General features: G+C 41.4%; 1 protein-coding gene and 2 long non-coding RNA genes across 9 annotated transcripts; 1 reads left to right on the forward strand and 2 right to left on the reverse strand.

Annotated features, from left to right (window-relative positions):
- Window positions 1–4,483: 4,483 nt before the first annotated feature.
- On the forward strand, window positions 4,484–224,169 carry STARD13 (StAR related lipid transfer domain containing 13). Of its 7 annotated transcripts, none has more exons than XM_043477442.1 (14): window positions 4,484–4,855; window positions 166,649–166,720; window positions 169,368–169,449; window positions 188,451–188,514; window positions 199,269–200,659; window positions 201,855–202,028; window positions 203,109–203,325; window positions 210,947–211,145; window positions 215,184–215,394; window positions 215,997–216,111; window positions 216,935–217,156; window positions 217,857–218,074; window positions 221,598–221,774; window positions 222,486–224,169. In XM_043477442.1, the coding sequence occupies exons 1-14, from the start codon at window positions 4,732–4,734 to the stop codon at window positions 222,601–222,603; spliced, it is 3,384 nt and encodes a 1,127-aa protein (XP_043333377.1). In that variant the 5' UTR covers window positions 4,484–4,731; the 3' UTR covers window positions 222,604–224,169. The 7 variants fall into 7 exon arrangements, with proteins under 7 accessions (XP_043333377.1, XP_043333382.1, XP_043333378.1 ...); XM_043477447.1 differs by having other exon boundaries at window positions 4,485–4,855; window positions 203,166–203,325; XM_043477443.1 differs by lacking the exon at window positions 4,484–4,855 and adding an exon at window positions 23,780–23,907.
- LOC122447090 lies at window positions 202,023–208,589 on the reverse strand. Its single transcript, XR_006271128.1, has 3 exons — window positions 208,359–208,589; window positions 206,042–206,139; window positions 202,023–202,151 (listed from the first exon to the last, which is right to left on the reverse strand). It is a non-coding gene; the product is annotated as an uncharacterized LOC122447090 (long non-coding RNA).
- Window positions 211,081–227,820, reverse strand: LOC122447091. Its single transcript, XR_006271129.1, has 3 exons — window positions 227,536–227,820; window positions 227,133–227,241; window positions 211,081–211,190 (listed from the first exon to the last, which is right to left on the reverse strand). It is a non-coding gene; the product is annotated as an uncharacterized LOC122447091 (long non-coding RNA).
- Window positions 227,821–257,216: the final 29,396 nt, after the last annotated feature.

Genomic DNA, 257,216 nt, shown 5'->3' on the forward strand with positions numbered 1-257,216 from the left:
TTTCAGCTTCAGCATCAGTCCTTCCAATGAATATTCAGGGCTGATTTTCTTTTTCAGGAATTCGGCTTCAGCATCAGTCCTTCCAATGAATATTCAGGACTAATTTCAACACGTATTGCTTAAAATTAATAAACTTTATGTAAATAGAGTGATAATGATGCGATAAGCATAATTAAGATTTGTATTTATACTAAGGAACAGACTCTAGTAATAACCAGCCATCCAGAACTATAATGTTAAATTCATTTAGTCAGTAAATGAGCCTTTATGTGCTGTTCACTAGAAAAGGTGCAAGAGATTCAGAAATAAAAGTATCAGTCCCACTGTAGAAACTCCGGACTAGTGGGGAGGCCGTGAGGAAAGTGGACAGTTGCCCCCCTACAGTGCTCTGTGATGTGTGCTTCTCTGGAGATGGGCCTAAGGTGCTGTAGGAACCCAGGCGAGGAGGACCATTCACCCACCAGGATTCATGGAAGGCTTCCAGGAGGAGGTGACATCTGAGTTGACTCCTAAAGGTTGAGTGAAGAAAAAAATCAGAAGAAAGGTGTTCAAGCAGAAGAAATGTATAAAGACATAGACTCGAGTGAGAGCAGTAGCTTCCTAATGTGAGGCTCATTATGCTGAAATTCAGTGGGAGGGGGAGAAAACCTGAACTTAACTATGGGGATGGAGAGACAGAGAAAGATGGAAGGTTCAGAATGTCTTCTAGATTCTCTCTTGTCTCTTGGACACAAGACTGAATGGGTGGTAGCATCACTTTGCTAACATAGGACATAGAGTCAGAAGCGTAGGTTTAGAGGTAAATTTTCGGGAATATCCATTAGCAAAGTAAACAATATATAGCATCAGAGAAAAACCACTCATTTATTCTGCAAGTTTTCACTGAGCACAACTGTCAAGGAGTGATCTAGATGCTGAGGACACACTGCTGAATCAGACAGATCTAACATTGCTCAAGGTCTGCCTGTAAACAAACAAACAGAAAAATGTCCTGAGGAACCAGAGATCAAATTGCTAGGCTTCAACAGTACGTGAACCAAGAACTTCCAGATGTACAAGTTGGGTTTCAAAGATGCAGAGGAACCAGAGAGCAAATGACCAAATTCACTGGATCATGGAGAAAGTAAAGGAGTTCCAGAAAAACATCTACTTCTGCTTCATTGACTGCACTAAAATCTTTGACTTTGTGTATTTGTCTTGATCAAAACAAACTGTGGAAAATTCTTAAAGGGATGGGAGTACCAGACCACCTTACCCATCTCCTGAGAAACCTGTGCATGAGTCAAGAAGCCAGTTAGAATTGGACGTGGAAAAATGGACTGGTTTAAAATTGGGAAAGGAGTACGACAAGGCCGTATATTGTCACCCTGCTTATTTAACTTACATGCAGAGTACATCATGCAAAATGCCAGGTTGGATGAATCACAAACTGGAATTAACATTTCCGGGAGAAATATCAATAAGCTCAGATATTCAGATGACATAACAGCCTCTTGATGAGGGTGAAAGAGGAGAGTGAAAAAGCTGGCTTAAAACTCAACGTTTAAAAAACTAAGATCATGCATCTGCCCCCATCACTTCATGGCAAACAAAAGGGGAAAAAGTAGCAGCAATAAGAGATTTAATTTCTTGGGCTCCAGAATCACTGTGGATAGTGACTGCGGCCTTGAAATTAAAAGATGATTGCTCCTTGGAAGGAAAGCTATGACACACCTAGACAGTGTATTAAAAAGCAGAGACTTTTTAATCACTTTGCTGACAAAAGTCCATATTAGTCAAAGCTATGATTTTTCCATGTGGATGTATGAATGTGAGAGTTGGACCATAAAGAAGGCAGGGTGCCAAAAAATTGATGCTTTCTAACTGTAGTGCAGGAGAAGACTCTTGAGAGTCCCTTGGACTTCAAGGAGATCCAACCAGTCAATCCTCAAGGAAATCAGTCCTGAACATTCATTGGAAGGACTGATGCTGAAGCTGAAGCTCCAATACTTTGGCCACCTGATGGGAAGAACTGACTCATTGGAAAAGACCCTGATGCTGGGAAAGGTTGAAGGCAGGAGGCAAACGGGACAACAGAGGATGAGATGGTTGGATGGCATCACCAACTCAATGGACATGAGTTTGAGCAAACTCCAGAAGATGATGAAGAACAGGAGAGCCTGGTGTGCTGCAGTCCAAGGGGTAACAAAGAGTTGGACACAACTTAGTGACTGAACAACAACAACAGGGATAAGGATTTGCCTGATTTCTTTTCTGCAAAGTAGGTGGTATTGTCATCTGCTGAAGGTGAAGACCCCAGGAAGCAGGGTAATCTTTAAGGTTCAGCTGTGAAGTAGGACGCCTAGAAAATGGAAGTGGATGCTAAGGACCTGTATAAAGGTCTCCAAGTAGTTCAGAGTTCAGAAAGCTTGCATTTGTGGCTGCTGCATCTGCACAGTGGTAAGCTTCCCTCCAGCAGGGCCAGCAGCTGGGCAGTCAGGGAACTGGGTTGTGCTGTGTAGCACCTGTTCTGTTCTGGGAAGATCCATCTAGTCTTTCATTTGGCTTCTGTTGGACAGTCCTGAATTCCTGGCCCCTTCCACAGAGTTAAACAAATCTGCAAGGCCAGAATTTATCTTCAAATTAGTCACTTAAAGAAAACCCCTAATCTATGACATCTGAATATAAAATATGCATTAAAGTAGAAAGTATCAACAGGTAGGGGCCCAGGATCTTTAGAGCTAAATGATCAGTGAAATGGCTGGAATGCTCCTTGTGCTGTCCTATTCCAATGCATATAATGTAACAACAACTGCCTCTGTTTGACTCAAGTAGAGATCCCTTTTTAAAAGTTAAATAGACCACTTCCCTGGGAACATAATTGTGAAACATCTTATCATTATACTGTGCAGCAGTCACTTTAAGATAACACAAATCTTGCTTCTTGCTGAGCATTTCCTTACTACTACATGCAAACAAAACAGAGGATGTAATCAAAAGGGTATTTGGCATGGGTCCAGAAAGCAATGTGAATTAGTCTACAACTGGCCGCCATAGTTTCAAGTCTGTTCCTGATCCATGACTTATTGCTTCATAGCTGATCATTTCAAAGGTTTACTAGGATGGCACAGAAAAGCTCAGCCACTACCTTCTAGCTCATTCCAAAGTATTTCACTCGAGAACATTTTTGAGTATTTAAAATAAGAGAGTATAAGACAATAAAAATGGTTTTTAACATCATTTCTCCCCCCATTTTCTACCAACAGTATAAACTAGTGGAGGGAATATTTACTAAAAGTATAGAATAGCAGATGGAATACTTTAGGAAGCTGTTAATTTCTACTCCTTAAGTCAATAGCAATTTATATAATAGAGATAGGATTGGATAGTTTAATTTTAAGACTTCACGTGGAGCATCTGAATTAAAAGAAAAACAGCTGACTAAATTCTTGTTCTTATTTAGCATCCGATACAAATGCAATTTTGTATTTTTTGTAAATTGATTTTCAAGCAATTTTACTGTAAATAATTCAGAAATTCTGTTTTGAAATAATTTAGTTTCTCTAGCCAAACTTGAGATGTATGATATTAATCACATCTCACATCGTTGAGTACATCAGATGTCTTAATTACATTCTCTAAAGGTCCTCCAAGCCCTTTTAAAGCAAAGCTTTGAGAAGAGGAGGACACCCTGAGGCGGGAGCTAGCCTTATCTTCACCTTCTGAGGGAGGCTTTAGAGCCCAGGGAAATGATTTGGACACCACCTCCTCAGGTATTTCTTAAAGAGTCGGTATATTTCCTGCCTTGTCCCTGCAAGAATCAGGGTTAATTTTAAATTATAAGCCTACTTCATGTTATTGGCTAAAATGCTTTTATTTTCACATTTCACTTCCTCATGATACCTACTTTTCTAACTGTATACAGATTTTAATGCTTTACCAGAATATGCAAGTTTATTTTATGTAGGCTTCTCATGGTTTGACCTTAATATTTACAGGCTAGTTTCCTCACACTCAATGACTATGCAATGAATAAATAATTTTAGTTTGATTGTAGATTGCAGCCTGAAAATCATTTCATTGATGAAACCAGGAAAGACTTCTGTTAAGAGCACCAGTATCTAACTCCATAAAGGCCAAACTGAGGAGCCCATTTCAAGTGACTTGAATTCAGGAAAACCATGATGAGCTTTTTCGGCACCAGCTGTGGCTTAGTGTAAAATTTTTGTAATGGTTGTAATGGTGGCGGTTTCTGGGAGTGAAAAATGGAAAGTATCGAGAAATGGGAGGAATATGGTTCAGCCCCTGGTCTCTGACTGAAAAGAGGGGTGGAAACTCCGTAACTGGGGGCCCATCCGAACCAGGCTGTCAGATTTAGGGGAGGGAGGGAGGAAGAGAAAGCTCGCTGGGGGAAGGAGTGGGGCGCCAGACCGTCCCAGAGAGAGGGGGGAGGGAAGGACGGGAGGGAACGGGAGCGGAGGAGCGCCGAGCCGAGGGGAGGGAGGAGAGGGAAAGTGGGAACAGAGTAAAGGAGTGGACGGAGCGCAGAGGTGCCCTTGCGCAGCGCGCGCTTTGGAGACGCATCCCGGCCGCTGCGCCTGAAGGCGGAGGTCCCATGTCTCGCCCCCGGCTGGTCCCGGGACCCCAGCGTGAGTCCCGCGTCTGGCGACCCGAGTCGCCAGGAGTCTGAGCTGCGGGCCACGCGGGAGTGGCGGTGGCAAGCCCGCTGGTCGTTATGAGGACGGATCTAAAATGACCGGCAAGCGGAAACCTCTCCAAACGCAGCTCAGGCGGTCAATCAGTGAGCAGTTGCGGGACTCCACTGCCAGAGCCTGGGATCGGCTGTGGAAAAACGTCCGGGAGAGACGGCTGGCAGGTCGGTGCCCCCAAGACTAGGGACTGCGCGGGGGCAGGAGGAGGCGCGGGCCGCGTCGCCCGGCCGGCCCACCGTCCCGCCGCCGCACTGGGCTCCCGACACAGGTTTTCTGAGCCCGGGGTTGGGTGGAGAAGACTGCTCGCACCACCCTCGCTGGACCCGGTCGGAGCGCCCACGCTCACCGCGCTCAGTCTTTGGGCGCGCTGGACCGGGTGGTGGGTGTGGGCTCCGCCCCGCGCGCGCTGACAGTCTGGCAGGGCGCTGCGCTCCCGGCGTGGAGCCGGCGTGGGGGTTACCTGGGGAGTCGTTCTTAAGTGGCCGCTTTTCCTGGGCTGGCCCCGGCTCCGCCGCTATCCACCCGCCCTAGCCCAGTGAATGAATGAGTGCCCAGCCCAAGTGGCCTTCCGGGAGAGTGGTCCCTTTTCCAGCTTCGCCTTTTCCACGAGGGACGCATCCACTGCCTGTGTGGGAGGAGGGGTCAGACAAGGCCAGGGAGCATACCCAAGGCTCTGGGAGACAGATGTTTACGGCGTAGAGAAGGAGGATTTGGGGAAAGACAGATGGACAGTGGTCAGTGCTGGCTGATAGCTGTCCACCACCACCACCTCTGTCCAGCTGTGGATCAGGCTGTCCTCATTTTGGGGCTGCGAAAGAGGGGCTCCCTTTTGGAATCCATTGCTTATGAATGAGAGGAGGAGAAGAGGTGATTATTCCCAGCCAAGAGGTCCTTAAGAATCCTTGCTTCGGTCAGAAGGCCAGTCCCCTCCTTAGCTCTTTCTCCAGCTTCCTGGCTGTGGTCTTTCTTCTGGGCATGCTCCTTGAAGCTACCACCTCGTAGGGCCAGGGATGTAGGAAGTGGTCTGAGCCTTCTCAGAGTCCTTGCTGGAGCATTAGGTCTGGTCAGTCACCACATCATACTTGCCACAATAAGGGAAGGAAGCCCTACTCCACAGCACCCTCCCCAGGCAGTGTAGGATTTAGGACTGCTTTCCTCAAGTGTTAGCAGCTGGAAGGTATTTCTGGAATTGAGGGCAGGTGGATGGAAGGGCCCCCTGAGCTGACTGTTAGTGGAGTCTCTGGATCTTCTGGCCTCCTCTCTCTCCAGCAGCATCTCCTGAGTGGGCCAGTGACCACAGGGGTGAAAGAGAGGTCAGGAGAAGAGGTGACTCCTGGACAGAGGGCAGGACTGCCAAGGGTGAGATGAAAGAGTTAACCTCCTCTGGGCTCCTCCCCCTTGTTCCTCTTGAAGAGCTATAGAAGTCCTTTGCAAGATGCTCTGCCCTTTCTCCCATGCAGCCACATCTCTGCATCAGTCTGACGGCATTCTCGAGTAGATGCCCAAAGTCTGTGTCTCCTTGAGCTGGATCTTTATCAACCTAACTGGTCAAATTAGAAGTGGGGATTATAGATGGCTCCAACATTCAATAGTGTCAGCATAGACTGGTCATCCCGTAGTTTCTCTCCAATACAGCGGCCCCATTTAGTAAGCACCCAAGAAATAAACAGACTTTGCAGTCTGAACCCAGAAATAAGTTGTGGTAACCCAGTAGCTTTACTGTTGATTTTTAAGACCTGTATGTTCACTGCAGACCTCAATTAATAACAATTGATAACTTTCCTGGTTATCATGCCAAATTGTATAATCTACATGATGGATGGTGTTAGAAAAATTGTTGTGGTCTAGTAAACTTTTGTTGCTCCATAACTGCAGAATGCTTACTGCAAATGTCTCCTTCATAGCTTCTGTTATTAAGTTTGTTAAGTTTGTTAAATCAATGGATCCTCAGGAAACAAGAAGTCTTTCCAGGAGGACTGCCAAGGCTGTGCTGAGTTTTTATAGAAGCCGAGGCCAAGGATGACTGCAGCCTTGTCTTTTTAAAAAGGAGATCTGGGAAGGAAGAGAGCATAATGTAAAGTCTGAAAACCATTGAATTTTCCAGGGAAGTCATATATTCACACTGATTTTATACACTGCAGTTTAGTTAGGGCAGTGGAGAGAAAAAGTTTTGATTCTGGAAAGTAAGTGATAGGTAGAGATTTTTAAGATAATGAAATATAGACATTAAGACTAAAAGTGGTTTCAGAATGGTTAAGTATAAGAGTTCTCCCAGAGTAGTGTAATTATTTTTTTTAAATAGTGGTGTGAGGTTTTAAAATGTTTAATCAGAATATTAATATCTGCTTACCCATAATCTGCTTACCACTCTGCTAACAGCAGATGCCAGCAGGTTATTCAACTGGGACCAAACAATCCCCTGTGAAGAGACTTCAACCTCTGCTTCTCTAAGCGAGCTGGGATCCCTGCCACAAAACCAAGCCAACTCCATGAAGGAGCTTTTAGATGCAAATTGATTTTCTTGGGTTTTCTTGCAAAGGTAGCTAAAATATGGAACTTTGGCTATGAGACACTGAAATACTTACATTATTAATGTTGGCATCAATTCTAGGTGAAAGTGTTTTTCATTTGTAAAAGCCTTCTTTATATGGTTTACTTCACAGTATCATAATAACCAACTATATGAGTGTACCCCAGAGAGAATCTGCCCCCTCAAGGGATATTATGGGGCTATTGGCTTTATTTATTTATTTTTTTCTGTCTTTTTCTATCATATAAAAGTTTTGTGCTGGTACTTCTTTAATTTCCCTAAAATTTTCTTCTTTTTCTTCTTTCAGTATTTATTTGCTTATTCAGCTGTGCTGGGTCTTAGTTGTGGCAGGTATGTGGGATCTAGTTTCCTGACCAGGAATCTAGACCCTGGCCCCCTGCATTGGGAGCATGGAGTCTTAGCCACTGGACCACCAGGGAAGTCCCACCTAAAATTTTCTTCCTATTACACTTAGTCAATAGAACATTTATTCAAAGTGCTTTATAATGAACTTGTATTTGTTGTCTGGAGCATTCTGAAGGTGTCTGTTGCTCTCTTTTGCTTTTTAACATCCTGAGGCGAGAACCTCATTCTAACTCACTTTTCTCTTCATGAAAGTCTGCCTTGTCAATGTGACAAAAGAGAAGTAGTAGAACTGTTTAAACATAGTGAAGCCTATAGATTTCTGTGTGGTGGGACCATATTTAGGAAGGAGTCTCTTAATGCTCATCACAATGATACAAATAATGAAGCTGATAGAAGGATAAGGTTTTGAATGATATTTTGTGCAGTTTGCTCAGCATTCAAATGTTCTTTCGATGAATTTGTAGGGGAGAAAGTGGTCTCCCCGTCCTATTCCTCTGCCATCTTAGCTCCTCCCCCTGAATGATGTTCAAATATGTTCACTTCATTACAAAATTATACAAAGGAGTTATTGGTAAAGAAGAACTGATACTGGGAGCTCTTCTTGGGCTTTCCAGTTCTGGAGTAGCTGCCAGATTTCCATCAGATTGTGGTGTTTTTGCCAACATGTACTTCTTAATTACCTAAGACTCTAATCCTCATAAGGGTCAATGAGAGTTTTTCTCACCTGTCATCTCAATATTGATCATTCTAATAATGGTGGTAATTGTTGTTTATTCCCGAGATGACAAAGTTAGTGTTCAAACAAGTGTTCTGATTCAAGTTGTCAGAAGTCAAAGGTCACCTGTGCCCACTTTGTGTTTTACCACACTGCCTCTCCATGGGCCTTACAGAGACACATGGACCTCAACTCCTTTCTCCAAGTCTCTCTGTCATTTGCAATTAGTTTTTAAAAGAGTAAGTAAATTAATTGGAAAAATTACTCTTTCCCCCTGCAGTGACAAGGAGAACCCTATGCACCAAATGCTTGCCCCCCAGTCATCCTATTGGGCTGGGTAGTGTATGGGCTCATAGAGAGTTGAAACAAACAGCCATGTATCTGCCTTGTTGGGGCCCTTATGTGTGTGCTCTGCCCATTACCATCGCTGCAAGAAGCCAAAGGCCACAAGAAAGAAATGTTGTCATAAAGCCTCAATGCAGATTTCTTCAAGGTGGATGAGTGACAGGTTCTTTGGCCTCTCCAGTTCCCTAATCAGCCACCACTGATGACAGTTCTTAACCTTTATAGCATCATTAAATTCTCTATGCAGAAGTACACCTTTTAGCTTTTGATCTTTGTAAGCAGCTTCCTCGGTGGCTCAGCAGTAAAGAATCCTCCTGTGATGCAAAAGACAGAGAAGGCCCCGGGTTCAATCCCTGGGTCAAGAAGATCCCCAGGAGGAGAGCATGGCAACCCACTCCAGTGTTCTTGCCTGGAGAATCTCATAGACAGAGGAGCCTGGTGGCCTACAGTCCATAGGGTCACAGAGTCGGACACAACTAAAGTGACTAAGTATGCACTCAAGCAGCTTGAACTACGTCTCAAAAGCTAAGGTCTGAAAAAAATTCAAATGAGTTTTCTGAAGCTTTCTGCTCCTTTATTGAAACCTAACTATTTTGATGGAGATGTAATCCATATATTTTATTCCTTTATACTCACGTAACAATATTTAGGTAGGTTGTGAACTAATTGATGTTGAAGTCTTTTGATCTCTTTCATTGTCTCATTCTAAATCATTTCTCTTAGACATAGGATGTTATATTGCTGCCCAAAATAAACTAACCTAAAGCACTGAAAAGTTTGAGTTTTGTTAGAAATGCTAATTCCACCAAATTTCAGTGAGTTCTTGTCATGTTAAAACAGGTTTATTCATCCTCAAAGTCAACAGCAGCATCCTGTGATGTGATGTAAACATAAGATTGGGACTTTAATGCAGAGTGGGATCAAGAATAGAACATGGGCCATAAAAATGTTCCTTATTAAATCTAAATGGGTTCCATGATAGCAAGAAGTACAGGATCAGGATGATACTAGCTGATCCTTTTCATTTGTTTTATATGTTTTTCCTTTTTATTCTCACTTTACTGTAAAGAACACCCCATCCTACTCTGTTGGGTTTTTACTTTTTAAACATCTCTTGAAAAGAGAATACATTTAGATTTGATTTATATTAACAATAACAAAAAAAATCTGAGTCAGGTAAATATACAATGAAAATCAGAGAAAGAGAGCACATTACCTGTGCAGGGTTCTTCTCAGCCTTAGCTACCCACAGGGTGACCTGGAGCCTTTCAGAAACATGAATGTTTCACCGCCTCACAGAGACTCTGATTCAGTTCACTTAGGGTCCAGGGATCAGCGTTTTTTAAAGCTCTGCAGATGGCTCCAGTGCACAGTCCAGGTTCAGAGTCACTGACTTGTGTTAACTACCATATGATAACTCACAGAAGTCTGTGTCTAGTACTGACGCAAGGTCATAGTCTAAGTCCTTAAGAGAAGTTTTGCTTAAGTGAAGTTGGAATGAGCTTGCTATTTTACAAGGACAGGGGGAAAAAAGGCCAGTTTTCCTGGAGCATAAGAAAAAAGTAGATGGTAGGAGATCACATCAGAGGTATGGTAGAGCCAAATTATAAGATCAAGTTGGGCTTTGTTGCCAGGGCAAGGAGGTTGGATTTGGTTCTGCATGTGATAAGCAAGCTTCCCTGATGGCTCAGAGGGTAAAGAATCCGCCTGCAATGTGGGAGACCTGGGTTAAATCCCTGGGTTGGGAAGATCCCCTAGAGAAGGGAATGGCAACCCACTCCAGTATTCTTGTCTGGAGAATTCCACGGACAGGGGAACCTGGCAGGCTGCAGTCCATGGGGTCAAAAGAGTCGGACATGACTGAGCAATAAGCAAAGGATTTTAAGCAGAGGAGAGACAGGACCTGAATAAGTTACTACTGGAGTGGTCTCGGTAAGAGAGAAACAGTGACACGGGTGGGGGTGATAGTCATGGAAATGGAGAGAATGGGACAGATTTCGAATATGTCTTGAAAGTAGGACAACAATGCTGACATTTTTAGTTGGAGGTTGATGGAGAGGGTTCAAGAGTCCCTAGGTTTGTAAAGCCATGGGCTGAGATGGGGACAAGTGGTATATTTGTATCTTGCAATTGCAAGAGACACTTTTTTTTTCTTTTTTGCATAAGCCAGATGAAGAGGAAGCTCTCCTTTGGCCTAATTTGTTAGGGCAACGATGCCTATTAGATTCCAGTGTGTGTGTGTGTGCTCAGTCACTCAGTTCTGTCCAACTCTTTGAAACCCCACAGACTGTAGCCCACCAGACTCCTCTGTCCATGGGGTTTCCCAGGAAAGAATACCAGAGTGGGTTGCCATTTACTTCTCCAGGGGATCATCCCGACCCAGGGACTGAAACCATGTCTTTTGCATCTCCTGCATTGGCAGACAGATTCTTTACCACTGTGCCACCTGGCAGTCCCCAGTAGATATCCTAAGTAAAAGTCAAAGATTTAGATGTACAAGGAAAGTTTTGGGAGAAAAGTCAAACGCAGAGATAGAAATCTGAGAGTTATTGGCATATGACTGTTATAGAGTAAAGCCTTTGGACTGGATGGGCTTACTTAGGAAGAGAATATGGTTAAGAGGAGATGCCAAGGACCAAGTCCTAGAGTGTCCTTTATTTAGAGCACAATATTTGGACATGAACTGTATGTACATAATTCTGTATGTACATGAACTGTATGTGCTAAATTTCTGGAGAATAAGAAAAACAGCCCTGTTTCTAAACTCAGTCTTCTGGTGACTGAATAATAGTAGTGATATATTAAATAATCTTTAGTGACAGATTTGCTTCATCCCAGGACTGTTGATGAATAAAAAATAATCATAAAAATATATCTCACTTTATTAATAAAATATGTATTTTAAATTTAAAAATGATATTGCAAAGTAAATTTTAAATAGCATTTAAAAGAAAGACTTCTTAAGGTTGCCCCCATAAAAATTAAAATATAGTTGATTAGGTAAAAATGGTCTTAGAAGGGATACTTCTATGGTTACTGTGACTTGTGGGCCCCATGTGTGATGGGGTAAGAAGTTTATATTGGAAAGGTGATTTCTCCAGTGTCTTGATATCTAGGAATAGGCTAATCAAAGTTTAGCTCTTAAGAAAAATTCTGTACTATATTGAGTTTTCCAAGATTGCATCCATTTGCTGACCTTTACCAATTATGGTCTTTCCATAAAAAGATGATTGAAGGGAAATTTCTCAGAGAAAAATAGGTAACAACGTCTTTAAGTTTTTGTGTTTGTGATGAGGATAACTTAAATATGACCTAATCTACAACATGTTTCCTAACCCTTGGAAGTAACAGTTTCCTCCTAGAGCTGGAGCAAAGAAAGGACCATGCTCATTATTTGTGGCTGGTTGCTCCGAGTAGGAGACAGGAGCCCTACCAGTTGGCCGAAATTCCTTAAGAAGACCATCTGATACCATTTTTGTTAGTCATCAAGCTGATCACTTACTTGGACATGGAGCACATCTAATGAAATTAATATATATTCTTTTTTTTCTTTTTCAATCTTCTGTTGAACAAAACAACTTGGGGGTTTATCCAACAGCATATTTCTGTTCTGCCCTTTTGCAAATTGTGTTTGCTTAGTTGCTCAGTTGTGTCCAGCTCTTTGCGACCCTGTGGACTGTAGCCTGCCAGTCTCCTTTGTCCATGGGGATTTTCCAGGCAAGAATACTGAAGAAGGGTTGCCATGCCCTCCTCCAGGGGGCCTTTCCAACCCAGGGATTGAACCCAGGTCTCCTGCATTGCAGGTGAATTCTTTACTATCTGAGCCACTAGGGAAGCCCATTTTGCAAGTTTAGGGACATTGCAAAATGAAAACAAGCATGGTTTGAAGAATGTTGCAATGTTCCTGGGGTGGTGCTTTTTTTTTTTTTTTCCCCAAAATCCTTGAGTGTTTAGTCCTAAAGCAATCGAGTTGAAGGACAAACATTTTTGTCATGTTTGTATTTAGTCAGTAAGTATTTATTGAGCCATGAAATAGCATCCTTGTCAAAGCATGTTGGGACTGTAGTGCAGGATATTAATTCAGGACTGTGGTTTTATCCTGGCAAAGCACACAAATTTTATTTATTATGCCGCCCAAATCACTTAACTCATCTCTTTACCCAGAAATAGAACAGGCTTCCAGAAAGTGCTAAAGGACAGTATAGAATGCACCGTGACTACACAATATTGTATTTGCAAACCTGCTGTGTCAAGCTATCTTATCTTCTCAGGCAGAATATTTCCTTAGTAACATTTTTATCTAAGATAAAATGTTCAGAACCTTATGGTTCTGTTATTTTGTGTAGTGGGGCATATTTTAATCTATATTTCATCATGGCATACCATGGTCGTTGAATACTTCTTTCTCCTTCCTATATATGAAATTAAATGAACCACAGAGATCGTCATACAACCTCATGAAAAGTGATACATTCACCAGCAGTGATTTTAACTGGAAGTCTTCTATGCTTCTTATCCTCTCTACATCTGGATAAAATGAAAACATGTCCAGTTTTCTGGAAGGATCTTTAGAAGTATTTTCCACTGAAATTTAATAATTGCCATTAGAATAATGTCCTTGAAGTACAAATATTTTAATAACTGGAAGGTGTGACTGTGAAAGTTGAACTTATCTACTGCTGCATAAGAATGTATGGTTTGTCACAATGACATCGCAAAGGTGGCTTCTCTTTTTTGCCTGATGCTGAGTTGCATTCATTGCAAACCTCTTGAAAAACATGATGGATTGCACATATCTTAGCCAAGAGGAGTTGTCCCCATGGTCTTGGAAATAAATTGCATCTTTATTTTAGTCCCAAGAAAAGATTTCATAAGCAATAGGCTTAAAGAGGAGCAATTGTTAGAATGAAGATAAGTGGGGGGAAAAAAGCTTTTACATATTTCAACCATTGTCTTATAGGCTATTTTATTCTTTTTGGAAAGAAAGAAGAGCGGCTTTATGATAAGTATTTGATTTCTAGTTCTTGAATCTAAATCAAAGCAATAATGACAAATAAAAAATTACTCTTAACCATTTAGAGAACACTGTAGTGGTGGAAAAAGGATTGAAGCTATTTGAGATATCATCATTTGTATAAAATCACAGCTGTGTAATGGTAATTAACATCTGTGAAATTAGCATCAGTTCAGCCATAATGTTGGTATGAATGTTTGGCATAGCTATGGCTACAGTGCTGGGAACATAGATTTCCTAGTATCTTGAAGGCATGTTGTTTTACTTTTGTTGTGTACAATGTAATGGAGGGCAGGGGTTAGTGGTGTTCGGGCATGATGAAAGATTACTGGCGTACATCAGGGTCTAGTGGTTAAGAGCAGGGGACCCCAACTCCTGGGCTGCAGGCCAGTACCCCCATCTGGGTTACACAGCAGGAGGTGAGCGTTGGTCTGGAGAGCAAGCAAAACTTCACTTGCTGCTCGCCATCATTCACATTACTGTCTGAACCATCCTCTCCCCACCCCATCTGTGGAAAAATTGTCTTCCAGAAAACTAGTCCCTGGTGCCAGAAAGTCTGGGGACCACTGGTTAAGAGCAGTTACTGGAGCAAGGCTATGTGGGTTTAAATCCCGTCTCCACCATTTACTCCGTAGGTGCTTGGGCAAGATAAATAATCTTGATGTTCCTAAATCTTTAAAAAGGAGGACAAGCATAATACTTACCTCATAGGGCTATCCTGAGGATTAAATGAGTTCATATTTTCAAAGCATTTAGCATAAAGTCTGACTCCTTAATTAGCATTGTATAAGAGTTTATTTTTAAAAATACATATAGACAGATGGATATAGATGCATAGATGCATCCTCTGTGAAGAATAGACATGTTTTCTGATAAGCAAGAGATGCTTTTTGCTTTAGCCTTAAACCACCCACTCGCTTCATACCTGGATTCACCTGCCTTGTTTCCATATCTTATGGACCCATTCTAGATCCCATGTTCAGGAATTTCCAAGAGCTAAGAGATTAGTTTGCTGTAAATGGAATTTTAAAAAATCAAATAGTACATATATTGCCAGCATGGTTGGCAGCATCTTGTGCAAGTCCATTAGTGTTATAGCATGAATCATTCATTATACTAACATTTTATCTTTCTGAAAGATCATCAATTACAGTTTGTTCATCAAAATACCATCAACTTTAAAGCTGTGCGACCAAGAATTCATTCCCATGTCCTTGGCCTAAATGGAATTTGATGGGCGCCTAATTAAAATGAGAGAAGTTGGACTAGATAATCTCTAAGGCCCTATTTAACTTTAAAGATCAATGAGTCTATAAAACTAGCCTGTGTGTCTAAAGGAAGCTTAATGCCCTGAGTCTTAGTTCCTTTTCTGTCTGGATTTCATTGGATATTTCAATAGACTCGGAAAGGACAAAAGCCCAGAAGTATGCCCCAGGATGCCTGCCGATGTCATTTCCCATGCCTCTTTGGTTACCTAACTTCCATCAACTGCAGCAACTTAATTGGTACTTTCTGTTATTGGAATGCTACTTTCTGTTCCTGGAACTACATCTGCCGGAATTGGAAAAGGAACGAGGAGGAGAACAAGCTAGGAGTCCAGGGCCTGCAGTCACTGGTAGAATCTCCCTGAACCACACACAGGCAGGGCCCAGTGCTCAGGCTGGCCCCACTTGGTTTAAGCCTCTACTGTTACAATCTTGAAACTATTAATAATTGTTGAATGAAGGGCCCACATTTTTATTTTATACTGGGTAGAGCAAATGATGTAGTTAATCCTGCATTCAGGAGAAGCCAGTCTCTTGTATAGTCATGTCTTGATTGGTGAGTTCACTCTCATTGATGATTTGGTGTTATTTAAGATAAAACTGACTTGTAAAATCACAGAACATTACATCTGGAAGGAACCTGCAAGCTTTTCCTGGAGCATCTACAGTCTACAGTCTGTATGTTCTTATTCCCCATGCTCTTGGGAAGGTGATCTCCCCAAAGAGAAGTTATTTGTTTTCTTTTATTGTTTATTCATTCTGGCAGCATTATTATGAAATAAGGCAATAATTTTACCCCTGGTGTTTGCAGAGTTATACTGATTTTATTTTGTTACTATGTATATTGAAGCAGATATTTTAATAGTTTTTTTAAAAATATTGCATTGTTTAGGTAAAATAGGAGGTTGGGACAAATTGCCCACTCATGGTACACTAAATTTTCAGATCCATGGCTTGTTTTTGAAAACAACTTAGTTAATTTGTTTCTTAATTAAAACTTTATTTACAATATCCATAATAGGTTATTCATCAAACCACTGCTATTAAAACCATTAAGGCTATTTCCTGTTTAGAGTTCACCTAGGACTACTTACTAAGAAAAGGAAATTAGGAGAGGTGGTAATAAAGCCTATCATTTATCACCAGGGATTCCCAGCACATATCTACGAACATTTTATTTTGTCAGGATGTTCATCTATCTCTGTGAAGAATACTAAAGTTGATGGAGTCTAGTCTCATAATGTTGCGTAGGTTAGAGCCTCCTTTGCTATGTCTAGAAGTCCCCATTTAATGATGTAAAAAAAAAAAAGAAAAGAAAACCAAAAACAAAAGAAGATGTGTTTCTTTATTTGAAAGTTAGGTTCATTATTTAATGCAAACTATTCGTTCAATTGAATAAAAAGAAGAGTGTGTGCATTTTCATTTTCTCTTGAGCTACTTCAAACAAGAATGTGTTTGCGTAGTCTGAACAGGAAAAAAGTAGGCAGATTCAGCTACCCTGAATTGGACCCTATTGTAAGCCAGGCATTGTGCTAAGGCTTCACGTGTTTTTTCATTCGATGCCCAGGCTTCAGAGCAAGTACTCCCAGGGTCCCTGTTTGCACACAGAGAAGCTTGCTGTGATTTAGAAAAAAGCTTACACTCCGGGCCGAGAATGAGAAAACTATTAGAAACTGCCTTCTCTGAGAAAGTGCAGCCCCATGGGCGTATGGCTAGGTGAGTGCACCCTGGGCTGGGAGGGCCACCTCCCTGGCCCTCTTTGGCTGCTTGCTCTGTGGGCACACACAGCTTACCCAGCTGTAGGGTGTGACCCTGGGCACTGATACTGTCCCCGCTTTATGCATGAGGAAACCCAGGCTTGGAGAGGTTAAGGAACTGCTATTTGTCGTTATATAGATTTATGAGAGTGGCACATTTCGAATGATCTACAGGTCATTATAAGATTTGTGAGATTCTGATAACTCCAAGACCCACACCCCAATCACAGTCTAGCACTTAGGAAGGGGTGACTGTTTCTGGGTGTTGTAGTGACAAAGCAGAACCATTTCCCCAGCCATGCCCCAGTGTTACCTCAAAGTTACCAATGGATATAATAGATGGGAGCTGACCGTGGCGTTCTGGCATCCCAGACAGGGTCCCCATGATAATGATGATGATGATCAATGATGATCTTGAATGTTTGTGTAACACTGTACAGTTAAGTGTTTTTCCACTAAGGGTTCTAATAGTGGCTTAAAATTAATAGGTTCTCACTAAAGTCCTTTAAGGTAGGCAGAGTGGGTGTACATTATGAGACAAATGAGAATAAAAATTGTAAGCCAGGCATTATGCTAAGGTTTCATGTGCTTTCTTATGTGATGCCTAGGCTTCAGAGCAAGTACTGTGTGACTGTCCATGGTCCCAAGGTCAGAGAGGGCCAGGGGATTATCTGAATCCAGGCTCTTACCCCCGAGCTTGCCCTTGGGCTTACTTTCCTGCTGCCCTGCGTGAGTTCTGCTCTATCAGCTCAGTCAGTTGCTGTTAATTCAACCCAGTGACTCCCAAACCTGACCAAGCATCAGAATCACTGGAAAACCTCTTTAGAAAACTTTTCCCAGATCTGAGCAGTCAAAATCATCCCCAGGAGACAGTGTATGTGAATATGTATGCTGGGTTCGATCCCTGGGTCAGGAAGATCCCCTGGAGAAGGAAATGGCAACCCACTCCAGTATTCTTGCCCAGAGAATTCCATGGGCAGAGGAGCCTAGCAGTCTACAGTCCATGGGGTCATGAGAGCCGGACACAACTTAGCGATGGAACCACCACCACCATGCGTGGAGGTGGTGGTGGGAGGGAGTGTGTAGTATGCATTTTTTAACAAGGCTCCCAAGTGATTTTCATTGTTGTTGTGTGTGTGCAGCCTGCCTGGCACTCTTCTCTCACCAGTGACTAAAAAGTGGCCCTAAAGTTTATTTCAGACTCCATGCCTTAAGCCACACAAATGTCTTCCAGTCCCAATCCTTTTATCTCCCTTCTGCCTACCTAAATCCTATTCACTTTCAAGGACTTCCTCAAGTCCTTCCCACCTGGTCACCATCTCCCCCTTCCATAACTGAGTGCCCTTTGGTAGGTGGGAGGACCGTGAGGGTCTGCTGCGTGTCAGGCCCCAATTCAGTGCTTCTCTCCCGTCATCCTGTGAAACATCAGAGCCACATGCTGAGGTCATGGTTATCATCCCCATTTTAAGGATGGGGTAAATGAAGGAACTTAGCCAAGGCCAAAACAGCTAGTAAAGTGCAGTTTCATTCAACTTCAAGTTCGTGCCTTTCCATTCACTCTGCTGAATTCTTTCTGTCTGGCTCTTGCCTCACCAGCAAGAGTTCTTTTGTTCTATGTTAGAGAAACCTTAATAGTGAGAGTTGGACTATAAAGAAAGCTGAGTGCCAGAGAATTGATGCTTTTGAACTGTGGTGTTGGAGAAGGCTCTTGAGAGTCCCTTGGACTGCAAGGAGATCAAAGCAGTCAATCCTAAAGGACATTAGTCCTGAATATTCCTTGGAAGGACTGATGCTGAAGCTGAAACTCCAATACTTTGGCCACCTGATGCAAAGAACTGACTCCTTTGAAAAGACCCTGATGCTGGGAAAGATTGAAAGTGGGAGGAGAGGGAGACGACAGAAGATGAGATGGTTGGATGGCATCACCACTTGATAGACATGAGTTTGAGTAAGCTCTGGGAGTTGGTGATGGACAGGGAAGCCTGGCGTGCTTCAGTCCATGGGGTCGTAAAGAGTCAGACATGACTGAATGACTGAACTGAACTGAGAGAGACTGTCTGACATTAAGGAAAATCTTTTACTTCTTACTATAAATCCACATGGTAAAATAACTGAGTTGTTGAAGAAATAAAAGAATGAGTGCCTTTTCTTACTTATTTTGTGAATCAGTTCCTCACTTCAGGTCAGTCACTCAGTCATGTCCGACTCTTTGCAACCCCATGAACTACAGCATGCTGGGCTTCCCTGTCCATCACCAACTCCCAGAGCTTACTCAAACTCATGTCAATCAAGTTGGTGATGCCATCCAATCATCTCATCCTCTGTCGTCCCCTTCTCCTTCCACCTTCAATCTTTCCCAACATCAGGCTCTTTTCAAGTGAGTCAGTTCTTTGCATCAGGTAGCCAAAGTATTAGAGTTTCCAAGCAAGATTCAAAAAGGCAGACTGATATTGATAGAGATGATACTTGTTTATTCAAACTCTTTAATATTTTGAGCAAATTTAGGCCAACATTCTCTTCTTTCTCTTTAACTCAAAACATCACGAACTGTTAGAGAACATGGAAAGCTTACAGATTATCTTGTCCAGGTTGTTCATTTCACACAAGCTGATTGAACCTTGAAGAGATTCAATTAACCTCTTCCAGGTCACACATCTCATTAGCCATAAACTTAAGATTAGATTCCAAGTCACAGCAAGTGACTTTTGGGTTTGCCAGTGCATTCATATGTAACTGTACCCTTCATAAGCAAAACTCCTGTTTCTGAAATTAGTCTAGAATACAAACTTGTTGAGGGAATGATGGTGCCTTATTTACCTTCAGGAGCAAAGCCTTTCCCATGAGATATAAGTGTTTGTTGGCACCCTGACTCATGGTCTCAATAACTGAAGGACATTTAAAGAATATGATTGCTCCCTCTCAAGTGCTGAGTTTACCTCTGGTGGCCTCAAACTCTGCCTGCCCTACCATGAACAACCCCCACCCCAAGATGTTTGGCACACCTGTCAGCTTTGTGGCTTTGAGCAACAAACCTTTCCCTGGCTTCCCTGGTGGCTCAGTGGTAAAGAATCCGCCTGCCAGTTCAGGAGACATGGGTTTGTCCCTGGGTCAGGAAGATCCCCTGAAGAAGGAAATGGCAGCCCACTCTAGTATTCTCACCTCGAGAATCTCATGGACAGAGGGGCCTGGTGGGCTATAGTCCATAGGGTCGCAAAAGAGTTGGACGTGACTTAGTGACTGAACAATAACAACAACCTTTTCCAGTCCTCCAGCATCCTTCCAAAGTGCAATTAGGATTTTTCATTTTACAGCTAAAGGAAATGAACACAGGTGTTGTTATCACATATTAGGCTGGGGAAAATGAAGAAAACATGGTTGAAATTTAAATATTAATTTTTCATTTAAGATGGAAATGTTCCCTTTTGACTATTAATAAAAATCATAACACTGGAGAAAATAGGTTTGGGGGGTGAAATCCTCCAAATCATATGGCTTTTTCGTTTTTTTCTACAGAGACCGACTCCAGGTTTTCATTCATTCAACTTACTTGTGTGTGTTCAGTCACTTAGTTGTGTCCGACTCTTTGCAACTCCATGGACTGTAGCCCACCAGCTCCTCTGTCCATGGAATTTTCCAGGCAAGAATACTAGAGTGGGTTGCCATTTCCTTCTCCAGGGAATCTTCCCAGCCCAGGAATCGAACCTCCGTCTCTTGTATTGGCAGGCAGATTCTTTACCACTGAGCCCCAACTTACTCAGCAAATATTTATTAAGTATCTACTACAGCAAATACTGTCCCAGCTACTTGTTCAGTGGTGAACAAACCAGACAGATTTAGCCCCCTCATTGGTCTTCCATTTGACTGGGGAAGATAGATAATAATAAATAGTAAACAAATGCATAAGATGTTAACTGTTACAAAGAGGGACCTGGAGAATGCAAGGGAGTACTGGTTTGGATCCAGTGGTCAGAGAAGGTCTCTCTACGAGGAGAAATTATACCCTAAAGAAGAGGAGGAGCAAGTACAATGTAAAGAAACAGAGGCATGAAGCAGCATGAGTGATTGTTCAGTATTGCTGGGGCCATGGGTCAGGAAGGAGAACCGGTGAAGGGAAGACTGGAGAGGTGGGAAGAGGCATGTGACAAGCTTGTGGATCTCATGTGTGACTTCCACTGCTGTATCAGATATACAGCCTATAAATTATTTTCTAATTCCAGGACTTCCTGATTTTGTGAATCCATTTTCCTTTCTCCACCAGCATGTGGTATAAGTGTAACAAGCCCTTACTGATTTTTTTAAATTTATTTTTATTTATTTATTTATTTATTTTATTTTTTCCCAATTATTTTTATTAGTTGGAGGCTAATTAGTTTACCTTATTGATTTTTTAATGGAAAAATATGCCTTTTTTCTTACTGATCATATTAGTTTTGTTTTTTTTTTAACTTTTTAGTTTGTACTGGGTTATAGCCAACTAGGGTTTCCCCGGTGGCTCAGCAGTAAAGAATCCGCCTATGATGTAGAAGATGTAGAATGCCCCAGGTTTGATCCCTGGGTCGGGAAGATCCCCTGGAGGAGGGCATAGCAATCCACTCCAGTGTTATTGCCTGGAGAATCCCCATGGACAGAGGAGCCTGGCAGGCTACAGTCCATGGGGTCACAAAGAGTCGGACACGACTGAAGTGACTAACACACACACACACATAGCCAGTTAACAGGCAGCGTTGTGATAGTCTCAGGTGAACAGCAAAGGGACTCGGCCATACGTGCACATATATGCATTCTCCCCCAAGCCCTCCTCCCCTTTATTGATTTTATATCCATCTTTTCTAAGTTGCCTTGCTTTACAACTTGATTGATGGTTAGAACCTCTTTTCTCGCCTGGGTGAAGCAGAAAACCTAAGGTCTTCCATGGCTCTTAAGGATGACTTCTGTTAAATTAGCAGAACCTACAGGAGCTCCTGGTGAACTCCCAAGTTTCCAACCTCACTTATTGGGGCTTTTTCACTCCAAGTCTCAGTGTGGTTACTCAGATTTAATGTTAAACGGTGTGTCTGAAATATACATGGTATATGTATTACAGACACTTGATAGTCTATAATTTCTGCAATGAAAGTAATATGCGTTCTTGATCTATTTTTCATAGGGCTTTTGGGCAGTAGTTACTTTAAAAGGACCCTCTTAAAAATAGATCTGAAATAGATCTCACAGGCTGTATTTATTCATTCAAAAGCATTTATTGATGTCCTACATTATGCAAAATTGCAGTGCCTGGAACTGGGGACACAAAAATGAATAAGATAAAATCTTTTCTTTCAAGGAACTTCCAACTATTAGTGATTCTTATAGAAATCTGATGACTCTCTGCCTTTAGTATATATGTAGAATGGTCTTAGGTCAATGGTTAAAAAGGTTTTATAAAATTTCATAAAAATAGTTGAGTTCTTTGATTACGCATAAGCTCATGTAAAGCTGGATTTATCTAACATGCTGACTAGAGGCGAGAAGGGGGAAAAAAGCCAGAAGAAAAGTACTAATTCATGGTGCACAACTTGAGAATCTCCATTGAACAGCTGCGTTGGAACACTCACCCTTTTTGTTCACATGGAGTTGCTCTCTGGAATCCTCAGATATCCATGGTCGCCCGAGGGCTCCTCAAATGTCACCAGGCAACAACAAAGTAACACACATGAAGCGGCCCTTCTGTGACATTCTTTATGAAAAGCATTGAATTAAATTATTGCATAACGAATGATCTGCATATGAAAGGCAATGAACTGCTGGAGAACCCAACTGAAAACAAGGCTGAATTTGATTCCTACCTCCACTGATAACTTACTGGCCCCCTGAGAAATCTTACTGTGACCCAACTTCCCGATTTGGAAAGTGGGAAATATTAATAATGTACTTATGACCTCAAGGCAATTATGAGCTTAATTTAGGGAGATCATTGTAACAGAGAAAACTCCCATTTATCCCTGACCCCGTTCCTCTTATCTTCCCCCCCCCCCGCTCTGGTCAACCTTCCTAAATGATTAAGAAATTTCCACTCTGGTTGAAACCATTGCAATGGTTTGTCATAACCTATGGAGTTTCTAGGAAAAAGGGCAACAGCTACACTTAGACTCGTGGTAAAGAATCTACAGTGCAGGATCTCCAGGAGACCTGGGTTCAATCCCTGGGTGGGGAAGATCCCCTGAAGAAGGAAATGGCAACCCACTCCAGTATTCTTGCCTGGAGAATCCCCGTGGACAGAGGAGTCTGGCAGGCTACAGTCCATAAGGTCACAAAGAATTGGGCATGACTAAGGCAACTTAGCATGCACACATGTGCCATTGATTGTGCTAATAAGCATTATTTTATTTTATCCTAATGACAAAGACCTCCTTTATTGGTTATCTGTTTTATATATAGTAGTGTGCATATGTTAATCCCAAACTCCTAATTTAGTTTTCTATGTTTGTGGGTCTATTTCTACTTTGTATATACATTCTTAAATTACTAAATAAGATAACCTATGTGAAAGCATTTAGACAGTCATTTTAATTAGTTCACAAGTTTCAGTACAGAAGAACCACCTGATGCCCTTTGTTTCTTTTTTAATGTTTTATTTACTTATTTGTCTGCATTGGGTCTCAGTTGTAGCACACAGAATCGTTTAGTTGCAGCATGTAGGATCTATTAATAGATCTGACCAGGTATTGAACCTGGGCCCCCTGCACTATGAGTGTGGAGTCCCAGCCACTGGACCACGGAGAAGATCCCTGTGCTCTTTCAACTTACATGATCTGGGATCCACTGGCAAGAAAATCAGAAGAAGATCCAGGAACCTGTGTTTTTAAGATGCTTTTCAGAAAATTGTGAAGGTCTAGATCTGTGGGACACACTTCAAAGACACCATTCTATCCACATAGTGGATGCTCTAAATATGGCCTCCTTTCTTTTTTCTAGATGCCTGAGTACAGGAAGAAAACCAATGACAACAGTTTTAAGTTCAGTACATAGGACATGAGTTCAGTTATAGGATACTGTGTGGTTTACTCTACTTGACTGAAATACACTAAAATGAAACTTCATTTCAAATTTAACCTCTTAGGTTGATGGCCTCTGTAAAACTTCAGTGTTCAAAGTGGTGCTTGGGTAAAGAAAGCTCCTACAGAAGCTCTGGTGTGATAAATCTCTTCAAGACTCCTCCAGCACAAGGAGCAGCTAGAGTAATGCCAGGTGGGGATGCAGGGGATTTCCTGTTTATTCTTTTTACCAACTAAAATGATTTTATACATCCTGTGATTTTTGCAGTTGTTCTGAAAGGAAGCTCTTATATTTAACTCCACTGAAATGTAGTACTTATGTTTTTGGAGGAGGGGAAGATGGGGATAAATCTCCTTTACCCGTCTCACTAGTTTATGAATTATATATTCTTCCAGCTTTACTTCTCTGCTGTCAATAACAGAGATGATGTTAGACTTCATAGTACTGATGATGAATTTCTAAGGTTCATAAGTTATGTGTCAGACGATTCAGGAGGCAGTATATACATTTTTTGGCTCTTCCCCACTCCTTTTCCTGTCCTTTTGGCATGTAACATTTGGATAGTTTAATCCAGCTCATAAAAAGAGAAGGGGATTCAAATTAAAATTCTTCAAAGTACCTCACATAAAAAGGTTTTGTGAAGAAACGGATTCAAGCTCATATCACAATTTTATATTAATTTTGAATTTTGTCTAATCATTTTCTTTGTTCTCTGTGTATAGCATAATCAGGTGATGCCTATGGGCAGAGCTGTTGCTTAGTGACAGCAAGCAGTGTGTTTGGGAAGGGCCCTCATCCCATTCTCTTCTGGAGCTACTGAGGCCTTATATCTTGATATGTCAGCCTTTTTAGGGTTGAATAAAGGCTAGAGATAAGAGGTAAGTTGAACGTGCACAATTCAGCATCAGTAGGAAGTATGACTATTTGCCCTGAAAGCTCAGTTGTGTCCATGATGTTTTCAGAGAGTGACAAGTAGCCTATGATACTCAAAGCAAACTAATGGCAGACTTTTTGATGTTAGGTTCAGAATCCTTTCAGTTTACTTACTACAAAGAGAAAAGATGTGATACATACTTTTGATATACAAGGAAGAAAAAAATTAATGACAGTGAGACAGACCCAGCCAGAGCCAGTAAGAATAACATTTACTGCAGAGCCTAAAAAATCACTCCACTCTTCAGAAGGGAAGGTGTAAGGCGTGAACTTGACATAGATATAAGAGATCAATAGAGTGAGAGTATTTGTTGCTCAGTCGTGTCTGATGCTTTGTGACCCCATGGGCTGTAGCCTACCAGGCTCTTCTGCCCATGGAATTCTCCAGGCAAGAATACTGGAGTGAGTTGCTGTTCCCTTCTCCTGGGGATCTTCTGGACCCAGGGATCAAACCCAGGTCTCCTGCATTGTAGGCTTATGATGATCAATCTGCAAGTATTTATTACTACCTTCAATGTGCTCAATAGACACATAAAAACAGAACTTTTTAATATGATGGAAATAGAGTTGTTTTTGTTTAATTTAGGTAATCCAAATATATTAATCCCTTGAAAACACATTTTGAAAAATCACATATCTCTTCATTAAACATTGAGTGAAAAGTAGAAAGCAGTGAGATCAGTAGGGGATAGGAAGGTGATGAAACACTACATACCTCTCCCTGAAGAGTTTACATGAGCATTTTCAAGATGTTTTTGTGAACAAGTTGTGGAGGATTCTTTTTTTTAAGTAGAGAAAACAGTCTTGATTAATACCTTGACTTTGAAGCTTGAACTTGAATTCTCTATTCGACATCACCTTTTGTTTTGTGTTTGATATAGTTGGGTTGTAAAGACACTCATTGACAAAAATCTTTTAGAACTTTTAATTCTGGATAAAATAAATCCAGTGTCTAAGTTAGGTATCAGCCCTCATCCTCTACATAAGGAGCTTTTGTTATGCAGGAATGCCCCAGCTGGGGAAATGCCAGTTAATAGATGCAGACAGATGGATTTTGATGAGAGTCTACACTGTTCACACCCGTTTAGCAAATGTTTTCTAATATTCTCAAGTAACACCCTTGAAAACAAATATAGATTTGCTTACTTTAGAGTCAGTAGTTGTTATTATCATTAGCAATATATAAAAATATCTGTTCTGTTTTTGCATATTGAAGTGCTAAATTCATATATCACATTATATCTCTAGACCTTTGGCTGCCTTGTACATACAGAGAAAACACACACACGCTGAATTTAGAACAGACTTTGGCAGAAAATTATTTCAGCTGTTGTGAAATATTGCACTTAAAAAAAAAAAAGCTTCCCTCCCCTCCAAAGTCCAAGCGATCGTCAACTATGGAAATAGCCTTATGAAGTTTCCAAAGGGAATGCAAGCAAATCCCTTTGGTTGTTGTTACTTTCTTCTCAGTAGAGACTGTGAAACTAGACCAAAAGGGAATAATATTAGAAGAGAAATCAGACCGGTCCAAGGAGCAAGGGAAGAGGGTGTTTCTGACCAGAGCCATTTCGTGGGGTCTGGTGGTCTGTTGCCTGGCACTAACTTAATTGAAGGTCAGAATTTCAAGCTGAAAGTATAGGAAACTGGGAAGGCAGATCAGAGATGGTGCGTGGAGGTGAAAGTGTGAGTGTTAATATACCGAGCACTCTCCTTGAGGGCAGGGAACTTTGCTGGGTGTTGTGGGTATAGTTGAAAAACAAAGATCTCCTAAAACCTGCCGTCTAGGGATACAATGACTTTATTCAACAAATAGCACTTTTAATTATCGAATTAGAGTTGTGGAAAGTGCTGTACAGAAGGAAAGGTGCTACAGCAGTGCAGCGAGGAGACTGACAGCATCTGGAGGGTTGGAGAATGCTTCCTTGAGGAACGGCATTTGAGCTAAGTTCTAGAGTGCAGTATAAATTCCTGAGCAGAAAGGTGTTTTTTAGAAAAACAAACAAACAAAAAAAACGTTTAAGGCCGTGGGAGTAGCCTCAGAGTCTGTGAAGCCTCAAAGTCAGGAAAGCACTTACTTGGGTTAGAACAGGAACTGGAAGGCCCCTTGAGTGGATGGAGACAGAGAATCAGTAGGGGACAAAGCTGGTGGGCATTGTTAACACAGCATCACACATTCTTAGGGGACCCCCTTCACATTTTCTCTGTGTGTACCATGGTGGCTCTGGTTGATAATGCTCATTTTCCCTCTGAAAGAAAAAAAAAAATCAGGATTTCAAATTTATTCTCTTTTTCTGTTACAGTTGTTACCTGTCTCTGTTCCACCTCGGGTTCTTAAAAAAAAAAAAAATTGTTTTCTGTGTCTCATGAGAAAATCATACTACTACTAGTTCATAATGACATGGCAAGCATAATTTAGTATCTACGGTGGCTTTGTATATATTTCAAAAACTGGAATATTACTTCAGATTAGTAGAAATGTGCGCTATCTTATATTATCAAGGTATATATCAATTTAGGTTTTAAATATGGCAGTCTCTTCTGTTTTACTTTTGGTTAAAGGACTGGTTTAGGAAAGGAAAAATAAATCAACTCTTGTATACCAAAATAGAAGGCTTTCCAGATTCTATTTCTGAATAGCTGAATAATGTTTCCATAGCCTTTGCATCACATCTGCATATGCAGCAGCTGCTCTATCATTCCTAAAACTCTAGCATTTGTTCATATTTTAAGATGCTCTACATTTTTATGAGCAGATGTAAGAGTTCAAGTTTTATTTGAGGAAAACACGCCTTTCCAAGTTGCAAAATATAATTTCTGGTTCATTTCTTAGGAAATGAAAATACAAGATATATTTTCTAATGCACTCTGGTGGTTTAACTTCTCAGCCAACTATGCAGAGGACAGCATAAACCACAGACATTGGGCTCCTTCCACCTGTCGGACAAGATTTCACTGATTGCATCGTTTTGAAGGCTCATGTTACTAAGACTTGGGGCTTAGTTTTAGTTTATTTGTACACTGTGTACATTATGAAGAAATATAAGTCATCCTTGTTAATTGTCATCATCAGATTTGAAAAATAATACAAGTGAGGCTATTAGATACAGTGGTGAATAGTAGTATGAAATTGGTAAATGAAGTCGATTTCAAAATGAGACTGAATATTTGTTAGGCCACTGCACTCATGTTAATCACAACACTGTGATTAATGAGTGGTGAATTGATGGGATCTGCTGAGCACCTACTTTACTGAGAATATTCTTTTGCACACAGGTCATAGCAGAATAAAGAGAGAGAGAAAAAAAAAACAGAGCCTCTTCTTTGTAAGAAAATAAAAAGTTTACCTGATAGACAAAATATCTTTGATGATGCTTTTAAAAATTCCAAAAATTACCAAAAATCACAAATGAATGCTCTACCAACTGAGTGTATAAATGCCAAAAGAATAAAGAGGAAAGCAAATTCCAATCAGCATAGATCATTTGTAGGAGGCCTGTGAAAAGAGACAAATTTTACTTGATTGGAGAGGGAGGCCTGTGGCTATGATGAGGTCCAGAGAGGAGGAGAGTCCTGGTTCTGTGTCTGCTAGTACCTTCTCACAGTTGTGTGGCTGGAGGCAAGATACGCCACCACTCAAACTCAATTTTATCATCTATAAAATAGGGTGGATTATCATTTTGTTGTGAGATATTAAATAATATACGTAAGAGGATAGTGATGGAACAGGGTTAAGTATTAATACTTAAAGTGTCAGCCTTTATTATTTATTGTTATATTCATGAATAGAAATTGTAGGAATCAGTCTTGTTGGGCACACAGAAAAAGCACAGATGAAGGAAAAGCACAGAGGAAGGAACAAGCCTGCAGAGAAATAAGTCAGTCCATTTTAAACAATGGAAGTGTTATTTCCAGCAGATTAAATATATTAAATATTATTTTAAACACCCAGTGTTTAATGATCCCCATAAAGTTGTGTAACTTTTAAATGTCCTTAAAAATCTAGAGGTTATTCTATACCTCCACAATTAGAAATACAACTAATTCGTGACTCACCTTTAAACAATGTGTTCCTTATGGAAGAACACATTGTTTAAAGAGTGTTCACTCACCTAAATGATGGAGAGTGTGACACTTTGATTCAAAGTTCACTAGTCCAGTTTTCCATTTAGAATCATATACATAGAAATTCCATCTTTTAATCATTTTTAAAAAGTCTGTGGGTAGAAATGTGATCTGGAGAAACATACATTAAATGTGTAGTGTGAATATACTTTGGGAATTTCCAGGTTCTGAAAAAGTCACGTGAGGAGCACTGGGAGGAAGACCTAACATGCTAGGGTCACGTTCAGAAGAATGCCGTTTTCTCATGCTAGTTCCCTAATCCCTACACACACTATTCCAGGAAACCCGTGCTGCCCTGATCCCAGCGCAGGTGGTTGGGTGCCCTGATTCCACCCTGGGTGGCTTCTGTGAGGGAAAAAATGCCCTAGAGTAAGAGATCCTGGCCCAAGTCACTCAACAGAGCCAGCTCTATTTTCTCGTGTTAAGTAAGTATCGGTACCTTAGTCTTTGTGAAAAGACTAAAAGAAAGAACATTTGGCAGCGGGGGGGTCGGGGGGTGGGGGGTGTGTGTGGGGTGGGTGAGAGGGTGGGATTCAGTAACTACATGACTTGCTACAATCAAGATATCCAATTGCTCTTAGATGTAGCCAAAAGCTGTCCTCACCTTGTTTTGTTTTAAACATCTATTATTAGGCTTCATGATGACTTCTCTCTAAAATATAAGCTCATTTAATATTTATAGTAGTAGGCACTACTATTCTACAATTTTACAAAGGAGGAGACTGAGATGAAGTGAGATGAAATAACTTGTCTCAGGTCAGGCAGTTAGCAAGCCAGCAGGTAGGGCTTTCAACTTGGATATCTGGTTCCTCCAAAGGGGTGCTCTCCCCATGCAGGCTGTAGCACCTCATCTATCCTGGGGAGGTATAATAAGGAGCATAGGGATATGCATCTTTTCTCTGTTGAGGGTTTTTTGTAGACTTAGAAACAGTGAGCTATGGGACTGAAGGAAACTTTAGAGATCATCTATGAATCCAGATCCTTCTTTTACAAGTTCTCCCTAAAGACCAGAGAAGTTAAGTGATTGACTCACCATCATAGTGATCTTGGTAGTAGAAACGTGATAGGTACCCAGGTCTCCTGAGTCAGTGCTCTTTCCATTGTGCTGCCTTTCTAACGTCACAGGAGATAATCTAATTACTGTTAAGATCACATTCTTTGAAAAAAATTAATTGAGATATAATTCACATAAAATTCATGCTTATGAAGTATGATTTTTAGTGTATTCACCAAGTTGTACAGCCATCATCACTATCTTATTCTGGAACATTTTCATCACCCCAAAATGCCTATATGTAGTCACATCTATTTCTTCATTCTCCCAACCCTTAGCAACAGTTAAGCTACTTTATGTCTCTATGAATTTGTCTGTTCTGGATCTTTCATATAAATAGAGTGATATAGTGGGTGCCTTTGTGCCTGGCTTCTTTTACTTAACATGATGTTTTCAAGGTTCATCCATGTTGGAGCATGGATTAGTGTTCATTCCTTTTTTATGACTGAATAATATTGTATGGATATACCACGTTTTACTTATCAGTTCATCAGTTGATGGACATGTGGATTTTCTCCACTTTTTGGCCATGATGAATAATGCTCCTATGAGCATCCATGTCCATATTTTTGTGTAAACATATGTTTTCCATGTTCTTGAATATGTATCTGTGAGCAAAGAGGAGGGCAAGGAATGGGGCACTATAGCCTCAGAGGTCAGCAGGGGAAGAACCCTATGATGAGCTGAAGTGGCACTAAACCAGGAGAGTGTGATATCTCAGAAGCCAAGTGAAGAAAGAATTTCAGGAAGGAGGGTGTGACCAAAAGTGTCAAAAACTTCTGAGATGTCTGGAAAGATAAGGACTGAGAAATTGTCATTGAACTGGCAAGATGGAGGTCATTGGTGACCTCAAGAAATGAGTGTGCTGGGGTGGTAGAAACCAAAACATGGAAGTGTGGGTTATTCAGGATAGAGAGGAAGATGAAGAAGTGAAACTACTACATAAGTCTCACATGGGTGCTATAATATATGCTCAATAACACTATTGATGCTTGTAATTTGAGATCCAATTCAGAGGGATCACAATATATTGGAAAGGGCACAAGCTTTGAAGTCAGACACACCTGATATTACACTCCAGTAATATCACCTGCTTTTTCAGTGATCTTATACAAGTGACTAGTTAAGTCATTGGACTTTATTTTCCCTCATCTATAAAACAGTGATTATAATACCTGTCATACAACAATGATATAAAGACTAGTGATAGTGAAAAACCCATCCTGGGATAGTTTCTGGCACACAACAGTCACACTGTAAAGTGTCAATTTTATATTATTCTTATTATTTTTTAAATTACCAACCAAAACCAAAGCTGCTGGTATTCTATGTTGCTTATCATAAAAAAAAAAAAAAAAAAATCTAATGCTTTGTAACTCAAATGACTGGGAAGACTTTACAAAAGAGGAGTCACTTCACTTCTGTGTTTTGATGGATGACTGGACGCTTTCTTGGGAAAGAAGGTCCAGTGGCATATATCTGACGGGGGGACCACATATGAGAGAGAGCACTTGTGTACAAGGGATGCCTGAAGTAAGACACAAGCTGGAGAGAAGGGCTGAGGGTAGAGTGTGAAGACCCTTATAAATCATGCTAAAATAAATGTGATCTTTTATAACATTGTGTTGTTTAGTCACTAAGTTGTGTCGGACTGTTTGTGACCCCATGGACTGTGTACATATGATAATTATTTCCATTTTATTACCAAAGCTCAATGCCTCTATGAACCTGAGTCTTAAAGGGGTACACTTACTAACTTCAAGAGCCACATGTAAATAGGATTCAAGATACCACAAAAGCCCATGGCATTCACTTTAAAGATAAATGTACAACCATCTGGGTGCATCAGCCATTGCCATCAAAATACTGGTACCTGAATGACAGTCTGATGCAAATGTAATGACTTCATGGGGAAAATGTTATATGAGGCCTCCAACTGATCATTTTTCCTTTACTATGAGGTTATGACCTTTCTTCTTTTTGATTTTAAAATGTCATTTTTAATATTTATTTCTTTTTACTTATTTGGCTGTGCCTTGTCTTAGTTATGGCTTGGGAACTTTTAGTTGTGGTACATGGGATCTAGTTTCCTGACCAGGGATCGAACCCGGGCCCCCTACATTGGGAGCAAGAGTCTTAGCCCCTGGACTACCGGGGAAGTCCCTAAAATGCCATTTTTAAAAAATAAAATGACAAAAAACTAAAAGGTAGATAACTTCAGTTTTTAAAAATCCTTCCCTGAGTCTGTTAAATCTCAAAATCTGGGATGATTTGTCTTAAAATACACTGTCCCTTAAATCTGTAAATGTTGTTTCACTTAATTATGAAGGGATCACAAAGAGTCCATAAATGCCATTGCTGCTGCTAAGTCACTTCAGTCATGTATGACTCTGTGAGACCCCATAGACGACAGCCCACCAGGCTCCCCCGTCCCTGGGATTCTCCAGGCAAGAACCCTGGAGTGGGTTTCCATTTCCTTCTCCAGCGCATGAGAGTGAAAAGTGAAAGTGAAGTCACTCAGTCGTGTCCGACTCTTAGCGACCTCATGGACTGCGGCCTACCAGGCTCCTTTGTCCATGGGATTTTCCAGGCAAGAGTACTGGAGTGGGGTGCCATTGCCTTCTCCGAAATGCCATTGCTATTGGGAGATAATCACTGAGACACATAGGAGTCTTTTAGGATGTTCTTCTCGTGCTTCAGGCAGCCATTCAAAAGTCCCTAAAGGAAGTCTCTGTACATACAAAATGTGAAGACTGGTATATGCATACAAATACACAGTTGGTGACTCCCAACCTCTCCTGAAGGAGGTTGATCAGATGCTTAGATCATACAGAATATTCTTGCAAGATATCAGCTGAATGGAAGGATTTGGTGAACTGGATAAAGTGGAGAAGGGCCATTCTACCAGGAGCTTTCACGTGCTAAATCAAGTTTCTGTAGTTTTTGTTTCACATTTGCATTACTAAGAGGGTTATCCAAGGGGAACTGTGTTCCAGCTTGATAAAAATATTTTAGAAAGTGTTTTATGTTTTTTCTTCCCAAGGATGTTATAGATTACACACATCATTCAGATTTTACATAAACCTTTGTAATGTCAGTATAAGGGTGGGCTCTCCCTCTGTCTCATTCTATTGATATAAGCTAAATATTCTTAGTAATCACATACATTCTAAACAGAGTATACTGCCAGGTACTGTGAATATAAAAGAACAACTTCTAGTTTTAACTTGATTACTAGGTATTAGATGGGAATGAAGCACTAGTATCAGAGGAGTACACCAGCTTTGGTATTCTCACAGACCCGGGTTTGAATCCAGTTACTGGACAGCTGAAAATTTTGCTTGGTGTTCTGTGGGGAGCCAACAAATTAGATGCAGGTGGAAGTTTGGACGAGTAGGTTTCAAAATGCTCTTCAAAACAGGTGACTGTCAAAATGAATTTTTAAGAATAAGCAGAAATTCACCAAGGATGGAAGGAGGGAAGGATGCTCTGGCAAGGATCGGCAGCATGCACAAAGATTTTTAGGCATGAAGCCGTAGCAAGATGGAAGCATAGGTTCTAGGATTACTGACCCCAAATCAAGATGTCTGAGGAACATACAAATGGAAATATTCAATGGGATTTGGTGGCTTCTGCCTGGATTCATGTGAACTTTAATTAATAAAAGTAAGAATTTATTATGTGGGCCTCCCAGTGAGCTCAGGACTGGAAAAGGTCAGTTTGTATTCAAATCCCAAAGAAAGGCAATGCCAAAGAATGTTCAAACTATCGCACAATTGCACTCATCTCACAAGATAGCAAAGTAAAGCTCAAAATTCTCCAAGCCAGGCTTCAATAGTACATGAACCGTGAAATACCAGATATTCAAGCTGAATTTAGAAGAGGCAGAGGAACCAGAGATCAAATTGCCAACATCCGTTGGATCATAGAAAAAGCAAGAGAATTCCAGAAAAACATCTGCTTTATTGACCACACCAAAGCCTTTGACTCTGTGGATCACAACAAACTGTGGAAAATTCTTAAAAAGATGGGAATATCTGACCACCTTTCCTGTCTCCTGAGAAATCTGTATGCAGGTCAGGAAGCAACAGTTAGAACTGGACATGGAACAACAAACTGGTTCCAAATAGGGAAATGAGTACGTCAAGGCTGTATATTGTCACCCTGCTTATTTAACTTATATGCGGAATACATCATGTGAAATGCTAGGCTGGATGAAGCACAAGCTAGAATCAAGATTGCCGGGAGAAATATCAATAACCTCAGATATGCAGATGATGCCACTCTTATGGCAGAAAGTGAAGAGGAACTAAAGATCTTGCCTCTTGATGAAAGTGAAAGAGGAGAGTGAAAAAGCTGGCTTAAAACTCAACATTCAAAAAACAAAGATCATGGCATCTGGTCTCATCATTTCATGGCAAATACAGGGGAAACAATGGAAACAGTGACAGACTTTATTTTCTTGGGCTCCAAAATCACTGCATATAGTAACTGCAGCCATGAAATTAAAAGACACTTGCTCCTTGGAAGAAAAGTTATGACCAACCTAGACAGCATATTAAAAAGCAGAGACATTACTTTGCCAACAAAGGTCTGTCAAGTCAAAGCTATGGTTTTTCCACTAGTCATGTATGGACGTGAGAGCTGGACTATAAAGATAGCTGAGTGCTGAAGAATTGATGTTTTTGAACTGTGGTGTTGGAGAAGACTCTTGAGGGTCCCTTGGACTGAAAGATCAAAGCCATCAATCCTAAAGGAAATCAGTCCTGAATATTCATTGGAAGGACTGATGCTGAAGCTGAAACTCCAATACTTTGGCCACCTGATGTGAAGAACTGATTCCTTTGAAAAGACCCTGATGCTGGGAAAGATTGAAGGCAGGAGGAGAAGGGGACAACAGAGGATAAGATGGTTGCATGGCATCACTGACTTGATGGACATGAGTTTGAGCAAGCTCTAAGAGTTGGTGAATGGCAGGGAAGCCTGGCCTTCTGCAGTCCATGGGGTCACAAAGAGTAGGACATGACTGAGTGACTGAACTGACTGAAGAGTTTATTTTGTTACATGGTAATGTAATTTCCCATTGGGGTAGCAGATTCTACATTCTAAATGCCTTGGTTATTTTTTTAAAAGAAGAGAGAGAGACCAACAAAAAAACAAACAAAAAATTCCAGCCCCATCACCCATCCCTGCCCCCACAAAACCCCTCTACTTAGGACAGTGAACTTATGATAAATTAAAATCTTCCTAACAGTTTTAAAAATTATACTTATTTTTACTAGGTGCTTATACAGCTCTTGCGAAGAGTTGACTCATTGGAAAAGGCTCTGATGCTGGGAGGGATTGGGGGCAGGAGGAGAAGGGGATGACAGAGGATGAGATGGCTGGATGGCATCACCAACTTGATGGACATGAATTTGAGTAAACTCCGGGAGTTGGTGCTGGACAGGGAGGTCTGGCGTGCTGCAGTTCATGGGGTCGCAGAGTCGGACACGACTGAGAGACTGAACTGAACTGAACTGAACTATACAGCTCTTACTTATTTATGTTTCTGGATAACCTACAGTACTTTGAAAATATTCAGCAACAAAGATAATTGCCTTACTAAGTGATTAAAAAGAAATTATTGGGTTGAAAACTTCAGCTCTACCAACTGGGATCTAAATATTTTGGAACCCACCTCAGTTGGCTAAGGGAGAATGGAGAATGTCATTACCTAAGAAAAGACTTCTCATGAAATTCTAATAAATCTGGCTCAACAAGTCACTATTCATGGAATTTTGGTTGTTTATTATACAGACTTTGTTGTCACATTGATCTGAATGAGATGTTCTAAAATAAAATCCAGAAAGCATAAACAATGTTTCTTACCTACTAAGTCTCTGAATCCAGTAACAGTCATTCACGTACTCATCAAGCCAAGCTTTTGTTTGTTTTGATTTGTAGAGGAAAGTAATGTTGCCACATGTCTACTCCAGTAAATTGTCATTGCTATCAAAACTGACTTATTTGGAAGGGACAAGTCTACATAGAAAAAGTGTAACATACATGCATGCCCAGAACACTGAAATGGACAGGGTTCTCATTTTCTTCTTGTTCAGTGATGCCATCTCTTTACCTTTACCTGTACCATGAGTCAAGCACAGATGCTGACATGTAGAGTCATAGAAAATGAGAGGATAGGGTGGGGTGAAGGGAAGGGAAGGATCAGAAACCAAAGAAGAATTAGGAAAGACAGGATGCAGTTTCTCCAGATAGGAATTTAGGGTAAAATGCCCTCGATAAGGGAATTCCAACTTGAAGGACTATCTTCTCCAGCTAGGTGGCATCTAGAACCTATGATTGCCACTCAGAGAAAAAGAAAAAGGGAAAAAGGAATAGAGCATTTTCTCCTTAAGGCAAAATGAGTTGTTTCTGTTTAATAAATGCATGGACTTAAATTATGGAACCTCAGATTTTAAGTCAAAGCAAAGGAAACTGTGAGATAAGCAGTAAGAATGTTTTATCGATTAGACGTTATTGTAGCTTTTATGTATATTTTGTAAAGCAAAACATGAATATTTCATGCAATGCTTCAAGCACAACTTTCTGAAGAAAACCATCAATCATTTGTTCTGATGGTAACTGCATATTCAATAGTGGACAAATCCCACAGCATTTTTCTTTTTTCTCATAGTAAAGTGTTTTTTAGTGACTGTTGAAAAAAATAAATCACACCATCTTCTTTTACATAGAACTTCATAAGATAATCCACATGAAAGAAAAGCATATTATTATCAATGTTTCTTACCTGTTATTTTTCACCTATGTTGAGACCACGACTTGGTGCCACCTTTGGCCTCATTTCCCGCCATGACTGCCTACTGTTTCTGAGCCCACTTTATGTTTGTATGCCAGAGCCTAAAATGAGTCCACTTTTTTAAACTAAATGAATGAAAATATGAGTAACTTTAGGCTACAAGTGATGAAACATGTTAGTAATATTACAATTAATATTTACAGTTAGCAAAGCCCCTTCTCTGAATTAATATTCAAAATCTTTCTATGAGGTAGATACTTCATATCTCTGTTTTACAAATAAGGAAACAAAAGCTCAGAGAGGTTAAGTAGGTTTCTCAAGAGCCCAGCTGATGAAGTCACTTAATTGGGATTTGAGCCCCAATCTTTGTTGAGTTCCATTTGCTTTCTACTATATCCTACTTTCTCTAAAAGTATTATACACAATGAATAGAAGCTGAAAGATTATATCTAATATATTTAATTTTATTCAGGATGAAATAAGGAAATATTCTATTTTTGAAAAATTCAGAATATTAACAACATTTTATGAATGCTCATATTCATTTGGTTTACTGTTCTTTATAAATACGAAAGAAAAAGAACCAGCAATATGAGTTTAATATCACAAAAGAACTGGCAGTATTTTACTAACCTGCCCTCCTAGGGTGCCTGCGATGATGTAATTACTGTTATTTATCAGTCTGTACAGATGTACTGAATTACAGCTTAGAGATGTATAACTTTCACTTACAGAGAGGAAAGCTGGAGGGTGCAAAGCATTTGATTGTAATACTAGGAAGGTATTTTTTTTTAATTGTATTTCCGTTTTGCAATCCCATAATGATTTCCTTTCATATAATCTTCTCTTTAACTGATTTATACCCAGAAGAACCACCGGCAGCCAGCAACATGCTCCCCCAAGAACTTAGTGAGTGACAGCTGCCTGCTGCCATCTAGACTTGCAGTTGAAACAAGCAGAGATGGTGTTCTCTGTGTGTTCTGTATTCCTGATTGTCCAAAGACTAGGAAGTCAAAGGTCTTAACAAGTCTGTATTATTTCTCCACACACATCCCCTTCCTTCTCTGCAGTACAGCATAATATCAGCGCACCCCACATGAAGGTTCTAAGAAATGAACCCAAGGTAGATAATTTATAATACTTGCCAGTTACTAGAAATGTGATGATGCATAGAATAAAAATACAAAAATTAAGATTACCTTGGTCAGGGCTTAAGAATATAAACTGTCCCCATCCTCAGTCCTCTCCTGAGAGGGAAACCTTTTACTCAAAAAAGTCTCTTCCTGTCTCATCCATTCCCAGTTGAGAATATTGTTACCTCCATATGGCTGTCTTTTCTGCTATTACTGCACACAATGAAAACTTGCATATTTAAAAGAAACTCTGATAAAATGTTCTGAAATTTAAAGCAATGTTCTGAAAGTTAAAGCAAACTCTGACAAAGGTCCTAAGCCTAAGATGATTATTTCAGTTCATCACAGCTGCCTGCTCATGCTTTTTAGTATCATCGTTCGGTGTTTTCGAATGAAACAACAATTGACCATGACTGTTCCCTCCAGATATCCTCCCTCTGTACCCACTGTCTGCCTCACTGTGTCTGCCTGTGCTTTGTAAATGTAGACATGCACCAGCTTCTCTTCTGCCTTCCTCTGGTCAGATGTCTCCTTATGACAGCTGACCCACAACTCCAGTTCTCACTATTGCCTCTGTTGTGAAGACTCTAACTTCCCTCCTTCAGCTCTGCAGCTTCTTCTAGGGCCCTGATCCCCTGATCCATCACCTGAATCCACAACTCCCTAATCTCACTTCAGACTCATGAAGTGTTCAAAGAAAGAAGGATAAGTGTATCATTCCAAGAGTCATGGAGGAGGCCAGTCATGGAGTTCAGGCCAGGCCTGAACTCACAGTAATGTAGGCTCTTTTAGATCAGAACTGCCCAAATAGAACTTATATATTAAGAAAACTTATTGAATTCTACTTCTGCTTTATTGACTATGCCAAAGCCTTTGACTGTGTTGACCACAACAAACTCTGGAAAATTCTTAAAGAGATGGGAATACCAGACCACCTGACTTGCCTCTTGAGAAATCTGTATGCAGGTCAGGAAGCAACAGTTAGAACTGGACATGGAACAACAAACTGGTTCCAAATAGGAAAAGGAGTACATCAAGGCTGTATATTGTCACCCTGCTTATTTAACTTATGTGCAGAGTACATAATGAGAAACGCTGGGCTGGAGGAAGCACAAAGTGGAATCAAGATTGCCGGGAGAAGTATCAGTAACCTCAGATATGCAGATGACACCACCCTTATGGCAGAAAGGAAAGAAGAACTAAAGAGCCTCTTGATGAAAGTGAAAGAGGAGAGTGAAAAAGTTGGCTCAAAACTCAACATTCAGAAAACTAAGATCATGGCATCTAGTCCCATCACTTCATGACAAATAGGTGGGGAATCAGTGGAAACAGTAACAGACTTTATTTTTTTTTGGCTCCAAAATCACTGAAGATGGTGATTGCAGCCATGAAATTAAAAGACATTTGTTCCTTGGAAGAAAAGTTATGACCAACCTAGACAGCATATTAAAAAGCAGAGACATTACTTTGCCAACAAAGGTCTGTCAAGTCAAAGCTATGGTTTTTCCACTAGTCATGTATGGACGTGAGAGCTGGACTATAAAGAAAGCTGAGTGCTGAAGAATTGATGCTTTTGAACTGTGGTGTTGGAGAAGACTCTTTGAGAGTCCCTTGGACTGCAAGGAGATCAAACCAGTCCATCCTAAAGGAAATCAGTCCTGAATATTCATTGGAAGGACTGATGCTGAAGCTGAAACCGCAATCCTTTGGCTGCGTGATGTGAAGAGCTGACTCATTGGAAAAGACCCTGATGCTGGGAAAGATTGAAGGCAGCAGGAGAAGGGTATGACAGAGGATGAGATGGTTGGATGGCATCACTGACTCAATGGACATGAGTTTGAGTAAACTCCGGGAGTTGGTGATGGACAGGGAGACCTGGCGTGCTACAGTCCATGGGGTCACAAAGGGTCAGACACGACAGAGCGACTCAACTGAACTGACTGAATCTAATACACACCCAGCGTGTATATTAGTCAATCAGTCACGTCTAACTCTTTGTGACCCCGTGGACTGTAGCCTGCGAGGCTCCCCTGTCTCTGGAATTCTTCAGGCAAAAGTACTGGAGTGTGTTGCCATGTCCTCCTCCAGGGGATGTTCCTGACCCAGGAATCAAACCTGGGTCTCTTGTGCTACAGGCAGATTCTTTACTGTCTGAGCCACCAGGGAAGCCCTGTACACAACCAGTGGTTCCCATTAAATTTAAATCGCTGTCTGAGATCAGTATTTACTCTGCAGGAAGTTGTGCTTGTTAGAGAATCACAGAATTAAGTACTTGGTGAAAGCTTGGCAAAGTGACCAGTGTTAGAACCTTGGTGGTCTTGCTGACCTCAGAGCCCAAAGGAGGCTCACAACACACAGACTGAGGACAACCATCAGGCGCCATGTGGGAGGAAGCTGGTAATCCTACAAGACAAATCATGTTTTGCCAAGATATTTGATTAAAAAATTGAAAAAAAAAAAAAGATGATTGATAGGTTTCAGGTTTAATTCCTCCAAGAAATACAGATGTGCAAATTGATAGATGCTTTTCTGACACCTTTTTTAATGTACTATAAGCTATGTTCTCGCATCCATTCCAGGCATGCTGACTCCTGCTCTATTTTCTCCATGCACTGTTTGTGTTTCACTTACATTTTCAGGAATATTTTAGTTAGAATAATTAAAGGAAGAAATAAACAACAGTTAATTGGGAAATGAACTAATTCTAGAGACACAGTGACAGTCTGCGTAGGAGGAGATGGCTGTGATTTCATTGTTCTTCCCCCAGAGACTATCAATAGAGTGGGTTTTGCCAGATCTCTTGAATCAGTTGCTACTATAAAGCTCTCTGGAGCAGGACTGTTGTCCCTCCAAATATAGTCCCTTTGTGTTGAAGGCCAAGAAACCCAATGTCGGAATGAAACAAGGGAAGTCTGCCCAGTAACTTCTGCAAAGAACGATCCCTTTGATAAAACTGCCTGAGAAAGAAGCACCACAATTGCTCTTTCACCAGTTGTTTTAAATATTTGATTATAAATGAATAATTGGTGGTAGCTTGTGATCAAGGAGGTTTACATTTTTCTGTGTGCTTCCCAAAGGGAAAGGTAGTAGGCATGGCACAAGCACAGATAAATGAATATAAAACGTGAAGCTGTAATGTCTATCCCAGGCTTTAGCAGATGCACATCTACCACTAAGATAAATATAGGAAGAATATATACCAACCTTTAAACTGGATCTGAAGCCCTCCCCAGAGTGCTCATGGATGACAAAGTCTACAGGAGTATTTCCATAGAATCCTGTGCTTTAATATATTTAATACTTACTAGAAAGAACCTTCATTAGTTACTTATTTTCTCCCTCATGTTGGGGACATCTGCATCTTCTTCCTTTACATGCAGTGCTTAGCATATAGTGCATGGCACATAATAGGTACTCACTATAAGCAAATAGTTGAGTTAATGAGTATTCCCACTAGTAAAATTTTATTCAACATGGATACGTTTTACCAATGAGGACATTCACTGCTGGTTTGCTGTCTACACCACAAAGTAAACTTTATGTTCTTGATACAGAAATTGTGTGTTTACTTGGTGTAAGGTGTTCTGCTAATCACTGTAGAGGACACAGAAAGTGAAGATGTAAGACTCCACCTATCCCTAACTTTATCCCCAGGCTTATGTGTAACGCTTCTCTTTAACGCACCCTGAATAATCATCTCTCTCTTCTTTGAGGGCTTAGTGACTGGGGTACAGTAGGTACTGATAAAATGTTTGGTGAAGAAATGGATAATAAACCTACATGGTGCTTATGGTCAATCTGACATCGAAAGCTTGAGACTAACAACTTCAGTGTATTGATGAAATACTTGAAGCTCTCCTGGGCTTTATTTTGTCAACTAATTGAGGTCAGCATTCTTAATATGTAACTGCAATAGAAACTTATTGAAGGCAGGATATTAACTATTTCAGTCTTGTTCATCACTGTATTCTCAGACTCATATACATAGTAGATTATCATAAATATTTGCTGAATTGATGAAGTTTTAAATGTTTCATTTTAAGTTTTTATAGAGGAAATTTGAAAAAATGAATAGCTATGATAGAAAATATGGAGCCAAAGAGAAACAGGACAAAATGTTTTAGGGGCTCACTTGTGGTCAAGATCATGTTTTGTTGTGGGGGCACAATGGCTTTATAAATAAAATTTATAAATTTTAATAATAATATTTTGGGTAGATCTTGAAGAGACAGGTAGAATTTCAACAGGTGTAGATGTTCAGGAGAACACTGACTTTTTTTTATTTTAACTGTTACTTCAAAGTTATAGAATACCTTGATTCAGAGACGTGGAGTTTAAAAATTATACAGCATTCTTATCTTTATGTCTGCAGGGAAAACAAGTTATTTTTAAGGTGATTTTCTTAAAAACACATGGAATGCTGATAAATGTTTTTCTTAAGATTTAAAAGTAAGGAGTTTTAGAATTGAATCATAGAATTAATGTTAAGTACTAAAACACATTCCTTTAAAGCTTTAAACTATTTTAGTACCAACAGAAGAATTTAGCTCCTTTTTAGAACTAAAGGCCATTTAAATCAATAAGATATTTGGGAAAAATAATTTTCCTTTTTGTGATGTCATATTAAAAATACGTTGCCTAAAATATTCACCTAACCTTGGAAAACACCTGAGTCTCCACAGAAAGATCAAAACTCTCAAAATCAAGGGCCCTCGTCCAGTGCCTGTCTGTAGTTAGGAGGTTTCACCACCTGGGGAAGTCCACAAACTCATCTTCCTTATTGATGAAAAGAGGGGCTTATATGAGAAAGAACCATGCCTCTCAAGCTTTAATGAGTCATGGACCACCTGCAAATTTTGTTAAAATGCAGGTTCTGATTTAGTATCTCTAGGCCAGGGCCTGGGATTCTGCATTTCCAGCGAACTCCCAGGTGATAACCACATTGCTAGTTTTTGATACCACTCTGAGTATCAAAGAATTAGAGATCTGTTGAGGCTTCCTGCTGCCCTAGGATCCTAGGTAAGGTTTTCAGTATGATAACTTGTTATCAGACATAACCTGGAATGATGGTTCAACCACAGAAAGCTTCTGGAAGTCCTCTTACTGCATGTGCCCTGTGCTTTGCATTACTTTACCACTTCGATTCATATGAGTAATTTTCCCTGGATGTCTTTGGCGTATGGTAGACTCTTCTTCCTTCATTTCTCCCTGATAAGTGCCAGATAGTCGTAGTACTTATTATAAATACCAGTGCTTAATGTAATAAGCCTTGTGTGAATTTAGGCTCCTTTAGGAATCTGGCCAACAGTTATTGTATTGTCCATCAATCATAAATTCTAGTAATAATTTCTTGAGCTCTACTACCTATAGTGGCATAGGTTGAAAATGAAAGTCAGTCAGTCATGTCCGACTCTTTGCAACCCACTTGGAACTCTCCAGACCAGATTACTGGAGTTGGTAGCTTTTCCCTTCTCCAGAGGATCTTCCCAACCCAGGGATTGAACCCAGGTCTCCTGCATTGCTGGCAGATTCCTTGCCAGCTGAGCCACCAGGGAAGCCCAAGAATACTGGAGTGGGTAACCTATCCCTTCTCCAGGGGATCTTCCTGACCCAGGATATACATCATTATGCTTTAACTTGCAGGTGAGGATACTGAGGTTAAGAGAGATATAAGTGAAGTCTAGGGCCACCTAGCCAGTTGTTGTTATTTAGTTGCTGAGGTGTGTCTGACTCTTTGCGACCCCATGGACTGTAGCCCACCAGGCTCCTCTATCCATGAGATTTCCCAGGCAAGAACGCTGAATTGGGTTGCCATTTCCTTCTCCAGGGAATCTTCTGGACCAGGGATCGAGCCCACATCCCCTACATTGGCAGGCAAATTCTTTACCACTGAGCCACCAGGGAAGCCCACCTAACCAGTAAGAGTAGCCAAGATTTGAGCCTAAATCTTCCTAGGTCCCACGCTTTGCTCTCTCTGCCTCATCACACTGCCTCTCTGAAGGAGTCATACATAAGACTGGAAAGAGTAATGTTCAAAGATGTTCATGGCATATTATGGTCTTTAAGAAGTTTTTAATATAAGAGTAATTAGATAATGCAAAGCATCTCCAAGTAAAGTACCCACTGGCTATTTTAGAAGTAAGTTTGTGGTAATGCAGAAGTGAGAGGAAACTGTGTGTAAGAATGACCTAGAAAGTCTTCCCAAAGAAGGCAGCCTTTGATTCAAGTCTTGACAAATGAGTGGGAACAAAGAGAGGCGCATCACAGACAGCCGAGACAGAGGTAGAATCGCTTTCCTTCCAAACATGAAAAATTTTAAGACCTTTTTCAGGCAATAAGAAGGGAGTCCACCATGACAAGCCTTTAATACCAGACTGAAGAATTTCAATTTCATCCTTTTATCAACAGGGGGCCTCTTGATGTTTATAAATAGTATGTCAGAACTATACTGTGGAAGGAATAATATATCAGAACTATACTTTAGAGGGGCTTCCCTGGTGGCTCAGCAGTGAGGAATCCCCCTGCCAATGCAGGAGACATAGGTTAGATCCCGGGGTCAGGAAGATACCCTGGAGAAGGGAATGACAACCCACTCCAGTATTCTTGCCTGGAGAATCCCATGGTCACAGAAGCCTGGTGGGTTACTGTCCGTGGGGCTGCAAAGAGTCAGACATGATTTAACAACTAACAACAACAAATACTTTAAAAGATAACTCTGGCAACTAAGTATGTGAAACTTAGAAATTCTAAGTATGTGAAACTCTTCAATCTAGAAGAGTTAGGAATCAGCAAGATAGTTGGGTAGTTAGTTTCTTCATCTGTTAAAACAGGAAAAAGTACTAACTACCTCGTAGGGTTTTTTGAGAGTTAGAGGAGATACAATTTGTAAAATACTTAGGGTGGCTGGCACATAATGTTAAAAAACGTGAGTTCTCAAATCAGCTAGGTGTGAAGGTGAATGACCTTAAATTCTGTGTTTGTTTACACTTAACATTAGAGTCAGCTCTTCCTTTAGAGAGCCTCTTAGCACAGCGCCAGAATCATGGAATGTCATCACAGTTAGGTAGTGTGGCTGGTTTGTCATCCTCTTCCTCCTCGGAGGTGTGCATTTGTGCCATCTTTTCTCTGACCTTACCATCACAGGGCAGTACAGTGACTTTCCTTTGACTTAATGTTGCACTGTTGCTTGCATCAGTCTTTCCTCTGCTAATTCTACCTCCATTTACTATGTGAGAAGTTTTCCTGAGGATGTGTTCTGCTTGTAGACACAAGAATGAAAGAAGAGCTGCAGTTCTGAGAACGATTTTAAAATAAATGGGTGAGTCCAGGTTTTCTAAGAAAAAGAAACTCAAGGTGGAAATTCCCTGCAGAAGAACTTGACTGGGAGTGATGTTTGGCATGTATCAACAGCTTTGGATTTTCCAAGGTTACTCCTGACTTTAAACCTAGACTTAACATACTAACATAAAAGGTATATTAGACATCTTTAGTTAGAGTTCAATGCAGAAGAAAAGGTATGATGTTGGGGAGGAGGGATAAAGTAGCAGTTAATCATTAGGTCCCCCAGCCCGCATGCTTTGTCCTCACCAAGTAGTCAAATCCCCTTATGCAAATCACTTTCTTTTTCTCACATGCAGGTTGAAAATACCATCTGTGCATATGCCCTTCATCCGGCATTCCATTCTACCAAAATGTGCCAGGCACTGGGCTAAGTGCTGTGATACAATAATGAGCAGAAATACACATGGTCCTTGCCTTCATAGAATGTACAGACTAGGGGTATAGACAGATATTAATCAAATAATCTCCCCCCCCCCCAAAAAAAAAATCACAATGGCGCTAATGTAGCTATGACAGAAGCTACAACAGAGAAGTACAGGGTGGTCCAGAGGGCGACAGGAAAGGTATCCTTGAGGGCATGTGTGCTGAGCGGTAGTTGCTCATGTCACTCTAGAATAGTTGGTGTTATAGTCCAAGAAGAGAGAACTGCACATTCAAAAACCTTGGAAAGAAAGTCACTGTCCCAGGAACACAGAGCAAGAAGGAGGATGTGACTGATGAGGTTGCAAGAGCAGCTGGGGGAAAAACCAAGCCACGCCTGGCAGGTCCTTTCAAAGGATTGTTTTAAAGGGTTGTTGCCATCATCAAGTGAAACAAAGAGCCTAAGTTTATAATTTAAAATCTTTAAAAGTTATCAAATTCTAAACAAATCAAAGATAATTTAATTCTAATCATGAGTATTGTCTCTCTGGGTTATAAGAAGAGAATTATACCAAACATTATCATGTAGCTTGTAATAAGCATGTATTTCACTCATGGAATCAAAATTTGGCTGTATATACTAGCTCATAAAATCCTCTCCAAAGAAAAGCCTAGGCATCTTATCTGTTTGGTACATATAATGTATGTACCAACAGAATCATAAATTCTTAGTTAGGACCTTCCTTGCTAACCTATGATGTTTCCACTATGTCTGATAACACTGAAATTGAGGTATTCTAAGGATGAGAACCTCCTAGCTGTCAAAGGCAATCCATCCTGTCTTTGTACTTTGCACTTGCTTCAGATTTCTCACTCATATTTTGGATCAAAACCTGTGAGATGGGAGCACAGGAGGAGGGTGTTAACCTCACAGTGTGCCAAGCGCTTCATGGCCGTAATCTATTTTAACTCTCACAGGAGCCTTATGAGGCCTAACGTCAGTTTTACAGATGTGAAAACTGAGATGCAGAAAAGTGAGCTAATTTTTATTTGTCCAAGCCCATATTTTAAAAAGAGCTTCCCTAGTGACTCAGACGGTAAAGAATTTGCCTGCTAAAGTGGGAGACCTGGGTCAAGAAGATCCCCTAGAAAAGGGAATGGCAACCACTCCAGAATTCTTGCCTGGAGAATGGACAGAGGAGGCTAGTGGGCTACAGTCTATGGGTTGCAAAGAGTCGGACACAACTAACTAACACTTTCATATATTAAATAAATAGCAGAGCCTGACTTTGAGTACAAGCTGATTTGACTCCAAAGCCACAGTTCTCAGGGTTCTAGAACTATACTTTAAAGTCACTTAAAAAATATTTTGATAGTTACAGCATCTTTTGAAAACCTGATGAAATCCAAAGACCTATGCTCTAAAAAGGTGAAAAGTGAAAATATGCACAAAATTTTGCAAACAACCGCAGTTTTGATGACTCACGTAAGTAAATATATCCATGCTATTATATTCATTGGTTACAACACAGGCTTCATTAGGACAGAGATCATTGTCTATCTTAATTGTTGATGCATTCCCAGCACTGAGAACATTGTCTGGCACAGAGTAGGAGTTCAAAAAATAATTGTTGAATAAAATTGATTCCAAATGCTTGGGTCCATTCACCTAATTTCTTAGAGCAGGATGATAAAAGTACAGTATGGAAGGGTTGCCTTGGTGTAAAATTCAAGAAAACCACAGAATGACTTCCGAGCCCTGACCTCAGACCCCCAAGGGAACTTCTGAATTCAGATTTGAGAAATTATAGGCCAGTTTTATTTTGTTTTGCTTTTGTAACTTTAAAATCACTTTCTCTTCCTCCATTCTCAGAAGAGGACAATGTTTTTAATAGTTTCTTTCTAAATCAGAATTTTAAGTACTCTAGTAAAAATAGCACTTGAGTAAGTTTTCAGGAAGTATTTGGGTTAAAAGTGAATGGATCACTTTATCCGATTGCTTCCCAATGTCACCACTATATTATTTAAATGGACTTTGCTTGTTTTTTGGGGGGTGGTGAGAATTTTAGTATGCTTATGTGAATCTCTAAAGCTGAAGTAAATATTAGCTCTTGGTAAATGATTGTAAAACTATTTTATGTTATTTCTCTCAAGTTTTAAAATAGCTGAAAAGATAGTTTTCCATACCAAGAGACTGGGTCTGTGTAGTTGGTAGTTCTTAGCACTCCCACTGAATCTTTCCCAAAAGACAACATTCAGAAAGTATGATACCAAATCCTTTTCAACTAGTGTATTTGGTTGAGATAACTGATAATCACATACAGTACTTGGCCCCCTTATGTGTGTATAAGATAAGTAATATGTATCCATATAAACCCATGTAGATGAGGAAAGGAAGGCTTTCAGAGACTAAAACAGTAAGTGGTAGAGCTGGGATGTTATTTAGTGCTCTGTAACAGGAGAAAAATATAATGGAAGTGGAATCCTGAGAGGCTAAACGTTCCATGGTGTTCAGGCAAGATGGTATTCAGGAGACAGGGGAAGACAGGGACACAAGTTGAACTGTCAGAATCATCTTGGCAAGAGGACTGGTCCTTACATGGTGGGGGCAATAATGCAAGAAGGAATGGACATGAGAGGCATTTTTGAAAAGGAAATCAATAGACTTTTTTTTTCCTCTTTCTCTTTGTCTCTTATTTTGAACACTGGGGTCTTGACTGATATCATGTGAGGCACTAAGGAAGTTCAAGTCATGTTAGTATCTTTTCCGTGCAGATTTTTCTTGTCTCTGCCTTCCATCTGTGAGATACAGAGGCAGCTGGAAATAAGCTCAGTCTGAGGCTCCTTCTCCTAATCGTTGGTTAGACTTGATCCCCTCTTTATAAAAGCAATATAATTAGTCATATGATAGAATATATAGGAAATGGAAATTTAAAAGACATGACCCATAATTCCACTATTCTAAAAATGGTCATAAATACATTTTTGGTGTGCTTTCTTCTAATCTTTTTTTTTTACTATGCATTAAATTTTTTAAAAATTATAATATAGCATATACCACACTATTTTGTGCTCTGCATTTTTGATTTATAGCAGAACACTTGATTGATTACCAAAATGCCGTGGGACTAGATTTTCTAAGGTAATTTGTGTAGAGAAATAAGCCAAGGCCAAGGACAGCTTTTGAAAACCCCAACATCAGAGAACAAAAAGAGGATATTTTAAGTTCATCAAAGATTGAGAGTAGCTTTTGGTATGTTCTGTCCTTCTGTGCAGCAGACACATTTCTGGTGCTTAGTAAGTATTTTCCTGTGATTGATTAGAGTTGAGTCATCTTGGTGGAGCAGCATGCGGAGAAGGTAACCACACCCAGCTGTCTCTGTTGTACCCGGTCTGTTTAAACAGGTCCGTGTCATAAGACACAGTGTGATAATGATGTGCTCTTGGAGGTTGGCCAGAGGCCACCGTGTGCTTTGATAAACATCAGGCTCTGGAGAAATAACATGAGAAATCTCAGGACAACCTCTATATATTCACACACACACACATACTCTCTAACAGTAAAGAACCACCCCACCACACCCCCAGGAAGGCCGTACAGAACAGGCGTAAAAGCCAAGCAATGCCCTTTTATTCCCTTATTTCAAAGGAACATCAGTGTAAGGAACCTTCAAGGGAAGCTACTACTGATGCAGTTTTAGAAAACTGTTTTGCCTTTAAAAGTAGAATTGTACCAATTTTGAAAGATGATCAGACAAAGGATAGCTTGTTTCCCCAAGCCAGAGGACCACCTGAGGGGGAGTTTCAGGACTTCTTGCTGTCACTGCCTTCCCGGCAGAGCCCTCTAACTTCGGCCCAAGACTGTAACTCCTGAATTCAGTTTGCCTCTTTGTTCTTACCATCATCCATCATAGTCCTTCTGCTAAAAGGACTATTACCTCCAGGAAATAGCCACAGCAGAGAGATATCCCCCCAACATTAGTGCTTTGGTGGAGACCAGGGGACACGAGTCAGGAGGAGTGCTGGTGGAAAGGTGTGTCCTTCCAACTTGAGTCTTAGAATCAGAAAGTTCTCTGATACAACAACTTGAAATACTAATCTCTCAATAGGGACTTCCCTGATGGTCCAGTGGTTAAGACTCCACCCTTCCAATACAGGGGTCATGGGTCTGATCCCTGGTTGGGGAACTAAGATCCAACATGTCATTTGGAGCAGCCAAAAAAAAAAAAAAAGGCATTTTAATCTCTCAATATTAATCTCTCAATAAATGAAGAAGAAGGTTTAGCAAAGGAAAATAGTTCTGTGTTTTTTATTCTCTTTGTGGGTATTTCCCCCCAATATCATCTTCCCCTATTCTTACCCAGCTCTGCATCTTGCCAGCCTTAGCACAGTTTTTTCTGCAGTGTGTGTGAGTCTACTCTTGTTAAGATTCAGCTGACCCTACTCGCTTCCCACCTTCTGCACACCTCTTTCCTAGCACCTGTAACACAGCCCTGTAACTGTAACTACCCTCAACTTTTCCTGTGATAAATCATACTGTTGAGAAGAGGGACAGTGTCTATTTATCTTTGGACATTTGGTGCCTGGCACTGTGCCTGGCATGAAATATACATCAGAACTATTTTACTAAGAAAGAGTTAAAGAAACTATAACATGAATTAATTAGTGGCTTTGTTTCTATGACAGACAAAACATCAGCAGAAAAAAAATCATATTTAAATTATACTATTACATAGAAGCACATTTCATTAAATCATTCTTTCAAACCTGAAAGAGGACCCTCCTCTTGTTGCCGAGTGCTAAGTCCTGAAATTTGTCTTCCCAATCACCTCCAAGTTCCACTGATACCAATATCTAGGGCTCTAGAGAGCTATCACTGCACATGGTGACTGCAGCCGTGAAATTAAAAGACCCTTACTTCTTGGAAGGAAAGTTATGACCAACTTAGACAGCTTATTAAAAAGCAGAGACATTACTTTGCCAGCAAAGGTCTGTCTAGTCAAGGCTATGGTTTTTCCAGGGGTAATGTATGGATGTGAGAGTTGGACTATAAAGAAAGCTGAGCACTGAAGAATTGATGCTTTTGAACTGTGATGTTGGACTTGAGAGTCCCTTGGACTGCAAGGAGATCCAATCAGTCCATCCTAAAGATAATCAGTCCTGAATATTCATTGGAAGGACTAATGTTGAAGCTGAAACTCCAATACTTTGGCCACCTGATACAAAGAGCTGACTCATTTGAAAAGACCCTGATGCTGGGAAAGATTGAAGGCAGGAGGAGAAGGGGACAACAGAGGATAAAATGGTTGGTTGGCATCACCAACTCAATGGATATGAGTTTGAGTAAACTCTGGGAGTTGGTGAAGGACAGGGAGGCCTGGCGTGCTGCAGTCCATGGGGTCACAAAGAGTCAGACATGACTAAGCAACTGAACTGACTGACTGAGAGAGCTATGTTGCTACCTTCTCAAATTCTTAGTGCTTCTCTCTTTATGGGATGTGTTCTAATGTCATTGCTCCTCCTGGCACCACTTTCCATTCTTTAAAGTATAGATTAAAGGTCTTACTTTAGGAATAAAGAGGGAAAACATTCTATCATATTCTTAGTGTACTGAGCTGAATTTATCCAAGAAGTCATATGTGGTTTAAATATATAAGCAGTTCAATTGCATTATTAATCTTACACTCTTACTCCTCCTCAGTTTGTTCAGTTCAGTCACTCAGACTCTCTGCAACCCCATGGACTGTAGCACACCAGGCTTCCCTGTCCATCACCAACTCCTGGAGCTTACTCAAACTCATGTCCATTGAGTCAGTAATGCCATCCAGCCATCTCATCCTCTGTCGTCCCCTTCTCCTCCAACCTTCACTCCTTCCCACCATCAGGGTCTTTTCAAATGGCCCTAAGTTTGTGGGCCATAGTTATTTCCGAACTTTAGTATCCAACTGTTGCCTGATGCCCGATGGGAAGCAATTGTATATAAAAATGGGGACTGGATCCAGGACAGCTCATGCTCAAAAGACCTAGACTCCTTTGTGTTCAGATTTCTAGAAACAGTTTTTAAAGACAACATTAGGCATGAGGGTTGCAGGGTGCATGATCAGCTCATGGACATTCTTCTCATTGGTGGTGAGGTAGTAGGGTGACATTTCAGGAATCTCAGTCATGAGCTTTCCGGTTCCAGCATGCCATCTTAATAATGATGGGCCTCTCTGTGGGCAGGCTCAGACATTTAAAAAAGAGATACTGTGGAAGATCAATACAAAATTTACCAAAGGATTCATCACAGGATTTCTTTAATGAGCAAGCTTCCCTTTCATATTCAGATACTAATTTGAGTCAACATAAAGGAAATATATCCACTCTTGTTTGAGATAAGAAAAGGAGATTAGAAAATCAAATCTGATACAAATGAGGATAGGTCTGTAATAACAGACAAATTCCACTAAGGGACTGAATGATCCATTTTAGAATATAAGCAATTTTTTAAAAAAGAAAAGAAAAATACCCCAAATTAGCAATTACATTAATTTCAATCAAGGCAAAAATATATAGGTTCTAGAAATATCAGACAACAAATTAATTAAAATCTCCACAATAATTTTTTAAAGAATTATTAAAAGATGTTTATGAGCATGAAGAAATAGAGGTGGTTGATAACCCAGATGCAGAATGGGTCCCTGAAGAACACTTGGGCCAATGGTGTTAAACTTTTTTACTGAAGGCACAGGAGGCATGTTTACAAAATTTGAGGTTGATTCAAAGCTAATGAAGATACATTTTTTTTTAATGCCCTTCAGCCTCTCTCTGTGAAGAAACGGTTTCTCACTTCCTCCAAGCTCCCTGGTTTTCACAAGGGGCCTTAAATTGTCCTCTCTTTGGTGCCCAAAGCATATACTTTTGCCCCTAACTGCTGCTGCTAAGTCGCTTCAGTCGTGTCCGACTCTGTGCGACCCCATAGACAGCAGCCCACCAGGCTCCCCCATCCCTGGGATTCTCCAGGCAAGAGTACTGGAGTGGGTTGCCATTTCCTTCTCCAGGCATGAAAGTGAAAAGTGAAAGTGAAGTCGCTCAGTCGTGTCCGACTGTTAGCGACCCCATGGACTGCAGCCTACCAGGCTCCTCCATCCATGGGATTTTCCAGGCAAGAGTACTGGAGTGGGTTGCCATTGCTTTCTCCTTCCCCTAACTAACAAAGCAAAATATGAGTATTTCAGGTTCTTTTGGAGGGGAAAAAAAAATCTTGAATTATCTGCTGTCCAATTCTTATCCAATCCAAGTTGTTGTAGCAACAACAATATTTATAATGATTGCCTAAAAATATACATTCACTCCTCTAGACATTCTAAATTTTATCTTTGGCAAAATTTAGATAATCATTTATTCAGTTTCTTACTCAATCATTTATTCAACCAATTGCTACTGATTTTCTCCTATGTGCCAGGCCTTGCGGTGGGGTACATAGAATGCGTGTGAAATAAACATGGTCCAGACACAGCAATCTATCAAGAAAAAGTAATGATAGGTGAACGGGCAAATAACTCAGTGAATACAAATTTAGAAAGTACTAGTGCTTTCCTTGTAGCTCAGTTGGTAAAGAATCTGCCTGCAAAACCCGGGTTTGATTCCTGGGGTGGGAAGATCCCCTGGAAAAGGAACTGGCAACCTGCTCCAGTATTCTTGCCTAGAGAATTGCATGGAAAGAGGAGATTGGTGAGCTACAGTCTGTGGGATTGCAAGAGTCGGACACGACTTAGCAACTCAACCACCACCATCACAGAGCCAACAAATGGGGTGCTGCTTCCACTTAGCTAAAGTGAATGGGATGGTGCATCTGAGACTACATCATTTAAGCTGATGCTTGCAAGCTGAGAAGGAGCCAGCAATTGGAAGGACTCCATGAAGAACATTCCAGGCTGAGGAGCAGCATGTATAGAAAGAAGACTCTAAGGCAGCCAAGTCTAGAGATGGCGAGTGAGGAGACTGTGATGAGGTGGGAGTGGTGAGCTGGGAATAGATCACACAGGACCTCGTGGGCCAAGTAAGAAGTCCAGAATTTTTTCCAGATAGAGTAGAAAACTTGGAGTACTTTAAGCAGGAAAGTGATGCGATTCAACACATAGCTTAAAAGATCACAGAGGCTAGTATGCTAAAATCATGTTTTCTAGGGGGACCCTCCTAGAATTAATTTTCCTAAATAGTGCTTTGCTATCACACTATTATTGACACTGAAGTGTCAGTTAAGAAACCTTGAACCATATCCAGTATCATTGAGGATGCCGATTCTTTGTGAGAACCCAGAAAAATTTTCCCTGGTAGGGTGGTTAGAGTTCCTCAATACCTGGTAATCTATGCTTATCTTGAATAACTGCCCTGTTTTTATATTATGGAAATATTAAATCTCATAATTGATCTCATTTCCTTTTTGTGTTGTCTGTTAGGAATCTTAAGCCACATTTCAGCCGCCTCCTGCAAATAACAGGGTTGTGTGACTTGTGTGTCTGTAAACTGGGTTTTCTTACTGTTTCCACCTTTCCTTCACCTTTTTCCAAGCACACTTAACTGTTCATTTTATACTTTTAGAATGTAGGTATTTTCACTAGCTACCTTAAAGAATAAGGCAGGATTAAACTGTTGGATTAAACCATTCAATATCATGGTAATCCAAGTCTATACCCCAACCAGTAATGCTGAAGAAGCTGAAGTTGAATGGTTCTATGAAGACCTACAAGACCTTCTAGAACTAACACCCAAAAAAGATGTCCTTTTCATTATAGGAGACTGGAATGCAAAGTAGGAAGTTAAGAAATACCTGGAGTAACAGGCAAATTTGGCCTTGGGATACAGAATGAAGCAGGGCAAAGGCTCATAGAGTTTTGCCAAGAGAATGCACTGGTCATAGCAAACACCCTATTCCAACAACACGAGAGAAAACGCTACACATGGACATCAGCAGATGGTCCATACCAAAATTAGATTGATTATATTCTTTGCAGCCAAAGATGGAGAAACTCGATAGAGTCAGCAAAAACAAGACTGGGAGCTGACTGTGGCTCAGATCACGAACTCCTTATTGCCAAGTTCAGACTTAAATTGAAGAAAGTAGGGAAAACCACTAGACCATTCAAGTATGACCTAAATCAAATCCCTTATGATTCTACAGTGGAAGTGAGAAATAGATTCAAGGGACTAGATCTGATAGACAGAGTGCCTGATGAACTATGGATGGAGGTTCATGACATTGTATAGGAAACAGGGATCAAGAACATCCCCAAGAAAAAGAAATGCAAAGCTGTCTGAGGAGACCTTACAAATAGCTGTGAAAAGAACAGAAGCGAAAAGCAAAGGAGAAAAGGAAAGATATACCCATTTGAATGCAGAGTTCCAAAGAATAGCAAGGAGAAATAAGAAAGCCTTCCTCAGTGATCAGTGAAAAAAATAGAGGAAAACAATAGGATGGGAAAGATTAGAGATCTCTTCAAGAAAATTAGAGATACCAAGGGAACATTTCATGTAAAGATGGGCACAATAAAGGACAGAAATGGTAGGGACCTAACAGAAGCAAAAGATATTAGGATGAGATGGCAAGAATACATGCAAGAACTATACAAAAAGATCTCCATGACCCAGATAATCATGATAGTGTGATCACTCACCTAGAGCCAGAAATCCTGGAATATGAAGTCAAGCGGGCCTTAGGAAGCATCACTATAAACAAAGCTAGTGGAGGTGATGGAATTCCACTTGAGCTATTTCAAATCCTAAAAGATGATGCTGTGAAAGTGCTGCACTCAATATGCCAGCAAATGTGGAAAACTCAGCAGTGGCCACAGGACTGGAAAAGTCAGTTTTCATTCCAATCCCAAAGAAAGGCAATGCCAAAGAATGCTCAAACCACTGCACAATTGCACTCATCTCACATGCTAGAAAAGTAATTCTCAAAATTCTCCAAGCCAGGCTTCAGCAATATGTGAACCGTGAACTTCCAGATGCTCAAGCTGGTTTTAGAAAAGGCAGAGGAACCAGAGATCAAATTGCCAACATCTGCTAGATCATCGAAAAAGCAAGAGGGTTCCAGAAAACGATCAATTCCTGCTTTATTGACTATGCCAAAGCCTTTGACTGTGTGGATCACAATAAACTGTGGAAAAGTCTGAAAGAGATCTGCATACCAGACCACCTGACCTGCCTTTTGAGAAACCTGTATGCAGGTCAGGAAGCGACAGTTAGAACCAGACATGGAACAACAGACTGGTTCCAAATAGGAAAAGGAGTACGTCAAGGCTGTATATTGTCACCCTGCTTATTTAACTTATATGCAGAGTACATCATGAGAAATGCTGGGCTGGATGAAGCACAAAGCTGGAATCAAGGCTGCAGGGAGAAATATCAATCACCTCAAATATGCAGATGACACCACTCTTATGGCAGAAAGTGAAGAAGAACTAAAGAACCTCTTGATGAAAGTGAAAGAGGAGGGTGAAAAAGTTGGCTTAAAGCTCAACATTCAGAAAACCAAGATCATGGAATCTGGTCCCATCACTTTATGGCAAATAGATGTGGAAACAGTGACAGACTTTATTTTTTTTGGCTCCAAAATCACTGCAGATGGTGACTGCAACCATGAAATTAAAAGAAACTTACTCCTTGGAAGAAAAGTTATGACCAACCCAGACAGCATATTGAAAAGCAGAGACATTACTTTGCCAACAAAGGTCCATCTAGTCAAAGCAATGGTTTTTCCAATAGTCGTGTATGGATATGAGAGTTGGACTATAAAGAAAGCTGAGTGCTGAAGAATTGATGCTTTTGAACTGTGGTGTTGGAGAAGACTCTTGAGAGTCCCTTGGACTGCAAGGAGATCCAACCAGTCAATCCTAAAGGAAATCAGTCCTGAATATTCGTTGGAAGGACTAATGTTGAAGCTGAAACTCCAATACTTTGGCCACCTGATGCGAAGAACTGACTCCTTTGAAAAGATCCTTGATGCTGGGAATGATTGAAGGGAGGAGGAAAAGGGTATGACAGAGGATGAGATGGCTGGATGGCATCACTGACTCGATGGACATGAGTTTGAGTAAACTCCAGGAGTTGGTGATGGACAGGGAGGCCTGGTGTGCTGCAGTCCATGGGCTCTCAGAGTTGGAGACGCCTGAGCGATTGAACTGAACTGAACTGAAAACTGTTGGAAGAGAAAATCAGGAGTTAAAAATATCTCAATAATTCCTTGGGGCTTCACAGGTGACACTGGTGGTAAAGAATCCGGCTGCCAATGTCAGAAACGCAAGAGATGAGGGTTTGATTCTGGGGTCGGGAAGATTCCCCTGGAGGAGGAGATGGCAGCCCACTCCAGTATTCTTGCCTGGAAAATTCGACAGACAGAGGAGCCTGGCCATCTACAGTCCATGGTGTTGCAGAGCCGAATATGACTTATTGACTAAACAACAACACAATAGTAATTTTAATAAGCTAAAAACCTGCTCTTAAGTTTGAAAGCTCATTTATTAATTACAGGATAGAGAACACTCATTTAACAACAGATCTTCTGAAAACACAGAAACACCACTTATATTGACTCTAACGTAGTCTGAGGTGATAGAGATAGCCTCCCACATAGCACTTAACATTCGTATAATAGTGAGATTTTTTTTTTTCTCTTCCCTGCCAGACTGTCCATTGAGACAAGGACAAATACATCGCATTCACCATTGTATCTTTCATACTTACTGCAGTGCTGTGCAGGCATTAATTAATTAATTCACATTAATTCCATGCTGAATTAATGATTGAGTAAATATAGATTAAAAAAATAAAACCTCTCATTATCTCAGACTGGATCAACAAGAGTGCAATCCCCTGAGAGCAGGAGGTACCCACACCCTGTGCCACATACTATTCTGCTTGGCCATGTCTAAAGCTTAAGTTTAGGGTAAGAACAGTATTTTTAAAGAGATACTGAGAGACTGGAGCAGATCCAAAAGACAACAATCAGCTTGCTAAATAGTTAGAAGTTGTGTGGTTTGATGGAATATGTTTAACCTATGAAAGGAGAGTCTTATAAGAGGTTGGTTTTCTAAAAATATCTGAAGAACAGGCACATGGAAGAAGGAATAGATTTGTCCTAATTCCAAATGACAGAATTAGAACCAATGGATTGAAATTATAACCAAAAACTTTCTTAAACAGCTCGTAGTCCTCAGTGAGGTAATATACTTCACATTTGTTGGGTAGAGCATTCATTCATTGATCTGACCATGACTTGTATAGTAATTGGGTGGTTGGATTGGAATATTTTTAATAGCTTTTCCAAACCCAAGATATGTGAATAATAGTTGAAATGAACAAATGGACTCCATATTAGCATGTAACAATCTAATCTAATCTAGTCATATAACCAATATTTACAGGTATTAACATGACTGTTAATACTAAAGTTTTTGCATTAGTCATGAAACTGTTTCTGAAGGCAGTAGGTTTTGACAGGGTGAAAGAGTAGGAAATCACACAGTTCCAGATCTTTGAAACAACTTATAAAAGTGAAAGAATTTTGGTTTGGCTGGAATGGATGGGTGTAGGCAGTGAGCCCAGGACAAATCAGGCCAAATCGCTGGCCATATGAACTAGATCTGATGGCTGGATCCCCAGGGGATGGAATGAGGGCAGAGAATGCACTCTGAAAGGCCTACAGAGATGAAGTTAACTAAAGAGAGCAACGAGGGCTGAGACAAAAATAAAAGGAAATCCATTACCGCCCAGAAGTTTTTGCAGTAAGATCTGGACTCCATGTGGGAGACAAGGCCTAGAGGTGGGAAAACTGAATCAGGAGAGAATGAAAGGTTTTGTGCATGGTTCTGGTCATGGCTGTGTGTTAATATCCCTGGCTTGCCTGCATTGGTCAGCGGGCATGTGATGTATGCATACCGGAAAGGTTTATTGACAAAGAATGGGGCACATGCATCACAAATCAACTGGTAGAAATTCTTGAAATGAGCCTGAGGGCCCACAGGAAGCTTTGACATGAAACCACAACCTTTGGATTCAAGTAGTTTAAAAAGCAACCCTCCAGATTGGTTCTTCTTTCTTTCCACCAACCACTTGTATCTCAAACATTTTCCTACTTGGCAGAACTGCCTTGGCGCCCTCTGAACAGGCTGATGAGGAGGCTGGAATGTGCGTGAAGGAACAGAAGGAGAAGCAGACAGATGAAAGCACAGTGAGACATTCCTGGCTTCTGTAAAAGCGCTCCTCACTTTCTGCCACATGTACACAAAATTCCGTTGAGCACTAATCTGGGATCATCTATCAAAAGACTTAAAATTTTTAAATACCAAAAGTTTTGTTTAGAGGTCAAATTTCAGAGTTTTGGCTGTGTTTGGAGTGTTTGCCTTAGGAAGCAATGCCATCGAAGAGGCCAGCCAATATGCAGAGTTAGCCTTGAGGACGAGTGGAAAGCAGAGGGCAAACAGCCTACCCTCCAGAAGAGAAGCTGTTGAACAGAGAGGCCATCAGGCTGCCTCTTCACTGTAGGATTGGGGAAGGAATGGGCGGGCCTCCAGCTCTCAGTCTGAAGTTACTCCAGAGGCGGCCCATAGTTCTCACTGGTTTAATTAAAGGCTCTGGGCTGTGTATATTACTCTAATGACACCTTGATCTCAACCACCGCAAGAATTTAGCTACCCTATACCCATATTTCCATCACATACTATTAAATAGGATTAAGATGATTTTCAGTATATTCTTCCTAAAATTTTCTCCCTTATCCAATTTCCCCAGCACCCTTTTAGTGCCACAGTTTTCCCTTTCCTGTCCCTCATGTGTAATAGTGGAAAGAGTTAAAATATCATCAGCTTAGAGATACACAGAGGCTCTACACTTGGTCGCTGTATCACCTGGGACATTTGTTCACCTCTGAGTCTTAATTTCCTTTTCCACAAAATTATATCAATAAGATAGCACAGAGAGTTTCCATGGAGATTAATTAAAGATGTGACATGTAAATGGCATAAGTTTAGCACCCAGTAGGTGCTTAGCTTTGTTAGCCACTCCCCCTCTTCCATTCCCCTATTCACTGCTCTTGTTGGTTCCCAATATTGATCTGTTTATCCCATCCCTGAATAGTCTGAGTGAAGATTGTTCTTAATGACCAAATTAGGAAAGAGGAAAAGTAGGTGAAAACTAAAAACTAGTACCATCCATTTTCCTCACTTTTGAAGGAATTGGAAAGGAGGAAATCCAGCATCCTGGGTTTTCAGCACTCTCTCCTTCTCTGATTCCTTTGGTCCTCATCCACTCACTCACCAGTGAAGAGGAAGACCTCTGTCCACGAGATGCATGGAGGACATTTCAGCCGAGGGAAAATTATCAGCAGTTTCTTGATTTTACATTTACAACAACCAGAACTGCCCAGCCAGTGGTGATTCTTCTAACACCGGGGCCAAATGATAAAAGAATTCATTGAAAGAGCTTAGGATTCATAGCAATACATTAGCATAAAACAAGACATTAATGATGCTAATGAGAAAATAATGTTACTTACCTGCCTTAAATATGGTATTCTGAAACACACAAAATGACAAAACCATGGTGAGCAGTTGTATAGATTTATAGATACTACTCTAACCAATGGGCTTCGGCAGCAGTAAAGAATCTGCCTGACAATGCAAGAGATGCAGGAGACAGAAATTCAATCTCTGGGTTTGGAAGATCCCCTGGAAGAGGAAATGGCAACCCACTCCAGTATTCTGACCGGGAAAATCCCATGGACAGAGGAGCCTTGTGGGCCACAGTCCATATGGTCACAATGAGTCAGAAACGACTGAGAGACTGAGCATACCCACACTTTAACCATAAAAAATACGTTGGATGTGACACAGGAAGACAAAGATGTTATACATGATCCTTCATAGATCCCTTTATTAAAACTCAGACTGATTTTTAGAGAAATTAGGCTGTCTTCTAAGTTGTCTTCTTTTAATCAGGGAATTCAGGTTCCTTTTTTCCTCTAATTTGCATTCAATTCCTGTTCTTCATTGCCATCTCCTATGAAATACTATGTTTCACATTTTGTATCTGTTTACATATATCAAAGACTACATATTTATGATCTTGATGTTTTCAGAACAAAACACCTCAGGACTTTGAGTATTCATGTGTTCATTATTGTACAAAGGAAGCATTGTGATTTTTTTAAATGGTAACCTGGCCAAGATACACTGAGGTGCTTTAGTAAGAATCATTCCTATTTATTTTTAAAATGCAGCCACATCAGTATTAAACTACAAGGTTGGCACTGGGAATGGTCAGTCTTTCTTTAAGTGTTACCCACAGCTAAAAAGCAACTGTATATCACTTCCTGTGCTTCCTTCCCTTTGCTTGGTTTTCCAGACATATCCAAGGTTTGCAAGGTCCTTTCTTCTTGCTCTCTCTACTCTTCTATACTCTCCCATTGAAAAGTAATAACTGGCGGGTATTTACAGCAGGGGTGTCCTCAGCACTAGACTATCAAACCAAAAGGTGTACATAAGGTGGCTGATATCTTCATCTCCATCAGACAGAAGAAGCCAGTGCTGGATCTGAGCTGGGAGAGTGGACCTCTGGAGTATCTAATATTGCAGTGGAGTGCTAAGCGTTTCTGCCATGCATGCCCAGGCTTCCTGCATACGGGGCACTAGATATTAGATCCCTTTCACCATCCACAAAAGATCCCCTGGAATAGAAAAACTCTGATCAAATCCTAAATAAAAATGGAAAAAGAACACTGTGACCCATGAGAGCTTCCTTTTCTTTCCTGTATCAATGCTGACTTGAAAACCTGACCCTTACCTCCTCTTTGCATGATTATCAGAAGAGGTTCACAATTGCCATGAGAGAGAATATATTCCAGTGAAGGTCCTAGGGATCTATATTAAGGTGTTCATTTACCTAATAGGGCTTCCCTGGTGTCTCAGACTGTAAAGAATCCGCCTGCAATGTGGGAGACCTGAGTTCAATCTGATCCCTAGGTTGGGAAGATCCCCTGGAACAGGGAACGGCTACCCACTCCAGTATTCTTGCCTGGAGAATTCCACGGACAGAGGAGCCTGGCAGGCTACAGTCCATGGGGTGACAAAGAGTCAGACACAACTGAGTGACTTTCACTTTTACCTAGGAAGATATTTATGCGAAATGAGCTGCTTCCCAGAATTGCAGAAGGTTCCACAGGGAAAGATGTTAGGTCTGACACACACAGCAAGAATCGAGGCCCTAATTTAAGCCCCGTTGAACTTTCAATTGAGAGTTTTTCATTATTAGGATTTGAAATCCCAGGCCAGGCTATATTTAAGTTTAAGTCAGCCAACTATAAGAACAACTTGGCCATATGCCTCTTTTTCAAAGAACTTTATTCCTTCAGCCCCAGGCTTAGAATTTGATAACATGTTTTCTATGGATTTTTTTTTCCTCTTCACATCAAACAATATTAAAGAGAAAAAAATAGAGGGAAAAACACTAATTATTCCCATATGTATACTCTGATACGGCCAAGTGGAATTACTGGCAGTTTCCTTAAACACACACTCTGGTTCCAGATCTCTACACATGTGGGCACAGACCCTCCTCAGCCTCTGCCTGTCAGAATCCCACCCATTTTTTTTTTTTCAAATCCCACCCAAAGGTCTCTTTCTCTGTGTTGCCAGCTCTCATCACCTCAGTCAAAAATAATATTGCTTCCTCTAATGTCTTCTTGTGTCTTCTTGTGTCCTCTTGTGTCCTCTTGCTTGCTCTAATGTCTTCTTGTGTCCTCTTGTGTCTTCTTGAGGCCCCTTTGCTGTAAGGCCTGTATTAGCCCTTCTGCATAACCTCTACTGATCCCAAGCAGCTTGGTGACAGCAGCTTTGCATGAATCTGCATTTTTACAATGATTCCTGGCAGTGTCTTAAATGTGAGAGGTACTTTCAAAATATCAATATTTTGCCTCTGGGTGGTTAAAAATTGGGGAAGTGGAAAATTTAAAGGGGTAGATATTCAACAAAGACGCTGACCTCTGCCAGTCTCCTCCTTAAGAGCTCAACCTCCCATGCCGAGGGTCAGGGGCCTGGAGTGTGTTTACTCAGGGCGTTAAAGCACTTCAAGTTTACTCTTCACTGGGAAAACTTTATTTATTTCTTTGTAATGAAGGGTGGTAATTTATACTCAGAGCTTTATGCTTATGTGAAGCGGCTTTTCACGTACGTCGTTTGTCACACCCAGATCTTCTACCCGGCTGGGCTGCAGCTGCCCTGGAGAAGGCGAGCGTGCTTTCCCTAACCTTTACCACCAGAAAGATTTTTCCCGTGCCCAGGCATTGTTTTCCTTCTGCTGCCGTTTTCTCCTCCCTGTCTCTTTTCCTCTGAACTCCCAGTGAGGGCCGCTTCTCCGGGCTTCGTCAGCGCGGAGGCAGGGCAAGGCCACAGGGCAGGGCCGTGCTCGCGTGGGCTTCCCCACCGCGCCGCTCTCGGCTCTGCGGGACCTGCCTCTCCCGGGCTCGCGGCCGGGCGCGCCCCGTCCCGTCTCCTGCCCCGCTCCGATTGGGTCTGCGAGGTCACGTGGGAGCCGAGGGCTGGAATTCTGAGTTGTGGCTCCTGGCACTCCTTTTTTTCTTTTTTTTTAAAAATCGCTGGGTCTGTTGAGCTCTGCCGGGCTGGGTGCCTCGCTCAGTGACTGAGGCTGGAGGCAGACGGAAACCGCCACAAGGGCAGAAGAAAGTCTGCCGGGATGTTGAGTCAGGGACCCCGGACCCCAGCTTCAGGTTGCTACTATCTAAATGCCATGACACCTGAGGGCCAGGAGATGTATTTGCGATTTGATCAGACTACGAGACGCTCTCCTTACAGGATGAGCCGGATTCTAGCACGCCATCAGCTAGTGACTAAAATTCAACAAGGTGAGTCGCTGGTAGCGGAAGGCTGTTGCTAATTCTGATTTCTGTGGGCTCTCTTTCATGCTAACCCCGTTTTTAAAAATGACTGTTTTCACTTTACAATACATGGATTTCTATGCCACGCCGCGCATACCTTTCAGAAATGCTGCCGTTTTAAGCAAACAGTGACAGCGCTTAGCTGCCGCATAAGTCAACGGTAAAGTCCACAGAAAACTTCAGGACGGGACAGTGAACCATCAGTTTCCGAGACTCAATGTGTGTCTACAGAACAAATGAGACAGGTTTCCTCAGTACGGATTTTAGGAGCTTTTCAGCAGGTTCCTCACGCTCTGTCACATTTAAAACTTGGACACTTGTTTATTTAATTGGGAGAAGGCGAAGAACTAACTTCCACCCTGCCAAGATTCTTTAGAACACTGTTAGTGACAGGAGAAAGTTAAAATTCTATTCTTAAGGCCTTTGGGCTGACAACCAAAGTCACATTCTCTGCCTGTTTGTACGTTTATGTCAGCAGTTGCCACTGATTTGTTGATATTGTTCTTCTAGTAAAAGATAAAAGTGTCTGCTAACCTCAAAACAAATCTTGTAACAGAAGCACCAGCTTTGTAAGGCAGACAGGAGAGGATGCTGATTACAAGCTGCTAGGTGTCCCTTTTTATTCTCAAGGCGGGTGGGGGGAAATCACTAAAGCTCTTTATGCTCCGGAAATAGTTTAAAAGGTGCTGTTTATCTTAGGATAGGTTTGTGTAGAGTAGAAAGATGAGCATTCCTAAGAAACTTCAGTTGCCCATTTAAAAGACATACACACATACCTACACATATACAATATGCTTATGAAGTTTATAACCAGCCCCTTGCAGACTGACTAAATAGCTAAATTATTATATTGGTGATACATAAATTGACCAGGATTTTCTAGAGCCATTACAAAAATACAACTTCCACTTAAATGAGTTTAAGATTATATTGAATTTTAGAGGGGAAGCTGGGGTTCGTAATCATGAAAATCTTATTGTAATGTTTCCAAAAGGAACAATATGTATTCTAGTGAGCAGCATTTGATGAGATTGTTTCCTTGGAAATTAGGATTTGTTTTTAAAGGTTCAGGAACTGGTTATGTGTGAAGGATACTGGTCCTACATACCGGTCTGATTTCAGGAAGGATATTATGTCATTCCATAAACTCTGTGTGCAGGTCTTGGTTGAATAGAAACAAAAGTAATCATTTCCCTGTGGCTTGATTTAAAAATACACTAGGCTTAGAATAAAAGCCAGCTCCATTTTAGTTTTAGAGATTTCTAACAATAGTGCTTTACCAGACATCATCATCATTATGGACATAGGGGCTCAGTAAATGTTTGGTGACAGTTTGATGGCTTATATAGTCTGTGCTCTGTAAATGTTCCTCAGCATGCTCATAAAGTGTGTTATGTTAGAAACATTGCATACAAATAGTTTGAAATATCTTTGTCAATCTCCTTAAAGAAGTTATAGTGATTTATTTCATAAAAAATTATTCATGTTCTTTCTGGAATGAAGATTATTTTTCCAGTAAGGACTTGAGATGTTATGAACACATGTATGATCATTGAAAGTGTATTCTGTGTCAGTGTTTCATTTTGTCTAATTAGAAAATTTGAGCATTCTTACCTTTTTTTTAATATTGGGCAATGGAATATTTGAAGCTAATGAATGCCTAAAAATTAAGTGACAGTTAGGATCATAGGTAAAGCATGCAAGAATTCCAACAGTCCAATGATTAGGAGCTTGTTATTTGTTAATAATGAGTTAGATGGTGAGTTAATAATACAATGTGAAATTGTATCATAAGACTTTGAGAAAGCAGAAGCAAAACGATTTTACTGGGTTTACTGTATGAATACATTGGTTTCCTGTAATAGTAGAGAATATTGACTGAACATTTATAATATATCATGTTCTGCTCTGAGGGTTTTATATTATGTATTTCAATTCATTTTATCCTCAAAAAGTACATCCTTGTAGGTGAGTACTATTATTATACCCATTTTAGAGGTGAGAAAACAGAAGTACATAGAGTTTAAATAATTTCTCCAAAGTTACATAGTAAGAACTGGTATTTGAATGTATCTGTAGAGACCATGCTCAATCATACTCTAAACCATTTTTTAGTTTTTATAGTGAGGGTTAAACTACCAAACCTGTGGTTGATTTCTGAATTGTATATTTCAATCTTTTCTACTCAGGATATAGCACTGAACCATATTATAGAATCATCATGAGATTTCCAGTCAGGTCTTATTTCTCTGGTGGAACAAAGTGCTCTGTGTTTTACCTTCCTCAAGCAGTTAGTACCCAATAGTACATGACGTCTGTTTATTTTACTAATGGCCTACAATCATTCAGTTAAAGCTTATCAAGTGCGTATTAAATTAATAGCATCATTATTTTTTGTAGCTCACTTATTGGTATCTTGAAATGACAGCCACTTCACTAAAATGGTTTTCACTACTCTGCTATAGATATTTCAAGAAAGATTGGGCATTGTATTAATACAATTTGGGGGCATGAAGACATAGTCTTTCATGGCTGTTGGGAACAGTGCAAACAGGAGTAAGTTGCTCCTCTCTGACCTCATTACAATGAGATAATCATTGAATGGCATGGACATGATTCAACAGTAGATCCACTCATGGGAGGGAAAAACAAGGAAGGGAAATAAAGGAATCTTTGATGATGCATAGGATCAGAATGAGTTGCTAAAACCCAGGATGAATCTAAACTTGCTCATCTTAGGGTATGCTCCAAAATATACATGCACCATTTCTCTAGCTGTCTCTTTAGTTCTGAAGTCTTAAGTCCAGTTAAAAAGAGAAGCAATGTTTAAAATAGAGTGTTGTTTTACAGAGTAAAAACTTATCACATAAGTTATACTGCTCATAGTCCTTACCCCACAATCTTGCTGAATCAATGGGGAAATTGTTATAGGGAGAGAGGATGGAAATAATAATGGTCCTTATTTCCCTCACAGGCAGGCACTTGGGATGGACAAGAGGGAGGATGCTAAGGAGGTGGAGGAAGAGTATATTAGGCCATGGAAGGGGAGAATGGGGATTTTATGTCATTGCTGCTGCTGCTAAGTCACTTCAGTTGTGTCCGACTCTGTGTGATCCCATAGACGGCAGCCCACCAGGCTCCCCCGTCCCTGGGATTCTCCAGGCAAAAACACTGGAGTGGGTTGCCATTTCCTTCTCCTTTATGTCATTAGATGGCTACAATTTATTGGCTACATGTGTACTATGCTTAAGTCTATACACACACACCTTACTAGGAAATTCAAATTGAGGCAGATATATAAATGTGATTACTTGCTTTGTGAAAGAATTCATCATGCTATTAAATGTAAAAAATATGTTAATGCTTTAAATAGCATGAAATGGACCTGATTGCAATAAAGTCCACTGAACTCTAGAGAAAAAAGGAGACAGGGATGCAGGCTCTCTTTAGACGCTGTCTCATTCTTTTACTGTGGCAAGTTTCAGACTTTCACTGGGCCTTCATTTCTTGATGAGGAAATGAGATGGTCAGACTGTGATTCTGGTTCTCAGGGTATTTCTGTGGTTGAGGCAGTAACTTCTTGAACTAGAGTGCATAAAGCAGGGAAATTTAAATCCAGAGTGACAAAGCCAAAAGGGAAACAGAGCAGCAATCTAATGTGGAACAGATCAATGACTTCTAATTTTTCTACATCTTGTCAAGGAAATGGTGAAATGGAAATCAGATTTTAATTCTACTTCTGATGCTAATTAATTGTGTGATCTGGGGAAAGTAACAACTTCTCTGGGCCATTCTTTTCTTCTTGCATAAAATGAAAGAGTTTGAATTAAGTAAGCACGAAGTTCCCATTGTCTCTAAAATTCTAGGATTCTGTGATCACAGGTTATTACTTTAAGAGAAAGATGATGCTTATTTACATTTTCCGTATTATGTCATTCAACATCTACCCGGGCATGCTTCTTTGTTACCTGTTTAATGCTCTCATTATCAATTTACTAGGAACATGAGGATGTCCAGTCTTGTGGACTATTTAAATGTCAGTATAAGCTGTAACTGTAAAGGTTAGTTATAACTATAAAGGAACTTGTAAAACCTTTCTTTCTCAGGAGTCCTGGACTGTACCATAGAGTTATTGTAATGCCTGGCCCCTTAAAAGGATTGTAGGGACCAGAGAGTTAATGTAGGTATACCCCCATGCTCACCAAAAAAACCCCTCTTTTCTTGATAGAAAATGTAGAGTGTAGAAATTTCACTAATAGGAGAATTAGTGAAAATTGGACCTGCACTTTCATTGACTTTTTATCTGAGACTATTTTTAGAGATAGCTCCTGAACTCATCTAGAGTGGAATAAACTGCCATTTTTATGTTCACAGAGAATGGAACTGGGCATTAGTGATGTATTCACTCTCATGCCTCTATCAAGTCAAATGATATCTTGGGGATCTGCCCATCAAATGATATCTTGGGGATTTGCCCAACCTAAGTGGTGGCATTGCTCATCCCTGGTATAAGAAACCTCCACCCATTGAGTAGCATCAGCCAAAATTAAATAATTCTCTGGGGTTTTTTTTGGGGGGGGGATTGCCCTTTCTCTGTGCCTTGCATTCTCTTAGTCAACTACTTTCAGAAACAGAGGATGAATACACCCGCAGAAAGACAGATGAACACAGAAAACAGGGTGAGAATGTGTCAGTCATGTGAGAGTGCTGGTCAAAAGTTCTTAAAAAAAAAAAATTGTCAGAAATTCACATTTCATGAAATCAGAGCCTCTTTCTATTCTGTGCTGGTGGACTGGAGGGCCTGTACAGAAAGGACACTATTCGACTAGAAGTTACAGGAAAATCTGTTAAGTGAATTAAGTCAACTAACTTTGAATAACATTTTAAAAATCATCACATAGTAAAAATGTGAGCAGTCAAGAAATAAGTACTAGAAGGAAATTATCAAAGAGCAATATGCTTGTACACATATAAAACTTGAGAGTTTAACTTTAACCAAATTGTGACTTTCATAGCTGCACTCCACTGAGCTTATTAGTTCTGAACTTATAAACACCCTTCCCAGATGCAGATTTTGTGACATTAGTTTAAGTGAGCAGAAATTCACTGATTCATTTTTTCCTCATTTCTCCTCCCGCCCCATCCTATAATCAGTGCTTTAATTCTTAGTAAATTTAGGACATTGGTCAACTCTTTTAAAACAAGGTTCCCTATTTCCCTAGCAAGCTAATCATGGCCAATTAGAAGCACAAGTTGGGGGGGCGGGGGGCGTGGAGAAAGAAAATCACCAGTAGTGGTCTGAGCAATTGATGGCCCAGACTTACTTAGATAGAAAACAAGTGGGTTTTAGTAAACGTCCTATATAAAGGAAAATGCATGCTTGCTCAGTTGTGTCTGACTCTCTGCGACCCCATGGACTGTAGCCAACCAGGCTTCTCAGTCCATTGGATTCTCCAGGCAAGAATACTGGAATGGGTTGCCATTTCTTCCTCCAGGAAATCTTCCCAACTCAGGGACTGAACCATTGGCAGGCAGGATTCTTTACCACTGAGCCCATGTAAGGGAAAATACATTGGTGGAAATTTAGTGGAACAGATGATCATGTGCTCTGTCCCTGTGTCTCATTAGCTGTGAGAATGAGGTGCTGAGACTAGGGAAGAACACACAAGAAGATGATCATGCATTGCACACCAGATCTTTGAATGAAATGAGGATCATGTGAAAATCATCTTCTGTCTCCTCAGGGGCAACCTGAATATGATTTTGGTGTGGGTAAAGACATTATGTCTTAATTTACATTCTACCTCATTTTCTTAAAGGATTTGGGGTAGTTCAGAGAAGATGCAAGTCAGTTTTAAAAAAGATAAATCTGGTGAAAAAGAAAAATGTAGGTCGATTCAGTTCAGTTCAGTTCAGTTGCTCAGTCGCGTCCTACTCTTTGCAACTCCATGGACTGTAGCACGGCAGGCCTCCCTGTCCATCACTAACTCCCGGAGCTTGCTCAAGCTCATGTCCATCGAGTCGGTGATGCCATCCAACCATCTCATCTTCTGTCATACCCTTCTTCTTCTGCCTTCAATCCTTCCCAGCATCAGGATCTTTTCCAGTGAGTCAGTTCTTCACATCATGTGGCCAAAGTATTGGGGTTTCAGCTTCAGCATCAGTCCTTCCAATGAATATTCAGGACTGATTTCCTTTAGGATTGACTGTTTGGATCTCCTTGCTGTCCAAGGGACTCTCAAGAGTCTTCTCCAACATCACAGTTCACAAGCATCAATTCCTCAGCACTCAGCTTTCTTTATGGTCCAACTCTCACATTCATACATGACTACTGAAAAAACCATAACTTAGACTAGGTGGACCTTTGTTGGTAAAATAATGTCTCTGCTTTTTAATATGTTATCTAGGTTGGTCATAGCTTTTCTTCCAAGGAGTAAGCTTCTATTAATTTCATGGCTGCGATTACCATCTGCAGTGATTTTGGAGCCCAAGAAAATTAAGTCTGTCACTGTTTTCATTGTTTCCCCATCTGTTTGCCATGAAGTGATGGGACCAGAGGCCATGATTTTCGTTTTTTGAATGTTGAGTTTTAAGTAGGTCAATTAACAAGATAAAAAGAGATATATAGAGATATTATATAAAAATTTATAATGTAAGGCCCTGAATAATTATTAAAAGCATGCTGCAGGTTTAGCTTGAGCCTTCCTAATCTAAGAAAAGAGGAAAACATGATCAGGGAAGATTTGCCATGTCCGTAAGGTAAAAACATAGCAGTACAGCTTTCCCTGGGACTTGATACACAGGAGCAGTTTCTCATAAAAAAATCCCATGGTGCTTTTTAACATTCTTACAGTGGATTCAATAGCAAACCCCTTACAGCGTCCTATAGTGAAAGTAGAGGCATAACAATAAATTTTAATTCAGTAAAACTATTTGAGGATGGAGTGGGCAGATCACAGCAAGGAGGTTCAGTATGTAATCCTCTGATTCCCTAGCTTGACCTAGAAATAGCATGGAAACTGGAGACAATTTTGCTGTGTCTGAGAACTCTAGTTACATGGACGGATGGATGGATACTTAGACAGATGGATAGTCAAGAGGAAGAAGTTTTTGTGGTTAAGTAATTTTGAGAAAAACTACATCCCCTTTCCTTTCTTGGAAATTCATATTTATGAAAGGCTCAGAGAAACCCTGCAGAAAGTAATTTAACCTTGTTTAAATGCACATTTTTCATTATTAAACCATTTTTTACTGGATACCAGGAAGTGACACATGTGAAACCCATGTTCCCCAAGGAACACATTTTAGAAAGTCTGGTTTAGGAAAGTGCAGGGCTGTGTGGTTCATTCAGATCATTTTCTTTGAACATACTTCTTGCATGAATTAATAATTTGAGATTATATCTTACAAAGTAACATTGCAAGTATTCTGTTTTCAAATAAGACCAACTCCATATACTTTAAAAATCAGCTGGGTAAACTCAGGATGATATCTTTCATGAAAATAAAAAGGAAGATCCTAACCTGATTAGGTGGCCTCTGCACATTTGCCCAGCAGAAAACTGAAGGGGTAGGTATATGGACAGAGTTAATCATTGTAATAATAGTACAAATAATCTTCAAGTAACCCTACAAAATAGGTTCTATTGGGCCAGAAGATAGAAATTATTGCTTTTTAGCTCTGGATCTGTCTAACCTACAATAAAGCCGAAGTCCTAGTTGAATCCCAAAAGGGTCCGACATTGTAGCAGCTAATTCAGAATATTCCATTACTGCTGGGAAGTGGAGTCACTGCCCCACAGGAAAGAAACAGGAAACTCTTTAGGGGTCACAAATTCTCCCTGGTGGCTCAGAGTCAATTTCTGACTCAGGGTCCAGTTGTATCCTTGGTTACATAATGTCCCTCTCAGAACGACAGAATAAAGTGACCTGATAGATAATAGGTCATTTTTAATAGTAAAATCTGTTTGGTCCAGTTGTATAAGCAACTTACCAAGTTTTCCGTGAAGACTACAGATATTCTTAAGGTTTTCTTTTTTCCTCCTGCTGGCAAAGAGATAACGAATTAACATCTGCATTATGACTGATGCTTTTTGAGAGAAATCCACAGAATATCAAGAGGCTGCAACAGAAAGCATGAAGAATTAGTCCATATCATGTTGCCCAAATCCCTATGCCATAAAGTCATACAGGGTCATGGCAATCACCATAGAAGGGTGCCGCGTAGGGCAGGGTAGACACAGATTACTGTGAAAATGTATACTCTATTGTTTGAAAAGACATGAATTCTCTTTTTTTGGAGAAGCTTAGGGTCAAAAGGAATTTAAATGGAATGGTTAGAAAATGACTTAAAATTGGAGAACATGCTAATGCTGTTAGAAAAAAGAAACCAATAGAAATACATCCAAAATGTCTGGCTAGGCTCTCAAATGACTTCCCTCACAACAATTGTAGAGGTCTGACAGAGGCAGAGCTGACTAAATACCAGTATTTTGCATTGCCACGTCTCTAACATTCTGATAAAGCACTATGCTGAAACAGGGTAGAGGAGAGAGTGGAGGTTGTAAGGGAACTGGCAGTCACCAAATAACTAATTTACATGTCAGTATCTTGAGCTGAAGAAGGCATTCTCTCCCTGCATTCCTACTCTCCCTGCATCCCCACTCTCCTCTTCCTGGTAATTTTGAAAATCATGCATATGGATGCCAAGAACTTTTGATTAGTATTCCATCTGTATAAGTGAACAGTGGCATCCCATACACATTTGTATTCACCAGAGGGCACACTGGAAAAAAAAATACAGTAGTCATAAAATCATTTTCCTCTGAAAGCTTTACTACCCCCAAATTATCTATAATATTTAAAATTACTATAAGAAATAAGAAAGATTCACAATTCCAATGACAATCACATTCCAACCATCCTTACCTAAAGACTAGGGCTCAATGTAAGAAAATATAGTAAGCAAACATCCATGTACATTTGGCCCTTCAAGGTACTGTATGAGCAAATGAAGAATAAATGATGTCCTGTATACTGAGTTTGCTAAGGCAGGCATACCTACTGCCCCATTTTTTGTGTCCTCAGAAAGTGTCCACCACAAAATCTGAAACAAAAGGTGTATGTGTCGAGGGGGGCAGAGGGGTTGTTGTTATTATTTTGTTTTTTATCTTAAGCCATAATGAGAAACATTGTCATTCCCAGCTGTGGTTTCCTGGGCACAGCAGTTACTCTCTCTCAGTTGCCCTGAACTGACCTGCAGTGGTGGGTTTAGGCCGAGTTTCAACTCATAAAGATAAATAGCAAAGTCTGTTGATCCCCACCTTCCGCCAATAAAAGAGGCAGGAAATGTTCCTGGCTCTGGGACCGACTTGGTGGTAAACTGTGAAGAGAGAGGGCAGCAGTGTTGGGGGAAGGGGGCTGTGCTTTTGCTAGACTGGAGTGAAGAGTGGGAGTGGGGAGCGGTGGGAGCAAGGTTCTAGACAAGCCTTAATGGCCAGTCTATAGATGGTTATATCTACATATCTGATGGTTTTAACTGTATATCTGAGTTCCCCTGTCATCATGTTGTGATTTTTCTAAACTGTTAACTCTGTGCTTGCTAAGTTGCTTCAGTCATGTCTGACTCTTTGCGACCCTATGGACTGTAACCTGCCAGGCTCCTCCATCCATGGGATTCTCCAGGCAAGAATACTGGTGTATATTGCCATGCCCTTCTGCCAGGGGATCTTCCTGACCAAGGGACTGAACCTGCGTCTCTTATGTCTCCTGCATTGGCAAGCTGGTTCTTTACCACTTGCGAGTTAACTGAGATTTTTCTTAATTTTGTAGAAACTTTTCAGTATTACAGTGGTCTTTGCACAGAGGAGTTCATAGAAAAGAAATGCTGTAAAATGTAAATAAACTTTCTAATGACCAGTTGGCAATTTGAAAATTAAGCACTCTGTTTCCCAAACTCATTCAAACAAGTTATTTAAGAGGCGTTCATTGCCCATTTCATCTAAGTCTTTCATTCCTTTTCATTGAGAGCTATTCTTCATAATTGTTAAATTCCTCCATGATGAAAGACTACATATGAATGTGATCATTAACATTTGTTGAAATTTGTCCTTAAGAGTTGAATGGACTAAGTCAACATGGATTCTTTAGCTTCATTTGTTTATGGATTATATGTAGTCTTAGGTCCTCCTCCATTTTGGTAACCCCAAACTAACAGAATAGAAATATTAGTTAGTCCAGTCTTTTCACATCATAACAAAAATGTTAATCTTGAACTTTGTAGAAGCTTTGTTTTCTAAGATTAAATATTTGATGTCTGCATATGGCATCCTGGAAGCCCTGCAAAGCTATTATAATTGCAATGTGTTCACTGGTAGAATGCATGACAGTTTGTGGAGCAGTCCCATGTGCATTGTCTTTTCGAATATGTGTGTAAGATAGTCCTAATAATCTCAAATTAGGAAGCTGTGTTCCCTAGAATCTTTCAGACACCTGACAAATGCATATGCAACTTGCCTACTTTGAGATGTTTCCAGTCTCCTTTTCCCAAGGTTCCTTTGGAAGCAGATTAATTTTCACTTGGTGTTGCAGTACAGCAAAGCACATTTCCCTGAGTGGACTCTATCGATAAATATAGACTCACTTGATCTAATGAGGAAACTTGGCAGTGAGCAATATGCTTGTAAAACATTAACTAACTAGTAGGGTAGAGATGGTTTCAGAGTCCAACTTTTTCCTTTCCCCCTTCCACGTAGAGTAAAATTACTTCCTCACCTCCAGCCTACAGTTAATTCTGTTTCTTGTGGAGCCATTCTGTTTCCGTTTCACATGAGGTTTCTCCTCTCTCTCTTGTCTCTGTGTGGTTACTTGAGTGGAACTGGCTGTGGACACTGCAGCTTCTATCCTGTTTTGTTCCATAAGGCAGGAATGACGTGGAATGGAGACAGGTTCTTTTCAGCTCATTAACTGTCAGTCACGCTGCCTCCTGGCTGTTGGAGTCTACACAGCTGTGTCCAGAGGTACAGGCGCGCCATGCCTCCCGGGCTGAGCAGAACTTTTCCACTGGGTCACCCAAGTGAAAAGAAAAGTGTAAGTCGGGGTTTGTCATGGAGAGGCAACATAGTTTATTAATGTTTCTATGCATTTAGATCAAATATTCAGGTCTGGGATTGATGGTTTGACTTTTTATAAATTTTATGCCTCAAATTTTAGCTCTTGAAATGTTTACAAAAATTTTATAACACTGACAGTATACTTACACCTACTTTTATTGAGGATTCCCTATTATGTACCCAGGACTGTTTTTAGCACATATATTACTATTTTATTTAATTTTCATGAAGACACGAGTGTTAAATTTACTCATCTAGAAAATAAACCTAGGATGGCCTAACACTCAAGGCCTTACACTTACAGGCCTTCATTTTTCAGATGAATAAACAAAGAGAGTTAGGTAACTTTCCCAGAGTTTCCCAGCAAGTAGGTGGCAGAGCTGGGCATTTAACTCAAGTCTCTGTGATTCTGAAGTCCACGTCATTCACTACTGAAAACCCCAGCACCCTTATAATTATGTAAGCGAGTCTGCCTGGATCCAACCAGGGTGTTTTGTTTTTTTCATCACTTTGGACCTCGTCTGTTCCCTGCACACCCCCCACTCCACCCCCACACCCAGCCCCGGCCTCAACCAGTCCCTCAAGTTGTTTGAGGACTTTACCTCCAAAACCAACAGCAATTTCCCATTATCATCCTTCATACTAACTGCCCTCCTGCCTGCTGGCTGCTCTTCATCATGGACACTTTGTCCAAAGTAAACGTTGCGGCAGCAGCATTTGGCCTTTGGCAAGGAATCTAGCAAGATTAGGTAGGAGCAAGCATAACAGAGGGAAAGAACAGATTCCTCCACCCCCAACCTCCTTTCCCTACTTCCGATCCTGCAAAATGCCGCCCTTCTTCCTAGAAAGTGCTAAGGGTGGATATCGTAGGCCCGCAGGTTTCCCAGGGCTTAGGGCCCCGGAGCTCAGTGGCTCGTGTGATCTTCACCGTGGGCCTTTTCAGGTGGGAATCCAGGTAGGAATTAGGTCAGACCTGTGGTATTCTCCGGACTCTAGACCTCTAACTCACCAGTTCTTTACTGGAAGGAAAGCCTATGTTAAATCAGGATCTCCATTTCCAAACAGAGGCCCTGGATGGAGATTTTTTTTTTCCCTCCAGATTTTGCAATTTTGACCTCAGTCATGGCTGAGGCCTGCAGACCAGAATAGTTGCAGTTGTGCTCTGCACTTGTAGCTGGAGAACAGTAGCCAGTCAGAAGAAAATATCAATGTTCTGCCAACTTCTGCTGTTTGTGAAATTTTGCCAGAAGCAAAAACAGGATCAAAAATAATAAACAGACCTCCTCCCTTGTTGCATGACTGCTATTTACATAAAGAAATTGATGAACTGACTGTGCTTGTGTGAGTGCTCAGGGAAGGGAGTTTTTAAGGAGAAAAGGTTAATTCTTTGGTAGTTGATTGCATGTGATTTGAGGTTTTCTCAGATAATTGGTTTTTAAAGAAATAACCCATAATATAGATCGCACTGCTTCTTCAATAGAAGCAGTCTATATAATGGGAAAAACAACCAGACACACAAATTACGTGCAGCTGTAAAACTTTACAGCAAAAATGAATCTTGAGAGCGAAGGACCACCATGAGTCTTAAGTAGGATAGAGATGTTTCCAGTGAAAAGAAAAACCTGGGCTGTAGGGCAAGCTTGGGGAACTGGAAGGCAGGAGGCTGGGTTCTAGGACAACTTTGTCGTGACCTGATGACCACGGATACTTTTATTTAATCTGTCAGTGCCTCAGTTTCTTCATCTATCAAATGGGAATAATATACCAGCTCCTGCTATTCAGCGATATTATCAAGAGAAAAAAATCAGTGTGAAGTCAGTTCAAACAGAAGTTGTCATCCTCAGTTCTGGCATGGCTAAGTGATGTCAGGGCACCTGTTAGGGATCTCTGGGCCTGAATACGGGCCCAAACACAAGAGCCGTACAAAGCAAGCCCCAACTCTTTAGTCCTCAGCTAGACACAAAACATCACCACACTTGCTTCTCTTCCTTGAATAATAATTTATATCACCCTCCAGGATATGAAAATAATGTGCCACTCTGTGGTCTTGTTTTGTTTTTAGTTGTTTTCCAAATAGACAAGGTATGCTAATTCTTAAATTTATTTTATATTTTCTTTTTATATATTTGATGTGCTGTGAGGGAATCCATATCATTAATTAGGATCATTTTAAATGCCACTTTCTCTTATTTTTCTGCCTTTCTGAGATGTCAAGAATTTTATGTCGTGTTTTTCACTCAGCTGATTCACTCTTAAAGAATAACTCCCCTTTGCCATGAGCAGAATAAAACCTTCTGAAGTGAAAGATACTGTGTGACAGACTTGGGGACTTTGACAAGTCAATGTGTCATAGATCATATGCTTTCCATGTTAAGAATCTCCAGTATAAATTGGACTCCCTGCCAAGGCTAATGCGCAGTGGGGACGGTCCTCTTAGGCAGGATAGCCTGGAGTGGCTGTCGAGCTAGAGGCCTGAAAGATCTTAACCATAGTCCCAGCAGACTGCCTGAGTCCCAGAGGCCTGAAGGAACCTGATGTCACATGCACAGATTATCTGATGAAGGAAGGATGTGCCCAGTGCTTTCCTGGGACCTTGCCCAGCACAGCCTGGCCTGCATAGCCTTGGGAAAGAAAGGTGAAAGCAGGCACACTTTATCAACATATCCCTTTAAGATGTTGGGGGATTGTCCCATAGTTTTGATACCAGGTTTGTGTTTGTTTTGTTTTTAGTGTTTGACTGTGCTAATGATGTTAGATTCCAAGAAGAAGGGCAATTACTAAGCTTAGACCACTGTGAAAATCTTTTTGTTGAATACTGTCTATGTGTAGTTTTTACTTGGAAAGGCTGAATGTCTTGAGTACAGTGGCATTTGAGGGGCACCTTTATGAATTAAGAGGAAGGTGCATGTTTGATGGAGAATAAACCAAGCCTGTGAAGGCTTCCTAAAGCCTTTGCTCCAGCAAAACTGACCTGTTTGGACTGAAGAGTTGGGGCTTGTTTTGTACGGCTCCTATGTTTGGGCCTGTTCTTATTGATTTGTGTCTTGCATATGAGGATGAGGCTAGTGTCTCTCCACCACCACCCAGATTCATGATGCTCTTAAGTTTCTCTGCGGCCTTTATCTTAGCAGAACACATTTCTTGTTTCTAGCTGGCTCTGCTCAACGATTAGCCATTTAAATAAATTATCATGTCTTGTGATTGATACAGATAACTTGACATGGGACTTCGGAAGTCTTCAGAGCCTTAATTTATCAGAGAAGGATTCTCTCAGACATCTTTCCTTTGGCTCTGGGAGGCTGTGTAGTTTGCAGGTGCAATGTGCAGTGAATGAAAACCTGGGCTTTGGTGTTTCCTGGACCTGGGTTCAAATCCTAGTTCCAACATGGATTGGCTCTGTAATCTTGAGCAAGTTCTATGACCTTTGTATGCCTGTTTCCTCATTTAAAATGGGAATAACAATAATAGCATCTACGACCTGGAGTTGTTATGCAATGAAGTGTTGTCACCCATGCAAAGCGCTTATCACAGAGGCAAGCACTTACTCAGGGCTCAATGTACGTTCGTTCGTCTGAAAAGGAAACAGAATGGAAACAGAAAGTGGTCCATTCCACTGTGGATTAATTCCTTGTGAACAACTTGTCCAAGAACATGGAACTCTCCCTTCTGGTGAAAAGCGCATTGTTGCTCTTCTCAGTTCTCAAAAAGTCAGGGTCCATAATTTATAGAGAGCTTACCCCTGTGGTAACACTGTGACACCAGCATCTGTGCTCCCCCTGGGAGGACGGGGTTGGTGGAGAATTTCTCATGAAATCATCTTTGGTAACATTGCGATAACTAACACAAATATTTAAGAGAGGCTGCATTTTGGGAATGAGTATCACTTCCTCTCCATCAGTTACACTAATGGAGAATCTAACCTAGTCAGTATTTCAACAAATAACTGATAAAAGTCAATTGCACAATCTTTGCTGATATTGAGTGTGATGGAAAATTATCAATATATAAAGCATGATCACTGCCCTCAAGGAGATTACAATTAAGTAAGTTAAGACATAAACTATCGTTAACACCGACAGTTCAAAAGAATGACTAACAGGTTATCAAAACATAGGCATTTATATTGAATGCATTGTCAGCAGGGTTGTAATATAAGGAAGAAAGGTTATTGGGCCTGAGCTATGGAAAGAGGCTGTGTTTCCACTGGGCAAAAATCAGAAAAACTCATTCTAAGTAGGGCAGCAGAATGAATTGAAAAGTAAGATTTAAGTAATTAAGAATGTAGTCCATCCTGCTGTATCTTTGGGGAAGGAGAGGGTGGGACAAATTGGGAGAGTGGCATTGAAACATATACCCTGCCATATGTAGAACAGTCAGAGGGAATTTGCTATATGGTACAGGGAGCTCAAACCTGGTGCTCTGTGACAGCTCAGAAGAGTGGGATACAGTGGGAGGTGGGAAGGAGGTTCAAGGGGGAGGGGACATACGTATACCTATGACTGACTCATGTTGATGTATGGCAGAAATGAACACAATATTGTAAAGCAATTGTCCTCCAATTAAAAATAAATTTATTAAAAAAAAAAGCTGACAATTAGCTACTACCAAAAAAAAAAAAATGTAGTCTGTCCTACTGTCCAGCACCAGGAACTATATTCAGTATCTTGTAATAAACCATAATGTAAAAGAATATGAAAAAAATATATAACTGAGTTGCTTTGCTGTATACCATAAGCTAACACAGCATTGTAAATCAACTATACTTTAATACAAAAAATGTATTCTAAATCTGGTGAAATGAGTGGTTGTAGGAAATGAGATGATAAGGTTGGACAAGAACTCCGAGGCCAGACTTCAGTGAATTTGAAATTTCTGTGGTAGGTAATGGGGTGCTACTGAGAGAATTTGAGTAGAGTAGTTGGTTGTAAACAGTCATTTAGAAAGATAAGTAAGTGAACATGGGTTTGAAGTTGTCAGAATTAATGGAGAGAGTGAATAATAATCAAGAAGCATTTGTTTTGACCAGACTGTGTCTAGGCATGATAAATAACTGTCTCATTTAATTCTCATAATAGTAGGTACTGTTGGTGTTCCTATTGTCAGTTCAGTTGCTTAGTCATGTCCGACTCATTGTGACCCCATGAACTACAGCACGCCAGGCTTCCCTGTCCATCACCAACTCCTGGAGCTTGCTCAAACTCAGGTCCATTGAGTTGGTGATGCCATCCAACCATCTCATCTTGTGTTGTCCCCTTCTACTCCTGCCTTCAGTCTTTCCCAGCATCAGGGTCTTTTCCAATGAGTCAGTAAAAGGCTAAATAATTGAGACCCAGACAGGATAAAGTTACTTGTTCACATTTAACCCAAATAACTAGAAGGACTTGAACCCAGGGCTCACTGACTGTATCTTCTTCCACAGCTCAAACACTATAGTTTTGTTGTTACAGTGATTACCTTACCCCAAGGGCTGAGGATTTTAACTGTGGTGATAAAGAAATGATAAAGATAGGATTTAGCTTCATAACTTTTCAGAATAGCAGAATATTTACATACCCTTAAAACTAATGTTCCCAATTACCAATTTATCTCTTCATGTCTTTCCCCTACTCACTATGTTAAGAATTCATTGGTTTGAATTTATTACTATATCTTCTACTAGAAACTTTTATTCTACTTGGAGACACTTGTCAAGTGATTTATATTATCAGTAACTCTTGCTCAGTAAATTCTGGGTCAGCTTACAAGGGACGTTTCCCTGGATTTTAATTGAATTATCTGATAAGACTATACATCCTCAACGATTTACTAGTAAGGAATAAATAAAATTAAGTACTAATATGAAATGAATTTAATATATGTAATAAAGAGATTTAAATTTTAAACTCCTGTGTGTGTGCATGCTCAGTCGTATCCTACTTTTTTGGACCCCATGGACTGGAGCCCCACCAGGCTCCTCTGTCCATGGTATGTCCCAGGCAAGAAGACCAGAGTGTTGTCATTCCTTCTCCAGGGGATCTTCCTGATCCAGGGATTGAACCCGTGGCTCTTGCGTCTCCTGCATTGGCAGGTGGATTGTTTACCACTAGTGCTACCAAACCCCTAGACATTACAAATTGGCTTGAATGATTTCATTTCTCAAAGAAAGGCTTTTTAAAGAGTATTATATACCTAAATACAAACAAAATTTAGTGCCTGACTTTAGAAACATGAATAAACGAAAACACTAGTTATATTGGGCCAATTTGCTGAAATAGTTTGAAACCAGATTAATTTGTAGAGAACCCAATAAACAAATGGGTCTATAGGGTGCGTGATCTCATTTATACCAAATTCTTAAGCAGTCAGTCATTATTTTATTAAAAAAAAAAAGAATTTCAAATATGAACTGTTCTAGAAGTAATTTAAAGATGTTTAAATATTTTATGAAGTATGAAATCGCACATAGTAACCTCAGGCAGGCACCCCACTGGTATTGAATAAATATACTCATATAGAGGTTTTTTTATAAGAGCTATTAATATAAAGTTTTACTTCTTTGCCTGAATTGTAGTTCCTATTCTGAATCTAGCCGCAGGTTAAATTCCAATTAAATGAGATGCCTAAAGAGCCCCCAGGGGACAGAGTTTGTGTGCTTACTTGGATAATGTGCAAATGATACTAAATTTTCTGCTAGAAAGCACACATTCTATTTTCTCAACACAATCTATTCTCTTAACTCCTGTTTAAAAAACAACTTTTCACTGTTTCCCTCAAGTCCAGTCTGTTTCTCTCCTTCTTTATCAAGATGACTATCTCTACACATCAAGATGGGCAAAAGGTCATAGTGAGTCAGGCAAAGTCTCTCTTCTCAGAAGGTCACGGCCACACTTATTCCCATGACCTCTCCCAAGAAGCAAATACTAGAGGTTATGGTTCAAACGCTGGGTCAGCACCAGCTTATTCTCTAGGACAGCCTACTACTGACCCAATTACCAGTTCCTGAAGGTTCTTGGCTTCCCAAGGGAGTGTCCTCCTTTCAGGGTTCACACTTAACATTCTTGTCTGATAGTTACACATAAACCTAATTCCCCCTTTCTTGCTGATCAAGCTGCTATCTACGTGGATGGCATGGGAAAAATCACAGCCTCTAAAACTTCCACGCCACAAGACAGACTTCTAGATAGCATTGATGAATGTGTGGCCTTAAGCTACTCACCATGCACAATGGAAACCTATTCTGTTTCTGGTGCAATCCCCAGCTGAGCTAATCCTACATGACCCAAGTTCGCCAGTGAATACATTCATTGAGCAGCAGTGGTTGAACTCATGGAGGTATGTGACTGTGGCTGTGTAACAAACCACCCAAAACTTAGTGGCATTAAATGACCATTATTACGCTCATAGGTTCTGTGGGTCAGGAATTTGGAAAAGATACAGTAAAAATGGTTTGTCTCTGCTCCATGTGATTGTGACTTTGTTGTTGCTGCTGTTGTTCATTCTCTCAGTCCTGTCTGACTCTTTGAAACCCATGAACTGCAGCAGGCCGAGTTTCCCTGTCTTTCACTATCTCTTGGAGTTTGCTCAAACTCATGTCCATTGAGTTGGTGATGCCTTCCAGCCATCTCACCCTCTGTCGTCCCATTCTCCTCCTGCCTTCAATCTAAGATTGTGACTTTAGCTAGAAAAAACTTGTAGGCTGTGGATGATTCAATGACTGGGCACTGGGATCATCCAAAGCCTCCTTCACTCCTGGGACTGACTGCCTAAAATGTGGGGCCTCAGTAGAGGCTGCCGGCAACATCTACCTGTGTCCTCTCTAGGCGGCAGCTTAGGCTTCCTCACAGCATGGAGACTGCCTTGCAAGGAAGAGCAAAGCAACAGTGCATGCCTTCTCTTGATGACCGTCAAAGTCTATATAGGGTCTCTTTGGCTCTATCATAAAGATCTGTCCAGGTTCAAGGGGAGGGAACACTACTCGGTGGGAGGAGGGCCAAAGAAGTCACAGACAGGTTTTGTAACTCACATTGGCTAAGTCTACTGCTACTGCTAAGCCACTTCAGTAGCGTCCGACTCTTAGCAACCCCACAGACTGAAGCCTGCCAGGCTCCTCTGTCCATGGAATTCTCCAGGCAAGACTACTGGAGTGGGTTGTTATTTCCTCTTCCAGGGTATTTTCCTGACCCAGGGATTGAATCCTGGTCTCCTTCGGCTCCTGCATTGCAGGCGGATTCTTTACTGCTAAGCCACCAGGGAAGCCCAAAGTCTGGGTTCCTGCCATTCTTGCTGGCATGTGACTGGCCTTTGGCTGATTGATTCATTACTCTGAATTGTACAACTGGAAGAAGTACTATAACTAGAGTCATCATGCTTTGTGGTTTTGCCCCCAGGTGTGCAGAGATTGCCTTAGTGACATTCCTGTGTATACTACATCGCACTAATTCTTTCATTGTGATTGTATCATGAGTAGCTACAGGCATTGTTCTGTACATACATTAAATTGTTTAAGCCCTATTACCCTGTGCAAAGGAGAATATCCTTCCACCCCGACTTGTTGCCCAGAATTAAAACAAAATTCAGAATTTCCAAGGTTAGGCTGGAGAAGGGTCTCCAAGTCAAATGGTTCTCAGTTTTATCTGAAACCCTGTTTTCCACAGATGAGAACTCTGAGTTCTCTCATTTTACTCATAGCTGCTGCTGCTGCTGCTTTTTCTTTTTTTAATGCTACCCTGAATCCTTAGGGATAGAGTTTAAGTTCCTGGATGCTGTTTTCTTAAGAAATTAAAGAAGATGGCCTTTTTTTTTTTTTTTTTTAATAGCAGTGGTCATCAAGCAGGGACAGTTTACCCTCCAGGGACAACTGGCAATATCTGGAGATAGTTTTGATGATCACAACTGGGGGCGGGGGGTTAGGTGGCTAGTAGCTTCCAATAGATAGAGGCCAGGGATGCTACCAAACATTCCACAACACACAGAAGAGCCTCCCACACCAAAGAATGATCTTGCCCCAAATGCCAATACTGCCACTGCTGGGAAACTCTGCTTTACAGGGGATTTTTCTAATCCCCCTTATAAAAATGAGGAAACTGGGCCTCAGAGGAGCTCACAGGCTTGCTATAGAGTCCACAACCTGTCAGTGATGGAGCCAGAATTAGACAGCCATCTTGAGATCCTCAGTCTCATGTTCTCACCTCCTGTTGATGCTTCAGCCAACCTAGCACTTGCGTGGAGAGAGCGGACTTGGAGCGGGGAGTGGTCATTCTCACTTTTCTCATGCCCCGGGCGGTGCGATGTACATCACACCTCTGCTAGTAAGCACAAATCCCGTGGAGGACATGGTGCTCCTGTGTCTTCTTTCCCCTTCAGGAGGCGGGTGCAGTGCTCACACGGGCTTGGTTCAGACTGCAGGATAAGCCTTGGGTGGCGTTTGTGCTCTAACCTCCCAGAAAGAGACTTAACAACTGAAAAGCTGAAGCACAGGGTACCCGTGTGTGTGTGTGTGTGTGTGTGTGTGTGTGTGTGTGTGTGGTCTGGCTGTGTTGCAGGAGGGCAGTAAGATCTTATCTTACAATGACAAGCAAACAGCTAATTACTTGTAATTTTGAAGATAATTGTTTTCTCATCCTGCAAACATGCCGAACAGGAAATTAATCTAAATCCCAGAAAGTTTGGATCGTCCACAGATTGTCAAAAAAGAAACATTCATTATCCCTCTGGAGTCCCAGTCATATCTAAGAGACAAGCAAAGAACGGCAGCTACGGTCCAGCACCGCCCGCAAGGGCCCCCGCGCTCTAACTGGGGAGAAGACAGCACAGGGAGGCTGGCAGAGGCAGGCCCCCCGCAGACGGGACACCTGGTTAATGCCACCCAAGGCCTGGCTGTGAGTCCTGCTCTCCGGTGGCCCATTCATCACTTTGCATTCCATGTCAGTGCGAGAGCTGGCTTCCTTCTGCCTTGGACAAATGAGTCTTCAGGTAACAGATGATAGTTAAAATGTCAGGCAGATATGGTCTGCAGTGAGAGACACAGCTGTCTCTGCTTAGTCTCTGGTCCCGAGCTTGAAGCAGTCTCTTTACTTCCAAAGGGAGGATAAATTCAACCCAGATCCTTCCCTTAGATGAAGCACCTTCTGCTCCCATCTCCTCACTGCTCCTGGGGCCCCAGTTCACCAGGGAAAGCCTTCTACGGGTGAGCAGCAGAACAAAGGACAAGCGGCCTGCCTTCCGAACTCAGGCAGCCCAGCCCACACAGTGTTTTAACTGTTCTGGGAAGAATGAAGCATTCATAAGCCTCTCCATTTTCAAGAAAAAAATTTCCTGTGACATTTTAGTTCACTGTTGTGCTGGAGCATTTTTAGAGTTTTCTCCTGCCAGTCATCTCGAATGTTTCATATCTCTCTCTTTTAGCTGAATTGCATATTATGAGCAGTGACCCACAATAAAAAATAATGCCACTGTTACTGAATGAAAGTCTCGTTCTTTGGGTTATTCTGGGCTATGGGTCAGCATACAAACGCTGACTTCTGAAAGTCCAAAGATGGGCTGAGGCTTCTGTGGGGAGAACAGAAATGAGCTATGAGATGAAAATGACCACCTGGGAGCTCCAGATTGGTTTATGTTTCTGTGGAATGTTTTCTGTAAGTGATTTGACTGGGTGCCACAGCATTTTTCCTAGTAGGAAACCTGCCTATTTCTGCAATCTCTTGTCCGTTTATGGAATTTTTGTAGATCTTCAGTATCTAATTTAGGGTTTCTCAACCCCAGCGCTGTTGACATTTGGGGCCCAGATACGTCTTTTCTATGGGAGCTATCCCATGTGTTGTAGTGAGAGACAGCAGTATGTATGTAGTATGTTGAGACATCTATTGTTTCTACCCCCTAGATACTAGAAGAGTCCTCCCCCCAATTTGAGAAACAAAACTGGAAATGTCTGGTGTCTTCAGACAGTGCCATGTGTTGCTAAGGGAGCAAAAGAAAGCATCATTGGTTGAGAGTCACAGACTTAAATTTAAAAATACCTAGAGACGAGCGAATCCATCCTTTTGTTCATTCCTTTTACAAGTATCTCTTGAGTGCCTAGTGTGTGCCAGAATCCTCTCTGAAGACTGTACATTGAAAGATGAAGAGGTCATAGTCATTGCCCTATAGGGATTTGCAAGGCAAACAAATTTTAATTTAAATAATCACATCAGGGATGTACTCTAGTAAAAATATACAGAATTCCACTGGGGAGTTCAGAGGAAGAAGTCTTAACTTTGATTCAAGTTACCAGACTTCCTGGAAATTCTTGATTCCACATTTATTCAGGAAATACCTTTAGTTTCAGTTGGGGGGAAATCCTGTTTATCAAGACTTTATACTATGGAGAATCTCAAAACCAAACCTGTGAATTCTTCTGTAAATGTATTGATAAAGTAAAGATTATCAAATTTAGATAGAAAAGTGCTCCAGTCTATGGATGTGAACGAATGTGCCAAACATACACCTGAGAGCATCTGAATAATTCTAGTGGCTGTTGGCGGTTCCGTGGGCTGGCAGAGCACCGTGCCTTGGACAGTGTCCAGGCTTGGTCTCAGGAACGTATCTGTCAGACTTCAAAGGCAGTTTTCAATCTCTGTGGATGTTTACACTCTCTAGGCCTCAGATTTGGTAACATCCCCATATAACATGGAAGCTTCCCAGGGGACACAGTGGTAATAAAGAATCTGCCTGCCAATGCTGGAGGCTCAGGAGACCTGGGTTCAGTCCCTAGGTTGGGAAGATCCCCTGGAGGAGGAAACGGCAACCCACTCCAGTATTCTTGCCTTGGAGAATCCCATGAACAGAGGAGTCTGGAGGGCTACAGGGGTCAAAAAGAATCAGACACGACTGAGCAACTGAGTACACACCAATTAATGGGACACATCTCAGTGACTTGAGTACACACCATATAACATGGAGGACCACAAAATGAAACCAGAGTAAACCAGTCCCAGTGACTACAGCCCTGTTGGCAATGGTTGGCCACTGAGGCTGCAGCATGGAGGGCAGTATCCTAGCTGGAAATCTGCCCTTTCTCTTTCCTTCAACAAATGTGAAAGATGCTATTAAAAGTGATGATTCTGAGTGTAAGCAAATTTATATTTAAAATCAGGTGTATGTTTTAACTATGTGGAAGACTGTGATTTAATCCATAAAAGTCAGAAAGACCTAGGGTAAAATCGGCACTCTACCAGGACTAGCTATTTGATCTTGGACAAGTTATCTCCACTGTGCCTTAGGTTCCTTTTAGACATTGATGTCATAAATGCTACCTCAGAGGATTGCTATAAGAACTATAGATGTTCAAAAACACCTGATGCAAGTGCTTAGCAAATAGGGTGGCAGCACTCTTGTAGTAAATATTACTTGTCATATACCTCACACCGGTGTGCCTGTGACCCTGTGGTTGAAAACTGCTATTTTAAAGACAGAAAAGAACAAGACCAGGAAGCCTTTGTAGGTCTGCGGAGCAGATGTGTTACTTAAAACCAAAGAGCAAAAATAGTTGACTTTGCTTGTGATGCTAAGATGCCATTGGAATTTCTTTGGCAGAGTAAAGCCAGTATTGATGAGGTCAGGTGGTATTTATCATTGATTAAAGAGCTGATGCTGATGAGAAGGGGAGATTAGCAAGGCCATCGCAGCTTAGGAAGGGCCTGCGTAGGCAAAGATAAACCAGCTGTTTGTTTGCTTTCTGGTGGAATATCAGTAATGATTTTTAAACTCAAACAAAAATGGCATCACTTTTTGGTGATTTCTTGGCCCTGACTTAACTATAAATAGAGAGGCCTTTGCCCTTGAGCCCAGAGACTTAATAAAAATGTGTCCAGACCACTTTCCATGTGCTCTTTGACTGACATCTATGCACATGTGACCAAGGATTGTAACATAAGGACAAAGGAGATATTCTCCAAGGTTGAGATTATATCCAGTCATGGGGACTGACACCAAAGCAAGTGTGAAATTTAATCATGGAGACATTGATGAGAGGCCTATTTGGAAGAGGTCCTTTCTGTTTCTGTAAATATTCTTGCCTGGATATCCTCCTTATCAATATGTTTCTCTATTAATTTTTAATTTCTTCTAAATATCCTCTTTTCGAAAGAGGATATTATCAGCCCCTATGAAAATGAGAATAGTATAAATTTTTACCAGTTTCTTCCTCAAAAGATCATTTGTCTTATCCATTCCCTCCTGTATTTATTTAGTGTTTATTTAGCTGCTTTTATAATCTGGGCAAGACAAGACAAGGGCACTGCTCTCCAGGCACTTCCACTGTAGTTGGCATGAGGAGGGAGGCTGTACATAAGTAATTACAGCCCAGGACACAAGTACAACATATGTATAAATGCTGGATGCCATGGGAGCCAGAGTCTACACTGAGTGCTTAGGGAAGGCTCCCCAGACAAGGGGGTGCTCCAGCTGACTTCTGAAGGAGTTCAGTTCAGCTCAGTCGCTCAGTTGTGTCCGACTCTTTGTGACCCCATGAACCACAGCACGCCAGGCCTCCCTGTCCATCACCAACTCCCGAAGGAGACACCCAGGCAAAAATAGAAAAGAAAGAAGTTTACAGAAGAAAAATCTCATGTGCCTTGAGGTATGCAAAAACCCAGGCTGTTCTTGGAACGTCAAATTAAGGAGAAACCTTGTTTTCCTTGTGGAAGCAGAAACCTGGATCTGTCGCCGTGGCTCTGTAATGACCCTGTGCAGATAATTCCCGGTCACAGGAGCCCTCCTCTAATTCAGTCCGGCTGTAAAAGTGTATGTGCCTTATTTGGTCCTTGTGTAGGAAAAAAAAAAAAAGAACACATAGAATTAAGTTGAAAATCTTTCATTGAAACCTGCAAGAATGGTTCTCAGAATATTCTACCCCACATTTAGAAACAGTGCTAATCCATCCCTACTCCTTTTAGCTAAAAAGTCTAAACAGTGCATACTGAAAAGACTGTCCTTTACTGCCTTCCTCTACATTCTTTTTTAAAAATTCCTAATCCCTGCAATGGAAGGTTCATGGTCCCTTGAGATAATGTGCTTCTGTATTATTGGTCTTCATAGTCATTAAGCTATTTCCAAATTTAATTGAAATTCAGTTAAAAAACTTGCTCTCTTTATTTTATTTATTTTTTATTAATTGAAAACACAGAACAACTGCTCTCTGGTACATCTATTTTTTAGGAAGATGGTGATGAAAGAATTTATTTCAATGACAAAATAGGGTGGGCTATTGCTTAATAGTTATTGCTTTAACTATGCCAGATAAAGGCTGAACCCAGCTCTCCTTGGTAACTGGAACCATCAATGCTGCAGCCAGAGGATGATGCTTTAAATAAATTTTGATGCTGAAAGGATATTTGCAGATGAGGGACTATCGCTCACCAGCTTAACCCAAGAAGCTGATGAAGGGGAGCTGTTCATTTCAAATGAATCAGTCTTATCACATGCATATAAAACAAAATGACTAAATGAAGCAGCTAGAAGATTATAGTGAGTTTTAATTATCTTTTAATAGCCAAAGGGCTCTTGCCAACACATGCTGATAATCTGTCAGCTGTTATATGCCATACCATCGCCATTTATGAGTCTCAGCTGTTACAAATTGGAAAATATATTTACAGTGATGATCTTTTCTTGTTAAATGCAAATTCCTAGAGATGTTCAAACTGAAATTTGGCCTCACTGCTTTGTTTCTGTTGCCCTCTTGTGTGGAACTAAAAAGATTATCAGAATCTGATAACAATAACCAACATCCTTCTTAATAATTTATAACTCTCATGATGACATAATCTCAATCCATAAAAAGTAAGGGTAAAATCATTTGTGGGGGGGTGCTCATAGATTATATAAATTACCTACAAGCTATTTATTAATGATAATCTACATTTTTTTTTTTCCGAATCAACCCGTCCTCCCCACCCCACTTTGGTTTATCCCTCTCCAGTGATATTTGAGCTCCAAGGCTCTGAGGCAGCTGCCCTGGGATTAGTCACATTCAGTGCTAAGCCTCAGTGCTTAGCATTCAGTCCATGGTAGAGCAAATGAGAAAAAGCTTTTGAGTTTACTGGTCTTTGCCTACTTATTAAAGTTCTTCTTGTGTTGACTTGGCACTGTATTGGCAGTGTATTCCCCTGCTTCTGTTGACCGTTTTTACTGATGCCTTTGCTAGCAAATCTTATTCGTTGCCCCAGTTCTGTGTTCCCCAAGATTTTGTTTCCATTCATGGCTTTTATTACCAATTTCAAAGGGACGATTCCCACATCTACATCTGCAGGTCAGACCTTGCACCTGTCTTCCAGCTCCAGAGTTTAGATTGCCTTAATGAACATTTCTAATTGTATAATCATTGTCACTTCTAATCAACAAGTTTAATAACTGGAGATATTAATTTTCTGTCTGGAACCTTTTCCTTCATCTGTCCTTTAGCACTGTTCTTAAACCTTTAGTGCTTCATCTGTTTTTCTCATCTTCTAGAGTCATGTTTTTAAAAATTCTCTAATCTTTAGCTTTATAGTAAGTCTCTAAGCGCCATCATTTTTTATTCTAAATATATTTGAGATTGGCATAAGGATTGAGTTCTTTATTTTCACTGCAAACATTGTGGCTCAAATACAGAAATATTGTGGCTCTATTTACTTTCAACTTAAAATTTTTAATACATAAACAAATTATTCTTTATTGAAATCTCAGTCTGGATCACCCTGGATAGATGGGTTGGCATCAAGAGATCATCATTTCATTTCTGCCATCACGTTTGTTGATATGGTTGTCATGATTAAGCTTAAGGAGAATTTTTGCAGTCATTTGAACTAATTCTGGTCTGATAAATGCAAAAGCAGCAACAATTGTAAGTTGAGAAGTGGTTTAAAGTTCAAATAGGAAGCTGCAGTTACCATGGGAACAGAAGTAGAAGGTTTTAGAAAACTGAAAGAGAAAACGTTACCTACATTTTTAAAAAGTGGTTTAACTGTTAATGGGTTCAGAAGGAATGTAAGTAAACTGTATTAATAGATGAAGCCTATGGAGCCAAGGTGACTGGCAGTGATCTGTAAGAAACCTGTTGACAAGTGGAAGCGCTGTTGAGTGGAGCCTTGGCGCCTCCCCAGGCCAGCAGGAGCCTTCCTGGGGAGGCCGGACAGGCGGGGCACCGTTGATGAAACACACATCATCCACCCAGGGGAGTTTCTTGGGTCCCTCACCTGTTCAGGTCCAAACAGCAGAGCAGTTACAGCTCAGGTCTGGCAACAGGCCCGAGGTACAGTCAGACCTTGGCACTCCCTGAAACCAGGTTTGAAAATTAATTTTGAAAATTAATCCTTTTGCTTTTGTTGAGTGTATGTTCAGCTCCTTTAGTATTACTGTAGGCCTAGTTAACTAACACAGTTGAGAAGTGATCAGATGAGGTTAATCAAACTTGTATGTCTGTATTTATATATTTATATTTTAATGTAAAAATTAAATAAAATAAATATATAAGTATATAAATATAGACACAGACATATTACTTTGCCAACAAAGGTCTGTACAGTCAAAGCTATTTTCTAGTAGTCATGTACGGATGTGAGAGTTGGACCATAAAGAAGGCTGCATGCCTAAGAATTGATGCTTTTGAACTGTGGTGTTGGAGAAGACTCTTGAAAGTCCCTTGGACTGCAAGGAGATCAAGCCAGTCCATCCTAAAGGAAATCAACCTCAAATATTCATTTGAAGGACTGATGCTTTGGCCACCTGATGGGAAGAGCTGACTCATTGGAAAAGAGCCTAATGCTGGGAAAGATTGAAGGCAGGAGGAGAGGACAGAGGATGAGATGGTTAGATGGCATCACTGACTCAATGGACATGAGTTTGAGTAAACTCCAGGAGATGGTGAAGGACAGGAATGCCTGGTGTGCTGCAGTTCATGGAATCGCAGAGTCAGACACAACTGAGCGACTGAACAACAGCAACAATATAAAAATTGACCCGAATATATGTACTGTTTCTTTGGTGATTATGAAGGACCTTATGTTACTTGTAGACCATCATTATGAATGTCATTTTGGGGGAACGTAAGCAGAAGGGCCACTAATTAGTGCTTTCTCAGCAACTCTGGGGGGCTTCCCAGGTGGCTTAGATGGTAAAGAATCTGCCTGCAATGCCGGAGACCTGGATTCGATCCCTGGGTCAGGGAGATCCCCTGGAGAAAGAAATGGCAACCCACTCCAGTATTCTTGGCTGGAGAATCCCATGGACAGAGGAGCCTTGTGGGCTACAGTCTATAGGATCACAAAGAGTTGGACATGACTGAGTGACTAACACACACAGTGGCAGCCCACTTAGACAGGGTGTGCAGTTCCATTGAGGACAAGTAACAAGTTACTGTTACAAGTAACACTTTGTGTTTTGTTCATCACTCAGTAAACTCATTTCCACTGGAGAGAGAACTTTATTTCTGTTCCTTTCAGTCTAGTTGGAATCCAAACATCATCTTTAGATTATTACTGTTTTGAAAGTTTCATTCCAGAGTTTGATGATATGCTTACAAATTAGAGACACACTTGACATAAATCAGTAGAATTTATCTGCAATGTTGGTGGATCGTAACTGGGGCCCCAGGAAGCACACAAGGCTGCCTGTCCGCAGAGCTGGCTGAGAAGACCACTCTGACCTCATGGCTGGACGCACACTCTCATCCTTCAGGAGAGCATCTTCCTTGCCCACCAGTACTGCAGTTACATCCAAACATCATGCTCAACATCATGGTCACAGATAAGCCCTGTAGCCCGTGTTGTGGGCGGAGCACTCATTTAGCACTCCACCTCAGCTCTGGATGTTCATTGGGATAATTCTGTTCTTTCCAGATGAAACATTCTAACCCAGCTGGGACATGATCAACCATGTTTATGCTGTCCGTCAGCTTAAAGTATTTTTAAAAATGATTTTTGTGTTAGAATCTATCTTTAATTTGGAAAGTTGAAGAGTGAGATAAGAATAGTAGCGTAAAAAAGAAATATGGTACCTATATTTCCACTAGGGTCTCAGACCTCTATTAGGAAGTGCAGGTTGTCCACAGTCGTCTTCTTAAGACCCCAGAAGCCATGCTCTCTGCAGGACTGTGGAGATGGGGTGGTCAGGGCAGAAATACGGTGCTCTGGAATATAAAGGTAGGATTCTTTTTCGATTCTTAGAGATACCGTAAGCCACTGTGATCTAGGCTTCAAATGGAAAAACTATTTGGTGGTGACCTTTTTATGTGTCCCTAAAGTTATGTGAAATTTGAACAGGATGGGCCAGATCCTCTGTTAAGTGAGTAGAGTGGGCACAAGTTGGCAGGCACTGACCTGCTTCTCTAAGCCAACAGTCTCCAGTGCTCTCTGCAAAGGAAACACATTTCTGCCCTTTACAATCCTAATCATACCACATGCTGGCAGGACTGTAAACTTCTGTGACGTGTGTGGAATCCAGTTTAATTGGAAAAGTACTTTCAGATGAAAATATTGCTAAATCGTTTAATGTGGGAAAAGTCAAAGACACTGTTCTTCTGGATGAGATCTTTCATTGTTTGATTTTGAACAAGTCACCTGTGATCCAAGTGAGACACATACATACCTGCTAGGTCAGTACTCTTTACATTGACAAAATTGGTTTTCTCCTGGCAGCTCCAACAGTATGTTAGAATCCTTGTGTATAGACCTTGAACATTAGGATTTATGAAATGAGAACTATTCAAAGCTGAAACCAGCTGTTTAGTATATGTAAAAATGTGAGGAAGAGAGAACTAAATACAGCCCGTAGAGTGAAAACCTTCTTAGTCACTCGGTGTGGTTAAAACAAATGACAGGGGACTGCTGTGCAGCTATTTCCGTGTTCCTAATGGAATGTCTAGCGTTCCTTTATCGCTGCTGCCGGAGGAGCCTCTTGAGGCCCTCAGGCCACCCCAGCCAGCCTCACCCATGTTCTCATCGCCCCCTTGTCAAAAATAGGCAGTACTTGGGGGTGTGGCAACCAAGAAGGGATTAAAGGCAGGGAATTCCAAATAAAGGGCAACTTCTGAGACATAAAAGCTGCTCAAAGTCTTGGGTAAATCATATATTTAAGCAGACTAAATTGAATTAGGAGATGATGGTATTTTCTTTGTTAGGAAGGCCAGGTATCATATGGGAAATATTAAATATAGCAATGATCTGAATACTTTATTTAATATGTGATTATTATTATGGCTATACCCTTTCAAGATGAATACAATTTGTTTTGATTTTTAGGCTTTATCAGAAATCTGCAGAGATAGGGTTTTGATAGTTCGTCCATTTTGAAAACGACTTCTGAATCTGTGTCCAGGATTAGATGTTCCTTATTTATTTGAAGTAGAAACCTTATTTGACAAGCAAAATAAGGTGCCAAATCTGAGGTTTGCAGAAACAGGCTTTCAAAATTCCACCTACAACTGAAAAATGTATTTTATTAAGCTTACCATCTAGGGAAGAAATAACCCAACCTAGAGATACCAACAGCCAGTTAGACTTTTTGACAGAGAAACTTTGGGAAGCATAAACATGTATGTCCACTTATTAAGAGTCTACCAAAAAAAAAAAAAGAGTCTACCAGCCTTTTGCCTATTGCTGACATAATGATGTCTTGTGCACTTCCTCTCTGAAAATAAAAAATAAATGACACTGAAACCAAAAACTCCGCAAATAGCGTCTAGTCAGTCTTTGTAACTGACCTGAAGGCACAGGGTTTTCTCACGATGACCGCAGCTGGGCTGGATGAATCATCCTAACCTTGCATACTGTGTTTGTAGATCTTTCATTTTGATGAAGTGATTCATTTGGAAAGAGAGGCAAAACAAAGAGGACAAGGCCCAAAGACTCCAGGGGCCTGAGAGGGCTCAAAGTCACATAATCTTGTTGTTTGATCACACTGGCAGCCCTGATAGCAGAACCAAGGAAACCTGGGTAGCTTGTCAACCTGCAGTGGGTCACACTCTGGACACTAGTTATTTGCCTACCACCACTTCCTTTCAGGCTTCCCAGGTGGCTCAGAGGTAATGAGCCATTATATGCTGATGCAGGAGATGCAGGTTTGATCCATGGGTCAGGAAGATCCTCTGGAGAAGGAAATGGCAACCCACTCCAGTATTCTTGCCTGGGAAATCCCATGGACAGAAGAGTTTGACGAGCTACAGTCCATGGAGTCGCAAAGAGTTGGACACAACTGAGCACACACACACAACACACACACACCTCCTTTCATTCTCAGGTCGGTCTCATGAGGTTGCTATTATGACATTTTACTGTTAAACATATGAGGCTCAGAGATATGACATAACTTGTAACTAAAGCACCTTAGATTCCAACTCTACATCTTGCTGTTCCGTGAACCCGTCCTCCCCTCTCTCCTTTCTCTAGGATGCCTTCCTTCCCTTTCTGTCTTCAGTCCTATCCCTATTGGGATTCCCTGATAGCCCAGTTGGTAAAGAATCGCCTGTAATGCAGGAGACTCCGATTCAGTTCCTGGGTTGGGAAGAGCCACTGGAGAAAGGATAAGCTACTCACTCCAGTATTCTTGGGCTTCCCTTGTGGCTCAGCTGGTAAAGAATCCGCCTGCAATGCAGAAGACCTGCGTTTAATCCCTGGGTTGGGAAGATCGCCTGGAGAAGGGAAAGGCTACCCACTTCAGTATTCTGGCCTAGAGAATTCCATCAATTCTGCAGTCCGTGGGATTGCAAAGAGTCGGACACGACTGAGCGACTTTCACTTTCACTTTCTTTCCTCCCTATTTTCCCCATTTATTCATTCATGTATTCACAACATACTGAGCCTCCACACCATGCCAGGCCCTGTGCTAGATCCCAGGCTTCACTAGTGAACAGGGCAGACAACAACCTTTTCCTCATGTAGCTGACAGTCTATTGAATAATAACAGACGTGCTTCCAGAGTACAGGTTGAGGGGCCCAGGGGGATGGGGACAAGGGAAGTGGCACATACACAAGGGTTGCTGGCTTCCTGGGGAGGGTGGTAAGCGTATTCATTAGCAGACTAAGAATTTTAAAAAGATTTCAGCAGGATGGAACAATGGGTCAAAAATATTAGACAAAATTAAATAGGAATAAGTTTAAAGTTTTTATTTAGGTTTATCTCAAAATGTATACAGAATTGGAAGACATGATTTCAAAAGTCTTCAGATGAGTTTTGAACCCCAGAAATATGAAGCAATGGTTTTAAAAGGATGCAGTCTTAGGCTTTATCTGTACCACCTTTATTTGTAAAACAAGTGTTGTTAATTCCGTGTCACATCCTCAACTCTCTACTGAACTCTTCTGTTTTATTGGCAACACTGATTACTAGACAGTGAATAGTGAACTTTCAGCTTGAAATATATGAGCTGGGGCAGGGGGTAATTGATATCCCGAAGTAGATGATTTTCCTTAACAATGCCTGGTAATATCTACTGCTTACACTGTTCAGGATATGATTTTCTAGAAAAAAAAATTTTTTTTTACTATTTTAGTCTAAATGAGAAGACAAAATTGGGCTATGCAAAGTTACAATAAGATAATACTAAAATGACAAATGTTCAGTTTATGATGGCATTGGGAAGAGAGATGTGAGACTGGTACAGGAAGTGGAAAGAACACACGCATCAGAATTAAACATATGAGTTTGGATACCAGCTCTGCTTATGTTCATTGTGATACAGACAGTTTGCTTCACATCTTCGAGCTTTAACTCTTTCATTTATAAATTGGTGCTACAAATGTCTGTATCACAAGGTTGTCACAGCAATTAGAAATGAAGTTGGGAAACTGACCAGCAAAGTGCCTGGCACATTGTAGGCGGCTAAGGAAACCCCAAGAAAATAAATCATTGAAAGAAAATAGGGGGAAGGTCAAGGAAGGATTTTTGGGAGAAATGTTTTTTGAGATTCATTCTTAAGAAATCCTGGGCATAGATTGACTTCATTTTAAGAAATCCGTTACAGACAGAAAAACAATGACAAAATGAATACATAAGGTCAAGAATTTGTATGGAATGGTGTTGTGATTTCTCTTTGGTCAACCAGGCTGTCATTTGATAATGTGTTTTGTTGAGACTGAAATTCATTGACAGCTGTCTGTGGCTGGTGATAATCTCTGGGTGTGTGTTGATTTCCCTACTCCTAAATCCTGCCTGTATTTGGGGAATGGTGTCATATTGTTATCAACTTGTTTTTCTCATTTTAATTTATAAAACTAGCCATCATGTTAATGCCATGTAGAATGTCAAACCTTTATCATAAGAATTTGCATGAAGCACATTTCCTTGTGATAGCTTCCTGTGAAATGTGTTCATTTCTCCTCTTTTATCAGCAATATCTTACAAGGGGACAAGGAGTTCTGTTTCATGTTTTCTTCTTTATCAGAGACTACTGCCTCAATTATTAGTAGAAAGTATAAAGTAGAAAATAATACATTGTATTATTTAAAATATTTTAAAGAGAACTAGATAATATGTTCAACTTCCCACCCTAAAATCGAAGAAACGTCAAGCAAGTTCATTAAATACAACTAATAATTTAAAATGTTGTGTAATTGAGATGTTCTGGGTTAATAAGGAAGTAGGTATTGGTGAGGAAGAAATGAAGTGATTGGAGAGATGAAGGAAGAAGGGAAGGAAGAAGAGAGAACAAAATACAGGGCCAAGAAAAGGCAGAAGCAGAGAGGAATGCAAAGAAGAAGTAGGAGGAGAAGAAGAAGAAGCAAGAGAGACAGAAAAAAAATAAGAGGAACAGAGAAATGGGTGAGATTAGTGTGGAATAGGGGTCACTGTACTTCTTGCCAGAGGTCCTGCTTCCCAACCTGCCATTCAAGTCTTAACCCCAAAAGGATATGATTCTATATCTAAAGACCAAAGTCAGGGGTTTTATTGTGTGAAGACAAGGGCATGAATCTCTTAACACATTTCACATGCCCAGGATTGTCATAGACATTCAATTTTAGTATCATATAACAAACTGTGGGAAGTTCTTCAAGAGATGGGAATCCCAGACCACCTTGTCTGCCTCCTGAGAAATCTGTATGCAGATCAAGAAGCAACAGTTAGAACCAGACATGGAACAACAGACTGGTTCCAAATCAGGAAAGGAATACGTCAAGGTTGTATATTATCACCCTGCTTATTTAACTTCTGTGTAGAGTACATCATTCAAAATGCCAGGATGGATGATGCACAAGTTAGAGTCAAGACTGCTGGGAGAAATATCAATAACCTCAGATATGCAGATGACACAACCCTTATGGCAGAAAGCGAAGAACTAAAGAGCCTTTTGATGAAAGTGAAAGAGGTGAGTAAAAAAGCTGGCTTAAAACTCAACATTCAAAAAACAGAGATCTATGGCATCTAGTCCCATCACTAATGGCAAGTAGATGGCAGAACAATGGAAACAGTGAGAGACTATTCTTTGGGCTCCAAAATCACTGCAGATGGTGACTGCAACCATGAAATTAAAAGATTGCTCCTTGGAAGAAAAGCTATGACCAACCTAGACAGCATATTAAAAAGCAGAGACATTACATTGCCAACAAAGGTCCATCTAGTCAAGGCTATGGTTTTTCCAGTAGCCATGTATGGATGTGAGATTTGGACTATAAAGAAAGCGAGTTCCGAAGAATTGATGGTTTTGAACTGTGGTGTTGGAGAAGACTCTTGAGAGTCCCTTGGACTGCAGAAGATCAAACCAGTCCGTCCTAAAGGAAATCAGTCTTGAATATTTATTGGAAGGACTTATGCTGAAGCTGAAACGCCAATCCTTTGGCCACCTGATGTGAAGAACTGACTCCTTTGAAAAGACCCTGATGCTGGGAAAGATTGAAGGCAGGAGGAGAAGGGGTCAACAGAGGATGAGATGGCTGGATGGCATCACTGACTCGATGGACATAGTTTGACCAAGCTCTGAGAGTTGGTGAAGGCCAGGGAAGCCTGGTGTGCTGCTGTCCATGGGGTCATAAAGAGTCAGATGTGACTGAATGACTGAACTGAACTGAACAATTCCTTTGTCATGAAAAATTTACTGTTGCATTCTCTTCTTCCTTTTTTTCCCTATCTTCCTCTTCTTCCTGACCTTAGCCCTGACTCATTTGAAACTCAAAACTTATTTCTAAAAATAGAAACCTAAGTTTAAAATGCTATATGTCTATTTATTCAAAATTAATTTTTTTTAGCCTTGTCAGGTCTTGAAGTGCTGTGATGTCAGGACCCCTCAGAATATCATGTAAATAACCAGAGTGAAAAGTCCTTTGCGTCAGTCAGTGGTTCCCAACCCTGTAAGCTCATCAAAATCACCTGGAAGCTGTTGATACCTAGGGTGTCTGGGCCCACTGGCTGGGGTGATCAGAGTTGGAGTTGCCTATTATTATTTTTTAAGCACCTCGGGTTATGTGATAATGCAACCAGTGTTGAGAAACATGCCTTTGGGGAGATGACAACAAAATGTGTGGATCAGGGCTCTTGTGCTCACTAGTAAGGGATTATATAGCCTTTGTGTATATAACTGGGATCATGTGGTTTGGCAACTTACTGTTACATATATGGTAGGACGTTTGTGTCCCTTGGTGGTGGCTGTGATTTAGTCAATAAGTCGTGTTCAACTGTTCGCAACCATGGACTCTAGCCCGCCAGGCTCCTCTGTCCATGGGATTTCCCAGGCAAGAATACTGAAGTGAGTAGCCAATGCCTTCTCCAGGGGAACTTCTGGACCCAGTGATTGATTGAACCTGTGTCTCCTGCATTTCAGGTGGATTCTTTACTGACTGAGCCAACAGGAAAGACTTGAGTCCCTTGGGAAAATGTTATGAAAAGACTAGCTCCAAAAAGTGAGAGAGATGCTGCTCATGTGGAGTAATTGTCTTAGAAACAAGGCTGTGGAAGCTTCATGTTGAATTTGTACCTGCTTACTCACCATCTGAGCACAGTACGCCTCATGGTGTCCTGTTGCCTGCTCACTTGAGCATGGATGGACTCTGCATTTCGAGCTTCCTTCCATTCTAATTTTCTGCCTCCTGGCATCTCAGCTCCAGCCAAATTTTCAGCCACGATACACTTTCTCTTCTGGGCCTTTTCCCAGCCATTCCTTTAAACTGGACCAATCTATAACTAACTCTGCCTAACCACACCACCATCATTTCATCATTGCTCATCAAAATTTTATCTATCCTTCGAGGCCCTTCTCCCATGAGGCAATCTTAATTCTCTTGCCAACAGATATAATCTTTCTTATCTTTGAAATCCCACTGTATGTTCCATTCTCTCTCTCTCCCCTTATCTGTTTTTCTTTTATGGTCATGAATATTTTTATCTTATTTGTCTAATAAGCTGAGTGTAGGTTGAGACTTTGTCTTTGGATCCTTTGCTGAGCCTATCTGCCCCACTATTATGCACAGAAAATGCTCAACAAATATGTATTCAATAGAATTTAATAAAAAAAAAAAAAGGTGGTGATTGAGGTGTAAAACTGATTTAGACAGATGCATTTGTTAAAATAAATCTGCAGGTTTTGGAGATGCTTTTGTGCTCATAGACATAGAGACTTAGACAAAGACACGACATAAGGAGCTCATGATCTCTGATACATTCCAGTCAATGTTGAATAGAGATCCATGTGCGCGTTTCTGGGTGCATTAGGTACAAAGTGAATGAACAGGTCATGTTTTATCCAATGCTAGCACGATAACTCCTCTGTATTTCTCTTTTGTGAAATAAGACAGACACTTATTTGTCTTCAGTCACTTCCTCTTGATTCGTGTTGAAGCTGTGTCTTAAATTGTAACCGGATTTATTCTCTTCTGCTTCAGAAGAAAGACAAAGCCTTTATGTCTACTAGTACAGTATCCTTTCTACCAACATACACACAAAAGAAATTATAATTTTTAAGAATTTGCCAAGCTTGAGTTTACTCTTTGTGTTGTTCCTCTGGATAATAGGCCTTCCCTTCCCCCTTCCTGCATCTTCCAAATATCCCCTCTTGTATAGCAAATAAAATGTAATTGCTATCCTTAGGCCGTATCTCTCTTCTGCTGCGTGCAGTAACCACAAGTGTGCTTTTAAACGTAGAATCTGGCCCCTTGAGTTTAACACAGTTAATTTAATCTATTCTTTAAATAACTTTTTAAAAAATGAATGAATGAAAGAAGGAAAAGAAATCTATTTTAGGAACAAAAATGTATCTGTGCAGTTTTCTTTTCATGTGGAAGACAAAGAACCTTTCCAATCGGAGGACAGAATGACAGTTCCACTTATCTTGGCTGCTTGGAAATTAGATCACTGACATATTTTCTGTTGAAGAAGAAACCTTATCTTAGTGGCTAAATTTCAGAATCAATCATCTGGATTTCAGTCCTGCTCCTCTCACAAGCAGGGAGCATTATGCAATTTGTACGTTTCAATTAGGTTGCAATAAAAAATGAGTAGCTCAAGGGCATTAGTTTATTACTGGTATCCAGCCATGTTTTCTTTTGCTAAATGACATTCTGAAAGCCTCCATTCTGAGCATAATCACCTTAGGGTGCCCACAGAGTGTGGCCCCAAATGATTCAATTATGGCTGAAAGTCATTCTCTTCCCGGAACACAGGACTCTAGAAGCACATCTGCTGTCTTTTGCATTCAAGAGAGATTTTTTTTTTTTTTGTAAGTGTCCCTGCAAGGATGTAAATGAAAATGATGATTATGTTCTGTCCGAGTTCTCACTGTTCTGTCTTTTCTGTCTGATCTGCTTTTATGAAGTGACATGTTGCATCTTAGGATAAATTATCATCAGTTTACTAACAAGTAAGTTTATAAATGAGTGGATTCAAATGAGGAACATTTCCCCATAGAACCAACAGTAAAATGTTCTGGGCTATATATCCAAAATATATCAAAAACTCCTACTACTCAACTACAAAACAAAACAAATAACCCACAGGATTAAAAAGTGACAAAGGACTTGAATAGACATTTCTCCAAAGAAGATATACACATGTCCAATCAGCATATGGAAAAATGCTCAACAGCACTAATCATCAGGGAAATTCATGTTAAAACCAAAATGAGATATTATCACCTTGAACCTATTAAGATAACCATTGTCAAAACAATAAAATAAAAAATAACAAGTGTTGGTAAGGATTTAGAGAAATTGGAACACTTATGCACTGTCAGTGGAATGTAAAACAGTGCAGCTGCTATGGAAAATAGTGTGGCATTTCCTCAAAAAATTAAAATATTATTACCATATGATCTAGCAGTTCTACTTCTTCACATATAACCAAAAGAACTGAAAATGGATCTCCAGGAGATACTTGCACACCCATGTTCATTGCAGCATTATTCACAATAGCGAAGAGGTGAAAAAAACAAACTAAATGTTCACCAACAGGTGAAAAGATAAAGAAAATGTGACACATACATAGAGAGGAATACTATTCTGTTTTATAAAAGGAAATCTTGTCATATGGTACAAAATAGATGAACCCTGAAGACATTATACCAAGTGAAATAAGCCAGTCATAGAAAGATAAAGACTGTATGATTCCATGTATGTGAGGCACCTAGAGTCAAACTCATAGAAACAGAAAGTAGAATGCCGATTTCAGGACCTAGAGGAAGAGGAGATGAGGAGTTGTTTAGTAAGTAAAGAGTTTCAGTTCTGCAAGATGAAAATGTTCTAGAGATCTATTGTACAGCAGTGTTTGTATAGATAACACTAAAAATACTGTACACTTAAAAATGGTTAAGATTGTAAATTTTATGTTGTGCGCTTTTTTTTTAACCACATAAAAAAGTCATCCTTCCTCATTGGACTTTCACAGAATTAGAGATAATGTGTGTAAAGTGCTTATAGTAACACTTGACTCATAATGTGAACTTATATGTTATTATTATTATTGCCACAAATTAATCAACTCAAGCCCAAGGATGATAAGTGACTTTCTCAGTGTTCCACAACTACTGAATAATAGAACTGGATCTTCAAGTCAGGTTCTCTCACCCTAGAGCTCATGGATTTTCCACTGTTTTTTAATTCCTAAAACTGAACCTTTCTCCCTTCATGGCAAAAAAATAAACAAATAAAAGTCCTGGAATCTCAAAATTCAAAACCACTATTCTGTTCCTTACTAGACAAACCAAAAGAAGATGAATTTTGCTCTTCTTCCAATGCAAATTTTTTTATCACTCACTTTATCTTTAGGGAGTTGAGTATTTGTTTTCCCCAAATCTTTCACCTCACTTGACCCCATTTTTAATCTCTTGGAAAGCCAATCTTAGTCTGTTATAGTGCCTCAGGAAAAATGAATCTTTAGTCTCAAGGCAAATCTTCAATTTTACCATCTGACTTTGTTTTTGAAACTAGCCAGGAGTTGCACCAACAAAGAAAAATTCTGAGGAAGCTTGGTTGTGTCTGTTGTGTTCACTGGTGAATTCCTAGGGCTTTTTGTGGTGCTGTATCTGTGTATAAGTGAATCAAAGAAAACTGAATGCAATTTTAAACAGGGTCTTAGACTATCCAAGCTGGAAGTAATCCAGGGTCACCCACAACTAGTCAGTGGAAGAGCTAGTCTCAAAATGCATTTCCACTTTCTACTGGTATGTTTGTAATTACTAGTGATTAATTACTCTGTTTGGTTTACATAAGATATGTTTCTGAAAGACATAATCTGATCTATCTCATTTTGTGAGAAAGCTGTCATTGGTATTCAAGCAGTTCTGAGTCTGGAATACTCTGATGTTTTTTTTTTCCTTTTTGCCAGACAGGAAGTTTCATTTTATTTTGGGTCACAAAAGACTCTTTTTCAGCCCAGTGAGTTTATTTTAAAGGCAAAAATCTTTTCAGAGAAGATACAGTGTTTTCCAGAGTATCAGGAGAGATGGTAACAGGTTTTTCCCTAGAAAAATTTGACAAGGGTGTTCAAGTGGGCTTTGCAGGGGTGGAGAGGTTAAGGGAAAATTGGAAGTTTTTGATGAAAGGATCACACTGATATGAGTGCTATGACCTAGGAAAATTTATCTAGCACCAAGGTATAGGGCTACTTGGAGAAGATTCTGGAAACAGGAAAATCAAAACAAGAGTCAATCGAAATAGTCCCAATGGAAAGGGAGGCTACTCCAAACTTTGTTAATGGTGGGAACAGAAAGGAGGAATAAGATATTAAGAAACAAGATGTATTTACCTTCTAGAAAGGAAAGACTAAGTCTTCAATGTCCAGCACTGACCCAGTGCTTTCATCTGGCAGCTACTCAATATACAGATGTTTTATGAATTAATGAATGCATTGAAAGTGTAGGCTAAGGAAAAACACGGATTACAGGATACTTTCCTGCATTTCTCTTTTCTTACCTAGTTAGCTAAGAGTGCCGGTTCCATTAAGAATCCTGAGGTTGTCAAGAGGACAGATCTAATTCCCGGGAAAGAGAATGAATTTAGTTTGGTTCTGGGTGAATTCAATAATCAGGTAGTAGTTGGAAATCTGGGACTTGTAAAGAAGACAAAGGTGGAGTTTCAAGAGAAGTCCAGAGTGTTGAGATGGGTCTGGATGTCATCAGCAAATGGAGAAAGCTGAATTCCTCAGTGTGGATGAGGCTGTAAAGGCTGGTGTTGGAATAAAAGAGAAGAGGTTATGCATCCATGAGAAGCATATGCAGGAGAAGAGGGAGAAGGAAGAACCAAGCTGAGAAAATGAAGGCTAATTTAATAAGAGTATATCCAAGGGAGGAATGAATTTCTGTTATGAAGTAGTGGTCAAAAAGCGTTAAACTTTGAAGAGGAGACTGAACTATTTGGGAGAAGCAAATGAATTTGTGCTGACCTCAAAAGATAGTGATAAATTAATTCCTAAAAATCAACACATTGTGTAAGAATGCTGAAGATATCTGTTGGGCTGCTACTGTGAGCAGGAGGCGCTGGGATCGAGGAATGGAGGCCCAGCTGATCCTTGATGGGGCTTGCTTTCTATCCCCTCAAAGTCAGACAGCGAAATGACTCCAACACAAAAGGATTCAAGTTAACAAAGGTTCTCTTCTCCTGCACTCTCCAGACAGCTTTCTTCCTCTGCTTAACATTCAGCGGGCATCTTGCTAAGGAAGTAGGGGACCTCCCAAGGAAGATTGTTGCAGAAAGCTCCTGCTTTAGTACTCAAAAGTTGGGAAATCTCTGCATATGTACAAAGGCTTAATGGGATTAACTGGGATGAAATACTGAGATCTGCTCCTCAGTGAAGGAGGTTTTACTCAAACCTCTAACACACCAACAGCCGTGTGTTTTCACCATCCCCAGTGGTCTCCTCGCCTCTCATTCTTCGTTACTCTTCTCCACAGAAATGCTGACAGCTTGCATGAGGTGTGCCCTGGAGGGTATTATTAAGGCAGAGGAGAATGAAAATCAAATTCCTGTCAAGAACTTTGGATCATGGCTCTAAGGCTAGCCTTAGATCTTGTCCTCTGAAGGAAGCGGTATGATTCATTCTCAACAATCAGAAATACTCAGTGATAAAATGATTCGGTTTTCAAGAATCAAAAGGCATTGTGTACTCTCTAGAACACCACAGATTATTCACAATTCAGCAAGTTTTCATTATTTTAAAATTATAGACTAGCAGAAAGATTATAGGCAGGTTTCCAGGTGGTTCAGTGATTAAGAATCCACCTGCCAATGCAGGAGACACGGGTTCAGTCCTTGGGTTGGGAAGATCCCCTGGAGGAGGAAATGGCAACCCACTCCAGTATTCTGGCACAGAGAGTCCCATGGACAGAGGGACCTGGTGGGCTACAGTTCATGGGGCTGCAAAGAGTCAGACATGACTGAGCACACATGTATATATCTAGACGCCAGTGTGTGTATGTGTCTTTATGCAGGTTGGTTTATGTTGGGTTTTTATTTTGTTTTGTTTGCCCCATCTGGGCCATTTCTGTACTTTTTCATGCAAACTGAGATTGTTGTATTATTATTTTGCAAACTGAACATCCACAGGCCCTACCACATAGCTTTACTTTTAGAACATGCCCTGCCATGGTGGTTCTCACACTTGAGTGTGCACTAGGATCATGAGGAGGCCTGGTTAAACCACAGATGGTTTCCCCCCACCCCCACAGTTTCTGAGTCAGTGAGCCTGAGGTGGGGCCTAAGAATTTGCATTTATAGCAAGTTCTCAAATCTTCTTGGTCCATGGTTCTCTCAAAACACTGTGCCCATAGGTTGGGCTGCCAGACCTATGGGGCAGCTCTGTTTCTAGGAGGAAAGAAATACCTCACAGTTCTAACAACTGAAAAAGTATTTATGTCTTAACAACTTAGGCATTAAAAAAAACAATTCCCTTAAATTGGAAAAAATAATTTTTTTAAATTTCATTATTAATAACCACAACTAGTTAATAATGGGATGTGTGCACTCATAGAGACTGCACAGCTTCTCACACCTTGGAATCAGTTTGGATGTCACCACCACATTCTCTATTCCACATTGATTTTCAACAAGGAACTTGCTTTTCATCACAGCAGCTGTCGAAAACCCAGCTTCGCAAACGGTGGCCTCGTGGAAAGGAATGTTGACATGAGCTCATGTTGCCCTTGTCAGCTACCTTGAACTACTAGTTTTCTCAGTGTCTGATAGATGCCTGGCATTGCTGTGAGTCCCTTGAAATGTTAGAATATTTCGAGATTCCCCTGTGCCTTTACTGCGGTGCCCCAGGGCACCTCCAGGGACACCATGGGAGCTGGGTCTTAAGTGCTGCTGCTGCTGCTGGTTTGAAGACTGAACTTTGAGAGTCATCGTACTGATGACTCAGAGATCACAAGGCAGGTGATCTTTTTCTGAGCTCTTTCTTAATTTTTGACAATCTTTAATATTCTTAAAATGTTGGAAAGCAGGAAATGAAGAAAATTACATACAAATTTACTATTATTTATTTTTTTTTTATTTCTAAAAGCAGAATTGGGTAGGGAAGGAATCAGAAAATGAATGAATGAATGAATGAATAAAGATACCGCAAAAAGAGTTGTAAATTTTGAAATTAAAAATACTTAAAATTATGTGCAATTGTTGTTATGGCACATTTACAAAGGAGTTTGTTTTTTTTTTAAGCCATTTTTCAGTCATAATTAAACTGAGCAGTCCAAGTGAGCTAGGTAAAGATTACTGTCTTCACTTTACATACAGGAATTGATATATCAGATTAGGTGACTTACCCTAGACTAAAAAGAGCTTAATTTGGTGGAGTCAGAAAGCTGAAATCACAGTATCTTAGCTTTTCTTAAACGATAAGTCATAAGAAATTGGCCTGGGACTTCCTTGGCAGTCCAGTGGTTAAGACTTCACCTTCCAGTGCAGGGGTGGGGATTCAATCTCTGGTTAGGGAGCTAGGATCCCACATGCCTCACAGCAAAAAAAAAAAAAACATAAAACAGAAATAATATTGTAACAAATTCAATAAAGACTTTAAAAATGATCCACATCAGAAAAAGAAAGAAAAGAAACTGGCCTGTTATTTCACGTCAGATTCCCTCAAGCTTCATAATTAATTTTCTCAAAAACCTTGGAAGTGTGTTCATAGCAAGCAGTCCTGTTTGACTAACAAGAAATCCATGGCCAGTCGTGCAAGTATTTGGGGGTGTGAGTTTCTAAAGCATTTGAAGGAAAGAGGGAAGACAGTGTGATGAGTTCGAAGCCATGGAACTATAGAGAGAGGAAGACAGGCAGGTACCTTTGACAATAACCAGGGCTGGTGTCCTCAGGAGCATCTTCTTGGAAGAACAAAATTTAAAGCCCCTTGAGGACAAAATGACAGGGAAAAAAATTATTTTAAACCAAAAGCAGCAGGTAATAGTCAAAGTCCTACACCTTGGGAGTAGATGTTCCACTTCTGCTTGATCAAATCACTGCTTCAGATGGGGCCCACGCCAGGTACTTAAAGAGAATCTTTTCATATACAGCCAGCCAAGCAAAGGTTTCTATGGAGACATAGTTTTAAGTCACATGGGTATATCAGTGTAACTCGACATATCTTTGTCTCGTCCACAGTGCCTCGTAGGTTAAGCACTTGATCTACATTACTGGGGTTTCCTGAGTATGACTGTAAGGTTCTAGAGGAAAAGAGAGGTGACGAGTGGTTGTAAATTGAGTGACTGCTTTCTCAGTCGGTCCTGGAGTCCATGTGATCTGACATACTATCCAGCCACTAGATGACTGAACAGGGTATACACGTTCAGATGACACTGAATCAGTTGGTTGTTCAACTCAAATTTCAGATAAAACTCAGTCAACTTAAAAAGTTAGAGAAATGCCACTGGTCCTGGAAAGAGCAATCTGTAGTGTGAATCCCAGCTTTGCTACTTACAGCCGTGTGACCAAGGCCATCTTCAAACTTTAAGTTTCTTACCTCGTGGGTCTGTGTCAAGCTCAACAGTGAGCTAATAAATGTAACCGCACACTCTTAAGTTTTTTAGATACCATCGACTCAAGGTGATACTCAGGGTCCACAGCATCTTATCAACTCCCCAAATCTGCTTCTCCTTCAATTCCTTACTCTTAGTGCAGGGCTTTCAAAACCCGTATGCCTGCAGGGTAGCAATGCTGGCCTGGGCAAATCAGCCTGTGTGCATTACAGGGGTCCATTGTAAAGCTATAGGGCTTTATGTCCAGTCTAAAGCTATATGTCCAGTTTAGAGAGAGCCACTCAGCCACCGCTGTGTGCCAGGCCCTGAGCCTTGTCTCCACAGAGCCTTGTGCAATGTGCTGGACACAAAATAGGTGCACAATGAGAGGCGGGCACCTGCCGTCCTGCCTGACAGGACATCACCCCCTTCCCCAAGGCCTCATGCCCCGATGGCCACTGAGTTCACACCTCCAGGGCTGGGGCAGCCTGCCCACTGCTGTTGAGACTGGCCCTCACCTTGTCTCACCCTTGAGATAAACTGTAAGTTCTAATTGTTGGGTGTTCAATTGAAGGATTTTGTGCGACCCAAGACTGGAGTGATAGATCACCCTATATATGGCCATCTTAAATTCTATCTCCTTTAAAACTAATGTCCCAATCTCTACAGTAGGAGTTAAAGATTATTTTCTGTCTTCCTTATATGGCCACAGCTTTCTGATTACACCTCAGTCTTAGCCCTTCTCAGGTATTAGAATTCTCTCCCCAGTGCTTCTGTTTCCTTCGTCAGATTTGTAGCATCTCACGGTTTGTGGTCCTCGTCTCCTCCGTGGTATCTAGCTGATGCTTCTCAGGGATGTACTTACAGAAAGAGTACTTTGCTTGACCTGAAGAAATAAGTCATTCAGATACAAAATGAGTAAAGACTGACCCTGGGTCTCATAATGGACTAAATAAATAGCCTTTTAGGAGAGATCATGTGATTCTTGGATGAGTCAACACGAGGATAACAGGAAATAGGTTGAGATTTCAGCAAAAGAGAATTCCATGTATCAAAAAGCAGCCTTTGATCAGAAGGATGATGGGGAAAGAAAACAAAGTGAGTACAGCTTGCAAAAGATCATGAAGTCACCACTCTCAGAATCGTTCAGTATTGTGCCACCATCCATGTGTCTCAGTTTAAGATGAAGATTTTCCTGAAGTTAGGGCTGGAGGAAGTAATGGAGGAGGCTTGGTTCAGGCAGGCATCTCCCGAAACCCAGTGGACCAGGATGAATAGCTGCCCTGTTTCCAACAGAAGTGCCATACCTATTTTTCTTTTTAACCAAGGTAAGATGGACTAGCTTATTCCTGTCTAAACTGTGATTGTTGAGGTTTAGAAGTCAGGACTGTGACAGTATGAAGCTAACTAGCCGTATTACATTATAGTTGAATACTTTTCCCCACAAAGGATTTATCGAAGACTCGGCAAATCACCATTTGCCGTGGTCTTCAGTGAGGAACCACAGCTCCGAAATCCTTCCTCCACCATGTGGACTGACCATCTGCTCACAGTGCTTGCAGATTCCCTTCCAGGGTTCATGAAGTCTCCCCGCGTTCTTGCACGTCTCTGAAATGCCCCGGGCAACTGCTCTTCCCTGCAACAGAGCGGCCACAACAGCTGTGGGATTCACCAGGCCTTGTCTCGGCTCCATTTCTGGCAGCAGGCAGCAACTGCCAAGCTGCTCTCCAAAAAAGCCGGCGAATTGTAAACTCATTAAGGCTTAACTCCTAGGGGACAACAAAGAGCGCTGCTGCCTTTGAATGTGTGCTCTGTGTGGGATCACAGGGGCCTCCAGCACCTGGGCCTGTCCTCAGGGCCGGGGTGATCTGTAGGGAAAGTTACAAGCTGCTGAGGGAATATTTTCACAGGTTTTTCCGAACAAAGGGTTCTTTCTTCAAACCCTGTGCAACTCTTTCCTGATTGTTAATTAACCAAACCTTGTGAAAAACAAGCCATTTCTGTAAATAGAAGTTGTGCGTGTGTGTGTGCACGCGCACGCGCACGTATGTGTGGTATGGCTGGTTGTCTTGTTTGTGTTTTCTGACACGTGACGTGAAGCTCTGGTTTGAGTTTGCCGGGACGGTAAGGGGCCTGTCGGAGGCATTCCACCCTTCCCAGTCACCTTCGCCGCGCGCGCTCAGCCGCGCTGCCGTCCTCCAGCGTTGAGTACGTTCTGTGTGCTTTTTTGCCTGAAGTGGCCCCCTCTCCCCTGAAGCCAGCGGCCTGTTTCAGTCTGCCTCTCGGTGTTCTCACCATCGCTCATCTGTCTTCCTCTGTTTGCTCCCTTGGAGTCACTGTTTAGGAAGCCCCTGCCTGGCCCATCTGTCTTAAATCACTACTTTGTTTACTTTCCCAGACGCTTTCCCACCCAGGAACCTGCCCCCTGTCTTGTCGCATGCCTTTTGTATGTGGTGTGTGTTTGAAGATCTGAAAGCCCTCTTTCCTCAGAAGCCCCTACAGGGTCCTGGCAGTCATTATAATGGCTGATTCACTGCTCGGTGCCTGTGGCCACCTCGTCAGAGCTGGCCAGGGCCTGCTGGCCTTCTGGAACTGTTAGTGAAGACTTCCAAACCCTACCTCTTTTAACTCTGCTTTTCCAGTTCCACATTAGGAGTTTTCTAAGTTTTACAATTCAGTATCCTGGAGTTTTTAAAGAGGGTTACATTTTGATTATTTTATCCACCACTAAGGTGCTTATTATTGAGATTATATAGATTATTATAGAATATTATATAGATTATTATAGAATATTATATATTATATAGATTATAAAGACAATTCCATCTTTGTCTTACTGGTGCTTGATCAATACTTCTGGTATTAAATCTAGCATTTTTGGTTATGGTTGAGTTCGGGGAAAGAAGCTCTTCACAGGCCTCTAGTGGACATGCCATGGAACTGCAGAAGTCTTGTATTCAAATACGTGAAACTGGTGTCTTATGGGCTTCGCTTCCCTGATGTCTTAGACGGTAAAGAATCCGCTTGCAATCCCAAAACATGATCTTCATCAGATTTTTAATTTAATAGTATAGTAGTCCATTTGAAGGCATATAAGTTAAGAAAAATGGTGAAATCAAATTCTTGGCTGACTTTAACCCCAGGGTATCATCAAGTTGTCAGTTGCTGTCTGATAGCAAGTGGAATGAGTTTCTTTGTCTATTTAGTCTCTGTAACAGCAGCTGAACTTTAACTTCGAATAATAATTTTAAATCAACTGTACTCTAAATTCATTTTTTATCAAGAATTTGAAATCTCTGACATTTTAAGTTTAATAATTTGTGTTTCATCTCAAAAGAGTTGGAAATAATATGCCTCCATAAAGACACAAGTGGGAAGTAATATTGTTCAGAGGCAATCCTCCACCTTCTCCAAAGACCAGAATCCACCCAGGTTTTCTCTCAGCCTTCAGTGATTTTCCATGAGCCTCGCTCTTACATTCCCCTTGCCAGAAGTACCTCCTCCCTTCCACCACCTCCCCACCTGGTGAAATTCTTCATACCCTTACAAACCCAAGTTAAATCCTATCTTTTATTGATAATTCCGCCCCCCACCCCCACAGAAGGGAGTTAAAACTCCTCTATGCTCTTCAGTTTTAGTATCTATCACATGTTCAGCTGTCCATTCCGTTGTTATTTTAAGTTAACTTGCAAAGGATCTGTAAGTTTCTGCTGCTGGGACTTGAACTCCCCATCAGTTAATAGAGTGTTGTATTCTGAAAGTTTCTCATCTTCACTCTATCTGCTGTCGCCAGCACAGTTCCTGCACTGAGTAAAGATTGTCAGCTCATGAGCTGTTTCTTGCAGTGCTTTTCCTGGATAAAACTGGTAGTTGGGGACGTATGCCACGTTTGTCCTTGGTACCTCTGTTTGCATCCAGCGTCTTACCTCCCTTCTTGCTCCCCCTCCACAGTCTCTTCCAACGTAAAATGAATTTATTGTTTTTAAAGTATTTATTTATTCCTTTGGTTGTGTCAGGTCTTAGTTGTGGGCAGGTGGGATTTTCACCGCGCCATCTTTCTGTTTGGCCTGTGCACTCACTCTCTAGATGTGGCCCGCAGGCTCCAGAGCACTCAGGCCCAGTAGTTGCTGCGCATGGGCTCAGTTGCTCTGAGGCTTATGGGATCTTAGTTCCCTTACCAGGGATCAAACCCACATCCCCTGGATTTCAAGACAGTTTCTTAACCTCTAGGCCACAAGGGAATTCCCTTAAAGTGTATTTAAGGCCCTGGAGTACTTTATTCAGGGTATTAGAAATGTAAACCTTATCTTGAACTTGAATCGCTTTGCCCAATGCCAAGCAATTCTGCTGGTGAGAGAGTGGTTTTGGGGAATGGAATCCTCAGCTCCAGATATGTAGTCACGACTCTCTCTTCTCCCTGAGAATTAGACTAGCTTCTTTCGTTTGGAAGAGGGCTTTCATACTGCCTTTGGGGTTAAACTTGCAAAATATTTTCAAGGTAGTGACATGGAATGTAGTTCTGGAACAAATTAGCCATGTGTTGTTTTAATCTGTATAGAGCCAAACCACCGGGGATCATATTTGAGCTGTGTATGAGGACAGTGAGATCCTTTTGAGTCCATCACTGCAAGGTCCATCAGACCTCAAACTAGGACAGAAAGGACTGGGGATGAAACTTCCGAGAGGATGACTCTCTGGGTATCTCTCTGCTGAGGGACAACTTGAGATTTCACATCGGAGGCTTGAGCAAAGCTCACAGGTAGTGGATGAGATTGACTACAAGCAGCTGATCACTGAGGTGTCACTGAGGTATTTTATGTGTGCGTGCTAAGTCGCTTCAGTCGTGTCTGACTCTGCAGCCCTAGGCCCTGTAGCCTACCAGGCCCCTCTGTCCATGGGATTCTCCAGGCAAGAATTCTTCCCAACCCAGGGATTGAACCCATGTCCCTGGTGTCTCCTGCAGGAATCAAACCCACCACCGTTACATCTTCTGCATTGACAAGTGAGTTCTTTACCGTTAGCCCCACCTGGGAAGCCCCTGTAAAACTATTAAAGTGGAATGGCGTTTGCTTTGTTGAAAGAGCCAAATTAGTTTGTTCTTGTTTATTCTTTGGAGCTGGGGTTCTTAATCTAGAGACCTCTTATCTCTTTAAAACTTCAGAAATTATAAGAAAAAAATTATATACCTATGCCATGCCTTTAATGGAACTTTCCTGAAACCTAAAAAAGGTTAAAAATTGCTATTTCAAGATATGAAAGGTAGTATTTTTTTATAGTATGGACCAGAGTAATAGACTTTGTCTAAACATTACCTGGGTAGTCTGAGTATTTAGTCAGTCAGTTCAGTCACTCAGTCATTTCCGACTCATTGCGACCCCATGGACTGCAGCATGCCAGGCTTCCCTGCCCATCACCAACTCCTGGAGCTTGCTCAAACTCATGTCTATCAAGTCGGTGATGCCATCCAGCCATCTCATCCTCTGTTGTCCCCTTCTCTTCCTGCCTTCAATCTTTCCCAGCATCAGGATTTTTTCCATTGAGTCAGTTCTTCACATCAGGTGGCCAAAGAATTGGAGCTTCAGCTTCAGCATCAGTCCTTCCAATGAATATTCAGGACTGATTTCCTTTAGAATTGACTGGTTTGATCTCCTTGCAGTCCAAGGGACTCTCAAGAGTCCTCTCCAACACCACAGTTCAAAAGCATCAATTATTCAATAAAGGCTGGATATTACATTTACACATATTGTCCGATTGTTTGTTTACTAAATTCTTTTAATTGGATAATAGAATTAAACTTGAAAACTACTGTCTAAATGTCCTACCGCTTTTTGGCAATAGCCAGGCAGTAGCCTTTTAATATACTTTCTGTACTTTCATGAGGCAAGTGAAGAAATTGGAGTGGTTAGTTGGGTTGAAAGAATGATTTGTTTTTAAAAGAATGAAAGAGCACAAATAAAATTAATCTCTAAGAATAAATTATTTGGAACTTGAGCAAGTCATAGGGAACAAGTGTTACTTCAGTTATGTGGTTTTTCTAAATTTGTAATCAAACGTTACCACTAGTCTTAGAAAGATAAAGGAAGGAGTAAGATTAAACTATAGATCTAAATATTCACAAATATAAATTACCTTGGAAAAATTAATCTAGAAGGAAGACATGTACTGATATAAAGGGATTTTATTTTAATTAAGGGAAAGATTTAAGAGAAGAAAACAAGACAGTATCTTATAAAACAAAAATATATCAAAGATACTTATGCTTGAGGAAATAAAATGCTAAGTGTTTAATAACCTCTAAGCTAATGATACAGTGACTCTTCATTTATCCAAAATTCAGTATGTGGCAGCATCATTTATATGGAAAAGACCTATAAACTAAGTAATGAAAAAACACTGTCCTTGCAGAACCAAGGTTAAAACTGTATTAACCCTGTAGTGCATTGTCTAAACTATTATCCTCAAATAACTCTTTTAATAACTTTCTCCCCAGACTCTCAAAACTGCCAATAAATGCTGGGTAATCTAGGACAAGTTGGATGACTTCCACCAAAGTTTTTCTTTTTTTAGTTGACTATCAGCTCTTGGCTAAATTAATCTGTGATCTCTTTTCAGAAATGAAATTCTGTAGTAATCCTCAAATGGGAAATGGGATTCCTAACCCTGCTCTCTCTTTGAAAGTCATTGTATTTACCAATCGTTTAATTTATCACTGTTTTACGGACCAGTGATCAACACGAAATTAATTCAGTCTCAGTGAGAGTCAACCTGGGAACAAATAAGAGTTATAGTAGTTAGACTGAGAGCCGAGTTTCTTCAGGTCACCAGTGCCTTCCCTCGGCCACGTTAGGCAGTACCAAAGAGGAATCTTATGGTTGAAATCTTACTCCAAACAGCAGAGGAATAAGGGCTTTACCATATACATGTTATTGGGACTTTACCATATGCATGTTATATGACTAGCATACATATCGTATTCCTTCTTCATCCCTAACCTAGAGAACTATGAAGAAAAGGAAACACAGAAGCGCAATAGAAAAGGACATTAAATATGCTGCAGGGAGAGGCAGCAGAAAGTATTTCTGGAAACGTTCTGTATCTGCTAGTTATATATTAACCTCATTTATGAATGCTTGTAAGTTTTTTTTTAATGAAACATAATTTGCCTATAATTTTTCATTTATAATATGAATTAATTTGAAAGGACATAATACATACCTTCTAGCATCAAATATATGTGTGATGATGCAGGAATGTAAAATGAATCAAACTGTTTTGAAAGAGTTCACAGTTTAATGGGAGGACATCCCCCATACGGACAAGCAGTGGTGAGTACTCTAAAAGCATAACAACAGCAAGGGGTCAGGGCCAGCTTCATGGGCACGCTGCCCTGCAGTTTATGACAAAGCCCCATGTTAGAAGGGCCCAGCCTTGGTTTAAGGTTATGCTGTTGCCATTTTGAAATTATTAATAATTTTTTTAACTTAGTAAAATACACTTAACATTTACCATCACAACCTCTTTTTAGTGTATTAAGTGAACGTTAAATTTTGCAGATCTAAAAAAAAAAAAAAAAATTTGCAGATCTATGCAAATTCAGAATTTTTTAATTATTTTACTCAATAAAATAAGAAAATATTGGCTATGTAAAAAAGCGTTGCTGTAAATAAACACTGAGCTCAGTAATGTTTCAGTTCATTCACATTGTCACGCAGCCATCATTCACCTCCTGGCCTCTTTTCATCTTGCAGACCTGAGACTCTGCGCGCAATAAATAACAACTCCCCATCTCTCCCTCCCCCCAGCACCTGGCAACCACCATTCCGTCTCTACGAATCTGACGACTCTAGGTACCTCAAATGAGCTGAATCAGGCAGTATTTGTCATTTTGTGACTGGCTTATTTCACTTAGCATAATGTCTTCAAGCCTCTGTTGTAACACACGTCAGGATATCCTTCCATCTTAAAGCCGAACAATATTTAACTGTATGAATATACCACACTGTGTTTATCCACTGATCCACTGATGAGTACTTGGCTTGATTCCACCTTTTGACTACTGTGAATAATGCTGTCCAAGCTTTGCCATTAAGTAGACACTCAGTAGGGGCTAAAGGTAAAGAATTTGCCTGCCACTGCAGGAGATGCAAGAGACTCAGGTTTGATCCTTGGGTCAAGAAGATCCTCTGGAGAGGGAAATAGCAATTTGGATCCTCAATAAATGTTGATATCCTTTGTCTTTCTTTTTAGAAATAATCAGTTCCTCCCTTGCTACTCTGAGAGCTTCCTGATGGAAAGGAAATTATCTTATCTTCTCTGGGCAATTACCAGCATAATTTCTGGGCTGGTAATTTTTAAGTAAACCTGCATTAAAAAAATGTTAACCTGTGAAAATTTTTTTACTGAAGGATAGTTCATTTACAATATTGTGTTAGTTTCAGGTATATATAAAGTGTTTCAGTTAAACACATAGACATATATATAGTTTTAAAGTTACTTTTCCATTATAGATTATGACAAGATATGGAATATAGTTGCTTGTTCTGTATAGTAAGTCCGTGTTGTCTGTTTTATATATAGTAATGTGTATCTATTAATCCCAAACTCCTAATTTATCTCTCCTCCTCTTCCCCTTTGGCAAACATGAGATTGTTTTCTATGTCTATGAGTTGTTTCTGTTTTGTAAATGAATACATTTATATTATTTTTTAGATTCCACATATATGTGAAATCATATAATATTTGTCTTTGACTTATTTGATAACTTCTAGGTCCATCCATGTTGCTGCAAATGGAAATATTTCATTCTTTCTAACGGCTGAGTAACATTCCATCACTTTACACACACACACACACACACACACACACACACACCACATCTTCTCTATCCATTCATCTGTTGATGGACTCTTAGATTGCTTCCATGTCTTGGCTAATGTAAATGGTGCTGCTATGAACATTAGGGTGCATGTATCTTCTTTTTGAATTAGAGTTTTCTCCAAATATATACCCAGGAGTGGGATTGCTGGATCATATGGTAGCTCTATTTTTAGTTTTTTGAGGTGCCTCCTTACTGTTTTCCATAGTGGCTGCACTAATTTGCATTCCTATCTACAGGATAGAGGGATCCCTCTTCTCCACATGGCCTCCAGCATTTTCAAAAAATATTTGCTTATTTGACACGCAGGATCTTTGTTGTGTCACATAGGATCTTTCATTGCAGCATGCTGACTCTCTAATTGTGACTTCTGGGCTCAGTAGTTGCAGCGAGTGGACTCCAGAGCACGGAGACTTCAGTATTTGTGGCACTCCGGGCTTAGTTGCTCTGCAGCATGTGGGATCTTAGTTCCCCAAGCAGGGATTAAACCCACGTCCCCTGCATTGCAAGGCGGATTCTTAACCAGTGGTCCACCAGGGAAGTTCTTCCAACACTTGTAATTTGTAGACTTTTTGATGATGTTCATTCTGACTGGTGTGAGGTGATACCTAATTACAGTTTTGATTTGCATTTCTCTAATAATTAGCAATGTTAAGCATCTTTTCATGTGCCTGTTGGCTATCTGTATGTCTTCTTTCGAGAAATGTCTATTTAGGTCTTCTGGCCATTTTTGATTGGGTTATTTGTTTTTTTGTGTGGGTTTGTTTTTTTTTTTTTATTGAGTTATGTGAGTTGTTCGTATATTTTGAAAATTAAGCTCTGGTTGGTCACATCTTTTGCAAATATTTTCTCCTAGTCCGTAGGTTGTCTTTTTGTTTTGATTTATAGGTTGTGTGTGTGTGTGTGTTTTGTTTTTGTGTGTGTGTGTGTGTGTGCAAAAGCTTATAAGTTTGTGAAAATATTTTTAACAAAGTGTTTCTTATTTAGGACTCAGCAGCATTCTTCCCAGCTGGGGCTGCACTGCCCTCTCTTGCTTGCTTATTCGCTATCTCTCTCAGATTTTCCCTTGAATCTTCCTGTTTTGAAAGAGCTGCCTGATGAGGCACCATCACCCAGCACAGCAGTGAATGGAGAAGCCCTGAGGGACAGGTTTTGCTGTCCTTGGATGACTCTATAGGCCCTACATCCCTTGCAAAAGTCCCTGTATCCTCTGAGCAGCCACCTGGCTTCTTGTCCAGAAAACAGGTGATTCTTGCTCTTCCCATTGCCCAGCCTGACGAGTGACACGTTTGGCAGGAGCAGGCTGGATGGAGAGAGTTTTTGAAGGCACCAGAGAGATAGATAGTGACAGAGTAATAATAGAGGTAGATAGTGACAGAGTAATAATAGACAGAGATAGATAGTGGCATCACCGACTTGATGGACTTGAGTTTGATCAAGCTCTGGGAGCTGGTGATGGACAGGAAAGCCTGGCGTGCTGCAGTCCATGGGTCACAAAGAGTTGGACATGACTGAGCAACTGAACTGAACTGAAATGATAGAAGGTAGAGATAGAGAGAGAGAGATAGAAGATAGAGATAGAAGGTAGAAGGCTCAGTTTCTAAGAGTGGGAAGGTCTCCAGATGGTCCTCACCTCTGCAGATGCTTTCTCACTATTGTTTGCACATGTCACCAAAAGCAGTGAGCTGGGCAGGGAGTTGGGGGCATCTTTTCAAATCTCTGGTCTTGTGGGCTGTGATGGATGGCTGCTCAGCAGCTGTAATTTCCAACTGTTTGCAACCCTATGAGCTGTAGCCCTCCAGGCTCCTCTGTCCGTGGAATTTCTCAAGCAGGAATACTAGAGCAGGTCGCCATTTCCTTCTCCAGGGGATTTTCCTGACCTAGGGATCAAACCCACATCTCTGACATCTCCTGCATTAGCAAGTGGATTCTTTACCACTGGGCCACCTGGATAGCATCTAGTCAAATATTACTGATCATGTTCTTCATCCCAAGAAGCTATCTGGTCCATCTCTGTTTTTGGAATGGCCTGCATTTAGACACTTTAGGGAAATGGTATTCTGCATTCCTTTGAAGACACTTAGAAAGTGAGATATCTCTGTTTCCCACAGTTGTTCAGTCATATCTAACCCATGAAGTAGCCACATCTCCAAGTGATAACACAATAACAACAATTTAAGTCGCTCAGTCATGTCTGATTCTTTGTGACCTCATGGACTGTAGCCCATCAGGCTCCTCTGTCCATGGGGATTCTCCAGGCAGGAATACAGGAGTGGGTTGCCATGCACTCCTCCAGGGGATCTTCCAAACCTAGGGATCAAACCCAGGTCTCCCACGTTGCAGGCAGATTCTTTACCATCTGAGCCACCTGGGAAGCCCAGGTGATGAAACTGACATCAAATATGAGGACTGTTACCATGTTCAAGCATCATGGTTCCAAACTCCGGCTTTTCCATGGTCAACAGAATAGAGCATCACTAGATTTGGCATATATGTATATATATATATATTTTTAAATCATGATATATTACAAAGTGGATGGGTCACAGGTTACCTCAAGGTCACTGTGTAGAAAGTTCTCTGAGAATTGAAATAGAAAATGAACCTTTACTGATTTTGCTTTATAGAAGTTATGCTAATATTAGCCTTGTGGGATAAAGATGAGCCAGGAAGAATTAACACTATGGCCCAGACTTGGGCACTTTAGCTCAAATATGTCTGCTGATGAGCACGCAGTCTTTTATGGAAGGGTCTTTAGTGAAAACAGGGTTTCACCAGTCCCAGACTAAAAGGCTCAGCTCTAGGTATTCATTCCCCCCCCGCCAATACTAATTTTATTTATGAATTCTTTGATGCACTCACTTCTGAGTTGGGTGAAGCATTTTCTTGTTCTCTAAATAGAACAATGTTTTGTGTGCCTTAGGAGAAAAACTGCAGTTAGCGTCTAATGTTTCCAAAGGATTTAAACAAGGCTTACTTTCCTGGAAAGCAGTCTCTTTCCTGATTATTATACACATTTTTTCATATGAGTTCAGTAGCACCTAAAGCCCTTAACAGTAAAGGTCACTTTAAAACTCAAAATATGTGTGGTATTTTAAAGTGCATCGTGGCTGTTTTAAAAATACAAACAATGTACAGCACTGCAGATGGTCTTAGCGAGGAGAGAGTGTGTGTGTGTGTGTGTGTGTGTGTGTGTGTGTTTACGGTGATGGAAAAGAAAATCTGGGATTTATTAGCAGCTAAGGTTTTTAATAAGTTCTGAAGTCACTGATGGTTGTAGCTGGCTGAGGTAGTTATCACTTGGTGCTGATGTTCCGGGTTGGGACTATTGGGACCGTTATAGTAGAGTAGCTAATCTTTTGTGGCCAGTACTGCTTGCCTGTGTTGATAAATATGATTAACAACTTTAAAAGCCAAATACATTAGCAAATGCCTTATAGCTGCCAGGAATGCTCATGGCCACCCACGCATCACAGCAAAATGAAGAACCAGTTCAGGATCCGAGTACGCCTGAGCCTCTTAGATAAGTAGGCCTCCAAGTTTGGTTCTGAAGTCAGTTTCAATCGAATCATGTAGAGCACTTTCTAGAAAGCAATCAGATGTTAGCAAAAAAGTGAGGGATGTGCTTTTGGTTTGCAAGGTTGTAAAAAGATGCTGCTCGAAATAGTTTCAGAATCTACTTAGGTCTGCTTTTGTTCTGAAATTTCAAAGCTAACTTTAAAAGAGCAATCTGAGGCTTTTTTTTATTTTATTTTTTTTGCAATTTTATTGCATTATAATGCACATGCATTAAAAATTCCATAATCCAATTTTTGATGGTAACCCTGAATAAAAGTCAGAACTCTAGGCTGCATACAAATTGAGCAAGGCGATGACTGGTGACAAACCCTTCAAAGCAGTGGAAGAAATCCAGTTTAGAAAGTGATTAGCCTGACCATCATGTGACCGGGGGCTTTATTCCTCCAAACTGGGCTCCCTGGTTGTCGCCATTAGCATCATAATTAAAGCGGGCCTCTGTGTTACACCCAGGAATTGTGGATTTCTCCACCTAGAATTAAAGATAATACCAGTTGAAAACGTAAACCAGTATAATGAGGTTAAGGGTTACTTAACAGTAGGAGTGAAAGGAAAAGACAGGCATGGAATTAGGGTAGACAATCCTGAAGCACGCTGGTGCCAGTTTCCAAGAGGCAAGTCCATTCTTGCGGAATCGTCCCGTGTACTATTTGTGAAGTTGGCGTCACCCCAGCAGGTAGTTTATATTTTCTGCCCATCTGTTGACTTTCTCTGGTCTCAGCTGCTGGATGCCAGAACTCCACATACCTTCCTACCACACGAGTGCCAAAGTAGGTTCCATTCCTTGGCAACAGAAACCACAAGCCAGCTCTCCAGAGCCTCAGAGTTGTAGGAGAGATACTGCCAAGATGAATATTCTTTTTTTTTTTTTTCATGGCTTATATTCTTCTGAGCCCACAGTTGTAAACACAGTTATTCTTGCATGATTTTATTTTCTCCATTTTCAGTAGGACTTCTCAATGTACGGCTAACTTTTTATGACAAGCTTTGCCTCTATTACTCTTTTTTTTTTTTTTTCTCTATGTAATGTAAACCAGAAGTTTATAACTTTTGGAATTTTACAAGTATTGAAGTAGAAATCCTACACGTACAGTGGAGCATCACATAGATAAGGCAGTGCTGACATTTTTAAACTGTACCTGATGTGGAATTAAGTTCTTACCATTTGAATTCCATGTACAGCTGTCATTGCTCCTTCAGTTCATTCAGAGCCCTCCTGCTGCCGATGTGCTGTCAGACTTTTCTTATGTAATCTTTTCAGATAAAGGAAGTTAAGAAAAAGATCAGTCAGTGATCCAAGTGCGCAAGCCAGTTACCTTGATTATAGTAGGTTGCCTCTATCTGAAAACATAACAGGCTTCGCAGAACTTTCCATGTTAAACAATATGTACTAATAACAAAGAGAAAATTTGTAATTTTGTAATGAAAAGTAACCTTTCACCAGAAAAAGAAAAGGGATTAAATGTAGTAGGAATTATATGATAGTTTTGTGTTTTTTTAAACCTATTTGTGTGTTAGTCGCTCAGTAGTGTCCAACACTTGGTGACCTCATGGACTGTAGCCCTCCAGGCTCCTCTGTCCATGGAATTCTCCAGGCAAGAGTACTGAAGTGGGTTGCCATTTCTTTCTCCAAACAGAGCTTTAGGGATGTTAAATGCTAGAAAAGGGATTTGGGGAGAGTTTGTTTTTAGAGCACAATATAAACTTGAGCTTGTTTGGTTTTCAACATTACCTGAAATGTTTGCTACTGAAATTGTGTTGGAGGCACACACAGTATCCTGAGAACCTGAAAACCACAAGTTGCAACTTGAAAATGGGTTCCATGACCCCAGAGACTGTGGGTAGTCACAGAGCCCTCTTTGTGCACACCTGCTCCTGCCTGGGCCTGACTGCAGGACCCCTGCAAGCTAGTACACGTCGCTGCTTGCTTGTGTTCCGAAGGCACATGCACCCAAGCAACTCAGTATCCAAACCTGGAAGCTCAACATTTTCATTGCCATAAATAAAAGAAACTCAACCATAGAAGGCGGTATTTATTTTCTGCTTGAAATGGGGGTAGAAAAAAGGCAGACAGACTCCAGATACCTGTGGGCATGCTAGAGGGATAGTCTGTCACCTACAGCAAGTACAGGAACCAAATCCCACTCAATTAATTTTTTTTAATTATTGTATTTTTTTTTAATTGGAGGATAATTTCTTTACAATATTGTGCTGGTTTCTGCTGTATATCTACATGAATCAGCCATAGGCATACATATGTCCCCTTCCTCTTGAACCTCTGTCCCACTCCGTCCCATACCTCTAGGTTCTCACAGAGCCCTGGTTTGAATTCCCCGAGTCATAGAACAAATTTCCACTGGTTATCCATTTTACATATGGTAATTGATATGTTTCCATGCTAATCTCTCAATTCATCCCACCCTTGCCCACTGAGTCCACAAGTCTGTTCTCTATATCCGCATCTCCACTGCTGCCCTGCAAATAGGCTGATCAGTACCATCTTTCTAGATTCCATATACATGTGTTAATATATGGTATTTGCTTTTCTCTTTCTGACTTACTTCATTCTGTATAATAGTCTCTAGGTTTATCTACCTCATTAGGACTGACTCAAATGTTCTTTTTATGGCTGAGTAATATTCCATTGTATATATGTACCACAATTTCTTTATCCATTCATCCACTCAATTAATTTTTTATTTATATGAGTTTTGTGTTGTCACTCATTCATCCATCTGTTCTTCCATACTGTCCAGGGTTTAAAGTTATTGGGGAGGAACAGGAGGGACGGACCTGACAAATGACCCACCTAGAAAAGTACAGGTGTGTTTCTGACTCCATTCTGGAGCAGTGCAACTTCTTTGGTCTTGCTTCCCTGGTACCAGATTTTGACTAAAAAATCACTGGGATTCCATTGGGTAAAGCTAGTAGCTTTTACATTTGTTTATTTGAACATCTCTAAGACTGCTAAGTGAACAATATAAGTCTTTGGATAATGCATATAATATGATTCTATTTATGTAAAGATGATTATCTAATGGGTGTGCAGCATGGATGTATGTACATATATGTAGCAATGTGTGTGTATTTTACACATATAAAATATGTGTATATACATGTTGTGTGTGTGTGTACTCAGTCATGGCCGTCTCTTTGTGACCGCATGGTCTGTAGCCCTCCAGGTTCCTCTGTCCCTGAGATTTCCCAGGCAAGAATATTGGAGTGGGTTGCCATTTTCCTTCTCCAGGGGGTCTTCCGAACCCAGTGATCAAACCCTCATCTCTTGCATCTCCTGCATTGACAGGTGGATTCTTTTACCACTGCACCACCTGGGAAGCCCATGTATATATTATATATACATAAAAATTATATGTATATATTACATATATATATATATAAAGTTCAGAAAATAGACACTAAGCTGTTCGTAGTGATTAGCTCTAGGAAGGGAAATAGAATTAGGAGTTGTGGATTAAAAGGGGACTTTTGTTTAAAATTTTACAATGAGCATTATTTGATGTAATTAAAATATTTTAAAGAAAAATATCTGTAGGTTATATTTATCAGTTGTTAAAATTATTATAGTGTTTCATTTTACTTTGTGAAGATAATAAAAATTTATTAATAGTGAATGAACCTATATTCATAGCATAAAGCAAATAATGGGTAGTACATTTCTGATGTGTTTTTTCCTAGTTTCTTTTTGCCAAGAAATTGGTGGATTACTTAGAATTCAATATCTAAAGCAAATATGACCAAAAGAAGCATCTTTGTCCTGGGCTCTTTAGTCAAGCAAACTCTGAACTTTTGCTGGTATTCTTAAATGCCTTATGAGTTCCAAGCTCTGTACCATCTTTATTAGTGAAGAAAAATTATCAGATTGGTCCTGCACAACTCTTAGATTTTTTTTTTGCCAGATAATAGTAACCAAAGAACTTTTGAGGCAAAACAGGGTCAACTACTTTCCCCCAAAGTCACAACTGAGTCATATTGATAATCCAATGTAGGACCAAATTCTGTCAAATATATTGACTTTTATTAACAAGCAAACACACCCCTCCCAACATAAATCGATTCATGTAACCTGTGTACAAGTTTCAAGAAGTTCCAGCTCTTCTTCACTTTCATTTTAGATGCTTCAACCACAGCCTTACATAAAAGACTCAACAGAAGCTTGAGGCAAACACCCAGATTCCAAAAACAGATTGTCTCACCCTTATAGCCTGCATCAGGCAAGCAGAATCTTCTAGAAGTCATGGTTGTGGACATGAACTAAGATTGTCAAATTGATCATGCACAACTCTTAGGTCCTTTTTGGTAAACAAGGGCAGCCAAAGAAGCAAGTTTTGAATTAAAAAAGGATCAACTACTACTCTTTCCAAAATCTTACAACCAAATCATACTGATTACAGGTCTAGGCTTATTTAGGGCTTTAGACTGGGGCATTATTAACAGAGGTTCAGATCTAGGTCTTACTGGGTTTTTACACTGAAATACTTTGAACCAACATATATTTCTTGAACACTTTAATTCCACCAGGCATGCTAGTCAGTATAACAATTTTCACCAATTGAAACCCATTTTTGATTCTCAGAATGCTACTTGGAGATTGTTGATGTGGAGATGGTTACAAAGGAGGATTTGTAACAGCCAATTCTGAAGTTCAGGCTCCCTTGTCAGAAGGCCAGCTAGATTGTCTCAGACTCTGAATGCTTTATTTGATGCTGACAGCACCTGGGTTATAACTTAACCTAAGCAACACACATGTATTATAGTACCAACCATATATGCTCAAGTGTTTTAAAGTACATTACGGATGAGTACTGCAATTAGCTCTTCTTACAGAGGGTTCTGTTACTTGAATTGCAATCAATCAGAATCAGCCTTTTAAGTGTAGCCATAATCACCTATATTTTTACTTTCTCCCTCTGGAGTGATAGATAACACCTGTTGAAAGCTTATACCATGCTCCATGCTCTTATACCAGCATTTTACACGTATTAACCCACTTAATCTTCACAGCACCCGTAAGAGTTGTGTTACTTTTATCCATTTAACAAGGTGAAATCTCAAGTCACTTGTCCATCCTCATGCTGCTTGTACCTGGCAATTTCAAGATTAAAACCCAAGCATTTGGGACATGAAGTAATTTTTTTCGCTGCATGAAAGACAGAACATACTCTAATTCATGAAGCCATATTGCCCTCACCAGATGCGAAATCCTACTCTTAATTTGCTTTGCACAAATTCTGCACACAAGGCAAATTGTCTACACGTTAAGTTGGAAGGGCTCTTCCATTGATGTGCTATGTTCCTCTGTCACATCCCCATTTCCTCAGTGTGTTTTCCTCTCTACAGAGCTGATGAGAAATGTTTAATTGTCTGGCCTGGCACTGTGCGCCGAAGAAAACAACATCCCCAAGGAGTCATATCCATTACATTTTGGACCAATGCCCTTCTAACAACACGCAGCAACCATAGACCCCCAGGGTTTGCTGTTGAAGTTCCACACCCCTCCTGTGAGGCTAGACTTTACTTTTCCTATGTGATCACTAAAGATGTCCTATTGTTGAAAGGAATTGATGATTGAAGTATTAGTCCCCAGCTTAAGAATTACAAAACTGAGGGCCAGCAGATCAGGCCTAATTATTATTGCTGTCCTTCCTACCTGAACTTGCACTGTACTTACACTTGGGCATGGAAATTACTTGTGATACGTAGATGACTTCTTATGCCTAGAATTTTGATAAAAATGGGAAGCTTCAGATGTCATGCCCTTTACAGTGCCACCTGGTTTGATCCTTAAAAGCATTTTTTTGTCCCAAACATGGACAGTGTTCCTTTTCAAGTACTGATTTACCTGGGACACATGGCTATTGGTCTTTTGACCATGAACATAGGCAGAGTTGGATTAGACAGGTTTCTGGCATCTTCCAGTTGATGGTTGTGGGCAGAACTCACACATACATGTGGCTAGGTCATACAGTGCCTAGGTTGACCTGGTTCCAGGGAAGACAGGTGCCAATCTGAAAGCAAAATCCAAATCCTGAATCCCACCCAGTGCTCATTCGACTCCTCAGTATTTTTCTTTCTTTGCCATAAATTCACTCCCTGCCTACAACTTGTCTTCTACACGTGCTCCTGACCACTGGCAGTCTGGTGCCTGTCACCAGTATCTGCCTCAGCTTCCCAGTGTGTGTGCTCAGCCGCTCGGTCACACCCAAATTTTTGTGACCCCATTGACTGTAGCCCATCAGGCTCCTCCGTCCATGGGGATTCTCCAAGCTAGAATACTGGAGTGGGTTGCCATGCCCTCCTCCAGGGGATCTTCCCAATCCAGGGATCAAACCCAGGTCTCCCAGGGCAGGTGGATTCTTTACCATCTGAGCCACCAGGGAAGCCCAAGAATACTGGAGTGGGTTGCCTATTCCTTCTCCAGGGGAACTTCCCAATGCAGGAATCGAACCGGGGTCTCCTGCACTGCAGGTGATGCCTCATGTGTATTTCAGATGTCCGCATATAGAATTTCATTCTATGAAGGTACCTTAATATATTTGTAAGGTCCCTGTTGGTGGGTATTTAGGTAGTTTGCAGTCTTTGGTGATTACAAATAATACTGAAATGAAAACTTGGGGGTTTTTCTTTTGTACATATGCCTGCAAGTATCTCCAGAAAAAAAATTTCTCAAGGTAGTATTTTTTTATGGCCTCACTGTTCGACATTCAGGGACCTCATTTCTCCAGCCAGGGATCAAACCCATGCCCCCTGCACTGAGAGCATGGAGTCTTAACCACTGGACTTCCAGGGAAGTCCCTCAAGGTAGTATTTTCTTTGACTTATCTCCTTTGACTCTCTTGGCTATGCAGCTGCCTATAGAACCCTTCCTTTTTTACCCTCATCCTTCAAATTGAGTCTTTATGACCTGTTGCTTAAATTATTACAGTAGCCTCCTAAGTGTTTCAGTCTGCCTATTCTCTCCTTTATGCGTGTGTGCATGCTCTGTCGCTTCAGTTGTGTCTGACTCTTTGTGACTCTATGGACCGTAGCCCACCAGGCTCCTCTGTCCATGAGATTCTCTGGGCAAGAATACTGGACTGGGTTGCCATGCCCTCCTCCAGGGGATCTTCCCAACCCAGGGACTGAACCTGCATCTCCCACATTGAAGGCAGATTCTTTACTGCTGAACCACTGGAGAAGCCTCACTCTCTCCTTTATAATCAGCCCTAAATAGGGTTTCTTGATTTCACTGCTCAGATTATGTTATACTCATGCTCAAAGATCTCCAAAGGCTCATGACTGCTGGTTGAACTTAGTATAAACTCGCCATGCCCCATCCCAGCTATCAAGACCACACCACAGCATGGTTCCTCCTTGCCTTGGGAGTCTCATACCCCCGTGATTCTCCCATATGTTCCCTGTGCTTGAGCAGAACCAGATGGTTCAGTTTCCGTAGCTTGCTTTGTCCCTTTCTCTGTGCCTTTGAGCTCATTCTTTACTGCGGGAGACTTCTCCTCTTTCAAGTGTCCTCCCTCATCTCTGCCCATGCAGATCCTCCCCAAACTTGAATGCTACCACCCCAGTCATGTTTTCTGCTTCTCCCACCCGCCACTCCCCAAACGATCTCTCCCCCTTGAGCCCCAGCTGCACTCTCCCTCCCCCGCTGTTCTCATATCCTCTTTTGGATTGTAATCCTTCGCGTTGCCTGTGGTAAATCTGCTGCTGCAAGCATATATCTGCTGCAAGCCTCGTAGAATTCCTTGCATATCATAGAAGTGCAAAAGGATTCATTAGGTTAAATCTTCACACTCTGTAAATTCTCTTACCCCAAATTGATCTAATCCTTCAGCTTGTGGGAAAGAGATCATACACCTGAAGCCATTATGAAAGTAGGTTAACTTTCCAGTGCATTTGGTCAAGAAGTCAAAAACACTCTGGCAGTGGAAGGCAGGCCGAGGAGGAGTAGGAACTCAACTCATCTGCCTTTCCTTGCCCCTGGAGGGGTCCACAGCTGCCCCTGACACAGCCCACACGGAGCAGAGTTCCTCTGGATTTGGAAAGCTTCTTGCCAGCCACAGCCAACAAGGACTTCCACCCCCTATTAGGAAGAATTTACTCTTAACAATCCATGTACTTTCATTAAAGCGATGTTTGTAAACATCCTGGTTCTTGACTCACACTCATGTCAGCAGATGGCATTCTGTTGGGAAGAAGTGAGGAAGGGGAGATGGTTAGGGGTGAGTGTAGAAGGCTAGATCGGATCAGGGGTCCACAAGCAAAGATCCTCTCTTTTGAGTGGCCCAGAAAGCTTCTTTCCCCACACAAACCTCGCATTTGACAGTCCTGGAAGGACACACGTGGAGTCTCAGCCTCGAAGAATCTGGTTTCCCAACTGCAAGCCTGGGTTTCTCACTGTCATCTGCAATTCCTCGTTTACAGTAAGTGGCTCTTATCTAGTTCAGTTTCTCACTCATTTACATATTCAGTGAACACCAATTGTGTATGTCCCTGCTCTTAAGGGACTCAAAGACAGATGAGACGTGATGGTTCCCAGATTCTTTTGTGAAAATGCAGAAGGACAACTAAGGTTTCAGACTTACTACTCAACCCCATTCTGACCTGTACTTACCACATCTGCCCTCACTGTAGAGCTCAGATATTCAAAATCTGAGTTATTATTATCTTCAGCATGCACTTGGTACCCTGAATGTTATTCCCAGAATCTTTTTATCTTTACCTTTCCTTACCACAGGCAGTGGTATTTCGTTTGGTACCATCCTTTGCCAGATTCAATATTAATAGTATTTAATATTCTCTCTATTGTTGAAAAGAACAATACAAAAGTTGAAATAGTAACAACAGCATATTTTATCATCTTATTTTAATTTTGGAATCACCCGTCTGGTCTCTGGATCTTTACCCTGTGCCTTTTTTGTTTGGGGCCACTGTCCAAGAAACAGAACTGTGACTTGAATCCAGGTCTTCTGACTCTGGGTCCTGGTACCATCTTCAAATCCTTAGCCTTATTTTAGCAGCACTCACGAGGCTATTTGCAATAGACATTTAGCCTTTCTACCTAATAAGGTTTGATTACTGTTGACTGTGCAGAGTATGTAAACCTGAAAGTGCACCCTATGCCCTAGTGATTCCAGAGCAGACTGGTGTTACATGGTCAACACTACTTGGTAGAGCAGTCTTCTGTCTCTCTTGAACCTGAAATGCATCCCATCCCTTCTCTTGACTCACCAAGTTCATCAGTAGCATGAGTACCAGCAGACCCTGTCTCTCAGGGGCTGCAGTGTCATCTAAATGTGAATGATGACCTCTGTTTTAGGGTAGAAAAGTGCAAGCACACCAATCTGATACTCTTTTATTTGGATTTTTTTTTCCATTTTCTCCTTGGAATCAGTTTTCATAATTTTAACATGTTAAAAAATATCCAGTCATGTGCATACATGTGTGTGTGTGTGTGTGTGTGTGTGTGAGTCACAGGCATCTTCTTTTGAGACTCACTAGGCTTGGAAAAACCTAAGCCTGGTGAGAATGCTTCCCCCGGCCCTGTGAAGTTTCAGGTCAGCTAACCGTGGGGTTTGTTATATAACCTACACGCCAAGCACTGGCACGAGGGGACCTCAGGCAAGGATCGCCCCTCTTGGTTTGTGACAGACGGGCAGCTTTCTCCTCTAATATGTGCCATAGCTACAGAGCCAGATTGGAAGGAGAGGATTTATAGGAAATCCAGCTGTGAGTTTTCGGGGTTTTTTTTTTTCCTCTTAGAGCTGGAGGCGGGGCCAAAACCAACCTCAAACCAGGCATACCATTGATCAGGCTAGAATGATGTGGAACACAGTCTCACAGACAACAGCTAAGCACAGGGGAAATATTAGCTGGCAGAGATAACGAAGAGGAAACACTCAGTGACAGACGCACCATCTGTCAGTTTCAGAGAAGCGATTTTCAAGAAGGCAGAAAATGAAGAAGAGAGTGGTTTTGTTTCAAAGGTACAGCACAGCCTTAAGGACGTTTTAAACAAAGTGAGCCTGTATTTCATAGAAGAGGTCCTGGCAGTGGGTAAGACAGCAGTTACTTCCTAGCTGTACTGGGAGTTTTTGTTATTGATACATAAAGTTTTCTTTGTAGTATACTTGATATCTAGAAGGACAGTCTTTTAACAAGAACTTGATTTAAAATGGAAATCAGTGTCTCGTTTTGATTATTCACTTTAAAGACATTGGAAAGTTACAGGAAGATATTTATTTACTCTATTTAACCTCAGAGAATTGCTTTTATCTCAGATAGAGATATTGATATCAGAACTGTCTTATTTTTTTGAACTATGGGCTAAATTACCGGAATCTTTCCTCAAAGGTAATTTAGTGAGAAAGTACCATCTCTCAGATTTAAGAGGCTGACAGAAAATGCTGTCTATTGGATCTTTACTTCCCTGGGATCAGTTGCATTAATAGCCATAACTGTGATCTAAACTTCTACGTGCCTTTCCTAATAGCATTATTGTGTTGATGTAGTTTTTAAAGGAGGCTGCTTCTTAATCTTCTTTATAAGCTGCTAGGTAAAACAATCCTGCTGTGTGTGTTTAATACATTTTCAAAGGTGTTAGTTTTAGAACAAAGTTGGACTTGTGCTGTGTTTGTTACTGTATGTTATATCTAAGTAGTCTGCATTTGATGTCACATGTCATATGTTTTGTTACGCTGAGATTTGTCTAGTTCCGAACAGGTCTAAAGCAGCGCTTTGGAATCATAAGCTTATATGAGCAATAACAAGAAGTTTTGAGTCGGATCACAGGAGCCCCTGTATTAGAAAAAGGCAGTTCTCTTACAATTCACACAGGCAAAAGGGGCTCATTTTGCCTCAGCGTTAGCCAACTGTCTAGTCCAAACCAGAAGTGGAAGCACTGGCTGTAAACTCGCAAAACCACTCAGTGTTATGGCCCAATATGGATGTCAGAACTTTGTAGCATGTGTGGGAACATGGCTGCAGTCCAACGTCTGGAATCATTTATCTTCTGGGAGAGTCCAGAAGACAACTGCTTCATGCATTTTACAGAAATCCTAGCTGATTGATTTCATTTACATAGGGCAAGCATAGTGACTGATGGTGGGGCGACCACAAGTGGGGGAGAAGTATTGATCTATTTCTGCTTTTCCTGACATCCTGATCTCATTAGTGTCCCGGCACCTTTGAATGAGATTGTGCCATTACGAGCAACCATATGGTTTCTACAGGGCCCTTTCCACCCGTTTCATAATAAATGCCACATTGATGTCTTTTCTCATTGCGGGGAGTCAGAAACTGAAAGTTGAACATTTGTCTTACTGTCTTTTCAGAAGTTTAACCTATTTCCTATTAGATTTGAGGAGTGAGAGAAAGAAAATACCAGTAGACACAGTTCTCCTTAGGCTCATCGCAGCTTAGGCAGTGAGATTTTAGAGATGTGTGCAAGATGGTCTTTCTGAAATTCTGGAACATACTCTTCGGGATGCATAGACTTGTATCTGTGTGTGAGGATGTCAGCTTTGCCAGCCAGTATTTTCTGGAGAGCTAAGTTCACATGTGCTGACATATGCTGACTTGTGACAGGGTAGCATCCAGATCTTTTTCTAACTTGTGAAATAATATTTGCCAGTTTCTAACAATACCCATGTCAGACTGGGTGAAGACATTTTGAATTTATTGCAAGGACTAAGGTAACAGTCAGAAGTCTTGGATTTCAGCCACTACCCTTATGCTGCCTACTTTGATGACCTTAAGGAAGATAGCTAACCTTTTAAGAAATCTGTTTCACTGCTTTAAAATATAGTGAATATTTCTAGCCATCTCTGATTTCCAGAGACACTTCAAATGTCAGCAAGATGATAATAATGTGTCTTGCTCTGTTACTTTTTAGGATATATGTCATTTATGAAGTAGCCTCTGTTTCCTTAGACTGGAAAAGCTGAAAAATTCTGGGTCACTGGAAAGAAGATTCTGTAATTTTACACAGTAGTACTTTTGTTTGCAACAGCTACTCTTGAAGATAGTTGTACTGATCTTTTTTCTTTATGTGGAATTATCCTTTGATTTTCTCGTTACAGTTTCTGGCATTGTGAAATACCAGGCATTCTCCCAAACAGGTTGAAGTTGTAGAAGTTGGGTTAAGATTGGTGCAATGCTGCTTTGGTCTAGTATGGTTAAATATATATAATTTTTAAAATTCCTAATACAAGAAAATAAATGATAATGCAAACTAGGTTATCTAATATTTTCTAACATATATATACCCTGGTGGCTTAGATGGTAAAGTGTCTGCCTATAATGCGGGAGACCTGGGTTCAGTCCCTGGGTTGGGAAAATCTCCTGGAGAAGGAAATGGCAACCCACTCCAGTATTCTTGCCTGGAAAATCCCATGGACAGAGGAGCCTGGTGGGCTACAGTCCATGAGGTCTCAAAGAGTCGGACACAACTGAGCAACTTCACTTTCACTTTCACATATATATATATATACACACACACATGCACACATATATATATGCATATAAATAGTGGCTCAGATGGTAAAGAATCTGCCTGCAATGCAGGAGACCCAGGTTTGATCCCTGGGTCAGGAAGATCCCCTGGAAAAGGGAATGGCTACCCATTCCAGTATTCTTGCCTAGAGAATTCCGTGGGCAGAGGAGCCTGGCAGGCTACAGCCCATGGGGTCACAAAGAGTTGAATACACTTGGCAACTAAACAACAACATATAAAATATTAAAAGATAGGAACCCTTAGTATGTTTTCATTTTAAGCCATTTTATTTGAAGTGATAAACATGAGAGCAAGTTAGGATAGTGCAAAGGGCATCAGAACTCAAACCTGCCAATCTCAGCTACCAATACCACCACACTCCATACAAAACCATCCTTCTGGGCACTCTTCTTATAAGTGCTGGTGATCAAATAATGTCTGTGGAATGAACGAACAAGTCAATCTTTTGGTATCTTTCTGAAGATATTATCTTGTTCATGGTATACTATCATCACACATTCTTCAGGATGGAGTCTGAGTACCCATCTGTGGGTACTCATTACAGTGTTAAATGACTATGAAGAAAACTATGTAAATTGTGGAAGCCTTTTATAATCCCTCATTTAATCTCCTTTTACATGGAATAACTGGCAGAAGTAAATCCATTTTATCATAATAGTTTCTGCAAGTTATATCAGGATAAACCACAGGAATACAGGAAATAATCTCCTCTCAAATCAGGGCCCTGTAGTCAGTTGAACCCTGAACTGACTTAGAAGTTTTACAGCTTCAGTGATAAATTGATCGGGGGCCTCACTGCTGAGATCTACTGTCCATCACTCACCTCTTTGTTCAAGAGGAAGGGTTTTATTTTTTCACTTCTTGGGATAATCCTTGAAATGGACCCCCACTCATGATGCCCTTCCCTGAAGCTCTTGGTAAAGAGGCCGGATCAAAGAACTGCTGGTGGGCAGGACATTTCCCCAGCAGGCCTGGCTGCTTTGTCTTAAAAGGGCAGAAAAGCGTGTGCCTTCTTTAAAGACATTTCTAAATGGTCTTGTTGGGCATACTGCCCACCAAGTAACGCAAGTCCCTGCTTCAGAGCACTCCCTGTGTAAACAGTGAAGGAATGCCAACTTCAAAAAATGAATACAAACCCAGTTGATAAGCAGGCGAATAAATCCCCACATGGGCCACAACCAAGTCTAGGAGTAAATGTCAGAGCGTCAGGTCAGGGGTGGAGGGAACAGGGAAAGTGGAGCCCTGGGGGGGTCATCCTAGAGGAAATCTGAGTCTTCATGATCAGGAAAGCTCCCTGAAGTGGCCTGCTTCTTAGTTAAGCTGTGAGAGTGAGGAGAAGCACCTTCCCAGGGTAGTTTGGCCTGGTAGTCTACAAGCTGCCATGGTAGTTTGCACCTTGGTGGCGGCTTTCACACATCAGGTGAAGGTGGTCAGTTTTGTAGCCTGAGCCGGACCAGGCTGGTTGTCTGAGCTAGAGGAGCATGAGAGAGCCAGCTGCTGAAATCCCCAGCCCAGGGAGCTCTGACAAAATACCAAGGAAGGGCGTGAGTGCAGCCAGCGAGCCAGAGGGGAGGGAGTTCAAGGCGGTAGTGCCCTTCCCCTTCAGCCTCTGCACAGGAGGGAGGCCCGTTACTCTACCTGCAGTCTGCAAAAGGCAGCCGGACCCTGTCTGAATTGTTGCTTGTGGGTCTAGAATTTAAGCTCACTCTACTGCCTCAGAGAAGATTATGCTCTAAAAGCTTCTTGGAATTACTGGTTCTGTACTTGCTGCAAGAGAACAATGATTTAGAACAATCTCCTGAGAACCACTGTTCTTTCCACATGTGCTTATTATCCTGCACACTGGACTGTTTGTACCGGGCCTGACCAGGGAGCTGCTATACACATTATGAGCAGGTCTGGGGAGGAGAAACCCAGCACGCACACGAGATACCCTTGAATTAACCATAAATTATTCCATGAAAAGAACCCTTATGTAACATGGAGGCATTCTGTCTGCTCTTCTTTGAGTCTTGCAAGTACTTGAATAAAACCACAAGATGGTTAAACAACAATAGTGGGTGCTCAGTTTAAATAAAAGCAGTTTATTTGCAGTGGAGTGTCGAACTCCAAACTGACTTCTCTGTGCCAGGCATTACCTCAGAGAGAAATAAGATATGTGTAGCTTTAGAGTTTACTACCGAAGTCTCCAACTCCATGTTGGTTTAAGCTATAATTTTATTTTTCTTTTCAGTCACCCTGATATTCACTGATTTGGTGTTGGTATATTACTTCTGTAAAGAATCTAAATGCCTGTCTTACTTCATTTCCCTTGTCTCGAGATCCATAGCTAGTAACATTGCATATTGCATTTCAGCAAACATCTATTGATCATTGACTAAGTGTGAGGAGCTTGGAGAAGCAGACAGACCTGTGACGCCTGCTCAGGGATGTTATAGTCCCGTCTTTGGGGCAAATATGGACACAGTTCAAGGGAGAATGACTTTTATACTAATTAGAAGCATAAGGAGATACACTATGGAGCACACATTTAAATCAGCTGGAAGAATCGGAGAGCTCCATGGACTATATGACATTTGAGCACAGCCTGGAAACACCAAGAGATGTTAATTTAGGGCAAGATAGAAAACAGACGTTCAGAGATAACAGAATATATGTCAAAAGACATGAAGACTTTATTTTTAATATTTATCTTTACTTTTTAAGTATTTATGTTTATCTGGCTGCGCTAGGTCTTTGCTGCGGCACATGAACTGTGTGGCATGTGGGATCTAGTTCTCTGACCAGGGATCAAACCCAGGGCCCCTGCACTGGGAGTGCTGAGTCTTAGCCACTGGACCTTCAGGGAGGTCCCAAAACATGAAGACTTTAAAGTGATGTATGTGTTCGAGAATAGACACAGGGTCCCCCAGAGTGGTCAGCATGACTAGACTTCAGGGGGTATGAGGAGACAGCTACATCAGAAAACGGGCCTGAAAAGGCAGTTGGGGTTAGAGCTTTGAAGGCTTTTAGATACTGTTTCCTCAGTCACACGTGGTTATTGAGAATTTATGAGGAGGCTGATTTTTAGTGCAAGTGTTTGTTGCTCAGTCGTGTCTAAGTCTCTGTGACCCCATGAACTGTAGCCCGTCAGGTTCCTCTATCCATGGAATTTTCCAGACAAGAACACTGGGGTGGGTTGCCATTTTCTTCTCCAGGGGATCTTCCTGACCCAAGGATCAAACTGGGGTCTCCTGCATTGCAGGCAGATTCTTTACTAGGTGATTTTTAACTTGTAATTTGGGAGGAATGTTCTGGTAAAAGGGTAGATTGGAGAGGAAGCAATGATACCATATATAGGTACATCCATAGCCCATATCCCTCCATTCCATCAACAAATATTATTTAGGGATCTGTTGTGCGTCAGGCCCAATTTTAGGCTATGGAGATACATCAGTGAGCAAAATGGCAGAACAATATTTCCTGCCCTTGTGGAGCTTATGTTCTAATGGAGAAGACATACAGGGAACAACATAAATGTATATTTTAGTGGCAATTGATAAGGAAAATGAGTACAACAGGGCAAGATGGTATGAATGTGAGCAAGAGGAATTAAGTTTTGTGAAAAGGTGGCTGGGGAAAGTCTCTTTGAAGAAGGGACTCAAATGAAGATGCCAAGGAAGGAGAGTGGAAGAGAGCATCTGTGGATTCTGAGGCAAGAGCATGTCCAATGAGGACTGAGAAAAGGCTAAGGCTCTGGTGCAGGTGAGTCTGGGGTGCTCACGAGATGACTGTCTAGATGAGCCAGTCCTGGACAGAAGAAGGAGGAGAAAAAAGGGAGATATTTCAACAAAAGCATCCCTCCGTGACTGGTGGGTTTGGTTATAAGGAAAAGGTCAAAGAGGACTTGGGAGAGGGGGAGTGTGGGTTTACACCGAATGACTCAGATCCAAGTATTTGGTGTTAAGACAGTTTTGTAGGGTGGTCTGGATGACCTCATCAAAGGAAGAAGTGAAATCAGCCATGAGTCAGTAAGTAGTATGGGATGAGGGCTGGGAACTGGTAATCAGCTGCACAGTTTGATCTAGCTGCTGAGAGGAATAGGAAAAGAACTCTACAGCATGTGAATAAAGGACAGATGAACAGTGTTTTTAGCTTACCTGTGGCTTGTTTATCTGTTCAGCAAACACATATTAGCACTTACGGTGTGACTAGCGCTGTACTGAATGCTGAACATGTGGAAGAGGAGTGTGCCTACTGACAGAGAGGACAGAACATTTCTAAATATACAGAATGTGTTCCCTTATTAGATTGGAGAGGGCTTCCCTGGTAGCTCAGTTGGTAAAGAATCTGCCTGCAGTGCAGAAGACCCAGGTTCCATCTCTGGGTCGGGAAGATCCCCTGGAGAAGGAAAAAGCAACCCACTCCAGTATTCTTGCCTGGGAAATCCCATACAGCAGAGCCTGGCAGGCTACAGTCCATGGGGTCTCAAGAGTCAGACATGACTTAGCTACTAAACCACCATTAGATTGGAGAGAATGAGATAATGTAATATTTAACTTCTCACAATAAGCCCACTCACAAAACAGACAGCTTTTACTGGGTTGATTCTTAAGAGGTCCATATTAAAACAAAAACAAAAAATGTACTCTTCCTTCTTGTATAGAGTTGATTCAATTAGAACCAAATAGTTGTAATTTTCAACAATTGTGTGTTGTGTGTGCACTCAGCCATGTCTGATTCTTTGCAACCCCATAGACTTTTAACCCTCCAGGCTCCTCTGTCCATGAAATTCTCCATGCAAGAACACTGGAGTGGGTTGCCATTTCCTCCTCCAGGTGATCTTTTTGACCCAGGGATCGAACCTGCATCTCTTGTGACTCCTGCCTTGGCAGGCAGATTCTATACCAGCTGTGCCACCTGGGAAGACCTGCTTAAATCTGTCTGTAAAACTGAGTTTCCAATCAGCATGCTTTGAGGTGCATCTCATGGATATGGGTGTGCTCTAAATGGGTCTAGGGATGCTGAAGATACTAATCCCCTCAGCCTTTGGGCTGGCTGAGTAGGGCCTGGGGTAGCCAAAGACACCATCTGGCTCTAGCAACCTGGTCATTCACCCCAGTGTGTGGTAAAAATGCAGCATAGGCCAGGTTGAGAAGAAAAGGTTGGGAAGCATGTGATCAAAGATGGCCCTCCAATATGCTGGATCTTTACTCCATGTTTCCAAGCATAGTGGCTTCACACTCTCGAATGTACACGCCTTTTAATAACAAGATTTTGAGCGGTATTCTCTGTATAGCTATCTGTAATTTCTGCTTTGGGAGTGTTTTTTTGTTTGTTTTTGTTTTTGGCTGTACCACTCAGCTTGTGGAATCTTAGTTCCCCAATCAGGGATTGAACTCAAGGCCATAGCAGAGTTCTAACCCCTGGACTGCCAGGGAGCTCCATGTATTTTTTACAAAAAATACATGCTCACTGTTATTAATTATCTCAAGTCATAAAGGCCAAAGATCATTAGCAATTACATACATCTTCATTTCAAACAATCTTCTAGAGAATTTTAATTATTCCAGTTGACTTCTTGTCAGGTCTGAACATATTTTCATTGTTCTTACCTTGTAGATGTGATTGCTATAGTCCCAGTACTGGAGGGAGGGAAATTTCAGCTTTGTCACTTTCTTGTTGACTACTTGTGCTAGTAATTAACATCATCTTCTCTCCATTCTTTCTCTGCAAGAATCTTTTTAAGTGACTTCTCCATTTTATGAAGTTTAGTTTGATTAAAAGTAAGCAATGTATTGGGCTTCCCTTGTAGCTCAGTTGGGAAAGAATCTGCCTGGAATGCAGGAGACCCAGGTTTGATTCCAGGGTCAGGAAGATCCCCTGGAGAAGGAAATGGCAACCCACTCCAATATTCTTGCCTGGAAAATCTCATGGACAGAGGAGCCTGGCAGGCTACAGTCCATGGGGTTACAAGAGTCGGACACGACTTAGCAACTTAACGACCACCACCAAGCAATGTATTCCACATATTTTCTCAATCAGGTACATGTATGCTGCCATACATCATGACACTTGGCAATACTGAAAATATGCATGGACATATGATGACCAGTGCCCCCCTTCTCTGCTCTATGATTCTCACGCTCCCTCAGAATCCACCAGCAGACTTGCAGCTTGAGTGAGGGGGTGTGTGTGCCCTGTGTGCTCAGTCATGTCCAGCTCTTTGAGACCCCATGGACTGAAACCCGCCAGGCTCCTGTGCCCATGGAGTTTTCCAGGCAAGAATCCTGGAGTGGATTGCCGTTTCCTATTGCAGGGGATCTTCCCAACCCAGAGATCAATCCTGCATCTCCCACTTGGCAGGCGGATTCTTTACAACTGCACCACCTGGAAAGCCTAATGCCTTGTATCAAATCCTGATATTGATTCCTGGCATAAAATTTTCTTAAAATATCAAAAAATACTTAAGTATTTAAAATAGACACAAATGGAAATTTCTAATGTATTCATCTGCATCCTATTTTGGAGACCATTTCCCTCATGCCCGATAAATAGTCATTGCCCCTCTCCTTAACCTAGTGACACAAGCTATTAGTTATTATATGGTTCTCATCTGCCAACCACAGTACAGATACAAGCTCATTTCATCCTCACAGCCATCCTTTGAGGCAAGACTACTATCTCCATTTTACAGATGAAAAAACTGAGGTTCAGAGAGGTTCATTAATGTGTCCAAGGTGGCACTGGCTGTAAGAAATGGACAGATTTGAAACATAAGATTTTTGCCATCGTAATCACTTCCTTGCTTCTCTTAGGGCTAAGGTAATTTGCCATCTTGTGTCTAAAAAGCTTAGTCCCCAAAAATAAAAGAATTTGGAGTTCTCAAGACACTCTTTGGGGTAATACTGATATGGGTGCTGTATGTCTGTTTCTCACCTTAAATTGTAGCAGCATTATGCCTGGTTTGTATCCATGCCGCAAGCCTGGTTGCTATGGCGTCCTTCATAGTAGGAAAATATTTGTCAGCTCCAGGTGGCTGGAACACCAGGCAGGCTTGCTGATAGTTCAGTGAATAGGAATAATGATTTGGCGAGTTACAGGGTAGTAAGCAGAGAGAAAAACAAAAACTCCAGGGACTCTGATGAAATAGGCCAAGGATTTTCACACTATGGTTCCACCACTACACAACTTCAAGTTCAGTCAGCTGGGTTAGAGAGAGAGACTAAATCTGCAAAGATGAAATTGGAGGCTACTGAAGTAACATCCCTTGCTGTGAGTTCATATAATGCCTTAGAATAAAATGTGTTGTCCCAGTAAAATTAAGTTGCCATATCCAAAGTGGTGGCCGCATTAGACACTTTAATTGTTCATTGACTTAAATCATCTCCTAAGTCATGATTTATTCTCCTTGAACATGATTATCTCCAGATAATGTTCTCTTCCAGTAAGAAGGGAAGAACAAAGGAAAATAAATAAAACACAGTTTATTCAAATCTCATAAAAGTTCTTGCACAAGAAATGAAGAAGCATGGGAAAATACAAGTTCTTTTATAAAAACAAGTTTTTCCTTGAAGTCACTACAAGATTGCAGTTCACATAACATATTGGTATGTGTATATGTTTTTACAAGAGGGGGCTGTGTCACCAGAAAAATGTGACTCAGTCTCTACGGTCATTTTTTAATGACTAACAGTATATATAATATCCTTTTTTTTTAAGCAGTTTATAATTCATTTCTCATTTTTTAAAAAGTCCATTTTTGCTTTCTCTGAAGAAGCCTATATCTGGGAATTGAGAACCATTTTTCTTTTCATCTTAATTCTTAACTACTTTAAATGTGTCCTATATTCTGCCCCAAACTAACAAACCATTAGAAGTTTGAAAAGTTTTGTACTAACAAACATACAAATTATAATTTATAATAAAGCAGTAGCATTCTGAATCCTTAACATGATGTTTAAGCGCCTTCGAGCCTAAAAATAAATGCTCGTTAACCTATTTTATGTACTCTTCCCATAAAAGAATCTACATTTACAAGATACATATATTGGAGGGGGGAGTGGTTCTTGTGTGTTAAGATTCAGTCAAAACACTTTTTTAAAGTGAAAAAAGTTAGTCTCCTTTGTAAACTGGATTTCATAGCAGAATATTCCCAAAATAAAATACTAACTATCCCTCCATATTTAAATTAAGATTTATTCACAGAAGTTCATTTAGCATACAGTTTTAAGGTAATAGCATTGTTTTTGAGCAATCTTAACTGTTTTTAAACAGTGAAGTAAATTTATGGTTCACAAGTCATCTGATTTTTATTTTTTTATTTATCAAGTTATTAGGCATGGGCTATGTTCATTGCCCCATTCCTGTGGCTTTTCTACTGAGTTGAGTCTATTGAATATAAGTCCAGACTGAGGCAAGAAGGGACAGGAAAAAAGTATTTCTGTGTTCTTGCTTCTACCTAGGAAGAATTCTTTCTTTCTTTTTCCCTATATGAGTGAAAAGAAGCTCTAACAATCCCTGAGATCTCTGGGATAATTCTGGACTAGTAACTAATTGAAAAAAACAACATGAAAACCTCGACTTTAAAAGAACTTCTTTTTGCCTCAGCCCTGAGAGGGGGAAGAAAAAGAATAATCCCTCTCACACTTAGTTAGCAGTGCTACAAGGAATTCTGACTGGCTTGATAATCACCATGGAGCCGCAGAGTACTTGGCTGGTAGATAGCTAAATGTAATTAATAGTACAGATTGTCAGATAAACCTCCTCATTTATTTTACAGCTCTGTGTACTTTCTCTGTTCTGCCCCCTCAAGTTAGGGTCTTCTTCTCTAAGTCTCCTTGTTTGCCCCTCGCCTGGCTAGAACACCGCAGCAGGAGCACTTTGAGCAGGGAGGCACCCTGGAGAGTGCTTCGGGCTTCAGGCTGTGATGTTTGAATCCCGGCCCTGTCCCCGGCTGTGTGAACACTTTCCTGCTGCTGGTCCCCAAAGTGGCGATGGTGATGTCTGTCTCAGAGTCTCAGGAGGGTGCAAGGTCACACCCGAAAAACCTACTTCTGTGCTTCCTCTGGGTGTATGTCCTGTAAAAATGCTGTCAGTATGATGCCCTCATTGTTTCTGCTCCTCGCCTTTTCCTAAGCTCCTGGAGACTTCAGTCTGCCAGAAACCCTAATGTCTCCACCTAGAACCTTCCGAAGAGAGTCGAAACCTTTAGAAAAATAATGCCTGACGCATCAGCTTTTCTCCTCCTTCTTATCACTGACAATCCTCACTTTCATCAGTTTAAGTGCCATCACCTCTTTTTCTGCACCTCAGCTTCTCTGTTGCAGTGGCGACATATGCAGTTAATGGCTATTAAGGTATGAATAAATGGAGAAATTATGAGTGAATTTTTTTTCTTTCATTTGGTTGCTTTTTCTAACTTATAATTTAAACCCTACCTTTTTTCAAAAAGTTTTGGAAGAGCTTTTCTGTTGATATCACGTGTTCCCATTTAGTTATGACTGAGGACTGAAACTGGATCAGAACCTGTGGTTTGCCTTATAGTCCCTCCACTGTCCCACCTTTGACACTTTTTTAATCTCTCTGAGCATTAGTTTCTTCCTGTGTAAGATGGGGATGATGGTACCACTGTAGAGGTTGTTGTGAGGATGAAATGAACCATTGTATTGAGAGCATAAAGCATTTAGCATCAATGCCTGGCACACGGTGTCAACAATAACAATGCAGATACCTTCTAACACAATATTCGAGCATCATAAGAGAGAATTAAAACCAGAATTGAGTGGATGCTGTGGACCCTATAAACCTTCCTCGAACAATTTATATCAGGGAGAACATTCATGAATATGCATTTTGAACACTGTAATATTCTAGTGACAATATTTATTTCAAAGAATGCAAATTCCAATAACAAGTAAGGACGATTATGATGAACAAGTTAATGAATAATGGAAGCAAAGTTACCAATATACTGTGTTAGCCTGTAAGTAGCTTATTCTCTATTTAGTAAATACTCCAAATGTTTATCTCCAGTCAAACTACAAAATGCCTAAAAGCCTTCATAGGCTGTAGAATTTTTTTTTTCTTTTTTGGCCTTTCTAATAATAACTATTTAGTAAGTTGCCCAAACAAGTTTTACTATAGCAGCATGTACCTGATATGGTGTCAGGTGTGGTGGGAATGACTGAGAAGTTGGAGACTCCAGTCCACATATTCCTGTAACTCCATTTCAGAGATAGCAGTTCAGGGCCGCACACACTCAGGGCCAGATTGCCTGGCGGATTTGCAAGCTGAGTGCAGTGTGAGGTCATTTACCCAGATATTTTAATAACTGTCTTATAATAATTGAATGCCTTTAAAAATGCACTTTTATTCATCTCCCTCCAGTCAGAATCCTGTCTGTCTTCTTGTCTCTATTAGAATTGAATGACAAGACAGAGAGAGATCAAAAATGGTACATTTAAGGATAAAATTGAAAAAAAGGAACCAGTTGGGGTTAATGTCTAGGACAAAGACGCAGCCACCGAGGCTATGGTTTCTCAGGATGCTTTGCTTGCTGTGTCAGAGACCACAGTATGAAATCACACAGACGTTTGGATTAGGGCTTGTCAACAATGGTTTCCTAGCAACAAAGTGTTAGACCAACCCTAACTCTCCTACAACTTTCCTATATGGGTTTTCTTGGATTCAGGTAGCAGGGGTATGGCTAAAGTCTACAGTCGTGTAGCCCGAACGTACGTATGCTTTATCTTCTTGCGGTCCTGTGACACTGTACCAAGGAGACATTGATTTCAGATACTGTCAGCATAACGTTTCATCTTACAAATCATAGCATTTTAGAGCCCTAAAAGAGACCTCATTTTATTGGTGAGAAGATTGGATCAGAGAAGTCACAGCGCTGTGGCCAAGATCACACAACTAGCTGTCGGTTTAATCATTTTATTTGGCATCTCTTGACTCTTTTGGAGCAAAAACTTATTCCATAAAAGTCTTTGATTCCTACAGGCTCTCTCTCTCTCCTTTTTTTCTAATTTCCTGGATATATACATTTTTTTTCCAAAAAAAAAATTAAAAGGAAATTTTTATAAACCTCCTGGTAACAACAACAAGATGGACTATGACTAAGCAAATAGTTTTTTAAAGTTAAATTCAAGGTCTTCAGAATTACTTAGCTTACCATCTAATACCATCTATTAATCAGTGGTGGGCCAATCATCAAAGCTTCCTAAAGAAAAATACACTTAAAAAGTTGAAAATCATGTATATAGTTTAAGAAAAAAACATGGGTTCATTTTAGTAACTATTTAAGTCATAAGTTATTAAAATAAATATACCTTGTAAATTGTTTACAAAATTCCAAAGTCTTTTTGAGTATAATAATGCATTGAAGTAACACAGTTTTTTGCATGTTTGTTTGTTTTGAATGCTTGGATTTTTTTCTAAAAGAGTATGTTGTTTATGTTGGGCACATTGAAAAATGAATGCAATATTACAACTGCATCCTCTATTTTTGGTCTATCATGATGGTGATGCTAAGAGCCACAGGCTTAAAAACACTTGGGGTTTTGTTTTCATGCCTATCTCAGTAAATCTTTAAAATATTTGTTAAATAAAACAAGCTCAAGGCAAAATGAAGCCCAAACAGGGCATTCATTAGCCACAAAAAACTTTAGCCAAATATTTACTCATGGGTTAATGTGAACTTACTGGGTGATCACAGGGTACCTAGTACAGTGAGAAGCTTGTTTTATCCTGGAGGGAGTTGGGCAGCTAAATTTTAAAATAACATAAATCTAGAGTTAGATTTGGAATCATCATTTTTGCAGTAGTATTTAAAGTGATTTAGAGTGGGTGGAAGTTGAAAGAGAGGTGAAGCTTAAGGTGGTCATTTTTTAGTCGATGAAATCCAGAATACTACCTCGGACAGGGCAGACAGGGAGCAAAGGGCACAGAAAGCCAGTCTGTAGATGGGAGAAGAATTGAGCCAATTTAAAAAAAAAAAAAAAATGTGCTTAGAAAGATAAAGTTGAGAACAGTGTCAAAATTTATGACTTGAGAATAGCTATGAACTACATACTATCCATAATAATGGCACCAATACATGGGAAAGACAACGGGGCCTTTCTTTGTTAGAAAGAGGCCTGTATACATCAACCAGGTCATAAAATACCAGTGTGCTGAGACACTAGTGCTGGACTCGCCATCTAAGTGCCAGCCAGAGGATAGCTTATTGCTCTAGTTCCCTCCTTTCTCGTTCCTCCCTCTGCCCCTTGCTCCATTTTTCTAATAACTAAAAATCACTTATAGCTAGAGAACTCCCTCACAGTCCAGTGGTTAAGGCTGTGTGCTTTCACTGGAAGGTGCGTGAGTTTGAGCCCCAGTTGGGGAACTAAGATCCTAAAAGCCTTGTGGCCAAAAAAAGAGAAAAAAATTTAGTTATATCTAGTCATTAAATACTAGTGTTAGATGATAAAAGCCACTTTGGAGATTCCAACCAAATTGTAAATGTACCTGCTATCACCTCTTGTGAATATACTAAGGAATTTTTAAAATCTTGATATGTATCTCTTCCTTATGAATGTTATTCCTGATGTTAATTCCTAAACAATAAAAAGGAAGGAAATGAAACATTTTTGAATGATAAAAAAAGTAAAAGTGTTCGTCACTCAGTCGTGTCTGACTCTTTGGGACCCTATGGACTGTAGCCCACCAGGCTCCTCTGTCCATGGAATTCTCCAGGCAAGAATACTGGAGTGGGTTGCCATTCCCTTCTCCAGGGGATCTTCCTGACCCAGGTATCAAACACAGGTCCCCTGCATTGCAGGCAGATTCTTTACCATCTGAGCCACCAGGGAAGAACCTCCTTTGAATGACTAAAAAAGAAACATAAATACAAGATATGGAGCTGTTGGCACCTCCTTGACAGGCCCTACACATCTGTCCCAGGATCCAGTCACAGTTAGTTTGAAAAGGAAACACCAGAGGTCACTTCACAGTCTTAAACCTAGAAATCAAGTTGAGTCTGAAAATAATTACAAATATGTAAGGGATCTGTAGGTGTTGTTATTAAGGCAAAAGTATCTTAACCACGCGTCATTCTCACGGACTAGTCTGATGGGGGCAAGAAGTTTCTTCATGGTGAGAACATGAAGCCAGAAAACCTTCCCACAGTCAGCATCCTCTCATTAAAGTCTTGATAACCCCAAATTGCTTTTTAAATGCTTCGTACTCTATAAAGCTGATGAGCAGTGAAATAAATCTGTTCAGTCAACGGAGATTGGGTTTATTTTCAGGGGTGGCGGGAGGTGGGTACATCAAAGAGAAGGGACTGAATTGAATCCTTTTCAAAAGAAATTATTTCACAATCTATCTTAGTGTGTGGTGCATATTGAAAGTTGGGTGCTTTCCATGAAAGCAAAAATGGACATAAAAGACAAAAGAGTTTCCTAGTGATATTTAGAGTGAAGTTGATTATGTGCATGTAGGAGCAAAGCATGCCAGAAATTTTTCTCAGAATTAACTTTCTGTTGTGCATTTTGATTTTTCATGTGTATACTCTTATGACTCATCCAACTTTCATTATTCCATTCAGTGAACACTGGCCAGATACCTGCTCTTTTCCAGGCACAAGGGGATAATCTTTTCCAATCACAGGGGGATTCAGTGTCAGATAAGGTTGCAGTTCCTATCCTCAAAGTGTTACAGTCTCAGCCAACTAAAAGTATGTTTGCCTTGAGGACAAGATACTCTGCTCCTGATGCAGGCCAACCATGGTTTTCCTGATGCAGCATCAAGCTTCCGAGGTCTCCTGGGCACTGGCGCTTCCACTGGTGGGTGGAGGACAGGGCGAGGTAAATCACATGGCAGGTCTACCCCTGCGCCTTTGCACGGACTTCCTTCACCACCTCCAAGGGAGGCTGGGAGTCACCTTCCACCCGTGTGTTTGTTAAATACTTAGCTTGTCTCTGCTGTAATGTAATTTTTAAATTCTTAATTTAAAAAAATTTACCATAGTAAAAATGTCCTCTTAGTAAAAAGCTGACTTGGAAAGCTAAGACTTGTACTACATCAAATTTATATTAATGACAAATAGGGAGGTTAGTCTCAATGAAACAGATGCCCTTCCAATAACTTACATTTGAGTAGGTCTCAGATTTGCACCATCAGACTTTTCATGAATGTGAGATTGATGAATTTGCTTTTTATTTTTTCTACCCTCCATCCTTCCTGAAGTTGCAAATTAGCAGCAGAAAAGTGGAGAATGGAATCAGGACCCTAGAGGTAAATCAAGTAGTAAAAATGCACAACTCAGGACATTCCTGTAATGATGACCATTTATCTTCTAAGAAATCCAGAGCTGGCTGTGCTCAGCAGCTCACTCTAATATGGATGAAGAGGGACTCCTCTGCCCTCTGTCTTCCTTCCAGTTCGTCTCATCTCAGTCCCCCAGTTTGAGGCAGTTACAGAAGAGGAACTTCAGCCACAAGTTGAAAGGACAGGAAGTGACTCAGAGTTCCCCCAGGGGTCAGGTGAGTGGGTAGTGAGGGAAGGCTGGGAGAGAGAATTCCAGATTAGAAAAGTAGCCCAGATGGGAGAGTGGCCAGGGCTGGAATTTCAGAAATGACAGTGACATCGGCATTCAGGAGCCTCCCCCACTTTCCCAGATGAGTATCTCTAAGCACTGCTGTGAGTCGTTTCCCATTTATTTTCACAGCATGATTGGAGGCAAGGAGGTGTCAATATGAAGCCTGAAAAGAATGATTGCAAATCCTGGGAGCAGAGTTTCATAGGATGTTTCAGGCAGAATTTACTCATAATTTAGTGCAGTCTGGGATTTACTAATATAAACCGTTATGCCAAAGAGAGTTTTAAAACCTAGAACTCGTGAACCTAAGAGGTATGGATTTATTCTTGTTTTTGTTTTTGTTTTTTGTTGTTGTCTTGGGATCATTAACTTCAAATTTGCTGATACCATTAGCATGTTATGAAGTAAGTGACAGTTATGGAACATGTAATTAACAATATGCTGTTTAGACTATAAATAGAAACCACGCTTGACAGAGAAGAGAAGCACAGAATTTAAAGCAGTTATGAACATGAGTACCTACAGGACATATAAGGGTACTTTTTGTACCAAGAAGGAGGAAGTCTTAGAAACATCATCTTTGCTACTTGTAGTCAACTGCGGAATGTTTTAAAACTATACTTAGGTTCTTTAAGGGCATGTAAGAAAGCTTTGAAAGTTTCAAAGAAAAGATTAACCATTGGAATTTTAACATAATTCTTGAGCGCTTCCTTGACGAGGAGAGAGTTCTGTTCGCTACTAAAACACTCTGTTGGAAATGTAGTAAGTGGAACATACTTCACCTTACATTTTAGTTCTGTTTAAGAGTTTGATTCATGAGGAAATGTATGGTTCTTTCTGTTCCCAAGGTAATCCTCTCTCCTGGTGACTGTACTTTGAGGCTGTGGTGCAAATCCATGGTGTTCCTTTTTTTCTTTTTTTAATGTGAATGAAAACAGTAGGGAAGGAAGTGTGGAGGTTTGGAATCTTTGCTGCTGCTTCACAGGTCACAGAGGAGCAGTGAGGTTCTTCCTCACTGTCAGAGGCCAGAAGCATGAAGAAGACTATCATTTACTCCTTGCTCTAAGTTTCTTTGAGCCTCTGTGCTGGAAGCTTCCTTGGTTTGTAACGCAAACGTTAATCGAGCCCTTTTGCGGGGTCGGGCACTGTACTGGCATGGGATACACAAAGACCATGCCTGTGGAGGGAAACAGAAAAGCAGAATAAACCGGAAATTGCAGTGCCAGGGTAAGTACCGGGCCAGAGGTACACAGAGGGTGCCAAGGAGAGATGACCGGGAGACCCTTACTTACTTGAGTGGCGGGCAGCTGGTGGTCAAGAGGGACTTGGCAGAGAAGATAACTAGAGCTGAGAATTAAAGAAATAGATGGGAAAGAAGAATAACGCTTAGCTAGTCAGATCAAGTAAGAGAAAGTCCTTCTAGACTTAGGGAAAGTACCTACCAGAAGCAGAAGACGAGGGTGGCCGGAGGTGGCAGTTTCAGGGAGTTGATTGTACCGCTGGCGTCCAGGGAATGTGCCCAGTTGAGACGCAGAAGGACACACCAGGTCCTTCACCAGGTCTCTGAGCTCAAGAATTGTACGCTGTCCTCAGAAGTTTGCATTTTACTTTGGAAGGATTTATGAGTCCTGAAGGATTTTATGCAGTAGAGCGAGGGATCAAATTTGGGTTCCATCTCTGAAGTTATCCTTGAAGGATGTTGTTTGCGTTCCTGAACAAAATGCACAGATTGCTTTTAGAACATGAGCTCTTCTACTCTTTTATAGAAATGTATTTCAGAAGGTCTTTGTTTTCAAACCAGCATCTTATACTGCTGAGCAGAAATTCTGCCTCCATCCTGTGATCTAAGCTCAAACTAACCGTCAGCTGCCCAAAGCCTGTGTGACTTGCAGTTTGTTCTAGTCAGACTTCTGGGTCCAGCAATGTCATCCTGTCTCAGATGGCGTTGGAATTCGCCCAAATTCCACAGTTTCTAGTGTTCAGGGAAGCCATTATTTTAAAATAATGATAAACCATCTCTCTAAAAGTGAAATTCTCTTAAATTTATATCTATGTCCCTTCAGAGCCCCAGAAAGTCCATGATGGTGCATTTTGGAGCATTGGTCTTCTTAAAATTTAAGGGAAAGCTTTTTGCAGTCCTGTCCTCTCTATGGGTGGAAATGGCAAATAATTCATGGAGGACATCTGTTTATTTTCTTCTGCCATTTGAGTATGTCAGTGGGAAAATGTGAAAAGTACTCATTTCAGTTGATAATAATAGCTCCAACTTTTAAGTGCCTGCTCTTTGTCAATTTACATAATTCATTTTGTCCAACAAATGTCAACCAGAGTGAAGTCCAAAGCCTTGTGCCAAGGACCAGAACTGTAGCTGTACACAAAATGCCCTTCCTTGTTACGGAGTTCCTCTCCCATGCTCCCAGCTACTCTGAGGTGTGTGTGTAACGTCACACACGTAACGAAGTTTGTGCAGAGGCCCTCTGCAGGGAGCACGTGCTCTGTACTGCTCTCTGCTGCTGCACTCAGGGTGGAGATGGGGGTCAATCTCAGCTTGCTGTCTTCTTTCCCATATCTGTTCCTGCCTTGACTTTATTCGTTAAAGAATTTCATTCCTTTCCCCTCGGCTACCTTCCTGTCTCTAGAATTGAACAAGGGCCAGAAATCATCACCACCATCATCAATCAATCAAATCAATGTCCATATGAGCTTGTTATTCTGTTAGTTATTAACAGTAGCCATAACAGCCACAAATCTACATTGAGTCCCTACTGTTTGCAAATTCACTGTTCTCAGACTTTAAGTCTGCAGAGAAATGGAAGTCACAGCTCCATATAACAAGTCAAATAACAATTCAGGACAGCCAGAGATCATGCAAGGGTAGAGAGCATAAGGGCTGTAAGGGTTTAGGGAAGGCTTCCTGGAGGAGGTGTCCAACAAGCCACATTTTCAAGGAAGGAAAAGCTTTAACTAAACAGGATAAAGGGGAGTGTCTTCCAGGCAGACCCAACTAAATCGATTGCCCAAAAGAAGGTGACCTCAGTGTATCACACATTTTACCTCTGTTCCTGAGAACCGGAATAGTCACGGCTGGGTGTAGTTATGTTTCAACAGAGATTACTCTACTCCATTACTCTAGTGTGGTTACATTTCAAGAGACGCATCGTTTTACTCTGACTGAAAGCATGCCCACTTCCCTAGCAGTGCCGTCATGGTATGAGTGGATGATTCCCTTGGAGGAATGACTAGGGAAGCCTCAGGGAGCTGGCTGTTTGCCAGGACATATCCAGGGAGATCTTGGGTGGTCCAGACAGAAGTAGGCTCAGATCTGCTCCTGATGAGACCCAAGTCTTTTTGCTCATCCCCAGAACTGCCCTCCTTCTCTAGAAGGTCTTCTGGAAGACCTAAGCTGCATGAGATCTCATGTCATTGATTTGTTACTGATTAAGATTGGAGCTGGCATTCAACCCATCCTCAGCTGCAGCAAGAGTAGCAGCAGACTTCTCAAATGGAATGGAACAGGAAGGTATGACAACCCAGCATGTGCCCCTCAGCCTGCTTTAATCAAGAAAGGAGAAAGCAAGAGAGCTTTTTACAGGGGCCAGAGTTACCTTCACCGAAGACCTTTGACCAGCAGTATCTGGAGGTCATTTACTATGAACAAATAAAAGGATCAACAGTCCATTCCAGTTTAGGATGAATATCGAGCAATGTTGGTGAAATATGGGTAGCCAAGGGATACTGCAACAGAAGCAGAACTTCTCGGCTCCTCTCCTTCAGCAGATTTATTGAAGGATGGTTGCTTGAAACACACTAGGTTCCAAGTACTCTGCCAGGTACTAGAGGCAAAAAGTGTATCAGGTAACATCTGCCCTTGAAAAGCTTGTAGTTTAATGGGGAGACAGATGTGTTAACAAAAGCATTTCAGTCTAAACTTGTAAGGACTAAAATGTACAAAAATGCAGAAAAGGACAAGCTAACCTGGGATTCAGGAAGTGACGTCTTAGCTGAATCTTGATAGAAGAGTAAGACAGGAGAAAAAGAAGCAGGAAGAATGTGACAGATGAAAGGGAAGAAGCAGCACAAGCCCTTGTGTGGGACATGAGACTGCACCATGGGGCTGGCAGGCAAACTCCCTGCCATTGCAGCAGCTGACCCCAGAGAGGGCAGTGAGCCCTGGAAGGAGGCAGGGGCCAGGTGAGGGGCGGCATCATGGGCCAAGCCATGGGGCTGTGACTTTGTTCTGTGGGTGACAGAGAGGCACGAAGGAGTCCTAAGGAGAGTGATCCTACCACAGGGGGACCTGTTGCAGTAGTCTGGGGACATGATGAGGCTCTAAACTAAGGCAGAGAGAATGGAGGTGGGCAGGTTGGAGTCTGAGAAGTACATTTAAGAGGTGAACTCAACAAGTCTTGAGGTTAAATTTCTGAGAATACAAAGAATTCGTGAGTGGGGAGGAGTCTTTGAAGACCACCAGCTGTCACACCCTTAGAACTAGACTCAGTTTATCCATTGATTTAACTGGATGCTTCTCACAGAATAGAGTCATCTGAGGCAGTGCTCTTTAAACTGAGGGTCATGAAGTCAGCTAATAGGTATTCATAGCAATTTTTAATAGAAAGGAAGAGCAGAAAATGTCATGTGGCATTACATATGTGCAATTATTGTTTTGTGAAACTTTGTTTCATTCTGTGGGTATGTGAGTACCTGCTCAAAACTATATGTACATTGTGTGCCTGAGTGCTAAGTCACTTCAGTTGTGTCTGACTCTTTGCAACCCCATGGACTGTATCCCACCAGGCTCCTCTGTCCATGGGATTCTCCAGGCAAGAATACCAGAGTGGGTTACCATGCCCTCCTCCAGGGATCGAACCCGTGTTCTTAGGACTCCTGCATTGGCATGCAGGTTCTTTACCACTGGTGCCACCTAGGAAGCCTATATGTAGGATGTTTCTCACTAAAGACTGTGGTCAAAACATTTGAAAATCTTACACTATTCTTTGTCTGTGGTTTTGTCTGATTGTTCTCAAGTATGAATGAATATGTCCCAATCAGGTTTGTTGATCTTAACAAGGGGAGAGTGATTCCTTTGTGAAAAAAACAAGGAAATGTTTTCTCACCATTATTCTTCCAAGACTAAATCTTGCAGTAATCTCTGGCCTTGGAATTCCCAAGGATTCCATGCAGAGGAAAGGGAAAGGGATGGCTGCCAGCAGGAAGGACTCTCCCAGTGCATTCTGGGACCATGCCAAATGCCCCACCCTTCAGAAAACATCAGCAACACTGACATCTACACAGACATTGCTGCTCTAGGATATAATACCTTATTTTTTTTTTTTTTTTTTACATAGAGTTTTACAGTTTGCAAAGTACGGTCACAATACATGTTCCCACATTTACAACAGGCCCCATGAGTTTGGAGGGACCTGAATATATGAAAAATGCTTTAGGTGTTTATTAGCCTGTAAATATTTAGAGCTATAAATATTTTCCTCTTAGTATAGTCATGCAGTCTTTCAGTCAACATTCATTTGCCAAGCTCTGGGCCAAGAACTGGACATGCAAATATGCTTTCCAATCTGGTAATGTGTACCTGCAATGTTATAATTTAAGAGGATACACAAATCTATATATTTATTTAAGGATGCTTGCAGTTTTAGCTGTGACATGTTTATAGACTGTATTAATATGTGTGCCCATATGCCTGTTTGTGTGTGTGTGAGAGAGAGTGAGGGAGACGGAGACAGAGAAAGAAATTATTTAACTTTCTGAGTTCCAAAATGAAAAATCAATTGCTCCCAGAAATGAAGCAGGAAAAGGCTGGCCCTCTTTTAAGGTACATAACGTTTTGTCTATCTTGGGCTAAACGGGAGTTCCTTAGTGGTAGAATAAGTGAATCTGAGAGTTCCATGAAAGGTATGTAGCCTCAGCAAATAAAGCACTGATTTTAAAATGTTTACATACAAAGGAGTTCCCAGACCTCAGTTCCTTCTAAAAACTCTAGATTAAGGACCTTCAGTTCATGCATTAACCTAAAGAAGACAGACTTCATCTCAGTTTAAAAAATATGTGTGTTAATATGTACTTACTGTTCCTTATTTTGAAAAAACAGAAGGCTCAAAGAAGACTGCGCTTGAAATTTTCTGTTCACCATTGGGTATAATTTGAGTGATCATGAAACATCCATTATAATCATTTTAGGCCTAAGAGCAAAATATTTCTTTTCTTTTGGATATAAGTGGATATTGAAGTATCTGAATGGTATTTGAACTAGTTTCCCAGTTGACTCCTCACAAGATAGATCCCTGAAAAAACACCTGGAATGTTTTTAATAGTGGGAATGACCTTGATAGGAAGCCTATCTGGGAGACTCGTGACCTCTTGAGGCCAGTGACCTTGGGCTCCACATTAACCCTCAACTTCTCCCAGCAGTTAATCCACAGGAAGCTCATATCCCTTGCTCAAGATTTACTTATTTGTTCAGTTTTTTTGTTTTTTGTTTTTTTTTAACTTGGAAAAATAATCTTCTGACAGCATATCCCTTAATGAAGACTATGTGTCATACAGATTTCTTTCCCAGGGTTCTGATGTGTTTGGTATGTTTAAGCATATCTTTGCCCTTAAGAGCCTCACATATCAAGCTAATTTTTTAAATTAATATTAAGTTGCTAATACTTTACTTATTAACTGGTGAACAAATCATAAAGTATCATAGGCTATAATCACAAGACTGTCTTCCCCAATCTGGTGTTCATATCCTGAAAGCAGCAGCTAGTAGAGGCTCTTACTATTAATACCATTTTCAAAGTGCCACATTTCATCTATGATTCTCATTACATCTTGTTGAACAGCTTTGTATAGTGAGAAGCAAGGCTTCATGTGATACATTACTTAACAGAGTCTAGTGAAATCTATAGAATTAAAAAATGAATTGAGAACTGTTGGATTCTCATCGTAAGAAGAATCTGTATGTAGGGAATGGGTGGTATTTGACCCTGAGACTCTCTTATAGGCATGCTGAAATTAATCCATCCAGAGACTGAAGGTAATGAGTGCTTCTAACCACTGCATGCCATGTTACCTCTTATATCCAGTTAGCTTGCATATGCCCTCAAATAAAGGAATGTTTTCTAAACAAATTGACAGGCTCTTTTTAAAAAGTTAATTCATGAAATGAAGTATGTGTATTGAATACAAAAAGAAACTTGTTTTCTTTAAGTAATAGATATGCTATTAGTTAAGAGCAGAATGAAATCAGAACGTATCTTCTTTTTGAACTCCCTTTTAAAGCAAAAACATTAACCCTGCACAAAAATAAAGCTATTTTGTTCTAAAGAGACACACTCTGTGAATTTGTTAGTTTTAGAAATTGGGTCACATTTTGCTTTTGATTATTTAAAAGATTTTAGGAGTCACATAGAACTCCACATATTCATCTAATCATTAAAACAAGATGGGGAGTTTTTCTTTATTTAGTCTAGTTTGTTTTGTTTTTTAAGTGTAACCTTGAAACTGCAGCAACAGCCTTTAGAAAATGTTAATTGCATAAAGTTTTGAAATTCATCTTGGGAATTATCTAAATACATATGCAGGAGGTCAGCGACAAGCAGAACAGCTGTTACATAAAATCTCCACTTTCCAAATACCAAGGAGGAAGAGGTGGGAACGTGGTCCAGGATCTAACCTCAACTTTGAACTTCCTGACTTGTGTTAGTTTAAGACATCCCTGTAGCATCATTTAAACATAGTTCTGGTGTATGAATAAACTTCCACTTGGAATTTCCTTTTTGAAGTCTGCTGAGAATATAAATCAAAACCATATGAGATGTGTCTTAATCCGGAATGTAGAATAATAGAGAAATATCAACCCAAAAGTCCTGAAATACATTCACCAGGATGCACATTCTGGCAAAATTCTTTATTTAGAATGAAGGCCTCCAGAGAACTGGATCTATTATTTTTAACCTGTGATTATGGAAGTCTGAACTGATAAAAGAAGATGCCTTTTAAAGTCATGGCTATAATAGGAATTTTATTCAGCGAAGTAGAATGTTTGAGAAGGATATCTGTTGGCATGGAAAGAGGTTCAGAAGGCATTGTCAACTGAAAAAGCAGATTGAAATTTTATTGCATACATGTACACATCTTCATATTAAAAGAATGAGAGATTACATATGTGCCAACAAAATATTAGTCGATCTCTAGATGGTAGAATGAAAGCAATTTTTCTTTCATTTTTTCCTTCCTTCTTGCAGGTGTTTCAAATCTTAGATTTAGATATTTATACTCTTCTGTTTGATTTCCTTTAAGAGGAAATTTTAAGTTGCTTTTATCTCTTATTCAATTGTGTTCTTGAGGGAAATACTCCTTTCATACCTGAATTCAGTGAGTACTGGGGCAAGCAGGTTAGCCAAGGCCATCATTAGTAAAAATTCTTATATGCTCAAAGCTATGGGCTTCCCAGTGGCTCAGTTGGTAAAGAATCTGCCTGCAATGCAGGAGACCACCTGCAGCACTAGAGATCCAGGATCAATCCCTGGGTTGGGAAGATCCCATGGAGAAGGAAATGACAACCCACTCCGTATTCTTACCTGGAGAATCCCATGGACAGAGGAGCCTGGTGGACTGCAGTCCATGGGGTTGCAAGAATTGGACATAACTTAGAGACTAAACCATCACCACCAAAGCTAGTCAGGTAATTAAATTACAGCTATATTGTACAAGAGTTAGAGTTGCCCGGACCCCTTCTGTTTATAAGTAGTCATGTGTTTACATAACTACACATTTCCACCATTTCCTACTATGTTCTTAAAATCTGGAGAGGTCCAATTAAGATTATGTAACAATAATTCAGTTCAGTCAGTTCAGTTCAGTCGCTCAGTCATGTCCGACTCTTTGCAACCCCATGAATCGCAACACGCCGGGCCTCCCTGTCCATCACCAACTCCCGGAGTTTACTCAAACTCATGCCCATCAAGTCGGTGAGGCCATCCAACCATCTCATCCTCTGTCATCCCCTTCTCCTGCTCCCAATCCCTCCCAGCATCAGGGTCTTTTCCAATGAGTCAGCTCTTCGCATGAGGTGGCCAAAGTACTGGAGTTTCACCTTCAGCATCAGTCCTTCCAATGAACACCCAGGACTGATCTCCTTTAGGATGGACTGGTTGGATCTCCTTGCAGTCCAAGGGACTCTCAAGAGTCTTCTCCAACACCACAGTTCAAAAGCATCAACTTTTTGGTGCTCAGCTTTCTTCACAGTCCAACTCTCACATCCATACATGACCACTGGAAAAACCATAGCCTTGACCAGACGGACCTTTGTTGGCAAAGTAATGTCTCTGCTTTTTAATATGCTATCTAGGTTGGTCAAAGCCCAAAGAATTCTTTAAAATTAGAAGCTATCTACTATACAAATTGAACTATTAGAGGATTTAAAACTTTTATCATGTTTCAAACTTTTAAAGCTTTTTAATAGTTTATATAACTTTTTAAAACCTATTTGATTGCATTCATGGTATATTTATGGAATGCTTCAGTTGACTTTTCTTTAACATTTATTTGTTATTATTATTATTTTTATTCGACTATGTCTGGTCTTGTTGTCGCATTCAGGATCTTCCGTGTAGTGTCCAGACTCTAGTTCTGATGCGCTGGCTCAGTAGTTGTGGTATGAGCACTTATTTGCCCTCAGGCATGCAGGATCTTAGTTCCCCCATCAGGGATCAAGCCCACATCCCTTGCATTGGAAGGCGATTCTTCACCACTGGGCCATGAGGGAGTCCCTCTTCAGTTGACTTTAATATCAGTAGGCTGTGTGGTAGATTATAGCGTGACACAAATCAATAATGTATCACTATGTTTGATGAAAAAGGAAGTTTTGGTGTACAAGCTGTTTCCTTCAATTGGGAGCTTAATCTACCCCCACCTTAAATCAGGTAAAAATATTTCAACTCCCTCTATTCATTTTAAATTGCTTTCTGTAAGGAATATATAATGTCAGTGTCTATTAATGATTTGCAAAATAGAAATCCCAATATTTAGAGAGTGAACCTCTAAGCTCAGTGGTCTATTTGGCCTTGAAGAACACAGAGGAAAATGAATCTGTAGCTGAAGACCTGATAAAAACCTAATTTCTTGAATCCGGCCCTGATTTTCTGGGATAAATGATACATGTCTAGAAAATCACTCACAGAACCATTGCCACTGCATAAAAGTAGAGAGCATTCCAGAAAACTGGCAAAGATATATTGAAAAATTCTCAGTAAATATTTTATCCCAGTAAATATTTAAAAATAAAATACACACACATACACACACCATCAAGCTTTTATATATAGTCAGATAGTAAAATTACACTTGAGTTGTGCACATCTGATCTTGGGATTAAATTAAGCAAACACTAGTTGTGATTGATCAAGATATCAGAGCTGCACAAAGCCCTGAGCTGGGAGTCAGAAGCTTTGGTGACGTATATTGCTGTGCCAGCCCTACAAGGAGTGAAAAGACATAAAAAGGTTATTGCAGTTATTTTATCCAAACAGATCTATGCTGCTTCTGATGCCTGTGTGGTACAGTTTTCCCTGATATCGTGAAAGCTTCTGGTGTAATTGAAGCACCCACAGTTATAAAAGAGTTGGGCTAAGCAGCTGGAATAGCAGATAAGCCTTTATAAATATAGACCTCCACACATGTCTGAAAATAGATAAGAGAAGGGGGTTGATTCCCTAAAGACATGAATAATTTTTTGTTAACATTTAAAGACTGTCTTAAAGCTGTATAGGATGGAAGAATACCGGTCCAAGGCCAGGATACCTGACTTCCTGGCGGTGGTGGGACTTGTGCAGAACTGTCACTCTTCCCAGAACAGAAGGGCACGGGCGCGACACAGAGAATCCACAGGGCCCCTTCTGATCCCAGCAGCGGGGCTTACCTCGTGGTAGTTACCTTGTGAGCCGCTGTTCCTGAGAGCCAGCATCAGGTCAGCTACCAGGGGCTCTTAGTCTCCACCTTTCCAAGAGAAGCCAAAGAAGCCCAGTAAGAGAGAGAAGCGATCTCCAGAATCCCATACCCTTGTCCCAATATTCTGTTATCTTGATGGGTCAATATGGAGGCACTTTGACCAAGGTCAGAAAATTACAACCCTGTCTGTAATTGTCTGAATCCGCTCTCTGTTCCCCTACCTCGCATTTTCAGTTACATAACTGATTCCATCCCCAAGAATCTCCTGGGATTTAGTGGTAGGCAGTGACTCGACAAACTCGCAGAGCTAGAGGTGTTCATATGCTTGTGCATGCATGTAGCCTCTCTGAGAGATCCCACAAGTGTCTGATGGGAACAGTCTGTACCAAATGAGAGGGGAGGATAAGGAGCTACTCTGCCTCATGGAAAACTCAAGTCCAAACAATCTGGTTAGAAACTATTTAGCTAGTAGAAGATATATTTTCTGTTTTCTTTTTCTTTGAGATTGATTGCAGGGGCCAGGGGTATAATCTTCTTTTTTTTTTTTTTCTTCTCCATACTCTTAGGAATATGAGCCAGGGGAATAGTATTTATATCCCTTGTTCAGTTGCTGAACTTTTGATTTTTCTATGGTGTAAGTGTATAGGTGAGAGGAAGGTATATGTTTGTAATGTGTGTGCACACACGTGTGGAGGCATGTGACAGATGAGTATGAAAGAACTGCTTACATTTTAACATTCAACAGAGGTCAGGCACCATCAACAGGGAAGCAGACTTCCAGGCAGAAATGCTTATGAAGTCTGATCGTGTTCACTTCTGACGCACTAACGGACGTCCAGGAACAGCATTAAGTTGAAATAGTTCTCAGCACATCCCTCTGCTTCATTTATAAAAAGGAGCAGCTGGCAGCTGCTAAGTCAGATTATGCCTCTGTAACGAGTTGTCCCCCAGGCTGTAGTGGCATAAAGCAACAGAAGTCAAGGGAAGGGGAGGGGAGCTAACAGAACTAGGGTATAGCTCTTGAAGAGTTTTGCTTGAAACTCCCATTCAATATTTCTGCCCATGTTTCATTGGCCAGAGTGGGTCACATGGCCAACCCAGACATCAGTGGAATGGGAAGAACACATTTCCCAGTCAGAGGAGAATTGCAAGCTCCCTGTCAGCTGGAAAGAGCAGGGGACCATTAAGAACATTTTAGAGTGTGTGTGTGAGTGTGTGTGTGTGTGTGTGTGTGTGTGTGTTTTCATTATACATTTGTAACTACATAGATATAGAATTTTATTTAGAATTTTAAATTTATGATTACATAAACTGTATGTATGATTTATAGTAAGTGTATTTTAATATGTAATTTAATTTGTAATTATCTTAAAATTTGATAGTAAACAATAAATTATGTATATATAAAATATGATTTCCCCAAAAAAAGGCTGGAAAAGAGAGATTAAAAACAACTTTTGAGTAACTAAGAGTAGACCTCCTATTTAGATATAGAATTTGCCTGATTCTTTTTCGCTGTGATAGAAATTGCTTTTAAGTGACTAGATCTGCTGTGAATCCAGCTTGCAAAGATACTTCACAACCTGAGAAATAAGACTAGTGTTAAAAATTGGTGATGGAATACTGTGTCTCAGCATGTCTGTAACTCTTGCTTTCAGGGAAAAAGTACACTTAAATACAGCCATGAATCTCCATCTTAGCAGAGTACGATTAGGTGTCTTGGGGATATATACATCTTCCTATTTCTTTCTCCTATGGTTATCTATTAGCTGAGGGCAAGATACTTTTCTACACATCAGAAAAAAAGGTTGCCTTAAATTATAGGGAGATAAAATGGGTGATTATCACTTGGTTCACTGATTTGGATATTCAGAGATGAATAATCTTAAATTTATCCTAAATAAAACCTGTATTTTAACTCTATTAGTAACTTGGAATCTCATAGAAATAAAGTGTTATTCACATTAGAAAAGAATTAAATTTGGTGTACATTTAAGACTTATTCAGGACTTTTACACATTATAGTAAATGTATTATGTAATTCAAAGGATGCAAAAAGATGCATCTAGATGCCATGACAGGGAATCTAAATCAAAGTCTATTGCTACTACAAAACTTGATGTTCCCTCCTGAACCTGTGATTAGGGTTATAAAGCCCTCCCAGGAGAAAGACTGTGATGTTGTGCCTCGTCCTATATAATATTAATACTTGCATCATTCACATCTCTATATAGATGGGATGGATGCTCTGGCATTGGTTTTAACAAATCTGGCCTAGCCTAAAGTGAAGTGAAAGTTGCTCAGTCATGTCTGACTCTTTGCGAGCCCATGGACTATATAATACAGTCCATGGAATTCTCCAGGCCAGGTAGCCTTTCCCTTCTCCAGGGGATCTTCCCAACCCAGGGATCGAACCCAAGTCTCCCACATTGTAGGCAGATTCTTTACCAGCTGAGCCACCAGGGAAGTCCAAGAATATTGGAGTAGGTAGCCTATCCCTTCTCCAGCGGATCTTTCCGACCCAGGAATCGAACCAGGGTCTCCCGCATTGCAGGCGAATTCTTTACCAACTGAGCTACCAGGGAAGCCCTGGCCTAGTCTATGGCCACATAAATACAGCTTCAATAAATAGGGACTTCACTTGAGAAATTCCATCTGAAGACAAAGGAGTCGTTTGTCTGAAGAGGTTCGTTACTAATGAAGCTAATTCAGCCATGTAAACCAGCCTAAGCCAACAGCCATGAGCCTGTTGAAACGTTAATACCTTGGATATGCTTTAATAGTGATAATTGTGTAGGCTGCAGACATCTTGTGGTGGTTGAGTCATCCATAATCTTTCAGAAGCAGGGTGCCCACCCTGTCAGCCAATTTAAATGGGGAAAAAAAAACAAAAAAACACTGTTCTCAAGCCCACTTTTTAAAATCACATGGAGAGCCATGAATTCTTTTTTCCCCCACTTGTCTTCAGTACTTTTAATGAGTATTTAAGAATGAACGTTAAGAATGTTTAAGACATTCTTAAACTGAGGTCAGTTTGTCCACCAACATTCCAGGAGATTTGTAAGAACAACATCAATACAGATGCCCTCAACTTTCCATGGTAAACCAGGTTTCTTCTAGCCACCTAGTTTTCTGATGACAATAACATTTCATTTGGCCCTAATTTGAATTTTTAGTCATTTAGAAAGACTAGCATCCCTTTGGGTTAGCTATGGAAAAAGTATTTTCTATGTTGAGAGTAATGTAAACCAAAAAATGTATTTAAATTCTTAGCTGGGAGAACACACTGTTCTGAGTGCTTTAGAAACACCAGTTTAAAAATTCAACGAGCTTGTGACATGAAAGGAGGCCTACAAACCTGGGTGATCAATCTGCTGCACTCAGTATAACTCCTAACTTGACTGAGGCCCTCCGGAGCCTTGTCTACCTGAAAGTGCAAACATCACATGATATTTCCTTAAGGAATAGCTTGTAAATCTCTTTAAACTCACATAGACTTCCAGCCTTCGCTACAATCAGACTGTGTTGATGAAGCCCTACTAAACTGTTTCCTCTTGGCTACCTTGATGTCATCAGCTCAACAGGCAGTATTCACAGATCAGGTATTTTGAAAAATAAGTGTGTTCTCAAAATAATTTTTTTACCAACAACACTGTGATATGGGAAAATATTCATAGTGTATTTTCTTATATGCAAAAAGTAGTCAACCAAAGATATTACCATCATTACCATTTTGACAAATAACATGTATCTAATTATATATTAGCAATGGGGCAAGGGTTGACTTTTGTCTTTCATTGTGCCTTTCTGTATTATAAGTTTTTAACACTGAACACGTGTAACTAAGAAACATGATAATACTTTGCAAAAACAGTGTCACCGGCCACAACAGTTTCCACGGTCTTTGTGCTCATGCCCATCAATGGTCAGTGACTTGGGCAGCCAGTGAGACAGCGTCCTTCTGCTGCGTTTGACTCTGGTCAGAGGTCCTGTCAGGGTCTAAACATGTAGGAAAGGCAACTGAGACAAACTGAGTAACCTTCCCCCAAGCAGAATCACAAATATGTGATGGAAGAGCGTGCCAAGCACCACACCATCTTCTGGATTTATCAACTGAAAAAATTTGCTTGGTTTTTGTGCAGGTCAAGCTATCAATAGAAAAACTGAATACCTCCCTTTTCAACCAGTTGATTTCAGCCCCCAAACAACTGTTGATGTAAGATCCCAAAGCTCCTTGGTCTCCTTGGACTTTGGGGAATAGGGTCCTTTTAGGGAGCAAGTCATTCCATGTGAGCGGTGGTGATCAGTCAGTCAGTTCAGTTGCTCAGTCATGTCCGACTCTTTGCATGGACTGCAGCACGCCAGGCTTCCCTGCCCATCACCAACTCCCGGAGCTTGCTCAAACTCATGTCTGTCAAGTCAGTGATGCCATCCAACCATCTCATCTTCTGTCGTCCCCTTCTCCTCCTGCCTTCAGTCTTTCCCAGCATCAGGGGTTCTTTTAAGGAGCAGATCACTCCATGTGGGTGGTGGTGATAGAGCCAAGGAATGTGGTTGGAGGGGACCAGGAGTGGCGGCCCCACCTGAACCAGTAGAAGAGGCTCTGTTATTGGAAAAAGGGGGAAGGACGTTGGGCAGGCAAAAATAAATACTCTAGAGTAAAACGGAAATTATTTTTACAGATAATAATTGCAGTAGTTCTGTTGAAATCCTATCATGATCCCGAGCCAAACAGAATTTTCTGCAGTAACAATGCTGTAACCATGCCCGAGATCAATAGGCTAGTCTGTCAAGGGCATTCTCTGGTTCCTCCCCACACTTAAGTTTGCTGTAGGAGATGGTTGGTGTTTTGCCTTATAGCCCTGGAGCTGCTGCAGGGCCAGGTGTGGGTTGCAAATGGAGAACAAACAAAACTGTCAAAATGTGATTTGAATGGCTCCTAAAGCTTCTATGTAATTTTGTGCTGGCTATCAAAAGCTCAGCAGAAAAGAGATCTTCACATTCTCCTCAAATGTCATTTATATCTCATTCGGTAGATATTTGTGAAGTGGTGACAACTGTCAATAATGATTCCTTCCTAATTCTCCAATCATTGTGGCCATTGCAGAGTGATATTCCCTGGGGAAAACATTAGCATTTGGCTGATAGGTGTTAGAAGGCACTGTGGGGAATCAGTAGAAATTATGTCTTTTTTTCTCCAACTCAACTTGATGGGCAAAATCACCTTTGATAGTGGTTAATTATCCTCCACTTTGTTTGTTTGTTTTGTTTGCTTTGGTGGTAAACAAGAGTGTATTATGCCCTTAAACTGAAATATCAAGAATTGGGATTTTCTGGTGGTCCAGTGGTTAAGACTTCACACTGACAATGCAGGGATCTCGGGTTCAATCTCTGGTCAGGGACCTAATATCCCACATGCCTTGCACACAACTGAGTATTTTTTTTAAAAAACACCAAAAAAACAAACAAGCAAACAAAACCCAGAAAATAGCAAAAGTAGGGGGAATGTGTTCGGGAGATATTCTAGATATAGAACAGCAAGTTGGGTATGGGAAGTGATGGTTGGGGGGAGGTATCATACCATCATTACTGAGACGTGGCTTCTTCTCATTATTTACTAATTGCAGTTTTATGTTGTTTGCCTGGAAGACTTAAAAATGTCTATCCAATGAAAAAAATCAGTTTATTTAACTGGGTTCTGATTAAGATTTGATTATTCATGTTTACATATGGGTAGAGTTTCGGTTCATTATCTGTGTTGCTCTTATGAAAAAACAAAACAAAGTTATGTAGAGAGCCTTTTAAATAAAATCTCCTGGGCTAGCCCGAGCCCTGTTCCACTGCCCAACCAGAGTCTCAGTCCCAAAGAGAATCTTTCTGTGAGGACCCCTGCTGCCCACCTCTCACCCAGCGTCCTGTCCTCCTTACCCAGCATCCAGTGGAGTGCGTGCTCTCTTACAAGCTCACTTCCTGCTCCTCTTTGAGCTTCCTGTGTAGCAGAGCTCCTGCCTTCCAAGTCTTCCCCATTTGTTCTTAATGGTCTGTCTCTCTGGGGCTCTCCTGCTTAACACTGCATTTCGATGACAGTAAAAGCAAAAATAAAGTAGAAAAAGGCATACTCTTCAGCTAGTTGGTGTAACAGAATTTTGTGCTTCCTCTCTGAGCCTTGCTGACTCATAACTGTTTAGAGCATGTCTAGAAATCAGGTATTTTCTCATCACTAGGTAGTGTAGTATATTGAAGAAGAAAGCAAACTGAAGCTTGAAATTTAGAAGGCAGCAGCCTATCTTTGACCAAGAGTAACTCACATTTTCTCCATGTAACAGTCAGAATGTGTGTTTTCTCCTTCCCCTGAAATATTTGTGTGGTTATCAAAGTGGAAGCCTTCACATAAGGACTCTCAGTGTGTGTTAGTTGCTAAGTTGTGTCTGACTCTTTTCGACTGTGTGGACTGTAGCCCACCAGGCTCCTCTGTCCATGAAATTTCCCAGGCAAGAATACTGGAGTGGGTTGCCATCTCCTTCTCCAGGGGATCATCCCAATCCAGGGATTGAACCTGGGTCTCATGCATTGCAAGCAGATTCTTTACCATCTGAACCATCAGGGAAGCCCAAGGTCTCTGAAATGAGTCCTAAATACAACTTTGGAGACTTACAATAATTGCCCTTTGTACCTTTCAAAGGGAAAACCCAAGTTAGCCAATACAGTACAATCCAGCCAATTCATTTTGAACTGCAGTCATGGGGCTCACTCCTCCTCATAGAAAAGCTTTCTGGAGCTTTTGTTTCCAACTTGGTGCCCCAGATAATTCTGAATAATATGTACAAGGCAGGAATGTGTACCTATTTGGTCAGTGCTGGCAGTAATTACGTTAAAAAAATCCTTATGTCAGAGAAAAAAATCTCAAGATTTAGAAATTGTCAGTCTCTCAAATGGCAAGGGATTAGGGGATGCCAAAAGAAGCAGGGACTCTGGGATGGGGGCCACAGCAGGCTGTGTCTCCCTGAATTTAATGACATATCTCAACCCATATCCAACCACATCAGTGGGCCTGTAGGTATTTGCTCTTCCTTTGGAGCCTGTGGATGATCTGGCCTATGTTCTATTTTCCTAACATGGATCAGATAGCTCTGTCACATTGAACATCATGCTGCATAGACATTGAGCTTTCAGTGTAGACTGTAGTCTCTGGCCCACCACTGATGCTAGCATGGATTGTTTCAGCGCAGTGACCCAAGAACACCCTGTACTCTCAAGCTTTGGCTACAGGGAGAAATGCACGTCAGAGTAAATGAAAACGCAATGACCTGACCGGGCTCCCGCCCAACAGCAGAGAAAGGGGCCTGGGTAGAGACCTGTTCTAATCAGCTGCTTAATTTTGTTTGGAGAACCTGGACTTCTGACAGATGAACTTCTTTTTCCCTTGCATTCGTATTTATCTAAGAGTTGTGGTTGGGAAATGATCCAGGATTCACAAGGTCAAAAAGTGACCTGGTTCACATACTGGAGACTCTCCCATCTCTCTCCAGAGTTCTCCAGGCAGGTGGTCCTGTGCACTCTTGGAATGTCCACACCAAAACTGGTCACCCAAAGGACACATCAACTGCGTGAGGCTGGCTCTCGGAGATTCTAGCAGCCCCATCAAACACCTGTCTCATTTCCAGATAATCAGCTTCACTCTTGCCTGCTACACTGTGCAGCTTGAAATCATTCAAATGTGCTTGATGAATGAACATCTTATTACAAGGCATTTGGAATTAAAGCATTAGTAAAACTAAAGCAATAATAAAACATTGGATTTTTGTAATACCTTTCTTCATGAGAAAATACATTTTCACAAGCCTGCCCAGTTGTATTCATTCTTTCATTATCCCCAGAGTAAAAGAATAAAGGAATGTAGGATAAATAGTCTTAGCTTTATCTTTGAAAGTTTAAAAAAAAAAAAAAAAGAACCTGAGGAAGTACTTCCTCCTTCTCCCTAGTCCCCAGGTTCCCTAGTGTATAAATAAGACATTTTTCCCTGCCTGAAACTCAGCCTCTGTGTTCTGTAGTCTGTGGTTTTGCTATTATCCAAATACTTATGGATTGACATTGAAGATAATCTTAGCAGACATGAAACAAGTACCTTGGTGATGCCTGCTCATTTTACACCCATTTCTGAGTAGGCTACTTGTACAGACTTACCGGAGCACAATTTTGCTTTGTAATAACCTGAACAGTGCCCACCAGTTCCTACTGATTGAGGAGGTAGAGGCCAGTGGGTGGCCTGAGACTCACCGCATTTCCTTTTCTTGTGTTTTTCAGAAATCGAGGCGAAGGAAGCATGTGACTGGCTCCGCGCTGCTGGCTTCCCGCAGTACGCTCAGCTATATGAGGGTAGGTTGGGCTTTTCTTCTCTCTTTATAAAGAGAATAAATTCAAAATTTGTCCTGTGGTGTGTTTTGACTTCCAAGTCTTTTCTCAACCATTTTTTCCTTGCTTTCTCCTTCCCCCGGCCTTTGCAATGCCTGGGACATATACTGATGCCAGTTTAGGAATGAGGGTCACTTCCTGAGACTACTTCACCTTCTGCGCTTCCCTGTTTCTCCTTTCTTTTCTTTTGCTTCTCACTTTCTGCTTCTCATGTCTTTACCACCAATCACAGCTCTGCGTTTTCCTCCCAGTGTTCTGCCAACAGCAGCTTTTTTTCTGCGCTTCCTCCCTATCCTCTTGTTTTTTTCATCACTGCTCTCAGTTTTCTTGAAAGTACGATAAGTGAATTGTTGATAAATTTCTTAGAAATAACAAAGCTAATTTATCGTGAGGTTTTTACCTTACATGAAAATGTCTAAGACGTGACATGGATCAGATGTTATTTTTCAGGGTTTTAAAAGTAAAGTGTTTTTATTGCTAGCATCATACTTTGTTCCATTGATGTTTTCATTGACAGTTAATAAACTTATTCTCCTATATCTTACTCATATGCACTGCTGTGTGCTCAGTCACTCAGTGATTTCCCACTCTTTGCAACCCCGTGGACTGTAACCCACCAGTCTCCTCTGTCCACGAAATTTTATAGGCAAGAATGCTGGAGCAGGTTGCCACGTCTTACTCCATGGTATCTTCCTGACCCAAGAATAGAACACACATCTCTTGTGTCTCCTGCATTAGCAGGTGGATTTTTTTACCACCATGCCACCTGGGAAGCCCCATTTCTTGCCTATGCCTAAAGTTATAACCAACGCATCTCCTTCTTGGAGAGTCCTAATGTATAGTGAATTAGTCAGGATCCCAGCAGTGAGCAATGGCACACTCAGGACAATCTGTGGAGGTCTTATTCCTAAAAGCGTTCATGATGGAGGTGTGAGCAGGGCATAGGAGACCACGAGGAGCAGTTCAGGAGCCCAAAGCTTGTAGCAGCCCAAAGCTTGAACCCTAGGCCCAAAGCCATAAACAGAAGGTGAGATGCCAGAACCCAGAAGGAGAGAGGATCTCAGAGCAGGCTTAGGAGTAGAGGACACAGCTGTGACGACAGCTCCCCGGGAGAGACCCAGGAGGGCAATGCCCTGATGTCACACTCCCTCCTCCCTCCATCTCCAGCCGGGGCTTCCCATTGGCCAAACAAAATAAGGCAGTGGACATGGACCCCACTGAACGCCATCCACACATCTGATCCTGGGCACAAACCGGGTTACAGAAGAGTGGAGCATGGATCTTTAGGGCTCAATAGAGCATATCTAGTACACTAAACAATATAGTTTCTGATGGCATAAAATTCACATAGGATGGAAAGAATCAACAAAGTTAACTTTTACTCACTGGTGAATCACACCTACTCACCTAGAAGCTCAGTATTCTATTTTAAAAAAGCCTACTTCTCTCTCTTAAATTCTTTGAGGATAAAGGAGAGCATATCTGTAAGGGTGCTTTGAGGTCTAGAGTTGCTGATAAAAACTTTCATAAAATCATAGCCTTTTAGACAAGGAGGAGGGTCTTACAGTTTTGGTCTAAGCAACCATTATTCCCACCCTCCACTACCAACTCACTGATTATGAAAGAGAGGCCCAAAAAGGTTAAGTGACTTTTACAAGATTATAAAATGAAAGAGTCTGAATTAAAATCCCAGTCATTCATATGCCTTTTATAAATGTAATAAAAATTAGAACAAATACTTTTACAGAAAAGTTACAAGTTTGGAACAGGATTTTGCTACAGAGACTTCTCTGGTGGACCAGTAGACCAATGGTTACGAATCCACCTTCCAGGGCAGGGGACAAGAGTTCAATCCCTGGTCCGGGAACTAAGATCCTACATGTAACTCAGCCTGTGACCACAACTACTGAGCCTGTGCACTCTGGAACCTGTGTGCCACAACTAGAGAGAAGCCTACTCACTGCAACACAGCCAAAAATAAATATTTTTTTAAAAAAGAAAAAGGTTTTGCTACAAAATAAAATACTTGAGACCATTGAGCTTCAGGTATTTTTGGAAACTTCAAAAAAGAAATCTGCCAAACTTCTATCCTGATCAGTATCTCATGACCTTAGGTAGATGGTGAGAGTGTAGAAGTTCTCCATGCAGGCAAATGTCTATGATAATGATGAGCTACAAACAGGTAAAGAATCCACCTGCAATACAGAAGACATAGCAGACTCGGGTTCAATCCCTGGATTGGGAAGATCTCCTGAAGGAGGAAAATGGCAATTCACTCTAATAGTCTTGCCTGAAAAATCCCATGGACAGTGGGGTCGTAAAGAATCAGATAAGACTGAGCAACTGACGCAGGCACAGATAAAAATACAGACATTTAGCAATCCTATCCAAGGTCAAGCACTTGGTTATTTTCATATTGCATGCTTTTTTGTATCCTTAAAAGCATTTATTGGGGTTAAAGCATCCTGCTCTCTAAACATTACCAACACATCCGTCAGTGGAGAATAACTGCAGTTAAGATTAGCCCTGAGTACAGAAATGTGATGGCCTGATGATATCGTTGCTGATTCAGATAAAACAAGCCTCATAAACTCTGTTGTCTCTCTTTCAGATTCACAATTTCCCATCAACATTGTGGCTGTCAAGAACGATCATGATTTTCTTGAAAAGGACCTTGTAGAACCTCTTTACAGGTAAATCATGTGAAATATTTTTGTTTCTTTCAATTGTTAAATGTCTATAATAGTTGTCACTGTATTAAGGGGCGAGTTCAACAACAATTCAGTAAGTCCTTATTGAGTGCCTACTATATGCCAGGCTATAAGTATCTTACTGTGAGCGTGATCAGTCCCTGGTTTCATGGAATTTGAGTTCTAGGACGAAGCTTCAGACTACAGATTGAGTCAAAGAGAGGGTGAGTGAGAGAAAAAGAGAGGAGAAGAAGAGATTATCTCACAGAGTGTTAAATTCTATTTTTAAAAACGTAAAACAAGCTGAGGCTATAGACGGTGATAGAGTGTGAGTGGGTTATTGGGAGGAGGAAGCGTGAGGGACCAGAGTATGAGTGGTCAGAGAAGGCCTTGTTAAACTCCATGAGCATGTCAAGCTTAGCTGTATTTTTTTAAGACAAATGATTATATCAGCAAACTGAAATATGTAAGCTCAAGTAATTATATCTGCTTTCAGAAATAAGTTATACCTTCGCTATGTGATAGGTGATAAAAGGAGGCAAAGATGTATGTATTAATAATTTCCTCCCCTCAAAGAATATATAATCTGGTTGAAGAAATCTAATTGAAGAAATGAAGCATACATGAGCAAATAAAACAATTGTAATTTGAGTGATAATGAACGATGCCAATGCAGTCAAATATCTCTGAACAATTAAATGTGCGTAAGAGGTCATGTGTGTCTGTAGGAAATTAGCTTGGAAGTTTTTTAACTAAAGCCCTGGAGAGAAGTCAGAGCTGGAAATAAATATTAGTTTCAGGAGGTGAGTCATTTTTCCAAGGCTACGAGCTAGTAATGGGCTGAACTGACCTTAAACAAGTTTGTGTCACTTGTAGTCCAGTGTTCTTTCTTGTACATTCTGCGTTTGACATACAAAAGATAGCAGTTTAAGAAGAAAGTAGTGATGAGGAAACTTTTGTCAAGATAGGAGAGACAAATGTATGTTAGAATATTGTGAAATAATCATAGACTTGATGATTCTTTAGACATATATTTATATTTCTGTGTTCATAGCTGCTTTCTCAAGGGTTGCTATATGAAGAGAAAATAGAGTCGCGTTAAGAAATGGTCTCTGAATATTCAAGGAAAGCATTGCTGCGGGTTTGCTTATGTGGGTAACGAGAAGAGAACTCTTCAGATCACAAATTGCAGGGATGGGCTATTTGGACTCGAAAATAAACAAGCACAAAATGCCATTTGTGAGCATTTATAAGAGGAGTGGATAGTTTTGTTGTAATTCTTTGAAGGCAATGAATTGGAAAAGCAGTGTTTTCTCCTCACGATGTCTGATGCACACCCCAAGCCTTCATTCACCTCAGAACTATTCCACCAGCGGCTCATCCTGAGTTTTCCCTCTTAATTTTAACTAAGAGCATTTTTACTAATGAGTTGACATTAAAAAAAAAAAAAGATTTATTTATTTATTGGCTGTGCTAGGTCTTCCTTGCTGTGTGGGCTTCTCTCTAATTGCCGCGAGCGAGGGCTGCTCTTCGTTGCGGCGTGCAGGTTTCTCATTGTGGGGGCTTCTCTTGTCGAGGAACACAGGCTCCAGGTGCTCGGGCTTCAGTAGCTGCAGCCTGTGGGCTCAGTAGTTGCGTTGCGGGCTCTCCAGCACGGGCTCGGTGGTTTGGTGGACAGGCTTAGTTGCCCCACGGCGTATGGGATCTTCCCAGATCAGGGATCAAACCCGTGTCCCTTACATTGCAAGGTGGATTCTTAACAACTGGACCACCAGAGAAGCCCATGAGTTGGCACTTTTAAAAGAAATATTTCTTATTGTTAATTGTATTACATTAATTCTCTTTTTCCCAATTGCATGTTCTTGCATACTTACAGATATTTACTTGATTGCCAAGTTATGCCCTTTGTTGTTTTTCCCCTGGTTTCACTGAGATATAATTGACATATAGCACTGTTTATGTTTAAGGTGTACAGCGTGATTAGACTTACATACATGATGAAATGTTTACAGTTCATTTAGTGAACATTTATCATCTCATATAGATATAAAATTAAAGAAGTAGGAAAAATAAACCTTTTTTTCCTTGTGAGGAAAACTCTTAGGAATTACTTCCTTCACTTTCAGATATAAAACACACAGCAGTGTATATTATCTTGATCATTTTGAACTTTACATCTCTACTACTTATTTATCTTATGACTGGAAGTTTGTACCTTTTGACCACTTTCACTTAGTTGCCCCTTCCTCCCACCTCAGGTAGCCACAAATCTGATTTTTTTTTCTGTAAGTTTGTTTGTTTGTTTGTCTTTGAAATATTAGCCTTACAACACTATGTTAGTTCCTGGTATTCTATATTTCTATACACTTCAAAATGATCACCATAGTAACTTTGGTTGTCATCTATCACTATACAAGATGTTACATAATGATTAACTCTGTTCCCCACACTGTACATTTTATACCTGTGACTCATTTATTTTGTAAATGAAGATTTGTACCCCTTTATCTCCCTCACCTATTTCTCTCCTCCTTCCACCCCTCCCATCTGTCAACCTGTTTGCTTTATGTATCTTTGACTCTGTTTCTATTTAGATGTATTATTTATTTTGTTTTTTAGGTTCCACATATAAATGAAATCTATGCAATTAAATTTTTAAATTCAATTTAAAATCATCTCAATTGAATTTTTAAATCTATATCTTCTTTGAGTCAAGGTGTTCTGTATATATCTAAACTAAAATTCACTATTTTCAGTTCTTTGAGTTTTGACAAATGCCTACAATCATGTAGTCACCACCACAACCAAGATATAAAACAGCTTCATCACCTAAAATACTCCCAGGTTCACCTTTGTCATCAACTTCTACCCCTGCTTCCAACCCCTAGAAACCACTAATCTGACTTTTGTGCCTAGTGTTTTGCCTTTTCCAGAATGCTATGTAAGTGAAATCAAACAGTATGTAGCCTTTTGAGTCTGGCTTCATTTTACTTAATACACCTAAGATTCATCTGTGCTCTGTGTATCAATCATAGTCTTCCACTGTGTGGATATACTACTATAGTTTGTCCCTTCACCAAATGAATATTTGAGTTGTCACCACTTTGGGTGATTATATGGGCTTCCCTGGTGGCCCAGATGGTACAGCGTCTGTCTGCAATGTAGGAGACCTGGGTTCAATCCCTGAGTTGGGAAGATCCCCTGCAGAAGGAAATAGCAGCCCACTCCAGTTGTCTTGCCTGGAAAATCCCGTGGATGGAGGAGCCTGATGAGCTACACAAAGAGTCGGGCACGACTAAGCGACTCCACTTTCTTTCTGTCTTATTCTGGGTGATTATATGGCCCTTATAAACATTCATATTCAAGTTTTTGTGTAAACATAAGTTTTCATTTCTTTTGAGTAATTTCTTAGGAATGGGGCTTTGGGGTGTATATGATAAGTATATTTTAACTTCATAAGAAACCCACCAAACATTTCCAAAGTGACCATACCATTTTATGTTACCACCAATGATGTATGAGAGTTCCTGTTGCTCCACAGCTTTGATGGTACTCGGTATTGTTTGGTTTTGTTTAGTTCTGTTTTTAAGCATTCTAATAAGTGTCTAGTGTTTCCTTTTCATGATTTAAACTTGCATGTTCTTAATGAGTAATGATGCTGAATGTCTTTTCTTGTGCTTCTTTGCCATTCATATATCTTCTTTTGTAAGATATATCTTCTTTTATCTGTTCAAGTCTTTTTTTTTTTAAGTTTTTTTTTTTTCATTTATTTTTATTAGTTGGAGGCTAATTACTTTACAATATTGTAGTGGGTTTTGTCATACATCGACATGAATCAGCCATGGATTTACATGTATTTCCCCATCCCGATCCCTGCTCCCACCTCCCTCTCTACCCAGTCCCTCTGAGTCTTCCCAGTGCACCAGGCCCAAGCACTTGTCTCATGCATCCAACCTGGGCTGGTGATCTGTTTCACTATAGATAATATACAAGTCTTTTGCCCATTTTTAAAATTCGGTTGTTTGTTTTTTTACTGAGTTTTGAAATGTCCTGCCAGCATGTAGCTTATTTTTTCAATATCTTAATGTCTTTCGAAGAAGTTTTAAGTTTTATTGGAGCCCAAATTAATTTTTTTCATGTTTTTAATGTCACACATAAGAAGTATTGCCTCACATAAGGTCACTATTTTCTCCTTTGTTTTTCTTCTAGAAATTTCAGTTTTGTGTTTTATGTGTAAGGTGATCCATTAATTTTTTATAAGGTACAAAGTATGGATCAAGATTCATATTTTTGCTTATCAGTATGCCATTGGTTGACCACCATGTTGAAAAGCCTATACTTTCCTCATTGAATTGGCTTTCCACTTATATTGTAAATCAATTGACCATTTATGCATGAGTCTGTTTCTAGACTTTCTATTCTGTCCCATTTATCCACGTGTCCATTCTTTTATCAATATACACTTGATTACTTAGCTTTGTGTATGTCTTGGAATCCAATAGTGTAAGTCCTCCAACTTTGTTCTTTGCCACGATTATTTTGTCTATTTTAGATCCTCTGCCTTTCCATATAAATTTAGAAACCTTTCATGGATATCTGTTTTTAAAATCCTCTGGTGCATTGATTTGGATTGTGTAGACTCTATAGATCAATTTGGGGAGAATTGATATCTTAACAGACAAATCTTTTGATTCATACACACAGACCTATTTATTTAGGTCTCCTTTGATTTCTTTCTTTTTAACCCTGACTTGTAATTTTCAGCATATGGGTAATATACATACTTAAAGGTACTTAAGTTATTTCATGTTTTGAGGTGCTGGTTTTTTTTATCATTTCAGTCTCCCATTATCCACTGCTAATATATATATGATATTGTTGTTCATTTGTATTCTGCAGTCTTTCTAAAATTACTCATTAGTTCTAGTAATTTGTACATAGATTCTTCAATTTTCATTGTGAAATATAAATCAAAGATTACATTACAAACCAAGAATACAAATTCTGCTACATATTTTTAACTCAGGATTGCAGGAGTGAACATTGCTTCTAAATGTGCAGTTCTGTTCATTTGATGATGTATGTGGCTGAGTGGGCCACACGTTAAGTGTCAAACATGTGGGTGATAAATCCTTATCTGCTCACTGCTGCATGTGGTCTAAGATCCTTTGACTAAGTTCTGGACTTTTCCATTGAAGTCTACTTAAAAAAACATGCCTTTCAGACATGTTATAGATTAGCCAGTACAGGAATCATTTCAAGATATAAAGTTGTGAATAATAATAGCTGTGTCAGCCAGAAAAATCAGAAAGCCTTCTATTATAGAGGGCTTCCCAGGTGACACTAGTGGTAAAGAATCCGTGTGCCAATGAAGGAGATGCAGGAGACATGGGTTTAATCCCTGAGTCAGAAGATTCCCCAGAGAAGGACGTGGCAACCCACTCCAGTATTCTTGCCTGGAGAATCCCATGGACAGAGGAGCCTGGTGGGCTACAGCCCATGGGGTCACAGAGAGTCGGACACAACTGAGGGACTGAGCAGGGATGCAACAACGCCAGATACCACAGTGCCCTTGATAAGGCCCAGCTTGCATTGAGTGGCAGGAGGTTGTTATCATTGGAATAATTCTTAGGGCAGCTGTGTCGTCCTTAGTATGATATAAGGAAAGTGTTTGTCTGGCAGTGTGTGAGCTGAGATTCTCAGGGCATAGGAGCAGTGGATAGAGCAGAGGCCAAAGGAGTAGTCTCAGCAGGTGGACCAAAGGATGCCAGTGGAATAGGAAGACAGAGATGGAGGTAGGTTGGCTAAAGGAACACACACGGAATTTCATTGCCTTCCTTATGAATTCCTTCAAGACACAGATTTCCTGAAAGCAGGCAGAAGGAAGACTTCCAGCCTGAGGGAAGTGACAGCACTTTTAAAATTTTGAGTTTGATGAGTGGTTAATTAGACACTCACCCACTTATATGGTATGTTATGATTGACGCCTAGAGAGCAGTAAGGGGCTGTGATTTTATTCGTTTTCTTCCTCATGCACTGCAGACACAGTGGTGGAGCTGGTCTCGTGTTGTAGTTTTAAAACTTTGTGGGCTCCACATTTCTCACGCATATTTGAAACGCTGAGCCAATGCAGAATCCTAAAGGGAACAGGGAACCATGGCCGGAGGGCAGGTAGCTTCTGCCAGGTAGATAAACAGAGACCAGAGGGCTGAAGCTCTCCTACTGTAAATGTTACCCACAAGAATTTTGTTCACCTTTAGTTTTCTGAATGTTTCTCTCATGTATGGACAGAGAGTTAATGTCCTGGGTCCCCATTTACACTTGGAGAGTTGTTGAGTAGTGTTCTTTTTATAGATTTATAAAGAAATTGTGGATGGTAGTAAGGACGTTGCTGACAGGGAGGGTTCACGCCTGACTGGGCACACGTGGGTGTGTGGCTCCCATTTTCAGACCTTGGAAACCAGACGGGTTTGCTGTCTTTAGTGAAGGTGTGAATCTCCAGAAGTGTATTCACTCCTCACCATTGCTTCTGCAACTCTGCCAGCACCAGTGCACAGAAGGAGTCTGTAAATTATCTGTTACTGCCAGTCAGAATAGTACTGCAGTCTCTGCTATCTTAGCAACCACATTATAATTCTGTTTTGATGGTTTTTGATTGAATTTTTAATTGAAAAATAATTTCCCCTGTGAGTAATAAAAAGCTAATTGCAAATCTAAAATAGCTGGATGAGCTAATGGAAACTGTAACAGTATCAGAATGTAGGCATAGCCAAGGTATCGCACTACCTTGCTAGGTTTGTCACCTATAAGGCAAACTGCAGCACATCAAAGCTCCCAAATGAGACTTCCCAGAAGTAGCATGTTCTGTTAGCATTTTGGTTTGGGGTATTTGTTCAGACTGCTGTTAATAACATAGAGCTTTGATGCCCAAGATGATCTCTGAATTTCTAATTTAATGTTAGATCTGCCTAACTTATGCTGTTAATAAACAGTAATTATAACATGTATGAAACAAAGGCATTCACCTTGTTCAGTGCTGTTTCGTGAAGATATGGAATTGACTAAGGTTACAGTTCATCTGTCACTGCCCTTTGCATTTAAAAGAACAGCTCATGGCAATGCATATCATGTGGGACAAGGGAGACTGTAGGAGAGAGTGCCAACAAAAATGCTTTTTACAGTTTACTTCTACACACAAAGGCACACCATTTGATTTGAGTAAATTAAATAACATTAATAATTTTAAATTATAGTAGTCTTTATGAAAATTGATAATATACTTTAAAATTTTCTCTTTAAGAATATCATACAAAATGTACAATATTTTATATATTGCGTTTCTGTGCTGTGCTTAGTCACTTAGTTGTGTCCGACTCCTTGTGACCCCATGGACTGTAGCCCACCAGGGTCCTCTGTCCATGGGGATTCTCCAGCCTAGAATACAGGAGTGGGTAGCCTTTCCCTTCTCCAGGAGATCTTCCCAACCCAGGGATCGAACTCAGGTCTCTTGCATTGCAGGCAGATTCTTTACCATCTGAGCCACCAGGGAAGCCCATATTGTGTGTTATGGCACATAATAATTTGTGACAATTACCTGAAAGAAACCACAGACAAATCATGGGGAGAAGAATATAGATGATTACATAATAATCACAGTCACTTCCACCTTTGAAATTCTAACTTCATAAGTTAACTACAAATCCCAATAAGCAGTGATTTCATTTCTTCAAAACACAAAGTCCTGGAGAATTCCTTGGTAGTCCAGTGGTTAAGAATCTTCCTTCCAGTGCAACAGATAGGTTCAACTCCAGATCGAGAAACTAAGATCCCACATACCTCAGAGCAACTAAGCCTGTGGATTGTAACTATGGGGCCCATACGCTCTGGAGCCTGAGCTCCCCAACAGAAGCCCTCGCGTCTGAGCACCCAAAGCAGCCAAAGTATAAATAAATAAATAAGCCACAAAGTGCTTGGCAAGCACTCCTCTAAGCATTTTATAAATATTTACTCATTAAAGTCCCATAATAATCTTATAAAATAGACTATAATATCATTCCCATCTTACAAATGAGGAAACAGAGGCACAGAGGTATGAAATAACTTGCCCATTTATGGCTCGTAAATAGCAGTACTAGGATTCAAAGCCACACAGGCTGCTTCTGGCATTTTCCAAAGAAAGCTTAGGTCTTTTTGTGAAACATGATTTGGAGTGTTTTTTGTTTTGTTTTTAATTTCTTCCTTTAAAGGTAATTCTTCCCAAGATGTCTATGTTGCCTTGTGATTCTTCCGAATTTAACTTGTAAGTCCCAAGGTTAGAAATTCTGATTGCATTTGTACCATCTTGGACCTCAACTTTTAAAAATAATAATAATTAGAGTAAGAGTTTAAAACACACTCAGTCCTCTTGTGAAGAGTTTAGAACTGACTTACCGTTGAGAGTAGTGGCACTGTGTCATCTCTTCCTTAAGGTCACTCATCAAGGCTGTGTCTTGAGGGCCTTACTTTGCTGGGAGACAAATAAGACAGAATTTTCACCTGAAGTCTCAGTCCAGTGCTGTGGTTCTCAATTCGAGGTGGGGGCAGCATTTGATCCTGTCTCGAGGCCTGGGAATAGTTTTGCTTGTCACTACTGTGGTGATGCTCCTGGCATTTGACGGGTGGAGGCCGGACATGCTGGTCCCTCCCACAAGGCACAGTGTACCCCCCACACAAGGAATTATCTGTCCCCAGATGCCCATAGTACCTAGGTGGAGAATTGAGTAAGCTGTGACTTATGTGGACAAATGGTATGATCGCTATAAGTAGAGGTGCAGGAGAGCTAAGGGTGAAAGTGTTTTAGAGAGAGCTTCCTGGGAAAATGACCCTAAAAGGCCAGTAGGAATTACCCAGACAAGAACACATGAAATTTTGATGTGGTTATTTTGAACTTTCACTCTTGTTTCATTTGACTAATTTAATGTGCAGAAAAGGCATCTGCATCCCCACCCCCACTTTCCATCACAAACCTCACCCCAAGGTAGGCCATATAGAATGGGGGCAGCCAAGACAGGTACAGATATAGAAAGGTCCAAGGTAGGGATTTCATATATACATGTGTACATTTATAAAAATTGATTTTTATATTTTTTAATTGTTTCTTATATAAACTTTTCCAGCCACCTACTCAAAATAACTTTAGGAAGAATACCCAAGAAGCTACAAAGTAGAACAGCAGGGCTAAAGAAGGAGTTTATATCTTTAATTTTATTCATTTCTCTGTCTATATATGTGTGTTTAGATATTTGTATTGCATTATTTAAAAAACATTAGCAACATTTTTTTAAAATGCCTTGCTTTGCCACATCAAAAATAGATGACCATGGCTATCATTTTGGAGTGTTTACTGTGTGCTGACTAGTATACTAAGTTCTTGACATTGGCTTCATTTTATCCTCACCGGAACCTATGAATAACAGATACTATTATTATCATTGCTGTTGTTGTTCGGGGTTCAGGGGCACCAGATTCCTCCAGGTTTGAGCAGCTGTGTGGCGGTGATGCCTTTCCTCGAGTCAGGAAACAGCGAGGAGAGAGACAAGAGGAGTCCAGCCGGGGTGTGAAGTGGGGAGGGGTGATGCGCTGAGGGGCTGGAGGTGCCAGGGAAGGTGTCGAGTGTGCGGCTGGGCATGTGGGGCTGGAGCTGGACAGGGCCCTCAGCTGGAGACCGAGATGTAATGTCATCCACGGACGAAAGGTATGAGGTCCTGAGAGTGAGACAGTAAAGAGAGGAGAAGAGCACCGGGGCTGACCAAGGGGGACCCCACGTCTATCCGGCAGGCAGGGGAGGAGCCAAGAGACGCCCCTCCGCACCTGGGAGTGAATGTTTCTTCCCACCCCTTCCCTCCGGGGGTTTTGCTTTCTTTCAGTTTTCTCAGAAATCCCTGGTATGACCCTTGCTTCAACCCAGCCTAATTCCCACTGGAGAAATTTTATCTGGATTAGATGCAAATTGTGAAAAGTTAAAAAGCTGAGGACACCCCGTCTGACTTCTCTAGTACAGGCGTAGGTGAATTTAAACTTTGAAATCCACAAACTGAAGAAGTCCAAGGAAACCTGTTCTTTTGTTTTTGTGTGCTTAGTCGCTCAGTCGGGTCCGACTCCTTGTGACTCCATGGATTGTAGCCCGCCAGGCTCCTCTGTACATGGAATTTTCCAGACAAGAGTACTGGAGTGAGTTGCCATTCCCTCCTCCAGGGGATCTTCCCGACCCAGGGATGGAGCTCACGTCTCTTGCGTCTCCTGCATTGGCAGGTGGATTCTTTACCACAGGCGCCACCTGGGAGGCCCCTATTTTGTTTTTAGCTCTTTACCTGTGGGCCACTGTGGCTAATGTCCTTGATCAATTTGCGGAGGGAGCTTGCACTCTTCCCCAAAACTCTCATCATTCGAGGCTATTGCTGATTTCAAATTATTTTCTGGGGATGTAATGTACAGCATGGTGACTATAGTTAGCAATACTGTATTGCATATTTGAAAGTTGCTGAAAGAGTAGGTCTTAAGAATTCTCATCACAGGAAAAAAAAGATAATAACTATGTGTGATGATGGACATTAAACTTATTATGATGATCATTTCAAATATCAAATCATTATGTCATACACCTTAAACTTACCTGAGGTGGTCTGTCAACTGTAAGTCAATTAAAAATATATATTATGCAACTCATACAGTGCCATGCCACATGTACATCCCCTCCCCCTTGAATATCATATAGCAAGATCAGTCCATGCTTTACCATCCCTCTCCCACACCTCCACTGATATCCAGGGCCAGTTTGTGAGGAGCCAGCGTTTCTGCTGCCCCAGGACCACTTGCTAGAAGAACAGCCAGAGTGAACAGCTCGGGAAGGGAGAGGCATGGCCTCCCCTGGTTCAGCTGTGGCCTGGTGACAGCCCCTTGCGACTTCCGATGACACCTTTCTTTCCCCCCAGACACCAGAAAGTCGTCCCGCTGGATGGCCTGTGGTATCTAAAAGGCCTCGCCCTGGCCTAGAAGACACCAGACACGTGTCTGTGGCAGAGCTCTCCACCCTGCTCTGTGGAGTCTGTTCTGTGAACCACCGTACAGACAGGGGACCTTTCCCAGGCCCCGCAAGGAGGAGCCGCTGCTCCCGGGGGCGCTCACCTCTGGGCCCTGGACCAGGTGACTTGCTCTTGACCGTCTCTGAGGGCCACGCCTGGGGCACTCCTCAGCAGACAGGGCTGGAGACCTTTCATCTCTGACCCTGGTGAGGAGGGTGAGAAGTTCAGGCTGCAGCTTTAATCAGAATCGCACGTCAGAGATGAATCCGCACCCCTGCCTGTTATTCCTCTTGAGCTTTTGGCAAGAATATTAGAAAAATAGCCCAGGAAACTGACCATTAAGTCAGCATGGAAGACCTCATGAGCAGTCTAGAGTCTGGTAGTTTAAAGGTAAAATATGCATCTAAGAGGAGAAGGAAAGGGCGCCACCGCTCCCGTATATGCGCCAAGTGCAGAGGGCCTCTCTGTGTCTCCCCGGCTCTGTCACAGTGACCGAGTGGGACACCGCTCAGACGGGGCCCTGACCACCCTCCCCATCTCCCTCTGGTCCCCACGCCCCCAGCAAGCACCCTGCCTGCCTTTCCCTCATTCTCCTCCCGGGTGTCCCCTCGTCAGTCAGGGCAGCCCGGGCACAGCTCGCTGCACACTGACCCCATTGTCACATGTGTTTAGCTGGGGAGGTGAGGGACGCCCTCCAGGCTCCATAGTGCTCACTGCTAGGAGCCATATCTTGTTCGGTACATCATGGGCTCACGGTGCTCTGTGGCCATGTGCCGCGCAGGAATTCAATACATGTTTGTTAAATTGCATTGGAACCTGGAAGAAAATAACCTGTCAGTTCACAAATTATTTTAACGCTTCTATCTGTGAGAGGATATTGTGTGGCAATAAATTATTCATTTTCTCCTCAAATGCCCTAAATCTCTCTCCTCCAGAGCTACACTTCTTCACGGCAATCACTCACAGCTCAGCCTTCTACTCAGGCTTCTCCGAAGCTGCTGCCTGCGATGACTGCTAACCCAAGAGGCATATTTTTTGTTTTGTATCAGTTACTCTTAAATATTTGATACAATGAACCAACTGCTCCCTTCTCTCTGTAATGCTCCTTCTGTGGCTTCCAGGACCACTTTGAGCTGGTTCCGTGGACCTCCTGTATCTCTGACTACACCTTCCCCCAGCCCAGCTCCTCCTGCTCCACCCAGCCCTTGAGCATGGGAGTTTCCAGGGCACTGAATTCTCCCTGGAAGATTGGTTTAATGATTATGTATCCTCTGTGTATATCCTCTGCTTGCTGATCATTCCGAAGTGGGTCTGGATGTCACAAGGCATCCCAGCATGACCTTGTGTCTCTTCCCTGAATCCCAGTTCCTGGCCCCTCCCTACTTCACGGTTTTCCCTGCTGATTGACACAGGCACATTGGCAAAAGCCTGAGACCCAGAAGTCACCCTCTATTTCTCCCCGGCCCCCACGCTTCTACATCAGCGGCCAAGTCTTCATCTGCTCTTACTCCCCTTCTGCTCCTCTTTGCCATCTCTCACCTAAACTCTTATAACTGTCTTCCACAGTCATTCTTCTTCAGTTCCTTCTCCATCCTGCCCCCAGTTTTGTCTCCGGCATGCAGTGGCATTGCATTACTCTCCTAACTCCTTCAGTAGCTCCCCTTTGCTGCAGATTGCTCTAACATCTTCATTTTGGTTCTTCGTGATCTGACCCCTGCCCATCCCACCAGTGATTCCTGCTCACATCCTTGCAGTTCCGAGACTAGGGCACTCCAGTTAATGACTGCTGGCTTTGCCTATAGTCCTTTTCATCTGGGCAGCGAATTTCTCTCAGTCCTTCATTGCCTTGCTCAAATACTGCCTCCTCTGGGAGGCTTTGTCCTTCTGCGTCCTGAGAGTTAATTGCTTTTCCTTTTGTTCATCATATTTATATCCCACTCAGAACTGTGAGATCCTCATGGGCAGGGACCACATCTGGTTCACCTATGCATTCCCAGCCCCTCGACTTGTTTCTGGAACATGGTGCCCACTGTCAGATGGTTGTATCTCAGCTTCTTCTCTTCCTGTTGACTTTCCCTACAGAATTTCAAGTTTCACTTTTAAAATGAGACTTCGGACTCTTTCTCCTTTACTAATGTATGAACCCTTCTAAAGCCTTCTGAAGACAACAGTATAAATTAACAGGTTCTGGTAGCCATGGACATTGTGGGCGGTCGGTTTGAAAGGGTCAAACTGCTTTGCTTATGTCAACACGTAAATCCAGTTTGCCCAAAGCACAAACTGCACAGCTTCAATATGCGTCATGGGTTTCCACTTTCCATGGAAAATGTAGCGAGGGGAAGGAAACTATCATTTATTGACCAGCCTGTGCAAGGTCCAGGACATGGGCTGTCATCTCCTAGGCCTCCTGGATCCTCCTTGAGGAGGCTGGAGCGGAGAAATCTCTGGACGGGGCAAAGTCCAGCTGTCTAGCTGCTGCATGGTTCCCCTGAGCAAGTGTTTTCTCTCAGAGCCTTAGTCTCCTCATTTGAAAATAAAAGAGGTCAGGCCAGTCGGTCCCCAGAGCCTGCCAGGTTCTAGTATTTCCTTAGCAAACATTTACCCAGTGGATTCTCTCTGAACCAGTGCCTGTGCTGGGCATTAGAGATGCAAATGAGGTGCAGCTCTCAGCCCGTCATATTCAGTGGGGAGAATAATTCTGTTCTTCAGACTACACAAGGTCTATTGTGACTAAAGTCAGTTGCTGATTGGACCAATGTAAACAAAGTGTGCTCAGTTTAAAAGAAAAACCTACAGAGACTATCATGTATAAAATTTCCTGCTAGGTTTCAGGTGGATTAGAAGAATAAATTATGGTTCCTCTCAAAAGAGGCTCTAATCCAGTGGAAGACACACTGTTCATGCAGCGAAGAAAACACATTTTATAATTCCTGTTCATGCAGGGATAGTTTTCCAGGCCACCAGTGACAGACAGCTCAGGTTTTCCCAAGGGTTTTATGTTACTTATCATTAAGTGATTTTTATTGTTTGTTGTTTAGTTGCTCAGTCTGTCCAGTTCTTTGCAACCTCAGGGACTGTAGCCCTCCAGGCATCTCTGTCAGTGGAGCGGGTTGCCACTTCTTCCTCCAGGGGATCTTCCCGTCCCAGGGATGGAACCCGCCTCTCCTGCATTGGCAGGCGGATTCTTAACCACAGAGTCACCTAGGAAGCCCCATCATTAGGTTAGAGGGAAATAAATGCTGATGCTAATATTTGTCCTAAATGCAGCCTGGCTGTAGTCATAGAATTCATGGTGGTTTTGATAAAGGGCTGTGAATCCTTCTGTTATATGACATGTTCTTTTACCTGAAGCAGCCAGTCCTTAAAGAGGCATCTCCATCCCTCCAGGGTGTGTGTTTTATCCATTTTCTATTCTTGGAGAGTCTAGCCATTGTTTACCTTATAGAAGATAAATACAGACTGATGCTACACCATGCTGGGAATGTCTGCCTAGTCTCAGGTCACCGTAAAGAGTGTTTTTCTTCTTTGTCTTTTGTTCCCAGCTTAAAAAATCAGTTGCATTTTTTCAGCTTTATTGAGGTATAACTGACAAAATTATAAGATATTTAAAGTATATGGCATGATGATTGGATAAATGTATCCATCGTGAGTGGAAGAACTGAATAGTTGTGCATATGATATTTGAAATTGTATCCAGAATTTCTAAGATGTCTTTAATCATGACAATTTTGTAGATAGAATTGAGTACTAATAACAAAGTAGATTCAGAGCAAAAGAAATGCAGATCACTTTACATCAGTAATTTCAAACTCCAAGAAATAAAATGACTTTTAAATGAACAAAACAAAGATTACGTTTTTAAATAATAGGTTTTATTTTTAGAGCAGTTTTAGACACACAGCAAAATTAAGCACAAAGTATTCGGAGTTCTCATCTACCACCTGTGGCCACATATGCACAGCCTCTCCCGCCATTAACATCCCCACCCAAGTGATACCTTACAGCTGTGAACCTACACGGACACATCGTTGTCACCCAGAGTCTGTAGTTTGCATAGGCTTCAGTCTCAGCCTTATACATTTTATGGGTTTTGACAAATGTATAGTGTCATGTATCCACCATTATAGTATCATACGCAATATTTCATTGCTCTAACCATCCTCTACCCTTTCTGTCCATCCTGTGATTCCCCTCTCCCTCCTCACCAATAGTAACCACTGATCTTTTTACTGTCCCTATAACGACTGATCTTTTTACTGTTTTGCCTCTTTCAGAATGCCATATAGTTGGAATCATATAGTATGTAGCCTTTCAGATTGGCTTCTCTCACTTAGTAATATGCATTTAAGGTTCCTCCATGTCTCTTTATGGGCTGATGGCTCGTTTCTTTAGCACTGAATAACATTCCATTGTCTGGATGTACCACAGTTTATCGGTTCACCTACTGAAGAACCTCTTGGTCACTTCCAAGTCTTGGCAATTATGAATAAAGCTGCTATAAACATCCCTGTGCAGTAGCACCTCACACCCACTGCTATTGTGGACATGTTGGCTGCAAAAGTTTGGTCACATTGTTTTATATTTTAAGTGTATGTGTCCTTTAGAAATACAATATTTGTCTTTATGGATTAAAAAATAATTCCTGTGCAAGTTTTTGTGTGCAATAAGTTTTCAACTCTTTGAGTAAACAGCTAGGAGTATAACTACTGGAATATATAGTAAGAAGATGTTTAGTTTTATAAGAAACTGCCAAACTGTCTTCCAAAGGGGTTGTACCATTTTGCACTCCCACCAGCAATGAATGAGAGTTTCTGTCATTCCTCGTCCTGGCCTGCATTTGGTAATACCAATGTTTTAGAATGTTGTTGTTCTAATAAGTATGTTATGGTATCTCACAGTTGTTTTAATTTGCAATTTTGTAATGATATATGATGTGGAACATTTTTTATATGCTTATTTGTGACCAGTGTATCTTGTTTTGGTGAGGTATCCCAATTTTTGTCTGTTTTTTTAAATTGGATTGTTTTATTATTTTGATTTTAAGTTGTTTTTTGTATTTTTTAGGTAACAGTCCTTTATCAGATGTGATTTTTATGAATATTTTCTTCACACCTATGGCATATCCTTTCATACATTGGACAGTGTCTTTCACAGAGTAGAAGTTTTTAATTTAATGAAATCCAATTTGTCAAGTATTTATTTCATAGATTATGCCTTTGATGTTGTATCTAGGAAGTCATCACTAAACCTAAGGTCTTTTAGATATTCTCCTATGACATCTTCTGGGAGTGTTACAGTTTTGTGCTTACATTTAGATCTGTGACCCATTTTGAGTTAATTTATGTGATAGGTATAAGATCTGTGTCTAGACTGACTTTTTTTTGCATGTGGATGTACAGTTTTTTCAACATTGTTTGTTGAAAACCTATCTCTTCTCCATTGTGTTGCCTTTACTCCTTTGTCAAAGATTAGTTAGCTATATTTGTGTGGGTCTATTTCTGGGCTCTTTATTCTATTCCACTGATGATTTGTCTCTTCTTTTACCACTATCATACTGTCTTGATTACTATAGCTTTATGGTGAGTCTAAAAGTTGGGTATTGTCAATTCTCCAACGTTGTTCTTCTACTTCAGTATTGTGTTGGTTCGTCTGCAAGCTTTTTTCAAAATATTGCAAATCTCAAAAAAAATTTCCTATTTGTTTTTTCATTTGGCTCCACCAGATCTTAGTTGCAGCATGGAGGATCTTTAGTTGCGACATGTGGGATCTCGTTCCCTAACCAGGGATCGAACCTGGGCCCCCTGCATTGGGAACATGGAGTCTTAGCCTCTGGACCACCAGGAAAGTCCCTCCCGTGTATTTATTGACAAAAAAAAATGTGTGTTTGAATGAACCCACACTGTTCAAACCTATGCTGCCCACAGATCAACTGTACATAATGCATCTCAGATAACACTTTTAGCTCTTAGGTAGAGACCTTCACACATTTGGAACTGGCTATCAGGTACAGGAGCAAAGGACCTGAGGGAAGATAGCTTCAGACGAGGTGATCAGCTTCTAGTCCATAACTGCCTGTCACAGTTGACACTGATGAATGTCTAATAAGTGGGTAAACTGGAGATGGCTGACTTTAAGTAAATATCACAATAAGAAGCTGACAAAAAGAACTACTTCAATGTGAAGCATTAGTGAAACCAGTTTAACAGGCTGTCTGTCTCCTGCCTCTAAGTAAAAGATGAGACGGGGCTGAGTACGACCAAGAAGAGGCAAAATTCACAGACATCGTGGCGGTCTAATTAACAGGAAGATGGCTCTGTTATCTAGCTTGGGTGACTTACTGGTGATGCTGTTAATCAAGACAAGACTTTAAACAGGAAAAACAGGTTTTGAAGAGAATACAGTGAGTTCAGTTTTCATAGGTGAGTTTGAAGGGCCAGGAGGACCCCACAGATGAATGAGACTAGTGAATAGCTGAAAAATGTAGCTCTGGAGCTCAGGTGGGGTGTCCAGGCTAGAGAAAGGAGATAACCGTCATCAGAATCTAGTTTAAGAGCTGATATCTCTTTATTCCTATGCAGAGTAAAAAGAACCCAGATGATGTGGTGGATGTTACAGTCAAACACATGATAAAGGGTTAGCTTTGAAAAAGAGTATAAACATCTTGGGCTTCCCTGGTGGTGCAGTGGCTAAGACTCCATGCTCCCAATGCTGGGAACCTAGATTCAATCCCTAGTCAGGGAACTAGATCCCTCATGCTATGACTGAGTTTGCATGACATACAGTCAAATAAATAAAGAAAAATATTTTTTAAAAAGAATATGAACATTTCATATGATGAAGGAAAGAAATGTTAAAAGAATTAATGACTTAAGCTGTATTTTCTCACTGGCAATGGTCTGTTGAGGAATTGTGATATTTTTCATGATCTGAGAATGAATGCCAACAGAGAGAAAAAATGAAATAAATGCTGGTTAGCAATTTGAGGAGCCCAGCTGAGGGAGAATTTCAAAATGTAAGCATTGCTATGTACTAGTCATCACAGACCGCTAAAACAAAATACCACAGACTGGGTGCCTAAACAACAGAAGTTTAATTTCTCACAGTTCTGGAGGCTGGGAAGTCCAAGATCAAGGTGCCAGTGAGGTTTGGTTTCTGGTGAGGACTCTCTTCCTAGCTTGCAGACAGCCACCTTCTTGCCATGTCCTCCCATGGCTGATTGAGAGAGAGGGAGGGGGTGTTCTGGTGTCTCATCCTTTGTTCAGTCACCAAGTCGTGTCCGACTTTTTGCAACCCCATGGACTGAAGCATGCCAGGCTTCAGTCCCTCACCATCTCCCGAAGTTTGCCCAAGTTCATGTCCATTGAATCAGTCTCTTCCTTTAAAGACATTAATTCTATTGGATTAAGGCTCTACCTATGACTTCATTTAACCTTAATCACTTCTTATTCCAAATACAATCACATTGGGGTTTAGGGCTTCAAACTGTTGAGTTTGGGAAGGACACAATTCAGTTCGTGGCATATATAATTCAGCACTATAATGTGAGTTCTTTTCCCATTTATACACAAGAGCAGGAGAGAAGAGAGATGGTTGAGTTGATCCAAATTTGGGGATTAGCAGGATAGACTGGAGAGAAAGTCAAAGTGGCAGATGAAATGAGGGGCTGGTGAAAATATGGCTTAAAATTACTTCCCATGGGTTCCAAGAATGATGAAAGGGAAGCAGCAAGGATTGGTAAGCTTCATGGAAGGTCCTCTCAGGTCTGGAGGCTGGAGAACAAGAGGGAACCCTTTATCATGTACCATCTCTGGGTAGTGTCCTTTCTGGGGATGTGATTGGTTGTTTCTGCACTTTCAGCTTCACTGGCAACCGATGAGAATCATCAAACTGGAAAGATTTAGGTTCATTAGTGATAGCAATGATCACATTTTTCTTTCTTTTTAGACGACTAAATACATTGAACAAGTGTGCCTCAATGAAACTTGATGTGAACTTCCAAAGGAAAAAGGTAGGTATAACTTACTACACCTTACTAAGACCATGTCTGTACCAGCAGGACAAGCTGCATTCACAGATTAAAAACAACATGAACCTAACCAAAATTCTGAAATGACTGACCGTCTATGTGTTTATTCTCCAAATATCTCATCTTATCATAAGCATCATGAATAAGCCTGATAGGAACCTAGGCTAACATCTGTTTCACTTTGCTTTAGTTTTGATCAGAGGGTTTGCATACAAACATAAAACGCCTTGTTTGTGATCATCTTTCAGAAGTTCGTTTAGTTGTAAATGTCCACTCCATATTAGACTCAAGTTCTCCAGTGATTTGTAGATTAAGAGAATGAAGAACAGAATCTATGGGGCGGGTCATGCCAGGTGTCTTCTGCTTCATTCTTTCCGATGGCATTTTGTTTCAAGTCCAGTTCAGGATGTGTTTATTGTCAGGCTGGTTCATTTCATCGTGGTTGAGCAGGTGGAGGGAGAGGGTAACAACAGGATTCAGAACTCGCCCGTCTCTCCATTCTCACCCCTTGCCCTTTTCTCTAGTCACAGGGGACGTCCTTCAGTTTCCAGAGTCACTACACTTCCTCTCTCTTATAGGACTTTGCAGGCATTTTTCTCTCTGTAGGTGTAAGGCTGGCAATTTCAGTTCTGAAACAAAGCTATACTTTATTGAGCACTTACTGTTTTCCACAAGCTATGTTATGGTATTTCATACATTGTGGCAGAGGGTCTCTGTTTTCTAGAGAGGAAAATAAAACCTGAACTGGCTAAGTCCCTTGCCTGTGATCTATTAGATGGTGGAGGAGCAGGGTTTCAACTTCAGGTGTGTCTGACTCCAAAACTGAGGCCCATAACCACTGTGCTGAAAGACCTCTCTTTCTCACTGAATTGATCCTTTTAGGAAACTCAGAACTAAAATCGTTAGCTACTTTTTTCATTTCACATCTTCAGTATGTAACAAGTCAAGCCTCACTATATTTTGAAGAAGCAGAGAAAACATCCCTTAGTTTTAAGAAAGTGTTCTTTATTCTGGTCTACACAGAGAAGTCATTACAACCCATGGATTTTAAGTCACTCCCGAGTAACCAAATCTTTAAAAATAACTTTAGCCTGACTTTCTGCTCTAAAATAGCACCCAAAAAGAAGCGCAAATGAATTTTGGTTGACCTCACCTTCAAAACAATTTGGAGTTTGAGCTAGGAACCAAAGATTCAAGCTAAGGAGGTAAAATGGTGAAAAACAATATCCAGAGAATATATTAAAACATGGGCAATTTGTCCGGGTCAAAGAAAATGAAAAATGTGGGAATAAACGTCCCAACAGCTGTCTGGCTGAATAGAGCCCTTGAGAAGTACATACACTGAAGCAGGAAGGTCAGATGTTGTTTTGGTTGTAACACATGGTTCTTATTAAACCAAGCACAGCCACGCCTGTGTGGCTGGTCTGTCCGGCTGCCAGTGCAGATCCTTAGCTGCTATGTATCACAAACACAAATGCCAAAAACTAACGACACGATTTGTTTTCAACCAAGTGGTATGATTGAATTCTTCCCTTATCACCAGCATTTCAAAACCCACACGTGGGACAGGCTTGAATAACATGCATTAGGCCATGTTACCTTCGCAGAAGCTCCTGTGTAAATTGGTCCCTTCGGCATTCTGACATTCTTAATTTATGCCTTACATTGGCTATGGTGGTGTATACACTTACAGTCCCTACTTAGCTGTGGGCCCCATGGATGCAGGCACTTGGATAAAACAGGGCTTTCCACGTTGTTATGTAGGGACTCGTGGCCTGAATTTTGAAATAAATAAATCCAGTGAGTGGTCTCCACCCACTCGTGAATCTTAGTCGTGACACGCATTGGGGGCTGTGGTCTAAGCAACTACATAGGAGACCCTGGTGGTGGCACGTGTCCCTGTGATCTGCTCCTTACACAAGTCACAGACCAGTCCTTTGTTGTTGTTCTGTCTCTCAGTTGTGTCCAACTCTCCATGGCACCATGGACTGCAGCACACCAGGCTTCTGTGTCCTTCATTATCTCCTATAGTTTGCTCAATCCCACGTCCATTGAGTCAGTGATACCATCTGATCAACTCAACCTCTGTCACCCCCTTCTCCTTTTGCCTTCAGTCTTTCCCAGCATGAGGGTCTTTTCCAATGAGTTGGCTCTCGCATCAAGTGGCCAGAGTATTGGAGCTTCAGCCAATCTTTTATTTTACTGCAAAAAAACACTAAATGCAGACTAGGACCAGGCTAAATAATCAAAAGCAGAAAGTGAAACTTGAGAGCCAAGCACCACAGGAGCTTCAATCAACTGTGGAATTAGTTTGTTTGGCAGAAGGGAAAAAAAGACAGTAGCGTTTCCTCTGGGTTTGTCCCTATTTTAATCAATCCAAGAAACAGAAACACAATGCTCACCTCTAATCTGCAGAGGCCCAGACATGTTTAATTCCCCAGAATGTCATCCCCAAATGGCTTCACCACCTGGGAACACGGTCATGCTTCTCCCTCCAGGGCCCCAGAAGGCTGTGTGTGCTTCTTAGAACTCTGTGGTGTGGTGAGCAGGTGCCACAGCCGGTACCACTGCTCATCACTAACCGTATGTCACAGATGCAGAGATTGAAGGACAGGGAAGCTGAGTAACTTGCCCAGAGCCACTCAGAAATGGCACAGGCAGGATCTGAACCCAGCTGTTCTGCCCTTCCTGGCCCTTGAGAGAGATTCAGAAATGTATTGTCATGAGCTTCTGGCCCTCGGCCTAAGACCCAGAAGGGCTTCCTCAGCAATATATACAATTAGGTATTTTTATTGTTGTTTTAGAAGAGGGATATTTCTTGCTTTTTGTACTCAAGTCCACAATTTATTTAATGTCTTCGTGGAAATTTACCTTTGGATCTCTCGTGGTTAAAAGAGCCATGAATTTCATTGCTCTGCTTTGAATTTGGTTCTCACCTGATTTTGTTTAATTCTGAAGAGTTTGGTGGGTTGACCCAAGATAGGGGAAAAAAAAACAAAACAAAATCCACAAATAGATGACAGTGGTGAAGCCTCATTCATACTTAGTTAGGCATGCACTTTCCTTGTACATCAAATGCCACTCACTCGTAAAGCACCAGGACAACTGAAATCGCACCTTGCCACTTTGCAGAAGAGAAAAGCAGCCCTCTAAAGATTCAAGATTACTTTCCCCATGAGAAGCAGGTAGAGTGTCCTCAATCTTGGCCATGCATCTCACTGAAAGACTTACTAAACCCCTGCATTTCTGAGAGGCTGAGGACCCAGCCATTGCCCACATCTGGCCTCAGGCTTCTCCCCTTGCAATGCTGCAAGTGGCAGGGCCGTGCTTCTGAACAGGAGGGCTCAGACACTCAGCTCCAGTCAACTTTAATGGGAGATACACGTCTAAATTTCCATGTACTTGTGGAGTAGCCACCTCTTACATCTGTGGGCTCGTATGGGCTCCTGTTTCCAGTGTAAAGAGATGGTCAGATTTTGTTTAAAAAAGACAAAATCCTTCCCTTTGCAGTGTCTGTTTTTGGCATTTGTCTCTGAAGCATATATAATTTCAGTTACGAATGTTCTCACTTTTTTAGAAAAAGCCAAAAGAAGTTTGAAGTTTCCTCTAAATTAAAAACAACCAAGGCACATGCAAAGCTACTCTTGCTCAGAAAACGGTTTCTTCATTATGACCTACAGAATTCATACTTGCTTTATGATGACACTGAAATCCCCTCATTACAGTCAGTGTTAATGTGATGTGGGTTCTATTCAAAGTTAAAGTCAGAGACTGAAGACTCCAATGAGGATCTCTGCTAAGTGAGGAAAGTATGAGACGCTTACACAGGACTCTTACCTAAGATTTCCTGAGGGAAGACGAGTGGCTTCAAAAGAAGGTCTTGGTTAAAGTCATAGTTTTAATAAAGCTCTCTGAAATCATGACCCCAAGGTGGAAAGCAACAAAGAAACCATGACTAATTGCCACGTTGCAGCCAGCACCTCCTAGCCTGGATGCCGTGGGCATTTCAGAGGAGCTGCAGCTGTTGTCAGGGGGCCTGGTCTGAGCCTCCGCCTGCACCCTCCCCCCCATTGCCTTTCATAACCTCAAATGTCCCACTAAATAAGACACCACCTGGCAGCTCCAAACAGCAGAGTCAAATGAGAGAAGTTACATTTCATTCCATCATTCCTTTGGTGGAGAGTAGTACATCTTACACTGAAGAGTGTTATGTGTGAATATCCTCGAACCTGGATCTTTGAGTGAGAGGAGCTCTTCGCTCATCTTTTCCAACCTCCTATCCAGCACAGGATTTACTTTCAGAGCATCCAGCAATTCACTCAGCCTCTGTTTATAAGCATCTAGACTTGAGTTCATTAAAATGCAAGGCAATTTATTTTTTCCTAAGTACTGGAAGTCTTCCATATAATAAGCTAAAAGTTGACTTGATGTAAACGTGCCCGTCTGATTCCAACTCGTCTCTCTGGAGAGGCACAGAATACAGATTTCTTCTTTGTCTAGACCAGAGCTCAGCAAGCTACTGCTCCTGCTTTGGTAAAGAAAGTTGTACTGGAATAAAGCCACACACATTCTTTTGGCTGCAAAGGCAGAGTTGAGTAGCTGTAGTGTTCTAATATTTACTATCTGGCCCTTTACAGAAACTTTTCTAACCTCTGTTCAATCTAGAACAAAGTTTCTTAAACTGTCTACAGTGAATGATCAATTTTTTAAAAAATTCCCAGCCTGCCACTGACCAAGATACTTTTGTAAAATTCATTACAAAACAATTATTAGAAACATGAATGATATTAGAAATATGAATGATACAATCATTAGATAATCTCTAATGATTGTACTAGAGAAAATACAAGACTAAATGTTTTATTAGGCTTTGAAGATACAAAATTGCATTACAATAAATATAACTGAAACAAATATACCAGGAAACAGAAAAGAATTACAAAAATTGTTCATATTTTTACTAAAAGTGTACACTTAGGCAATTAATATGAAGAATCATGATTGCATTTGCAACTTTTTTTCTGTTGTTCAGCTGTCAGAACTAAACAAAAAGTTTACTTTGAAATACCAATTCCACATATTAAATGTCTATACAACATTTCAGTCAAACACTATGACTATGAGTATTCCCGATGGTGAGTTTTGTTATCTAATTTAGGTTTGATTGACAGAAACCACTCACAGGGGGAAATGTGTATCTCAAATACTTCTTTGTTTTAATACTAACCATCATAAAGAAGCCAGTCCCACAGAATATGTTGAGTGGGTCTTACCTGACGGTCCAGTGGTTAAGACTCTGCCTTCCAAATTGGGGGGTTCAGGCTCAACCCCTGGTCAGGAAGCTAAGATCCCACATGCTTTGCAGCTAAAAAAAACCAAAACATAAAACAAAAACAATACTGTAACAAATTCAATACTGACTTTTAAAATGATACACATTAAAAAAAATAAAAATAAAGAGGTTTTTAAAGTAATTTTTAAAAGCTTTGGCTATTCTTTTTACTTTTACCAAAACGAAGTGAGGCTGTATTGTCAAACTTCACCTCTAATCCACAGTCACCAGCTAGTTTCTACAATAGTCTTTCTGTAAAACAGTGAATCCTGTACGTTATACACTTTGGGTTATGCTAGATAAACTGATCTTGAAATGTCACATGTAACATGGACCTTGTGAGCCCAGCACACAAGCTGGTCTCAACCCTGTTTAGTAAGACAAGTCCAGTAATCATGAACTTGGATAGCACAGCCATGCCAAATGGTGACAAATGGTTTTAGTACTTACTCTCAGTGTCTGAACTCACCTCACTTAAGACTGGTCAGGGGACTGTCAGCCCCTTGACCACACTTTGAGTTGTACTGTCCTCGAGTTCCTTTTTTCTAAACCAAACCATTAGTCCTTTTAATCATCCTTCATAGAAGGTTGTGATGTCTAGATCACTGGCCAACCTGATTACTCTACTCTAGAAATATATCCCATTCCATGGGCCCCTTAAGCTGTGGCCCGTTGTTCCTAATGTATGTTACCGGTGCAGAATACAATGGGGCTGCACCTCCCAAGTGTTGAGATCCATGCTTTTGGTCAGATATCCTAAGGTGAATGTCTTGGTTTGGTTACCACATTACATGGTTAACTCATATTAAGCCTAAATCTGCTACAGTTCTCAAGACTGTTGATAGGAACGAAGACTGTTCCATCCCACACATCCTGTAATAGATTTGTAAAGTTAAGTTCTTCGTGTTTAACTTCATGAAATTTCATCTTATTAACAGGCCATCCTTCAATTCTGTTAAGATCGTTATGCATCTCAAATCAATATTCTCTAACAATAATTAGTTTCATCTTGCACTTTAAGATTTATCTGGCATTTTCACGTATACTCTCTTTTGATTCTATTGGCAAACCATGCCAGATATGGGTTGTTATCATTTCCATTTTACAGCTGAGAAAATTGAGTCTCAAAGTGAGTGCCTTGCTTAAGATGGCTTAGTGAGACCTGAATGGATGGGATGGGGGCGGGGTGGGAGGTCCAGAAGTGAGAAGAGAGACGTGTACTTATAGCCGATTCACTTCATTGCACAGCAGGAACTAACACGACACTGTAAAGCAGTCGTCCTCCAATTAAAAATAAACAACAGCACAAACAGCACCTAGTGAATAATCTGTGCCATCTTCACAGTTTAAAAACATGGATCCTTCTGACTCATTCAACTTATTCTTAAAATGGACACAGCCTGGAGGCGTCCTGCGTCATTTGCTTTCAGTCTTTCCATCACCCTCTCTGGTGGAGTTACTCAACCAGCTACTCACAAAACGCTCTGTAGCCTCCAGCAGTTTGGTGTCTTGGCCTTTTGTGAGTTCCTGGCTGAAATCCAGACACACGTGTCCCTAGTATTTCCCTGGTTTACTAAATTGCTGAGATAAGAGAATAAAGTTAGTTTGGTGTGTCTTTTTATCATAAAAACATCTGACTCCTAGAGGTTTCCATTTTGCGTTTCTAAATAATCACAAACTATTTGTGTCTAGCCTCAAAAAAAAAAAAAAAAAAGATGAAATCTGATCATCTCCTAAAGAGTACACCTTACATTTATTATTGGAGAGTCTGCTATGTCCCTGACCATCTGCTGGTCCCTGAGTATATAAAAAACTAAAACTGTGGTGTTTTTCATGCTGTGAATCAAGGCCCATTGGTAGATTATCAGATGAACCTAATGGGTTGCAAACAACATTAAAAAAAAATGAAATGGACTAAACTAGAATATAAAATATCAGAAGATAAAGATAACTGTGATAGCATAAATTTATGTATTTATTTATTTAGCTTTAGTGTAATTTGTATATGTGCCTTGAGTTGTGCTGGAATTTTTCTTTCTTATGAGCAGCTAACATATATTGAGCACTTAGTATGTTCTATATACTGTTATCAGTGCTGTATTACTTCCTTTTTTCCTCCCTCAGTTTTATTGAGACATAATTGACATATAGCACTGTATCAGTTTAAAGTGGGCAACGTGATTTGACTGACATACATCATGACTACCACAGTAAGTTTAGTGAATATCCATCATCCCAGAGATACAATGCTAAAGAATAGAAAAAAAAAAAAAAATGTTTTCCTTGTGATGAGAACTCTTAGAACTTACTCACTTAACAACTTACATATATAACATACACGGTATTCATTATATCTATGGTGTTTTACCTTGCATCTCTAGTACCCATTTATAACTTAAAAAATGTATTTCTTACTGTATGTCACTATCAGTAGTTTCAAAGATCCTGCACCAGTGGGAAAAAACAGACACAGAATCATGTCAGTACCCTCTGGACGTACTCTGATAATTGCACACTAAAGAAGATAGGTATCTTTTCCTTTTTTCTCTGTTTTATTTTTGTTTTTTATTGCTTTGATTTTTGTTTGTTTTGATTCAAACCATCTAAATACTGCAAAATTTCCCTGAACTGTTTGCCTTTCTCCCCAGGAGTTTACCACTTTTTCACATGCTTTGGTTGGGTTGTAAATATCTCTTTTTGCCCAGAGCCAGTATAATAAGCTCTTAGAGCCCAGCAGACAGGAGCAGGCTTTCCATCCCTAGCCCACAGTGCCCGGCTTGGCATCTTTTCTAAACCAACATAAAGAAGTCCTTCTCCAACTAGTATGTGGTTTGCTAGCATCAGTAACCAAGTTTGGGATTGCTTTAGAGAGCTCATTGGAGCCAACACTAAATGCTGTAGTTTCTATTTTAAAAATCTGTATTTTCTTTAAAAGCATATCCTTCTTTTGCCTTCTCAGAAACTGTTTGCTAAGAGGTTTTTTTCAGAATGTTTACTTAATATCAACTTCTCCTAGCTTCCTGAAATATGACATGAAAATCCAATAAACTCAACCCTCAAACTGTCACAGTACCTGATATTTAAATAGCCCTTAGATGTCAGGGTTTATTGTATCCATCACAGGGAAAGAGGAGGTAGAAAATGCTATGAAGAAAGGATATTTTTGAGTCTTCGTCCTAGAGTCTTGCCCTTTTTCCATTTGTGCAACTTTTTAAGCTCTTTCACCAAAGTTTTATGCAACTTTCTTAAAACTCAAAGCTAATTTCCCACCATGCTGCCACAGCTATGAAATTCTCTGTGATTGCCATGGTTTTCTACTTTCTTCCACCTTATACTTGAAAGTTCAAATTTGTTATGTAGTCTAATCCCTGTGAACCTAGATTTTCAAGGAATAAGAATGGAAGGATCCCACATTCACTGACTGAGCATCTGTTTATTTTTCCTTGAAGACAATATATTGCGATGTCCAGAGGAGTTAAGGTAGCTGCCAGATATATAGAAAGATGGATAAGATCTTACACGGACAGGAAGCACAGATGCAGCTGAACAAACATGAGAAAATAACAAATAAGCCAAAATACCCCTCAATGAAGGATTAGTCAGTGCGTTATTTCATGTAATCCCCGAAGCAAACCTATGATGCAGAACCAATTTTCAGTCCCATTTTATAAATGCCATTTTATAAATGATAGAAATGCACTTTGGAGAGAGTAAGCAACTTTCAGACAGTCACCTAAGTCTAACTGGTACTGCTTGCAGTGGCAACCAGGTCTTAGAACCGGATGCCAAGGTAAAGTGAAATAACACTTAGTCCAATTAATATATATATACACACACATAGAGAGGAAGAGAGCAGTCACTCTCCACTCGGCATTGGGGAGGATATAAATATGAATATGACACAGAAACGCAGGCCCTGGACCTGATGAGTTTATCTGTAACAGTTGAGAGTAGGTGCATGGGACATGAGATTAAGATAGCATTATAATAAATGTTACAATAAAGATCTAAATGCTACAGGAGCACAGTGGAAGCATAGTCACTGCCTTGGGGCTGTCAGGAATGCATCAAAGAGACCCATGAAGCTGACCCAAGAATGGTCAGGGACCAGGGAAGGACAGGGGACCATATAAACCTTTTAGGCTCTTAATCCTGTCACAGAGCTGGGTATTGGACCTAGTTGCAGGTCAGGGAGCAGAATGCAGGAAGATGGGGAGGAAGCATTAAAATAAGAAAAGCACATTGGGGTCAGGTTGAAAGAGCTTCAGGTTGAAAGTCAGGTTGAAAATGCCATACTCAGACTTCAGAGAGCTAAGGGGAACGAAAAGTGTCTAAACTGGGAAACCCTGTGATTGCACTTGGATTACACTGTGGAAAGTCGTTTAGATGGAGAGGATGTTGGCCCGGTTTTTACTGTAATAACGCAGCCAGAGGTGCCAAGGGCCCACACTGGGGAATGAGAGTGAAGATATGAACGAGGGAGCAGGTTTGAGAACCATGTCAGAGTCGGGTCTTGGTAATACACATAATGAAGAGGAGGAAGGAATGGGTGATCCAGTTCATCTGGAAAGGAAATTATTTATATGTCTGTGCTGGGCCGGGCCCAGGGATTTGCAAAGATAAACAAAGCCATTTCTGGATTCAGGGAACCCAGACTCTTCTGTCTCAGGGGCTACAAATTCAGGCAGAACCCAGACGTAAGAGAAATGTGTGAGGTGTATGACAGGGCAAAATGGTGGGGCCATAGCACCCAGATACCCATGTCCCAGGAAGGAACTCGGATCCAGGGCTGATTAAAAACAAGAAGGCTGGCCTGGTGGTGCTGGCTGGGATGGGACCTTCCTCCACCAGGAATCTCTAGAATGGCTCCCAAATTTCCACTTCCAGGAATTTGGAGATAATTTGGCTGTTAACTTGCATGGGAACATATGCTAAGAATCAAGTCTGGGAGACTAAGGAGTATTGGCTTTGAGATCTAGTGACTCTGAGGCTCAGAAGAGGAAAGCTAGAAATATGGTCCTAGGGCTCCATAAAGAGATGGAAAGAAGTAAGTGCCTTCTATGGTAAGATTAAGTTTCTACTCAAAAAGGGAGAATTGCAGGTGTTTTATATTTAGCCTGTCTAGCCAGATGGTAATTACATCCTCTATAATCGGTCCATGAAGCTTCTTATAGAGGAGGGAAGGAAAACTGAAGGGAAGAGCGCTGGACGGGTTGGGAAGGGATCTTCCAGCTACTGGGAAGGAAGAGGGCATCCAGGACAATAAAGATGGGGGAGGGACCAACAAAAGGGTCCACCCGTGAGAGGGAGGGAAGGAGGAGGCGGGGGTGCCGTGCCCACGCTCCCTGGACTGCCCTCTCCACCCCTGCCACCCTTACATTAGCATCCTGCTGCTGTTTTCCAGGGTGACGACTCCGATGAGGAAGATCTCTGCATCAGCAACAAATGGACTTTCCAAAGAACCAGCCGCCGGTGGTCTCGCGTGGACGACCTCCACACACTGTTTCCTGGAGGAGACAGAAATGGGTTGTCGGGAGACATTAGGATGAGAAACACGACCAGCAGTGAAAGCGTCCTCACAGATCTGAGCGAGCCTGAGGTCTGCTCCATTCACAGCGAAAGCAGCGGCGGGAGCGACGGCCGCAGCCAGCTGGGCGGGCACGGCGCCAGCCAGGAGGCCTTTGAGGGCCCCGGGCAGTACTGCGCCGACGGCCCGGTCATGCTGGACGCCGCGCTGGTGGGCAACAGCCTCCTGCCGTCCCCCAAAGACGGGCTCCAGCACCCTTTGCATCCAAAGAATGAGAAGCCCAGCCGGGCCAGGGCCAAGTCGTTCCTGAAACGCATGGAAACGCTGCGAGGGAAAGGCACACAGGGGAGGCACAAGGGGCGGACCGGGGGCCTGGTGATCAGCGGTCCAGTGCTGCAGCAGGAGCCCGAGTCCTTCAAGGCCATGCAGTGCGTCCAGATCCCAAACGGACACCTCCAGAACTCGCCCTCCGCCACCGGCAGTGCCGGGCTTCCTGGCCCCGCCAAGTGGGGTGCTGAGAGCAGCCCCTCGGAGAACAGCAGCAGTGGGGGGAGCACACCTGGCCTGAAGGAGCGGAGGTGCCAGGAGGCCCACAAGCGCGGGGGCATGTACCTCGAAGACCTGGACGTGCTTTCGGGGACAGCGCTGCGGGACTCGGGGGACAGAAACCACCACGCGCACGAGTTTCACTCCCAAGAGAACTTGGTGGTGCACGTCCCCAAGGACCACAAGCCAGGAACCTTCCCCAAGGCGCTCTCTATCGAAAGCCTCTCGCCAACAGACAACAGCCACGGGGCGAACTGGAGGACCGGGAGCATCTCCCTGGGCAGACAGCCCAGCCCGGGGGCCAGAGAGCCCAGGCTCATGGGGTCCTGCCACAGGGCGAGTCGGGTCAGCATCTACGACAACGTCCCCGGCTCCCACCTGTACGCCAGCACCGGGGACCTTCTGGACTTGGAGAAGGATGACCTCTTCCCTCACCTGGATGACATCCTCCATCACGTCAATGGGCTCCAGGAGGTAGTGGATGACTGGTCCAGAAACATGTTACCCGAACCACAGACACACAGCGCCGGAGAGGCTGGCTTCTCCCCCTTCCCCTCTCCCAATCAGATCACCTTGGATTTCGAAGGCAACTCTGTCTCCGAAGGTCGGACCACACCCAGTGACATGGAAAGAGACAGAGCGTCTCTTACTGAGTCAGAGGCCGCTGGGGTCAGAGAAAGGAGGGACTCGGGAGTAGGGGCCTCTCTGACCAGGCCAAACAGGTTGGTGGCATGGCTTTGTGAAATGAGGTTTAAATCCATTTCATAATAATTATGGTCTGTTTACTTAACAAACATTTATAGAGTACCTTCTAAATGTTTAACACTGGTCTAAGTGATGTATGCGGTTGGGAATTATTTGAACAGTAGTATGTCTTTTGTGCAGATTGAATCCATGTTAACTCACATTTGTTTCTCCCAGTGTTTACCCTTTAATTCAATCTTGGTTTTATGCAAAAAAAAAAAAAATTGAGCTTCTTATGTGCAAAGCACTGATGACAAGGCCCATTGCCTGTGCACAGGCTCTTCCCATGACCTTGCCAAGCATCTCTTTTGCCAAATCTTAAATTTTTAAAAAGTTCTATGAGAAATTTCTGAGATCTAAGGTGTATACAGTACTTCATATGTTTATTTTGACTTTAAAATGCAGATTACAAAGCACATAAAAGCTGTTTTACTATGACCATTTCACAAGCACCTTAGATAAATGGCCCTGGAAAGGGGTAACCACTAGGGTCTCTCCTGAGGCAGTGATGTCTCTCGGGCTCACTGCTGTGTGGTCACGTCAGGAGAGCTTCATCTGCACCTGTCACAAGTCAGAGTGTGGAGCCAGGACGGCAGTGTGACGGTACTCTCCAGCTCCCACATGTGTGTGCTCTCCATCTCCGCCTCTGTCTATCTGAATGTCTCTCTCTCTCTCTTACACACACAGTCTCAGGTGCTTTCAACACTGTGGGAATGGATTTAGGAATAAACCAACACAAAAAATTTATTATATCACTTATTTAAGCCTCCTAACGGTGGCTCCAATGGTAAAGAATCTGCCAGCAATGCAGGAGACCTGGGTTCGATCCTTGGGTCAGGAAGATTCCCTGGAGAAGGGAATGGCAACCCACTCCAGCATTCTGGCCTGGAGAATCCCAGGGACAGAGGAGCCTGGCGGGCTACAGTCCATGAGGGTTGCAGAGTTGGACACGACTGAGCAACTAACACCACCAATGAAACAGATAATGACTTCTTCCAAAGTAGTTTCTTCTGTTTGTTCTGTGCATTTTGTGTCTTTCTGCTCCATTTGCTCTGTGATTCTCTTGGCTCGGAAATTATTTTGATTAGCTACTTAAAAATCGGTAACATCCCATGTTTTCTAACAAACCCATCCCCTTTGTGACTGGCTTCTCTGATGGTCTTTCTGGTAAAGGCGACTCCGGTGGAACAGCTTCCAGCTCTCACACCAGCCGCAGCCATCTACGGCGTCACCCCACATCAGCGGACAGACAGCCGGCCAGCTGAACCTGCTCCAGCGCTTCTCGCTGCTCCGCCTCACGGCCATCATGGAGAAGCACTCCATGTCCAACAAGCACGGCTGGACGTGGTGCGTAGCCCATTCGCCTTGGAGGGGACCATTCGTTCCAGGGCTCAGTGTGTGATGGCAAGCACTTCAGTGTTTGCTTTCTGAGTTCTGAGGAATCTGTTTGTTGCCTTCACTGCCAGTCTCCTGGAAAAAAAAGAAAATGCGCAGAATTCTTCCTCATTGTCTGTCTCTGGGCTGCCAAAGCCTGGATGAGATGTAGCCTGCAGGAAGCATTGCTTTATTTGTAGCTCTCTGTCAGTTTCCAGGGAAGGCAGTCAGGCTCCAAGTAAAGAGTGATCAGTTGTGAACAGGACATTAAAAATAAACTTGCCATAAAGTAATTCTGGCAGTTTGCAAAGAAAACATCTGTTTCTTGTACCTCCTGGCCCAATGCAGAGCTCCACACTTAGAGCATTGCTTCATTCTGAGAGCACCGAACTCTTCAAATACAGTTCCGCTCTTATTTCACTGGCTAATAAAAACAAGACTATGCAGTAAACCTTTGGAATAAGGAACTCACAAAAGCACATGTTGGAACTTGAATGTGGACCGATTTTAGACAATTTGATGGATTTGGAAAAACATAAGATGTGCTGCTGATTGTCATATGTTATATATTATGCACAAAGAAGAATCGGCAGTGCTTTTATAAAATATAATAAGAAAGTTACAGATTGTGTGGTCAAATCAACATATGCTTGTATATTAAATTTTTCTTTATAAAGTACAACTGGGTCTAGAAAAGTAAGGGAAGATATTAACATAATATTTTATCTTCTCTTCTTTCTCCCCCAACCCCAACCAAATTTCTTCTTCCTGATGTAGTTTTTAATTTTGTTTTGTTTTGTCTTATTGGGGACTTCAAAGTGTTTATCACTTAGAAGTGTGTCCATTACAGTTAAACTGGAATGTCAAGCACTTGATTTGAAAGCAGGGCCATAAATCCATTCTGCTAACGTGAATCACCCTGTCTAACAGTTATAGGCACAGGGCACACACAGTCCTTCCAATGTAATGTGAATAATCAAGGGAGAAATGTTGAATTCCCTGGCGCCTGTCAGATGTTCCAACAAAAGCTTGGCTTCCCTCTTGCTTTCACAGCCTCTCCCCGCAGTGTGCTCCACGAGGCGTGCATGACCTGGTTTCTGTGAATTCTAGGGCAGTTCCAAAGTTCATGAAGAGGATGAAAGTTCCCGATTATCGAGACAAGGTGGTCTTTGGCGTTCCCCTCATCGTTCACGTCCAGAGAACTGGGCAGCCCCTGCCACAGAGCATCCAGCAAGCGCTGAGGTATCTACGCAGCAACTGCCTCGATCAGGTAGGGTCGTCAGTCCCAGGCACAGGCCAGGCAGCACAGAGCGGCAGCCAGACCAGATCTGTCCAGGGTCAGACAAGACATGCCTCTCGGAAAGAAAAGGCACTGTTGTCTTTAGAGGTCACTGTTTAATTTGACCAGGTGACATCCTCGTCAAGGCATGCAAGGATGTTTCCTCATTGGCAACTTGAAGGCCACCCTGGAGTGACTGCAGAAAGCTAACGTTGATCATTTGTACCTGTGATGGCTAATTTGTGATCCCCGGAAACTGGGAGTAAAGCTATCTGCTGCATTTCCTTTTAATTACGGTCTCAATGCACCATTGATTTCACAGCATTCTTTTATCCCTGTTTGTTTGTTTTTAAACTAGAATTAGGTGTTTATATCTCCCTTTATTAATTTTTTTGAAGCAGCACTGTAACTGTTTATATTTTTTAATTTATTTATATATTTTTTAAATGTGCAAGTAAAATATGAAAATAATATCAGCTAAGTTAAATGTCCCTTCATCTTGTGGAGTTGATTAAAAAGCTCAAGGTGAACAAAATTTCTGGAGACCATTTTCCGTCTCCAGGACTGTAGGGGCCACCACAGTGGTGGACAGTGAATGGCCCAGAGTGCAACCTAGTCTATGATTAACCAGGCCAGGCCTTTGCTCCTCCGAATTAATACTCATTAGTTTCTCTATTAGACATTCTGTCCAAAATAAAAGCTGTGTTTCTGCTTGATCAATTGCAACCTTGAGTAGTGAGGCTATTCTCAGGCAACTATCCTATAATGGCTTCTCTTCATCTTACTCTTTAATACCATGTGAAGAATCTGTGCCAGCCTAAGGTTATTTGCACTTTTAATTGATTTACCCTTGGCCTTAAGCTAAGTGGACAGAAATGAGCTAAGCTGCCCGAACTCATGAACTGGTGTCGTCTCCACCCCAGTGCTGAGATCATACTTAGAATCAGGATGGTCTCTTGATGAATCAGATAGCAGTTTTCAATGGAAAAGAACAGGAGTAACTTCTGCATTCAATGCCATCACTGATTGAACTCAATGCATTATTCCCTTTTCCCTTCCCACTCTTCATTTAGATAATACACACATCTACATTTTTTCATATTTAGATGTTACCATGAGGGTAAACATGTTTGCTGTTACCATTGTGGTGGTGATGGCTGCTTTTGTTTGAGAAATGGCCTGGATGGTTTCCCTGTTATTTCTCAGAAAGAAAAGCAACAGACCACTTGTCTAAAACTAATAGCACTCATTTTTGGCAGATGCCCCAACATTAATTGATTTGTGAGTAGCATCCCAATAGAGCAATCCAATGAAGCTGATAGTTAAGCATTAGATTTTTTTTTTAATTTTAGAACTTTTAACCAAAGGCACACATTAATCAAAAGTAGAAGGTCTATGGGTATTTTATTGAGAAAAATTTTTGGAGAGGTGAGCTCCAACATTTGCCTATACCCTGGGAATTCCCTGGTGGCTCAGATGGGAAAGAGTCTGCCTGCAATGTGGTGCAGGAGACCCAGGTTCAATTCCAGGGTCAGGAAGATCCCCTGGAGAAGAAAATAGCTTCCCACTCCAGTATTCTTGCCTGGAAAATCCCATGGCCAGAGGAGCCTGGCAGGCTACAGTCCATGGGGTCGCAAAGGGTTGGAAACAACGGAGCGATTCCACTTTTCACTCTAATTAATCTCTTTTGCAGTTCTGAAAGCACTGCCACCATGCCCTTCAGCACAGGACTTTGAAGCTTCAACTGTACTTTTATTGGACTATTAGTGTAGACCCAGGATTGTATTATGTGGAGAGTAGCCTGCTATTCAGACACATTTTTCCAAACTTCTCAATTTTCATAAAGGTATATGAGACCCATCTTCCCTCTTGACTGATTCTCTTCGAGTCTTTGACTCTAGTGCTTATCAGCAAATGCACTATTAAGAGAAAACAGGGTTTGTTCTGGAATGCTTAAAGTAAATGCCGCAGTTCATCTACACTCTTCACTCAATAACTATAACCTTTCTTAAGTGCCCAGCATGTTTCAGGGATATTAGGTATCCTGCACTCACTGCCTCATTCAATCCCGTATCCACCCAGGGCAGGGTTAGCCCCCAGGTGGCAATGGTGGAGCCAACATTTGTTTGAAAATCTATCTCCAGGGTCCAAGTTTTTAACAAATGCATTTCACTACCACCCGTTAGAATTGCTTGTCCCCAGTGATTTTGGGGTGATGCCACCTCTGGCATTGAGGGACACTTTGAGAAGTGGCCCTAAACAACTCACTGATGGATTCAGTGTCAGGATTGTGTTGATGATGCTATTCGTTGTATCATGTGGTGTCTTCTCTGTAAGAACCAAAGAATTTTTCTTCCTCAGGCCCCAGCACCTGAAAGCATTGTTATTTTGGGGAAAACTGACCTGTCTATATTAGGTACAGCAGGCTCATTCAGCTGGATATGTTTTCCTCTCTACATTGGCTGTGAGAATTATTGAGGCCAAATGCACATTCTGCCTGTAGTTAATATATGTAACATGAGGGCATGCATGAATTTTGTGTGTGAACCTCATTCCTACTTCCTGCTCTCCTTTTCTATCTTTATTTTCCTATTGCTCTGATGGTCTCATCTATGATCCTTAATTTATAGATCACTGTCAGTCACTTTGAATTCTTTCCTAAACAAGATTGGATACACACGCGTTGTAATATCACCACTCTACTCACCACATAGTCTTTATGTAGAACGGAAACCAGTCGTGCCCCCTGTAGACTCCAAATAAACATGTGCCACCAGCACTGCTGCTGTTATTGACGCCAGTCTCCTGTTTGAAGCAAAAGTCATTCACATGGAGAGAAGGAAAGTGGAACCAAATCCCCCTCAACCCTGGCTTATGCTTACTCCCTGTCTCCGTTTCAGGCCTGTAACTATTTTCTTTCTTTCTTTTTTAATCTGGACGACCACCACCCTGAAAAACAGTATGCTGGCAAAGCTTTATAAGAAAAAGGCTCATTTCGTGGACATGGATACTGACTGTAAATGTAAACACAATGAACAAGTCAACCCTTCTCTTGTCTCCGTCAAAAGAAAGAATCTGTCAGATGTCAAAGGGACTTTTGCCTTAGCCAGGCTCTCTCTTAGGAGGCACTCCGTGCCAGCAAGGGCCCCCCACCTTCATCAGGAAAGAGTGTGGGGGGCACACAGAGGGCCCCCTCTGGCCCCTGCAGAGAAGGCAGGCAGCAACAGTAAGCGATGAGGGGGAAGTAGAGAAACATAATAAGAAAACCAGGCTCAGGAGGAAGACTCTCCTAGAGATTTAAGAGCCAACTCAAGCAAATAAAAGCCAGTGAATCAGAAAAGAAAGAGGGACCAAAGCACAAGGAAGGAGAACCCGCCAGATAAGTGTTCTTCCTTCACCAATAGCACCTCCTCTGAATCGAAGACTCAGGTCTACACAGGATCCTGAGACCCCAGCCCCACGACTGTGCAGGACCAAAGGGTCTAGGATACCCTTCCTCTGAAGCACGCTTGACTGACTTCTCTGCTCCTCCTTTTATGTGGTCCCCTCCAACCACCTTCTAGGGCTGTCCCAAGGCTCAGCCTCTCACCCCAGAGAGGGAGGCTGCCTCCCTACTCCGCCCCTTCCCCTCAGGCTAAGCATTCTTTTCAAACAGGAGGACGTCACAAGCAGCTGAAGACAGCCCGACAGAGCCCTGAAACAGGGCCACTTACATCCCCAAGTACAGAACATCTTCTTCGTGATGAAACACAGTGTATCCATTTTCGCCTGAGCAGTTGGCTGGAGATGAAATGAGGATGTTTACCTTTGATTATGAATCATTTCAGACATGGCAGTATGTGAAAGGAGCCAGGCTCTGTTGGCTGAGCTTTTATTTCTGCCCTAAATCAGCTGCACAGAAGGGTAGATGATACCCAGGTTATACCCAGCTCCTGATGAGTATAGAGTCATGGCAGTGAGTGGCCAAACCTACAAGGCTCCACATTAGAACCCGCTACATACTGCTCTCAGGCACCTTTCTCTCTGGATAAAACCAACCTTTCTACATTAGTGGCACACATCCCTAAAGAAGAGGAAACACAAGTCCTGATAAACATCATTAAGTGCTGAAAGGATTAGCATAAGCAGGATGCCAAGTAGGAAATTTAACATTATTTAGATGAAACTTGAATTCTAATGTAGCACTCATGCCCACGCTCTCCTTCTAATGGAGTAGTAAGTTTTAAAAGCCCAATTATGCCGTGAAGACACTGCATACTCAGTACAAGTGTCCTCAACCTGCTGCCTACCTAACATCATAAAATGAGTGATGTTCCTGGGTCTGTCTGTCTTTTTAAATTACATGTTGAGTCCTTGCTTTTCAAAGCTGAGTGTTTAGGTGGAAGACTAAAGAGAGAGGACAGTAAAACCAGACCAGAGGGGCACTCATCATTCATCCTTTTACCCTGAAAATGAGAGATGACGTGCAAGAGACAAGCTTATGAAATGGATTTTGCATTGCTGACCACTACTCTTCCCTATTAAGAGAGGATGTTGGAGCCATGCTTTCTGGTACGTGAGAGCAGGCCCTGCTGTGTAATTTGTGGAGTCTTGTACAAAATGAAAAGTGCGTAGAGATTACGAAGAATTTCAAAATGGCGACCACAGTGTGTTAAACTAAACGTAGGTCCACATGTGACTACCCAGGTCACCAGGCCACCAGCGACAGACACAGAAGCAAATGAAAGACATTTCACACATCTTGGGTCTTCTTCATAATGAAGCTGAAGGGCCTGGGGTTGCCTCCCATCAGCCACAATGACCACGGTGCCCTTAGAAGAAACACATTTTCAGTGGTTTCTTTGGTCCTCCACTTTTTACTTGCAAAAAGAAATTAGTCAGAAATACACATTTTATCACAGTTCTGAACGCTTTTTGAAGAGGAAGTGATGGTTGGCAATCCTGGGAACCCCCAGCCCTGGCTGCTCTACGATGATGGATAAGAAAAGCTCTTCCCTCTGATCCCAGAAAAAGCTTCTACTTACCTCACCAGGGAGTTGTCCATTGCAGGGACCTGAAGCCCCGCCCCCAAACTGCTTAAACAGTAGAAAATTCCCACGGTCACATAACAAGGCAGGTAGTAGGGCAGTTCTTCCATCAGCTCAGTGCCATTTTTTGACAGGGGCCCTCCCCATCTCTCTCTTCTGCCATCCTCAGTACTCCATCTGGAATCTGATTTCAGACCACCTTTACTTTTATTAGACTTAGGGAAAAAAAAAATTTCTTTGGTGCTTCCAACAAAAATCCACAGAATCCACAGATATTTCCCACGTCCCCTGGAAGATAAGGGTGGGACAGGAAGATCAATGTCAGAATTTGAGGCAGAACAAATAAATACCTGACAACCCTCTGGACATCCTGTGAGATCTGAAGTCGGAACAAGCAACGCAGAGCCCGTGGCTGGAGAGCTCCAGACACGTCTCAAATTGTTAAAATAACAGTACCTGCTGAAACTAGAAAGAAACTTGGAGACAGAACAGTGCAAAGAAAGTGTTCCTGGGATGTGTGTGTACCTGCACCTCACATGCACCAGAATCCACACCGGCGAGACCCAGAGGACAATGAGGAACCTGGTCCTGCCATGTACACACACACACACACACACACACACACATGTACACACACACACACGTACACACATACACACGTACACACACACACACACACAGTTGTCAGCTTTATTCTTTTTATAGAACACAATCAGTATTTCTCCACCGTCAAAAACAATAATAACAGGAATTCTCAGATGGAATACTCCCAACTAACAGGAGGAACCCTGTTTGTGAGTCACGCTGAGGAATTCACCTCCAGGGCCCTTGGCTTCTGAGAACTCGTGTGCATCACGGCCCTGAGGCCTGGTCCTGGGCCTCCTTCCAGAACTAGAGATGTAAACACACTTTGAGGCCGGCTCTCACTCCGATAATCACTTATCTGACACCTTGAACTTTTCTTTTGACAGTACATGCTTTCTTCTCCTGCCTTTTGATAAAATTTGGAGTAGTCGCCAGAGGAATAGAAATGTTCTTTAGATTCTTCTTGGCAACGTTCCTGCATTTTCTAGGCATTCCAAACCTTAAGAATCAAAAAGAAAGCGGTTAATGTTTTAAGTGACACTCTGCCTGAATATCCAATTCTGTGGAATTGGGGTGGTAAGCCTCGGAATGCAGAGAAGGATTACTAAGGATTCTGTCTTTATTGCCACAAAAAGTAGCGGTGTATAATTTCCCCTGCGTTCCGTGCCTCTGACGTCTAACAAAACCCCGAGTATTCCCTAATTGCTTGGAATTCTTCCCTTGCTGTTACTGCAGTTCGAAAGAGTGAGGGCTGCTCTCCATTTATAGCAGCAACTGAGAGCTCTGCTCAGACTCCAGAGCTCGGGTGGAGGCCGGCCTGGCAAGCGGAGCGGCCAGGGAGGCGTGACTCCTGAGCAGAGAAGAGCGGCCAGCGCTGACCCCCGGTCCGGCCGCCGCCCACCTCTGACCGCTGGGAGTGTGGAAGCGGGCCAACCAGGGAGCCCCTGGGGAATGAGAAGAGTGCAGATGGAGGGTTGAGGAACCGGTTTTGAGAAACTCAGTGCCCTGCAGGCATTTAAAAATAACAGACATACTAATGCACTGTAAGCCTGGGCCCCCAGAGAAGCTCAGTTCTTTTGGGGTGGCAGCAGGTCCCCTCGAGGGGAGCATACAGCATAACCTGGAAACCACTGCAGGACCCTCCATCCCCACAGGGCTCTGCTTCCCCCTTGCTCATTCCTGTTGGGGCATCATCCCCATGGTGCCCTACTGCTCCATTTATTTGTCAGGCAGAGGAGTCTAAGTGCTAATAATGAAAAAGGCATAAGACGACGTCTTGACGTCTGAAGAAAAGCCACTCAGGAATCATTCTCACCAGAGCCATGACTTACATACATAACAACTAACCAGCTAGAGTAGTAGGTGCATCATATGAGAAGCATATATATGTCACAAGGATTCTAGAGAAGGAAAAGCATAGAAGTAAGACTTTTCGATCAAAATACATGCTTGTGATATTATTTTGTTTCATGAACACATTCCCAATAAACCTTTCCCTCAAAGGGACATTGGATATGGTTACTTATCTGGTATCCATCAAACCTTCCATTGACGGAACTTTTTCAAAACCCCTACTAAAGTGCACACAACCAGGGGACAGGGAATTTTGTCTGGTCTGCTCACTGATGACTCCAGGAAGTTATAAGTATGCCTGATACATAATGGGTATTTAATCACTACTTGTTAACTAAATGAATACAATAACATCGGTGGTGTTATAAAACTTGACAGGTTACAAAGCACAATCACATCTATTTTCTCCGTAGCCCTGTAAGGTGGGATACTATTATTATTTTCATTTTGTGGGAGAGGAAGTCAGTGTTCTGCTACTGCCCAGAGTAGCTAAATTAGTAATTTACAAGTTACTAGTTTGGCCACAATTCCAGCTCACCGAGTCCTGGTCCCACTGCCTTCCCGTCACCCCCCAGGTGCTTGCCGTAGGAAGAAAATATCTGGGGCCAAAGGCAGCCTCACTGACACATCCCTGTGGCTTGTTTCAGGTGGGTCTTTTTCGAAAATCAGGTGTGAAATCTCGAATCCATGCCTTACGTCAAATGAATGAGAACTTCCCTGAGAATGTCAGCTATGAGGACCAGTCCGCTTACGACGTGGCAGACATGGTGAAGCAGTTCTTCCGGGACCTTCCCGAGCCTCTTTTCACCAACAAGCTCAGTGAGACCTTCCTCCACATCTACCAGTGTAAGTGGTACAGTGCCCAGCCTGCTCTTAAGTGCATCCATTCACCTAAAAAAAAAAAGGTACATAGATTGAATTTTAATCATACAGGTAATACATGCGTGCGTGCTAAGTTGCTTCAGTTGTATCTGACTCTTTGCAACCCTTTGGATTGTAGCCCACCAGGCACCTCTGTCCATGGGATTCTCCAAACAAAAATACTGGAGTTGGTTGCCATGCCCTTCTCCAGGGAATCTCCCACCCAGGGATCGAACCCCCGTCTCCTGTGGCCCCTGCATTGCAGGCAGACTCTTTACCGCTGAGCCACCAGGGAAAGCCTACAAGCAATGCATGAAGTATATAAAAGTTACAGGAGTAAACTTTGTTCACACTTTGATATGAAAATCTCCAGGCTGTATTTTATGCATTTGAAAATACCTTTTGACATAAAAATCTTCCTTCTCTCAATAGGGGTTTGTTTAAGATATATTAAAAAAAAAAAAAAACTAACTTTCAATGTAATTTTAATAAACTTAAAATGAAAAGGGACACAATAGAATTTATTTTACATACAGGTGTTTTTCAAAAGAAAGCATTTCCTTGGTATATATGAAATCCAGATGTGTTAAAATGACTAGAAATCAAGGGCAAATTGTATTTTAATACCATGCATTTTAACTGGTGATAAGTAAGCAAAGCAAATCAAGGCTTAAGCTTAATTCAACTAATTTATATTTTCACTTAGAACTTTTTAAGTGATGTGAAGTTGATAAGGCTCAGTGAAGCCCCTATAATTAATAATTGAAAATAGCAATTACTGATTTAAAGGCATACCCTGCTAAAGGTAGTTGCTAAGGGCAGGAGGAGAAATGAACACGTGGCTTTTTCCTAGCGGCACTGTTATGTTTATATAGCATTCGCATGGGCTTCCTTTCAGGACTCCCCAAGGATACTAAGGTCCCACTGTCAGTTTTCCTTCGGTATCCTCAATTGGGCATCCGAGGATTCAGACAACTTCAGGTCATAAACACAGTACAGGATTCACAGTTCATTGAATCTGCAAATTCAAGACCCAAGTATAGGAAGAGCTGACTGTGTATTTATCAGGAAAAAGCACTCGCCTGTTAAGTTAACCTGTGCAGGTCAAACCATGTTGTTCAAGGGTCAGCTATAAGTATTTAATGGTCCAAGTCTCAATTCTTCAGGAAAAAAACACTCAGCCTGTGGATTTTTGAGTTTTTAGTTAGCAACATATGCATGAAATGGACCTTGTCATGAAATTGATCCAACTCGAAGAAGATTCCTGCTTATTGAGAATTCTGTACTAAATATATTTTAGGAGTTTGCAATATTGCAAACAAAAAGGATTATAACAAGTACCACTTGTTAAAACAGGATAAAGTAGTGACCCACTAAATAAATATTATCTTGTCAAAATGAATAGGTCAAGTTAGTGATACAGGTTGCTGAAGCCTAAATACAGGGAATTCATGTTTCTGCCATAAGAGGTTGAGCTGCGTTTTTCCAGTAAAACCTCCCTTGTGGTTTGGAAGTAGCATATATGAGCCTTTACATGAAATCAGTTCTTGGGTTATGGTTGACATTAGTCTAAGGTTAAAGCCAGATTATTTCCAAGAGATAAATGCTTTCAGCTCTTTTTGAGACTCACAAGCAAAAAAAAAAAAGATCAAAGCAGGGTTTATTTTCACTGAGCAAACATTTACTGACTTCAGCTTATGTTCAGGGCACTGTGCTGAGCACTGCAGAGAACATGGATGAGTAAGACTTAACTCTGCTCTTAAGCATCTTACAACTTAGGGAGACAAGACGTACATAGATAACTGCAATACAGCAAGACTGGAGACTTTCCATGATAAGTCACAAAGAGCACCCAAGGGGGTTGAGGTGAGGAATAAGGACTTGATGGAGAGATGACAACTAAATGTTGAGATACACAAGGTACACATGCTGAGTGAAGCAAACAGCACATGTGTCAGGCGATTATAGGATTTCCATCTGGCTTGCAGAAGGGTAACTGTCCAGTGAAGCATCAAATGACTCCAAAAATTAGACTGAGGCCCGTACCCAGGAAGGGCACTGAACATCAGAGCAGAGGGCTTATATTTGATTCATTAATCACTGGAGAACCTTTGGGTATTGTTAAGGAAGATGACCAGTTACGATGCTCTCAGCTATAAACACAGGCCCAAAATCCAACAAACCGTTGTTTAAACAATAAAGACATTATATAATCGCACAAGACAGAAAATCTGGAGTTGAATAATTCCAGAGTTGGTTAATTCAGGGACACCATGGCTGAAGTGTGCCTCTCTTGGTTATCCCCTTAAGGTCACAATAGGACTTGCCACAACTTAGCATTATCATGTCTTCCCAAAATCACATCCAAAGGCAAGAGGCCAGCAGACGGGATCTCCTCAGGCATGTGTCTCTTTCTGTCAGGGAGATAAATTTACAGAAACGCCTACCTAGCAGTTATCTCGGTCCCACAAGCCAGAAAGTATACATTTTTCTAAATGTATACCTAGATCAATCACTGGAGAGAAGAACGGTGTTACCATTTTTGGTTTAGGCCAGTGTGGGTTGGAGGGAAGGGCCCAACCTCCCTGAGCACAATACAGCCCAAACCTGAACAGAACATGGCCTTTCTTAGAGAGGAAAGAGAGAGCAAGTATTTCCCAGGCAGCCAAGCTTGTGCTGCAGGGCCAGTGTCCATCAGAACTGCTTATTTGACCCGTGAATCCGGAAGTGGTGAACAGGAGCTACCGGCTGGGACAAGAATGGAGGATCAGGTAGCCAGCACATTGATTGAGGCTCTGAGTGACGTGCGGTGATTTCTAGTAGCCAGACTAGAAATAACAACGTTCCAGGGATAGACTCTGGAGTCAAGAGTTTTCCAGTGACTGTGGGGAAGAGGCCACTCCTGCCAGGTGGCTCAGACAGTAAAGAATCTGCCTACTAATGCAGGACACGTGGGTTCGATCCCTGGGTGGGGAGGATCCCTTGGAGGAGGATATGGCAACCCATTCCCAGTATTCTTGCCTGGGAAATCCAAGGACAGAGGAGCCTGGTAGGGTCAGGAAGAGTAGGACACGACTAAGCTATTAACACTTCACACTTCTTAACTCAAGTGAGTTCCTGATAGTATCTTTCACAGTGAGGGGAATAAGGCAGTGAGTCAGTCCTAAAAGTGGAGAAGGCAATGGCAACCCACCCCAGTACTCTTGCCTGGAAAATCCCATGGACGGAGGAGCCTGGTAGGCTGCAGTCCATGGGGTCGCTAAGAGTCGGACACAACTGAGCGACTTCACTTTCACTTTTCACTTTCATGCATTGGAAAAGGAAATGGCAACCCACTCCAGTGTTCTTGCCTGGAGAATCCCAGGGCCGGGGTAGCCTGGTGGGCTGCCATCTATGGGGTTGCACAGAGTTGGACACGACTGAAGCGACTTAGCAGCAGCAGCAGTCCTAAAAGATCACTAACAGACACAGCCAGGGGGCAGCAAAATGCAGCACGGAGCACCCATTTTTCTAGGATTTTCCCTCTTAGTTACCTCCTACTGTTCAAGCCAATTCTCTTTCAAGCCTGCATGACCAGGGCCCCCCTCCCCCACCACTACCACCACCACCGTCATCACCACAGGGACCACCCAGAAGAACAGCTTGAGAGGAGGGGGGACCTGTTTCCCCTTCCCACAAGCCCTGGGCATCCTGAGAGATACTTCACAAGCTGGGGAGGGAGGGAAATGGGCAAGAGGTTTGAAACAGCTGAGGTGGCAGACAGGTGCGTATGAAAAGCCAGCACAGGGTGCTCCTTGCGAGTCCAGCCTCATCGTTAAGACTGTGAGTTCTGGAGTGAGACTGGGGGTTCCGATGCTGGGTCCAAAGCAATGACTTCTCTGTGCCCCCAGCTGTCCTCACGGTCACTGTTGATGACGACGAGGACCCCGAGCATGTTTGCAGGAAGGTAGCACACTCTCCCCATCCCCCGCCGGCTCTTTCTGAGGCTGGCCCTCTGACGGCCTGGCACCCACTTTTTCACAGATGTCCCCAAGGAGCAGAGGCTGCAGGCAGTGCAGGCAGCCATCCTGCTGCTGGCCGATGAGAGCCGGGAGGTGTTGCAGACGCTGCTGTGCTTCCTCAACGATGTGGTCCATGCGGTGGAAGAGAATCAGATGACGGCCATGAACTTGGCCGTGTGTCTGGCCCCCTCCCTCTTCCACCTGAATTTACTGAAGAAAGAAAGCTCCCCCAGGTGGGTTTTTCTCAATAGGAATGCTAATCCTAAACCAGATATTCCCCAGGGCTACTTAAAAAAAAACTACATGCACTGCACTTCAACCTGGGGATCTGTTAGCACTTCATTTATAATCAGAAAATGTTTGGAGGAACCTGATTCTTGCAGCTCAGAGTCAGAGAATTACCCAGGTAGCATTGAAGAGTGTCCTCTGTGATCCGGAAAACCTGGAATTCTGTTATGTTTTGTGTGTTTATGTGTGAGAAGGAAGGAAAAAGTACACAAGGTGGTATTTTACAAAATCTTCAATTTGAAAAGACTGGATTTCAGGCCCAAGCACAGCAGCTTGCGGTGAAGTAGTTTCAAACTTGGGGAAAAATGGATTAATTTCTCCCCCAACAGTTATTCCTGCCCTTGTGTTTTTCCAAGGTTTTTCATTTGTCAGACTCTTAACCTGTCTCGGGATATCTAAGATGTGTGGTCACTGTTTTTATTTGGAAATGAGAAAGTCTGGAATCTGGGTGGCATCCGGGCATGAAGAGATAGCAGAGGGGTGAACTGGGTCCTGTGAAATGCTCTTGGGTTTGGGATCCGCTGAGGATTGTCCCCTTCAATTACAGAGTCATCCAGAAAAAATATGCCGCCGGGAAACCAGATCAAAAGGACCTCAGTGAGAATCTGGCCGCGGCTCAGGGCCTGGCCCACATGATCATGGAATGTGACAGACTTTTTGAGGTGAGTGAAAGGCTCAAACAGCCTTCCTTATAGCTCTTGGAACTCGATAAGACACTTGGAATGGTTACTGAATTTATGGCTTATTTCTGGGGTTTTTTTTTTTTTCTTTTTTTTTTGACAATGGTACACTGAATAGTGCCTCCCAGAAATATGAGGAGACAACCTCGAAGTTGAGGCTTTGACAGTTAAAGACACTTGGGTTTACCATGATGATAATGTTTATAAAAACGGTTGCATCAAGTTCCCATGCCAGGTCCTAGGCCAGCCAACTATAGTATATTTGATGTGACCTCCAGATTCAATGTATGTGTGTGGGATACTGAACAATTGCTGTTAACTTTGAATCAGTGACAGCTTATGAATACAGCCACAGACATGCCAAAGGAGTAAGTGAACTAGACTTCTGGCATCCTTTTTGTGGCAAAACTGGCATTTGCAAAAGGAAAAAGTGTGCAAAAAGGTAAAGCTGTTTTCTGAGTCATGTTTCATGTTCCCCTTAAGTCTGTGCACTTTTTAAGTTTCCTGAGTCCAAGTTTTGCCAAACTGAATAAAAATATATGACAAGTAAAATCAAAGAAAAATGGAAAGGATGAATGGGAAGTCGTGGCGATGTTCTGAATAATAAATATAGCCTCAAACATATCTGGGTTTCCTGATTTTCAGAAGCCCTTTCTCCCGACCGCTGTCACTGATCTCAGACAAACATCTCTTGCCCCGTGGCACCCGGCCTGTCACCAGTACTGTGGTTTTCGGTGACGCTCCTTCACTTTCTCTATTAGTCTCAGCATTTCTGTGTTGCTCTTCTGTGTACCCGTTGATTCAGGTCCCGCTCGAGATGGTGGCCCAGTCTCATAATTCGTATGTGGAGGCTGAGATCCACCCGCCAACTCTGGAAGAGCTAGGGGCCCAGCTGGAGGACAGCGGGGCCACTTTCCACACGTACCTGGAACACCTCGTGCAGGGCCTCCAGAAGGAAGCCAAGGAGAAGTTCAGAGGATGGGTCACATGTCCCAGCACAGACAACACAGAGCTGGCTTTCAGAAAGGTAACTCGGGTCTTGGGAAGTTACTCCTGAGGAGCCGCAGCGAACAGCCTCCAAAAGTGGCCCCTCTGTCTCCAGGGCGTGTCACACACGGGAACTGGGCAAGGCTCTACACCAGAGTCTGACTGTGTAATCAGATGGCAGACTGTGGAGCCACCCTTCTGGACCCAGCCTGGCTCTGCCCCCGAGCTGTGTGACGCTGGGCGAGTCACACACCTGTCTGCGCCTCCATGTTCTCATTTGCATAACGGACATAATAACAGGACCACCACCAGAGAACATATATACACTATGGCTACTACGGATAAAATAGATAACTAATGAGATAACCCTGTAGCATGGGGAACTCAGTGCTCTGTGGTGACCTAAATAGGAAGGAAATCCAGAGAGAGGAGATATATGTATACGTATAGCTGATTCACTTTGCAAACGCTAAGGCAACACTAGAAAGCAACTATACTCCAATAAAAATTAATTTTAAAAAATGGGAAATAAAAAACTAAAAATCAGAACAATGCTTAGCCCACAGGGAGCACTGTGTGCTGCTGGTTATCTTAAGCTTAAGGGTGAACATTTTAAACCTGAGGTGTACAGAATCACTTTCAAGCTCCATAATCGATGAGGCTTTTTGAACACCCAGTGAAGCCCGGTAGGTTCTGCTGGAACCAGCAACGTCTCAGCCGCTGCGGGTGTCTTTCCCCAGGTGGGAGACGGGCCCCCGCTGAGGCTGTGGAAGGCTTCCGCGGAGGTGGAGGCGCCCCCCTCGGTGGTTCTGAACCGCGTGCTGAGGGAGCGCCACCTGTGGGACGAGGACTTCGTGCAGTGGAAGGTGGTGGAAACGCTGGACAAACAGACGGAAGTCTATCAGTACGTGCTGAACAGCATGGCGCCCCACCCCTCCAGGGACTTCGTGGTTCTCAGGTGAGCCTGACCCTCTGCTCCAAAAGCAGGCTGAGAGCTGCAGATGGAAGCATTTCGCTGCGTTCTCCCACCTAAGTCCAGCCTCCGCTGGGAACACTAGCGCCGGCCCTCAGTTCATTTCCCTCGGTGAAAACTGACTGCCGTATTCATGCCCGGCCTCCTGCTTCTTTCACCCAATTTACAGTTCTGCCACGCTCTCTTATGGCTCCTTTCGTTATGGAGCACACGGTTTATTAGGCCATAAATATCGTTCATTTCCTCAGAACGGAGTCCCAAGAAGAGCTGCTGTTTGTCCAGCTGTACTTTCTGCCAAATTATGCAAATTGAATCTCACTGACTTTTCTCTTGATTTTGTTTTTCTCCGCCTGGGAGACTTTCTCCGCAAGTCTTCAGTGGTGTGGCTCTCCATCTGGAGTGTGTGTAACTTCAGAATTCATCTGTATAACTTCACACGTTCAGACTGTGCTCAGTCGCTCAGTCGTGTGCAATTCTTTGCAACCCCATGGACTGTAGCCCGCCAGGCTCCTCTGTCCATGGAATTCTCCAGGCAAGAATACTGGACTGGGTTGCCTTGATCTCCTCCAGGGGATCTTCCAGACCTAGGGATCTAATCCAGGTCTCCTGGATTGCAGGCAAATTCTTTCCTCTCTGAGCCACCAGGGAAGCCCTCCCGTGTTCATAAGTCATCCCCATGCATGGAAACCTTGGCCCAGCCCTGAAGGTCCAACTATGCTAAGACATTCAAATGTCCAGAAAGATTTCAGGGCCTGACAAGGCTTGAGACTCTGAGCTCATCCGCTGAAATATTGCTTCTAATAGATTTGTGAGTTGAGTTCCAGACCCCTGTTCTCAGGGTTTAGAGTGTGATGCTCAACTAACAGTAGGCAGTGGAACAGTGGAGCTGTGTGTGTTGGCTGGTGAGTCTGTACTGAATCAGAAAGAATGGGGATGGAGGATACTGACAACCCCAAAAAAAATATAATTAAGTAAATTCTTTTTTTTACTGATAACTGATGGTGAATATCATCTTTTCTCATATATTAGTGGTATTAAAAAAAATCACTAGTGAAATCCCCAAATGTATATTTAAAATAGTTTCTTTATTAAACTAGTCTTGATAGCAAACTAAAGATTACTTTTCACATGGGCTATTTCTGCCTTTGAATTTCAAGGGTCATTTTTTTTCCCCCAAGTGTACGTGTTCATCTTAGCCACGATGGGATCCTAGTGGAGAATGTGGGCAACTGTAAGCATGGCTTATTAACACAGTTATTGGGACATTACTCATCTCATTGGAACTTAAATTTTATACCTTCACTGCTGCAAGCAAGAAGTCAAATAGTTCCAGGATGGCAGCCCTGGGAACTGGTGGGTTGGAGCCCGGCCATGTCCCACTCTCCACTCCCCTTAGAGGAGGCGGAGGGCCAGAGTCCATTAATGGAGCAGCCCTTCTTCCACTCCTCCTACAGTGCCACCGCCTGCCATTCCTAGAGTCTCATTCCATCCCAGCCTTGTGCCAGGCACTGTTGGAGACTCAAGATACTGCTGTGAACAGACCACAGTCCTGCTATCTTGAGATTTATATTTTATTAGGCGGAATCAATAAAGAATAAGCAAGGGGACTAGGATTTCTTATCTTTTCTGTTGTTGTTCAGTCGCTAAGTCATTTCCAACTCTGTGACCCCATGGACTGCAGCTTACTAGGCTCTCCTGTCCTTCACTGTCTCGCGGAGTTTGCTCAGATTCATGTCCATTGAGTCGGTGGTGCTATCTAATCATCTCATCCTCTGCCGCCCCCTTCTCCCACCCTCAGTCTTTCTCAGCATCAGGGTCTTTTCTGTTGAGTTGCTGTTGACATTAGATGGCCACAGTATTGGAGCTTCAGTTTCAGCATCAATTCTTCCAATGAATATTCATGGTTGAGTTCCTTTAGGATTGACTGATTTGATCTCCTTATAGTCCAAGGGACTCTGAAGAGTCTTTTCCAGAACCCCAGTTCAAAAACATCGATTCTTTGGTGCACAGCCTTCTTTATCACCTAGCTCTCACAAGGCTGTGATCCATGAAGGGGTTACTTATCTTAGGGTGATACATAAGATAGAGGGATAGAAAGGAGTAGAATTTCAAATATAGTGGTCAGAGTAGAGTCTCACTGTGTTGATATTTGATCCAAGACTTAAAGGAGAAGGTGGGTGGACCATGAGGCTGAGGGAGGAGAACTCAGCACCCAAGAAGATGAATAATGAACCAGACATGTTGCTTGCAGCAGGAATTCCTTGTGGTTATGATACGAGAGGCAGAAAGTGCCATGGGTGGTCTCCTTTCAGGATTACCATGTTCATGTCTATGTCATCTCTTTCTCTAGTTCCTCAGGAGGTTCCAGTGATAGTCACTGAAGCCTTTTTTCCATTTTATCCCCACAAATCTGTGCAACTTTCAGTCTTTGTTCTTAATCACAGCATCATGCATGAAAAGAGAATGGTCATACCCATGGAGAAGTTGCTAAGAAATTTGTGTTGGGCTTGCTTATTCCCAAGTTTCTTGGTAATATGTTTCTTGTGTGGTAGAAGAGGATGAAGTTATAGATGAGATAACTAAGCAAGGGGATAGGATTTGTGACATAATAACTGAGATTATAATAATCAAACCTATATCTTGTGGTAGAAATGGTTGCTACAGAGATGCTCTTATGGTTCCTGACTTCCATCTACAACCTTTTCCCAAATGGTAGCCCCTTCTATGTTTGAATAGCTCCAGTAACAGTGAGCTCACTACTCCTTATACAGTCCATTCCATTTTTGAAGAGTGCACATTGTGAGACAGTTATTTTCTGCACTGGATTGAAACATGCCTTCATTATCTCTGCTTTCTGGAGTCAAATCAACTGTATTTATTTCTTCTCCCACTCAGGAGCCTCTCAAGCATTTGAAGGCAGTTAGCAGTCCACATGTGTCTAGTTTTCTTCTAACTGAGCATCATCAGCTCATGTATCCTTTCAGACTTGAGTGGAGCATCACCTCCTCCAGGAAGCCTTCCCGTGTGCATGATCTCAGAGCTCTCCTTGCACAGCCTATCACTGTGCTTGTCAGAGTGTTTTAGAGTTCTCTCTGGAGGTCTGTTTCTCCTCCTGATTAGATCTTTGTGTCTTCAGTGGCTTCTCATAGCTTGGCACATCCAGTAGATGTTTGGTGAGAGAACTGAATGAGCAAGTCCCGATTCCCAAATGGTGGGACCAGTGAGCCCTTCAGGAATGTGCAGGAGTCTCTGCAGCCTCAGTTTGAGATTTGGAAAGAATCTCTAGAAACTGCAAAGTCGTTTCTGACCTCTGGATCAGAGGGATGAGACCCCTGCTTTGCACCGCACTGTGTAAACTTTACACACACTTGTGAGAACCATTAACTGAATCCAAGTAACTGGGCTTGGAATTTGAGCAAGAAAATGTCAGCGTAAGCCTCAGCACTGTGCTCAGGGTTTTCTTTCTCTCTCAGCCATAATTCCCACGTGTGGGTCTGTTTTGCTGCAGAACCTGGAAGACTGATTTGCCCAAAGGAATGTGTACCCTAGTGTCCCTCTCCGTGGAACATGAGGAAGCCCAGCTCATGGGCGGCGTGCGGGCTGTGGTGATGGACTCTCAGTACTTGATAGAGCCGTGTGGTTCGGGCAAGTCGCGGCTGACCCACATCTGCAGGGTGGACCTGAGGTGAGTGTGGGCTCCTGGAGGTGGCAGGCACAGCGCCCTCTTTCCCATCTGATCCCTTACTGCTCTGTCCTTTTCTCCTCCTGACCACTAACACGTTGTCTCGATGATTACGAATCATTCCCCTCACTTCTCTTTCCAGCCTTGCTAAAATTCTGACTTTCAGGAGAAGGTCCCATGCTCGTCTTTATTTTCCATTTTGTCCCACGTGTACTCCTGTGCCTCTCTCACGGGACAAACGCCAGCACTGGAGCCTGGCACATAGTAGATGCTCAGTAAATACGAGTCCTCTTATGTTTCTTTCCAGCCTGTCTCTTTTCTGCTCCCTCCAGTTGCCCTCGTATGAGAAAGAACTAATTGAAATCCAACCTTTTTCAACGCATTCATGATGCTAAACTGAGTTCTTGTTCTGGGTGGATATAAACTGGGTTTTCTCCATAAATTCTTGAATTAAGTCAGACTCGTCCCTGAGAGGATGCTATCACTTGAAAGTACCCAGTGAATCCTGCAAAGACAGACTGAATCCTTGGCCAGGAAGGCATTTTCACGGGCCCCCATTGACAGAATGAGGTTCTCAGATCCTCGGAGCAGCAGCCCCTCGGGGAAGGCAGGCGGACTGACAGGCAGGGCACAGGCGCAGCCGTGTCGACTGTGACAAACTGTCGTGATGTGGAAGAGGCTTTCCCACTTCCCTCTCCATTTTTGTCCCCACAGAGGTCACTCCCCAGAATGGTACAATAAAGGCTTTGGACACCTGTGTGCGGCGGAAGTTGCCAGGATTAGAAACTCTTTTCAGCCCCTCATTGCTGAGGGTCCAGAAACTAAAATCTGAGTTTTCCCAAGTGTGACATCAAACTCAGGGAAGAAGAAGCAGAAGCAAACACTTGTGGGAGAGAGTGTGAGCGTGAGAAAGCAAGAGAGAGAGAGAGAAACCGATTGACAAAGTTAATGCTCAAAAGCAGAAGCACTGAGAAGTCGGAATGTTGAAGATGCAAGAATTTCTGAGAACTTTTCCTAGCCTTCCTGGAGACGGCTACATCCCTACTAATATAATATTTTTAAAAATCAGAACATTTATCTATGTTACTTAAGATTAAATGGATTATTCCTTGTGCATTTGCTAATTTTGCTATTTAAAGGCTTCTAAGAAGCATTATCATTAACTGTAAATAAATGTATGTATAGCATATGTACATATGTGTGTATATCTCTATCTTTACTGTATATATGTAAAATATCAACTTTATATATAATTGCATATTTTGAAAAGAAATGCATCTGATCAGGTGAGTCCCTTCCCCACATGGTTTTTTCCAAGTCTCTCTGGGCCCTGTGTCCCCACTGCCCTGTAAGCTGAGCAGAATCTGCTGCTAACACCAAAGTGTGAAAACAAGTTGTCCGCCCTGATGTTTTACCAAAGATTAGCCAACCAAAGGAAAACACATTAAATGGTTCTCACATGTTGTCAGTTTGTATCATTCAAAACCTGAAAGTGGGGTGTTGGATAAAGCAAGGAAAATAATAGTCCTCTTTAAAGCAGAGAAGTGGGTGAGTAGTCGTTACCAGATTTAAGACTATCTTACCAGTTGCCATGGGGCCAGCAGATACAGTTTCAGTGAAATGCCAGACGCCCATGGACCACTGGAGTCAGCTCCAGTGACTGAAACAGAACCTGTATTTCCCTGCTGATTAGAGCTGAATATAATAGCCTTGGCATATTCACAGCCAAAGGGAGCCTCTGTGTTTTGTTGAGGTTACATAGATACATTGCATAATGTTCTTAAATGTCATTCTATTTGACCAGTGGCCTATTTAATGGTCACAGTTAATTGACATTTTCTTACCAACGTCTTGCACTGAATTTAACTCTGGACACCAGATAAAGGGAGATGCTGGTCACTGAAGAGTCCTGGACCATTACAGCTTCAGGGAGTTCTAACATTGCTACGTATGATGCTCTTAAGATATTACTCGTTAAAGTTCTGCAATATGAAAGACAGGGTTTTAAACTAACATTAAGACCAAAACTGTGTTCTTCAATTAGCTTTAGAAAATATAAACAGGTTTGTTAAGTCCATGTTTCTTCATTAGTCAGTCAAGCTAGCTATGCATTTGACTGAAACTTATTTATTATTGTATGGACTAAGCAAATTGACTATCCTTAACCAATTGCTGATGGATTTTAAGTTGGGTTTTTTAAATTGTAATTCAGCAACTCTAGAGAGGAAGATAATTTATTGTGTTTGATTTCAGGGAGAGATTGGTATCATAATTTAGCAATTGGTGTTGGAGGGGAAAAAAACAGTGTTTTCTTTTTATATTGTATGTTTATGTAATGTTTTCTTTTATCAGCAATGTGCAATTCTTTTATTGAGAGGAATAAAAATGCTATAAATGAGTTCTGGATGGTACAAGTAAAATCATACTGTCTGAATTGTAATCGAGGAATTTTTCTTGTTTCCTTGCCTACCGAAGAAGGTGGCGGCAAACCCACAGTTTTCCATTTGCGCACTGCTCTGCGAGCAAAACAAATCCACATCCTAAATTTAACCACACATGCCAGATTACAGACAGGATTGTTAGTGAATTTTAATTTAGCTTAATGCTGGTCCCACTCCAGAGATGGGCTCGCGTGTTTTCAGGAGGTGTGACGGGCACAAAGGATGAACAGTGTCAGGTCACCGAGAGCACGGCTTTTCCAGCCTTAGCAGCACACGGATCACCTGGAGATCTTGTTCCAATGAGCCTCTGATTCAGGCAGTCTCAGGCCTGAGATTCTGGATTCTGAACCAGCTTCAGGGCAAAGACCACAGCCCGAGAAGCCGAGATCTAGAGGACACTTAGAATAAAAACAACGTGATTTGATTTCTGACTCCCTTTTTCTTCAAATTACCTTTTTATTTTTTATGCACATACTAAGTACACCCCTGCTGCCTACAACACAGTGCATCTTTAAAAAAAAACAAAAAAAGAGGAGAAAGATGCATCAAGCTTGTTGTCAAATACCACAGTATTTTATGCATTGTTATCTTGCCAATGGAAATAAAATATACTGCCTCTAAATAATATATTTATACCTCATGTATATCTTTACCTCAATTGTTGGTATCAATCACCAATTGTAAATAACTCATTGCCAAGGCAAATAAATTTATATACATTAAATATACCCCTCTTTTCTCTATAATACATGTTGAGTTTCATGCTTCATCATATAAATGGAAAACCTGCTTCCTGAGGAAGATTTCTCTATAAAATTGCATGCCATTAAAAAAAAGAAAAGAAAAAAGCTCACCATGAGTTTGACACCTCTGTACTATAGTCAAATCTCTCCCGAATATAAAGATTTATATAAAAGTATAGATTGTTATCTACAGACCTTCACTAGCAGTTATGGGTGTCTTAACCTATATCTAAACCATTATAGTGATGGGTAGGGATTTCTTTTACATTTCACTGTTCTGAAATCTGGAGTTATAAGAACACCTTTATAGTATTTTATGAAGGATTCTGTGAGCTCTAGCTATATTCCCGTTTTTCTGAGTGCACAAGAAATTGAGACTTGATGATGCAACTTATGGCAGCACCACTGGACCATGAAGAGTAGCCAAACCTGAGTCTGAGCCTCTGGCTTTGCATCCTTGTACAGTACAGTCAGCCCTCCACATCTGCGGGTTCTGCGTCCAAGGATTCAACCAACCACGAATCAAAAATACTCCAAAAAATGAAAAACAATTTTGGAAAGTTCCAAATGAAACTTGAATTTGCTGTGCACTGGCAACTATTTACATAGCATTTCCATTGTATTTACAACTATTTACATATCATTTGCATTGTGCTAAGTATTATAAATAATCTAGAGATGATTTAAAGTATATGGGAGGATGTTTGTAGGTTATATGCAAATACTACAACACTGAATATTCATTGGAAGGACTGATGCTGAAGCTGAAGCTCGAATAATTTGGCCACCTGATGCAAAGAGCCGACTGACTGGAAAAGCCCCAATGCTGGGAAAGATTGAAGGCGGGAGGACAAGGGGACGACAGAGGATGAGATGGTTGGATGGCATCATTGACTCAATGGACATGAGTTTGAGCTAAAACTCTGGGAGATAGTGAAGGACTGGGAGGCCTGGCGTGCTGCACTCCATGGGGGTCACAAAGAGTTGGACATGATTGAGTGAACAACGAACAATAATACCTCTTTATATAAACAACTTGAGCAATCCCTGGGTTTTGGTACTTGAAGGGGGTCCTGGAACCAATCTCCTGCAGACACTGAGGGATCAGTACTTGTTCTAAGCTTTACTTCTAAAAGATGACAAAGGTAGCCTCTAATTAAGCAAGCAGGAGCTCTCAGTCTCCACTAAGGCTAAAAAAGTCACAGCAGCCCCTAAAGACCGTATGCCCCCATAGAAATGATCCAAACTCTGCCCTCTGCTCCTCTCCTTCATGCTTTTTCCCATTACTTGCAAGTTTTGCTTTCATAGGCAAAAGGAGGAATTCCCACTGTCCTGTCCCTTTCCCTCCTCTTTGTGAAAGAAGAACATTGTCGTCCTTCTGGCAGCCACACACAACCAGTGTCTTTCAGGGACCCTAGAGCATATGAATTCAAACTTCATTCTGAGTCTACCTCATGAAATTCTTTGGTGTGAAACTGTTCTACTTCTGTCTTTTGATATCTGGCCACACACACACAAAAAAAAAAATCAGTCATCTGATTTCTTCTCAGAAAGTTAACATGAAGGGATAAAACAGACCCTGGCCAAGTGGAGTAAGTCTGTTCACCCAGCGCTTGCAATGACTCTGAACTGCCCAGGTGACGGTGCCCAGCCACCAGCAGGACGCATCTGAAACATTAAGAGAGTGACCAGGACCCACAGCTAGAGGTAACACCATGTTCACTTCAGTTGTGTTGTCCCTGCCTCTCCTGACAAGCACAGAATGGTCCAGTGATACCAAGCCACTCTTCCACATCTCTGTGACTTGGCATGGACCTTCTCCCCATCTTGGTCATGTGATAGCCTATCAATTTCTCAGAACCCTATTTGGGCATCATTTGTTCCATGGGCTTTGGGGACCACCCATCTGAAATCCACCTGCTTCCTTAACAGTACTCTTATTGCATGAACCACATCATTTGGCAATAAATCTAACTCTCCCACTAGACTGTGAGCTCTTAGGGACATGGACCATGTCTTGGCTCTGAAACTCCATCTCTTAGGACACTTTATGCTACACCATTCTGTAAGTATTTAAAATGAACTGGGTATCTGAAAACTGGGCATAAAGATGACAGAAGCCATTCTGGAAGTCATAACCTAGTGTGGAGTATTCCAAAGCTAGTGAAATAACTCACATTTTGCATTTGGCTACTTCAGCTCTCCCATAGCACTGAGAATGGCGCATGAGCTGGTCTTCCAAGAAGTTAAATGTGGCTGTTTCTGAAATTAGCAAATGCTGAACATCTGCTTGCAGAAAATAGGACAGTTTGATTAGTTCATTCAGTCGGCAAGTATGCGTGGAGAACTCAAGATGTGCCAGACACTGTTCTAGGCATTCAGTAAATAAAACAGTGAATAAAATCAGTGAACAAAACAAACCAAAAACAAACAAACAAAAAAAAGCCCTGTCCTCACAGAACTTATGGTCTAGAGGAGAAAACAGCCAAGAAACAAGATAAATAATTGACCAAGGGAGCTCCACAGAGGAAAATAAAATTAGAGGAAGGAGACAGATTAGATAGTCAGGGAAACACTTACCAAGGGCCTGGAGTAAAGAACTACTCAAAAGGACGCGCTGTTTGATTATCTTCCCTCTGGCTCCACCGGAGCTGCTAAAATTACAGCGGTGGGAATGATCAGTTCATCAGTTTGCCAAGACCTCTTCCTTGTAAAGGAAAAGAACACAGTGACAGGAGGAAACGGCGCCTCTGAGAGCTAGGCTTGCTCGGTGTGGGCCCCTTCTCCCACACTCCCGGGAGGAAGGCAGGCCTCCCACAAGCATCGCAGAAGTGCTGGACTCCTGCCTGTCCCAGCCGGGAACGCTCAGTCCTCAGGTCTAGACGATCAAGTCTTCCTCATTCTGAGTTCCAGATCCGAGCCCGTCTCCAAGGTCCCCCAGATACTTAGGGGTGTTCTCGAGAGGAGCGCCCCCTGCCTGTGAGCTCACAGGCTTGGCTGTCCTCACACCCACCCCTGCTGACCTTGACCGTGACCTGTCAGCCCACTGCTGGGCCCCACACTGGCATGAGAGTCCGGAAGGAACTCTCCTGATGAAGACCCAGTTCTCCCCCCTTGATGCCTCCTTCTGGAGCTGGCCCAAGTGCTCTCCTAAATCCCCACGGCACACCTGAGACCAGGTGTCACTTGTGTTAGACAACACACACACCAGGGAAATGACCAGGTAAGATGCAACTTAAAGCTTCAGCCACAAGGGGCTCGGGTTCCAGCTCATTGACCCAAACCTGACCCCAGAGTCACTCCCCTTCCGCCGGTGCTGCTTGCTCAGCCTCCCACAGGGAAGGGGTGCAGAGACCCCAGGTCGCCTCACTCTCACGCCCGGGTCCCCAGGTTTGGGATGTGATGAACAACCAGCCCTGACAACAAACAGGAACTCACCCAGCTGAGCACCCAGCACTTTATCTGCGCGCTGACCGCATGGCTCCACCCTAAGACCCAGAAGATCAAGACACCATGGACTCACTGATGTACTCTAAACCTGAGCCATCTCGGGAAACCACAGGCGGTTCCTGCGGGCACAGTGGTGCCAGAGCTGTGTGAGGGCTTCCTCACCGTCCCTCTCCCGTGCCTGTCCTCATGTCAAGGGTGGCAGACGCCTCTGCCATCTCCGTGGGTTATCAGTCACCCCATAGGCTGAAAAGCTGGTTGAGGACATTTTCATGTGAATGAGTTTCAGATGGAGCTGCTCCACTGGAGATTTGCATAATGAAGGCTTTTATCTCCTTGCCTGGTATCAGGGGCTTTCCTGTTACAAGGATTTCAGGTATCAGCAGGTAGATGGGAACTATTTTTGGAATGGGCTTCCCTGGTGGTTTAGATGGTAAAGAATCCACCTTCAATATAGGATACCCAGGTTGGATCCCTCAGTGGGGAAGATCCCCTGGAGAAGGGAATGGCACTAAGGAAGAGCCTGAAATGATACTACCACATTAGAAAAAAAAGTAACCCTGAAAGTCACCTGATCTTGGTGTTCTTAGATGGTTAAAGCAGGCAGGATTGTTCCCCCACCTGGTCACGGCTTCTCTGGGAGGCTTGGGTGCTGTGCCCCTGGACAGTCAGGGGTGGGAGCTCTGCCTGAATTCAGGAGGGCTCTTCCATGGAGCCTCCTCCCACCTGCCCCTGCCTTCCCCCTGTCTCTCTTCCCTCCACTACTTCAAAGCTGTCTAAACCTCATCTCTCATCTTTTCTTCTCTGAGATGCCCCACCCCCCACTCCTTTGTTTCCAAGCACTTGAAGAAATTTCCAAAGTGGTGTGTAGTATCAGTATCCGCTTTGTCTCAATCCTGTAATGCACAGCTTTGTCAGGAAATTTGTACCCAAGGAAGCACCCATATCCAGAGATGCCAGCCAGGAAGAAGGGACCCTACCTTTCTGGGGGCTGGATTCTCACACACTCCAAATGGACAAGAGTTCGTTAGGAAGTCCACCCACTTTAACCATCTAAGAACAAGACCAGGTGATTTTCAGGGGTAGGCTTTTTTTTTTTTTTAATGTGGTAGTATCATTTCAGGCTCCTCCTTATTGTCATTCCCTTCTCCAGGGGATCTTCCCAACTCAGGGATCCAACCCAGGTCTCCTGCATTGCAGGTGGATTCTTTGCCAGGGAAGACCATTCCAAAAATAGCTCCCACGCACCTGCTAATGTCTGAAATCCTTATAACAGGAAAGAAAGGCTCTGATGCCAGACAAGGAGACAAGGGGAGCACTGGACCAAAAAATAAAACCACTGGAGATATGGGGGTATCATTGGTTTTATCATGGTCCTCCAGTTTCTCTTCGGTTCCCTCATCTACAGAGAAAAATAAAAGGAAACAGGCTTGGCTATTGATTCTATTTGAGCCACAGGTAGAGTGTGCTGACTTCCACAGAGATAGGCAGTCCAAGTTATTGTGGAGAAATAAAGTTATTCAGTTGTCTGAAATTAAATGTGCTCTCCAAAGAGCAGTTACTGGGGAGGAGACTGCCCACCACTGGGATCTACTGGAGCCACCTTCTGGGACCTCACACACAAGAAACACATACTCCAGAATACGGTTCCTCTCCTAGAACTGCATGAAACTGAACGTTCAACTCAAATAAAACTTGAGGACTTCCTTGGTGGTCCAGTGATTAAGAATCCACCTGCCAGTGTAGGGGACACAAGTCTGATCCTTGATCTGGGAAGATTCCACATGCCACAAGGCAGCCACAATTTCTGAACCCACGGGCTGCAACTACTGAAGTCTGAGTGCCTAGAGCCTGTGCTCCACAATGAGAAGCCCACGTACTGCATGCAGTGAAGACTCATAATAAAAAATAAATAAATAAAATTATTTAAAAAAAAAAAACACTTGAAAGTGGCAAAGGAGAACAGATGTATTCTCAGTTTTCTATCAGTTTGCAGTGTTCCAGTATAAACCCAGCAGCGTATGCACGAAGCATAAAGAACATTAAAGCAGTGATTCAGTATTGTAGTTTGGCTGCCTTGTTTACTTTTCAGACAGTCACCGTTCAGGGTTCAGATAATCACAAAGCAAGCATTTAGCATGCCTTTACATGAAATGAAGGAATTTTAACCAATCATAAACACAGCAACATCTGTCGCTTCTCCAAACTGAATAAGAACAAGATGGGGACAGTCTTTCTCTGAGAAGGCAGAAGAACTCTTTGTAATTTTTGTTCAAGGATTAGGGAGTGTAAAACAAACACCTCCTCATGTTCCCACATTCCAGGGTCAAGATGCTATGCAGAGACTGGAAGCAGACCCAAGGGGACATCCTGTGAGCCACGCAAATGGGGAAAAGACTCTCCCGCAGCGGCGATTCCCAGGACATAATTCCAAGTGGAATTTTGACGCCTAGTGAGAGGGAACCACAGTCAACCAGAACTTCAAACCTAGAAATATAAACATCTGGGGAACTTCCTGATACCCTGTATGCTATAGGCTCTTTGTCTTCCTACTTCAGATCATCACCATATATGGAATAAACTTCCCACTAAGTAAAAAGTGGTAAAATAATGACAGCTGCATGCATCATCGGGGTCTTGCTGTTTACAAGGAGTTTTCATACATACTCACATACATGAGTACATGTATATACAATATAGTAGGCATCAACCTCACCACAACCCAAGAAATAGATACCTCTATCTCTCTTTTTTACAAGAGTAAGTTGAGGTTCAGAAAGGACAAGAGACCTTCCTGAAATCACCCAACCAGGACTGAGACACGTGCAACCTGAGCTTTGCTCTGCTTCTCCCCTTAATGAGGAGGGTCCCTCCAGGACAGGATGATGAACTCAGGGACCAGGCGTGCAAGTCAGGAAGCTCTGTTGGCTGTGAGAACACCCAGAGGGATTGGCTGAGCAGACCTTCTAAAGAGTGACATTTTGAGTATAATTGAAAATAGCCTCCATCATGAGGGCTTCCTGGTGGCGTGGGTGGTAAAGAAGTCGCCTGCCAATGCAGGAGACACAAGAGATGCGGGTTTGATCCCTGGGTTGGGAAGATCCCCTGGGATAGGAAATGGCAACCCACTAAGACTAAGGCTTGGAAATGGCGAAGGGCACGTGAGGTAGGGACAACATACACCCCTTCTCCAGCCAGGCCACTCTGTCCAGCCCCTCTCAGCACCTGCCAGGGGAGGGAGAGATGGGAGTGTGATCACTGAGCCATGTGACCTTGTTTGGACGTGGTCACAGCATAGCCAAGTGGTACCAGACCTATGTGCCCCCTCCTCTGTGCACGCAGCCGGCCCAGTAAGTGCAACCAGATACATGGATGAATCCCCAACGAGCCTTGTGGTGTGAGGGGGCCCGCTCAGTCCTAAGGTTTAGGTTCAGAGGCAAGTGGGAGCCCTTGCTCTTGACTATAATTCTCAGACATTTGCACAGCTGTTAATCAAGACGTCTTTTGATTCCTTTCTACTTTTGTTCTTGTGCACAGAGAGCCTTCCAAGCCTGCTGGGAAGGAACATCCATAAGAGATGATCAAGATCTCAGCATTCTCAAGGGTCCTGGTAATAATAATATCTAATGGCATGAAAATTACCAAAACAACGAGAACAGATTGAAAAGATGGGTATAACACCTAGCAGAGGTGTCAGGAAGTCTGAAACCCAGCATGTATGGAGATTTTCAGAATGTATTGAGGACAGCAAAAAATAAACAGTAACAATGAAGACTTGTGGAAGGCATATTGAGTGCAAGAATAAAGAGAAGGAAAGGATAGGTCTGTGCTTAACACAGATGACGTTATATCAGTAGAAGACAAAAGGAAAGCATAAATATTTCTTCCTTACAACATCAACTTGCCAACAGTAAACATCTCCCTCCTGAAAAGTGTAGAACGATACCTAGCTCAGAGGGTGGTTTAAAAATACATCCACAAATTATGTGACTCCTGCCTTCAAGAGTTGGGTCTTAATTCTCCTCTCCCTGAGTGTGATCTGTATTCCGTGACTCCTTCTAAGAAATAGAATGTGATAGAAATAACAGAGAGTGATTCATTTCTCATGGGTAGATACATAGGAGCTGGACCATAGGGGAGGGGAGATGCTAGTGTGATTCCACTAGCTACCTAGAATTGATGCTCACATGGTATATCTTTGTTTAACATTTTAAGAAACTACCAAACTATTTTCCAAAGTGGCTGCACACAAGAATTCCAGTTTATCTACATCCTTGTCAACGTGTGACCGTCCATCTTTTGGACTTTATCCATCTAAGTGGGTATGAAGTCATTCAGTTTTAAATGTTGGTCACTGTTTTAAACTTTAAGCAAAAATAGAAGTTCTAATAGATCACAGGAAATGATAGAATTCAATTAACTCAAGCTCTGGTTCTTTTTTTTTTTTTTAACAATCACTCATTGTTTATTTCAAATCTACAGTCCAAACAATCACAGGGTTGGAAACAGGAACTGAATTATGCCCAAAGCAAGGTAGAACAATTCCAGACTCTCACTTGGTCTTGCTCTGATTTTCTTACTATCAGAACAAACCCATGGAGCCAAGTCTGCCTGTGTCAGGGGCTGACTGTAGCTGAGAGTCCACTGAATTAAATGTCTTATAAATTAAAAGGCTTATTAAAGGATATATAATCAAATATGCTAATAAAAGTTTACATATATTTTACTAAAACTCAGCAGTAACCGTGGTGATTGGTTAGAACATAGAAAGATAAAATATCTCACTAAAATTATTTAGAACTGCCAGCTCATGGTGATAATAAAAAGATCAAATTTTTGTCGGTCTCTCAGTTTTTAAATTCCTACAGGAGATGCAATAATGACCCCCCACTTGCTTGTGCTCCCACCACCCACTTTAGGCCCACTGCTGGGGCCAGTCCTGGAGGAAGACAGGCGGAGGTGGGAACACTATCTTCTTACTGACTGGTACATTTTAAAGCCAAGGGTGAATTGTAACTGTAAGTTATTGCCTTTATAAATCGCCAAAGGATTGACAACTTGTTTAAGAAGCAGGGACAAAGGTGAGACAGAGAGCGTGTTTCTGTACTTGCCTCCCTCGCTGGAAATCCCCTTCCACATGTCATTCTGTGAGTAAGAAAGTCAAAGTGAAGTTCACTCAGTCGTGTTCAACTCTTTGCAACCCCATGGACTGTCCATGGGATTCTCCAGGCCAGAATACTGGAGTGAGGTTGCCATTCCCTTCTCCAGGGGATCTTCTCAGCCCAGGGATCAAACCCAGGTCTCCCCCATTGCAGGCAGATTCTTTACCAGCTGAGCCACCAGTGAAGCCCAAGAATACCGGAGTGGGTAGCCTATCCCTTCTCTACCAGATCTTCCTGACCCAAGAATTGAACCAGGGTCTCCTGCATTGCAGGTGGATTCTTTACCCACTGAGCTATCAGGGAAGCCCTTCCTGTGAGTAGGGAAACACACTAAATGAACGCATCTTCACTGGGACCTCACAGTCAAGAGACTGAATTAAGAAGAACAAGGAGTGAAGAAAGTAAAAAGCATTCCTTCCAGTGCTGTGGGAGACGGTGCGGGCGGGGGGAGTGCGGGGGGATGGGGGGGCGGGGATGGGGAACCTTCCAATCTTAGGCACGCGTGAGGGGAACACCATTGAGAAACACACTCAGGGGTCCACGCAGAACAGTACAGACACCTTAAAACAACCAAAAGGCTCAAAGTGACTGGAAGCTAATTCTATAAAACCAGGAGGAATGTTCTGCCCAGAGGGACAGCTGGTCAGCCCTGGAACCACAAGAAAGGAAAGTTCAGAGGCGAACTCTGGCAATGCCCATCGGATGGGCCTGCCTGGGAAAGATGGCCTCGGGGCAGTGGGCTTGCAGAGCCTCCCTCCCCCGTCCAGTGGCCTCTCCCGGAGGACACACGGGCCACCAGCAGCCCATCCCCCATCTCATTGAATTCTGTTCTGTGCCCAACTTTCCTGCCCCAAAGTGGAGCCTCAGGGGGAGATCACACCCAGTGCGGGAGGCTGGTTTTGGTCCTCAGATTAGATTCACAGCTCCAAATGGGAACAGAGGGATTGGGGAGAAGAAAGAATGGGAAAAAACCCTCAGAAAGGGCTTCCAGGTCCCCAAAAGCATCATCCCACCGGCTCCTCTCCATCCAGTGCCTCGCCCAGCATCCAAGCGCTGAGACGTCACGCAGTGCCTAACAGGGCACGGGGAGCTTTAGGGAATCACCGTTTCCACTCCTGGGGGACATTTGCATGATTGCAGATCCTCAAAAATCAGAGCCCACAAATTAAGGTAGAGTCCTCAAGAGTGGACATCTTGGGAGTTACAAAGAACTCACACACACTGAGTCCCCGCCATAACCACAGCCTCAAAATCCGGCAGTTTTCAAAGAACAGATGCTCAAAGCATCATGCTGTATGTACATTTAAAACTGAGGCAGCCATTCTTCTCGGTGGTATTTGAATGTCTCCGAAATTCAGATTAAGGGCGGGGTGGGTCATGCAAAGTGGCAAAGCCCACAAGGAGTCTTTTGTTGCTAGTGTTTAATGTGGCCATGCTCCCAGAAATACTTTCCCCATAATTGCCCATCTCTACAGGAACACAACAGTTCTAAGCAGCATGTCAAGTGCAGTTTCTGAGAAACCTGAAATTCCTAAAGCTTGTTTTTTGGACATTTGGCTTGTTTGTTTGTTTTTTTGTTTTGTTTTTTTTGAGGACAAACTGTGAAAGGTTTATTCCCCAATATTCAGACTTGACCCTCCACCTTTCCACATTAGTATGAGCACCAAAGTAATTCCATGAGTTGTTTTCTAACACACACAAAAGATGTTCATCACGGGACACTCAGGCTACAAACAGGCAAGGAGGGAGTGAGGTACAAGTCTGCTATGAGAGCATTTGTCGTGAAAAGCAACGCAGCACTTCCCGTAAGCAGAAAGGCGCACCCCCACCCCACCCCCTCCACCAGTCAGTGTGGTCTGGGTCCGTCCATCCATTAGCTTTGAGAGCCTGAGTTTCTCTTCCAAGATCTGTATCAAGGGTCCTTAAAAAGTACATTTGCCTTAAAGGGTAGTTAATATAACAAAAGGTTTAAACTAACCGTGTGATCTATCAGTAAGGAGACATGGTGGGTCTTCAAAAAGATCATTAGACAAAAGTCAAGGAAACCAGGGAGGTAATTCTGGCCCCAGAGAAGAAAGAACCACCCAACAGGAAGGAGAAAATCAGGGAGGGAGTAACTGTACGGCAGGACCACCCTGGAGATGTCAGTAACACCCCTGCCGATGCTCTTTGTTACCCGAGGGGCTGGCCTTGAGGAGCTGGTCTCAGGGTTTTGCTGGCATTTCCAGTGTCAGGAGTTATCATGCAAAGCCTTTTATAGGCACAATTCCTGCTTCTCTTCCCACTATGCTATAACTCCAGGAATTAAGAGAATTTTAGCTCTCCAGAAGTTCCCTTGTATAGATTTCTAGTTTAGTTAAAATATTTAATACCATGAAGTTGGGGTGACAATTGGCAGGTCCATTAAAAAGTCAAGCATGACAGAACATCTGTGCAATGTTCTATTTTTCTCTGTGGCTGGAACACAGCCTGACAAATGGAACGATAAAGAAATGTGAAGCTCCTGTGTTTACTTAAGCTGCAGAGACGAAAAAGAACTCTCCCCAGTGGGCCAACTGGAACATAATTGCTGACAGAACAACAGCAGCCACAAGAACAAGAAGGTAGAAAAGTCAGGTCTTAGGAAAACTGACTGAAAGTCTGACTATTGGACCCTGGCATTCTTTTACTTTTTATTTTCCACAAAGAGAACATAAATGGGGATCATGCTGGCTTTTTAAATAGTTTAGTTCCTCCCCCACCCTTATTTATTTCTTCCTTTCTTCCTAAACCACACTAAGTGTCCTGGTTAACAACCTAGTCCTGTAAACATACATCCATGTTCACAAACACATACACATACATATATGTACATGCATACTTTCTCCTTGTGTATTAGCATTACTTACAGAAATAGAATACCATACATCTCCACAACTAGATTTTTGTCACTCAAAAATACTTCATAGAAATCCTAACCAAGTGTATAGACTCTGCTAAAATTTATCCTTTTTAGTGGTTGCATACTATTTTATGAAATTTTTCTAAAGTCTCTTTTGAAGATCAATTCAGCCACTCTTCTGTGGGGATTCTCTTTGTTTCAGAATTTTAATTGTACGAACAATGCTCTAATAAACATCATGGTCCATATATTTTTATGAAATTATATTGTGTTTTTATTTCTTTGGAATAGCTTCTCAGGAATGAGACTGGTACATCCAACTGTATGTGAACTTTTATTTTCAGAAGATATTGCCATACAACTAACATTTAATTTGCAAAGTATGACAGTCCCTTTTCCTCTGCATCCTTACGTCTTAAGGGAGTGATAGTATTATCCTTCTATTATGCTTTTATTAAATACATGGTTATAAAGGGAAAATTCATTGTTACTTTAATTTGCATTTCCTGATTACTGATAATTTTGAGTGTCCATATGTTTATGGCCATTATACCTACTTTGGATAAATTATTCTTTCATATCTATTTTCTATTATTTGTTGCCCCTTAATAGGAACTCAGTATTTTCAAGATGTTAGCTTTATTTTAATCACCTGTGATGCAAATACATTTTTAACTGTATAATTTCCCACTGACCTTATTTAAATTTTCTGTAGTTTTTGGTTTTTTGTCTTCCTTGAGAACAATCTCCACAAACCCTACATTGTATGTATAGGCTCCTAGATTTCTTTCTATTAGTAATTTATTCATCTATCTAGTAATTGATTTATATTTGTATTTAATTATTTGCTTTAAAGTCTTCAATTATCTGTAGAACCTACTTCTACAAAGGCTGAGATGTGTACACCTCCATCCTCTTCCAGATGGATGGTCAGCTGAGCCTGAATCCTCCTTTTCCCACTGAATTGAAATGTCAACTTCACAATAGATTAAAATAGGGTATATTGTGAAATCTAGATTGGGATTTTTCTTAAAATTCCTCTACCATCTTTATTTATTTAAAAAACCAATACCCTTATAGTCAGACAAAACTGTAATTCAAGAAGATACGTGCACCCCTATGTTCATAGCAGCACTATTTACAATAGCTAAGACGTGGAAATAACCTAAATGTGCATTAACAGATGAGTGGATAAAGAAGACATGTTACATGTACATACAATGGAGTACTACTCAGCCGTTAAAAAGAAAGAAGCAATGCTATCTGCAGCAACATGGATGCAATTAGAGATTATCATACAAAGTAGAGAAGGTCAGAAAGATAAGGACAAATACCACACAGTATCACTTATATGTGGAATCTAAAATATGAAACAAATGAATCTATCTATGAAACAGAAACAAAATCAGACGCAAACAGAACAGACTGGTAGTTGCCAAAGGGAGAGGGGCGGGAGAGGGTAGGAATGAGACTTTGGGATTGGCAGACACAAACCGGTATATGCAGAATGGATAAACGACAAGGTCCTACCATATAGCATAGGGAACTATATTTAATATCCTGTGATAAACCACAATGGAAAAGAACATGAAAAATAAGGTGTGTGTGTGTATACACACACATATATATACATATATATAACTGAGTTACTTTACTGTACAGTAGTAGTTAACACAACATGATAATCCAACTATACTTCAATAAAAATAATTTTTAAATGCCTTATTTATTTGATTATAGTGACTTAATAGTAGCCATTAATATCTGCACTCATTAGTCTTTTTTATACATTTTATTCTTGGGCTTTTTATTTTCCCAAATAAGCTTGAAGATCATTTTATATTATTTTGAAATGTTATATGATTCTAATTGGAATCACAGTATATATCATAATTAATTTTATATATAAATATTATATATATGTATATAGTGAATTTGAGAAACTCTAACACTTCAGTTATTTTCAGCCTGTACACCTAAGAACTTAGTATGATTTTCCATTTGTTTGAGTCTTGTTTTCAGAACAGTTTTCCTCTTACCATATTTCTTTTCATTTTATTATAATCACAGATTATTTTTTCCCATTTTCATGTTTACATCATTTTTTGCTATCGATTGTTGTATGTATTTTTATACCTATCCATGTTACCATTCAAGTATTTTTTCTTGTCTTTTGGATTTTCCAAGAATATAGTATCATCAAAAAAAAGAGTTCTTTCCTTTCTTTTCCAATGTTTAGACAAATTATTTTACTGTCTTTTTTCACTGTGTTTGCTAGAACTTTGAAAATAATGTTGAGTAATAGTGGCAAGAATAAGCAGTCTTATCTAGTTCTTGACAATAATTAAAGTGATTCTCATGGTCTGCTAGGAATCACATTTGTCAATGAAGCAACAGTTAGGACTGGACATGGAACAACAGACTGGTTCCAAATTAGGAAAGGCTGCATATTGTCACCCTACTTATTTAACTTGTATGCAGAGAACATCATGAGAAAAGCTGGACTGGGTGAAGCATAAGCTGGAATCAAGATTGCCAGAAGAAATATCAATAACCTCAGATATGCAGATGACACCACCCTTATGGCAGAAAGCGAAAAAGAACTAAAGAGCCTCTTGATGAAAGTGAAAGAGGAGAGTGAAAAAGTTGGCTTAAAATTCAACATTCAGAAAACTAAGATCATGGCATCCAGCTCCATCACTTCATGGGAAATAGATGGAGAAACAGTGCAAACAGTGACAGGCTTTATTTTGGGGAGCTCCAAAATCACTGCAGATGGTGACTGTAGCTATGAAATTAAATGACACTTGCTCCTCAGAAGAAAAGTTATGACCAACCTAGACAGCATATTAAAAAGCAGAAACATTACTTTGCCAACAAAGGTCCATCTAGTCAAAGCTATGGTTTTTCCAGTAGTCGTGTATGGATGTGAGAGTTGGACTATAAAGAAAGCTGAGTTCCGAAGAACTGATACTTTTGAACTGTGATGTTGGAGAAGACTCTTGAGAGTCCCTTGGACTGCAAGGAGATCCAGCCAGTTAATCCTAAATGAAATCAGTCCTGAATATTCATTGGAAGGACTGATGCTTAGGCTGAAACTCCAATCCTTTGTCCACCTGATGCGAAGAACTGACTCATTGGAAAAGACCCTGATGCTGGGAAAGATTGAAGGCAGGAGGAGAAGGGGACGACAGAGGATGAGATGGTTGGATGGCATCACTGACTCAATGGACAGAGTTTGAGTAAACTCCGGGAGTTGGTGATGGATGGGGAGGCCGGGTGCGCTGCAGTCCATGGGGTCACAAAGAGTCGGACATGACTAAGAGACTGAACTGAACTTGCCAATGCTTTATAAACTTTATCTTACTTACAAAAGTTCCTCCTGTACATATCTTCCTGAAGTTATTATTAAGGATAGCTGCTGAATGTTTATCAAGATGGCTTTTCGACATCTATTGACATGTTCACTTATTTTTCTGCTTTCATCTGTTGATGTAATGAGTCACATTGCTTGATTTCCTGGTACTAATGCAACCTTGCATGCTTGCAATAAGCTACTTGGCCATAGTTTATTAGTCCGTTAATACATTGCTGGATTATTGTAGCTAATATCACATTTAGAATTTTCTGCATCTAGTGTACTATCAATTTTTTTTGCAGTATTATTTTCACCATGTTATAGCAATAAGATTGAGCTTCCTTGGTGGCTCACTGGTAAAGAATCCACCCGCTAATGTAGGAGACACAGGTTTGATCCCTGTGTCAGGAAGATTCCCTGGAGAAAGAAATGGCAACCCACTCCAGTATTCTTACCTGGGAAATCCCAAGGACAGAGGAGCCTGGCAGGCTAGAGTCCAGGCTAGAGTCGCAAAGAGTCAGACATGACTTAATGACTAAACAACAACAAAGTATTAATAATAAGACTGGACTCATAAATACAATGAGAACTTGTCTGTCTTCTTCTACAGTCTTGAAATTACATCAGAGTTGTTTGCCCTTAAAGATTAAATAGTGTTCAGTTATGTAATTCTCAAATTCTGTTAACTTCTTCAATAATGCATTTTTAATCTCTTTTCTAATCTCTCCTATGGTTCTTGAACTATTCAAAATTTCTACTTCTTCACTGAATTTTAACAGTTTATATTTTCTTAGGAAATCAATGATGTTACCTAGATTTCCAAATTACCTTACTGAGATTAAGATTTTCTGTGTGGTCAAAAACATGATCAACTATTTTTGTAAATGTTATATGGACACTAAAAGACTACATGTACTTTAGGATTCAATACATAAATAAATTTGTGTTTAATAAACAGAAATTTATTGAATCCACCTTGTTGTTTACAATAACTATAGGCTTAGGAGAAATAGGCTAAATTTCTACCTCTCTCCCTTTGCCCATCTTCAGATTTTTATAAGGTGTTCACCACACATGCCCCCAGTGGCTGAGTAACTTGTATTTACAGTTAGTCTCAGTTCTATGTCATTTCCCCCAGGAATTCCCCCTTCATACCCTAGACTCAATTGTAAAACACTGACAATTCAAAGAACGTTTTCTTCTTGGAAGTTGTCTTATTTGTCATTACCTTGTATTTGTATACAAAATAAAGAAATATCCTACTATCTAGTAACCTCCACGAGGATGGGATAACGTTTGCTTTATCTTATCCCCAAAACATAGTTGAACACAGTCGAGTGCCTGGCAGATAGAATGCGTGCAATATGTATTTCTTATATGACTGAATGAATGAATGGCCTGTTAATTAGGGGAGATACAAATCAGGAACCATCACTGGCAGTTTTCCACCCAGTGGTTGGAAACCCAGGCTGCCACATCAACGAGCCTTGAAGCAGATATTCAAGAAAGAAGCAGAGTTGAGAGATGGATGAAAAGAAAACACCCTGGCTCATGAGACCACATCAGTGAGTCAGAGGCCCCATTGCACTCCAGTCCTTGGGGTCGTGATACCTGCTGGAGCCTGGTAATTCCACTTTTTGCTGAAGCTGAAAACAAAAGCAGATTTCCTTAGTTTCTTCCTAATGTCCATCTGCTCTCCCAAGATGCCATCCAGGACATAGCGTTATGTTTAGTTCCCACGCCCCTCAGACTTCTCCTGGCTGTTAGTGTTTCTCAGTATTTCCTTGTTTTTAATCCTCGTATTTTTTTTTTGTAGTTTATTTTATTCCTTCTAATTTTATATTTACTTTTTATTCACTTTGGTTTACTTTGTTGTCTCTTCTTTTTTCTTTTGCTATTTTGGTGGGGGGAGCTGGGTTTCTTTTCACCATCTTTTTAAATTTTGTTAGTGCTGTTGTTTTGTAACTTTCTATACCTTAAATGTTTGCATCCCCTTTCTAGGACCTCATAACAAAACACTTATTTCTGTAATTTTTTTAAAAAAAGATTTAATTTCTTTCCTTCACTCAGCTAGTCTAACTAATAAGGTCAACCTTTTAGAATATTTTCACTGCTGTTCTTCTCAAATGTGCCCTCATCCAGACCAAAATAAAATCTTTCACATACTTTGCTTCATAACTTTTCTCGCCATTCACCCCTAACTTCTAGATTTCTCTTGAGATAGTTCAGTACTTTTCGTCCTAGATTATTATTAGAATTACCCTTACATAGTTCCTTTCTATTTTAAGAATTCTTCTTTGGAGTAGCTAGCATACATTCCTGGTCTATTACTGTCCACTTAAATTTAACAGTATGTGCGTGGGGGCTTCCCAGGTGGCACAGTGATAAAGAAACTGCCTGCCAAAGCAGGAGACACAGGAAACATGAGAGAGGAGGGTTTGGTCCCTGGGTCAGGAAGATTCCCTGGAGGAAGAAGTGGCAACAAACTCAGGTATTCTTATTTGGAGAATTCCACGGACAGGTGACCTTGATGGGCTGCAGTCCATGGGGTCGCAGAGTCAGACGTGACTTAGCGACTGAGCATGCACGAATGTTCTTTGCTGAGCACTCCCCTTTTTTCTCTTGATGTTCTCCTGTCTTTGGTGGTGGGGCAGGTGGAGGGTGGCAGAGTATTGGTTATGGGACAGTTATTTGGTTAGTTACAGTCCTCCCTCTAGTAGTTTCCTCTGGTGCTGATATGCACGAGAGATGTATTTTATGGGTTGTCACACATCACGCACTCCTCTGTTCTGAAAGAGGAAAGACATCTTGAGTGGATACAGGAATCCAGGTTGCAGTCCTTTTCTCTCCGCCACCATTCTGTCATCTTCCAGCTAAGGTGTTTCATACAAAACAATACGGCGGTCTGATTCCTTAAGTAGCTGGTTATCTCTGTCTATGGTTTCTCTTCATTCTTGGTAGTTGAAGAATTTTCCAGACAAACTTGGGGGGACTTTTTCTTTTTCTTGCCCCTTCTGCTTGGAACTTGGTGAGTAGTTTCAAGTTGCACCTTCAGGTCTTTCTTAATCTCAAGGACGTTTTCTTCTTTAGTACTTTAATTAGTGCCTATTCTTCACCTGTTCCTTTTCTACTCTCTGGATCTTCTTTTATTCACAGGTTAGTTCTTCCAAATACATCCTCCAAAAGTCTTTCTTTTAACTCATGATTATTTTCTCCTTGTATTTTTTGCTCTATGTTTAAAAATATTACTTCCAGTTGAGTTTGTAGGCCACTAAGTCAAGTCCCAACACTGATTTCTTCTCTCTTTCAATTTGTTCATTAGCATTTTTTTATTCACAAATCATGTAGAAAGTCTTTAAAAAATATGACTGACTACTCTTACATGTTTCTATATTTTGGATCAAGTTTTAATTCTTTCGTGTCAGGGCTTGTCCTGTGTTTCCCTTATTTTCTTCTCTCAGCTTTCTGGCCCCTCTCTGAATGCTAGAGCTTAGGATCAGCTGTTGGAGGTCTCCAAATGACACCAGGGAAGAGTGGTTCTCAAAGGGTGGTCTGCCAAGCTCTGGAATCCCTGAGACTCTTTCAGGGGATCAATAAGATCAAAGCACTTTCATAATAATACCAACATGGTATGTGTGTTTTTCCCCTGTGTTGACATTTGCTCTGACAAACACAAAAGCCATGGTAGGTAAAACAGCTGCTTCCTTAGCATGAATCACAGCAGTGTCACCAAAAACATATCAGCTGTCATCGCCCCTTCACCACCACACATGAGAAAATTGAAGGATGGAAGGCCTTCCGTGGTTTGTAAAGGTCTCATTGCAATAAAAGGCAAAGCTGGGCTCATGTAAAAATCTCAAGCCCAGGGTCAGACACCTGGCTCTTCTGTGATCCCCCTCCTCTGAGTAAAGTGAAGTGAAAGTCACTCAGTCATGTCTGACTCTTTGCGACCCCATGGATATATAGTCCATGGAATTCTCCAGGCCAGAATACTGGAGGTGGGTAGCCTTTCCCTTCTTCAGGGGATCTTCCCAACCCAGGAATTGAACCCAGGTCTTCCGCATTGCAGGCGGATTCTTTACCAGCTGAACCACAAGGGAAGCCCTGAGTAAACCAGTTCTAATTCCGGAGAGAAGAAAAAGAAGATGAAAATAAAAATAAACATAAAATACACCAGCACTTTTTACCAGAGTGGTGAAATAAGCAGAAAAACCAGTCCATTCTCCTCAGGCTTTCTTCCTCTTTAATGTCATTCCACACCCAATGTGCTGCTGTGGCAACAAGAAAAAAAGCACAGACTGCTTCCAAACCCAGCCTTGCCCTTCAGACGCCGGAAGGTTCACCCAGTCCCTCCGACTCACTCTCATCCCTGTCCCAAGCTGACCAACACCTCTGCTTTGGGTTGTATTTTTTTGTCAGGGCAAAAAGGAACCTGGGACTTTTGGTAGAAAACCTTACCCTCTTTGTTCTCCTATAATATCACCTCTTTCTTCTGAGAGCAGGGCTGCATGCTGGAAGGAGTCACTACAAAATGACAATGAAATCCCCTTGTTTAAAAAGCAGAGAAACGTGCTAATATAAAGGTACTAAAACAAAAGGATTTTTTCCTTTAGAAATATTGTGTTACTTTCAGAAGAATAATAGGGGTGATAGTGATACATGAGAAGAAACTAAATTTTATAAATTTTCAAAATAATATTTTGGTGTCATAATCTTATATAATACATAATACTTTATTAGTGTGATATTTTGATCGCAAGATTTCTTTTTTCTGGCTCACTTTTCTGTAAAATTTATTAGATCATTAAAATCTTTACTTTCAGCAATTTAATTTTCAGTAAATATACTTGAAAGCAATATTGGTTGCTCTTACAAATACAAGATTATAAATACTTTCTGACAGTTTTCAATTTTGAGGTCTTTTCTGCAACTCTTACTGGAGCTGTGAAGAGTAACTTTTAGGCTGTGACAACATTGTTGGGATTATTTGGGGATATTACATTGGGATAAATTTCTGATAAATTTGTCAAAATGTCCATTTTGTTACATCTAGAACTGATTGTTGAGGAATGATTTTTCTAGAAAATTTCGCTTTCTGTACAAATGTGTTTCATATGTCTGAAGTTCATTTTAAATGTGGATTTATCGTGTTGCTTTAATATCTCCTCTAACATTTCCTCCGACTTGTAGAGTTGCCTGTTGCCAGTTCTGCCGTTGTCCCTGTTATTGCCACTAAGTGGGCCCCTGTACTGACCTGGCCACTCCCTGGGGACCCTGAACTGCCCGAGTCACACATGGGCGTCCTGAGCCAAACGTGCGGAGCCCAGACTGCTCACTGGACCCCAACTACCCACCTCTGTACACTGCCGCCTGGTGCATCTCCATGGCCTGTGTGGAGCACTGGCCCATCAGCCTCCTCACAAAACACAAGTTCAAAGATAAAATTATATTAGGGATTCCGAGACAGTCCCAGAAGAACATCAAACTAAGTGCTGGGCCCTTCTCAACACAGGCCCTGCCCAGGAATCCAGACACATAGCAATGGTGATTTCTGGTTTTCCACCCGCTGGTGGTTTGGATTGGAGTGTTTAATGCACTTTTTATTGCCAATCTAGTCAGTAATTTGTCTCATAAATCTGCCATTTACAGTCTGTCCTACTAGAGGCTTTCGGCAGCTCTCTAAGCCAGTAATCATCTCTCTTCTTGTAAATCAGTTGGCACCTCTTCTAGGAAACCAATGTGAACCCTAACTCTAAATAGTCACTAATGACTTAAATTAGTGGCTGTCTCTTTCTGAGCCCCTCATTTTCCCTGAGACTAATTAGCTCAGGCCTAGGGAAGTTCTGGATTCTTGCAGCCGTTTACCACGTGATGGAAATAAATTCAGTCCATACCATAATTCAGTGTGCAAGTTCTGGAATAATCCTGCTTGTTCAAATCCTCCACCTTCCTGCTGTGAGCCTTAGGCAGGCGATTAACCTCTGCAAGCTCTGGTTCTTTCATTTATAAAATGGGGATAATGGCATGCTTTTAAAGATAAAGCTTGACAAATGTTTATTATTACTATTCAATTCTAGATAAGTGGGGCTCGGTCTCTTAGCTTACAGCAGGGATGTTCCTAAGAGGACAAAAGGGCTAGCTTTGACTAACAAATTTTTGGTAAAATATAGAGGATATTCACTACTACTTTCTGAAAGAGTCCACAGGGGAGCAGAGACAGAATCTAGTTTAGGAAGGTCGTTCAGAAAGTACAGCTGGGAGAAGCTACTGTAGAATCAGCTGAGGGTGTGGAGGGTGTGTGTGTGTGTGTGTGTGTGTGTGTGTGTGTGAGTGACCATGAGTTTGCATGTGATCAGCCCTGTGTTTACTTGAAAACAGGCTTTGAGTGTCCGTGTATACAACCAAGAAACACAGATGGCTTTTCTTTGATGTCTTCGATTGCTCCACCGGGTGACGTAGGCAGAGTTCCAAAGGGACGACACTCAGAAGTGATACACACAGAGACAGACGACAGGCATTTTCTGAAGTTGGCTTCTTTTTTTTTTTTTTAAACGGGGATGAGCCTTTTCAAACCCCTGATGTTTGGTCACGTATTCCAAGCACAAGCCAACAGCAGGGTTTGGTAAAAAGGAATTCTGAATTTAAAAAGAAATTCACAGTTAGGTGTTTTCAGCTTTACCACTGCGTACTGAAAGGGTAACCATCATTAGATGGTAACTGGTAATATGCCAATAGATGTTGTTGTTGTTTAGTCACTTGGTCATGTCCGACTCTTTGTGACTGCATAGACTGTAGCCCTCCAGGCTCCTCAGTCCATGGGATTCTCCAGGCAAGAATACTAGGGTGGGTTGCCATTTCATTCTCCAGGGGATCTTCCCCACCCAGGTATCAAACCTGCGTGTCTTGCATCTCCTGCATTGTCAAGTGGATTCTTTACCACTAGTGCTACCTGGGAAGCCCCTAAAATATACAGTTTTATAGAGTCATATTTTGTTTAATGGCTACCGAAAAAAGTGATTAGATATCGCACTGTGCATCAACTACAGCAAACCATTATCTAGCACAATGGAAGCACAAGGCATTTCCAATACACATAAACTGACTAAAGTAGAACCTCCTGCTTAATAACTCTATTAACGTGTACATATTTAGTGTGTGCTAATTATTTGTTGAATGAACTAATCATCAAAGGAAGATTAGTGTTCAGTGTGATATTATTATGAATTTTAATTGCATTTTAATTCTTTTTAAATGGATAATCCATGATGATACATATAATGAATCTGTTAACTAGAAACAAACATCTTAATATGATCTTCTTTTAAATAACTGAGAAGTCATTTCAAGATTTTGTACAGCCCTGGGGTAATCACTATGAACACCAATTATCATTATAAATATTACTAAAAAGAAGTCTGATTGGCAAAACTCCAGGTAATAGAGTTCAACTGAGCCTCAGTAACTGAAAAAAAAGTGAACTCTTTTCAAATAACCATCTATAATGCATTTCCATCCCTTTTCATTAAGTATTTATTCATGTAAGAAGTATTTCTTAAGCAACTAATATACATGCTAGGGAATAACAAGTCAACTAAGATGCAGTCCCTTCCTCAGAGCATTTTATAATCTAATGGAAGTGATTAGACAACCGCGCAAGTCCTGGTAAGAGGTGGTATGTGCTGATTCTAACCTTTAGCAAGGTTGAGGGTGAACAATCCAGAGGACCCGAGAAGAGAGACTGGATAGCAAATGTCAGCTGACTGTGGGGAGTCATGACACACATTAAAAGTATTTAAAGAGAAAAGCGACCGAATCAAAGTGATGTACAGAATGGACACACGCCAGGAAACCATTTAAGGATTACTGGAAAAATCTAAGTGAAAAGTTCAAAGAGGACAATGGTAGCAAGTATCTAAATGAAGGTGGATGCTAGAAATATCAGAATGAAAAAAAAATCCATAGAATTTCATACCTGAATATCTCCACTGGCTGACTGGAGAAAACGAAACAAAAGAGAGAGTTCATTGGAAGGAAAAGAAAATGAATAGAAGGCTACAGAGACATCCACCAAGAGACATCCACTACGGATGCATGGAGAACACTCACTGTTTGCAAAGTCATTTTATGATGCTGTTGACATTGTGTAACGGTATCCAGAAATAAAATATGCACTTGTCATTCGCGTTAAAAATATTGTGGATAAAAATATAAATTCATGTTAGCATGATATTCTTAAAGACTTTTAAAGACATCAGTGCAAGTCATCTTTGTGTGTATGCTCAGTCACTCAGTCATATCCAACTGTTTGTGACTCCAAGGACTGCAGCCCACCAGGCTTCTCTGTCCATGGGATTCTCCAGGCAAGAATACTGTAGTGGGTTGCCATTTCCTCCTCCAGGGGATCTTCCCGATCCAAGGATCGAACCTGCATCTCCTGCTTGGCAGGCAGATTTTTTTTACAACTGAGCCACCTAGACAGCCCACAAGTGATCTTTACATGCATCAAATACGCACAGTTTCCACTTAACTTTAACAAAATCGCAAGGGTGAATCATGATGATGGATGTTGAAGAGAACCAGATCCAACTGTTCAGAAGTCCATCATATAAACAGTTACGATCCTTGGTAGACTTTGTAGATTTGTGCTTTACTGCCAGGGTCGGAGAGATTGCTGAGATGTTCAGCTCAGTTCAGTCACTCAGTGGTGTACAGCTCTTGTGACCCCATAGACTGCAGCACACCAGGCTTCCCTGTCCATCACCAACTCCCAGAGCTTACTCAAACTCATGTCCATTGAGTCAGTGAGGCCATCCAACCATCTCATCCTCTGTCCTCTCCTCCTGCCTTCAATCTTTCCCAGCATTAGGGTCTTTTAAAATGAGTCAGCTCTTCACATCAGGTGGCCAAAGGATTGGAGTTTCAGCTTCAGCATCAGTGAATATTCAGGACTGATTACCTGTAGGACCGGTTTGATCTCCTTGCAGCCCAAGGGACTCTCAAGAGTCTTCTCCAACACCACAGTTCAAAAGCATCAGTTCTTCGGTGCTCAACTTTCTTTATGGTCCAACTCTCATATCCATACATGACTACTGGAAAAACCATAGCTTTGAGTAAATGGACCTTTATTGGCAAAGTACTGTCTTCTGCTTTTTAATATGCTGTCTAGGTTGGTCATAGCTTTTCTTCCAAGGAGCAAGCGTCTTTTAATTTCATGGCTGCAGTTATCATCTGCCGTGATTTTGGAGTCCAAAAAAATAAAGTCTCTTACTGCTTCCATTGTTTCCCCATCTATTTGCCATGAAGTGATGGGACCGGATGCCATGATCTTAGTTTTCTGACTGCTGAGTTTTAAGCCAACTTTTTCACTCTTCTCTTTCACTTTCATCAAGAGGCTCTTTAGTTCTTCTTCACTTTCTGCCATACGGGTGGTATCATCTGCATATCTGAGGTTATTGATATTTCTTCTGGCAATCTTGATTCCAGCTTGTGCTTCATCCAGCCTGGCATTCTGTATGATATACTCTGCATAGAAGTTAAATAAGCACGATGACAATATACAGCCTTGACATACTCCTTTCCCAATTCGGAACCAGTCTGTTGTTTCATGTCCAATTCTAACTGTTGCTTCTTGACCTGCATACAGATTTCTCAGGAGGCAGGTAAGGTGGTCTGGTATTCTCAGCTCTTGAAGAATTTTCCACAATTTGTTGTGATCCACACAAAGTCTTTGACTTAGTCAATGAAGCAGAAGTAGATGTTTTTCTGGAATTCTCTTGCTTTTTCTGTGATCCAATGGATGTTGGCAATTTGATCTCTGGTTCCTCTGCCTTTTCTAAATCCAGCTTGAACACCCAGAAGTTCTCAGTTCACAGACTGTTGAAGTCTCACTTGGAGAATTTTAAGCATTACTTTGCTATCATGTGAGATGAATACAATTGTGTGGTAGTTTGAACATTCTTTGGTGTTGCCTTTGAGACCTGGGTTTGATCCCTTGGTTGGAAAGATCCCCTGGAGAAAGGAATGGCAACCCACTCCAGTATTCTTGCCTGGAGAGTTCCATGGACAGAGGAGCCTGGTGGGTTACAACTCATAGTGTTGCAGAGTCGGACATGACTGAGCGACTTTTTCACCTTTCACTTTCTTTGGGATTGGAATTAAAACTGACCTTTTCCAGTCCTGGGGCCACTGCTGAGTTTTCCAAATTTGCTGAGATATTGAGTGCAGCACTTTCACAGCAACATCTTTTAGGATTTAAAATAGCTCAGCTGGAATTCCATCACCTCCACTAGCTTTGTTCATAGTGATGCTTCCTAAGGCCCACTTGACCTCACATTCCAGGATGTCTGACTCTAGGTGAGTGATCACACCATCGTGGTTATCTGGGTCATGAAGATCTTTTTTGTACAGTCCTTCTGTGTATTCTTGCCACCTCTTCTTAATACCTTCTGCGTCTGTTAGGTGCACACCGTTTCTGTCATTAGCCATGCCCATCTTGCATGAATTGTGCCCACCTTTGCTGGGATGGTAGGGATTGTATTTTCCAACTGTACTGCAGTTGGGTTGACAATGGTCTCCCAGTTTGCTTTATAAACTCTACAGCATTTCACGGACCCTTTCCTTTCTTTCTCTATCTCTTTAGTGATGATGGGCAGCAAGTCATTGCTCCATCCTAACAACAGGTAAAAAGCTGAACAGACTGAAAAATCAATAGTTGTTCTGGGGTCCATAAGACAGGGTAGGACATGGGGCACACTGCTGCCCCCAACTGGAGAGATAAGACAGACACACAAAGGACATCAAGGCTTCCCAGGAAGAGGCTCATAAATGGAAACCACCTCAGGAGTCAATACAGGGTAAGAAAACCTGAACTGTAATTCATGAATTGCCAGAGGTTCCGTGTGGACAACTCAGAGATAAAAACTTGCTGGTGGTCCGTAGTTAAGACTCCGTACCTCCACTGCAGGAACATGGCTTTGATCCTTGGTCGGGATCATGCCACACAATGCAGCCAAAAACTAACCAACCAAACAAAAAACTCCAGGCAGACCCAGTCATAGGAGAAAAGAAATCATTTTGAAACATGCCAGAGCACTCTGGCATATTAAATGTAAGACCAGATAACTATAAAACTTTTAGAGGAAAATATAGGCAGAACATTCCTTGACAGAAATAGAAAGAATGGATCTACTTTCTATTTTGAATCCACCTCCTAGAGTAATGAAAATAAAAACAAAAATAAACAAATGGGAGCTAATTAAACTTAAAATAATTCAAAAAATACATACACCCCAGTGTTCACTGCAGCATTATTTATAATAGCCAAGACATGGAAGCAACCTAAATGTCCATTAACAGAGGAATGGATAGAGAAGGTGTGGTAAATATATACAATGAAATATTACTCAGGCATAAAAACAAATAAAATACTGCCATTTGCAACAAAATGGATGACCCTAGAGATTTTCATACTAAGTAAAGTCAGCCAGAGAAAGACAAATATCATATTATATCACTTTTATGTGGAATCTAAAAAAAATGATACAAATGAACTTATTTATAAAACAGAAACAGACTCACAGATGTTAAGCAGAAACTTATGGTTACCAAAGGGGAAAGATTAGTCAGGGGGATAGATTAGGAGCTTGGGATTCTTACGAACTGGTTCAATAGATGTTAGAGGGGAGGTTCCCACATGGTGGTTTGAGGGATGGATATAGTTTGAGAGTAACACATACACACTACTGTGTATAAAATAGATAAGCAATAAGAACCTACTGTATAGCACAAGGAACTCTACTCAATATTCTGGAATAACTTACATGGGAAAAGAGTCTGGAAAAGAATGGATCTATGTCTCTGTATAGCTGAGTCACTTTGCTGTATCCCTGAAAATAACACAGCATTGTAAATCAACTATACCCCAATGTAATAGAAAAATTAAATTTAATAAAAACATAATTTGAAGAGCAAGTATCATTTGTATCATCATTTTAGATTCTTTCCTTAACTGTGTCCAGTCTACTTTACAGACAGGCTTAAAGCCCATCAAAGGCATTCTTCATTTCTGATACAGTGTTTTTGATCTCTAGCACTTCTTTTAGGTTCCTTCTGAGACTCCCATCTCGCTCCTTACCCTGCCCATTTGTCCTTGTATGTTGTCTTCTCTATTCGCTAGAGTCCTTAGAATATTAATCATAGCTGTTTTAAATTCCTGATCTGATAATTCCAAAATTCCTGACCCCCTTCACTCTGCCTGATGACCATGACACCCTGCCTTCTTCACCTATTTGGAGCTGAGCCCAATCTCAATCCTCTATTGCAGTAATCACGATCCCTAGTCATTTGTCTTTAATAATAACGTTGGAGAGGTACTGTTGTTTTGTTCTGTTCCTATTTGCTGGAGGTTTCTGTTGAGATATTCTCAAGCTCAGAGATTTCTGGTTCATAGTTTTAACTTTCCATTTTAATCACCTGGGAGCTTTAAACAATACCACTGTCTGGATCCCACCTCAGGAGAATCGGATTTAATCAGTCTGGGGATATTTTAAAGCTCCCACATGACTCTAACGTGTAACCAAGGTTGAAATCTACGGGTGTTGATAACTCCCGCTCTATACATACAAGAACAATAAGACTCCACGGACTTGGCGGCTTGCTCCAGGTTATAAAGCAAATTGAAGAGCGGGACTAGAAACCGGAAAATCCCAATCTGGTTTGGGGCCGCCTCCACCCTCCTGGAGCCCTTTCCTTCCACACTGAGGCCTCTGTTCCCAGCTGAGGAGCTGGCGTGACCCTTGTTCCCCGGAGACATCTCCATTCACCTGCTCCTGTTTCTCATCTTAGGAATGTTCTGGTTTTCTTGCTCTTGTTCAGTTGCTGTCATGTCCAACTCTTTGCGACCTCCATGGACTGCAGCACACGAGGCTTCCCTGTCCTTCACAAAGTTCCCAGAGTTAGCTCAAACTCATGCCAACTGAGTCTGTGACGTCATCCAAACATCTCATCCTCTGTCGCCCTCTTCTTTTGCCCTCAATCTTTCCCAGCATCAGGGTTTTTTTCACTGAGTAGCTCTTTGCGCCCATGGCCAAAGTATTGGAGCTTCAGCTTCAGCATCAGTCCTTTCAATGAATATTCAGGGTTGATTTCCTTTAGGATTGACTGGTTGGATCTCCTTGCAGCCCACAGGACTCTCAAGAGTCTTCTCAAACAACACAGTTCAAAAGCACCAATTCTTTGGCGCTCAGCTTTCTTTATGGGCCAACTCTCACATCTGTACATGACTACTGGAAAAACCATAGCTTTGACTAGACGGACCTTTGTTGGTCTGGCTTTCTGGACACACCTTAATGCCTCTCTCACCATCGTTTTTGTTTTTGTTTTAATTGAAGGATAATTGCTTTACAGTATTGTGTTGGTTTCTGCCAAACATTAACATGAATCAGCCTTAGGTACACATGTGCTCCCTCCCTCTTGATCATCCCTCCCACCTCCCTCCCTGCCCCACCCCTCTAGCTTGTTACAGAACCTCATTTGAGTTTCCTGAGTCATACAGAAAATTCCTACTGACTATCTATTTTACAAATAGTAATATATGTTTCCATGTTACTCTCTCCATACATCCCACCCTCTCCTCCCCCTCACCCCACTCTGTATCCATAAGTCTATTCTCTATGTCTGTGTCTCCAATGCTGCCCTGCAAATAATTTCATCAGTACCATCTTTCTAGATTCCATATATATCTCTTAGAGGAAAACACAGGCAGAACACTCTATGATATAAACCACAGCAAAATCCTTTGTGGCCCACCTCTTAGAGTAATGGAAATAAAAACAAAAATAAACAAGTGGGATCTAATTAAACTGAAAAGCTTTTGCACAGCAAAAGAAACTATAAACAAGGTGAAAAGACAAGTCTCAGAATTGGAGAAAATAACAGCTAATGAAATAACTGACAAAGGATTCACTTCCAAAGTATACAAGCAGCTCATACAAATCAATACCAGAAAAACAAACTACCCAATCAAAAACTGGGAAACAGACCTAAACAGATATTTCTCTAAAGAAGACATACAGATGGCTAATAAACACATGAAAAGATGCTCAACATCACTCATTATTAGAGAAATGCAAATCAAAACTACAATGAGATATCACCTCTCTCACAGTTTTCATCTTTGTTTTACGTCCCTCCCCTCCTCCACTGGGCCCACTCTCATAAGCACTGAAATCATTCTCAGACTTTCCAGCCTCTTTGTAAATAAATGCCCTTCCCTGTATCCTGGACTAACATTCTCTGGGCAACATCACCTCCAATGGCATTGCTTCTCCACATGACCCTCTTGATACGAACCCAAAACTCATCGTGAGTTCTGACATTCCAGGGACTGGCTCAGTCCCTTTCTCCTTCCGTCTCCCTCACCTTCTTGCACCCACTTCTCTCGAGGGAGCCCCTTTGCCAGACCACAGGTGCTGCAGCCATCTTCCCAAGGGCACTTCAGAGAGTGGGGACTGTAGTAAAAGTCATCTGCATTTTGAAATCGCACCCCTTGATTCTGAGGCCCAGCTCCACCCACAGGCTCTCCCCAATCCTGCAAGCCTTCCCAGGCTTCCTGGTTCCCTCACCTCAGCCCTTCCTGTCTATGAACCACCGCTGCCCAGACCCCCGCACTGCCAGGAGCTTGCAGCTCTAATCTTGTCAGTCAGGTGGACCAGTAACCCCCACTGTGTTTGTTTTGTTGGTTCATTAAATCCAAGACAGTCACAGATAAAATAAGGACATTTTAGAATGGTACCACTTTGGAAGAAAATCTGGTCGTGTTGTCCTTTGCTAATGGAATATTTTCACCTGACTCGTCAATCTTTAGCTCTAATTATATCTCCATTTCACCGCTCCGTGGCTTACCACTACTGCCCCTGTCGATTGAAATGCTTTATTTTGAAGTCTTTGGACTACTTGCCAGAGACTTATAATACCCATAATTTAAAGAGGGAAAAAAAAAAACTTACAAAGCCTTCATGTCTTAAATGAAACAGCAACAGCCTTGAAACACTATAGAACCTTCAAATCTAACAACTTGAAACTAAATTAGCTAAAGCTTTGATTCACATACAGATGGAGATCAAAACAGGCTGAAATGCTTTAGGCAACATTTATGCTTACAGCCATAATTAGACAACCGCTATAATATTGAAAGAAAAATGAATTTTACAAACTAATCAATTGAGCCTTTCAAAAGAAAAAAAATGTCAGCTTATTCCAGCAATTTATTAAGGGGTAATGTTTCAGTTGCAAATAATTTATATCAAATAAGTAAATGCATTTAAAATTAATTAGCATTACCATAAATAAACATATTGAAGACTATACCAAAATCTGAAACTCACCAAACATTTTTGAATCACATAAAAATTTAGCTAATGGGCCTCCAATTATTACCAACTAAATAGCAAATAAACAAATTTCAGCGTTTTGCCTGTGTCATTAGATTATTTCAAAAGAGCAGATGGCACAACAAACTGATATAGAAACATCTTTTGCCAAATTATCTTCAAGATTCTATCAATCCAACATTTGTAAAATTCAAATCCAAGAAAAGAATCTAGTATTATTAAGTAAATGTGGGAACTGGTTTTTGTTTGTTTATTTAGTTTTACCAAGGACATTTTATGAAGATGTATATTCAAAGCCACAAATAAAATAACTAAAGGGCTTCTGGGTGTATCATTTGCCTGTAATAGGCCCTGGTTTTATGTTACTGAGCTCTAAAAATCTGATTAACAAGAAAACACACACACATTAACAGTAAGTGAAATCAGTCTAGGAAAAATTACTTCTAGGGTAGGTGCTTTATTTACTGAATACTTACTATGTTCACCACTGTGCTACAGCAGGTTCTTCCCATTTTACAGATGAGGAAACTGAAGCTCAGTGAATTTTGAACATGGGTCTTGCTGACTCTTTCCCCTATACTTTTCTGACTCCATTAATATGTAGGTTGAAGTGTTTTTTCTTCTCTAACCTATTTGATCAAAAAAGGAGCTGAATATCAATCACCATGTCACAGTCATGTTGTGAAATGGGATTTCACCATATTTTAGGTGTCTTGTCACTGGCATTTCCACTCTTTACTCAAGGTTCCTTGTAGTTCTTGACTTCTTTCTACTTGATATCAAAGGGCATTTACCACAAAGGTATGAAACAAAAATGGTTTAGGAAATGCACTATAACAAACAAAACTCCAACAATATTTAATGGTTATAAAAACTGATAAAGGTAATGGGTCTGAGCAAAAAGCTACATGTTCTAGGAGATTACAAGTATCCACAGAGGATGTAAAGAGAATCCTTCCAAATGAGCTCCCTATTTTTATTTACAGATAAAGAATTTAACCTGATAACAAGTCTTACAAACAAAAAAGGTTACTGAGTAGTTGAGGGACAGTGTGAATGATGAAGAAAAGAGCTATAATCCTCTCACCTAGTTATTAGTCTAGAGGTGATGACAGGTTAGCTATTTACTGCCTTGCCACCTAGAAAGACAGGTTATCAAAGGTTATTACAAGTAAGTCATCATTTGCTCCTCTGAATACAAAGAACCGAGCTGTGTGTCACCTAATACACAGCAGTTTCTCTTTCTTGACAGATGGTCTCTACTAAATCAGTCTCTGGACAAAGGTGGTATCAGAGAGCTGATTCTATTCATTCATTAACTCCATCATTCCTTCCCACATCTTTTGAACTAATAGTGTCTTTATATTTTTAATGTGACTACTAGAAAATTTAAAATATGTGGCCTGTATTATATCTCCGTTGGAGGGCTCTATAAAAAAATTTTAAAAAAAAAAGAAATGCTTCTGAGGCATTAGTAGATTCTAATTACTGTCTGTGGAGTCAAAAAATAGAATGAAAAATGACCTTAAATGAACCTGAAAGTCCATCCTTCCAAACTAAGGCAAAATGAATGGGGCATAAGTGCAGGGCCCCCTACCTCCATTTCCTCCCCACCCCACTGTCAGTTCAAAGGAAGGAACCAGGGGGGCAATATGGGGGAAAAGTAAATATGACAGAAATTAGCCCAGAGACCTTGGGAGCCACAGCTTACCACTAATGCCCCTGCAGAGCTGACCCCAAAAAGTACTAAGGGATGCAGGACTTCCTGGAGAATGGTCTCTCTCTCTCTCTCTCTGTCTCTGTCTCTGTCTCTCTCTCTCTATATATATATATATATGTTTTAAAACACATGTAAAGTGGTGAAAAACCCAGTATTTATGAAAGTAAAGCATCAGTGAAGAATGTAAGGCCCGGAGAAGCCGGTGAAGAAATGAGGATTCTTCACCCCATTGGACCAGAAAGGCCTTCTAGCCCCTTCCACTGCCCCCAGTTTCCAGCCTCGTCTGGGAAGTGCCCTGTCTTCT

This window comes from Cervus canadensis, chromosome 9 (genome assembly GCF_019320065.1).
Source record: "Cervus canadensis isolate Bull #8, Minnesota chromosome 9, ASM1932006v1, whole genome shotgun sequence".
In the NCBI taxonomy this organism is placed as follows: domain Eukaryota; kingdom Metazoa; phylum Chordata; class Mammalia; order Artiodactyla; family Cervidae; genus Cervus; species Cervus canadensis.

Excerpts from the sequence above, each read along its gene's own strand:
- STARD13 (XM_043477440.1), top strand. The coding sequence starts at position 63,188 with ATGTTGAGTCAGGGACCCCGGACCCCAGCTTCAGGTTGCTACTATCTA. Across the intron at positions 166,721-169,367 it reads GTACGCTCAGCTATATGAGG|ATTCACAATTTCCCATCAAC; the intron begins GTAGGTTGGGCT and ends TCTCTCTTTCAG. Across the intron at positions 203,326-210,946 it reads GCAGCAACTGCCTCGATCAG|GTGGGTCTTTTTCGAAAATC; the intron begins GTAGGGTCGTCA and ends GGCTTGTTTCAG.